This window comes from Cupressus sempervirens, chromosome 10 (assembly GCF_028749045.1).
Source record: "Cupressus sempervirens isolate cs-2001-9-10 chromosome 10, ASM2874904v1, whole genome shotgun sequence".
NCBI lineage: Eukaryota > Viridiplantae > Streptophyta > Pinopsida > Cupressales > Cupressaceae > Cupressus > Cupressus sempervirens.
In genome coordinates this window covers 773,073,904-773,362,261 of record NC_143127.1, presented here as the reverse complement: position 1 = coordinate 773,362,261, position 288,358 = coordinate 773,073,904, and the positions used below count along the sequence as shown (strand labels likewise).

Genomic DNA, 288,358 nt, shown 5'->3' with positions numbered 1-288,358 from the left:
TATGTTCATGCAATTTTTAGCTATATGACCGAGTTTAGTGCATGTAAAACACCTTACAGTAGTGTCCTTCTTCCTTAGGTGATGTCTTGCACAGTCTTTGCCAATGTGTACATATTCTCCACAATAATGACATCTGCACCAGGTATTGTAGTCCCATCCAAATATTGCTTTAACAAGTTGTTCAACTAGATTGAATGATTTGGATCTGCATTGGAATGACATGTGACTATGCTTCTTGCATTTGTGACAATTTCCTTCAAATTTTGGTTTCTCCTTGCATTCATTAGCTTTATGACCATGCTAACTGCAATTATAACATTTACCATTGAATTTAGCTTTTCCATTACTCCAACATTTGTTTGATGTATGACCTAACTTACCACAGTGATTGTAAGTAGGTCTTTGATTCTTTTGGGCACCTTCTTTGGAGGTTTCACCTTCTTCCTTATAACCAAGTCCACCTTTACCTTTTTGTCTATGAAGATTCTGCTCACTTTTTTGATTTAATTGAGTCATGTCTGCTTGAGATTTCATCATTCTCTCATTGATTTATTTTTCAGTGATTAATTCATTTTCCAAACTTTCATTGATTTGTCTTTCAGATCTCAAGTCACTTTGAAAGCTTTCATTGATTTGTCTTTCAGTGATCAGATCATTCCTCAGGCTTTTATTTTCAAATCTCAGATTCATAATTTCTTCATTTGCATTAGATAGTTGATCCAAAAGATTTTCATGCTGAAGGGATTAATTATTTCTTGCTTCTAAGTCTTTAGTTGCCTTGTTTCTCTGTTCCAAAACTTCACATAGCTTTATTGATTGAATTTCTTGTTCTCCTTTAAGCTTTCTTACCTCCTCTTGCAGAGAGCCATTCTTTGCTAGGAGTTCCTTAATAGCCTCATTTGCTTCATTTGAGCTACTTGATGATAAAAATATTAACTAGTAGTTCATTGCGTTGGAAATATTCAAGATATGATATGTTACTGAGAGGGGAGGGGTGAATTAGTAACATCAAATTTTTTAAAACAATTCAGTACTTTAACCATATATACTATTCTCAATTCATTCATTTAATCTACTACATATATGAGAGAAAAAACATTTATAACACATGTACACAGTGATTTGGTGACCTAGAAGCCTTCCAAATAGAAAGTAAAATTGGGGTGGGGATGATACCCACAAAACTTTGTTATTGTAGTATGAAGTTGGCCTGTTAAGGCTTACATTGACCACTTCTAGTGATCTGCCCTATTAGGAGCAAAAGGACTGCTAGGTCCACCTTGTTAGAGGATTTACAAACATACACTGAAGTATGCACTCTATTAGGAGATTTATACAAAGATTGTTAAGTCTACCCTGTTAAAGGATTTATGAAACTGATTCACCTGTTAGGGTGAAACAGTGGATCTACTTACAAACTTGTTTTGCTGATTAGATCCTTGAAGTATAGATCACCTCTTGTGATTGATGAATCTTTACTGCTCCTTGTAGACCTTGCTGAATATTCTCCTCTTCTGCTGATTTGTATTTACACTTCAAAACATTACATGCCTCTCTTAGTATTCTCATACATTCATTGTAAATGATATAATACATTACATATATATCATTCGAATAATTACAATTGTAAGGTCGACTAGAACACAAGTGAACAAAACATTATTGAGTCGGCCAAACAATAAAAAACTCAGGTTCACTGAACTAACTTGGTGACTTTCTGATACTCGGTGTCCACTGTGTTACTCAGCATCATCATGCACTCAGTAGAAGTGAAGGCTTGGTCCATACTAATCACTTGATGTAGTTCGAAACTTGGTAACCATTGGAGACTTGATAGATATAGTATCACTCAGTAAAAATTGAATCCTTTGTTTACCTTGCTTTCACTCGGTAAGTACTACACTTTCATTACTCGGTAAACACTACGCTTCCATCACTCGGTAAACACTGTGAAGCTCGGTGAACACTGGAATGCTCAGTGTGAACTGTGAAGCTTGGTATGAACTACTTAACTGATGAACCTATAAGGTAACCATTAAATGCTCGGTATACACTGTAGATGCTCGGTGTAAACTGTGAAGCTCGGTAAGTGTAGGAAACTGAGTGCTGAGCTTGGTAGCTATACTGATATGGTAAGTGTTGTCACTAATGGCAATAATAACTTAATGCAAACACATTGTCCTAATATAATAAAAAAATTTGAATGTAAAAATTTGAAATGTAAAACACCATAAAACATTCAACACAAGTTTGACACTAGAATTTATCATAGAAATCCAGTTTGGGAAAAACCACCAGGAACGTGTCACCACTTTTTCACTCTTTTGAAGTAAGCCCTATTAGGAGCCAACCCTATTAAAGGTTTACAATACACACTATTAAATGTGACTTAGTTAGAGGATTTAATAACCTCATTATGAGTGGCCTTGTCAAAGGGATTTAGAACATTCCATTAGAATTTCAGCTTTTTAAAGGAATTACACAGATTATTAAGTCCTAAATGATTGCCAGGCTAACCTTTGATTAAAAGGATTTCAATACAAACTATTTACAATGATTAGAAAGAAAACAATAGGGTTTGATCAATATGATTACAACTCATGTTGTAGTTTTAGATCTCTATTTAGTTCATGTAATGATTCCCTAATAAGCCTTCCTTGGCATCTCTATCCTTTATTTTCTTGGAAACCCCTTCAAGCAATCACCCTTCTCTTCACAACAAACTTAATCCTTCTTCTTAAATTTTTCTTATAAACCTCAACAAATTTGTTCCATCTCACTAGAAATATGAAAAAATTCTCTATTTTATTCTCTTCTTTGCATATCTCATTCATTCTCTCTCTAAAATTTATCTATGTACCTCCTTAAATAGGTAATCCTAGTCCTTTTCTATTTTCACAATCACTGTAGATCTTAGGTTTCTTGATTCAATTCATCAAGTTTATTATATTTATTCATCTTCCTTCTTTTCCAAAAACTTCTCCTTGATTTTTGTCTCTTGGGTTGTTTATCTAATCCTTTCCTTGAATTAAATTATCCACCACATCAATCTTATCTTCAACATGCTTTCCATATCCCAAGAAATCAATTGAGTTGGCTGAAAATCATGATTTCTCACAAACAAATAAAATGTTGTTCTTCAACCAACTCTAAGTTCTGACACTCATTCATCACTAATTTACTAGATCAGTAAAGAGCTTCTAACCCAACATCAATACTGTTACTCGATCGATATTGAGGCTCGGTCAACACTAAATTTGCTCAACACTTATTGTGGTTCGGTTGACACTAGCATCACTCAACATAGGCTTCAAAATTCCTTAATCTTTTACTTTGTTTCTGGGTTAAGCCTTTCATAAGTGATCTATCTTGGATTTCACTGTTGAGACTTGAACATCAACATGATTTAAACAATCATTTTGTCTTGTCAAAGTCTAACTAATCAAATGTCCATTGTAGCTTCCTTTTCATAACTCAACCTTTCCTCTAGGTGCTTTTGTTATGAGCAACTTCTCAAATCCTCTTCACTAATCAAATAGATATGACATCTAGATTAGATAACAATATCACTCATTAGTAGATTTGACATCAATGATAATAGAACAATTGTTTCAATTATAGTTTCCAACAATCTCCTTCTCTGATATGCTTTGCAACCCTTCAAGCAATCATACTTCATCAATCTTCTAAATTTTTCTCTACTACTTTTTTCTTCACAAGTTCTCCATAAAATCATCAATCAACAAAAAACCAAGCTTAGAAAACATCTCTTATTCCTCCCTAAATAGGTAGCTTTAATCTTTTGTCACTTAAACATCACCATAGCTCTTAGGGTTTGGTCAGATCCATTGAATCTATCCATAAATTTTTCCTTCTACTTCTTTCTTGATACTTCTAGAAACTTCAATTTCAATCCCTGCCCTTGATCACATAAAATACTATATTCATGCATGAAATATGCCAACTCGTCAATCTTTATCATCCACACATTTTAACTAATTTAAAAATTCAAATATGTCAGCCTCAAACTCAATTATTTTACAAACTACTATTTTTCTAACACTCGGTCATCACTATTTTCTTCTTCTTGGTCAACACCACGTAGTTTGGTTTCTACTATTCTATCTCACTCGAATTTTATTGGCTTTCTTGGTCTTCACTACACTTAGTGATTACTACATTTTCCTTCAACTTTCTCAGCCATTACTATCACTGGGCTAATACAATTTACTCAACTAACTCTTAAGTTCCTTAATCTTTTACTTCATTAGCCTCGTAAAATTGTCACTTGGTCAAGCTTAGGGATTTACTCAATTACTTGTCTTCTCTTCTAAATATCAACTCAACTTTCTTCTTCACTTCATATAATGATTAAATAATACATAATCTTGTCAAAGTCTAACTGATCAAGTTCCCAATGTAATTCCAACATTCTTGCTCCTCTTTCCTCAACAACTTCACTATCTCATCTAGTTATCTCTCTTTTCAAATCCTCTTCATAAATCAATAGATATGATACTCTACACTATTAGGAAATGTCTCTCCAGTAAGTTTTACATCAATAACAACATAACAATTATTCCAATTGTAGTTTCCAACAACTGGTGTACCAAGGAATGTGGGTACTAAAGATGGTTATGAGAAAGTTGTTGAATACTTTGAAGCTGTTGGATCTAGTGGTGAAGACAAATTTGGTTAGATGGAGAGATCTATGGAAGATAGATCTACTTGATTAAATAGATCTAGAGCTTAGTTGAAACTAAAGCATAAGATGGATATTTCTAATTTCTTAGGTACTCTAAACCTTGAAGACTTGATTAATTGGATTGATGAGCTAGAACACTACTTTGAGTTAGAGGATATTGGTGATCCGCTTAAAGTGAGATTGGCACAAAGTAAGCTGAAAGGACATGATGCTTTATATTGGAAAGAATTTCAAAGAGATAAGGAAGAGGAATGTGAAATAAAGATCACTAGGAAGAGACTGATCTGACAAAACTGAAGGCTAAGTTCATTCCTACTGATTATGAAATTGAGTTGTTTAAGAAGTTGTAGAATATGAAGCAGAAGGATATGTCTATGAAGGATTGCACTAAGGATTTCTACAAGTTAACTATTCAGTCTAGACATAGAGAAATTTGTAAGGAAAAGGTGGCTAGATATATTAATGGTTTAATATTCTATATTCAAGATGAGATTGGTATATTGAAAATAGCTTCAGTTGAGGATTCTTATCAATATTATTTGGTGACAAAGGATAAGTTAAATATAAGACATCAAGGTAATCCCCAAGGAAAGGAAAAGAAGGAACACTTAGTGAAAGATAAGCCAGTGGATGAGGATGAACCAAAACATGTTGAAAAAAGGAAGAAAACATATAGAGGTGCATTTAAGGGTAATAATTAAAGATGTGGTGAAGAAGGACATATATATTTTTAAGGTTATTAGAATGCTAGTTAGAGAAGAGCTGATGTGGTACATGAGAATATGGATTCATTAAATGATCCTGAGAAGGAGGATGAGCACTTCCTAGTTTGATGAGTGTTGTTTGTTAAGAAGATGCTAGAACCTTGTCATAGAAGGAATTTATTTAGGACTCATTTTAAATCAAAAGTTAAATGGTGGAATGTGATTGTGAATGGTGGTAGTACTAATAAATTAATTGCTAAGGAGTTGCTTCAAAAACTTGATTTGAAGAGAATGAGATATCCTTGTCCTTATAGGATTACTTGTTTGTAGGATGAACATGCTTTGGAAGTAAAAGAGTGGTGTCCTATTAATTTTTAGATTGGAAAATATGTGGATCAAGTATTGTGGACATGATTAGTTTTCACATATTACTTGGTAAACCTTGGCAGTATGATTGCAAGGCAATGCATGATTGTATCAAGAATGTGTTTACTATTGAGAAGGGTAATAGGAACCATTCCCTAATTCCTTTGTAGAATAAAGAGCTTGGTAGGAGGAACCTAAGTTTTGGTATCCGAGTTGAGTTGAAAGATTCCAAAAGGGTTAGAGATCAGCATGGAAAATAGACCTTTTGCACACCAAATAAAGATATGAAGATGATAGTTGTAGGAAAGGAGTTGCATAAATTGAACAAATGAAAAAATGTACAAGTTGATAACTTGGAGAACATGTGTATAAAGAACTAGTTTAGGGTTATTATTTTGAACCCTAAAATATGTTCTTCAAGTTGTTAAGAACATCATTTCTTTGTACCTGGGGTATCTGATGCAGGAACATCCTAAGGTAGTCAGTAATCCCATATGCAAGATCATTGAGCTCATTTTTTTTGGAATTATGGTTCACACAATTGGGATATGTTTGAGGCACATTGAGGAACCTTTTCCTAAGTGTGCATAAAGTTTGGAGTAATCTTGTTGGAGTTAGATCCTTTTTAGTGGCTGTTGGTAACATGTTCTTGCTTACTGGAAGACTTTAGAGATTATTTCCATGAGCTTCAATCCTAGGGAGTTGGCTTGTGTGCTTTTGGATTTTTATAGTTGATAGGCATGTAGACCTATTCCTAAGGGTGCGTACTTTTATGTTTTTGTATGAGTTAGTTATACATTGTAAACTTGGGGCCTATCTTAAGTATTTAGTTATTTCATGTATTTAATGTATGTTACCAAAATGACTTGTGGCTTGAGGGTTTATTTAATATACGAGTTTATTTAATGTAGCTTGATAGGCCAACTTGTGTCTTGGTTTAGTACAAGTAGAGGGTCTTTTGGTGTCTTGAGTCATTCAATTAAACATTGTAAGGTCCCTCCTCGTATGTACGTATTAAATATAAATTTCTCTGTTAAATCCGTTATAGGAGATTGGAACAAATATGGAGTAATGTTTTATGTTTTAGATGTCCTAATGAAAATTGAGATTAGTTGATACGTTCATGTTTTAAATACTCCATGACTTAGAACTACTACATTATCTTGACTATTTAAACATTAATTTTCACTAATGATGATATGAGGTGTTTCAACCGATGATGATGATGTTGATTATGGTACCTTGATGATTAGGTTATATGTGTTCAGATAGTTTTGTATTCCTTATTGGTGATGTTTATGATGTTTAGGTATATGCATGCTTAACGATGATTGTTCTAGTGTTTTAACTTGAATTAATGAATAAGTTATGTTATATTGATTATGCAATTATTGATGAATAAATGTGAGAAAAAATGAGATAAACAATTATTTATATGAAAGATTGAAGTTTTGATTTATGTGATTATCCATGTAATTTTTAAATATATGCATGTGATTTTTCTTGAGCTACTGATGTGTGTAGGATTATTAGCCAGGAAATCTAATAGAGAATCGAAACTAGACCCTATATATAGTTTGTGAAAACTAGGGTTGAGTATAATGAAAGATGCAGACCTCGTTGTTTCATATTTTAATTGTATCATAAATTGAATGTGTGTATCATTCTGCAATTATAAAGTGTTTAATGTTTTGTAACAGTGATTTTATAGTGTCACTTGACACTCACAATCCATATATGTATACCAACATGATAATTAGGTTTAGCCAAGTAACCTAATAATCTGTGGCATACTAGGTTAGTAACCTAATACTAATTAGTTGGTAATCAAGATTAATTACCCTAATTAGGGTTTAGTGGTTAGTTTGCATTCTTAGGGTTTTTTAAAATTCCAAATATTTTAAGCAATTTAATAGGTTCTTAAATAGTCCTAGAGGCCAAAAATTATGAAAACTAAGTGCCTAGGGGGTGTATGTATTGGTGGGAGATAATGGGATGAATGTGTTTTTGTGTTAAATTTGTTTGTCTTTCGGTCAGTTTCAATTTCTCCATAGTTACCTTGATGAAATTTGCAGATTTCATAGTGGCTACCTTGTTATGGAGCCAAGCAAGAATTCAGAGTTGTTGTTTCAATTCAAATGTGTTGGGGAGGTTTCTCCTTAGGATAATGATCCTGTTGTAAAAAGTTATTGTTAAACTTATTTTTGAAATGACCATGATGTTGGGTTTTCTTCCTTGGTTCTTTCCTGACGGAGTCTTTGAATTAGGCGATTCAATAAAATGAATAAGAAATGGTTAGCCCGCATATGTTGAATTATTTTTGAGTATTTTCCTTTCTTATGATATTCCTTTGATTCAGTTTATATGCATAGGTTTATCAGTAAATGGATGCAATGATGTTTTACCTTTCCTATGGCATTCTTATAGTTTAAATTTGTATTCATATGATTAATGGTAATTAGACTAAATGATGATATATATGAAGTTAATGCAATTTGATTTCAAACTATGTTAAGAAAATTTGATTATATGAATGGTAGTTCATCTAGTATTTTTGTAATTGTTGGAAAGAAAAATAGTCCTTTTCGATTGCATCAATCCAACATCGAACACTATGCTATAATTCAACTTAGAAAAAAAAAGTATCCCCTTGCCTTGAAAACTAAATAGATTAAAAAATCCAACACTTAGAAAAAAAGGGGACTTGAGAAAATTTATCTCTTTAGAGAATGTATGCTCTCTGCCCTTTGTATGGGAAAAAAATTAATCCCTTTTAGGATATAGCATATTCCCTCTAAATCCTTTTAAAAACCTTTGTTTCTATTTAATTAGTATTTTAAATTGAATAAACAAAAAATAAAAATAATAATAAATTATCCTATCCTAAAGCCTAACTAGTAAACTTTAAAATTACTCCTACCCTTCTCCTCACCATCCTAGGTGTAGGCCTTTTTGACCAAGTGTAACATATTAAATGGCTTGACTTCATCCACCCTTCTCCTATTGGCTCCTAGTCTGCACGTGCCCCCATGATGTTTTTGCTGAGCACTTCATTATAGGTTAATGCTTTAAAGGGTGGGGGGTGTGGCATCTTTATTTTGATGGGATGGGCCACCCTGACAAAATCCCTATCATTCCCAAGCGCTTGCCTCACGCCTTCCTTAGACAACATGGAGGGGGGGGGGGGGGGGTGTGGTATGGGACCTTGAGCCCACATGGAGAGTAGGGAGGTGGGGCAAGGGAGTAAGGGGTGGGTTAGGTAGGTAGGGTTAGTGAATAGGAAATGGGTTGGGGTTAGGGGTAGTTAGGTGTAGTGTTAGTAGAGTTTAGTTATTTATTTTAAAATTTTAAACTAGGATTTGTTAGTAGATGTTGAGGATAGTTGATTAGATGTTAATATTAGTATAGTTAGTTAATTTGTTTTAGTATTAATATTATTTAGTTTTATATTTTGTGTTAATATTTTTAAGTTATTTAAAAAAAAAGGTTTTTAGATGGAGATAATGTTAGTTAGGGATTGTAATTAGATTTGTAGTAGTGATTTAGTTCAGTTTTAGTTTTTAATACTTAGGATTATAAATTAGAGTATATTAATGTTAGTGGATAATAATAATTATTATTTTGAAAAAAAATAGTTAGTACTTATTTTGATGTAGGATATCGAAGTTGTTTTAAGGATTAGAGTTATTTTGATGGTGTTAGTAATTGTTAGACAACACTCTTAGTAGTTAAGTGAAGGGTAAGATGGAAAATGGATTAGTTGTAAATCTTATATTATTAATCTTTTGATGGGATTTAAATTTATGCGATAATTATAGGATTGGGATATTGAACATTTTAAATTTCAACCTAAAAAGTGGATTGTAGATAGGGAAGTGTTATAACTCAAATTGACTAGGTAATGTATTGTGTTGTGTTAGATCATGATAGAAGATGAGTTTGATGTCTTAATAGTGTTATGATAAATGTTTTAATATTCTAATGACCCCATAAATCTAATTCCTATAAATTATAGTTTTGATGAAGTTTCACATGTAACTAAGAATATTAGTCTAGTTAGTTAAGACTAAATCAGATGAACACTTTAACATTGAACTAACTTATGGAATAAATGTTTAATATTTTGATGGCCAATATTTAAAGATTTTAATTAGCTTAAGAAGTTCTTCTTAAACATTGGGAACATGTATCACAATAAATTAATGAATGTCCTGAAAGGATGTAACTTGTTCAACTAGGAGATAGATCGAGACACGAAATGAAATTTGGAACTCTAGAAAACCTAAGGTGACTTATGTGTGTCTTTTGTCAAACTGGTAATAACATAGTATATTTATTAACTTAAAAGAAAAATTCCTTGTGTTTTTGCCCCATTATTTTGGGTATGATAAACATGGAGTAGCTGAGAGGAGCAAAGTTCAATAGAGTTAGTAGCTAAGTATGGGCTCAAAAAAACAAGAAGGTTTCTTGGTGGCTTGCAAGGAAATGCTTAGATTATTCTTGGGGTTCTCTACCAGGTTGTTGGTATGGGATAGAAATTGGTTGGATCTTGCAAGGTCTTACAAAACTATTATTGTAATTGCTTATGTATTTGGCCATAACCTAAAAGGCCTTATAGTCGAGCATTTTGGTGTTGGAAATCTAATTGAAAAGATCACTATCAAAGAGGGAAATTGTTGAGAAGAAGGGAGATGGTTGATAAAGAATGTTTTCAACCATTGTTTTTCCATTGATGTCAAACCTGATATTTTCTAGAATGACAATTGCTTATAAGATCCAAGTACTATCACTTAGTTGATTGATGAAGAGGATTTAATCAACAGGATGTAACAAAAGTACCTAAGGGAAAGGTTGAGTTATGGTTTTGTAATGAAGTTTAAGGATCAGTTAAGACAATGATAAAATGATGTATTGATAGTATAGTGCTGAGTAAATGCAAAATCTAGTGTGTGTCGAGTGATGCAAAAGGAGCCAAGCATGTTCAGGTGCTGAGCAAAGTAACAGGTTTCGAGCATCAGAAAAACTTAGTGGATGCCGAGTGAATCCATAGTAGGTGTTGAGCATTAGTAAAATGTATTAGATGCCGAGTAACATAGTTTGTGTTGAGCACTAGAATTTCAATAGTGCCGAGCTACTGCATTATTGGAAAAGTCAAAGATTCACTAGATTTGAGCCGAAAAATTTGTTACCTTGAATTTTGTGAACTAGATGGAGGACAAGGATGATGAGCTGGTGGAATAAAATTTTAGATAAACCATTTTTGAGTGAATTTAAGAGAATTCTTCAAGATGTTTCTAGAAGGAACAAGATATGGGTTAGATTTAATGAATCCTACCTAATCCATTCAAACTAAAATTAAAGGAGGGAAGGATTGAGTGGGAAAAACAATTCCAAACTTCTATTCAAGGAGTCACAAACCAAGAAGAAAGAGTTGCTAGGATGCCAAATTGAAAAGTGGTTGAAGGGTGTTAAGGAGAAGGAAGAACAGAGCACAGAGACTCTACTTTGATAAGTGGTCATATGGGAGATTGCACTGGTATATCGAGCATGAAGACTCAAGGAGACAAAGCTTAAGAGGAGGACAAGCTGTCAGAGCTGAAGAGATTGGAAGCCAGACAAATTGTGAAGAGTTGAACAAAGATCTAAAATGTGCAAGATAAGTTGTGAACTGTAATCAGGTCAAAACTCCTTATTGTTACTCTCTAGCAATTATATTAGTTAGGGTAAAATCCTATGGAGTTAGGTTGGTTTGACAACCATTAGTAAATCTTTTAATAGGGTGAAATTCCAAGCAAATGTTCTAAAGTCCTCTAACCAGGCCCACTTCTAACAAGGTGGTTAAATCCTTTAACCAAGTCACATTTAACAGTGTGTTGTAGCCTTTAATAGGGCATCACTTTAGAAGAGTGAGAATTGAGTAGCATGTTATTGGTGGCTTTTCCCAAATTGGGTTTCCATGTAAATCACTGTGTTATGTGTTGATATTTCATGTGTTATGCTTGCATGTTGATTTACATTAACTTGCTAACTAGGAAAGTTTAAGCTTGGATGAATGAACAGTTTGATGGGATCACTTTAATTGGTGAAAAAGTTTTATTAGGACATTTGGACCTTGAATAACTGATTCAACCCCCCTCTCAATTATTCTAAAGTATTTCTAACAATTGGTATTAGAGCCAATCTACTGATTTAGTTTAAAGGTACTAGAAGTAGAAAGATCAAGATGTCCAAGAGAGAAGTTCCCAAGATTAATAGAGATAACTTCATTGCATGGAAAATTATAATGAAACTGCACCTTCGATCAATAGGTGACTATGCAAAAACCTCAATTGGAGTGGAACATGTAGACCCAGCTGGACCGCTTACTACAGATGATTTGAACAAAAGGAAGGAGCACAATCAGGCAATGCTAGAGATTGCCTCTTCCCTCAACTATGCTAAATTTGATGACATCAAAGGATGTGATTCTACATTCAAGATGTGGAAAGCCTTGTTAGCTATCTATGGAAAAGATCAGAATGTTCAAAGAGCAAAAAGAGAAAGCCTTAGAGGAAAGTTTGATGACATGAAAATGGAGGAAGGTGAGAATGATGCTCAATATGCCTCTAGAATGAAAGAAGTGGTAAGTGCAATAAGAAGTTTAGGTGGTCATTTGGAAGATGATACTATCAAAAATAAATACTTAAGAACCCTACTCCCTATCTATGCTATTAGAGTTTTAGCCATCCAAGAGTTAAGATGTGTATCGGGAAAGCAACTAACTTTTAAAGGTATAGTGGGAAGACTTACTCCATTTAAATTGTCCAAATTTGATAACTACAGACTTGAGAATCTTGAATCTACTTTCAAGGGAAAGTTGACATTGAAATACATTGAGGAGGTGAAATCAAAGAAGAAGACTGGAAAAGGAAAACACGAATCTAGTGATAGTAGCATAGATGAGGAAGATGTGGAACAATTGGAAGCATTATTGGCCAGAAGATTTCATAAAGGGAAAGGTAAATTCAAAGGTGAATTCAAAGGTAAGTTGCCTATCATTTGTTTCAACTATAATGAAGTAGGACATATTGCTACAAGGTGTACATAGAAGAAGAACTAGAAAGAAGGAAACACGTACAAGAACAAAAGAGAAGATGATAGCAGAGATTACAAGGACAAAGGAAAAAGATGCTACATTGTTGAAGAGGATTCTGATGAAGTAGTCTATGTAGCCATAAAGGATGAATCAGATGAAGATGAAGCAACAACAATAGTAACCTGTGTGAACAAAAATGACAAGTGGATCATAGATAGTGGATGCTCACATCACATGATAGGAAATAAGAGTAAGTTTATTACCTTTACTCAGTCTGATGAAAATAGTGTTAGATTTGGAAATGATGCTCCATGTCAAATCAAAGGAAAAGGTTATATTATACTTATAGAAAAAATTTCATGTGATAATGCATACTATGTTAAAGGATTGAACTACAATTTTCTGAGTGTATCACAGTTAGACAATGTAGGTTGCAAAGTAGAATTGGAAACAAAACTGCCAAAATCTATGACTCTGATGGAAATCTGATAGGAAAAGGAGAATAAACTAGGAGTAACTTATTTTACCTAGATATGGAAGATGCAATCTGTCTTATTGTCAAACTTGATGATGTGTGGCTATGGCATAAAAGGTTATGTCATGTTAACTTTGATAATCTGATTAGCATTAGCAAAAAGAAGAAAGTCAAAGGTTTACCTAAGTTGAAAAAGCTTGAAAATACAATGTGCAAACAATGTCAACTAGGAAAAATGACCAAGTCAAGTTTCAAAAGCAAAACCTACACTTCCAAAGAAGTACTAGAACTAGTCCATACAGACTTATGTGGCCCAATAGAAGTACAAAGCTACCAAAGAGATAGATACATAATGTTATTTGTGGATGACAACCATGTTCTTGAAGCAAAAATTTGATGCATTTAAAATGTTTAAGTGGTATTTGGCCAGAGTTGAGAAGGAAACAAGAAAAAGTCTGAAGTGCCCAAGATCAGACAGAGGAGGAGAGTTTACATCAAAAGAATTTGAGACATTTTGTAATGATAAAGGAATCAAGAAGCAAACATCAGCACCAAGAACTCCACCTCAAAATGGCATTGCATAAAGGATAAATAGATTAGTAATAGACCATTCTAGAAAATTAATGATGGGGAAAAATGTTGCTCTAAAGTACTAGAGAGAAGCTGTAAGTACTGCTATTTACACCCTAAATTGAGTACAAGTCAAGAAAGGTACAAATGTAATACCTTTTGAATTATGGTATGGTCACTCACCCAATGTAAAATATTTCAAAGTATTTGGTTGTAAATGCTATATTCTTAAAGATACTAGGAATGACAAGTTTGATGAAAAATGTGATGAAGGCATATTCCTTGGATACTCCACTAGAAGCAAAGCATAGAAGTGTTTGAATACTAACACTAACAAGATTGTGGAGAATGCAAATGTAAATTTTGATTAGGATGCAGAAGTCCAAGTTGATGAATCAAGGAAATCAGAAGATTATAGATCTTTTGTATACTTCTATGAAGGAATACCAACTAAAGATGATGCTACCAATCAAGTTGGGAATTAGCACCAAATTTTAGTATCAGTCGAGTCATAGCTAGTGAATGTCAAGCTACATTCAAAAGTTGAGTTGCAGAATGAAGAAAAAGCATATTCTGATTCTAAAAATAGTACACATGAAAGAGATGATGGAACACTTGAAAGTGATGTGCAAAGTGACTTTGAAGCTGAAGGACCAAACATGGAAAGAAGGATAGAACCAAGACTATCCAAATATGTGAGAAGACATCACCCTGTAGAACAAATCATTGGAGACAAAGAAGCAAGACCAATGAAAAGGAACAGACTAAGGAATGAATCATGTTTACTGAGTAATATTGAGCCCAAAATAGTGAAAGATGCACTGTAAGATGATAATTGGCATAAAGCTATGGAAGAGGAGATAGACTAGATTGAGAAGAACAAAACCTGGACCCTAGTTCCTAGACTAGCTGATAAGAATGTAATTGGTACCAAATGGGTGTTTAGGAAAAAAATTGTTGAGAATGGTGAGATAACACAAAATAAGGCCAGACTAGTCTACAAAGGTTATGGACAAGAAGAAGGACTGGACTATGGGGAAACATTTACCCTTGTTGCAAGGATGCAAGGAGTTAGAACACTACTTGCATATGCTGCTTATAAAAGTTTCAAAGTTTATCAGATGGATGTAAAGTTTTCTTTTCTAAATGGTATACTAGAAGAGGAAGTATACATAGAACAACCAGAGGGATTTGTTGATGACAACTAAAAGGATATGGTTTGCAAACTACATAAAGCACTCTATGGTTTGAAGCAAGCACCTAGAGCATGGTATGAGAGACTGCACAAATATCTTGTGAAGATAGGATTTGAGAGAATAGATGACAGTAACAACCTGTATATCAAGGTAGAAAAAGGTAAAGATATTTTGATATTTAAAATTTTTGTTGATGATATTATATTTGGAGGAAAAGATGTTCTATGCAAAGATTTTGCTGACCAAATGAAATATGAGTTTGAGATGTCAATGTTTAGAGAAATAAAATTCTTTGTTGGATTGCAAGTACATCAATTAAAGCATGAAATATTTGTGACCTAATAAAAATACATCAAGGAGATACTCAAGACATTTGGATTAGAAGACTCAAAACTAGTCAGTACACCAATGGTAACAGGACATAAGTTATCCAAGAATGATGAGTCAGCTAAAGTGAATCAGACATTGTACAGATCAATGATTGGAAAGTTGCAGTATGTTGTGCATAGTAGACCAGACATTGCATTAGTTGTTGGAATAGTGGCAAGATTTTCTACAAATCCAAGAGAAAATCATCTAATGACAATAAAAAGAATACTAAGGTACCTAAAAGGAACTGATGACTTTGGCTTATATTACAAGAGGAGCAAAAAGTTTAAATTGAGAGCCTACACTGGTGCAAATTGGGGAGGTAATATTGATGACAGAAAAAGTACTAGTGGAGGATCACTTTTCTTAGGTAGAATATTGATTACTTGGACCAACAAAAAGAAAAGTTGTACCTCACAGTCCACAACAGAAGCTGAATATGTTGCAGCTACTATTAACTACACCAATATTGTATGGATCAAAAATCTATTGCAAGGTATGAAAGAAGAGGTAACTAAACCTATGATACTTTATTGTTTTAACACAAGTGCCATCAATATATCAAAGAATCCTATGATGCATGCCAAAACAAAGCATATTGCAATCAAGTATCACTGTGTAAGAGAATTGGTGGAAGACAAGTAAGTGAGAATGGAATATGTCAACTCAAAGGAATAGATTGCTGACATCTTCACAAAAGCATTACCCAAAGATGCATTTCAATATATTAGAGGTAAGTTAGGGGTGATACCCCTAGCAAGGGCTACTTAAGTAACAACAAAGGTTACCCTGCATCAAATGAGTTGATTATTGAAATGATTGATGCAAAGGATACTTACTTTAGGATTTTTGCCTAAAGTAATCAAAGTTTTGAAGTTCCAAATTAGTCACAAACAAGGTGACATAGGGAGAAAGTGGAAGTTCTAGAAGATGCTATACTTGCATGTTAAGATGTTGAAATAGTATGTCTTTGGAATTGTTGTCAAAGAGGGAGAGATATGCAGAAATTGATCAACAATATTTAATTAGATAGAGGGAGAAGTAGCTGATAACAGAACAACAAAAAATAATCAATGCATGTAGAAGGAGTCAGGAGCAGCAAAAGATCAAAGTGAATAGTGGTAAGCCATAGAAAAGAGGGAGAAAAAGGATGTTCAAAAAGATATAGTAGAAAGGAAAGAAAAAGGAAACAATAGCTACGAGGGAGGAGCAGAAATAAAATAATTAGGATAGCGTATCAGAGAGGGAGATGTGAAAATTGATTCTAACACAATTTATTTTTGATGTTTGATTTACTGTTCTAACCTAGTTAGCATATTGATAACATGGTTGAATAGTTTGGTCTAATGGTTGATCAGTTTGGTTTGGCATCAATGCCAAAGAGGGAGATTGTTGGAAATATGATTGAAAAGATCACTATCAAAGAGGGAGATTGTTGAGAAGAAGGGAGATGGTTGATAAAGAATATTTTCGATCATTGTTTTTCCATTGATGTCAAACCTAATATTTGTTGAAATGACAACTGCTTCTAAGATCTAAGTACTATCACTTAGTTGATTGATGAAGAGGATTTAATCAAAAAGATGTAACAAGAGTACCTAAGGGAAAGGTTGAGTTATGGTTTTGTAATGAAGTGCAAGGATCAGTTAAGACAATGATAAAATGATGTATTGATAGTATACTTAAAGATATAAGGGTTGGCCACACGTAGAAATTTTAGAAGTCTAAGTTGCAACAAGGTTGACTACAAAGCTTAACTAAGTTAATTTGTGAGTGCTGAGCAAGCTAATTAGAGCCAAACAAATTTTTAGTTAGTGTTGAGTAAATGAAAAATCTAGTGTGTGCCAAGTGATGTAGAAGGAACCAAGTGTGTTCAGGTGTTGAGAAAAGTAACAAGTGTTGAGCATCATAAAAACTTAGTGAATGCTGAGTGAATCCATGGTAGGTGTTGAGCATAAGTAAAATGTAGTTGATGCCAAGTAACAGTATGTGCCAAGCACCAAAATTTTAATAGTGGCGAGCTACTGCATTATTGGAAAAGTCAAAGATTCACCAGACCTGAGCCGACAAATTTGTTACCTTGAATTTTGTGAACCAAATGGAGGATAAGGATGATGAGTTGGTGGCACAAAATTTTAGATAAATCATTTTTGAGTGAATTCAAGAGGATTCTTCAAGATGTTTCTAGAAGGAACAAGATATGGGTTAGATTTAATGAATCCTAACTAATCCATTCAAATTGAAATTAAAGGAGGGAAGAATCAAGCAGGAAAAGCAATTCCAGACTTCTATTTAAGGAGTCACAGACCAAGAAGCAAGAGTCTCTGGGGTGCCAAATTGATAAGTGGTTGAAGGGTGTTAAGGAAAAGGTATCAAGGAGAAGGAAGAACAGAGCACAGATACCCTACTTTGATAAGTGGTCATAGAGGAGATTGCATTGGTATATCAAGCATGAAGACTCAAGGAGACAAAGCTTAAGAGGAGGAAAAGATGTCAGAGCTGAAGAGATTGAAATCCAAGAAAATTTTGAAGAGCTAAATGGAGATTTAAAATCTGCAAGATAAGTTGTGAATTGTAATCAGGTCAAAACCCCTTATTGTTACTCTCTAGCAATTGTATCAATTAGGGTAAAATCCTATGGACTTAGGTTGGTTTAATAGCCATTTGTAAATCCTTTAACAAGGTGACATTGCAAGTGAATGTTCTAAAGTCCTCTAACCAGGCCCACTTTTAATAGGGTGGTTAAATCCTTCAACCAGGTCACATTTAACAATGTGTTGTAGCCTTTAACAGGCAAGGCCTTTCACAAGGCATCACTTTAGAAGAGTGAGAATTGAGTAGCATGTTATTGGTGGTTTTTCCCAAATTGGGTTTCCATGTAAATCACTATGTTATGTGTTGATCTTTTATGTGTTATGCTTGCATGTTGATTTATAGTAACTTGCTAAGTAGGAAAGTTTAAGCTTGGATGAATGAACAGTTTGATGGGATCACTTTAACTGATGAAGAAGTTTTATTAGGACATTTGGACCTTGAATAACCAATTCACCCCCCTCTCTTAGTTATTCTAAAACATTTCTAATAGTTGGATGTAAATCTTATGATTCTATTATGAGAATTGACATTATTTTGGATCTAAATCTATGTGTTATTGTTTATACTCCTCCACATGGTTAATTTTTGGGGGCTAGGACATCTCCTTTGGGGATTCTCCTTGCATTGCATCAAATACTTTGTTATATACATTACAAAAATAAAAACTTACTTTTTCTAATCATTAAAATTGTTGAGTATGTAATGATATAAGTAAAATGTTTCACATGAATGCATGTGTCCCTTTGATACTTGATTAGTTGGGATTATTAAGATTATTGATTTGATCTTCTTCATTAGTTATTGTTTATACATATTAGCGAGAGCCCATTTTGTATCCACTCAATGACAATAAATATCATTGATCGTTAATTAATAAATCAATTACATAAGTTATCTTAATGTTATTATTTCATATTTTACTACTAATACATGCTTTTCTATTCTATCCAACTACAACATGAATGAAATAATTTAAATGTGTGAGGTGAGGAAAACCATCATTGCTAAAATTCTTTGATCTAATATTTTTTCTCTATTCAATGCAACACTTTGGCCATGAAGACCTAAAGCTCAAGACACACAATGAAACCTAGACATGAGGACAACATACAAGGGAAAATAGGAAGAACAACTAGCCAGGCAATGACTGGTTGCTTTGATCCTTATATATTTCATTTCATTCTTTTCTATGTAGCTTCACTTGTATAGAATAAGAAATTTCTCTATAGCAAAGGATACTCTCATAGCCCTGTGTGAGAGGACCATTGTTAAATTAGTGTTTTTTCCCCTCATTTCATCAATTATTAAACAATTAAATATAATATGTATAAACCTATGATGATTAATACAAAATGCAGCCAAAATTTAATTTTTTATTTTCATACTTCAATTTTACACGTGCAAAATTTTAGTAACATTTTTGGTGACCTTTGTTGGTTTTCTTATTGGACACAAAATAATGATCTTATATCCATTGGGCAACGAGGTATCCTAAAATAATGCATTCCTCAGACCTAGAAAAAATATGCAAGACTCATGTATTTGTTGATTGGATCTTATGTGTGTGTATGAATGAGTTCAATGAGATCGACAAACTCTCATTTGACTGATTGATATGCATGGACTAGATTTAAGCAACAAGTGCATAAATCTAAGACCTTTCTAACTTATTATTTTTATTTTTTATGTATATATGTATGTTTGTATGTATGTATGGAAGAGTCTATTGAAAAGATGAAACCATTAGCCTTGTTTGTATGTATGTAGTTCATGCAAACAATATGGACTGAAATGGAAATTCTTGACCTTGACTATGACAGCAAAGGGGCCATGGGAAAACATGAGAACTAGACTTAAGAAAAACACAGAACTGACCTTTTCTTTGAGAGTATAATAAAAAAATTAGCTAATATTCAAGATGCATTTATTAAAACCTAACCTAAAAACTTTGAAACTCCAAACCTAAAAAGAAAATTGAGGTATATTCAATTAAAAGGGATAGGTAGTACTTCTCCATCAATTGTAGAAAGTTGGAATGTGTTGTACTCTTTGTATTATGTGACCATGAAAGGACATGTCCATATTTAATTAAAATTTGTATATTTCCTAGGTATTCTCTTCAGATGTTCCCACATTATAACCAAGTCTCCTTTGTTGAAACTTTTAGTAGTAGCTTTTCTAGCAAAAGTTTTCTTTATTTGGAGTTTTTGATACTCCATTTTTTGTAGTTCCTTTTTTCTTTCTTCTTCCAATTCCTATGACTTAATGTACCTTGGCTTTAAAGGATCATCCTCTTTAATTAGAATTAAATGATCAAAAAATTCAAGCGTAGGAAATCATATAGAAATAGGCATCCTAACCTCTTTACCATATACTAGAGCATAAGGTGTATTCCTAATGAGCATCTTAAGGGTAATCCGACCCAACCATATTGTAGACTTCACTTTTGAATGCCAATCTCTTTTATTGTTTTAAATTCTCTTTTAAATAATCCTTAAAATGATTGCTGGTACTTACAGCCAATCCATTACCTAGAGGGTAATAATTAGAGGATGTATTAAGATATATGTCATTCTTCAAAGCCCATTTAATTACTATAGCTCCCACAAATGCTAAGGAATTATTAGAAATGATTGACTCAGGAATACCAAATATGTTTATAAGACCATCATTAATGTTTAACACAATATATTAAGTTGCTTCCTTTAATGCTACAACCTTGGTCTAGTGGGAAAAAATAATCAATTTTTATTAGAATCCATTTGTGACCAAAACTAGAACTAAAATTAATTGGCCCTATAAAATAATTTCCTCATCTCATAAATGGTTTCTCAACAACAATGTAGTGCAAAGGAAAAGCTACAAATCTTTATTTTCCTACAAAAAAAGTACATTATTTTCATTTATTTACCCAAGAGTAGGCATCTTTAAATAGATTAGACTAATGAAAATTTGTTGTCATGATTTTATAAGCTATCATTTTTGGTGAGAAATGACCACCATTATCATGAAATTTAGTTAACAACTTGCTAGTTTGATCAAGACCAATACATCTAAGAAAAAATCCATTATGATCTTTTTCAAATAAGATGTCATTAATCATAACATAAGGCAAAGATTGAAGTCTAAAATACCTTGTTTTTGTTCTATCAATCCTAGGAGGACATTCTCCTATTTGTAAGAAACACTTCATGTCTATTAACCAGCTAGTTGCCTAATCACTTTTAGTTGTATTGACTTGAGAAAGAACTGTTTCTTCAACCTCTATTGTATACTATACCTTCTCATTTTCTAATTTCTTACGTAAACCCCTATCCTTTACAAGCTTGGTAACTTGAATGTCAACATCATACTCCATTACATGGTTAATCCAACGAGGTCTTTTTAAAATTAAAATCCCTTCTTAAAAGAAACTCTTTGACACTAGGACGGGATACCCTTAAGTATAAGCTATTATTAGAAACTATATGTTTGAAATTTTTAAGGCTCTTAACAATAGCAAGTACATGTTTTTTTAACAAAGTTGTGCCATTGTTCATGATTTTCTAATTCTTTGTTGAAAAAGGAAATAGGCTATTCATATCCATTATCATTTTGTTGAACCAACACAATAGAGACAACATCCATTGAACCATAAGTATAAAGTACAAAATCTTTAGAGTAGTAAGTATATAAAAGTGTAGGAGTAGAAGATAATGCCTACTCTATGTCTTCATAACTACACTTAACTTCTCTTGACTAGATGAAAGGATCATTATTCTTTAAAACGGGCACAAAATGGACCAAAGTATGATCAGAATAACAATATCAAAATGAATTGATGATATTTCATGTACATACACACTACGAGTGCCTGTATATAAAGGCCTCTAAGATGTATCTGGAATTTATCTAGAATGAGCTAGGAGATAAGCACAACAACTAAGCATACGTCCACTAGAAGTGGATTATCCTCCATTGTGCATGAATGTACATGCATCAATGAGAGGATAAGTATGACAAGGTGTATCTCATATAGAGATGTTGTGGACATCATGTGCTTAAATTAGATGCCAACTCCTGTGTTGTAGACACCATCTGCATAAATTAGAGTGCTAACTCTTGTGTTGTCAACAAGACAACTCATAAGAGTACACATACTAATAGGTGTCAAACTAATAAATAATAAAATAATTCATTGACCTAAGTAAACTTAAGTAAAGCGTAAATAGTGAATAATTATTTACACCAACACTCCCCCTTAAGTGCAACTTAGGGGAATGCACTTAAGCTGACAAAAGCTAGGATGAAAATGCATGATGGGTCTTGACGACTAGGCCATGTAAGGTACCCATGTACAAAATGAAATGAAATCTCTCATAAAGTAGAGAAAGATGAAAAAATTCATGGGAAAAATCCTCCCCCAAAAAGAGAGATGAAAAGATAAGATGCATGGATGAATGGAGTAATCAAGACCCCCCCATTACAACATACATCATGTATATACAATAGAGAAGTATGAGAAGAACACTATCCCAAAAGAGGAAAAGGTCCCCCCCATAAAAGAGAAGAAGGAGAAGAAAGGAGGCTAGGTAGTCCCCCCCCCGCCGCCCCCCTCCCCCTCCCCCGCCCCCAAAATGTAGAATACCCATCAGTGATAGCTGGTCTGATGTAGAAGCTGATCCATGACTGCTGAAAGACATTCCTCCTTTTGGGAAGAAATAATGGTAGAGGTACATATGAGATGCTTCCCCAATGTGTAGAAAGAATCCTAAAGATGAATAGTGTCTCTAAAACCTGCTCAACTGTCTCTATGTCGATATTGACTGGTGCCCCTTCCATGTCGATATTGACTGGTGCCCCTTCCAATACTACTGAAAAGAATAATGTTAGATCTAGCAAGGATGAATGTAGAACATATTCCAAAGAACCATGTGTCTCTTCAAATAATAAAGAGACCTCCTGCAACTGCTATACATAAGGATCTACAATCATATCAACCTGGCAAGACTAATCATGTAGAGAATGGACAAGAGGGTTAGAGTGAGCCCTCGTAACAACTGAAGAAGGATATTCATCATCATCAATGATGTCTCCTAAATGTGCTATGTATGACTCCATAAATAGACCTAAAATGTATGTTATGTAGTCATCGCTTGATGTTGGAACTGGAGGACAAGGTGTACCCAACTATTCTAAATTGCATGGACTTATCACTATAGCAATGTATGCATGTGGAATGTGTTGATGTTGTGACCACTTCATGTATCTGTCAATAGGATCCCACATATCTGAATTTTTTGAATCACTATCATTTTTGTCACTATTAGTTTCTATAATGTATGAAGTGCGAAGAGGATTAGAGGATAAGCTAGGTGAGCTTTCCTCAAAGTGAACATTCCTCTCTATGAAGATCTCATGAGTCTCAAGATCCATAAGTCTATATGCCTTAACACTGTCTTCATATCCAATAAAAGTACAAGGCCTTGGTGGTGGTGCCTTGCATTCCCTGGAAGATATGTTTGACCATGCTAGACAACCCAAAACTCTGAAGTGTTTCACAACTGGTATTTTGCCGCACCATGCCTCAAAAGGAGTCTTTCCATCTAAGGCATTATGAGGAGTCCTATTAAGTATGTGATTGGCACTGCTTATAGCTTTGACTTCAAGTGATGGATCAAGAGACTTGGCTTGAATCATGCAACTTGCCATAGACTCAAGAGTTCTAATCCTCATTGCTACAACATTTGTCTTTTGTGGACTAAATGCTATTGGATTCTGAAGATCAATAACCTCAAGCTCACAAAAGTCTCTAAGTCTTGAGTTCACATATCTACTTTCATTGTCCATAGAAGAACTTTGATGGCTTTCCTTGATTTCTTTTCAACACGACTCTTGAAGGCTAGAAACTTATCAAACACTTCATTCTTGTGATCAAGAAAGTAGACCCATGTGTAGCGTGAAAAGTCATCAATGGAAGTGAGGATATAGCAACCCTTGCTAACTGGTGTCACTGCAAAAGGACCTATTAGTACTGTGTGAACCAACTCGAGAACAACTGATGCTCTCAAAGACTTCCCTTTATCATACTTCTCTTCTAGATGCATATTCATTGAACAAGTTGAACATTCACCGTTAGAAAAGTTGATTGTAGGTAGATCTTTGACCATGTTTTTTGAGCTAAGTTGATTAAGATAGTGGAAGGCAAGATGTCCATACCACTCATGCCATAATTTGCTTTGTGATTGAGATTGTGTCAACAAGTCATGTGAAGGAGACTTAGGCACAAAGTGGGAGAAGGAATAGAGTCTTGTGTCATGATTGACTTTACCCACTGCAACCAATGAATCATCTTTAAGATTGCACACCATTACTGAATTAGGAAGGAACTCAACTTTATTGCCATTTCCATAGTGAGTGATTTGGTAGATTGAAAGGAGATTAGAGCTAAGCTTGGGAACATAGAGAACTTCTTTGAACTCCCCATTTTCCATCTCAACTTGTCCTTTCCCTTCAACTTCCACTTGTGTATCATTCCCTACAAAGATGTGAGGTACCTTAGACTGCTTCAATGAAGAAAAGTCTTTTTTTGAGGAACCCATATGATATGAGGCACCTGATTCAAGAATCCATTCCCCTAAATAACTTGAACGAGCTATAAGTGCTTGCCCTTTCCCCTTTGAAGTGGGTGAATTTGAATCCTTGGAAGCATTTGGCACATTGATTTTGTTCTTCCTAAGTAAGTGTTCCAACTCATCTATTCTCTTAGTCTTGCAATGATGCTCATCATGATTTAGTTTCTTGCAATATGCATAAAATAGTTTATCCTTCTTGTCATTGTTTCCCTTCTTGTTGGAAGAAGAATTGCCTTGTTGTGAGGAGGTAGATTGTTGTGTCTCTGATTGTGATTTTTGCTTTCACTAGTTTTTCTTGCTGATGGTAGAACTTTTTCCTTGTTGATTTGATTGGTTCTCATTGCTAGCCACCAATGATTTGGTCTTTGATGACTTGAGAATTCCCATATCTATCAACTTGGATTGTTCCAACATCAACATTTCTCCAAATGCATCAAACGTAGGGTTAGTGAAGGCACTTCCCATGGTCAACCTATGAGTGTTATAACTCAAAACAAAATATGCATACTTTGAAGGTAGCCTCTGCAAGATGTGATGAATCAATCTATCATCCTTCATTGGATTACCACAATATTTAAGTAGTGCTCTCAATTCATTGGCTTTGTTGACACAGTCTTGAATTGTGTCAAAATACTTAGGATCCAATAAAAGTAGGTCATCCTCAATTTGGAATCCCTTTTCCTCATCCACCTTAGCATACAACCCTTCAAGTTTGTCCCAAGCACCCTTGGCTTCCTTAAAGATGGAAATGTGGAAGAAGAGATCTCTGTGAACACAACTCCCGATGATTCCTAAAGCTTGATTATCTTTAATTTTCCAATCAACTAGTGCTTTAGCATTCGTGGGTTTGGTAATTATACCATCAACATATAGATTTAAACATTTTTTTATTAATCTACTCCATATAATATCTTTCCATGTAGCATAATTGTGTGAAGTAAGAATTGGAGTTTTAGGTGAGCCCATGATGTAGAAAATTAAAAAGAGCACAAGAGAGAAACAGAGACAAAAGAACACAAGACACCCCCCCACCATTCACTCAATCCAAGAATCCCCCCCAAAATGATGCTTTTGGCACTTTATATGTAGTGCATTTACAATAGGCCACTTGTCAAAATGGACAAGAGTAGGCTTCTGATTTTGCTATTTACAACTGCCTTTTAAGGTTCAAATCTAGTACTGAGCACTATAGCTTAGATGTACAACAATTTTAAAGAGTAATAAAAGCAATACAATGTAGAAAAGGACCTAATTTTGAAAGTGATATTTTTGTCCACACAATCCTATAATCTGATTATAGATTTGGAAAGTAGACAAAAAATTAAGCACTTTCAAAAAAAATAGAACCTGAAAATGTGTCCAAATGAGACCATACGAAGCATTTGAAGTTGCAAAATGGAGGATTGAACAAGTACAATCACCAAAAAATGGAATTTCTGACAAATCCATGCACCAAAACTAGAAAAGAACAACACCACTAAATATTTCAGGAATTTTTACCCAAAATAAAAAAAAAGTACTTGATTTGGAGTTTGGATGACTGATTTATGGCCTCCCAAAGTTGGACTATCAAATCAAAACTAAATCTGAAGAGGGGTTTGGGCAGCAAACTGTGAGGTTAAATTTGATGGTCAAATGACCATTACAATAGTGTATTTTGGGCTATAGATGATGATCAAATGATCATCAATTTTAAACTAGATTAGCAAAAAAATGCCCTTAGCTGATGTGGAAGATGATGTCATACATACGATATGATAGGAGCTGACATGGCAGGGTGAATCATCATATAGATGAACCCGTGTAGATGGTATGGCAATCCAATGTGGTAGGTCTAGTTGGAGTTGACATGGTGGGGTTTGTCCGACTAACGACTGATTATGTGGTGGTGCTACGTGTCACTATGGCTAAGTCAGACAATGTGTGGTAGCAATTTGGATCTGTGTTTTGCTGTCACTGGATGATGCGTGTTTGACACATGGGTTGACATGTATTCTACATGGAGGGCACATTTTCTACTGAGTGGGTCAGGTGACTTAATGCAGGTGCCACGTGGAGGGGTACCGATCTCTCTGGGTGTGTGCAAGGTGAACACATGGAGAGCATGGCTGGAGATTGACTGTTCATGGGTCGGTGGTTGAGCTTTGCTACCACCAGGAGTTTTACTACTATCAGCTATCGAAAGTTTGTGAATGACTAGTAGAATGGTCACTGGGAGTTGGAAGGACGACTGACGTGTAGGGTAATAAATAATCCTATGTGCAAGAGGGTTGTGCACTGTGCAGTATTTAAAAAGAAATACCTGCGGGGTGTCAAATAAAAGGAAGCTGCTGGGTTTGTGAGGAAATGCCATCGGGAATGAGTTGTATGCCACTTGCCAAAAAATGTGATCATGGGTCGGTGTTGTGTTGAGCCAAAAATATAAGGAATATTTTGCAAGTATAGTGAATATTCCTTATGGGGGCTGAGGTTTCACCACCTAGTTCCTGCATTTTTTTTTAATTCTACAGGCCTAGTAGGCCAAAAATATTCCAAAAATTGTAGAAAATTGTAGAGAAATATCAGATCTAAAAATCAAAAGAACAGATCTGAAATGATCATACCAAATTTTCAAATCAAGCCTTCGGGTGCCAGTTTACAAATTTTTTTTGCGTCAAATTCAACTATGGACTAGGGTAGGTGAATTTATAGTCAAATTTCACTGAATCAACACTCCAAACACAATGGTGAGGTTCGATTTGGCTCTAGATGCTCCCAATGACTATAATACTCTGAATTTGAATTGTGGTCCTTCGAGAGGTGAAGCAAAAAAATGGTCTCCAATGGCTATGTGAAGAGAAATTCCCTCAGCTATGATAGCATGTAAGAATTTTTCTTAGGGAAAAATTACCCAAGATCAAAGAACTCAAGCACAAGCACAGAATGGACCAAAGTATGATGAGAATAAAAATATCAAAATGAATTGATGATATGTCATGTACATACACACTAGGAGTGCCTATATATAAAGGCCTCTAAGATGCATCTAGAATGTCTCTAGAATGAGATAGGAGATAAGCAGAACAACTAAGCATACATCCACCAGAAGTGGATCATCCTCCATTATGCATGAATTTATGTGCATCAATGAGAGGATAAGTATGACAAGGTCTATCTCATGTAGAGAGGTTGTAGACACCATGTGCTTAAATTAGATGCTAACTCCTGTGTTGTAGACACCATATGCATAAATTAGAGTGCCAACTCCTATGTTATCAACAAGATAACTCATAAGAGTACACATACTCCTAGGTGTCAAATTAATAAATAATAAAATAATGCATTGACCCAAGTAAACTTAAGTAAAGTGTAAATAGTGAATACTTATTTACACCAACATTAAGAAAGTTGCCCCAGGAATATTGGATATAAAATGCCTTACAAAGTTTATTCTAGCAATGAAGCTTTTTAATAGTTTTTTGTGACTAGGCAAAGGCAGTTCCAGGATTGTTTGGACTCTTTCAAGATCTATGGTCATTCCATTCTTTGAAACTATTTGACCAAGTAGCTTACCTTTGTGTACAATGAAAATAGACTTCTTAGGATTGTGAGAGATAGCAAACTCTCTACATATTTCTGGTACCTACCTAAGATGCATAATGTGATAAAAAAATCTATTTACTATAAATTGTTATATCATCTAAGTATACAAGAAAAATCTTATACATTATATTTTGAAATTCCATATCCATAGATTTCTAAAAAGTGGTTCCCACATTTGACAACCCAAAGGGCATTCTTCTATAATCCACAATTCCTTATTTGGTGTTGAAAATCTTTTTAAACTAGTCATCATCATTAACTAGAATTTGATTATATCCAAGATATCCATCAAGTAGAGAGAAGCATTTAGAACCAGAGACATACTCCAAAATTTGTTCCATAAATTGTAAAGGGTGTCTATCCTTCAAAGAATTGAAGATTTATTCAAGTCTCTAAAATCTACACACAACCTTATTTCTCTATTCTTCATCCTTCCTAGAACTAAGTTGGAAACCCATGAAGTATGTTTAATAGGGTAAATAATAAAATTATCAACTATTTTTTTGAGTTCTTCAAGGGTTCTGACCTAGTATTAACAAGCCTTTATTTCTATCTAATTGGCTTAGCATTAGATGCAGACTCAATTGTATGATGGGTTAGTTGAGGGTCAAACCCTTTTAAATCAAAATAATCCCATGTAAAAACATCATTGAACTCTTTAAACAACTTAATAAAAGATTTATTTTATTATTGAGAATTAACTGCACCAAGTTTAATGAGTTTACCTCTAAAAATTTCCAACTCTTCATAGTGTTGCTCATTAATCAATATATTGGTTTTATTCTTTTTGACCTAGTCATTCTTATTAGAAATTGTCTGCAAGGTTAGCAAACCTTTAGGTAGTTAATTTAACTTTATCTACACAATATGTGTTGATTTATGGAGGAATAAATAGGATAAAAAAGATACTGAGAGGGGGGGGGGGGGGGTGTGAATCAGAATCTTTAACACTTTAAACTTTTCACCAATTCATTCACATCTATCAATAACTTGTGTATGTAAAAATTGTAATGTAAATTTTTTTTAATATATAAAACTAATCAATCATATGTATGAAAATAAAATACATAACACAATTTTTTTAACCTAGAAACCCTCTAAGGTGAAGGTAAAACTAGGGTGGGGATGACACCCACACATCTTCACTACTGTAGTAATAAAGTTAACTAGTTAAGGTTACAAGTTTGATCATAAGATATCATCTACCCTATGAGGAGTTTGCCTTGTTAAAGGCTTAAGAGACTATTAGGTCTCACCTTTTTAAAGGATTTAACACTTACAAAAAAGTAAGGACTCTGTTAGGAGATTTACAAAGATCTATTAAGACCACTTTGTTAAGATATTTATCCTGATTCAAGTTGATTAAAATTGATTCAGTACTTGACTCTTAATTTTATCTATTGATTTTGAGTCTTCTCCTTGCTAACTGATCCTCTCATCTGATCTGATATCACTTGTCTTTCTATTTCACTTAGCTTCCATGATCAGGTCACTTTCTCTATTAGATGAAAATAAAACCCTTCACTGACTTCTTATCTATTCTTTACTTCTTGTTGACATGCATGCACCTCTCTACCTTTGCTCTTGCTCTACATGCCTATGATCTAGGTTAAGATCATCACTATTTAAAGTGTTTTGTAGAGATTTTTCTAGATGGTTCCATGTTTTTCCTCTTTATCTTGATTGTTGAACATACAACATAGGGATCTGTGATCCATGTCATGTAAATGTTCTGTAACAACATCTGTAAGTATTAAATGTTCTGTAAACCTTTGTAAGTATTAAATGTTCTGTAACAACCTCTTAAAAATTAAATATTCTACCAAGTTAGCCTGATAATCATTTTTCCTAAAAATTTGTTCCATTCCTGACTTTTATGTAAACTCTACATTTCTTAGTCTTTACTATTTCTTGATGCTCGACATTGTTGTTGCTGAACCTATATTACCCTTCTGATGCTCGACATGTATTGTGCTCGGCACAGACTAGATAACTCAACACTTGTATACTTGGAAATTTCTCAATTGCTCATGAGCTCAGTCATATAGAAAATAATTTGTTACTAAAAACTTACTCTTCTCCTATAGAGCTCGATACATACTCGCTTATGTACATGACTTAGTCTATATAGAATATCTCAGTATCAGTGATGACCATCTAACTCTTCCTTGTAAATGACTAAGTGGTTGACACTAATAGACAGCAATGGTTAGAGATAGAAACCCTTTAGGTAGTTTATTTGACTTTATCTACACAATATGATCATCATATTATTGGTTTAACATGTCCTAGTTTTTTGCTTCAAAACATAGATTCACCTAACAAAAAAATTGAAAATTTCTCATCATTATCAAAAACCTTCTGATTGATATTATTATCTAGGATTGGAGGATTGACAACTACAACTTTTCTTTTGATAAATCTTTAACAATGTTAAGTTGTGAATGTATTGTAGCCACCCTATCAACATGTTGGTTTTTACTCCTACGTATGGATGTTATATTAAATATTTCAAATTATTTAATCACATCCCATACTCTATTGTTATACAAATTCAAGGTATCATTCTTAAGAATATTAAAACCTCTTACTTGATTTATAATTAGATCACCATCACCAAAGACTTGCATAAATTTGATTTGCCTCTTCCTATCCCATTCTAGCCCATTGGTGAACTCTTCATACTCAACAACAATATTTGAACAACAAAAACAAAAATAGACACCAACATAGTATTTCTCACCTTGTGGAGATATAAGCATTGCACCTTAACCTACTCCATTTCTACTCTTAGATCCATCAAAATACATACTGCAAACCACATTTTATTGTTTTGCAATCTCTTTTGGGTCCTTCAGTAGATTTGGTATAACAAAATTCGGTTTTAATCACCACATAAACACCAAAACTAGCTTCTTGAACTTTGTTGTTTTGATTGAAATTTGTAATTCTTGTTGCCCATTCATCCAATAGGATGTCTTGAATTCTCTCAATTTGATTCTTTGGGATCTCATAATTAGCAAGATCTTCTTGGTCTCATACTACATAGTTTGTATTGATAAGGCCTGGAATATAAGGCTCAATGTGATGTTTTGAAAGTACCTAAGACCTAATTGTAACTCCGGTCCCAGATCTAGTCCTCAACAACATATGTGAATAGTTTGATAAAAAAATACCCCCCTATCTTGGTTGTAAGATCTCTTGATAAACATAAGGAAAAATATGGATGTAGACCTATCACATAGATATCTTGAGGCATTGCAAAATTTGATCATGCGTAAAAGGTTAAACTTGTAGCTTTGGTAAGACCAACTAGATTAATGGATGACCCATCTAACTATACCAATCCCTTTTCTAGAGGTTCAAATTTCAAGCCAAGTTTATCTCCTATCTTTTTTGGCATAACAAATATTGTGGCCCCACTATCTACCATAGAATTATGGACCAGGTTGTCCCCTATAATTAGAGAAACATAAAAAGGAGGAGGTTGAATATTTTTACCATTATTTATGTCCTTGTGAGGTTTTCATGGGTAACACCACTCATAATCTACTGCCAGATTATTTTGTGTAGGTACATTATCCCTAACAATATTCAAAGATATTGGGCGATATAGTCTAAATGGTCTCTAGTTCCAATTCTTCCTATTACAAAAATTATTCTTGTTGAGATTATGGATGTTGCACACATTGCATAATATTGGTATATTGTATTATTTCATTTTATTTTATTATGTAATGTTGCACCTAGGAGCATCTAGATGGATGTGCAATATGTAAAGATTCCCATGGGATATACTTGACGAATTGTATTTAACATTATGATAATATTTTATATAATTATTTAATATTAGGGAAAATAATCAAATGTCCAATATTAACTATGGGGTCAATGGGTTAGGTAGCACATGGTTTATGTAATACCACTTGGTGGTTTTGTAGGACTTGCTACTATATAAGCAGCCACAAAGGTAGTTGTAGATACAAGACGAAAGACAAAAGAGAAGAAGGCAAAAGAAAAAGTTGAGCAAGACAAGGCTTGATAGGTTAGGAAAGGAAGCATTTGTGAAGGATGGATTCATGTTTGTTCACATGGATTCCTTGGTTTTGGCTATGGATTTGAAGGCTTCCATGTTTGTATTGCAATGGTATTTTTTCTGAATAATACATGTGATGGATGCTTTTGGGGGTTGGATTTTTTCTCTCAATGAGGATTTCCTGGGGTATATTTTGTGTCATAATTTTTTTGGGTATGTTGTCTATTCTCTTGCATGTGGATTCTAAGTGATTTTAATTACATATTTATTTTAGATCTATTATGGGTTATGTGGAAATGGTTATATATTTTTGTTTCAAGTTTCTTAAAATTCCCTTGGTAAGGTTATTTATTTCAATGGTATGTCATATGATTAGGTTGTCTGCAAACTTACCTTAGGGCTAAAATTTTGGTTTGCATTGAGCTTGCTACCTCTTAAGACTCACTGGCTCATTTCCAAATGTCTACAACAAATTTTCATTTTTTTGTTGATTTTCTTTAATCCCTTGTAACTCACTAGTTTGACTAGCATAGACTATTTCATGACTACTAATGAATGGAAAAGGGGTAAACTAAGGGATATTCAATATAATATTTGACTATATATTTGGAAACAAGGGAAAAAGGTGGTCTTGGAGCTATATTTCTAGCTTGGATAAGACTATTCTCTTCTCTAATTGCAATATGAAAAAGGTAATGACACACCACCAATAGGATGTATCAAAACTAATATATCATTGTTCAAAATTTTAAGATAGTACAAGAAAGAATAATCATTAGAGGGTCTTGTCATGGTTGGAGTAATTTATCCCATGATGTAATTTATCCAATACACAAGGTTCTGAACCACTCTAAGGCTTTACCCTTAAAAGATGCAACCAATAACTTAACAAAAACATCTTCCTTAGTAATGCGATGAAATTTACATAAAGTGGTCACATCTCTAATATGTCCAACTTCCAAAGTTTGACCTTCTCCATTAAAATTTGATAATACATTCAAGGATGCCGAGGGTAAGTCATGATGAGTTGCAAAATTTAAAGGACTTCCCTGGTTGAAAGATACAAAACCAAACTACTAGGTCATTCTTGCTGGTTGGACTGGTGAAATATATTGCTAACACTTTCTCTCACAATAGTAGGACTAGCAATAAGTACCCAACTTATTTGTAATGATACACTATTATTAGCTTGACTAGTACTAGTCATAAAATTAGGAACAATTGAATTGTCTATACCACTTAATGTTTAGTTTTGGTTAATGAAGGTGTAGATCTCCTGGTACCACTTCTCTTTCTAGGCATGCCTCTCCTTCTAGGTATATGAGGAGCTGAATACTCTTGTTCAACATGAGGAGTTCTTACCATTGATCTACACATTATTATTAGAAGGGATAACTATAGGTATTCAAAGGATCTTGAACTTCTGGTTTTGATCTTTCTCATAAATAGGCATAACACTTATCAACCAGGATAATGGAATAAAAAAGTTACCAAATATGTAAAATGTAAAAAAAATTCAAGAATCTAACTTGTTGATTGCATATTAGATCATAATAGAAGCTCTGACTATAAGATGGAGTCCCACTGGGTGTGCCAAAACTGTTAACTCCTCAAAATTCCACCCCTATCATTAATATTCTTAAATGATAATCAACGATTCTCGATAACATGGGAACAACTATGATTTATGGGTAAAATTATTGATATGGTTAAACCCCTAGATTCTAGATTTGTTCCTCTTGACACTTCACCTAAAACTCTAAAAAAAACTTTCAAAAACTAATGGGAAAAAGGGTAGAAGTAAAATTGGTAAAATTGGTAAATAAATATGGAAAAAAATAGGTGATGCACCTAAATAATTACTAGAATCTCTAATTCCCTTGACACAATTTTAAACAATTGTCGTTTTTCAAATGGGGGTACACTTTTGATGGAGATGTAGTTTATGTAATTTTTTTTATAAATAGGCACTTAAAAGGAAAAGAAGAAGAAGATGGGAATAGGTAATCCACAATTGATATCCTCGAATCTTGATGCATAATCTATAACCTATAAACTAAAACTCAATAAGATTCAAAGATGTAGAATGAGATATGAAATTATTTAAGCATTTCATAATGAAATACAGTAAACATAACACATCAATAATCAAGATGCATGCATAGAACTGAAAAAATAGATCCTGAAAAAGATGATTTATTGATCTAAAAGGCCAATTGGAAAAAAATGAACCAGTAATATGTACACAATCTCCAAAAACACAAAATATGTAGAATAGCATAAAGAGGCTCCAAAATCTTGACCCAATACAATCTACCTCAAAAGAATATATAGAAGAAAGCTCCTCCAATCCTCAAATTTAAATGGGCTCAAAAATCCTAGGAAAAAGGCATGTCTGATGCTCCCAAATTGAATGCATGATTAGTAAACTTGACCCCCACCCAAGTGTAAAATAAAACTCCACCTTATTACTCCAAAAATTTCTCAAAGAGTGACACATAAGTTTCCACATTATCACTTATGTTCATATCAACTTAAGCTCCATATTGTGAATTCAAAATTCAAAAATATTATTATGAATTACAATTGATTTATAAAGATATCAATTTAATCATAATAAACTACAACATTAGATTTTTCCCCATTAAATCACTCATTTAACTTTATTCATTGATATGACTAAATATTGTTAGAATTCTTTAGAATAACTGAGAGGGGGGGTGAATCAGTTATTCAAGGTCCAAATACCTTTTTAATACCTTTTAATGAATCCATACCCTTTTCATCTGTTCAAACTTAAATTAATCATATAAGCAAATTATTGTAAATCAACATGCAAAGATAAAACATTCAAGATCAACACATGACACAATGATTTACGTGGAAACCCAATTTGGAAAAAACCACCAGTAACATGCTACTTGATTCTCACTCTTCTGAAGTGATGCCCTGTTAAAAGCCTGCCCTGTTAAAGGCTTACAACACACTATTAAATGTGACCTTGTTAGAGGATTTTACCAAACTGTTAGGAATGAGCCTGATTAAAGGTCTTTAGAACATTCACTTGGAATGTCACCTTGTTAAAGGATTTATCTAATGGTTGTTAAACCAACCTAAGTCCATAGGATTTATCTTACTGTGACAATTGCTAGAAAGTAACGATAATGGTCTTTTGATCTGATATAACTTACAACATACTTTGCAGATTTTAGATCACTCTTTTCAGTTCAATCCTTATGCTTGGCTTCAATCTCTTCAACTCTGACTTCTTGTCTCCCTCTCAAGCTTCGTCTCCTTGAGTCTTCTTACTCATCTTGCCATTGTAACCATCCTTGTGGTCGTCTATCCAAACAGAGTTCTTGTGCTATTTTCTCCTTAGCACATTCTTCAACATTTCATGCTTTTATGCTTGACCATGGCTCTCTCTCTCACTATCCCCTCTATTATTTTCATTAACTTATGTCTTCTTATATAGAAGTCTGATTTGCCTTTGCTGCTCAATTCTCCCTCTCCAATTTTAGGGTTTCAAAATGGATTAGGTAGGATACAATGTATCTACCCTATATCTTGTTTTCTTCTAGAAACTTTGCCAGTTGTATCTTAAAAATGTTCTACATGGTGTTCTGTGCCACCAACTCATCGTTCTTATCTTCCTTTTAATTCACAAACTTCTAGATAACAACCTTGTCGGCTTAGATTTGGCGAATCTTCGATTTCCAAAATAATGTAGCACCTCGGCATTATTGAGTTACTGGTGCTCGACACCTCTGTGTTACTCGGCACCTATACCTGCTCGGCACTTGGTTCTGCTCGACACTTGGTTTTGCTCGGCACTTGGCACTTGGTTTTTGGTTTTGCTTGGCATCTGAACTTGCTTGGCACTTAACTAGGAATTTGCTCGGCTCTTACTAGCTTGCTCGACTCCTTCTCTCTAATGAACTTAGTTTGAGCTTTACAAAAGACTTAGATATGTTTCAGTGTGCCCATTCTTTGTATCTTATAGTATGTCATCAAATACACTTTTTCATCAATGGCTTAGCTGATCCTTGTACTTCATTACAACATCATAACTTCAACCTTTCTCTAGGTGTTCTAGTTACATCTTTATTGATTGCCTCCACCTTGACAATCAACTAATTGATAGTATTTGGATCACTAAAACAATTGTCATCCCTACAAGTACAAAGTTTGACATCAATGAAAAAATAATGATTGAGGACATTCTTTGCCAGTTCCATTATTATTCCAACAACTTTTCTTGCACTTAGTTTCAATCATTTCCAACAAATATAAGAAGCATTTAAGCGACATCAATCAATAAACTTAAATGAAAGCCATAGAATTAAAAACCACCAACCCACTCTTGGATTTCAAAAAATTATCAATTAGAATTAAGGGTTGAAGGCTCAACATAGAAAATATACTAAGTGTCATAGATAAAACACATATTTAGCTTCTTTGAGAAGCTTAGGGTTTTAGAACCCTGGCTTCATGTTGCTGTAATGGCACCATTGTGATTTTGATACTATGATATTTCTCTTCTTTGTTGGAGGTTCAAATTGTCATTTCACTTTGTTGTTGTTGTTTTGGATTAAGCTGGGGTTAATTGTGAGCTCCATTATCTTTGACTTGAACCCTCATCTTAAGCTACAGGTTGTGATGTTGAAGCATGAATTCATACTTCAAACTGGGTCATTTCTATTAAGTTGTGGCTTGAACTAGTTATTCATTATGAGTTCTTCCTCTACATTGAACAATCCACAATTTGGTTGTGATTAGAACTTAGCTTGGAGTTCTTTGTACTTGAGATTAAAGCTCGTTGCAACTCTGAACTTGGAGTTCAAACTAGAACCAATTGGAAGATAAGTTGTTCTGTATTTATTCATATGATTCTTTATTCTTCTTTACAAATGGCTATAAGCTAACTGTACTTTAAATCTTTGAATAACAAATTTGTGTTGTTAAACATGGGTATTATCATTTGTATCCTATTGATCATTTTCCTAGATTGGGCTTTTATTGCTTGAACAAGAACATGTCGAGGTTTGATTGAACACAAACACAATTGCAACTACAAGAACATTATTGACAACCCATTTATCTTATCATTGGTTTTTTCTTAGATAACTCAAACCATCGATGTGTGAACATTATGGGAGCAACCCATCTCTATTTTTATTATCAAGACCCAACAAGCGAGTTTAGCAACAAATCCATTTCTCTTTTTCAAATCAATGTACACGAACATTGTTTTTAACAAAAAATCTCTCATTTTTCTATAATGTTGTTGTTGATATTTAAACATAAAAATCTAAATGATTAAAAGTAAATAAACCCATATTTAATTTTGGCCATGTCTTGCACTATTATGCCTTTGTAAAATGCAAGGACCCTTTCCTTGTACATAAAATAATGAATTTTTAGAAAATCATAAACACAACCTCTCTTTCACATTCTTCATTTTTGGTTATCAATGTAGGCACAAAATCACTGGAATTTTGATAAAAGGATCTCCATTTGACAAAATATTATTTCTTTGACTTTACATAATAATAACTCCTTTTGAAGCTCTCAGTCATCAATAAATGGGAACACTTATGATTTTGTTATAAACAAAATCCACCTTTTTATCTTCAGTTTTTTGACCTCATAGGAATCTTTTCTATGTATTGCATCATATTTAGTGTACTTGTTGCTCCATCTCCTACTTTGGACAGTTACCCATCTGCATACCTTTTCACAATATGTAGCTCATCTTTCTTGATGTTGAAACATTGTAATATAGGCTTATCTTTTTTTATGATGCTACAGGACCATTATCATGTTCATTATATAATGAGGACATCAGGCTTCTTTCTTAATTCAAGTGCATCATTTTATCAATTAACCTATTGCATTATGCATCATTTCTTTTTTATTCTTTTTGCAATACATGATGCTATAATAGATAGTATTCATCACACATGTTGTACAAGTGGTGTGTACGCTTGATTTTTTTCCACTGACATTGGATACGCTATTTCTCATATTATTGCACTTTTATTATGATGTTTGAATGATATCCTTTACATACTTGAGATGCTCTATTACTTGCACTCACAGTGATTGATACATATATTTTCATTTGTAAGTTATTTTGGAAACAAAACTTGCATTCATCTATGGTACTTGCAACATATCTTGAATGTATATATCAGTACTTAACCTTTTAAGTAGTTAGTGAATTTTTAGAATTACTTCCTATAGAAAAATACTTAATAAAAAGGTTCCAAAAACAATAATATGTCCTTTGGTACTTTGTTAAATGCATTCTAAAAATAAGAACTTACTTTTGTCTAATCATGAAAATAACTCCTAATTATGTAATGACATAAGTAAAAAGTTTCACATACAGACATATGTTCCTTTGATATTTAATCAATTGAGATTATTAAGATTACTAATTTGATCTTTTTCATTAGTTATTGATTATGTATTATCATTTAGTTGAGCTCAAACCCTTGTGCGATCCTATTTTGTTTCCACTCAACAACAATAAATATCATTGATCATTAATGAAGAATTCAATCACATAAGTTATCTTAATGTTATTCTTTGATACTTTACTACTAATACATGTTTTTTTTCTATTCAAATACATCATGAATAAAATATTTGGAATGTGTGAGGCGAGGACAACCATCATTGCTTAGATCTTTTGATCCAACATTTTTGTTTGGTCAATGCAAGACTTTGACCATGAAGACCTAAAGCTCAAGAAACCCTAGGAGACCTAGACTTGAGGACAACCACCATGAGAAAACAAGAAGAACAACCAACCAAGCAATTATTGGTTCGTTTGATCCTTATACTTTTTATTTAATTATTTTATATATAGATTCACTTAGATAGAATAGGAAATGTCTCTTTAGTGAAGGATACTCTCACAACCTTGTGTGAGAGGTACATTATTAATTCAATGCTTATTTTTTCTCATTTTGTCAATTATTGAATAGTTGAATATCATATGTATAAACTTGTAATGATTAATACAAAAAAAATACTTTGTTTGGTGATAGAAATGGATTGATTTGATGTATAAATAAAAATTTGAATATAAGGATGTGTACCTAAAATGAAATCTTATGTTTTTGTACTTCAATTTTACACATGTGCCAAATTTTAGTAACAATTTTGTGAGTTTAGCAAAAGTTATCTAGATGTATAGATGGGAGTGACTTGTAACGATGGTCAAGGCTTAAAGTGGCTATCAGAATACCCTATTTTAGTAACTTAATAAGTCATAACTAAATGTATGTTGAAAAGTTAAAATGAATTAACAAGATGTAAGGTTCATCACCCATGACTTGAGTACTAGTACAAAGAAGGATGAAGTTGATATGATGCTCGATTGAAATCTTTCATAGTTGTTATCCTTTTCCATATGAAATTATCGATGCTACATAGAATCAGTAGGGGACAAGGTCTAGAGAAACTGGTAGGTAACCTTAGAGTTGGCTCATGTGATGAAACTTCCCTATACACATCCTAAGTTTCATACATTTGGTATTACCTCTAGATTTATGTTTACCATCTATATAATTGAGACTAGATAGCTTTTTGGGATTCCATCCTTTGATATGTGTGATTGGTTTGCAGTTGATTATATGTATGGAAATTGTTGTTATCTCCTCATCACAAATGGTGTGGCCCTTCTTTGTGTTCCACAAAGTTGGGTGGTAGTGTAACCTTTACTATTGAGATATATTTTGACTTCACATTTCAATGTTGGATGATCCTTGTAGTAGTTACATTATCATGATTCATCTTTGGGGATTTGTTCCATCTTCTTATATTATTCTTGTGTATTGATTTATGTATTGGTCAAGACAACATTTTGAGATTATATGTACTTTTATTTGTATGTAAAATCCTGCACCATGTATAGTCGATGTAGAGTCTTATATATTTGGACATTGTATAAGTTGTAAATGGGATTCTAATATGTGGTGATGTTCTTAGTCATTCATCTACATTATGGGTGTTGTGTTTATTATTTTTACTTAGTATATTTCAACATGTACATCATTCTATGTTATGATGTAAGATCCCTCCTCGAATGTACTTATTTAAATATGAATTGCTTGATTAAACCCCTTATAGGAGATTGGAATGGATATATGAGCATGTCAATGTGATGTTATGAGAAATTGACATGGTTATTGCTTGAAACCATGTAGAGGATATTATGATAATTATGGCTATCTTAAATATAATGATTTGTTGATTGTTGCAATAAGAAAACTTAATACTTACCCTCTTTTGAGTCAATAGAAATTCGAAGCCAAAATTCATCAACTCACTAGAAGTGCTCTTAAGTAGCTTCATTTAAATATTATAATTACATTACAACATGTTAAGATTGTTAGGGTATCGTGTACAAGAGGTTATACATTCATGTTTTGATACCCTATGATTTGAGACTTACTACATTGTTTGACTATTTAAACATTTATTTGTTCTAGCGATGCTATGAGATGTTTCACCTTATGATGTTGATGTGAATTATGGTACCTTGATGATTAGGTTATATGCATTCAGATAGTTCAGTATGCTCTATTGATCATGTTTATGATGTTTTGGGTATATGTATGCATTATGATGATTATTTCAATATTTTAATTTGAACTAATGTATGATGATTCAATTATGAGATTAGTGATGTTAATCTATGTGCATAAATGGGAAAAATTTATTTAAATTAAAGTTATAATGTTCTGACCAATTTGATTATGTAAATTTGGTTTATATGTGTGTGTGTGTGTGTGTGTGTGTGTGTGTGTGTGTGTGTGTGTGTGTGTGTGTGTGTGATTTTATCGAACTACTAATATTCACATTGAGTGTGCAAGAAATTTAACCATGGAATTAATTGGAGAAACAATAACTTACCCTATATGCAAACTATAAGACCAAGGTTGAATCCAATAAAGTGATTCAAACCTTGTTGTCAAGTATTTAATTTGTATTATAATCTGAATGTATGTGTATCATTCTATACTTTGTGACATGTCAAATGTTATGTAAAAGTAAATCTTATGGTGCCACTTGACACTCATCATATGTATATGTGTACTGACATGTCAATTAGGGTGTCAATGTAACCCATTAACCTACGACTAATATAGTTAGTAACCTAAACTAATTTCCTCTTATTAGCATTTAGTGGAAAGGTTACACCCTTAGGATTTTGGAGAACAAGTATTTTCAAGCCACTTGTATAGGTCATAAATTGATCCTAGAAGCCAAATTTAATGTAATTCAAGTGCCCAAGTGTTATGTGTATGGGTTAGGAACTGTTGGTGTAAATAAGTATTTACTTATTACACTTTACTTAAGTTTACTTAGGTCAATGCATTATTTTATTATTCTTTAGGTGAGACACTTAGGAGTTTGCGTATTCTTATGAGTTGACATGTTGACAACACTAGAGTAAGCAACTCTAATTCAACACATGGTGTCTACAACACTCGAGTTTGCATAATTAATTGAGTTGGCATGTAGACAACATAGTTATTTGCACTCCTATTTTAGCACATGGTGTCTACAACATAATTTTGCGTACTACACCTTTGTAGGCTTATCCTCTCATCATAACACTTACTCTTGTGCTTAATGGAGGATAACCCACACTTGGTGGACATGTGCCTGGTTGTATGACTTATCATGTTGCTGATTCTTAGGCATTCTAGAAGCATTCCAAAGGCCTTTATATATAGGCACTCCTAGTGTACTTCTATATTGAATTGAATATCATATCGTTATTTTGATAATACTCTTTTGGTCTACTATTGTGCTTGTGCTTGAGTTCCTTGGTCTTGGGTGAATTTTTCCCTAAGGAAAATTCTTACATGGTATCAAAGCTGAGGGAGATTCTCTTCACATAGCCATTCTAGACTATTCTTGATTCAGCACCTCGACCCAGATCCAAAGAATTTGTAAAAATTGGGAACGTTTAGAGCCAAAATGGACCTCGCCATTGCTTCCAAAATGTTGATTCAATGAAATTTGAATATAAATTTGCCTATGCTAGGCCAAAGTCAATTTTGAGGCAATTTTTTTTTGCAAACTGACACCCGAAGGCCCCAATTTGCAAATCCGGTATGATCTATTAAATCTACGCAATTAATTTTTTCAAATCTGCAATTAATTTTTCCTTTGCTATTATTTTCAAAATTCTATATTTTTTGGAAATTTTTAGTCCTACAGGGCTTGTAGGGAATTTTTTATTGCAAGAACTAGGAAGTGACACCTCGGCCCCTACAGAGAATATTCACAGAATATTCTTTTATTTGGTGATTCAATTTATAGTGGCCACACCATAATCTGGCTTAAACTTAATATTCAATGGGAAACACATTAATTTGATGAGTACAAGCAGGTCCCTTTCCACTTTCTAGCAAGCGTACTGCCATTTTACACATAGCAACCTAGCTTTACATAATATAGTGGCTCTTAAGCCACTTAACACATCTTTGGTTGTGGTTTTTAAATCCATGTGGCATCCACTTCATTCCGCATGTGGGATTGATTCTCACATCTGATATACGTCGAACTTCCCTCCTCGGTGCTGTGAAACCCTCCCCTGCTGGTGCTTCAGTGCTCTCATCGACCCCTTTTCAAATGGCAAATCTAACCCTTGGAAATTGTTTCTCGGCGACAATATTTTTAAACGAAGCTCACTGCAATTTTTTTGGCAGAGATTCATATTCAGAGGACCTATCAAATGTCAGCCTCACAAGATGCCATGCATCTCAGTGATAGCCAAGTCAAAGCCCTCATACATGTCAATAATACACGTGTACCATCATACTTTTGTATACAGTTTGTATGTGCTTATGTCAACATGATGTCACCCAAGGGGGCCAAATTTTACTTACATCATCATTTTACTAGCTTAAATTTGACATTTGTATGACCATCATTCCAAGCCAAAATTAAACTATTGTGATGGTCATTTGACTGTCAAATTAAACTCATTTTTTTCTTATCAGACCTATCTCTAGATTTAATTTTGATTTGACAGTTCGTCTTTGAGAGGCCATATCTCAGTCATCCAAGCTCCAAATTAGGTGCAATTTTTTTTTGATTTTGGCTAGAATTTCCTAAATTTCTAGTGGTGCAGTTATTTTCTAGCTTTGGTGCACAAATTTGTTAGAAATTGCATCTTTTGGCAACTGTACTTGTTTGATCCTATATTTTACAACTTCAATTGCTCCATTCAAGCTCATCTGTACTCGAAAATAGGTTCCATTTTTTTTGAAAGTGTGTTATTTTTTGTCTACTTCTCAGATCTACAATCAAATTATAGGGTTGTGTAGACAAAAGTATCACTTTCAAAATTAGGTCCTTTTTTGCATTGTAATGCTTTGAGATAACTTTAGAATTGTTGTATATCTGAGATACATTGTAATGTTCTAGTTTTGAACTCTAAAAAGAGGTTGTAAATAGAAAAATTAGAGGCCAAAATTGGCAAGTGGCTATTGTAAACACACTACATATAAAGTGCCAAAAGCATCCTTTTTTTTTGGGGGGGGGGGGGGGTGGGGGGGTGGGTGGTTTCTTGATTGAGTGAAAGGGGGGGTGTTTCTCTTTTCTTGCTCTTATTTTTCATTTCTTGCATCATGGGAAATTTTAAGTTTCCAAAATTAACACCACATAACTATTATACATAGTCCATTAAAATGTGGTGTCAATTAATGCATAATCAAGTTTCTCAATATTTTGATGGTACCCTTCCTAAGCCAATAGGTGATCAAGTATCTAAAAGTGAAATTAATGATTGGGAATCTATAGATAGGAAAGCCCTAGGTGATATTATGTTGGGGGTTAAAGATAAAATCCTCTATCAGATAGAGAAGTATAAGACATCTAAGGATCCTTGGTATGCCCTCAAAAACCTGGATGGTAGAGTGTTTGAGGAGGATGTTTACAAAATTGAAGATGAAATTGTCTCCTTTGATCCTAAGACATTTGATTCTATACAAGATATCATCATAAAAGTGAATGAATTAAGAACAAAGTTTGATGATAGTGGTAGTCCTATTAAAGATGATAGGTTAATCTATCTCATTCATAATAACCTGCCATCTAAGTACTCCACATTTTCTTCTTCTTACAATACCACAAAGACTACATTAGGGACTTCGTATCAGAAAGTCACTTTTGATCATTATGCTCAGTTGTTGAATGATGAAGAAAAGAAGTTGCAATCAATAGGGATTCTCAATTCGTTCAAGTCTAAGGCATTGATGGCCAATAATGAGGGTTCTCAAACTTCAAATAAAGTAAAGGGCAAGAAGAAGAAGTGGAAAAATAACACATAAGAGGATACAAAAAAGACAACACCATCATCAAATCAACAAGGCAAGTCTTCCTCGAATTCAAACAAGAAGGGGGACACTAATAAGGAGAAGAAAAAGTATGCTTATTGCAAGAAGTTGGGTCATGATGAACATGAGTGTTATCATAAAAATATTGATGAGTTAAAGGACATCATAAAGAAACACAATGTTCCATTGTCTAATGCTTATAAGGAGAAAGGATCCTCATCTTCAGATTCAAAGGGCAAAGGGCAAGCACTTATGGAAAACTCAAGTTCTTTAGCAAGGTGCTTGTTGGGAGGGGCTTCTGGGAGGCCCTTTATCAATTAGGTGGCCCCTTTACGCCATGGACTCTTGACTCAGGTGCCTCATATCATATGGGTTCTTCAAAAGGAGATTTTTGTTCATTGAAGTAGTCTATGGTACTACACATCTTTGTAGGAGATAATACAAAAATAGAAGTTGAAGGGAAAGGACAAGTGGAGATGGAAAATGGGGAATTCAAAGATGTTCTCTATGTTACTAACCTTAGCTCTAATCTCCTCTCAATTTACCAAATCACTCACTATGGAGATGGTAATAAAGTTGTGTTCCTTCTAGATTTAGTAATGGTGTACACTCTTGAAGATGATTCATTGGTTGCAACATGGAAAGTTAATCATGACACAAGGTTGTATTCTTTCTCCCACTTTGTGCATAAGTCTCTTTCACATGCCTTGTTGACTCAATCTCATCCACAAATCAAATTATGGCATGAGTGGTATGGCCATCTTGCCTTCCGCTATCCTCATTAAATTTTCTCACAAAACATGGTCAAAGGTCTGCCTACAATGAACTTTTTAAAGGGTGAATATTTAAAATGTTTAGTGGACATGCATCTAGAGGAGAAGTTTAATAAATTAAAGTCTTCAAGAGCACTAGTTCTTCATTTGGTTCACATGGTACTAGTAGGTCCTTTTGTAGTAACATCAGTCAACCAAGGTCACTACATACTCACTTTCATTGATGACTTTTCACCCTACACATGGGTCTACTTTCTTCATCATAAGAATGGAGTGTTGGATAAGTTTCTACCCTTCAAGAGTCATGTTGAACAACAATCACGGAAAGCCATCAAAGTTCTTAGGATGAAAAATTAAAGTAGATATGTGAACACAAGACTCAAAGACTTTTGCAAATTTGAGGGTATTGATCTTTAGAATCCACCAGCATTCAGTTCAAACGAGATAGATGTTGCAGCACTGAGATTATGAACTCTTAAGTCTATGGCAAGTTGCATGATACAAGCCAAGTCTCTTGATCCTACACTTGAAGTCAAAGCTATAAGCAGTGCCAATCACATACTTAATAGGTCTCCTCATAATGTCTTAGATGGAAAGAGTCCTTTTGAGGCATGGTGTGGCAGAAAATCAATTGTGAAACACTTCAAAGTCTTTGGTTGTCCAACATGGGCAAACATATCTTCTATGAGATGCAAGGCACCACCACCTAGGCCTTGCACTTTCATTGGATATGAAGATGGTGTTAAGGCATATAGACTTATGGATCCTAAGACTCATGAGATTTTCATAGAGAGGAATGTACACTTTGAGGAAAGTTCACCCAACTTATCCTCTATTCCTCTCCACACTTCATACATTGTGAAAATTGATAGTGACACTAGCAATAGTGATTTAATAGATCCAGATATGTGGGATCCTATTGATAGATGTAGAGAGAGGTCACATCATTAGCATATTCCACATGCATATATTTCCATAGTGATAGGTCCAACATGTCTTCCAGCTCTAGCATCAGAGGATGACTACACAACATATATTTTAGGTTTGTTTGTGGAGTTACACATAGCATATTTGGGAGACAACATTGATGATATACATATTCTTTTTGATGAAGGAAATCCTTCTTTAGTTGTTGCGAGGGCTCACTCTGACCCTCATGTCCATTCTCTACATGATCGATGTTCACAGTTTGATATGATTGTGGATCCTTATGTACAACAATTGTAGGAGGTCTCTTTATCATTTGAGGAGATAGTAGGTTCTTTGGTAATTTTTCTACATCTATCCTTGCTAGATCCGACATTGTTCTTTTTAGTAGCATTGGAAGGGGCGATAATCAATATCGACACAGGGATAGTTGAGCAGATTTCAGAGACATCATTGATTATTGGGATTCTTTTTACACTTAGGGGAAGCATCTCATATGTACCTATGATATTATTTCCTTCAAAGGGGAGGAACATTATTCAGTAGTCATGGATTAGCTTCTACATCAGAGCAACTATCACTAATTGACACTCTACATTGGGGGGGGGGGGACTACCTTGTCTCCGTTCTTCTTCTCTCTCTTGTGGCGGGAGCTTTTCCTCTATTGAGATTGTGTTCTTCTCATACTTCTCTTTTGTATATACTTGATGTATGTCATAATGGGGGGGTCTTGATTACTCCATCCATCTATGAATCTTGATTTTTCATCTCTCTTTTTGGGGGAGGGTTTTTCCCATGAGGTCTTCCCTCTTTCTCCACTTTATGAGAGATTGCATTGCATTATGTACATGGGTACCTAACATGGCCTAGTAGTCGGGACCCATTATGCATTTCATCCTAGCTTTTGTAAGCTTAAGTGCATTCCCCTAAGTTGCACTTAAGGGGGGATGTTGGTGTAAATAATTATTTACTTATTACACTTTACTTAAGTTTACTTAGGTCAATGCATTATTTTATTATTTCTTGGGTGAGACACTTAGGAGTTTGCTTACTCTTACAAGTTGTCATGTTGACAACACTACAATAAGCAACTCTAATTCAACACATGGTGTCTATAACACTACAGTTTACATAATTAACTAAGTTGTCATGTAGACAATATAGTTATTCACACTCTTATTTTAGCACATGGTGTCTAAAACATAATTTTGCATGCTACACCTTTGTAGGCTTATCCTCTCATCATCACACTTACTCCTATTCTTAATGGAGGATAACCCACACCTGGTGGACATTTGCCTAGTTCTATGACTTATCATGTTGCTGATTCCTAGGCATTCTAGAAGCATTTCAGAGGCTTTTATATATAGGCACTCCTAGAGTACTTTTATATTGAATTGAATATCATATCATTATTCTGATCATACTCTTTTGGTCTACAATTGTGCTTGTGCTTGAGTTCCTTGGTCTTGGGTGAATTTTTTTCTAAGGAAAATTCTTACAGGAACCTTTTCTACCCTTCTAGCACCTCCTAGCAACATTTATTACCCCTGAAATATCCTAATTTTCCTTTTTGTACAAAAATGGATCATCTCCATGAGGTTACCCAAGTTTACACTCTTGAAAAAGGGTTGTCTTAATGGAAGGGGCAAGTAGGAAGACCATAGGAGGCTTAAAGTCAAGATTAGAGTTATCACTTTTTGGGTAGATAAGTTTAGAAGCTATTTAGTTTCCATTTTGAAGAGTTGAGGGTTGTTCACCCATTCTCTACATTTAGAGAAGTCAAATTTGGAAATTTAGGAAGGAGAGGATTTAGCTCACCTCAAAACTCATTCTTACCATAAACATTGTGATGGTAGGTTCTCTGTTACCATGGTTATGTTCATTTGTTTATTGCTTGTATGTGTAAATATCTTTCCTATTACAACATGTTTTTATTTTGTATCATGTGAGAGATGGGTATTGTGGGTTTTTACTTGCTTTGTTTCATGTTTCTTCTCTTTATTTTGTTGGGAAAACTGTGAAGGGAATGCTGGAATTACTCACCCTCGAATAGGGCAGAAGTGGCCATTTATAGGAGAAGAGTTTACTTGTACTCTATGTTAGTGCAAAGTCTCTTCTCATGTTGAGAAGAGGGAGAGAAGAGGGATGAAGAAAGGTGTTATGGGACCTTGCTTGTCGATGCAAAATTGAGTTGTTTTGGGGAAATAAGGATAGGAAGAAATGAGAGTTTACTTGATTTGATAGCCTTGGAAGAGGCATATGATTTGTGTTCTTCATTGACTTCTCCTAACTAGAAAAAAATCCACCTTCTCCCTAGTCATAGGTTCAATATGAAACCTATTGTGCATACCTTGTTTGCGAATTGTATGTTGAGTTATGTCATTGTATTTGGATTCTGAATGTCATTAGTTAGCTATTGGTTCTCCTAGCATGGTGAGTGGCCTAGGATGGGAGGTGAGCTCTCGATGGTCATTCTTGTATAATTATAGATTACTTGGATAGTTTCTTATGATGGAGCATACCAAAAATTGGAGCCTTGGTAGTGTTCCTTCAGTCTTGTTGGAAACTTCTCCTTGTGATGATTTCTAGTGTATCTTGTTATCTTTGTATATAAAAAAAATTGTATATCTATTGAGACCTATTGGATTTCAATTTCATGATGTAGATGTTATTGTAATATGAAGAATTATGATCCTTATGTAGAAATTGGATAGTAGAAAAGAGAAGATGACAAATAGATTTCATTTCAGATCTCTTGCAACTACTTGGAATAGTATGACTATAGAACTATAGTTCTTTCACAGTTCAACTTTTGGTAACTCTGGAGTCAAATTTTGAATTCAAGATGATTAATTTTATTGTAGCTATGTTGATACATGAAGAAATCCAAATTATATTCTTGATAAATTTCCTTAAGTTCTTAAAATCAAATTTGATGTTCAAATGATATGGTTTCTATAGTTGCATTTAAATTTGTCAAATAGATATAATAGATTTATCAAAATATAGTTAAATAAAAAAATAGACTTAAGCTAGCACACCACTAACATACTTTAAACACATTAATAAATCCTCTAATATCACCTACCTAAGTTGAAACACCACCCATTAAACCATTTCCTAAAGTTTTTTAAAAAAATACATTGAAAAAAAAGGGTAAAAGAGCACCTACAAGATGTCAAATATATGGGAAACCTTTTAATTCCCAAAATGGTAACAAAGAATATTCTTTGTGAAATTCCCCATAAATACTTCATAAAAATCCTTTTTAAATAATGAAAACACTATATGAGAATCCATTAATAAAATGTTATTCTATTACTCCCCTTTAAACCTCTTCCATGTGGGAAGACTTTAACACTTCAAATAGCATTAAAAAAACAAAAAGCATGATGGAGGGGAGGATGGGACACCCTATGGGCCCCACCTCCACCTCACTTTCCTACTCCCTAAGTTTGGACATGCAAAACAAAAGGACAAGGAGCAAGTCAACTTTATAATATTAGGAGAAAATTTCACATATGTAAACCTTGCCTTTATCAAACATCACCTCTCCCTTTATTCAAAACTTGTCCCCGTGTGTACCAAATAAGGGGATATAACTTACAAAGTTTGGATAGAAAAATTCAGGCCTGGGTCAGTGTGCAAGGCCTTGGAGACCACCCCATTTCCTTGGGGAAGGTGAGTGCCATGTGGCCAAGTGGCCAAGTGGCCTTGGGTAGACTTAGGAGGTAATTAGGGGTTAGGAGGTGATTATTAGCTAAGTAGGAGTAATTAGTGGGTAATAAAGGTAGTATAGGTAGATAGTAATGTAGATTATGAAATCATAATGGGGCTTAATATTATATTAATAAGGATTAGTTAGAATAATAAATGGTTAGTTGTTAAAAGGGTTGGTAAATACGTAGGACTAATTAAGAGATGAAATAGTAATTGCTTTATCTTTCTCTTTGTTTAAATAGAATAAATTAATGATTTAGGAGTTATATTAGAAAGGGATTATATTTTGGAATTATATATATTTTTAAATCTAATAAAATTATTACAAGATTTTTTGGTATTAGTCTTTAGGTGTAATGTTAGAGTTAAATTAGGATAGTGACATAGTGATGTAAACTATATATATATATTTTAACGTATTAGTATAGGTATAAATAGATTTAACATAATGAATGAATTCAAAAATTATATTATTTATATTTAATATTTAATTATTTATAATTTTCATGATTATTAATGTTGGGTTATGAGGTGTCATCGGGCTTTTAATGTTCATGTAATGTTCAAAGGTGTTGTAAGTCAAGTTGAATAGAAATCTTGATTTAGTAAATTGGATTATGTTTTAAAATGTAATGAATGATGTATAAGGCTTAATGAGGAATATTTAATGGTTAAATTAACTTTATTAGAATAAAAATTTAGTCATGACTAAGTATTAATGTCATAGGTAAACTTTTGAAAGGTTACATACTAGTGCACCTAGGAATTTGAACCGAGATACTGAAACCAATAGAAGATGACATAATAACCTAATGTAACTTATGAAATTTAATGAAAATAATAATGTGAAACACAAAATTATCAAGTAAGGTTGACTAAACCGTCAATTAGGGTGAAAACTCAAATGTACCATTGTTGTGGTATTATCTCGTGTGCATATCAGAAAATGAATTATATGAATCTAACCTTACTGAACTAAACAAATTCAACCACTAAGAAAACCTAGATACTCCTTGAAAATGATGTCTCACTTTAGCTATGGTTTAATTAGCCAATATGTGTAAATTGAACTAGGTGTTCTTGTAGCACTAGAACCTAAGGTTTTGTAATTGTGCAGTATGTTTGAGGTGTAAACTCTACATCGTTATAAAATGCAACCGAAAATCACTTTAATCTTTTTTTCAAATTCTCGTAATGTATTCAATGTAGTATGTGTTAAACATAGTGGTTATTAACTTTAAAAAAAAAATTGTTGTTTTTTGTCCCAATTTTTGGGATGACATCATCATCATAGAGATATGTTCCACAAAGTTGGGTGGTAGTGTAACCTTTACTATTGAGATATCTTTTGACTTCACATTTAAATGTTGGATGATCCTTGTAGTAATTACATTATCATGATTCATCTTTAGAATTTTTTTCCATCTTTTTATCTTATTCTTGTGTATTGATTTATGTATTGATCAAGACACCATTATGAGATTATATGTATTTTTATTTGTATCTAAAATCCTGCAACATGTGTAGTCGATTTAGAGTCTTATGTATTTAGACATTGTATTAGTTGGATATGAAATTCTAATATGTGGTGATGTTCTTAGTCATTCATCTACATTATGGTTGTTGTGTTTATTATTTGTACTTAGTATATTTCAACATGTATGTGATTCTATGTTACCAAACCCTTCATATTTGTAATCTATGTTTTGATTTGTATTGTATGCATGTATGATCTTATTGCTACTTGCTTATACTTTGTTGTTACATTTTTATTACTTTATTGTTTTTAAACTCAAAAAACTAAATTATTCAATAAACTTAGCTTCATTAATTTGGTTAATCTCTCTTGAGTTCCCTAACAAGGAATTACAAGTTGACATCTATAACCTATTGTATTCTCTTCTCAATATGTGAAACTAAAGCTCTTTCTTCATAGGTAATTTTTCTTTAATAGAAATAAAAATAATCTATATCTCACTAGTAGTGCCTCTCCCATTTGATTTCTATAAGTCATCCTAATGGATGCAACCTTGATGATCTTACTTCATAAGTTATCATGATTGGGACCCATGAGTGGTCTACACCCTTGGGGGTGATTTGATTATTGTATTAGATAGATAAATTTATGCTTATACCTGATTTATGAGATTATGATGTATTTGGTGGTTTTACTGAGGTTTGTGCCAGTAGTTACCTAGATTGATGTGGCATCACGTTATTATTATGTGATTACCTTGAGATGTGAATAATAGTTCAAATGTGTATTATTTTTCCTACTGTACTTGACTATATTCTTACATTAGTTCTTACTCATGTGTTTGACCCTGTTGACTTATGTGTTTATTGTGCCTTAATTGTTGTTGAGTAACTAGTTATTATTTCCATTATTAAATGCTTAAATTAATTAGAAAATGATTTATCCAGGTCAGATTCATTGACTTATTATGTAATGAATAATTACCCTGTCTCTTCAATAAATTTATGTAAAAGGGCTATTTAAATGATTATTTAAATAAAATTAATTATATTCTTTAATTACATAATTTATGTACTTTCTTCTTTGGCTATGATATATTATGTAGCTACACTTGACTATGTCCATTTAGTATGCAATACTTATATCCCTACCAGTGGCACATGGAGTTATTGATCACACCTTTCATGTTGAGCCAATATCGTCCCTGTATGGGCGATGTATCTTTTATTATTATTTTAACCCTACAATAATTGATAAATCCATATTCAAAATTCATTATGTGATTAGACTTGTCATCTTGTCTGTGCATTTAGGACTACACACTTGTCACGAAAAATATTAAATTACATGCTATTTTAATGGATTAGAGGGATATTAATTATTTTATTTTATCTTTATTTTATTTATGGCTAATTTTTTGTAGTTGAATTTCAAGCAATTAGAATTGCCTAACTTATTTTGGTTAAGGGGCCAATTGGTTAATAAGCTATTTTAACAACCTAATTTATAAATCACTTTGGAAAAGTGCGTATATTGGCAAAAAGGAAGTTTACTGTGGACTTTTCACTTTGTTATTTCATACTTGGAGAGAAAATTTCCAAACCCTCTTCATGGTAATTTCTTCTCTCTTGTTGGGTGAGATTGGCTTGGCAGATCATCGCAAGGTCAATCTTGTTGGATATGTAGCAAGGAAATCTTGCTATGCCAAGCATTTTAGTGTGTCTGGCAAATATATTTTTTTATGGCGTCATTTCCCATTTTAGCCCTTTTGGCTATGAGGTAGGGCCTTTTCATTTTTATGATTTTTTTCTATTTTAGCTTTCACTTCTTCTTGCTAAATGTTAAGGAGTGGAGAACTAGTGTTCCCCTCCATTTTTGTGCAATTCCATCACTTAGTTGTGTAGAACAAGAATTAGTATGAAAAGAACATTAACAAATGAAGTAAACATTCACAAACCAAAAACTAAATTCACATATATTCTTAGACAAAGAAAGCAAACAAGAAGTGCAAACCTCACAAGAGAAAACACTCCATGCTTTCTTGATTCTGTAGATGTGTCCCTTTGCTGTGGATGTATGCTCAAGATGCTCAAAAGCTACTTCAATGGAGATGGGTAATGGCAAATTGGTAGCTTTGTGAGCTCTCAATTTGGCATTATAAGGGTAATATTGATGGCTTTGGTTCTCAAAATAGCATGGTAACTTTAGCTCAAAGATTGTTGATGAAATGGCTTGGGATGGGATTCAATTTATAGGCTAAGGGGTAGAGAGATGGAGGGCTTAGATGCAAGGATGGATGAAGGCTTAAGGAGGGCTAAGATGCACTCAAAGGGAAGCACATGGATTGTGCTTGTTTAGCACCAATGGGAAGGTGACACTTGTCACAAGGAGGATGAGTGTGAGAGGGTAGGGTAAAGGGTTGGTTAAAGGCATGATGAGTGGGGTTGAGTATGTAAGAGGGATGTAAGAGGAATGAGTGTGGAAGAGGGAAGAGTGTGGAAGATGGGTGTAAGAGTCATGAGTGGGCTTGTAAGAGTCTTTATGTTTTGTAAGAGCACTCATGACTTAGTGGTTGGTTTTTTTGAGGGGAGACTATGGTTTGGATTAGGAAAGTCTTAAACTTGTTTAAGGAATGTGACAACATTAGGGGGTGGATTAGGCTTGGGTTTAGGATTAGCTTAGGGATGTTAGAGATGTGCAAGTGGATGGCATTAATGAGGGTGGGTGAGTTAGTGGCTAAGCTTGGTTAGTATGGGTGGATGGGGTGGATTAGGCTAAATGGAGGATTAGAGATAGGTTAGGGGTTTTTGAATTTGAGGATTTCATTTATCAAATAGATTTATTTCATAAATGGGGATTTTTGGAATTAGATAGAAGAATAGGATTTAACTGATAAATAATAGATTATTTGATTTGTCAATTAGGACTTTAGATGATTAATTAAATTAATCAACTAGGGGATGACAAAGGATTAATTAAATAGAAATTTAATTAGTAATGCCTTTTTAGATAACTAAATAGGATTACTAAAATAGTGTAATCAAATTTAGGTGTCTACATTTTGCCCCTCTTTGACATAGTGTTGAGACAACACTATTTCAAAGAAGTTTGAATGAAGACGACATGAGGAAGATGTTTTAGCAACAAGGTTGCCCCAGTCTCGGATAAGAAGAGGAGAGACTAGACTTAGATGATGCCCCCTCAAGAAGGCGACGGGGAGATAAATGAGGCTTGACGACTTCTTGAAAAGTACAAGAAATTGAGATGAGCTAAGACACAGGTTGGCAAAGAGAACGGGCTGAATTTACTCAAACTCTCACTACGGGAGAATGATAAAGGGAAATCAAAGGCACAAAAGTAAAGCAAGCTTAAGACTTTCCAAGATTGGGGGGGGGGGAGATGGAGGAGCGGAGCGCTATAAAAGGAACCCATGGTAGGGAGATGGATGATAGAATGATAAAAGCTGATGCAATAGGATTTCAATGAGTCAGACTGGTGGAAGATGGGCTTTGGAGATCCCTAGGACTAGGATTGTGGATCTCGAAAGATGAGGCTTGGTGGATTGATTTGATTGGTGGATCCCTAAGACTAGGATTGTGGATCCCTAAAGCTAAGCGTGAGGAGTGATTCAAAGAGATACTGATGCATAAGTTAGGGTAGGAGCGACAGATGTAGGATATGGATGGGGGATAATGGAGATGAAGGGAATCCATTGAAGCTTTTTGAGGGGGGGGATACTTCAAAGAGAAGTACCACCATGTAGTTGAGCACTAGATTTGCTATAGGACTGTTGGTTAATTGCCAAGGTTACCAAGAACATCAAGGCCTTTTTACCAACTGTCCAGAGGACTGACGAACTGACTCAAAAAAAACACACAAGGATTGCCCCAGTATCACACATGAATCCCAGAGGAAGCAGCGTGGAAACGACACTAGGTAACCCACAAGCAGAAAAAGAAAACAAGAAAAAGACCTGATCAAGACCTTACGCTCTAATTGCCCCATTCACAGCATACCATGATATGGAAGATCGTGGCAACCTTGAGGAGGGAACAAGGAGATTGCTTGGAAAAGATATTTCAAGACCCAAAAGGGAAGATCCCAAATCAAAAGAAAGTGAAAATCCAAAAGAGAACTGTTTGCCAACGAGATGGGTAGGACGAGGTACTAACGGACCAAGATCAGACATGAGGAAAGCTATATCCTGCAAGAATCTATCAGAGAGCACCTAAGCTGATGGATCTAGATGAGTGATGTGTCTAGCAAGCTGAACTAAGAAGGATAACACTTTGGTGACAGGAGATCTAGCTAAAGGATGCATTGGAATATCTAACCAAGGTGTGCGATGTGTGCAAGATGTTGACCAAGGATGAACTAACACGAAAGTCGGATAGATACAATGATACTAAGCTAAAGAGGATGTACAAGCTGATAGACCAAGATATGTTACAAATGTACAAGTTTGTTCATGTTTTGGTTTTTTGTGAGATGGAAATGTTTGTGAAGGATGGGATGTCTATAATAGTTGATAGGTGGATAGGTAGATGGTTTGTGAAAAGCTTAAGGAAAATGGGATTCTGTGTGTGCATGTGATAGGATACAAGCTAGGATACAAGATTATTTACAAGCTGGAATATGGTACAAGCTTTGGAAAAGATTCAGATATATACAAGGTATGGTACAAGATTTACAAGGTATAATACAAGCTCTGGTACAAGATTTACAAGCTGTACAGGAGGTATTGACAAGCTCCATCAGATTTTGGATATTTGATTGGAACACCAAAGGAACAAGCAGGTATTTTATGGGATGGTGGGTGGATGGATGAGGGATAGGATAGTGATAGATAATGGATTAGTCTTTAGCACACAAGGCGCTTGAATTACCAGGTTTTCACCAAGGTACCTATCCAAGGCGCTTGAATTGCCAAGTTTTCACCATTGGACGCTTATTTCTCTTTACTATTTTATTTTTTATTTTTATTTTTCAAAAGCTGGGTATACCAAGGATCTTCAAGCATAGAACTTCTTGAGATGAATGATGTTAGTGGGATCATTCAAGAGTTTGTCTTCTAGTGTAGATAATTGATAGGCTCCGGAGCCAAAGGAGGCAGTAACCACATAGGGACCAAGCCATGTAGGTTCAAACTTGCCTTTCTTTTCTCGATCTGCTTGGACTTTCATATTTTCTTTGAGGACCATGTCACCTGGCTGAAAGTGTCGTGGGAGCACCTTCTTGTTAAAATTTCTTTTGAGACGAGTTTGATAGACTGTGAAATGGTCATAGGCTTGTTGTCTCTTCTCGTCTAAGAGATCTAGCTGGGTGAGTCGAGCTACTCTGTATTCTTCATCTGAGATTTTCCCTCGCAAAGATATGCGTAGTGAGGGAAGTTCAACTTCTATAGGTAATACCGCTTTGGCACCATAGACTCGGGAGTATGGAGTTGTGCCTGTGGATGTACGGAAGGAAGTTCGATAGGCCCATAGAGCCGGATTTATTTGAAGGTGCCAATCACAGCCGGAATCATTGACAACTTTCTTTAGGATTTTGAGGAGGGTTTTATTAGTTGCCTCTGCCTGGCCGTTACCTTGTGGGAAATATGGGCTAGAAAAGCGGTGATGGATGCAGAGGGAAGTGCATAATTCTTCCATGTTGAGATTTTCAAAGTTACCTCCGTGGTCAGTGAAGATGGTGGATGGGATGCCGAAGCGGCAAACAATGTGGTACAAGATGAACTTGGAGACTTGAACTCCTGTAGCTGAGACTAGGGGGACTGCTTCCACCCACTTAGTGAAATAGTCTGTAGCTGTTATTATCCACTTATGTCCATCAGATGAGAGAGGTGTGATAGTTCCAACTAGATCAAGGCCCCAACAAGCAAAAGGCCAAGGTGGTACAATAGGTTGTAGATCCTATGCTGGAGCGTGCACAAGATTTGCATGCTGCTGACATGGGAGACACTTTCTGACAAAGTCACAAGAGTCTTCTTCAATGGTAGGCCAATAGTAGCCTGCTCTAAGGATTTGTCGTGCTAGGACAATACCACTTGTGTGGGCACCGCAAAGTCCAGAATGTACTTCTTTTAATGCCATTGCGGCCTCATTTTCATCTAAACATCGAGAGAGAGTATCGTGATAACCCCAACGATATAGGGTATTGGCTATGATAACATAGCGGGATGATTTTTGGATGAGGTTCTGGTGTTGGGTACGTGTGAGGTGAGGGGATATGATACCATCGTTAAGGTAAGCATGAATTTCATGGTACCAAGGGGATTGGGGACCAACCAAGATACAAACACGGTTTGAATCCTCATTCGCATAGGCAGGTGTGAGGAGCTACTCAACTAAAAACTCATACTGCGTAGCTTCTTGGGGAATTTCCAAGAGTGAGCCGATAGTGGCCATGGCATCTGCTGCCTTGTTCTGCATTCGAGGCACTTGTGTAAACTGAAGCTTTGTAAAATGCTAGGTCAGCTGATCAACTAGCTCTTTGTAGGGTAATAGCTTTTCATCTTTGGTTTGATATTCATTTAAGACTTGTTTGATGATGAGTTGGGAATCACCAAAGACTTGTAACTCAGTGATATTCCATTCTGCAGCTATCTTTAATCCTGCTACAAGAGCTTCATATTCTGCTATATTGTTGGTGCTAGGGAATTGTAGCTTGAAGGCTTTTGGAATGTAATCTCCTTGAGGTGTAACTAATAATATTCCTGCCCCTGATCCATGAGAGGTGTATGAGCCATCAAAATAAAGCTTCCATGGGGGCTGTTCTTCAATTAGGCAGATATGCTCATCTGGAAATTCTGTGAGCAAAGGATATGCATCTACTAGAGGTACATCAACGAGGTGATCTGCTATAGCTTGCCCTTTGATTGCCTTTCTATCCACATACTGGATGTCAAACTCACTTAGTAGCATAACCCATTTGGCCAAACGGCCTGTAAGTGCTGTTTTGGAGAGCATATACTTGAGAGGGTCAATCTTGGAGACTAGTTGGATGGTATGACTTAGCATGTAGTGGCGAAGCTTTTGAGTTGAGAAAACAACTGCCAAACAAGCTTTTTCCATAGGAGTGTAATTGAGTTCATAACCAACTAGGGTTCTACTGATATAGTAGATGGCTCTCTCTCTGCTATAATCATCATGTTGTGCTAGAAGTACCCCTAGAGAAGTAGGTGTTGCTAATATATACAAGATCAAGGGATGACCAGGAACTGGTGGAACCAAGATAGGGGGATTGGTGAGGTACTGCTTGAGCTAATCGAAGCTGCGCTGACATAAAAGATCCCACTTGAAGTTCTCATTCTTCTTTAGCAAGTGTGAAAATGGTGTACACTTATCTGCAAGTTGGGAGATGAAGCGCCAGACAGATTGAAGTTTTCCCTAAAGAGAGCAAAGCTGTCGCAGTGTCTGGGGAGGAGGCATGTTTAAGATAGCCTTGACCTTTTTGGGGTCGATCTCTATACCTCGTTTAGAAACTATGAAGCCTAGAAGCTTGCCAGATGTGAACCCAAAGACACACTTCTTGGGATTTAGCATGAGATGATATTGGGCCAACCTATCAAAGACTTTCTCCAGGTCAGCAAGATGATCCATGAAGGTGTGAGATTTGACTAGGATATCGTCTACATAATCCTCCAAAATGCTATGGATAAGATCATGGAAAAGGGCTGTCATAGCTCTTTGATAGGTAGCCCCAGCATTGTTTAGGCCAAAAGGCATCATGGTGTAGCAAAAGGTTCCCCAAGGGGTAGTGAATGCTATCTTATGCTGGTCCTCTTCTGCAATCTTGATCTGATTATACCCAAAAAATCCATCCATAAGGGACAGAATTTCATGTCCAGCTGTAAGATCTACAATCATATCTATGTTGGGCAAGGGAAAATCATCCTTTGGACAAGCTTTATTAAGATCTCTAAAATCAGTGCAGATTCTGATGTCACTGAAAGGCTTAGTGACAGGGACCATGTTGGAGATCCATTCTGAGTAGTCGATAGGTCGGATAACCTTAGCAGCTAACATTCTTTCTAGTTTAGCTTTGACTAGTAATGTCACCTTGGGGTGCATTTTTCTAAGCTTTTGTCTGACGGGCTTGATCTTTGGATCGACTGCAAGATGATGAACTACAAGCTTTGGATCAAGTCCTGGCATGTCCTGATATGACCATGCAAATCGGCCAATGTTCTCTCGTAAAACCTCAAAGAGGAGGTTAGCTTGGTCTTGTGATAGGGATGCAGCAATGTGAACAATTCTAGGGATCTCTGAAGAACCAATGTTGACTTCTCTAGTATCCTCTATTAGAATAGAAGACACCTCTGGTCGATTATCTTGAGGAGGCAATACTAAATCCTCATGTTCTGCTTGTGGCTCTAGATTTTCTTGCTGAGGGGTTCTCTTTGCTACCTTAGCTAGTCCCAGATTTACCTTAGTTCCAGTTTTGGGTGTATCGAAACTAGGTTGGGGATTTTCTCCAAAATACCCCTTGGGATCTAGCTTGTAGATGTAGGTAGAATCTAGCTTTGTCTTATTATGAGGAGTTTCAGCTCCCATGAATCTTAGAAGCGCTTCCTCTGATGCGAACTCATCAATATGTATGACACTTGGTTGGTCCCAATCTATGAGTTGTGGATGAGCAAGTGGTAGGTCAATGAGATAGATGGATAGTTCTCAGAGAACAGAGTCTCCTAGGAAGATTTGGTCTGGGATATCGTCGTAGGCTCTCTTTTCAACTTCCTCAGGAATGTCTTTGATTTTGACAAGGTCGTGGTGGATGTTCGAAAAAGCATGACCGTTCTCGTTGGTGCCCCCAGTTGTGGGTGTGCCAAAGCCAAGACCTGACTTTATTTCCCAATTATGTGCTTCGATGGGACATTGCATGCCCCTTTCTTTTGGTCCTAGTCCACCTCCTTGATAGTTCCATTTTTCAGTGATGAGCTTATGTTGTTGGGGATACTTCTGGCTGAAGTGATCAAGGCGTGCTTGATTTCTTGGAGGTGCATCCTTATGTAGCCAATTGTTGATATCTGGAGTGAGCTCCTCATGAAGAGGGGTTTTTGAGGACACAAAGGTGGTTGGGCCAAACTGTTTGTATCGAGGAGGTGGAATCTCCTTAGCTTTGTGATATGTTGGCTGTCCATGGGTATGTGGATCAAGTGGGATTGCTCTAACAAAAAATGCATCTGATAGACTATATTCTCCACAACCTTTGTTGTTGATCTTTACGATAGATAGGGTGGAGGCAAGGATGGTTTCTGCGTCATTACAAGTGTGGGATGAGCTGGCGATGGCTGTGCCGATGTCTATTCCAGGGCAATGGTTTGTATATGAAGCTTCAACCGCATTGCAGTAAGCAAAGGGTTCTAGATCGGCATGGATGGTTACCTCAGTGCCATGATGCGGAAATTTGATGCACTGATGGTAGGTGGATGGAACGGCCTTCATAGCATGAATCCATGGGCGACCGAGGAGGATGTTAAATGGTAGGTTTAGATCAACAACATGGCAAACTGTCTCTTGAATGACTGGCCCAACCTTGATTGGTAGCAAAATAGTCCCTTCTGTGGTCCTTTCCAAGTTGTCATAAGCTTTGATGGTGATAACCTCACTGATCATATCTGCCTCAGTATACCCAGCTTGTTTTATGAATTTTAGGGTGCAAATGTTCAAGGCTGATCCATTATCTATCATTACTCTTTTCACGGCAAAATTGGATACCATGATGGCTATGCGAAGCGGAAGGGTGTGATCTGGCTCAACCGCGGGTATGTAGGTGGGTTTGAAAGATAGGGCACATGAGGATGAAAGGTGTCCAACAAGATTACAAAAATTAGTAGCATTGATATTAGAAGGGACACGAGATTCTATGAGAGCACTGTCAAGGATGTCTTTGTACACAGGACTAGTGCGGAGAAGGTCTAAAATGGATATTTGGGCTGGCATGTTCCCAAGGTGTTCCAAGATATTGTACCGGCTTTTTGATGGAGCTAATGGTGTTGATGAAACTGGTGGGCCTATGATGTTAAATCGGACTCTTCGAGTGGTGACCGCACACTCATTGTTTGGTCCTCAGATATTGATAACATTGACAGAAGGCTCTTTCTTAGATATACAACCTATAAGGCTACCATAGTCTATATAGGATGAAGTGTGGTCATTGTTCTTCCCATGCTGTTGGTTTGGCTGGCGGTTGTTGGTGTTGTTTTGGATAGGTGCTTTTCCAGGATTTTGGTTGTTGTGTGGAGGAAAAGCATTTTGATAAATCTGTAAGCCTGCATTGGGAGAGGTTTGGGCACCAACAGTGATTTCCTTCCGATCAATGAGGTCTTGCACATAGTCTTTCAGTTTCATGCATCTGAGGGTGGTGTGACCGTTTACCCTATGGAACTTGCAATACTCATTGTCCTTGTACCATGCAGCTTTGGATTGGCTTGGATCAATTTGCTGGGTAGGTGGAAATTTGATGAGGTTTTCCTTAGCCAATTTCTCAAAAATAACATCCAATGGCTCACCAAGGGGTGTATAGTTTCTAGGTGCAGGTTGGAATATGGGCTTTTGCCCTGCAACTACATTGATGGCATTAGCTTGATTGTTAGACCCTTGAAAGTTGGGTCTTGTATTGTGGTTTTGATAGCTTTGGTTATTTCGTTGTTGGTAATTGGTAGCTTGTTGGTTATTTGTTTGATATGGTGGGTTAGACTAGTTTTGAGAAGGACCAACGATATTCACATGTCTGGTGTTAGTAACCCCATCTGTTGCAACATGCTTGTTTTTGTTCCAATACCTAGACTTGTCATTGGAATGTGATTGATTTTGGTTGGCCTCTTTGTAAATCTTTACCACACCATCTTTGATGAGTCCTTGCTCAAGGATCATTCCTTTCTCTTTGATATCCTTATAGGCCTGCAAACAGTTCATGGTCATGTGGTGGGCCAAGCTGGGATGTGCATTATCAATAAACATTTTCACCACATGGCATTCTAGAAAAGTGCAGGATATGCAGGTGGTAAGGGTTTTCCATCTTTGCAGGTATTCGGCAAGGCTTTCTCCACCTTTTTGCTTGGTGTGGACAAGATCAACTATTGATAGCTCTATTTCAACAAGATGGGCATATTGGGCTACAAATGCCTCAGATAATTCAGCAAAGTTTTTAATTGTGCCATAGGGGATTCTATAAAACCATTCAAGAGCTGGTCCAGCCAAGCTTTTGGGAAAAAGGCACAAGAGGAAGACATCATTGTATGCCACGTCCTGGCAATGCATGTAAAATTCTTTGATATGTGTGACAAGGTCTCCTTTTCCTCTGAATTTGTCAAATTTAGGTACCTCAAAGTGTTTGGGAAATGGTGTCGTGGTAATGGCTCTGTCAAATGGGTAAGGACACACATTCTCAAACTTGAATGTCTTTGGATCATTCCCTTCTTGGATGGCTTTCAGAGCTATCTTCATTTGCTCCCACTCTGAATTGATAGGTGATGGTTGGGGTGCCCCCAATGTAGGAGTGCCTTGAGGTAGGTATGTGCTGGATGGGGCCACTGAATATGGATGGCTGTGAGGGATTTGCTGATAGGGATTGTACATTTTTTGGGCAGCTGCATGGTGGATGACGGGTTGTTGAGGGGGAGGCGACGCATATTGCTGCATGTGTTGCGAGGCTTGCTATTGATATGGGATTTGAGGTTGGGATTGAGGAACATAAGCTGGCTGTGGGATAAATGGATTGCTTTGTGGAGGTAAGGTATAAGATGGTTGTGAGGCTTGGGGAAAGGATCAGAGGGCTTGTGGGGTTTGACCAATATATGTGGGTTGTGCCCCCATTTGGGATGGTATTTGCAAATAATTGGTGGTTGGATGGGGTGGTGGATTACCTCCTAGAAGTGGCATTGAAAAGTAGTTGGTAATTGGAGGTAATGGATTAGTTGGTGGTGGAGGTGGTGGGAATTGAAAGCTTGGGAATGGAACTGATGGGGTTTAATAGCTTTGTGGCTGGATTTGGAAGCTTGGTAGAGTGGTGGTGGGAGCTGGGGTCACTTGGGAGCTTGGTAGAAGATTGGCAGTAGCTTGTGGGTTTTGATAGCTTTGTGGAGTGAAGGTAGTAGCTTGTGGATTTGTGGCTGGTGGTATTGAGCTCCCAAGACTTAATGGAAATGATGGGATTGTACTTTGGGCTGTGGTGAACAAGCTAGGGGTGATGAAAGGTTGATTACTTGGCCCCATGGGTGGCTGCCCTGTCGTATATTGCTGAGGTTGGCCAAAGATGCTAGCACTGATTTGGGAGATGGGTGGATTTGGAAGGCTGGGTTGGGGAGCAACAAAAATAGTGAAGGGGGTGAACAGTGAGGTGTTTTGAGTAAAGGGGGTTTGGAGCAGAGAGGTATGAACCAAGGATGGAGTGGTGGTGGCTGGGTTGGCTTGCGGCATGGAGATTTCAACTTGGGTGGATGATGGTATGTTTGGGTCTGTTGGGTCATATGGATTGGCTGGAGGCTCTTCTTTTGGAATATATTGAGGATAATTTGGATCATAAGAGCCTATGGGTGGTGGCAGCTGCCCAAACAATGGGTGAGATGGATCTGATAATGGAGGGGGTCTTCCAAAGTCAAAGGTTCCTACATTGTCCCTTCGAAAATTAGCCATGATTGTCTCTTTGTTTTTGTCAATAATGGCGTTTAACAATACTGCATTTCCTGGTTGGTTCATGAAAGCTTCAATGTCAGTAGGTGATGGCATAGCTTGCTTTGGGCTGAAGGATGGTTGAGTGCTCAAGGGGGGTGAGGCTGTTCGATCCAAATGATAGGGATCCATTGTTTCTTTCTTCTTGGCTAAGTGAGTGACGGGTGGCATGAAAAATGCTCCTAGGGATGAGATGCAATAATGCTGATGGATGCAAAAGGGGGAAGGCTTTTCTATGCAAATGATTTCCTAGGTTGAGGCAAAGCTATATGACAAAACCTAAGGAGGATCAGGTTGGGGATTCTAACTTCAAAGATATGTTGTCAAAGCACAAAAGGTCTGCTTTCCTATGTGCAAGCTTGGTGGTGATTGTGTCAACTTAAGGATAGACTGATGATCCTTTAGGAAGAACACGAGATTGACCACTTGCGAATCCCAACCTTTAGCTCAAGGTGATGAGGGATAACAAGTGACAAAGCTAGATTACCCTAGACAAAGCTCTGTCAAAGGGATAACCTTGGTGAGATTGGTGGATTTGGAAGATTTTAGGAATGGCAAACTTTTAGCAAGGTGACAACAATTTTGAAAGCTTAGATGTGCAGATTTTTGATTACTAGCTAGATGGTATGATTCTAAATGAGATGGATGAGCTAATAATGCTTAAGGGGATAACCTAAGATGGCTAGCTTTTCTACAAAGATGACTCTAAAGTGAAGCTTATCCAAGAAGATGTGGAGAAAAAAGGGTGTCTAATCATAGAAATCATGCCTAGTTGGTAAGGCATAAGCAGGATTAACTCCTGGATGTTGGCTAAATTTGATGGTGCGCTCTAACTAGGCTTCTTGAAGTTCTTCGTCGGTAGCTTTGTCCTCTGCTTTGTGGAGTTTGGCAATTCATGGGCTTGGTGTTATTTCTTTTCTCTTGGCTGAAAGTTCTTGGTATGCTAGAGATGGCTTGAGTTTGACCTTGTGAAACTTCTGTTTGGGTTTGGGTTGTTCCGACATAAATTCCTGAATTTGCTTGGCTTTGGGAAAAATCTCAGTTGTTTTGCTTCAACTTGTTCAACTTCTAAAATAGGCAGTGACTACGCTAAGTGTGCCCTAAGCTAGGATTGACCAAGTTTGGCAAACATTCATTCAACAAGTAAAATAAAAATAAGCAATAGATAGGAACACCCAGATAGAAGTTTGTGGTTCTCATAATGTGATACTTGCGCCGAGGAGTGTGTATGTTCTACAAATGTTTCGATCAGTCACTCCAAACACATTAACATCCTAGATGGTTTTCTGCAAGGATGACAGTTGGTTTAGCTAGGGAGTCCTCGATATACGCAAGGTACGTGAGGCCCAAATCTGTAGATGAGACCAAAAGGATGTCACACAGCCAAGAGGAGCGGTAACCCACTTCTCCTCTTTCACTTCTCAAGGGTATAAAGTTCCTTGAGGCTTAGCCCGAATGACAAAATCTTGATCCCAAGAGAGGTGTCTTTCGATTCACCTCCTGATTCTTATACTCCACTGGAATGCTGGAGTTGAGGTCGTCCAAGGGGTGATGAAATCCCCAAGCAGGCCTCCTAAAAAAAAACAAGGTTTTGGATCCTAATCTTATGCACCCAAGATGGCCTCAAAAGACGACAAGGGGAGAGAAGACTTGGATGACCTTGGGCTAAAAAACATGCTTGTTCTTTTACCAACTGACTCTTATGTGTGCTAATCTAGACTTTGCAAGCACTCATGTTTAAGAGACAATGTTCAATTCCAACTTGAAGCGCCAACAAAAGTAAATCAATCAAAGAATGCAAACAATAAGAAGAGTTAGGGTCAACAAAAGAAAACTCGCGCGCCCGGAGGCCCTCCACGTCAAGTATCGATTAATTTTCTTTAAGGCATTCAAGATTGAGTGTGAGTTTTTTTTAAGCCCAAAACAAAGTTGTGTGAGATTCGATTTCAAGCGCGCACCCGGAGGCTCTCTACGTCAGTTGTTGTTCAATTTTAGTGCCCAAACTTGAAGTGTGATCGATTTAATCTAGAGTTTTGGCCATTTAAGAATTTTGATAAAGTTAAAGCAAACGTTCAAAGACCAAGTGAGTGAGTTAGATTGTGAAACATTTAACACCTTTTTCAAGTAGACCCATCCCCATAAATGGTGCTGAGATTGCAACCAATGGTTAATATTTGATGGGTGATTAGAAAAGAGGTGAGTCCAAGGAACTACTCAAATTGATTTTTGTAAATTTGTATTTTAACTTAACAAAGTTTCTTAAATGTCCAAAAATCAAACTTTACCTAGATTGCATGTGGAAAAGAGATTTGTTTTGTTCAATTTTAGAAGCTCCAAATGAAGTGTTTGATATTGCAATGGTTTATTGATCCTTGGCATTCAAGATTGGATTTGTTGTTTTAAGCATGCATTCCAAGGAAAGTTGATTTTAATCCATGGCACTCAAGAGTGTGTTTTGAGCAACATTCATTCAATGGAAAATGTGTTTAACCATTCAAGTTCATTTTTTTAGCAACATACATTCAAAGACAAATGGTTAAGCATTCAAGTTCATTTTTTAGCAACATGAAAACCTGCAAGAAACATGGTTAGTGGTTCCATATGTGCTCCAACCTGCAATGAGACAAAAAAAAGCAATTTAGTTAGTTAGCCAAAATCTTCAAAAATGAGAGCTTAACTATGGGAAGAAAAATTTTAACTTTTTTTGTTTTTTTTTCTACGCGTAAAAATGCTTAAAATGGTCTAAATCCTACGGAACCACTAAAAGTCAAAGTGCAGAAAGCAGGCAGAGACGACAGTCTATCAAGCAGAGACGCTGAAAGACAGAGACGACAGTATTCGAAATCGACAGAATAGATTTGCAGCACAGAACACAAGTGACAAGCAGAGACGCCGATTTGCGCAGATGCGGATTTTCACAGACGACGATTTTCGTAGACACGGATTTTTGCAGATGTCAATTTTCGCAGATGCGGATTTTTGCAGACGTCGATTTGCGCAGACGTCGATTTTCGCAGACGCGGATTTTTGCAGATGTCGATTTTTGCAGACGCAGATTTTCGCAGACGTCAATTTGCGCAGACGTCAATTTTCGCAGACGCGGATTTTCGCAGGCAGAACAGGTTGCAGACGCCAAAACTGCGCCAAAAAAAGTTGAAAAACGCAATTTTTATTTTATTTTTTAGATGGTATTTCCTCTTCCTAAGTGCGTTCTTTAACCTGCAAAAACAAGCAAAACACCCTCACAACACACTCAAACAACAACAAACATTAGATGGTTAGAAAAATGACATATAGATGAAAATAGATGATTAAATGACCCATAGTGGGGTCCCACCGGGCGTGCCAAAATGTAGAACAAGAATTAGTATGCAAAGAACATTAACAAATGAAGTAAACATTCACAAACCAAAAACTAAATTCACATATATGCTTAGACAAAGAAAGCAAACAAGAAGTGCAAACCTCACAAGAGAAAACACTCCATGCTTTCTTGATTCTGTAGATGTGTCCCTTTGCTGTGGATGTATGCTCAAGATGCTCAAAAGCTGCTTCAATGGAGATGGGTAATGGCAAATTGGTAGCTTTGTGAGCTCTCAATTTGGCATTATAAGGGTAATATTGATGGTTTTGGTTCTCAAAATAGCATGGTAACTTTAGCTCAAAGATTGTTGATGAAATGGCTTGGGATGGGATTCAATTTATAGGCTAAGGGGTAGAGAGATGGAGGGCTTAGATGCAAGGATGGATGAAGGCTTAAGGAGGGCTAAGATGCACTCAAAGGGGAGCACATGGATTGTGCTTGTTTAGCACCAATGGGAAGGTGACACTTGTCACAAGGAGGATGAGTGTGAGAGGGTAGGGTAAAGGGTTGGTTAAAGGCATGATGAGTGGGGTTGAGTATGTAAGAGGGATGTAAGAGGAATGAGTGTGGAAGAGGGAAGAGTGTGGAAGATGGGTGTAAGAGTCATGAGTGGGCTTGTAAGAGTCTTTATGTTTTGTAAGAGCACTCATGACTTAGTGGTTGGTTTTTTTGAGGGGAGACTTTGGTTTGGATTAGGAAAGTCTTAAACTTGTTTAAGAAATGTGACAACATTAGGGGGTGGATTAGGCTTGGGTTTAGGATTAGCTTAGGGATGTTAGAGATGTGCAAGTGGATGGCATTAATGAGGGTGGGTGAGTTAGTGGCTAAGCTTGGTTAGTATTGGTGGATGGGGTGGATTAGGCTAAATGGAGGATTAGAGATAGGTTAGGGGTTTTTGAATTTGAGGATTTCATTTATCAAATAGATTTATTTAATAAATGGGGATTTTTGGAATTAGATAGAAGAATAGGATTTAATTGATAAATAATAGATTATTTGATTTATCAATTAGGACTATAGATGATTAATTAAATTAATCAACTAGGGGATGACAAAGGATTAATTAAATAGAAATTTAATTAGTAATGCCTTTTTAGATAACTAAATAGGATTACTAAAATAGTGTAATCAAATTTAGGTGTCTACAAGTTGGACACGTGTGACTATTTTATGTTTTCAACATGTGGGTTTGGGGGTTTTCCTATTGGTATGTTGTTGGATTTCTGTGAAGTGTCTGGATCCATGATTTTATTTGAAAAATGAGATGTTGGATGGATTTAGACCAATGGGTTTTAATTTTGTTGATTTTCGAGAAATGTTAATTTTTTAGCAATTTTCATATTAGCCTCATTTTGTGTGCCATCAAGTTTTCTTAGATATTTCTTGGCATTTATTATGGTCATAGATTTGGAATGTATGTTAGGATTCCAATCCAACCATATTTTTACTTTCTATTTTTAGGATTCATGTAGAATCCATGCTCTCGGATTTAGGTCGGTTGAGTGAGTTTATGATGTTTGGTGTTTTGTTGCTTTATTCAGATTCCTATAGAATCCACACTCCTGAATATGGGTCAGTTGAGTGAGATTATTCTACTTGTATAATTATTTCATTTCTCATATCCAACCCTTGCATTGGTATTATGTGATTATATTTTTCAAGTTGGTTGTGCCCATACACAATCTCGTGCATGTACGTATGATAGGATCTTGTGAGTCTCAAACTCCCAGATATAGGTCGGTTGAGGGATTATTCATTCAAGGGTTGGGTTGAGAACTTGCATTTCATATGGGAATTCATTATGTGATAACCATGGGTATGTAGGGTAGGCGGTGGAGTGGTTTCTCTCGTGTACCTAGACCTAGAAGTGGTCAAAAAGGTAATGTGAAGAGGTTTTAAATAAGTGATAACCAAAATTAACAAATGAGAAATAAAACTTAATTATAATATAAGAAAACAATCATATGATATGTGGCCTTCAGAGAGAATTGAGCCATACAGTACGAGCGCACAATATCTGGCCTCTTTTTGGAGTTGAGCCATGCTAGGCATGTGGCCTCTAAAGGTATTTGAGCCATGTTGAGTATGTGGCCTGCCAAGAAGAGTTGAGACATACCACATTTAGTCTAGGCTTCTTGATCTTAGGCAGCTTACACTCCACTTGAGTCCCTACATGGTTATCTTTAGTGGATTTGACTAGTTACCTAATGTATTGAATTGTCTTCATGATCATATAGTTGTTGGTATCATATTCTTGATTGGCATGTGTGTTAGCCATGTGCAATTGTCTTATGTGATTGTATATGGGTCCTTAACTTCATAAACATGGAAGGTGTGGGCCTACAAGTACCACATGGTTGGGAGGCATAGATACCTATACCACTACTGGGGACCAGTGTACAGAGATGGTCTACATCTTGTTTGAGGTCGGTGTTGGATATTCACTTGGTACTTTGGTATATATAGAGTATGTTCTCTTGTGATTTATGCCTTACTTTAGATATATTGGATATCATGTTTAGATGATGTTTAATATGTACTTGATGCATTCCTTTATCATGATGATGTATCTTATATATTAGCTAATGTTATTGGTAGATTAGCATGTTAGATATTTCTTATTTTTATGATTTAAATTGATGGTTATTGGTAAGAAAGATCTTATGAGACAACTCCAATGATCTTGTATAAAAATTGAAATTCATGCTCAAGGGTGTGGTTAAGATCTCTAAGATCTCATGATGCCATTATGGTAGGGAGGAAATGAACATGGTTGATTGGATTTGGTTTCATCTTATGCTTGTAATTTCCTTCTTGAGATGTTGCTTATGTATATTTATCTTGTGAGGATGTTGATTTACTTCATGAAAATGTTATTTATCATGGTTTAGAGTAGCATGTTGTCTATGTGAGTTATCTAGATCTTCTCCATGCCTTTGATGCTCTTGAGTGCTTGTTCCTCAAGTTTTGTGGTTTCAGTACTCTTTAGTGTGGAGGTTCTAACCCTATTTGCTTCCTAGTTTAGCCTTTTAACCTTGTTTTTGTTCCTGGATGACACTAGGACAACATCTCGTATGATACTAGTGAAGTATTGTACTTTAGTTATATGAAATGTCATGTGATACTAGTGAAGTATTGCACAATAGTAATGAGAAGTAACATATTGCAATGGTGTGAAGTATCGTACTACTTCTTTAGGTGAGTGGGTTAGATATAAAATATATCATTTACACTTTTTCCTCTTCTTCCTTATACTTACAATATATCTTATATATATATGACGATTTATTTGAGATAGGTTCCAGGTCTATAGGAGTTAAGACAAAAGTTTCAGGATTTTAAAGTTGGCAAGATTTTAAGCCAAGTCTTATTTTAGGAATTTAGGACTTAGACTTAACCTAATTTTAGGATGGCTATTCATGAAATTGTTCATACTCTATGCATTTGGTAAATGAACTTGTATGGTTTAACCATTTATAAATTTGTGTTTGGGATTTAAAATGAACATCATAACCTTGCTAGTATGTTAATAAAATGAACCTTTAAGCTTAACTCATGTAGATGGAGATGAATGCATTATTAGTGATGAACGCTTGGGGATCTTTGTTGGTTGGTTTTATTCTTCCATTGTGACCTTTATGATCTTATTGTAGTGGCTTGTATCTATGCTTTATCTTTAAAAAAACTATTCATCTTATTTATCCTTGTTATTAAGGATCTCTAGGCAGGGCATTACATTTGTTATCATAGCTCATGTTCAAACATAGGGATCTCTATGTATATGTTTCCCATATGGTTGATGTTGTTGTTGTGTGTGTGCAAGTGTCTCTTTGTGAGCTCATGATTTCTCATTTCTTGGGTACCTAATTGGGATGAATTTTCTTATCCAATATAGATGACTTGGGTAATGTGAGGAGAAGGAAGTGAATCCTTTAGTTTTGTGTACTTGCCAAGGATAGATAATACCCCTTGGTGAGAACCTCATATGAGTACTAAACTGTGTTGTGGTTTTTTGCTCATAGATTTAGGTGGTTGGTGACCCTTGTATGGTCTATGTTTTGGCCTTGAGTGCCTCTTATGCTACTTCTTGTGGAGTATGGTGCACTGTATCCCTTGCATTCTCTTATTGAAAGTAAAAGAAACAGAGTGTAATTGTAATTCATTATAGTAATGACTTGGTTCCTTTTTATTGAAATAAATGAGTGTATATTATTAAATCATTGAAAAATTAGATGTTGCATTGAATCATTTGGGTTAATGACTTACATCCCCGAATTTCGTATTTCTTAAGCTTGTGAAAAGTTTTAGAAATATTGTTGCATATCATAATGGTGCATTGTACGAAGAAGAATTAGGGAAAATGTAGTTATGCATATGCATGAGGTCATTAATGGTATATTATTTGTTGTGTGTGTGATTTTTTTCTTTAACGACACTAGGAATATGTATTCCTTAGCACCATGTGACAATTAATCCATCTTGGGTGACTATTCTCAGTCATCCCATGTAATGTGATTCAATTGATGACTTATTTTATTTGGTTGGTGGAACTTTCCACATGTTTTTTGGAATAGCATTTGTTTTTGTATTTTCGTTGCTTGGACTAGTCATCAAAATGCCTCTATCTCTCTCTTCCTAAAAGTTTTCACATTGATTTAGGGTTGAAATATGCATATTTTTGAGATTTACTATTGGATTTGACAATTCCCCCTATTTGGAATTTTCTTTTGTTTCATGGTGACTATTATAAATTTATTTTACTATTTCCCAATTGTGTGTTGTGACTTTATCATGTTCATTTCAAACCATTGATATATGTACAAGGGATAACATTGCAGAGGACATGTTGGTGTATTTGTTAATAAATGTAGATTTATAATGAAAAAAAAGTTTTTTGGTTCAATGTTGATAAAAGTAATGTTTTTTTATGAAAGAAAAAGAAATTTGATAAAAGTACATACTTGTTAAATGGTTATTTATTCTTTTTTCTTGCATTGAGACTATCTTTGGCTAGATTGTTCTTAACTACTTGTAAGATGGGTGAGTTAATGTTGATTGTGTTAAATTCAATTATATGGCTTGATAATGTTCTTCTATTGCTTATTTGGATGTGTGGCAAGTGTCAGTGTTCATCCTCTCTCGCAATTCTAAACATCTTGTTGCAATCTTTGGAAACTAGGATTCTAAGTGTGTTTATCTTGCCTTGTACTATTGAGTTATGGCTAGATGAGGTTTTTGGTGATCTGTTGGATTTTGTTTGGGCACTTTTGGGTGTTTGGTTTCTATTATGGGATCATAGGATTCCATGAGTAAGCCCATTCTTTTGGGGGGATGATGGAGTGCCTCTCCTATTTTATTTTTGTAAGTCATCCTGATGGGTACAACCTTGATGATCTTACTTTATAAGTGATCATGATTGGGACTTGTGAGTGGTCTACACCCTTGGGGTGATATGATTATTGTATCAACTAGATTAATTAATGCTTATACTTGATTCATGAGATTATGATGTATATTGTGGTTTTACTAAGGTTTGTGTCAGTAGTTACCTGGATTGATATGTCATCATGATGTTGTTCCATAATTACCCTTAGATGTGAATAATGGTTGCACTGTGTATTATTTTTCCTACTACACTTGACTAGATTCTTGTAGCAACACTTACTCATGTGTTTGACCATGTTGACTTGTGTGTTTATTGTGCCTTAATTACATTTTTGTCTTTAAGTCTAGGTACTAGTAACCATGTTTTATTCTTCTCAATCTATTCAATTTCTTCTTTCATTGCTTGCATCTAGTCTTCATTCATTAGTGCATCTTTAACCATTCTTGGTTCCATAGACATGTGGTGTCTTTTATTTTTAATTGACTTCTTTTCAACACTCTTATCTCCAATTATATCTAACAAACTATGGTTAATTTGTATGTTTCTAGGTGTCACTAGTTATATATTATAAATTCACTCTTCTTGCACTTTTTTCTCCTTGTGTTTTTATCGGTTGTAGATTTGTTGTTGGTTGTTGTATTGTTATCGGTTATGCATTATTGATGCATATTTTTGTCTATCATGTTTCTATCAATTTAGGTTCAAAGTAAATAAATTCACTATAGGTTCTTGGTCTTTTTACATATTTATCTCCATTCCATTCATCAATCTTCACATTTTCACTTTCTATTATCTTATTGGTCCTTTTGTTCAAATATTTGTAGACCTTATTCTTGGTAGAAAAACCAAAAAATATTCCTTCATCACACTTACTATCAAAATTTCCATTTCTATCATCATTTCTGATATAGAATTTGCTTCCAAATATTCTAAAATAACTAACATTAGGTGTTAGACCATACCAAATTTCATTATGTGTCTTGTTCATTCCCTTTTTGAGTTGTATTTGATTAAGTGCTTATATTGCAGTGCTAATAACTTCTCTCCAAAATTTTTGTGTAACTACATTTATACTTAACAATTCCTTGATGCATTTACTATAGATCTATTTTTTCTTTCTACAATACCATTTTGTTGGGTCATTCTACATCTTGATTTTTTGTTCCTCATAATATTCGCTAAACTCATTGGAAGTAAATTCACCACCTCTATCTAATTTCAAGCATATAAGAGTTCTTCCAGTTTCATTCTAAACTATTTCTTTGTACATCATGAATATTTGAAAACTATTTGGTTTGACTTATAGTAACATTACTGACATCATCCTCAAGTAGTCCTTGACAAACAATATTAACTATATGTCTCCATTATTGCTCTCTAGTCTAATGGATCCACATAGGTCTATATGTACAAGGTTTAGAATATGTATTGTAGAGTATCCCTTGATTTTGAAACTTGAACTAGTCATCTTTCCAATTTGACATTCTTTACATGTTTTATTATCCAGAAAAATTAGTAATGGTATTCCTCTAACATTTAACTTTCTACTAACCTTTACTAAGTCGTCAAATTTCATAGAAAATAGTCTCTTATGCAATATCTAGCTCTTTTCTAAATTAACAATTATGCAAAGACTAGTACTAGTATTTAGCTTGAAAATGTTACCTTTGTCCTATTCATCGATAGCAATCAGTTTACAACTCTTCCTAGATATCTAACACTTACCATTACTAAATTCAAATCTTAAGGGTACACTCAACAAGTTATATTCAATCTATCTACCCAATAAACATCTTCATAAGTATTATCATTACTTAAAGAAATCATACCTTTGACTCTAATTAGGTAGGGAGAACCATTTCAAAAATTGAGTGAACCTCCATTACAATTCTCCATGGTTACAAATTTGTCATGTGGCTTGTAAAAATATTGTCAATCATCCAATCATTATTACAATTCACACTTAATATCAATGCTCTTTTTTCATTGATATTAGTATTATTGGTAGAGGGATATTCATTCACAACAACACACAATATTTCCTCAACATTATCATCTCCTCTAGTGCTATACTAAGTCTCTTCATCTTTGGCAATAAAGAAAATCTTCTTGTTCTACTGAGAAAAATCCTTATACTTCTTATATTTATCTTTATATTCCCTGTCATTTTCCTTTTTTGGTTTGTTCAGACATCTTTTTGCAAAATGGACAATCTATCTATAGTTCAAGCATGCAATAGAGATTTTTCCTTTGTATATTCTTTTACCTCTAGGAAATCTTTTGGAAATCAAAGCTTCAAGTTCTTCTAGTTCCTTTTCCCTAGTTGCTAAACCTTCATATTCATTGGGGTCACAAGAAATAGTCTTTCCTTTTCTAGATGAACCAACATTACACTACTACATTTGGTCCCAAACTGGAATGGTAGGCCATCGCAATTGTGATGACCACCCGTCACCCAAGTGACAAAGCCACGAATTGGCTCCCTTCAGACCAGTGTCAGACTTTTGCTTTCACAATTGTGATGGATAAAAATTTCGTAACTTGGAAGAAGCAAGGGGGAAGAGGTCATGTTCATGTCGTTGCAATTGTGATGTCTATGCAATAGTTGTGCTATGGAAGTGACGTTGAACCATCAAAATGAGTTGTCATAATTGAGATAATTGTTTCATGTAAGTAATGACTAAGCATCAAATATGTCATCACAATTGCAACATATAGCTGAATTATAAAAAATAATTGTAAATTCATATTTTACGTCTCAATTTGATTACTATAGATGTGACCAAGAAGTTAAACAAAAAGAAGATAAATTCATGTTAAACAAAAAGAAGTTATAGAAGTGACCAATTATATCAAGGTAGTAATGAATATAATGGATAGTTGTGATGAGATAGCTTCATGTTCAAGCCTTTTGTTTTCTTCTTGCTACCAGAGAGCCACATTTGCCTCTTTTGTTATGCAATCATAGGTTAATGTTGAGCTTCACTTGGTTTCAAGAATAGTTTAATATTCTCTACTAATCAAGGCCAACCATATAAAGGTGGAAGCTCATTCCCCCCCAACATCTAAATTCCTAATTAACATCTAAAGTCTTTAAGAAAGGATCAATCTTTAAAGTAGAAAAAAAGGTTCCAAACCTGCAAAAGTGACATCATTTTCCCATCTTCTTGTGCATGTTATTTTTTTGTCACATCCAAAATAAGATTTTGCCACTCTGAATCAAGAAATGCATGTGCAACTGCATTCTATATGCATGGACAATAGGCGTAGCTGAAAAAATGTAGCACAATTACATTTATTTAGTAGGTCTATTAAGTTTTTAAAATTATAGACCATCATGAACATTAGAACTCTAGTTGCAAGAGTTAAAGTTCCAATGTTTGTGATGGTCTATAACTTAAAAAACCTAATTAAAGACCTCTAACAAAAATGAAAACATGTTGCATTTTTTAGCTTCACTTGATGTCGTATGTGTTGAGTTGTCATTATGCATGATGTTTAATGGAAGGAATCCTTTTGAACTCCTCTCTTGAAAAGCTAATCGAGGATCAACTCCAAAATTTTGGGCGATCTTGCAACCTAATAAAATATACTCAATTGAAGATAAATGTGTATGTTCACAAGGAGGCCTTTTCTAGTTATGAGCAATTTCAAATAATCTATTTAATCTATTGGTATTTGAAAAAGTAACCACAAAAGAGATATATTTTTAGTATTTTCTAATTTATGATGAATGTAATTTATTGATGCAACTATATGAATTCCCATTTTAACCAAGTGTTAGAAAAGAAAATAAAAAATATAAGGTAACGAGAGATTTAAAGCACACAACTTGAAAGGGAAATTCCTAATGGACATAAACCACGATAACAACATTTCTACAAATTAAATCATAAAAAAAATCAAGTAAGAAATGAATGAAATTAGGAGCAATGCTTCCTCAACTCCACTAATGCAATCGTCAATGGGAACTCAATAATAACCAAAAGATGTTTCACATTTCATCAAATTGCAAGGCCACAAAAAGTGTGCTCATGCGAGACAAGACGCTATGCAAGAACAATAGGTGATATTTTCTCCAATTTGTTACATCAATGGAATTCATTAACTCGAGGAAAAAACTAGAACTAAAAGGTTGCACAATCATAACAACACAATAAAACCATTGGCTTCATTATTATTCATGAACATTCATTCACAAAAATAACACACTTCAACAAGAATAACTACACTCAGAATGAGAGCACCAATAACATATTTTATTGCATCAAAATAATGACATGGAGTACGTATTACATCCATGTATTTATAAGAAATCATCTCCTCCCTTTGTGTTAGGAGTGAGACTTCTTTAAATGCAAACACATGCTGTAAACTAATAAAATAAATCTAATCATATACAAACTTAATGGTGCTAAGTAGGTCTCCACCCCTGTTTATATTCATTAATGGGCACATAAGCCTTTACATGACACAAAAGAACAAAAGAATGAGAAGATAAGAAGAATGCAGCTATAAGATGATTTAGAACTCTCTCAAAGCTTTAAAAATGGAAGCTTGAACTTCGTTAGGCATTTTTGGGAGTTGAAATACCGTCAAAATGTGTTTTTGGTGCATGGAATGCTCTAAATTAAGAACTGGTAGCTAACTATTCACACACTACTTCTTATTCAAAACTGTTGGCGCACCTCTGTGAAAAGCACACCTGTGCACCTTGGTGATAGGTTCCAAAAATTAAAAATTCTTCTAAGTGCCAAAATTAAATTTGTATTTTCTTCCCCTCTAGACCAAAAGATGTCTAGATATTTGTTCTTAAACTTCTCTATTATTTTCGCCACTTGGGTAGCCTCTGGAAAATTGAGACCCTTATACTTATTCTTCACTACTTGCTGGTAATTACTCACTTCAATCCTTGTTTCTACAAAACCCTCAAGCTTGATGTCCAGTTCAAACAATGCTTCTTCAGTCTCGAAGGCTTATTTGATGTCATCTTCTGATGAAGCTTCTTCAAATGTACCTCTGAATTGTTGAAAAATTGATTGCACCCCAAAAAGGCTTGTTCATTGACTTATCCTAAAAAATCTCAAGGTTAGCAGCATTGTAGTACCTCTCTGCTTCCAAAAACTTCTCTTGAGCCTTGTCTTTAATCTGCTGGATTTATACATGCAATCCTTCCATAACCTTATTCCTTGTTAATATTTTCTCTATCTAATCATCTAACTTATCAAGCTCCTCAGTTGCACATACCTTTATTAATATTCGATACCTTTTCCCTTTGATGGATTTCAAAGCCTGTAGGTCATTTTCCTAGGTATGAACTTCATCCATTAACCCAAAATCTTGGTTCACTATGGATGCCAACTTATCGACACTCAATTGGATGTGGTGTAATAGACATAAATTTCCCTGTATGATCTGCACACCTTTTTCTTCAAAATTGTCATGCCATTGCTAACATGCTTCAAAAAAATGGATCTAATTATGTTGCCCTTGTTCCTCCTCTCTCTACTATTGTTGCAAGAGTGATCTCTAGATTTTCTAGGTTGATTGGGCCCACAAATTTATGCAGATAGCCTCTTAATATCTCATTTTTCTTCTGTAATTCTATCAACTCTGACTCATCTTGATCCATATGCCTGAACACCTCTTTCATACTTGTAGTGATCATCAATTTGGTTATGTCTATTGTGGGTTTTCCCAACATGACCTCCTTGATTTGGTAGTCTTTAGGAGTCAATTTTTTGGTGTTAATGTGTAGAGGAGGAGTGGCTATATGTGCAAGCAAGTCCTAATCTTGGTTTTTCATTATGAAGTCTAGTGTGCATGCATCAGTCATAGGCGGCTTAGGCTTCCTGATTGCTTTCACTAATTCCTTCATTCCATCTTCAATTGTCAAGTCCAACTACCTTTTTTGGAAAAACAAAACCTCCCTTTTTAGCCATGTTGGTGTGGTGCCCATGGGAGACATGCATTTTTATGAAGAAGTTGTTTCTACTACAGACTCCTTCCCCTTACTAGTCATCTCTAGAATCTTTTCTCATTGAGAAAGATCTACAATTTGAGTCTTTGTATATGGTTGGGCTAATGTTCTAGCCTCTATATTCTAAGGAGTTTGCTAAGGCTCTTTGAGTATTCTCCCTTCCTTAGATACTTCATTGGCATGAAACTATTGGGGCTCCCCTTATTTTGTCACTTGTTCTTCTTGTTCTATAGCGTAAGGAAGTGGGGTCACTGATCCCTTATCCATAAATGCCAAATCTTGAGATGGTGGTGGTAAAATTTTGAGAGGTCCTTGAGGTAGAGGTGACATTTGATTATAGTCCTCTCCTAAGGGTTCACTCATGGGAGTGTCTCTTATTTTATCTCCCACCATCTCAGTTCCCACTATCATGAAGTCAAAGTTAGTGAGGTCGAAGACATCAATTTCTTGCCCTTCCATATCATCTATCCATTGTTGTTGCTCATCTTCTGACATCAATACCTGGATAGGCTCCCTTGGAGTAGATGCAAGTGTCACTATGGATCTTCTTCTTCTCCTCTCTTCTTTTGTGGCCTTGGCCAAGTGGGTTCTTTGGCTTAAGGGGACAAATTCAATTTGCTACCCTTCTTCTTCTTCCACCTCTAATTCCAAGATTGTCTAGGGCACTTTTGGGGATAAATTATTTTTCTTCTTTAATCTCCTTCTCTTTGTTCTTGCCATAGTTGATTCAACCCTTTCCTTTTTGGGAGCTAAGGGGGAGGCTTCTTCCTCTTGTGTTTCCACTAGTGCTACCCTTTACTCCTCTGCCTACTCTTCCACTACATGTTCTAGTTGTGGAGGCACTTGTGACTCTTGTGCATGCTCTTGAGCTTTAGGCTCTACTTGTTTAGGCTATAACTATTCTTGTTGAAGCACTTGGGCTTGAGCCACTTGCTTGACCTTGGAAGGTACTCTTTTCCTTTTGTTGGTGCCCTAATTAGCCTTAAATTACTCAACCTTCCTCTCATGTTGGTGTATCATTTCTAGCCTTATTGGGGATTGAGTAGGGAAGGTTGGAACTATGACTAATGCATCTTTTCTTTTGATTGGCCTTATTGTGGCTTGTAGGGGAATAGCTTGAGGAACTGGATCCATTCTGAAAGGTTTCTTGATCCATTCCTTTGTCAATTGGACTATATGCCTAACCCAATGATTTATATATGCATTCTCATCTCTACCTATTTCTGCATTCATTATTGGTTAGTCATAGATCTTGTCCCTATTATATAGAGGATCCATGATATCTTCGATATTATTTTCCATGGATTTAAGAGGAATCTTCATCTTCAACACCTTTTATACTACATACAGAGTCATCCTATAATAGTCCCTTATACAAACATCATAGTCATCTACTACATTCATCCAGTGGTATTTTAATGCATCCTCATGTATGAACTCTTTCCCTATAAGGTGCCATACCATCCCAATATTGTCAAAGTAGGGGTGATGGGAGTTGTACTCTTCCAAGGGATATTGACCCCACTTAGAATCAAAGGTGACAATATATTGCTTTTGTTTCGCCTCAAAAGCACCAATTGTGATGGGCCAAACCTATGTCTTCTTGTGTTGTCTCCTCACTCTATTGTATGCATAAGTGAGTTGGTGCACACTCTTTAGAAGAATGAGCCTATTTGATGGATATCTTAGGAGCTTCTTTGAGTTTTCTAAAGTACTAACTACCCTAAGATAGGTGAATTTATTAAATTTAATGTAGTAAATGCTAATCTCTGTGATCCTAGCCACTACTTCTACTGACATTCTTTTAGCATAATCACCCTCTATGAACTTGATGATTATGAAGATGAACCCATAATTCACTACCCTATATTCCACACTTTGTAGTGGGAGCTTCTTCTTCACCAACTATAGATATACCACATAGAGCCAAGCATTAGCATCTTGCATGCTTCCCTTTTTGTAAAGTCATGGGTAATCTATGGTTCAAGCCACTAGTAAGTGCACCATGTATGATGTCATATAGAAATGTGAGTCAGCTTTGACAGCTAGAAGTTTCTTGTCCAAGTTATCACTTAGGATGGTGGCCTAGTCAATTGGAATCTTTGTCATTCTGATGGTTTCTATAAAGTGGACCATCCAAGTTTGAAGGTGTCCTATTGTAGGAAGTCCCATAGCTCTGCTCAAAAGCACAATTACATATCTGATGTCATCCTTCATATACCCCCTTGTCATATCAACTTTTCCTACTTGGTGACCAACTAGTGTTCTGCTAATAAGGAAGGAAGATGGCACTATATCTTGTGCTTCTTTGATATTTTTATTGTACCATTGTTCTTCTCTATCATATGTTATCTTTAATTATTGATCCACTCTTGGGAGATGGAATACTTTCTCTATGTTCTGGGGTTGAAGGTCTAGGACTATGTCTCCTATGACACTCTTGATGACCTTTTCTTTAGATACACAGTGTTTTGCAAGGGTTATTATGAGTTTTGAGGATTGAACTAATGTAGATTGAGATGCTACATTCATAAGGCCTAAGCACGTAAGTGATGATACCATAGCATACCTCTCTTTAGGCTTGTTGCAAATTGTGAGGAACGGATTCCAATTTATATGCCTGATTTTTGTATCTTTGATCTCGACATGTCCATCTTGAAATCTTGGCTTTCTGGGTGCCCCTTGGTACTTGAATGCTACTAGTTTTGGAGTTATCTTTTCCATCATTGAAGAGATGATGATTCCATCTTATCTACACGAGAAAACAAAACATACCCTAATTGACCCCAAAACATGACAAAACTAGTTAGAATGCAAATCAAAATAGTCAAATCCCCCCAAAATTCCCTATTGTGCACTTTAGTGCACCTAGAACACCCTTACAAGTGTGCATATGCACTTTTTTAGCCCCTATTTGGCCTTTTATGTGCAGTTGTGTACGTGCACACCTAGGTAAGGTGTGCATGTGCACAACTATGTAGTGTATATGCAAAGTGGGGGGGGGGGTGCTTAAGCTACTTTGATTATTTTAACTTAGATTTTAAAAGGATGGAGGTGCACACATCATATGAGGCTAGGGTCTAAATCATAAATCTCTTCCCCACCTATAGAACTGTAGGGTGCTCTTCCCTCCCTGTAACACCCAAGGGCAGACAACTATACCCAAGGAAACCCTAGGGCAGTTAGTGGACATTGCCCTTCAAAATGGTAGGGTCTTGATAGGGGGCCCCATTCTTTAGGTACATGTGCACCCTGTGGAGATGCGCATGTGTGAACCTCTAATGCCTTACGTTTTGTGCATTAGTGCATTAGATTGTTTTGATGTTTAAGGGAAGGTGCACACGTACCTTGGGGAGGTGCCTATGTGTACAGCTTCCTATAGTATTGGTGTCTTAGGTTTTTGAATCAAAGGTACACACATGCGCACCTCATAGAGGTATGCATGTGTGCACCTTCATGGTTCTTCTAACCTTGTTTGTGTGTGTAGCAATGGAGGAGATCAAGTGGATTTTCACACATTGAAAGGTGCAAGGGTGCATTCAATAGAGGGAGAAAGAAAAAAATGAAGAAGGAGAAGTGGGTCTGAGGTCTTATATATACCTTGGGCCCTACTGCACATCTTCGAAAGGAGATGGAGTGCGCACTGTGCACTAGTGCACATTAAGCATATGGAAGTTCAAAGACTCACTTTTCTCTAGACTTTGATTCTCTAGACTTCCCAATCCGTTATTGGGGCTTGACCTAGATTCCTGGGGGAGTCCAAAAAATGACCCAGACTCTAGATTAGGAGTCTGATAGACAACAAATTTACTAGGGGGTCCCAAATGGGGCCTGCATTGTGAGACCACAATAATATGCATATGAATTGAGATTTCATATTGAACTATGGCATCCTTCTGCATTACTTGAAACTAAGATATTCACATAGTTAGTTTTCATGCAATCATAGGTTAATGTGGAGGTTCTCTTGGTTTCAAGAATAGTTTAATAGTCTCTACTAATTAAGGCAAACCACATGAAGGTGGAAGCTCATTTGGCCCCACCCCCCCAACATCTAAATTCCTCATTAACATGTAAAATATTTAAGAAAGGATCAATATTTAAAGTAAAAAAAAGGTTCTAGACTTGCAAAAGTGACATCCTTTTCCCATCTTTTGGTGCATGCCATTTTTTCATTACATCCAAAATAAGATTCTACCACTCTAAATCAAGAATGTACATGGAACTGCATTCTATATACATAGCTAAATAATGTATCATGATTATATTTATTTAATAGGTCTATTAAGTTTTTAAAATTATAGGCCATCATGAACATTAGAACTCTAGCTGTAAGAATCAAAGTTACAATGTCCGTGACAGTCTATAGCTTAAAATACCTAATTAAAGACCTCTAACAAAAATATAAACCTGTTGCATTTTTTAACTCCACCTGATGTCGTATGCATATGAATTGAGATTGCATATTGAAATATGACCTCCTTTTGCATTTCCTCAAACCAAGAGATTCACATAGTTATCATGTAATCATAGGTTAATATTGAGCTTCAATTGGTTTTTAGAATAGTTTAATATTCTCTACTAATTAGGGCCAAGCACGTGAATGTGGAAAATCATTTGGTCCCACCCCCAACATCTAAATTCCCCATTAACATTTTTTTTTTAAAAGAAAGGATTAATCTTTAAAGTACCTAGAAGTTGGGCTACTCTCAAGGGAAGTCCATCTTCATTGCTCACGAGTAATCCATCACAATTCTTTAGTGATTCCTATACATCTAACATAGGTACATCGAAGAATGTCCTCATCACCTTTTGCATAAAATGAATCCAATATTACAAAATCCCCTCCAAGAAATAATAGTTCAAGTGAAATAAATACATAGAAAATGAGAAAGCAAAAGAGGAATCTACTTACCAATAGGCATTGCCATGGAATTTGTGGCCATGCTATGTGCTGAATGAGTTTTATTTTATTTTTTTTGTGCTAAGATCTCTATGTTTACACACAACACACACACACACACACACACACACACACACACACACACACACACACATGTGTGTGTGTGTGTGTGTGTGTATGTATATATACACATATATACATATACATACATATACATATACATATATATGTATATACATACATACATACATACATATACATATACATATATATGTATATACATACATACATACATATACAAAGATCACAAGGGAATGACAATGAGATTGTTAGGTCTCATCTCAATCCATCATAACACATCTTATACATTTTATTTGGACACATTATGAGTTAATATGTTGGGACATTATTTGATGGACTGAACACTATCTATATTATTTATGTCATGTGATGCTTTACTTAAAAATGCTTAATCATGTTATTTGATGTTTTATGTGTAGGCATGCATTATGATGGCATATTTAAGTAAATGATTAAGAATTATGAATATGTCAATACTTTAATTATGCAATTACTGATGATTAGATACGTGTGCAAAAATGAGAAAGCTTATTTAAATACAAGTTTTAATATTTTGAGCAATGTATTTATGCAAATTTGGTTTAAATATATGAATGTGATGTTATCAAACTACTGATATTCGAATTGAGTGTATAGGATAATTAACCAACATTAATTAGAGAATCGGTAATTGACCCTATGTGCAAACTATGAGACCAAGGTTGAATCCAATAAAGTGATTCAAAACCTTGTTGTCAAGTGTTTAATTTGTATCGTAATATGAATATATGCATATCATTCTATCAAATGTTATGTTAAAGTGAATCTTATGGTGTCACTTGAAACTCGTTGTATGCATATGTGTATCGACATATCAATTAGGGTTAGCAATGTAACCCATTAACCTAAGATTGATTTAGTTAGTAACCTAAATTAATTTCCCTTAATTAGGGTTTAGTGGAAAGTTTACATCCTTAGGATTTTTGGAGATCAAATATTTCAAGCCACTTGTATGAATCGTAAAATGATCCTAGAAGCTAAATTTAATGCAACTCAAGTGCCCAAGTGGTATGTTTATGGGTTAGGAACCTTTTCCACCCTTCTAGAACTCCCTAGCAACATTTATGACTCCTAAAATATCCCAATTTCCCTTTGTTGTGAAAATGGATCATCTCCGCGAGGTCACCCAAGTTTACACTCTTACTAAGAGGTTTCCTTTAAGATAGGGGCAAGTGGGAAGACCATAGGAGGCTTAGAGTCAAGGTAGGAGTTATTCTTATTTTGGGTGTGTGAATTTAGAGGCTATTTAGAGTCACTTTGAAGAGTTGATGGTTGCTCATCCATTCTCTACATTTAGAGAAGTCAATCTTGGAATTGCAAGGAGGAGAGGATTTAGCTCATCTCAAAACTCACTCTCACCATAACCTTTGTGAAGGTAGGTTCTCCATTGCCATGGTCATGTACATTTATTCATTGCTTAGTATGTATAAATCTCTTTCTTGTTGTAGTATTTTTGTATTTTGTATCATGTGAGAGATGGATATTGTGGGTTTTTACTTTCTTTGTATCATGTTTCTTCTCTTAATTTTTAGGAGGAAAATTCTGAAGGGAGTGTTGGCATTACTCACCCTTGGATAGGGCAGAAGTGGCCATGTAGAGGAGAAGGGTTTAGTTGGACTCTAGGTCAGTACAGAGTCTCTTCTCATGTTGATAAGAGGGACAAAGAAAGGTGTTATGGGCCATTGCTTGTCAATGCAAAACTGAGTTTGTTTTGGGGAAACAAGGAGAGAAAGAAATGGAAGTTTATGTGATCTTGGTAGCCTTGGAAGAGGCATATGATTTGTTTTCTTCATTGGCTTCTCTGACCTAGAAAAATTAACCTTCTCCCTAGTCATAGGTTCAATATGAAACTTGTTGTGCATACATTGGATGGGAATTCTATGTTGAGTTATATCATTGTGTTTGGATTTTGAATGTCACCCAATCAGTTACTGGTTCTCCTATCTCGATGGGTGGCCTTTCAGGGCCTAGGATGGGAGGTGAGCACTCCATGGTTGTTCTATGTATTTTCAGATTGCTTGAATAGATTCTTATGATGGAGCAGCTTGGTTTTAGGATTCTTGATGTAGTTCTTGAGTTTCCCTGTTGTTGGAGACTTCTCCTTTGTATCACCTTTCTGATTAATTAAATCTTGTGTTCTTTTTTTGAAACAAAGAATTGTAACTTATTGGCATCTATGGAAGAGTTTTCAATATTGTATACCTTACTTCAATAATAGGGAAAGATATTATTAAATAAACATGGTGTATTAGATTATAGTAAAATGCATATCTATTTTCCCTTCAAGTCATGTTTTGATATGTACCTAAATAGACAAGTTTCAAATGATAAATCAAGATATAGTTCTTTCATGAAATCTTGGATTTAATTCAATGTATTTATAAGTTATTTTATAAGACCTCGATGTATGAATCATTTAAGTTATAGATGCAATAATTTATCCTTAAGGTCATGAGATATAACCAATGTTCAATTAAGATACATTCATCCTACTTGCACCTTATAACCTTAGCTAGTAGGAATTTTGATAAATCAATGGATCATATCCTATATTGCATTATATGTAAATTACCTAAAATCACTCTTAAATTGGATATAATATTAACATTAATATTATATCTACAATTTACTCAATAGAATGAACAAAACATTAATACCCTATGCCAGTATAAAATTCGTATGAGGAAACCTAGTACTTTGAAGGAGAAAGAAAACTTATAACTTTCATCTATTTGTGAGAGCCAAAATGCTCTCTGGAAAATGTATGGGGGAGATTTTAATTCCTATTTGTGACAAATAATATTCTTTCAATATCCCCCTGATTAGAATATTTAACCTATCATATTTTCTTTTTTAGTACAAACCCAAATGCTAAGTAAGAAAGGGGAGACATAAATTTGTAAACACCAATTTTAATTAAAACAATAAAATAATTAAATTTTAAAAGTAAGTGAAGGGAAAAAGGGACACCCCATGGGCCCCACCTCAACCTCACCACTTTATCCTTAAAATATTCTAAGTAAATGCATATGGAAACATGCCTTTCTCTTTACCAAAAGGGAAAAGAACCCATCTTGCAAATATTTCAACCTTCCAACACAATCCACCTTAAATACATTTTGGAGCAGCTCACCCATTGGGTTGCCCATCCTCCCACTTGCCTCCACCCCATCCTGCAAGGAGAGTACAGATGCATGGGGATTTGGGAGGCACAAGTCAACAAGTTAATTAAATGTACAATTGTTGGTTGGCAACATAACTCCCCACATTCCCTCTCCACCCACCACTTCAGCATCAACTATACCTTGGGAGAGCATAAGAGCAATGGGAAAGGTACCCATTATGGACTATTATGTCTATACTTGCATTGGGCATCCCATTTCAAGTGAGATGATGGGATTTCTTGGGGGGGTGGGGGGAAGGTCAGTGGCCAAGTGGCCTTAGATGTTAGGAGTAGGTTACGAGATGATTAAGGGGTAGGGAAAGTAAGTGGTTAGGGGTTAATTAGGTTAGTGTTAAAATTTATTAATTTTGCTTAAAGAATTTAATAATATATTTTAGAGTTAGTGAACTTGATTTAATATTATATGGAAGTTTGCATAAGTAAGATTTTCTTTGATTAGTTAAATAAAGTTGTTTTAAACAACTAGTGTTAGGGAAAGACTAATAGCATGTGAATATAAGGGGACTAGGTTAGTTTAGAATTAAGTAAACCTTGTTTAGTTTATTAATTTAGTGATTTGGTAGTAATGTCATAATGGTGTCTCATGTTGCATTTGAAATTTAATTTATTAAAGTAAGCGGTTATTCAATGGGTTAGAAATGAATAGTACTAGGAGAATGAAATGAATGTCAAAAGTAATTAAATGATGAATAATAATGATTTAGTTAGTTATTGAAATTTAATTTATTAAAGTTAGTGTTATTCAATGGGTTAGAAATGAATAGCACCAGGAGAATGAAATGAATGTTGAATGTAATTAAGTTATGAATAATAATGATTTAATTAGTTAAATTAAAGTGTTATTTTAAGCGAGATCAAGTATTAAGGTTTTAGATAAACTATTGAAGATGCAAAACTTATTCACCTACGGGATTGAACCAACACACTAAACAAATAGAAGATGAAATAATAACCTAATGAAACTTATGAAATTTCACAAACATAATAACGTGAAATGAAAATTGGTCAAGTAAGGTTGACCTAATCAACAATTAGGGTTTAAACCCGAATGTATCATGATAGGGGTGTTATTTCAAGAATATGCTAGAAGAAGAACTATATGGACCTAACCTCACTCAAACCTAAAAAAATTTAATCCAAATTCAACCAGAGAACAAAGGAACCCTAGATACCTCTCGAACACATGATGTCATACTTTAACTAGTGTTTATTCAACCCACCTAGTTAACCCAATCTAGGTGTTCTTTTAGCACCTTTACTTTTGATTTTTCAATCTCATACAATATGCTTGGATGTCAAATTTGCATCTTAATGAAATGAAATTTGAAACTCACTTTTATCCTTTGTAAACTTCCTTAACATATTCAATGTAGTAAGTGTTAAACATTGTGTTTATTAACATTGAAAAAAATGTTGTATTTTTGCCCCAATTTTTGGGCATGATAGAGATACATAGATCACAAGGGCACAACAATGAAATGTGGTGATCAAAAGGGCATGATAATGAAATCCTAGATCTCCACTAATCTCCACTGACATTCAGAGCTCTCCACCCTCTTTCACGCACAACTCTCCACAATCGATCAAAACAAATGAGGAATGATTAATGTCATATTTTTTTATAATTCATAATCCACAATCCACAAGATCTCTTTGCATATATACATGCATACATACATAGACACACACATATGTTTATATGTATGTATATGTACACATATATACATATACATATACATATGTATATATACATACATACATATACATACATACATACATACATACATACATACATACATATACACATACATATATACATACATACATACATCTATATATGCAATTTTATCACCTTGGAAAACTCTATTTGATCTTACAAGCTAGGAGCAACTGATTGTTTGTTTTATTGTACCTAATCTAATGACAGTTCTACAGGAATTTTTAATCAACCCAGTTGATCAACAACTAGACCAATTTAATTGGGTTATCGCTTGTTTCTTTCTAAAAATATCTGCTATGATATGTTTTTGTAAAATTTCTATTAAACTCTACCCATTTTTCCTGGTCTGCATTATTTTTGTGCAAGATCTTGAGGTAAGTCACTTAGCACAGGTCGAGTGAGTTTTATTGTCTTATTATTTGGATTTTGGAATATGTATGCAGCTAGATCAATTTTTCTATTGTGCCAAGATCTCTCTATATATATACATACATAGGCACATGCATATGTGTGTGTATGTATATATACACATATATTTACATATACATATATGTATATACATACATACATACACACACATACATAAATGATAGTAATATATGTATTGCATCTATATTTGCTTTGTCATTGCTTATAAGAGTGTTTCAAGGTTGGGAACCACTTCAACATCCTTTGCATGGTTTAGAGGTAATGTCATTGTGGCAAAGGCTTTTGCAAGGGAATGAGCCTCATGATTATGGTATTTACATTGAAGTAGAACTTGCTTCTTCAACTCCTTACACTCAACTCTTCATTGAAGTTATTCTTCCAACAGTGAGAATAACTGCTACAAATTCTTGGGAGCCAAGGGACCCTAAACCTATACTACATTTTTTGGAGATATGAGAGAAGTTACTACCAGCTTTAGTACTTCATAATATTCTAGAATATATAGTGATGACCAAATTAACAGCAATAGTAGATACTTGGGATCCTCCCAAGGAGATTGTGCAAAGACATGCACGGTTACATCCTTGGCTTCCATTGTTGTACTAGTCTATGAAGCCTTTATATCCAACCATTTGTTATAAATTGGGGAATCCACTTCATGCCTGGCATGCAAGTGATGCATTTGCATATGCAATTTTATCACCTTGGAAAACTATATTTGATCCTACTAGCTGGGAATAATTGAGTGTTTATTTTATTGTACCTAATCTAATGACAGTTCTACAAGAACTTGTAATCAACCTAGCTAATAAAAAACTAGACCAATTTAACTAGGTTATGGCTTGTTTCTTTCTAAAAATATTTGCTATGATATATTTTTGTAAATTTTTTGTCAAACTCTACTCATTTTTCCTAGTTTGAATTATTTTTGCACAAGACTACCCATATCACATGTAGGCACATTAAACTTCGATTGAGTAAGGGAAGAAAGTTGTTGTTGCTAGGAATAAATAATTTGAGTGATAGTAATGATAGTTGAATCAATAGAGGAAATGGGTGGCAATGACACATTCAACACACTAGGAAGAGTGTAAAATTTAGCTAGAATAGAAGGTGCTATAGGTGGGACATTAGGAAAAATAGTAGGAGGATTAGGATAAGTGTAAGGATCATTATTGTATGAAGGTTGTGAGATAGGAAATGAAGCACATGGAAAACTCACAAGTAGAGAAGGAAAAGTAAGACTACTAACAATAGGATTAAATGGTTGAATATACGTAGTCACAATAGGAGAAACATAAGAAGGAATGCTAGAGATAGGTTTGGAAAGAGACAAGGTAGGTTCAACACTAGTGATATGTGAAGCCATTCCTATTTCAAATGCGACTTGAGATGAATTCTTAACGTAAGTGTGGACAAGGTGAGTAAGACCACACAAAAGATCCATGTCCATCATTACATATTACTTTCTTAAGAGCATCAAAAGTAGCCATAGTATCAGTATTGTGATTCTCTTGAAGAAGTCAAGCATGCATTTTTTCATCTTAGTATTAATCTTATGAGCTTGTTTAGGAGGAACCCTTAAATCCTCATCCTCATCATGAGATGAATGAGAAGAGTCATGCTCCATAGAAGGATTAGGGTCATGAGAAACAATAGGATCACTAAGGTTCCTAAAGAGAGGAGAATATGCATCTTGATCAAAGTGAGCCATGAGTCTATGACTTCTCCTAATGGGATACTTTAACTAGGGCCTAAGGTAATATAGCCCAAGAATACAAGATTGTCAATAACTCAAGGATGCACCTACATTAGAGACCCAAGGTTTTAAAAATGACATGTTCCATAAAGACATATTAACATATGAAGAAATTAAAAACATTAATCCCATGCACATTTTTAATCCACAAATCCTCTTCATCAATCATCCTATAAGTTTGTCCAAACTTACTACTACAACCAATTGTATCATAAAAAATATCATCACTTCTCTTGCTACTACAACTACTAGGATCAAATGAATCATACTTGTTGTAAGCCTTGATCTGATTAGAAAATTTGTTTCTTCTTCCTCTACTCTTAATCACAAGATTAGATATATCTCTTTCAATAGTAGGAACCTCAACCATAGGTTTTTCTATCTTCAAACCAAAAGTCTTAAAAGAACTTAAGTTCTTACTACAACATTTGGGGTCAAATTGTGATCATAATTTGTGACGACAGGGTAATTTTTGGATTTTTTTTTTTTTTTTCGCAATTTTCCTTGATGCCATCATAATATCAATGTTTGCATTGCAATTGTGATGCCCACATGATTATAAACAAAAAAAAATAACATAAATCATTCCCCATTTGTCTTGATTGATTATGGCGAGTTACATGTGAAAGAGGGTGGAGAGCTCCGAACAAGGGTGGAGAGCTTTGAATGTTGGTGGAGATTTCATTGCCATGCCCTTATGATCTCTGCATTTCATTTATGTGCCTTTGGTGGAGATCAATGGAGGTCTAGGATTTCACTGCCATGCCCTTGTAGATGTATGTGTATATGTACATACATACATACATACAATGGAGATCTAGGGTTTCTCTTTATGTATATGTATGTGAATATATATATAGAAACTTCTCTTTATGTATATGTATGTGTATATGTACATACATAAATATACATATGTCTATGTCTATGTATGCATGTATATATATATACATACACATACATACATACATAAATATACAGAGATCACAAGGGCACGACAACAAAATTCTAGATCTCCACTAATCTCCACCAACATTTAGAGCTCTCCACCCTCTTTTGCGTTCAACTCTCCATAATCAATAAAACAAATGGGTATTGTTCATTTTATTATACCTAATATACATACATAGATACACACACACACACAAATATATATATATATATATGTATATATGTATATATATACATATATACATATACATATATATATATACATATACATATATACATATACATATATATATATACATATATACACATATATATATATACATGTATATGTATATATGTATATGTATATATGTATATGTATATATATATATATATGTATATGTATATATGTATATATATACATATATACATATATATATATATATATATATATATATATATATATATATATATGCATACACACATACATATGCACATACATATACACACATAAATACATACATACATACAGGTACATACATACATACATTTGCATATGCAATTTTATCACCTTGGGAAACTATATTTGATCTTGCTATCTAGGAACAACTGATTGTTCATTTTATTGTACCTAATCTAATGATAGTTCTACAGGAATTTATAATCAACCCAACTAATTAGCAACTAGAACAATTTAACTAGGTTATGACTTGTTTCTTTCTAAAAATATCTGCTATGATATGTTTTTGTAAAAAATTTGTCAAAATCTACCCATTTTTCCTAGTCTGCATTATTTTTATGTGGGATCTTGAGGTAAGTCACTTAACACGGGTTGAGTGAGTTTTATTGTTTTATTATTTAGATTTTGGAATATGTATGCAACTGGATCAATTTTTATGTTGTGTCAAGATCTCTTTGTATATATACATACATAGGTAGACACATGTGTGTGTATGTATGTATATATATACACATATATACATATGCATATGTATAGATATGTATATACATACATACATAAATAATAGTAATATATGTATCACATCTACATTTTCTTTGTCATTGCTTATAAGATTGTTTTAAGTTTGGGGACCACTTCAACATCCTTCGCATGGTTTAGTGGTAAAGTCATTGTGACAGAGGTTTCTACAAGGGAATGAGCCCCACGATTATGGAATTTACATAGAAGAAAAACTTTCTTCTTCAACTCCTTACACTAAACTCTTCACTGAAGTTATTCTTCCCGCAATGAGAACAACTGCTACAAATTCCTGGGAGCCAAGGGACCCTGAACCTACGCTACATTTTTTGGAGACATGACATAAGTTACTATCAACTTCATTACTTCATAATATTCTAGATCATATAGTGATTCCCAAATTTTAAAAAATAGTAGATACTTGGGATCCTCACAAGGAGACGGTGCCAAAACATGCATGATTACATCCTTGGCTTCCATTAATTGTCCAACGCATGTGATGCAGTAGAATAAGGACATGCAAGGTTCCCAAAAGAAGACAAAAGATGGATCAAAGGAAAGGAGGAGTTTAAACCAATCAATTGGCATGTGTTGAAGCCAATCATGGCCTTGGAAGGCTTTAAAGATGATAAAAATGTAATGAATCATAAAGGGCTTGTTAAGGACCTTCGGATCTTTGATAGTAAAATATGGGCATAATGGCATATTGGAGTTAATTGGGTCCTTAGGAGACTTATAAAGGTTTAGGATTGGATAATTGGCCTTGAAGACCTAATAGGAAAGTTTAGTGGGTTAATTAGTTGTTTTATTCAATAAAGTGTAAGTTGGGAATTCAAATATTTGAATCCCAATGGTTAGTTCCATTCTAGGGGGAAATTTGATTTAATGAATTTTAGGAATAACTAGGAATTGAAACCAATCCAAATTGGTTGGGATAGTTGTAAGGGATTCGATTAAGTCAAGTTTGAGGCATTGTATGGAGAGAGTAGTATTGGGATTGACCAATTGTACAAACTGTGTAAAGAGAGCCAATAAAAACTCCATTTTTCAAGCATTTGGTGCATGGTGGCTTGACTATCATTGATTTTTTGTAGTCTTATGATCTCATAAGCCTTATTTTATCAATTCTTAATGCACTAAGATTTGTGAAGTTCATCCCTTTCAAGTTTGTTATTGCTACTTTAAGGGTTTCATTGTTTTCATTAACAAGTTTGAGTTTCTTCTTGAAATTTTGATCATTCCATGAATGTATGAGTCTTATTCTCATTGAATAATCTTGTAATAGTATATACAAATCATATCTAACAATTTTTTGAGAGGAATTTCTAAGAATTGGTGATCACCATTGGAGTTTGTGAAGTAAAGGGCACTAAATTCATGTCTACGAAGTACTAGTAGGAGTTCTAGCCATTAGAGGTTAGTGTTTAATTATTGGAAGTGATTTGGTATGTTGGAGACAAGGTTAAACAATTTTAAATTAAGTCTAAAGGTGCTTGGAGAGAAGAGATTTAGAAAACCCTACATTCGAGGGTTTGTAGGAGATATATTTCTGGATTTTGGGGTTACAAAAGTTTAGGAGTAATTATTTTTAGATTTGAAACATTCACAACATAAGGAGAGCCTTTCTAGAGTTTGGGATCTTGGGAATATAAGAAACTTGTAGTTACTTTGTTAAATTGCCCTCTTTTCATGCATTTTTTAGCCACAGTATGGTAATAGTAGGCTATGGTTCAAAGGAACAAATGAAACCCTTATGATATCTTGTTGTATGGCTTAACTGGTATCTAAATCCACCATTTTTTTGGGGAGTGTTTTGGAAAGTTTGAGAGGAAAGTTCATTTTTGTGTCGCTGTAGGGCTACTAGGAAATCAACTAGGCGTATACATAAATATACAGAGATCACAAGAGCACGTCAATGAAATGCAGTGATCACAAGGGCATGACAAAAAAATCCTACATCTCCATTAATCTCCACCAATGTTCAAAGCTCTCCACCCTCTTTCACATTCAACTCTCCACAATCGATCAAAACAAATGGGTATTGTTCATTTTATTATACCTAATATACATACATACATACATACATACATACATACATACATACATATATACATATACATATACATACATACATACATATATATATATATATATATATATATATATATATATATATATATATATATATATATATATATATATATATATATATGTGCATACACATATACATATACACATACATACATACATACATCTACATATGCAATTTTATCACCTTGGAAAACTATATTTGATCCTACTATCTAGGAACAATTGATTGTTCATTTTATTGTACCTAATCTAATGATAGTTCTATAGGAATTTGTAATCAAACCAACTAATTAGCAACTAGACCAATTTAACTAGGTTATGACTTGTTTCTTTCTAAAAATATCTACTATGATATGTTTTTGTAAAAAAATTGTTGAACTCTACCCATTTTTCTTGGTCTGCATTATTTTTGTGCAAGATCCTTAGGTAGCTCACTTAACATGGGTTGAGTGAGTTTTATTGTTTTATTATTTGGATTCTAGAATATTTATGCAACTGGATCAATTTTTATATTGTGCCAAGATCTCTCTGTTTATATATATACATAGGTATACACATATATACATATACATATGTATAGATATGTATATACATACATACATACATACATACATATGCATATACATAAATAATAGTAATATATGTATTGCATTTGCATTTTCTTTGTCATTTCTTATAAGACTGTTTCAAGGTTGGGGACCACGTCAACATCCTTTGCATGGTTTAGAGGTAACATCATTATGACAGAGGCTTCTACAAGAGAATGAGCCTCATGATTATGGAATTTACATAGAAGTAGAACTTTATTCTTCAACTCCTTACACTAAATTCTTCACTGAAGTTATTTTTCTAGTAGTGAGAATAACTACTACAAATTCCTGGGAGCCAAGAGACCCTAAACCTATCCTAGATTTTCTAGAAACATGGGAAAAGTTTGCTACCAACTTCATTACTTCATAAAATTTGGGATCATTTAGTGATTTCCAAATTAACAACAATAGTAGATACTTGGGATCCTTGCAGGGAGACGGTGCCAATACATGCATGATTACATCCTTGGCTTCCATTGGTTGGCCAATGTATGTGATGTAGGAGCATAAGGACATGCAAGGATCCCTAAAGAAAACAAAAGATGGATAAAAGGAAAGGATGAGTTTAAACCAATCAATTAGCATGGGTTGAAGCCAATCATGGCCTTGGTAAGGCTTTAAAGATGATAAAAATGTAATGAATCATAAAGGGCTTGTTAAAAACCTTCGAATCTTTGATAGTAAAATATGGGCATAATGGCATATTGGAGTTAATTGGGTCCTTAGAAGACTTAGAAAGGTTTAGGATTGGATAAATTGGCCTTGAGGACCTAATAGGAAAGTTTAGTGGGTTAATTAGTTGTTTTATTCAATAAAGTGTAAGTTGGGAATTCAAATATTTGAATCCCAATGGTTAGTTCCATTATGGGGGGAAACTCAATTTAATGAGTTTTAGGCATAACTAGGCATTGAAACCAATCCAAATTGGTTGGAATAGTTGTAAGGGATTCTATTAAGTCAAGTTTGAGGCATTGTACAGAGAAAATAATATTGGGATTGATCAATTGAACAGACTGTGTAAAGAGAGCCAAGAAAAACTCCATTTTTCAAGCATTTGGTGCATGGTGGCTTAACTATCATTGATTTATTGTAGTCTTATGATCTCATAAGCCTTATTTTATCAATTCTTAATGCACTAAGATTTGTGAAGTTCATTCCTTTCAAGTTTGTTGTTGCTACTTTAAGGGTTTCATTGTTTTCATTAACAAGTTTAAGTTTCTTCTTGAAACTTTGATCATTCCATGAATGTATGAATCTGATTCTCATTGAATAATCTTGTAATAGTATATACAAATCATATCTAACAATTTTTTGATAGGAAGTTCTAAGGATTGGTGATCACCATTGGAGTTTGTGAAGTAAAGGGCACTAATTTCATGTCTATGGAGTACTAGCAGGAATTCTAGCTATTAGAGGTTAATGTTTAGGGATTGGAAGTGATTTGGTATGTGGAGAAAAGGTTAAACAATTTTAAATTGAGTCTGAAGGTGCTTGGAAAGAAAAGATTTAGAAAACCCTACATTTGAGGGTTTGTAGGAGACAGATTTGTGGATTTTGGGGTTACAAAAGTTTTAGGACTGTTTTCTTTTAGATTTGAAACATTTGCAACACAAGGAGAGACTTTCTAGAGTTTGGGATCTTGGGAATATAAGAAACTTATAGTTGCTTTGTTAAATTGCCCTCTTTTCATGCATTTTTTAGCCATAGTATGGTAATAGTAGGATATGGTTCAAAGGAACACATGGAACCCTTTCGATATGTTGTTATATGGCTTAATTGGTATCAAAATCCACCATTTGTTTGGGGTATTTTTTGAAAAGTGAGGAAAGTTCACTTTTGTGTCGTTGTAGGGCTACTAGAAAATCAATTAGGCCTAGATGTTACTTGAGGACCAAAAATCACTTGAAATCTTTTGAATCCACCTTGATTTTGCCTAAGATACCCATCCTAATCATTGGGGAGGTGTTGGAGTTGTTTGTGTACTTTTTGCTTTGTAGAGGGTTTTGGGAACCTTGTACTTCCCTTATAGGTTTAAGTGAGATTAACTTGGTTTTGAATCCCACCACCCTTACCTCTACATCAGCATGTAGCCTTTATATCCAACCATTCTTTATAAGTTGCGGAATGTGCTTGATGCCTGACATGCAAGTAATGCATTTGTATATGCAATTTTATCACCTTGGAAAACTGTATTTGATCCTACTAGCTGGGAACAATTGATTGTTCATTTTATTGTACCTAATATGATAAGAATTCTAAATAAATTTGTAATCCACCCAAATAATCAACAACTAGACCCATTTAACTGGATTATGGCTTGTTTATTTCTAAAAATATCTACTATGATATGTTTTTGTAAAATATCTTGCGAACTCAGCCCATTTTTCCTAGTCGACATTATTTGTGTGTAGGATTTTGAGGTAAGTCACTTAGCACAGGTTGAGTGAATTTTATTGTTATATTATTTGGATTTTGGAATATATATGTAGCTAGATCAATTTTTTGTTGTGCTAATATGTAATAAGCACCTTAAAAAAGATCTCTCTGTATATATACATACATACATACATTGACACACACATATATGTGTGTATGCATATATATACATATATACATACATACATACACATACACATACATACAAAGAAGCTTCTTTATTCACCTGCTAAGGGAAATATAAATAGATACATGTTTAGAAAGGGAAATTTTTTTTTTTTTACATAGGTACCTCTTCTCCCCTTGAATAAAATTAAAGAGCACGGGAACATAGATCACAAGGGCATGATATGGAAACAAAATTCAATGATCACAATAGAATGACAACAAAATCCTAGATCTCTACTGATCTCCACAAACGTTCAAAGCTCTCCACCCTCTTTCACATGCAACTCTCCACAATCGGTAAAACAATTGGGGAATGATTAATGTCATTTTTTTAATAATCCATAATCCATTATCCACAAGATCTCTCTGTATATATACATACTTACATGCACAGACAAATAGATATGTGTGTATGTATGTACACACACACACACACACACACACATATATATATATGTATGTATGTATATACATACATACATGAAAACAACAATGCACTTTCTAAGAGTTTACAATTGTTCAACAAAATTAATGTTTTACAAGAAAATGCACCTAAAGAACTATCAGCTTAGAAGCAAGAACATGGTGTTGAAATAGTATAGAAAGTGCTTGACATGAGAGGTTTGCAAGTGAGGGTGTTTACTAATCTTGAAAACTTGAATGTTGAAATGAAATCTATTGATGATCAAACACCTATGCCATAGTTACAACACAATGTGAAGTTGATTTTAGATATGGTAGAGGACTATTAAAGTATTTACCAGGCCTGTTAAAGTATTTACCCTTCTAGGAGTAACCTAAATAGAGGATTTTGACACTCTACTCTAAAATGTCATCTTGTTAAAGGATTTACAATAGACCTATTAAGGCCACCCAATTAGGGATTTTAGAATCATAATGATTAGATATTAATAATTAATGATGATTTGTAGTTTGCACTAACTTACTAAATTAGACTCATTATAGTTCTTTGTCACAATAAAATATCATCACAATCTTATGATAAAATCTATACCCTTTTTCTATGATCGCAATAATTCCTCAATACTGTCAATATTCTCCTCTATTTGCCACTATCCTCCTCTTCTTTTTAACAAAACTAAACTTCTTATTTATTTTTCTTGTATGTAGTAACATTGCAATCATAAACCATAAACCTAGATCTAATTATCAAAACTTCATTATCAAATTGTTCTTACAAATTTCATCATCTCCATAAGCCATTTTTAACCTTGTAGAAACTTATTAAGTTGTCCTTCTTGTCCTTCTTGCCCTGATTTTAATGTTATCACCATGGTCCTTGAAATACACTTGAGTCATCCCAATGTCTTATTTTCCTGTAGGTCCTTAGTTTTTTTCGATAAGTCACTCTTTGCTTTGATAAGACTCTTCTTCTAGTTCACCAATAAGACATAGGCTTTCAAATAGTATTTTTGATAAGTGTTGTCTGTTACAATTTATCTTCACAAAATGATATTCTTTACTTATTTACTAAATCCTGACTATTATCCACTAATATCCTTCTTGTCATATTTCTAATAAATAATCAATCCATTTAACTATCTATCACTATCTATTCTAATTGTAACTTGATAAGATCCTTATCGACATAACTGTGTGCCCTTCTCAACATCTCGACAAATTATTTTCTAGAGATATAGTAACAAGTCAAAACAATATATCAAATATTTTGGCATAAATGATAAATAGTATAAATAATATCATGTTTATTAATCACATGCTACTTATTAGGAACTTGACTTCTTCATCAACTTCATCGGCTAAATCAATTATCCAAACATAAAGATAAAAAGTGGGGGTCATGTATTGATTCTAGGTCCATCAATATGATAACCATTAGATATGGTTTTCCTATCCCTAGAATAAAATATTTGATTGGTTGTTTTGGGGGATCCTCCTACTTCTCAAAAATTTATCTAAAAAGTGTATACCGTTAGATAATAATCAGGAAGGATGAACGAGAAATTGCTTTCAAGATAAATGAGGGACTATATGAGTGACTTGTTATGCCATTTGGGCTATCTAATATTCCTATCGCCTTTACAAGGTTGATAAGTAATTTTATGGTGATATACATAGATGACATCTTTCTATTCAGTACGAGTAAGGCAGATCATCTCAAATATTTAGAAAATATCATGAGTATATTGTATGAGCATAAAATGATGATTAACTTTGAGAAAAGTGAATTCATGAGTCAAGAACTACTATACCTTGTCTCAAAAGGCTATTTAAAGATGGATTCCTCTAATATTGATGTTATCTTGAACTGGGCCACATTGAGGACTATAGGAGATGTTAGAAGTTTCCATGGGATGGCCAAATTTTATAGAAAATTTATCAAAATATTTAGTCATATTTGTGATCCAATATTAGAAACCATTAATGAGGGAATAAAAGTGAAATTTACATGGACAAAAGAATTACACTACAACTTTGAGTACCTAAAAAAAAAAGTGGACCAATACCTTATCCTAGTGTTACCTCATTTAAGAAGGTTTTTGCAATAAAGTGTGATCAACACAACATAGATGTATGTGCAATTTGGAGCCAAGAAGGAAGTAATATTACTATGATATTGAACTATATGTAATGGTTGAAGCCTTGAAAAGTGGAGATACTACTTACTACCTAAATAATCCATTACTATACTAACAACTATGAATTAAGTTTCTTGAAGACATATAAAAAATTGAGTAACTAACATATGAAGTGGTTAGAGACTATACAAGCCTACATATTTACCACTGAGCACAAGAAATGACAAGAAAACAATATTGAAGTTTCATTGAGATTAAGGGTATTGATTGTCTAAGAAGTGAAATTTTGGATTATGGGCATAGAATCACTCAAGGGGATGTGTGAGGACAACCAAGGCTTCAAGGAGGTATATGAAACTTTTCATATACTTGAAAATTCATTTCATTCTGATTTGTTTAAATACACCTAGTAGAATTGTTGGTAAATAGATTTGTCACAATGAAGTTACTTTTGAAAATGACCATGTTCACCCTGTGAACAATGAAAAGTGTGCCAATAGTTGGAGAGATTGCAACTAGTCACTATTAGATTACAATATTCTTGTGTTTGATAGGGGCATCTCCTTGTAAGATATGGGTATTTGTGATTTTTAATAAAATATAATCAAAATTGAAGATTAAAGAGAAAGCTATTGACGACAAATGCACTAAATGACTTCACAACTTTCTTGAATTAACATAAGTTGATAATAAAGATAACCAAGAACTATGCTTGAAGAAAATAATTATTACCATGTTAATTCATGATTCATAAACATTCACACAATACAGTGAAAGCATTCAATACAAAAAGAATCAACAATGTTATGCTATGACAATCCTCACTTTAGAAAAAGAACCCAAACAAATTTCCCATTTTATTTTCTTGCACCAAGAACATAAGAGAGATTTTTTTATTTCAATGAAAAAATTTGTACATACTTCCCAAAAATTGTCTTCTCATCAAAATTTTAGCATAAGTGTTCCCTTATTCCAAACTCCCAAAAAGTCTCTTTTACAAAGCTAAGATGATTCCTTATGTAGACATGGAGGTTAAGAACTACTCCTCTATGGTTAATAACTACCTCTGATTCTCATGTTTTGAGAGAGGCTAATTAACCTCTACAATATTAACCCAAAATGACAAAAGTTATTGTTCATAGAGATAGGAAAGTACAACTTTCACATTACATGAAGGACGGGGAATCGACCATATATAAATGATAGATCACAAACTTTTCAGCTTAATGGAAACTATGACTTCAAATGTTCAAAATAGAAAAAATTGTTAATGAAACTAATTGACATTTTTTCATCTTCAACATTCTTGGAAATGTATCCATATGTGCATTTCCCTCTTGAAATCATCCTTCATCAAATTTATAGCCATCAAATCATACTCAAATCATTTATGACTTGTGCTTTGCCAGATGCTTGAACTCTATTTAGAACCCCCTCCCATATTGTCATAGGAAAAGGGATTACACCTATATCTATATTATACTTGTCTCTTACATTTTGTTCAAAATTTATAAATCTCCCTCGATAAATTTATTGTGAACATACACAAGAATCAACTCAATAAGATAAAAGGTCATTGAGGAATGGTTCACAACTATGTATTTGACTTCATATTGCATCAATGATGAAAAAAACATTTCTAAACTATGTAGGCATGCTCTCAAGCATATTAGATTCATTAAAAAAAATTTCTCATGAACAAGATTTGATGGATGTCTCATACTTTGTCTTTGGCACTCTGTCAAAATGAATGTGGCACTGACTATAAAACTAATCACCTATAGATTGGTTGCACATCAGACCACATAGGTAGTTCCTATTCAGTGCAATGCAAAATATTAAACATATATGAATTAAAATAAGTATGAGGAAGCATGGGATTGGGAAGTAGTCGTGTTGAATTCCATGTTTATCCTATTATACTTGTCAATGCACTGCAAGCAATCCTTGAGATGGTGCATCTTCTTTTTACTTGCAAGGTTATTTCAACATTCACTAGGGCCATGGATATGAAGAATAATAAAAAGGTGGCAAAGTGACATGATTTACTTTTCTCAGATGTTTTGGTAGACATTTAATATGCATGACCATGTAAGGAAATTTGATAAATAGTTTACTCTTAACTGGTGATAGTGATGCCTTCAATGTATTCAATCAGAAAAGTTAGACATTTTTGAAGCTACAACAACTTCATCTTGATTTCATAGCACCATGTTATTCCTAACACACACATCATCTTATATGTTCTTCATGGAATGTCCACCACCTGTATTCCATGCTCCCATCAAATGTCATGGGTTGGAAGGATGAGGACCTTGGTTAAAACAGTCGCATGCCTTGAGATTTTTTTATTTCAAGACTAAATCTGTACATACTTCCCAAAAATTGTCTTCTCATCAAAATTTTAGCATAAGTGTTCCCTTATTCCAAACTCCCAAAAAGTCTCTTTTACAAAGCTAATATGATTCCTTATATACACTTGGAGGTCAAGAACTACTCCTCTATGGTTAGTAACTACCTCCCATTCTCGTGTTTTGGGAGAGGTTAACTAACCTCTACAATATTAACCCAAATTGACAAAATTTATTGATCATAGAGATAGGAAATTACAAATTTCAAATTACATGAAGGATGGGGTATCGACCAAATATAAATGATAGATCACAAACTTTCTATCTATATGGAAACTATGACTTCAAATGTTCAAAATAGAAAAAATTATTAATAAAAATGATTGACATTTTGTCATCTTTGAAATTCTTGGAAATGTATCCATATGTGCATTTCCCTCTTGAAATCATCCTTCATCAAATTTATAGCCATCAAATCATACTCAAATCATTTATGACTTGTGCTTTGCCAGATGCTCGGACTCTATTTAGAACCTCCTCCCATATTGTCACAAGCAAAGGGACTACACCTAAATCTATATTATACTTGTCTTTTAGATTTTATTCAAAATTTATAAATCTCCCTCAATAAATTTATTGTGAACATACACAAGCATCAACTGAATAAGATAAAAAGGTCATTGAGGAATGGTTCACAACTGTGTATTTGACTTCATTTTGCATCAATGATGAAAAAAACATTTCTAAACTATGTAGGCATGCTCTCGAGCATATTAGATCCATAAAAAAAATCTTCTCATCAACAAGATTTGATGGATGTCTCATACTTTGTCTTTGGCACTCTATCAAAATGAATGTGGTATTGGCTATAAAACTGATCACCTATAGAATGATTGCACATCAAACCACATAGTTAGTTCCTATTCAATGTAATGCACAATATTAAACATATATAAATTAAAATAAGTATGAGGAAGCATGGGATGAGGAAGGAGTTGTGTTGAAGTCCATGTTTATCCTATTATACTTTTCAATGCACCGCAAGTAGTCCTTGAGATGGTGCATCTTCTTTTTACTTGCAAGGTTATTCCAACATTCACTAGGTCCATGGATATGAAGAATAATAAAAAGGTGGCGAAGTGACACGATTTACTTTGCTTAGATATTTTATTAGACATTAAACATGCATGACCATGTAAGGCAATTCAACATACTCTCAACTGGTGATAGTGATGCCTTCAATGTATTCAATCAGAAAAGTTAGACATTTTTGAAGCTACAACTTCATCTTGATTTCATAGCACCATGTTATTCCTACCACACACATCATCTTCTATTATCTTCATGGCATGTACACTACCTATATTCCATGCTCCCATAAAATTTCATGGGTTGGAAGGATGAGGACCTTGGTTAAAATAGTCATGTGCCTTGCCTTGGTCAAAATAAACACTTGACCAAATAGTTAACATGTCTTTTATATGGTTGTATCTACCACCAGTCTCCATGCATGTGGTCTGGAAGGTTTTAAAAAATGGAAATCTTGCCTATATTTTTTGGACACTCTGTCAAATGGCTCATGTGTTTGTCCATTCTTCCTCGTTGCATGCTCTAGGTAGGAAATTCCCATTATCAAACAATTATCATGTCTTGCCAAATCTTCCCATTTGATAATCCACCATGGAGGAGAATCTACTTATGAGGCACAAATATTTTGTCAAACAAGTCAAGTGTGTACCTCTAATGCATGTGTGGTATGATGAATATTAATAGATGCCCCAAGTTTGATGTATCATTTGTTGTCATAGCCACAACATCACATATTTATAAATGCCCATACTCTGTTCCAAAAGCTGACGATATATTGAGAAAGGTTTATGTACATTTGGCATTACATATCTTCTCTAAGATGACTCTAAACTCCCCAAGATTTCCATCAAATAGTTTGTGTGTCTCAGCTTCCAATACAATTTGAATGTTACAGATTGGATGGTAGATAGAAGCTTATAAAGCACATCGATGTCCTTTGGAAGCCATGGATGAAATGATGTCTTGTCTTTGGTTCCGCTTGTACATGGTTCATCCACCATTGTTGTATGCTCTGATCCAAGTTATAATGCTTGATCTTGTTTGTCTATTTCATAATCATTGCTAAGCATTGATATCTAATCATCATACTCTTTCACAAGTTCAATAATATGAGTAAATGGAACATTTTGGAGTTTTTGTACAGATAATTCCAATACATATATTTGAACCACCATATGTCATGCAATGAGATGGTTAGAGGAATTTTGTCAACTGCTTGGTATGCATCCTCAATGTAGTGTGCTAAATAGTTTATGATCATTGTTAATCTACCTTGCCTCAACCTTCACAAACAATAGTCAAATGCTTGGAATACCAAACTTCATTCCTGACATAGTTTATCAATCTCCTAACCTAAGTGATATGTGTGGGTTATCAATTTTCTTACAATCATATAATCTACCTTCCCATGATTATTGAGCAAAACTCTGGATTGAACGTGATACTTGGGTTATCAAATGTTTTTCTCAAAACTTTGAAGTCTTGATCATATTGCCACCTTCCAATTTTTACCCTTTATCAACTTAGGCAGAGAGGTTAATAACCAAATGTAGAACATGTGTTTTGGATTATAATCTTAACCTCCTTATATTTTATTTTAGAGGTTAAGATTAATGGTATGAAACACATTTTTGGAGAGGTTATCTTAACTCATTTTCAAATGAGAGGTTAAGATTTGGGCTCAATATATGTATTCCAAACCCCAAACCTTTACCTTTTTAAAGGTTAATGGTTGGTGATGCAAATTAAAACATGTATTTTAGCACCTTCCATTAACCAAAGATATCTTGAGACCCGGGCACTAGAATATGAAAGTTTAAAGTGATAAGCAGAGCTAGAGGTAAGCCAATGACATTAAGACCATAAAATCATTAAATATGAAATGAAATATCACCTCTTTTCAGGCTTGAAATGGGCATGTTTGTAACTTTTAGAAATTTTGCAAATTTTTGGAGTTAAAAGAACCCAGGTAATAGTTGGCTCTAACTGGGGACAAGGACTAACAAGGACGAAGCTTGAATTTAGAGAAACTAGAACAATGCCTTATCCATTGGGCTATAGAGTCATATGAGGAACCACTTTGCAAAGGGGGGAATAGACAAAAATAAAAATACAAAAATGGGACAACTAAAAGAAAAACCAAACATGACAAAAACTGATGGGAGCACACCAAAACACCTAAGTAGACTATGTATAAGGCAGGTGTCCCTAGCTCTAGTGAGTCAAAATATAATCATGAAAATCCATTTAATGGATGAGGAAAATAAATATCATGGTGTGTTAACATGTGGCAACTCTCAGGTTCCTATGGACTCAAATAAAAGTTCACTCCTTGAATTCCAATTCTGAGATTCCTAGCATATTCCACATCTCTGGATAAAGGAATATATCCAAATAACTAGGCTTTAAAAAAATTTCTAACTTCAAAATCAACTCTACTTCTTGTGGTGTGTCATTAATGACTGCATTTTCAAAGAGTTGAAGCATAAGTTTATCAAGATTCTGAATGCATTTCTTATCTTCTCTTATATTTGGAAAGCCCTCTACTTGAGTTTCTAATGATTGGTTGGTCATCATGAAGTCTTGAGCTCATTTTTGACACCAGAAACTCTTTCTTTTCCATTGGCATGATCATGGTTGAATTTTTTGTAAAATTATTCTAACCTAGATGTAGATTCATGTTAGATTGAATCTTTTGATGATCCATTTATTCTTTCTCATCTTCTAAAAGATCATATTGAATCTTTAGGAACTTCTGAGTTACATTGATACCATCTTCAACATTGTAGGCCATAACTTCAAGTTTCATCCCATTAATATCAAAATTCTCTATCTGAAGGGCCTTCTGATGGTTAAGACCAGAAGATACCAAACTTTGTATTAGATTGCCTTCATACAATCTCTGACATGAAGCAACCTATGGAACTATAACCATTGAAACTTTTCTTTGAATACCTACTTGAGAAGCATCAATAGAAATACCTTCATCTAGAAACAAAAGATTAAAGTAAACACTTTCTCCATAGAGGAGATTACCATCCAATGCTTTTGAGCACAAACTTGGGAGAAAAACATCATAAGAGTTTCCTTCATTAGATTCCTCCATGAGATCCCTTGCTAAGTCATTACGTCTTTTATCATGTTTATTCTTCTCATAGAAGCTATTTGACATAGGATTTCCTATTTCATGAGAAGGCACAAAAATAGGATTTCTTTGACCTTTGAATGATCCATAGTATTTTAATTCCACTTCCATTGGATTAGAGGAACTTGTCATCATATTCATATAGCTTTCATTTTAAATATGTTCAATGATATCTATGTCATTTTGAATCATTAATTCTTCTCCAAGACATCTTCCATGAAATGTGAAAGGTCGATATTCTTTTAGCATGCATGAGAAAGAATGAAGGCTAGATAATTCTTCTTCTTCTCCTTGAAGCTGATGTTTAGCTTTTTCATCGACTGATCTTTTAATCACAAGTTCATCAATGTCATCAAATGCAAAGGTCTCCATTTCCATATGGAAATAAGATATTTGTAGAGGTTCATTGGTTCTTTTATCTCCTTCAATGGTAATGGTTTTAGATTGAGCCATAATATTTGAAGTATTGATGTTGTCAATAGATTCATCACCTTGAATAATCATATAAGGATGAACAAGAAGATCTTCTCCACACAAGAAGTCATCATTTGAAGCATTGAGGCACCGAGTAGGAATAAATGCAGTATGAAAATCACGTTGATCCACATTTCCATCATCTTCAATCATATATTGTGTAGTTTCTTTAGATTTTGATATTTCTTTTTCTTTCTCATTAGGATTGAGATGATTGAATACTTTCTCTTGGGTTTTGAAATTTTCATAGTGATGCCTTGATATATTAATAGACCCTTCTTCTCCTATAGACTCCATTTCTTGACCATCTCCTTGATTAGACATATAATCCCTATCTTCTTTCATGCATGAAGATTTAGATGAGTCCTTTCTAACATTTGGTTCAGGAGACATTTTGTTACCAAGAAAATAATTTTTGCATGGGTTTTCTTTCTCAACTTCTTATAATTTTTGAAGTAAAGAAGGATCTACTTTGTCAGGATCTAGGAGTGCATTTCCATAGAAGCTTTTAAAAAACTCAACTTGATTGGGATCAATGGAAGTATGATTTTGATGAGAAATACGTGCAAGTGTTGGGACACTTTTTAAACCACCATTACCCATCCTTGATTCACATGAATCATTTTTCTGATCAAATTCTTCCTTATAATGGCATGTGGATCTTATTTTTGAAAATGATTTTGGCTTTCAAGAGGAAAAATTATTATCTTTACCATCTCCTTCATCTATCTTTTGTAAAGTTTGGAGCAAAGATGGATGGATATTTTCTGGATCTAGTTTCTGTCCACCATAGAAACTCTTCAAGAAGCTAGCTTGCTCAAGATCAATGAAAATCTGATTTTGTTGAGACACAGGTGCATGAGAGACATTTTTATTATTCTTTATCATTGATTTAGATGAAAGCCATTTCTCAAAAAGACCTTCTTTATCTTTATATGTTGAACCTTTTTCAAATAAAGACTCATGATCATGAGAAACAAATTCATAATCTTTTCCATCATCTTTTTTGATCTGTTGAAAATTTTGTAGCAAGCATGGATGAACCATTTTAGGATCTAGCCTCCTGTTGCCATAGAAATTCTTCAAGAATTCAACTTGTAGAGGCTGATTAGGAATCTGTTTCTTTGGATATGAAAAGTATTCCTCATCATTGTAACTATCACTATCACTTTCCACTTTCCCTTTGTACCAAACCATGTTTTGAATTCAAACCTCAAATAGAGTGACCAATATTCAATTTTCTAAATAGAGTTTCCAAACTTTATTCTTGGGATGGTACCTTTTATCAACTAGCTTACTAGTTATCATTTACCTGACCTTGGATGTGACCAAGGTTTTGCCTATTCCTTCTTGGAATAACAACTATTCTTTCAATGACTACAACATTTTGACTGATAGGAGCTCTTTGCAAGATTTTCTTGAATTCTTCTTCTTCTTCTAGAACTTGATTCACCTGATGATATTACTAAGTGACTTGTCTACACCTCTAGGCTAGAGTTTTCAAATCTAAAATAATGTCTTCTTGCATGTTTTGGAAACCAAGATTTGATTGGAGAACTGGAAGAAAATTCTCATGTGGCATTCTCCTGTGGAAATACCATCTTGCTTCATCATAGGTGACTGATTAATCTTTCTTATTTCAGTCCACAGGAGAGTTGCCAAAAATCTATTGATAAATAGATTTGTCACTGTGAAGTTACTTCTGAAAATGACATGGTTCGCCCTGTGAATAGTGACAAGTGTGCCAACAATTGGAGAGATCACAACAAATCACTATTAGGTTACAATCTTCCTCTGTGTTTGAGAGAGGAACCTACCATATAATATATGGGTATTTTTTATTTTTAATAAAATTTATTCTAACTTGAAGATTAAAGAGAAAGCTACTAACAACGAATGCACCAAACAACTTCACAGATATCTTGAATTAACATAAATTGATAATAAAGATAACCATGAACTATGCTTGAAGATAATCATTATTACCATATTGATTAATGATTCATAAAAATTCACACAATACCCTAAAAACATGCAACAAAAAAAGAATCAAAAAATTTATGTCACTACAATCTAGATTTTAGAAAAAGAACCCAAACACATTTCCCATTTTATTTTCTTGCACCAAAAACATAAGAGAGATTTTTTTTATTTCAAAGACAAAATCTATATATACTTTCCAAAAATTGTCTTCTCATCAAAAGTTTAGCATAAGTGTTCCATTATTCCAAAGTCCCAAAAAGTCCCTTTTACAAAGCTAAGATGATTCCTTATATAGACATGGAGGTTAAGAAATACTCCTCTGTGGTTAATAACTACCTCCCATTCTCATGTTTTGGGAGAGGTTAATTAACCTCTACAATATTAACCCAAAATGACAAAAGTTATTGTTCATAGAGATAGGAAATTACAACTTTCACATTACATGAAGGATAGGGTATCAACCATATATAAATTACAGATCACAAAATTTCTAACTTAATGGTAACTATGACTTCAAATCTTCAAAACAGAAAACATTGTTAATGAAAATGATTGACATTTTTCCATCTTTGACATTCTTGGCAATGTACCCATATGTGCATTCACCTCTTGAAATAATCCTTCATAAAATTTATAGCCATCAAATCATACTCAAATCATTTATGACTTATGCTTTAGTAGATGCTCAAACTCTATTTAGAACCTCCTCCTATATTGTCACAAGAAAAGGGACTACAACTGAATCTATATTATACTTGTCTCTTACATTTTCTTTAAAATTTATAAATCTACCCCAATAAATTTATTGTGAACATACATGAGCATCAAGTCAATAAGATAAAAAGGTAGTTGAGGAATGGTTCACAACTATGTATTTGACTTCATATTGCATCAATAATGAAAATAACATTTCTAAAATATGTAGGCATGCTCTCAACATATTAGATCCATAAAAATAAAAAAAATCATCAACAATATTTGATGGATGTCTCATACTTTGTCTTTGGCATTTTGTCAAAATGAATGTGGCATTGGCTATAAAACTGATCACTTGTAGATTGATTGCACATCAAACCACATAGATAGTTCCTATTCAATGCAATTCACAATATTAAGCATATATAAATTAAAATAAGTATGGGGAATCATGGCACGGGGAAGGAGCCATGTTGAAGTCCATGTTCATCTTATTATACTTGTCAATGCACCATGAGCAGTCCTTGAGATGGTGCGTCTTCTTTTTACTTGCAAGGTTATTCCAGCATTTCCTAAGGCCATGGATACAAAGAATAATAAAAAAAGGTGGCTAAGTTAGATGCTTTACTTTTCTTAGATTTTTTTTTCAAACATTTGACATGCACAACCATGTGAGGAAATTTGACAAATAATTTACTCTCAACTAGTGATAGTGATGCATTCAATCAGAAAAGTTAGACATTTTTGAAGCTACAACAACTTCATCTTGATTTCATAGCACCATGTTATTCCTGCCATATGTATCATCTTCTATGTTCTTCATGGTATGTCCACCACCTATATTCTACACTCCCATCAAATGATGTGGGTTCAAAGGATGAGGACCTTGGTTAAAATTGTCATGTGCCTTGCCTTGGTCAAAATAAACACTTGACCAAACACTTAACATGTCTTTTATATGGTTTTGTCTACCACCAATCTCCATGCATGTGGGTTGGAAAGTTTTAATGAATGAAAAGCTTGCCTATGTTTTCTAGACATTCTATCAAATGCTTGATGTGCTTGTCAATGCTTCCACATTGCATGCTCTAGGTAGGAAATTCATTGGGATTCAGCCATAATCCTATCAAACAATTATCATGTCTTGCCAAATCTTCTCATTTTGTAATCTACCATGGAGGAGACTCTACTTATGAGGCACAAATATTTTGTCAAACAAGTCAAGTGTGTTCCTCTAGTGCATGTGTGGTCTGATGAATATTAATATATGCCCCAAATTTGATGTATCATTTGTAGTCATAGCCACAGTATCACATATTGATAAACACCCATACTTTGTTCCACAAGCTAACAATATATTGAGAAAGGTTTATGTAAATTTGGCATTAAACATCTTCTTTAAGATGACTTTAAACTCCCTAAGATTTTTGTCAAACATTTTGTGTGCCTCAACTTCCAATACAATTTGAATGTTGTATATTGGAAGGTAGATAGAAGCTTATAAAGCAGGCCCCATGCTTGGACTATGCCAAATACCACTAATGTCCTTTGGAAGTTGTGGGATGAAATGATGTCTTGTCTTTGGTTCCACTCGTACATGGTTCATCCACCATTGTCGTATGCTCCGATCCAAGATATAGTGCTTGATCTTGTTTGTCTATTCCATAATCATTGCTAAGCATTAATATCTAATCATCATACTCTTTCACAAGTTCAATAATATGAGTAAATGAAACATTTTGGAGTTTTTGTACATATAATTACAATACATATCTTTGAATCACCATATGTCATGCAATGGGATGGTTGGAGGAATTTTGTCAACTGCTTGGTATGCATCGTCAATGCAGTGCGCTAAGCATTTTATGACCATTGTTAATCTACCTTGCCTCAACCTTCACAAACAATCATCAAATGCTTGGAATACCAAAATTCATTCCTAACATAATTTATCAATGTTCTAACCTTAGTAATATGTCTGGGTTATCAATTTTCTCTCAATCATATAATCTACCTTCCCATGATTATTGAGAAAAATTGTAGACTGAACATGATACTTGGGTTATCACAGGTCTTTTCTGAGAACTTTGATGTCTTGATCATATTGCCACCTTTCAATTTTTACCCTTTATCAACTTAGGTAGAGAGGTTAATAACTGAGTCTAGAACACGTGTTTTGGATTCTAATCTTAATCTCTTTTTATTTTATTGTAGAGGTTAAGGTTAATGGTATGAAACATATTTTTGGAGAGGTTCTCTTAACTCATTTTCAAATGAGAGGTTAAGATTTGGGCTCAAAATTTATAGTATAAACCCCAAACCTTAATCTTTTAAAAGGCTAATGGTTAATAATGCAGATGAAAATACATATTTTAGCACCTTCCATTAATCGAAGATATCTTGAGATTAAGGTACTAGAATACAAAAGTTTGAAGTGTTGAGTTGAGCTAGAGGTAAGTTGATAATATTAAGACCATAAAATCATTATAAATCAAATCAAATCTTGACTCTTTTAAGGCTCAAAATGGGCATGTTTGTAACTTGTTTTGACTCAAAAAGGTGGAAATTTTGTAAATTTTTGGAGTTAAAAGAATGGAGGTAACGAGAATGGATTTTTATTTAAGGATTATTAACTTTGTATCCCTAATTATTCAATGAGGAAAAACATAATTAGACAAAAATATTGTGGTGGTTTAGGAGGTCACTTTGGGTTGAAAAAGACCTTATATTTGGTTAGGATACTCTATTTCCAGCCCAAAATCTAAAATGACGTCAAACATTTTATGAAATCTTGTACTATTTTCAAAAGGGCTAAAGGTACTTCAACTAATGCAGGGTTATGTCAATCCTTAACTATTATAAATAGGCCATGGGATAGTCTAAGTATATATTTTCTCTTGGGATTTCCAATGAAAAAATAAGGATTTGATAGTGTTTTTGTCATTGTGGACATGTTTACTAAGATGACCCATTTCATACCATAGAAAACTATAAATGATGTCAGTTACATAGAAGGGTTTTTTTTCAAGGAAGTGATCATAATACATGTGGTTCCCTGAAAAATTGTGTGAGATAGGGACTCTAAATTTATTGGTCAATTTTGGAAGACCTTATGGATGAGACTAGGTAGAAACATGGTATTTAGCTTGACATACCACCCTTAGATAGATGACCAGATTGAGGTAGTCAACAAATATTTTGGAAATATTTTCAAATGCTTAACCAAGAATCATGGACATGCTTGGGACATGGTAATTTCTCAAGCAAGGTGTGCATACAATGACTCTACAAATATAAGTACTAGTAACTTGGCCCATTTGAAATTGTATATGGAAGTAATTTAAGAGGTGTTTTTGAATTGAGATCCATGTATAGGTTAGAGAAGAGAAGTGGTCATGCTCAATTTGTAGATGCTATAAAGAAGATCTATCAATAGGTTAGAGAAAACTTTCTACAAAATTCTAAAAGGATTGAGGACAAAGTAGACTAGAGGAGAAGATAAGTACAATTTCAAGTTGGTGATTTGGTCATGGCTCATCTTAGTAAGGATGGGTTACCTAAGGAAAGTTAGATAAAATTGAACATGAAAAGAATTAGTCCTTGTAAGGTGTTAAGAAAGTATGGGGAAAATGAATACAAACTAGAGATGCATCCTAATATTTCCATTTCTCCTATCTTCAATGTATGTAATATTACCCCATAAAAGAGTCCTTTTGATACAGGTAATAGTGATGAGGTAGAAACCAAGGAGGAAGAAGATTGGGTCAATCAAATGCTAACTAATGAAGCCCTGGGAATGGAATGCATCATAAATAGAAGAGAATCCAAAAATACAAGGAGAAAAAACCTATCATGAACATCTAGTTAAGTGAAAATGGCTAATAGAAGAAGAAGCAACATGGATGTCAGAGGAAGACATAAAGAAGCAAGGGGAATATTTTCGAGAACTAGTCTCTAAGGCAGTTAGAGACTTTTCCTATTTGAGGGAGTATGGTATAGGAGCACCCCATGAAGATCAAGGTGAAACATTAAATATCATAGACTTCCATGAGAATAAAAGAGGTAATAGGAAACTGTGAGAGGGAATAAGGTCTTATAGACCAAGTAGTTAACTTTTCAAAGTAACAAGGTCCTTCTGTAAGAGTACTATCATGATAAGCATATATAATCCCTCATGCTCAAATTTGGTCAACACATCCTAAGTGGTATAGGAATTGGCTAGATAAGATTCTAAATAATTTTATTTCTTTTTGGGATAAGTTTGGGTGAAATAGAAGTCATAAAGTTCAAGTTTGTAAAAGTTATCAAAAATTTGCTTGGCAACTTTTTAACAAGTTTGACAGGTTTAAGAATACCATCAGAAAACTTCTCCCAATAGTCATGGAAGTTTTAAAAATATATTGGGTAAGCTGTTTTGGACCTATTTTTGGGACCTTGGTTGATTTGGCACCATACTTGAGAGATTGGTGGATGAATGAGAAGAAATTTTCTACTTTTTTTCTACGATTCTTGATGTTCTAGTTATTGCTTTCTAGTTGTCTAGACTCTTAACATCCTAGACCTATCTGGAGTGTATAGATGAATGAGTTACAAACACTATAAAGTTTATTTTGTGTCATTATGAAGATTTTAAGGGATAAAATATTATTTTTGCAATATTGGATTTGAAACCCTTTTATAGGTTTGACAGGGTTTACACAATAAACTACCCCTTTCTTGCATTTTAACCATTGAATTTCAATGGCCCTCAGGAAAAAAAAATTAGAGGGTATGTAACTCACATTAAAAAAAATTTAATGCAGAAAACCAAGGGTAGATAGGGGAAAAAATGAGCCCTAGCCAAACATCTCTATGTAACTAGCTATGGAATTGAGACACATTTGCTCATAGAGGTAAAGCGAGCATGGGTGCACATAATTAAAGGTTGGAAAGGGTGATAATAAGTTTTTATAGCACTTTTCCAAGAAATTTTTCATAATTATGGAATAAATTAAGTGGGTTAATTTTTTTAAATGTGCCCAATGAGGCCTATTAGGCCTATTTTGAATTAATCTAGGTTGACTGATGTTAGGATTAAACCATGGACACAAATAACAATTACATGCAAATATATCCAATAATAGAAAATAATAGATCACATAGAAAATAACACAAGGCACAAAGATTTAATGTGGTTCACCCAATCCCTGGGCTACATCCACCAAACAGCAAGTCTGATATTATTAGGATCTAGTGATTACTAATCCCTTACAGTTCAATACCGTTACAAGAACCAATTTTGCATCACAACTATGAAAACAATCCCTAACCCTAAGCTCTTTTATACAAGTATTTCTACCATTTTAGGGTTATAATTAATAATTACATGTCAGCCCAAAATCCTAATAAAATAGGGCCAAATTTTATTTTTTCGAGGTGATGCCCCAAGCCCCAAAGAATTTATGAAGTATGTACAGTACTTTCTTGATTAGTCACCACAATCTAACAATTGAGTCAAAAGTGGAACTTATACCCAATTCTCTTTAATCTTGAATTCATCCCAAAAGGGTACTTGAGTATATAATTAGGTTTTAGGTTTGTTTGGAAGTAATTTGAATAACAAGAGAAAAAGTTTATTAGGATGACTTGTAGGAATTAGGTCTCTTATAGGCCTAAAGTGTTTAATCTAAATGTTGGAGGAAGAACGAGGCTTATAATATTGGTAGTTTGTATCTAAATGAATAAGAATGGAGGCTTGAGTGTTTATCCACGTCTGAATTACTAATTTGTTATTTTTCCTCTTAGTGAAGATAAGTATGCATTCAAGGGGTAAAGGCATTTGGTTATTGTCCGAAAAATTGTTAAGAGGTTGAATATATAGAAGCCTTGGAGTCTACAAGAGAGCTATATGAATTGGCTGGTATCTTAATTGTCTTGAATAATAGTAGGATTTTGAGTTTTTGTACTAACGGATATGAATCTAGTTTTCTAGAGCATATTTGGGAGCATATTGTTAATGATGGGGAGCTTCTTCACCTTAGAGATTTCTTTCTCTACCAAGGCTACTCCTAGCATAACTAGGGTTACTATCCCAACCCAACCTAGAGGACTCCTTCCCAATCCCCTTTCACCAAGAAACTCACCCAACAATTCAAGTTTTTATCCTCTACCTTCAATTCACCAACTATGCACTATTTGACCTAGTGTGCCAAGATTCCACCAATTGTAGCTTAAAGGCAAAAATCAAGTTTGAACCATAATTATGAGGTTCTTGACACATTTCCTACCATTCTACATCATTCTTTTGAGTTTTACACACCCATAACTTCAAATCGCCTTATTTTCCCTTGTAGCCCTAAGAGCCCCTATTAACTATGATGTCCCCATTTTGATATATAGTTTAAATAATAAATAAGTAATATATATTAATATTAATAATAAATGTGTATTATATATTAATATTAATATTAAAATAATAATGTTCATAAGTAATATTATATTAAAATAATAATATTTTATAACTAATATTATATATAATAATATCATCACATTATAGCAATATGGAATTATGAAATGAATTAAATGATAATCTAATATAATTATAAATAAATAATGATATTATAATGATTAAGATATGATTTAATATAGAAACATTATATTAATAAAGTATAATAAATAATAATATATATAGTTGGTGTATTATTAAAATAATATATGTTATAGCATAATATAATATAATATGCATTATTATATTAATTAATTTAACTAATCTTATTTGATATAAATATATAATTAATTATATTTTATATTAATGAAAGGATGTGACTCTATGAAATGCATGCATATATATAGAATATCAAATATTGAGAAGGATATTAGGGAAAATATTATAAAATTTATACAGATAAAAGGATAAGTAACTAATGTTCTAAAAGGGGACATTACAAGTGGTATCAGAGCATCGAATCTGCTAGCCTGTGGGACATATGTACAAAAGGATTATCATTTTCAGAGCTTAAAAATATTTATCATATTTTTTTTTCATAGGCAAAGTCCACTAGTTAAATACAACAATGTTTTGTTGCTGTAGAAGGCTTGACTCATAATTCTTTGCATAATTTATGGGAGAATGTAGGAGCATTGTTTCAAGACTAATTTTAGCCTCATTAAAGATTTGTCTAGCTATTATCATATTATTGTCATGCAATGCAAGAAGTTATAACCACTATGTGATCATGCGCTAGTAGGTACACTATCTAAGACAGGAAGACGAACCATCCTTGAAGCAAGGAAGATGGTATTTGTTTCACCATATCTGATGGACCTATCAATCCATTATAGTCAAAAGAAAAGCTCATGGAAGTATTTTAGACACACCTAGAGCTGTATTATGGTTTTGTTTGAAACCCACATAGGGTTTTCTTCCCTTCAATGTAGGAACAATAATGACAGGGAGCTTAAATAAATCAATGGCAATTTTAGCACTGATTTTGGTGGTTGTGTGCGGAGCTCATGATAGCACCTCAGATCACATATATAGTGAGGGAGAGTTTATAATTATGAGCAAGTCATGTCAATAAGCAGATGTGTGGGTGTTGGTTTAATTAAACTATGAGTTGGGCATGGTGATGTTATAATGATTTTACTGCCCAATCGCCCCAAATTTGTATTCACATTTCATGGAGGATCTTTCATTGGTGTCATTACTACGCTCGCAAATCCTCACTATACTCCTGGAGAGATTGCAAAGCAAGTGCATATTTCAGGAGCTCAGATAGTTGTTACAAGAGAAACATATTTGGAGAAGCTGAAAAATGTAAAGTGGCATATTACGATTGTTATGCTTGAAGATCCAGCACCAAAAGAATGCATGCCATTCAGTATTGTTACTCAACAAAATGGGAAATCATTACATGGGTTTTGAAAGGAAGAAAGAATGCAAATAATATAGACAAGTATTTCTTCATTAGAAAATTAAGACACGGAACTATTAATCGATATAATATGTACATGAATATATTTTCAATCAAAGGTAGGGTTACCTTATGAACTCAAAGTAACAAGACAAAATCCATATATATATAAGTATGGATGGAAAAAATATATTCAAAGGAATGATCAACTAAAGCAAAGAAGAAAAATACAATAGGATAAAGCATGTGCATTTGACTATTATTGAAGGAAACATATGAATGGTTATGTGGACACCAAAGGTGGCAAAACAAATTATAATATCATTGGGAGATTATTGTCAACCAACAAAGCATAAGAAAATTCATTGGGTGCACACTTTATTGAAAACACACAACCATTTGTTAATACAAGTGTGAGAAAATATTGGAATTCAGACTAAGCCTTACTTGTGATAGGAATAATAAATATTTAGTGTGATTGGTGGGGGTGGAAACTTCCAAGATCGAATATCGCATTTATGACTAATGATGGTTTAAATTATTGCATGCAATGAAGGAGAACAAAATATGATAATGAATAGAATGAATGATCTAAATTCACAAACCCCTCGGCTCCAAAAGTCATCTTTGCAAATGCATTGAGGTTGAAATTATGTTCTTACGGTGATCATTGGCATAGGACACTAGCAATCATACATTTAAGGTATGAATAGTGTATGTATATTTTCCATTAAAACATATATTCATCCACTTCAATATTTAATATTTAAGGGGATAAATGAAAAGTGATTTATATTAGTTATAAATGAAATTAAACAAAAAGTGATTAATATTAGTTTATACTTAAAAGAATATACATTAAAGTTGATAATTGGATTAATATTAAATTCTCTATTAAAGGAATATATTATGAGATTAATTGAATAGATTAATTTCTCTATCAAGGGAGGTATTAGAATAGTAATTGAGTAAATCTTAAACCTAACAAGATCATGATTCTCCAAGTTGAGATAAGGCCTGCAGTGGAATGGGCTAGGTGACACCACTCGGGGTAGTGAATAAAGCCTACGATGGAGCAAATATTCCAGGGTACATCATACAAAGGAACCTTCTTGGGAATAATGTTCGGAGAGAGGTAACGATAATGAGGGAGAATGGTGAGGCCCACTAATTGGGTAACAGGGCACCCCATTATGGTTTCTCCTCCTATAATTGAATGATAAGATTAAGTATTTGATATTTCAAAGATTATGCTTTAAAAAAATTCTTATTGAAAAATAGTTGATAGAATCAGCTTAAGATCACAATTCTCCAATGATGAGATAAGGTCTGAAATGGAATGGGCTAGGTGGTACCACTCGAGGTACTAGATAAAGCCTATGGGTACTAGGTAAGGCCTATGGTGGAGTGAATACCCTAGGGTACATCATGAAAAGTTACCATCTTGGGAATGATGATCAAAGAGAGATAAAAATAATAAGGGAGAATGGTGAGGCCCACTGGTCGGGTAATGGTCGGGTAATAGGGCACTCTATTATAGTTTCTCCTTCCATATTCAAAAAATGATGAGTTAATAAATGGACTATACTTTGATTGACAAGTCAGTAAATTGAAAGTATAAACACCTTGTCAGGAGATTGATTTATATATAATTTGTGCTAATGATTTTTTGGTTGCAGGTTCACAATTAAGGAAATGCATAATGTGTGTATTATGTTTGCATCGTGTTTGCTCCGTGTCTTTGTCTATCTGCATCATGTTTGCTTTATGTCTTGATCTATCTGCACTATGTTTGCTTCGTGTTTTCATTTATTAAGATGTATATTTCATAAATATTTTAGGACTTTGATATGCAAATATGTCTTGTGTCTATGACAAAGCTCATGTATGAAAGATTTTGCTTGAGGGCAAGCAAATTCGAGAGGAGAGGACTGTGATGTCCCCACTTTGATATATACTTTAAATAATAAATAAGTATTATATATTAATATTAATAATAAATGAGTATTATATATTAATATTAATATTAAAATAATAATGTTCATAGGTAATATTATATTAAAATAATAATATTTTATAACTAATATTATATATATTCATATAATAATATCATTGCATTATAGTAATATGGAAGTATGAAATGAATTAAATGATAATCTAATATAATAAAAAATAAATAATGATATTATAATGATTAAGATATGATTTAATATAGGAACATTATATTAATAAATATTATAATATTATAATATATAGTTGATATATTATTAAAATAATATATGTTATAGCATAATATAATATAATATGCATTATTATATTAAATAATTTAACTAATCTTATTGATATAAATATATAATTAATTATATTTATATGAATGAAAGGATGTGACTCTATGAAATGCACAAATATATATAGAATATCAAATATTGAGAAGGATATCAGGGAAAATATTATAAAATCTATACAGATAAAAGGATAAATAACTAATGTCCTGAAAGGGGACATTACATTAGCCCTCCTAAAAGCAAGGAAAAAGATATAACTCCCAAAAAATATTAACAAGGTCACTTAGTGTCTTCAAAAATTTGATTCCTAATGACCTAAACTTTAATTTTTTAAGGTCTTAGGCTCCTATGATGACTGTACAATACAACTTTAGAAAACCCCTATTTCAAGGGTTTCATAGGCAATGGCAATGAATCTTGCACCAATGGTTTCAAAATACACATACAACCTCCTCCTATGAGTTATGAACCCTTAACATCCTACTCCAACATTTCCTAAACAAGATTGGCACGTTCCAATCTACTACTATCACTAAAACTTCAATTCAAGCTTTCATTGCACCTTGCCAAGCCTTTACTGCTTGCCTAGGGCTCGCTTGAAAAATTAAATTATTGACTTGCACAAACCCCAAAATCATTATATAAACTATTTACAGGGGCTATTTCTTTATTTCCAAGATCCATGGTGTTTTGACCAAGCAAGTTCAAGCCATAGCCATTTTAGTATTGGTAACTCAAAATTGGACAACAAGAACACAAAACCTAATTAATTTTATAAACCTTGTAAAATGAATGCTCTTAATCAAAAAAGTTATGCAAAAATCCTATATATGGTCCAAATACACTAATCTATCAAAAATAATAAGCTAATCAATCCAAAAATCTCATTCAATCCTTCAAACCACATTTTCTGTCACACAAAACTCTCCTTCAGAATGTGTTGTCTATACAACCTAGTACCCAACCCTTGGAAATAATTTGGAAGGTTTTCAATTAAGATCCCTCCTCCATATTGGCCCTTGGTTCAAGCCTTCACTACCCATGTATTTCTTTCTTCAAAACTGTGCAAAAAGTTGCTATGAAATTTTGCAAAAAATGTAAAGTTGTCAATGCAACTTTTTGACAACTTTTGCAATTTTGCAAGTTGAGCCTTCAAACTTGACCATTTTGTCTTAAAAACTTAAAAAATGAACCTAAAACACCTAAGGACCATTTTTTAACAAATCTTTCCCCCTTTTTGGTATTTTTCCACAATTTTCCTTATTTAGCAATTCTAAGCAATTTTTGTCTATTGGGACCTAATTGATAAAACTTGACTCGCGTTCCAAATCCTACCTATCAAATCATCCTAAACATACCTTGAGACTTCATTCCCAGTCCTTATTTCATCAATGGTTGGTTAGACCATTTACAAACCAAAAATACATTAGGGTTTCACCTTTACCTCTAATTTCTCCTGCACCATTCTAACCCTGCAAGAAGAAGACTAAGGTACTGTTGGAGAGAGCAATTCCTTGTTGATGCCATGATTTTTTAAATCACTCTCATCAATCCAAGTCACCTCAGCTTTAGGTATATCCAACCACTTCACTAGACGTTACCTATATACCTTGTTTCTTTTACTCTTCTTCATCCTAGAATCTAAAATCCTCTCCACTTGTGGTTGGTTCTTTTCAGGTACTTCCAAGTCTGAGATATTCTTTATTAACTCTTCCTAATACTCTACTCCATCCACCTTAGGACCCTTATAAGGTATTAGGTCTTTGACATTAAATATGGGAGAGATACTCATGTCCTTGGGTAAGTCTATCTTGTAGGCATTGGGTCAATATTCTTAGGTACCTTGCATGGCCCAATTCTTTTCATCTGCAACTTACTTGGGATGCTCTTTTTCAACCTAGATTTTTTTAGATAAACCATCACTAAGTCTCCTACTTGAAACTGCAACTCTCTTCTCCCCTCATCCTTCTTCTCCTTCAATTTTTGATTTGCCTCTGTCAAGGTCTTCTTAACCTGATCATGCACTTCTTTTATGGATTAAACAAATTCATCAGCATGCCCACTTATGTTGGCTTGGCCTGGTAAGTCCCTTAGCTCCATGATGCCCCTCAAATGAGTCCCATACACTATTTGAAAAGAGCTTAACCCTATTGTTTTTTTCTCACTATGATTGTAGGAAAATTCATCTTGAGGGATAACTTGATCCCAACTTTACCCATACTCCTTGGTAAGGCACCTTAATAGGTTTCCTAGGACCTTGTTGATGACCTCTATCTACCCATCTATTTGGGGATGGTAGGAAGAACTATGAACTAGATTTGTCCCAAGCCTCTTCCATTGGGTCTTCCAAAAATTCCCCATAAACTTGACATCTCTATCAGCAACTATGCTCCTTGGTAAGCCATGTATCCTAACCACCTCCTTGAAGAATAGATTGGAAATATTGCTTGCATCATGGGTTGTCTTGCATGAGATGAAATGGCTTATATTATTAAACCTATCTATCACCATAAACACACTATCTAACCCTGTCCTAGTCTTTACCAATCCCATTATGAAGTCCATGTTGATGCATTCTCAAGGCCTATTTGGGTAGAGGTTGGAAGAGTCCTACATTTTTTGAAGTGCCCTTTTCCTTTTGACATATGCCACACTACTCCACATACCTCCTTACATTCCTTTGCATGTTGGACTAGTAATAGAATCTCCCCACAAGGTCTAAAGTCTTATTAAGACCAAAATTCCATGCATGCTCCCATTATGCTTCTCTTGTATGAGATTTTCCCTCATAGATCACCTTGGGTTTCAAAACTATCGACCCTTGAATAAGAACCCATTTTGCAAGGTGTACTCAACAAAGTTACTATAAAAATGACTAGAAAAGTCAGTACATACCTTGTAGGCCTCTAAAAAGTTAGTTTCCTCCTCATATAGGTCTTTGAAACCATCTAATCCTATGCTTTGAAACTTGACCTCTTCTACTGTAAACAACCTCCTACTCAAAGCATCTACCACCTTATTGTTTGTGCCCTTTTTTTGTTTTATTGTGAAAGTGTCAGATTACAAGAACTCCATCCATTTGATGTGCCTTAAACTTAGCTTCTCTTGTGAGTTGGTAAAGCTTAGGGCTTCATTATCTATGAACATAAAAAACTCCTTAGGCAATAGGTAATGCCTCCACTCCTTGAGGGATTGGACAAGTGCATAGAGCTCTAGATCATATGTTGAATACCTTGGCTTGGCTTTATTAAGCCTCTCACTAAAAAATGCCACTGATCTTCCCTCTTGGCTTAGAACTGCCCCAACTACTAGTTTACTAGCATCACACTCCACCACAAAGGGTTTCTCAAAACTAGGCAAAGCCAATATTGGCTATGTTGCCACTTCTTTCTTCAACCTCTCAAAAATTGCATCTACTACCTTGGTCCATATGAACTTGGTCTTCATGTCTCCTTTGATGGTGTCATTCATTGGTGCAAAAACCTCACTAAACATCCTCACAAACTTCCTATAGAACTATGCTAGGCCATGAAAACTTCTCACCTCAATAATAGATCTAGGGGTAGGCCAACTCAAGATTGCCTCCACCTTGTTCTTGTCCATCTTTAGATTCCCTTGGGATACTACAAACCCCAAATACACTAGCTCCTCCTTCATGAACTCACTATTTTCTAGGTTTACTATCAACTATTCCTCTTGAAGCTTCCTCAACACCAACTCTAGGTGTTTTATATGCTCCTCCTTGGTCTTGTTGAAGATGAGGATGTCATCTAGCTATACAACAACAAACACTCCTATGTAGTCTTTCAAAACCTCATTCATAACTCTGATGAAGGTACTTGGTACATTGGTAAGACCAAATGGCATTACCAACCACTCACATAGACCCTCAATAGTCTGAAATCTATACTTCTACTCATCACCCTCTTTCATCTTAATCTGATAATACCCACTTTTGAGATCAATTTTGGAAAAGTACCTAGCCCCACCTAAATATTTCATTAGGTCATCTACCCTAGGAATAGGAAATCTATACCTAACTTTGATTCTATTAATTGCTCTAGAATTAGTGCACATTCTCCACTTACCTCCCTTTTTAGGTGCTAGGACAATTGGTGAAATACATGGACTAATGCTCTTCCTAATCAACCCCTAATCAAGAGAATCTTGGAATTGCCTTGCAATCTCCTTGTTTTGCTTTGGAGTTATCTTGTATGCAACTTTTTTTGGTAGTAATGCTCCTAGTATGAAGTCAATCTGATGACTTATGGCTCTCTTAGGGGGTAAATTTGGTGGTGCTTGATCACAAATTATATCCTTTAACTGATCCAATAGGTTTTGTACCTTTGCAGGTATAGGTGTTTGTGAAGATGACTTCTCCTCCTTGGGTTTCACCATGATGGCATATCCTACTCCTTCACCTTCCTTCAAGTCCTTGAGTAACTCTTTCCCACTCATCAACAATGTTTTGCTAGTAGCCTTCTCTACCTTTTCTTCCTCCACTATGGACTATATCCTATAGGTGACCCCATCCTTCTTGAAAGAATACTTTTTTTCCTTCCCATGTTGCACTGCCTCCCTATCATACTTCCAAGGCCTTCCTAAAAGCAAGTTGCAAGCATCCATGGGGAGCACATCACATAGGATCTTGTCCTTATACTTACCAATGGTGATGTCTACCCAAAATTTCTCATTTATTAGTATGTTCTACCCCTTGTTCAACCAAGTCACCTTATAAGGACACACATGTGGAATCTTTGTTAGTCCAAGCTTTTGTACTGCTTCCTCTAATAGTACATTTTCAGTAGACCTTGAGTCTATGATCAGTTTGCATACCTTACCTAGTATTTTGTAAGTAGTTTTAAATAGTGCTCTTCTCTACTTGGGTTCCTCCTTTACTGGTTCCTTAACCAAGACTCTCCTCAACATGAGGTTTTCACCCTTCTCTACATCAAGGTCCACTTCACCTACCTTCTAATTATCTTCCTCTTGGATGTATGTGATTTTCTTCTCTCCATAGGATGATGATGCTTTCTTTGCACAGTTGTAGGAAGGGTGCCCCAACTTGCCACAATTGTAACACTTCATATTGATGAAGTGTGAACCTCTATTGTTGTTTCCATATCTACCTTTTCCACCATTGTTGGATCCTCTTCCTCTACTAGAGCCTCCCCTTTGACTGGTCTCACTGGCCTGCTCATTCCACATGGAATCCCCATAGCTCCTTTGTTAATTAGTCCTCCTAATAGAGCCTCCACTTGAGCCACCTCTAAAGGCTTTACCTCTGCCTCTATTTTTGGAACTTGAGGCCCCTTTCTTCCTTAGTTTATCTTCCACTTTCCTAGCTATTTGAAAATAGCTCTGTAGTGTGGTAAGACTAAATAGACTCAACTAATCCTGAATAGACCACTTAAGGCTATGTAGATACCTAATCACCTTGATTCTTTCTGCCTCCTGCACCCTTGACCTTAGAGCCAACTTTTGAAACTCCTCAATATAGGTAGCCACATCAAGATCCTTCTACTTGAGATTCTTCCTCTTCTTGTGAATTTGAATCTCATAGTCTTCTGGAAAATAGGTTTCTTTCATCTTTGCCACCATAGCCTTCCAATTAGCTATAGGTTTCTTCCCTTCACTCTCTCTTTCCTCTTGCACAAACTTTTGCCATGTCAATGCTTGACCTTTCAATCTGGATTTTTCAAATCTCACCTTTTGGGCCTTTGTTGTCCCCTCACATTCAAAGTAGTTTTCAATACTCTCTATCCATTCTAGTACCACCTCTACATCCATCTTGCCATGGAATAGTGAGACATTTTCTAGGCTCTTTCCTCCAAATTCCTTGAGGGCTTTGAGGAATGGTTTTTTTTCACAAAGTGGAGGATCTAATTTGGGTATCTTATCCTCAAAATTCACCTTCTCTTTACCCTTGCTGAAGTCTTCATCTTCCTTAGGTTGGGTTGCATCTTCCATCTCCTTTAACTTATCTTTCATCTCCTTTATGGCCTCATTAAAAAGTCTGGTCTTCTCTTCCATGAGCTTATTTTGCTCATTTCCCTCCTTTTCCAACTCTACATTGGTAACCATCCTTGAAGATCCACTTGACTTAGTAGAATACAACATAGCACCGAAAGCCACAATCTTATGTCTCTGATACCACTTTGATGGGGAGCTTCTCCACCTTAGAGCTTTCTTTCTCTACCAAGGCTACTCCTAGCCTACTTAGGGTTACTATTCCAACCCAACCTAGAGAATTCGTTCCCAATCCTCTGTCACCAATAAACTCACCCAACAATTCAAGTTTCTATCATCTAGCTTTAGTTCACCAACTATGCACTATTTGACCTAGTGTGACAATATTCCACCAAGTGCACCTTAAAGGCCAAAATCAAGTTTTAACCTTCATTATGAGGTTCTTGACACATTTGATACCATCCTACATCATTCTTTTGAGTTTCACACCCCACAACTTCAAACTACCCTATTTTTGGTTGTAGCCCTAAGAGCCCCTATTAGCCCTCCTAAAAATAAGGAACAAGCTATATCTCACTAAAAATCTCAACAAGGCCACTTTTTGTCTTTAGTACTTTGATTCCTAATGACCTAAACTTGAATATATTTCAGGTCTTAGGCTCTTATGATGACTATATAATATGGCTTCAAAAAACCCCCATTTCAAGGGTTCCAAAGGCAATGGCAATGAATCTTGCACCAATAGTTTAAAACTCCACTTCCAACCTCCTCCTCTAATTTATGAACCATTAAAATCCTACTCATTCATTTCCTAAAATAGATTGACACATGCCAATACACTGTTATCACCAAAACTTAAATTCAAACTTTTATTGCACCTTGTCCAGCCTTCACTGCTTGCCTAAGGCTCACTTGAAAAATTAACTTCTTGACTTGCACAAATCCCAAAATCATTATATGAAATATTTATAGGGTCTATTTCTTAATTCCAAGAGCCATGGTGTTTTGACCAAGGAAGTTCAGGCCATAGCCATTTTAGTGTTGGTAACTCAAAACTAGACAACAGGAACACAAAACCTAATTAATTTTCTAAACCTTGTAAAATGAATGCTCTAAATCAAAAAAACTATGCACACATCCTACGCATTATCCAAATAAATTACTACATAAAAAATGGTAAGTTAATCAATCCAAAAATCTCATTCAATCCTTCAAACCACATTTTCTATCAACAAAACTCTCCTTCAGAATGTGTTGTTTGTACAACTTAGTACCCAACCCTTGGAAATGATTTGGAAGGTGTTTAAGTAGGGTCCCTCCTCCATATTTTCCCTTTTTTTGAGTCATAACTATCCGTGTATTTTTTTCTTCAAAACTATGCAAAAAGTTGCTATGCAATTTTCCAAAAATTGCAAAGTTGTCAATGCAACTTTTTGACAACTTTTGCAATTTTACAAGTTGAGCCTTCAAATTTGATCATTTTGTTATCAAACCATAAAAAATGAACCTAAAAAACCTAAGTACCATTTTATAACACATGTTTCCCTCTTTTTGGCGTTATGTCCACAAGTTTCCTTATTGAGCAATTCTAAGCATTTTTTGCCTATCAAGACTTGATTGACAAAATTTGACTCACATTCCAAATCCTACCTATCAAATCCTCATAAACCTACCTTGGGAATTTATTCCTAGTTCTTATTTCCTCAATGGTTGGTTAGAACATTTACAAACCAAAAATGCTTTAGGGTTTCACCTTTACCCCTAGGTGCTCCCACACTAGTTAAAGTGCACATAATCTAGTTTATTGTCTCCTCATCGCATCTCAAACACTAAGATTTTTTAGATGGTCCTTAAACTATACGAAAGGTTGAGTTAAGACCTCAAAAAAATAGTTAGATTTAATGGTGGGAAGAAATAGAAAGATGCACATCTTTTCTTTGCATACTTTAGTAAAAGAGTGGCAACTAAACATCAGGAACTTGATAAGTCACACAAAGGACAACTTTAACACAGACATTCATACCTAGAATTAAACCCTCATGATAGATAGTTGTAGAGATCTTCTATTCATGTTGAGAACATGTTGCGCAAATATTTTTTATTATAGAGGCAAAGTATCTCAGATTCATGGTCAGGTTCCATGGATCAAAGACAAAAATTGAGGGTATAAATTTTTCATTCAGTATCTTCATCATAAGCATAAAATTGAACATAATTTTGCAATAAAGTTTTTTGGTGGAACCTTGTGAACTAGTGATCATACACTTTTAATAAACAATTCAAAATCTTTTATAGATGAAACTAAAATGACATGCTTCTCTTAATCTTTGATGATAGGGTTATTGAATGTACCCCAAAGAAAATAGAGCTAGAATATAGTAGATATCTTGAACATATTCTTTATATAGAGAAAATTTATGAATCCCTCAAATATATGGCTTTCAAAAGTCCCAAGAATAAATTCCCTTCTAGTTTATTTAATAGAGACATTTGACCACACATTCACAAGGACTTTTATAATGTCTACCAAGAGACTTAATTTTTGTGTAAGACTATTAATCAAGGGATGACTAAGTCAATTCCCAAAGGCAAGAATGAGGACATTTTTAGTGAATAGAGACCTACTAGAATCCTCTACACATCTAAAAATATTATTGCTATAGTTTTATCAAGAAAAAATAAATATATACAACCCAAGAAATTATATGACCTAACAAAATTGGATTCCTTGGAGGAATATTCATTTTAGATAATATTGCACTTGCTTGGGAGACTATAAACTCGTATCAAAAAACATCCCAATAGGATTAAAATATCAAATTGGAATTTGAAAAGGAATATGATCACATATGATCACATTTGGTAGCCCTTATTCTTAAGATGCTAAATTAGCTTTAGTTTGGCCACAAAATTTGTGAATACAAATTAATTATGTTCTCTCTCCATTTTATTAGCAAGTGATCAGTTATGAAGACTTGGATGTTTTCATTGATGAAAACTGAGCCAGTTGGTGTGACCGTTTGATCTAAGTTTTAATTTTGGATATGTTTTGCAGATAGAATGTGAGTAAGTATTATATAGGAAATAATGAATAGTCTGAATGTTTTTCAGAGAGATTAGTAGAGTAATCATTAATAGCCACAATTTTGGAGAATAGTAATATGAGATTTGTATATGTTTTAGATATGTTTTCCTATGATCAAGTAGTGTTTGAAATAGTTTTTAGATGGAAAATGTGTTTTGATTATGTAAAAATAGGTTTTAAAGGACCCGGAACCTTACATCAGTAGAGTATTAAGAAAGTATCATGAAATGAGACAAACAAACAACATGAAACATACCTCAGAAAACAAAAAGAGGTCATAGACAACATTGCTGGAAAAGGCAGCAAAAGACCAGCAAAGGAATAGCAACCAACCAAATAAGGAGTATTAATTAGTTGCACAACCTGGTCCACTAGAGAATGCATAGTCTTTGTAGCAACATTCACCTCGTCCTTCTTAGTGGTTTCCTCCATCTTCTTCGAATTGGACCAAGTATGCTTGCTAGGACCTTGAGAGTTTGCTCCCGAGGGAGAAACTTGACTTTTATTTGCCTCATTCCTTTTCAGGAGGCTGGTCATGTTATCCCCCAAATGTCTGAGTTGTTTCTCCAGGTTACCCAACCTAGTTTCAAATTTAGACACCTTCCCCTGGATACTACTAATTTCCTTGTCCATCACCTTCTACTTGGCATCCAAAATAGGGATCTTATGCATCAAATTTTTCACTTCTTTCACATAACCTATGACCTTTGAGAGCTTGTCAATACGCTGACCTAATATTCTTTCCCCTCTGGCCATCTTGCTAAGATGCTCCATTTCTTTGTTCAACAACACCATTTTATGTTTAAGAATGTCGATGTCCTTCATTATAGAACCAATGTTACCAAATAAGCCTTTAGAGGGCCCGGTTCCACCACCAACACAATCACCTCTGTCATATTTGGACCCCTGTTCACTATCATCAGAAGAGTTAGAAGCCTCAATCCTTGTTTTCACCTCTTTGTTTTCCTGTCGCCGTAAAGATTTTCTTTTTCTTTCCAAATAATTAGCAAGGGGCTCATCACCTGACAGAGGAGAAACCCTCTCATCAATACGACCTTTGCCCTTCCCTTTTCTACATCCCCTATTTTTTGCATGTTCTCTAACAATTTCATCAACAAAATCACTTTCCCTTTCCCGATCAAAATCATCCTTCTCAACACTCTATTTTTTGTTTTTAGTGCTACCACTCGAACCTCTTTTAGGACTAACCAAACCCCCTTCTGCCTCATCTTGTGTCTCAGAGTCATAGCCCTTTTTTAGAATACTTCCTTCGGTATCTTGATCTTCCCCTTTAAAATTTCTAGGTTTTGGGATTTTTTTAGATTTCAACACATTCATAATCAAAACCATTAATCCTTCATGACAAACATGTTCACCAGTCGGGTCATGCTGAATAGCTAGGGTAGAATTGGAGAGAGATTGTAATAGGTATGATGGAAAATTAACCCTAATAGCATGAAAAAAATGATTTGCCAACACAAAATGGTAACCATATAGTTTTGTATATCTTCCATCCAAAGTCAGATATTCCATAATAACATAGAACACAAACCGCCACGGATGAGACACAGAAGTCGGGTTAAAATAAGATGGAAAATGTGTTGATTAGCAAAGACCATAGTATTTGGAATCAATTTTGGTAGTTACACAAATTGTCCTAAGGAGTTGAGTTATTTTACCTATTCAATGACTTGGAATTATAGGGATGACATCCTAGATGTTAACTCTTGGATAATTTTTTTTAATAATTAGCTTTGGATATTTTCCACTTGTTTTGTGAGAACAATCTTTTATAATATGACTAGGAAATTAATTGAGAAAGGTATAAAATGATATTTTTAGATTAAGGAAAAAATAGGTTTTAAGGGGATTTAAAACCCCTTATAGAAATCAAAAAGATATATGTTAAAGAACCCCAGGTTTTACAAGGACCTGGAACCCAAGTTAACAAAAAAAAAATCAAACCAAGTTTTACAGGGATCTGAAACCAACATAATAAACAAAAATATGAACAACACTAGGTTTTACAAGGACCCAGAACCTAAAGTAAACATCAATACAAAGTTGGAAACGAGACAAAAAATAGGAAAACCAAGACCAACTACCCTACTAGAGATCAGAACCAGAAACTAGATAAGTTCTTTAATAACCTTTGCTAATTCCTTACTAGCTTCCACTATACCCTGTAGGATGTCTTCCACAATAGAGCCAAGAGACTCACTAGAAGATTTGTTCATACTTTGTCTCATTCTTTTACTAGGGCCACTCAGATTCTTAATAGCAACAATAATAGGGGACATAATCTTCTCATTGCTCCTTTCACCTGAACTAGCAACAACCACACATAAACTAGAAGTCACCATCTCCATTATTTTCCCACTATCTTTTACCAGTTGGAAAAGTTCCATTTCATATGAATTCAACTTTTATGGGATGTTCTTGACCTAATTCTCCAGTTTGACTCTTTTTTTTACATCATCTAATTCTTTTTGGATTTCTCCCATCTTTTTCTAGAGAATAATAATTTCATTATAGAGCCATGAGTTAACCTAGAGAGAGGCATCAACTATTAATTTAGCCTTGTGGACAAAAGACAACTTCACCATTTTTTTTCATCTCCAGTCTCATCATCTAACCTTTTCTCAGAAATAATAGTTACTTCCTAGGCCACCTTAAGATGTAATTGATTCTCTTTTTTCAAACCCTCTTGACCCATCATTTCCTTCTAGTTCTCCTTATTTAGATTCCAATATTTTATGACAAGGGCTTTTACCTCTTCATTCTTCTCCTTGACATCAAAACTTTCCTTTTTAGATTGAGAAGTGCCAATGCTTTGGTTCAAAGTATTCTCATTCTATCCCAAAGGTTCTGAAGTTGAATTTTAAACCAAATTCCCTTCTTCACTACTTTCCCCATCATTTTTTATCACACATATACCCCGACTACTAGAATACCCATCTAGGTTAGAACTAAGATCCCAAATTTTTGTTGGCTCCTCTTCTTCAACACTTTTCTCAGACTCTAGGTCTTCCTCTTTCAATTTCTTATTTTTCTTTGTCTTGACCTCTTCTTTTTACCCTTACCATCACTATAACCCTCCTCGGTTTTGATAGTCTTATTTTTAATTTTCCTAGCATTCATCTTATCATGAGGCTCATTACTAACCAATTTTCCTGTTTTGTCCACTATCGGTGAGAGCTTCACAATATTTTTACTACAGTAATTTTTGATAATAAAAAAAACCCTTCATGGAGAACAAGCCTAGTTTCCTTCTTCCTATGGTCCTGGAGGCTATTAAGTAGAGACAATTTCAAATAGAAAGGGAAGGCTAATCTATCCTTATACTGTAATTGGTTCAAAAACACAAAATGGAATTTATGAACCCTTTTTGATCTACCATCCAAAATAAAATACTCATGAACACATGATTAAATATCTTGCCAAATTGCCCTAATTTGTTCTAGATTGTAGAATTCCTCATTTTTCACAAGCCTTTCTTCCTCCTTTTCATTTTTGGGAAATTTTTTGAAGGCAACATTTGAAATATTGATTTCCTTTCTTAATTTTAAGCCCACCTTTGGAATCCTAGTTGTCTCTACTATGAACTCCTCCATCAACTCCATCTCTACTATGAAGAGTGACCCTTTCCTCAGACCAATTCTTAAAGAAGTAATCAGCAATGTGCGGTTTGTAACCATGCAACTTCTTAATATACGTTGTCACTTTGCCCTTCTGGAGAATCTCGCACACTGCACTTTTCACGTTCCAATCTTTACAACTCAACGACTCTTGCTTCCTTGGGTCCCCACCCATACTTCTAACTACTCTGTAAATTTGATGAAAAATGACAACTTTCATAGAAGATAAAGTATGATTAACCTCAAAAATGCTTTTCACTCAAAAGATGTGCTAAGTCCTTTTGATGATGATGCAAAAGTACCTCCTCGAAATACGATTAAAGTCTTTAATTTAAACACCACTTGCCATAATAAATCAAAAAATCTCATGTAATCTTTCCTTCAATTTCATTAGTCATGTTATAATTAATTATTTCCCTCAACTCACTTTCCTTACTAAGGTAATCACTCCAAGTCATCTTTTCATCCCTGTAGACAACTTTATTGGCTATCCAGTCAACCACTTTATTGCCTTCACAAAAATTATGAGTTATGATGACTTTATCAAACTTTTTAATCAAATTTTAAATTTCCATAATATTACCATCAATATTCCAAGTAATCATATTTTATAATTAACCATGTTAACTATGTTTAAAGAATTCCCTTCTAGCCATAAGTTCCTATAACCAAATTCCACTGCTATTTTAATAGTATGAAGGGCAGCAATGGCCTCAGCTTTATGACTAGTCAAGTGACCTATAGGGATAGCCACTGCATCGAATACTATGCTATTATGATCTCTCAAACTTCCACCACACCCAACTCTTCTAGGGTTTCCTTCAGCTAAACCATCAAAATTAGCTTTCACCTAGCCCATAGGAAGGGATCCCAAATCACACCCTGTCTCTGTTCATTCTGTTTTGTTCTAGTTCCTACTATTTTCATTGGGTTTCTTAGCTGCACTTCATTATTTTTGATCTAAGAGATAAAATTCTCTTTAATGGCCCTGATGATATTTTGACCCACCACCCATTTAGGTGTTTCTTTATTTCTAAAATTTTTATTGTTTCTTTCTTTCCAAAGACCCCAGCAGAGATGGGGGAGATATATATTCTAAAGAAATTCAATTTCCTCATAGGACATTTCCAATTTTGAAAGCATTTGACAATATTTCTAGGCTGAATCCATTAGATGTTCTAATATTAAAGGAGGGAACCCCAAATTTTTTGACTATATTTAAAATTAATGAAAAGGTGGTTCATGTCCTCAATTTACATCTTACATAGGGGATACCTATTTAGTATACAAATTCCTCTTTTTTGCAAATTATCCAAAGTTAAAATTTTGTTTTGCAGCATAGTCCAAAAGAAGATATTAATCTTAGGTATTAGACCCTTTATCCATGCTTTATCCCAAAGAGGGGTTTGACCTTCTCCTCGGATCTAAAGATAGAGGCAACCTTGAAATAGCCACAAGGTTCAATCTCCCACACCATAGTATCCTCCTTATTAGGATAAAGCCTACAAGAATTTAGGGAAATTTGAAAACTAGAAAAGATTTGGAAAATCTCAACTATACTAACCCACCCATTGATAGTCTCATAATTCTCCACAAATTCTCCAAAAACCTATTTTCATCTTACTATAGGAGTGATATCATCAAAATAATCCAATAGCAAATGATCCAATAACTACTCATCTTCCCAAAATTTTACCTTTCTTCCATCCCCAACTTTCCACTTGCAACCTTATGTGTTTAGACCCTTGAACAACTCCCCATACTGCAGAAGAGTTAGAGCTAGTAGGGTAGGACAAAAATTTAGACATAGAGGGAGCATTATAAAGGTATTTGTGTCTCCAAATAGAACTCCATTCTTTATCAACATGGTATACTCTCCAACCTTGTTTAGCCAAGAAGAGTTTCATTCATCCTTTTGATAGATCAAATACCTAAACCTCCTTCCTTCTTAGGTTTACAAACCTTTTCCAAAGCAATCAAAGGAATTCTATTTTTTTCTTTAGTTCTAGACCATGAAAAATTCCTTTGGATTTTATCAATTGCATCTATAAATTTTGCTAGAATTTTGAATAGGCTAAGTGCATAAGTAGGGAGACTTTGAACACTTGCCTTAAGTAAAGTGACTTTGCCAGCTTGACTCAACATATTACCTTTCCAACCATCTAATTTCTTGTTGAACTTCTTTACTAACTCCTCCCAAAAGGATTTAGAAGGACTAAGCCCCAAAAGGAGACCAAGATAAGTACTCAAGAAAGAGCCTATAGATCACCCCAAAATATTAGCAATTTTCTTTTGTCTAAGAGCAAGAGTATTGATAAAAAGAGAGAGAACTCTTATCCCAATTAATCAATTGCCCAATGGTCGTAGAGTAAAAATTCAAAGCTTTTTTTAGACTTCTTGCCTCCCTAACATTGGCTTTTCCCAAAAAAAATAGTATCATCCACAAACTTTCCATGAGAACAAATAAGTGGATTAGAAGTAGGTCTCACACCTTGAATTTCCCCTCTCAAGACCAATCTACCAATATACCTACCAAGGCTATCAACCATATCTGTAAAAAGAATAAATACAATTGGGTCACCTTGTCTTAGACCCCTAGAGGAAGTAGAAACAAGCTGCATAATAAACTTAAGAGTTAGATTACTAAAACCAAAAGAAAATAAAACCTTTTGAAGAAATATCTAGTTAACTTTGTCATATGCTTTATCTAGATCCACCTTCATAACAAAACCCTGAGAATTAGAAAGAGATAAACAGTGAATATTTTCATGCATAGAGATAATAGAGATTAGAATTTTCCTTTCGAGAATGAAACCATTTTGTTGTTCAAAAATAAGGTTAGGAAGGATGACTAGCAACCGTAGAGTAATAAATTTAGAGATAATTTTGTAAATAGAATTACAAAGGCTAATGGGTCTAAAATGTTCAGGGGAGTGAGCTCCACACTTCTTTGGAATAAGACAAAGGAATGTAGAATTAATCTCCTTAAGCATTTTTTTTTGCTCCAAAAAATTCTTTCACTGCATCACACACATCTTTACCAACTACCTTCCAGAGTTTGTGGAAAAAGAACATTAGAAATCCATCCAATCCAGGAGATTATCTCGTTTAAGGGAACAAACAACTTTATAAATTTCTTCTCTAATAGGAATACTGTCAACATTTTTTTTTGCTCATTAGTGACCACATGAGGAATAGCTTCAAGAAGCTCTATTTGACTAGAGCCATCAACATTAGGGTCTGAAGATAGGAGAGAAGAGAAATAGGAAAACAATTATCTAGATATTTCATTTTCATTTTTTATTTTAACCCTTCCCTTAGAAAGACTGGAAATATGATTCTTAGCTCTATGTTTCATTGTAGTAAGGTGGAAAAAATTAGTATTTATGTCTCCTTCTTCAAGCTAGATAGACCTTTATCTATGTCTCCAAAAGGTCTCTTCTTTTGAGATAATATCATTGTATTTAACTAGCTTTTCATTTTCTTCTTTAACCACTTCCTTTGAATAGCCTTCCACATAAATTTTATCTTGGATAAGTTGCAGCTCATCATTCAAATTCAATTTTCTCTCAAAGATATTACCAAAAGACTTCTTATTCCATTCTTTCACTCTTTTTTTAACATACTAAAGTTTGGAAGTTACTCGAAATAGTGCAGTATCTAAAATTTTGATGTTTCACCACTATTCCATATAGGAATTAAAGTTTGGATGATACATCCACATTTTCTCAAACCTTAATGAAAAGTTCTACCTTGTTTGTAAAGGCTCGACCTTAAATTGGAGAGGGAAGTGCTTAGGGGCAATCTTCTAAATGGCAGTAAGAGAGCAGACAAAATCATTAATCCAATCTAGAGAGATAAGGGCTCTATCCATTCTAGCCTAAATGCAGTCATTTCCAACTCTTTTATTACTCCATTGCTTCCAATTGCCCCCCCCTCCCCCCCCCTCCCCCCCCACCCCCTTGATAAGTTTTGGCAAACCTAAAACGTTCCCTCCTTTGTTTGAATTTGGAGTTAGATTGCTTCTTTGTGCATCTAGATCTACTTTGTATTCTCTTGTTTGCATTAGTATTAGATCTCCTTAGTTCTAGATTTCTCTAACATGGCATTTAAATCATTATGCATGTACTTTTCATGAATTCTTTTTGAATGGTTCTTTGGATCGTTCGTGCATTCAAATCACAAAATGGTTAGGTTGATCTACTCTATATGCATTTCTCTTTTTCTCATGTTGCACAAGTTATTTAAACTATTCTCTAAACATCATTTCATTATCTTTGACATAAAAAACCACCCTCATATCAACTTCTCTTTACCATGTGATCTTCCTCTTTATGAAGATGAGTGGCGGATTGATATTTTCCATTCTCCTAATTTAGGACTTGAATACAGGGATACATTTATTGAGGGTAGTGTTATATCCTCTTTCAATCCTCCCACCTTTAGGAATACCACTTTAACTCATGATTATTCCTCTTCTATGGTGTGCATTATTGACAAAGATGTATCTTCCATTGATAACATTACTATTTGGGATAATCTCTAGATGATAATGTTGACTAATCTCTTCCTTGTGGAAAAGATAACATAATGATTTATAACTTTTCTTTTCAACATGAGAAGATTGATGTTTATTCCTCTCCTAATAAATACCCTCCTTTTAGGAATATTATATATTATTTTATCAATGTGACTTTGACTTCAATGAATGCTCCTAGTAGAGATTAAGCATTAATGGAAATTGACCATTCCTACTCTAAGGATTCCTTAGGAAAAGAGGATAATGTCAATCTCCTAAATTATCTTCCTTCTTTTCACGAGTCTATGGAGAAGAAAGATCTTAATCAAGTTAATCTTTCAAAGCCTATTCACACTCTCAAAGGTTACACTCCATCAAATAAACCTTTGATCACCCTTAAAGTTTTTCCTTCCATAACTCTCAAAGGGTACCTAGTAATTCTTTAGATTATCATGTGGTTTCTCACACCTATCATACACAAAATAATCCTTAGCCTACTACTTCTCTTCCACCTTCTTGACATGTTCTTCCTCCTACACCCCATCTCTCTCAAAACCTTGGAAAAAAATATGACTTGGTGGTGCAATTACATAATACCCCACCAATATTTCTCTTTGGGAGCTTCTTCAAACATATCCTACATATCATGAATAATCAAAAAAGGTTTTAATCATTCTCCCCACTACACCTCCTAATCAAGATAATATCAATGCCCTTTTATAATGCGTGAATTCTACCTCAGTCCCACCCCAAAATGTGTTTTCTCCTGAGATGATTTGCCTCCTAAGGAAATTTAAGATCACCATGATGCTCTTAGGGTAGTTTTCCTTACCAATGGTAATCTCATTCATTGAACCTTAATTTATAATGGGCCAGAGATTACTATCTATAGTATGGACATGCTCAAAGTGATTAAAGTTGATCCTTCAAATATCTCGAATGACAATGTGCCTATACATGGCTTTGATAATATTTCTAAAAAACATTTAGGAAACATTATTTTATTTATTTAAGTAGGTCTATTAATCTTAAATACTTACATTTATGTTATGCCTAGAATTCTTACTTACATATTTCTTTTGGGTATATCCTGTATACATAGTATGCATGCTACTCCTTCAACCCTTCATAAAAAAATTAAGTTTATCTATAATAATGCGATGTACACTCTTTGCATGGATGCTAAATAAAATAGTTTTATGAGTGTTGAGAAGAAACAAGATCAAGAATCTAATGATGATCCTCCTTCTACAAGTGTTATTTTAGAAAATGATTGGGGATCCTTGGATTTGATACCAACCTTTATTGGGGAGTATAGAGTTTTGATCTTTAATTTATGAAATCTAAAAAAAATCCTTTTTATAATAAATTTTTTGCTCCTTCCACACATGATGATTCTGTCAAACCTAGTTATGATAACACAATGACTAAAAAAGCTTCACGATCTCCTTCTAATATGCCTTCTTGTTATGGTCATAGTTATCATTTATTATCAAATCATGGACTCACAAAGAATGGATGTGATAGAATATAACAAGGAATTCAAGTACCCTTAGGCAATATGGGGCATGCACATTCATATAAGCCACAAGTCATCAACACCATTTTTGTAACATCCTGCTCAGGAACCCAAAAGAAATAAATCTAGTATGTTACAAAGTTTATGAAACTATTTTTTGAAAGTTTAAAAAACATCAAAGTAATAGTGTGGAAGCGATATCCACATACACATCAAATACACATAAGCCATTACAAATACAATTTCTATTCCTCAAGGGTTCCTTCATGTTGAGTCACAATTAAGAAGTTTATAATAATTAGTTTAAGTCTTCAGTAGATGTTCATGATCATAAAGAAATAACATATACATCATCTCATAAGAAAATGCATGAATACAAATAATTTAATGAGAACACATCAAATGAATAGCATCCACTACACATGTCGCATTGTATGCAAGAATAGATGCAAGTACATTAATGCACAATACAATATCCCATATGGTCTCAAAATCTATGATACATAGATACATCAAATGAATAGAAGTTTTAAGATAAGAATAAGAATGATAAAGATATAATTGCATCAATGAACATCCAACATATACAAATCTAAGGGGGACCCAAATGGTAAGAAGACACTACCTCCTGACTACATGGTCACCTAGTCAGGATGCTACTCCACCATGCATGAGAGATAATGTACGATCCACATATGGATAATCAACCTTTAAAACAATCCTAGGGAAGGAATCCTAGTAGCCAATTCTACCTCAAGGGTAACACAAACTACTCAAGAAGAAGATATAATCAAAATCAAAAGGACACTCATTTCAATACCAACATCACACACCAAGTCAACATCTAGATACCATATACAATACAATATCAAATCAGGATAAAGTCACTAAAAGATATCCACCTTAAGTCAAAGGCCACATGTCCAAGAACAATAATCAACTAATAACAACCGCTATCAATAAAAGTAAATCACCAATAATAAGAACATCCAACAATAAGCACACAACTAATAAATAGTTGACACTCATAAATAAAAGTCAACAGTCAACAATAAATGACATCCAATCAAAAGTAACAACTCAGAATAAATACACCATCAAAAGTAATATCCAACAAGTACACCACTAGAAGAAAATATTAAAAAAACCATGAAGGAGACTCATGCTACATAGTATGGAGTGTTAGCACATGGTCAAACTACTTGAGTTACCCTGGATTGGTCTGTTACTAGACCCCAGATCCTCAAGCATTGAGTTACCCTAGAATGGTCACTCTAGACCCCGGACCCCTAATGTCACACATGCAAAATCCAAATACCCTCTCATGAAGATGAGGAAAACTAGTCATACCTCTCACTAGGTATCATCACATTCCCCTCCTTAACCTATACAAGCACTCAAGATAGGGACGAGGAAAAATCTCTAACTTATTTTTTTAATGTTTTCTAAATATTTTAATTACTATATTATCACTTATTACACAACTTACAATGAGTTACCCTAACAACCACTCTGGGCTCTAATCTTCATTGCAAGCCACTCCCATAGACATGCACATAGACTAACTTCCCAAAACTCACAAGCCACAATTATGTATCATACCACAAAAGTAATATTGATTGAATTTGGTTCCTTAATAAGCAACCCAAAAATAACATTGGTTCTCAAAACCCAAGTTCTCATAAATGCTCAATAGCATAAACCTCATAAAATATAAATCTTAATTCAAATAATAAAGTACATCATGACATCAAGTCAAATGCCTCTGGTGCATAGTCCAACTTGGTCAAATAAACAACCCACAAAGAAAACTATCACAAAAATAAACATCACAAGACTATAAATAGAATATAAGAAAACACATAGTGTTCAATCATATGATTCAATTTCATCAATAAGTTTTGCTTTTCAAAATCTGTGACATAATTCTTTATTCAAAAATTAATATAATAAATTAATAAGCATTATGCAAGCACCCAGAAAGACACAAAGTAGATAGATCTTTCAATAAAATTCTACAATGGGTTTTTAAACCCTACCTCAAACCACAGATAAAATCTTAGACAATCTGTGAACGAATGCAAATCCAAACCCTCTAAAACTTTCAACAATTCTTTTGATCCAATTCCAAATTTACTCCCCAAAACCCGTGTGTCTCTCAAATGAACTAACAACCCCCTTATAAAGAACCATAACTCTAATTAGGGCTTATGTTCTCTAAAAAGCCACTACTTTTATTAAATAATAATTAATTTTATTATTTAATCCTTTCATGCACACTTAAAGAACTTTTTAATTAAAATATTCTTTTATTTTCTTTTCCTCCACTTATTAATTAGTCCAAGCACTATTTAAAGTGCACTTTATTATTTAATTTAATAATAATTAAAGCTCAATATTTAAATCCAACTCTAGTTTAATTATTGTTAATTAAATAATTATAATAAAGTAATATTTAATATTTAATCTTTTAATGTTTTAATTCTCTTTTAATGCAACTTCTTAAATTAGGCTTTTAAATTAAATCTTTGAAACTGAAAGACATATTTAATTAAATTTTGGAATAATTAAATATCATCATATTTTTATTTCTCTTTAACCAATTTTCTAAATTAGACTTCTAAATTAAGTCTTTTAAATTAAAGCACATATTTAATTAGTTTTCAATTAATTAAATATTCTTATATTTTTATATATAATTTTAATCAAATAATATTTAATAAATCTCAATATTGTATGATTAACCCAAATATTATAATTAAATCATTTACCAAATAAATCACATAGCCAAATCCACATAAAAGCAACATTACAAAAACTGACCAAAACCCAAAACTAAAAAATATAGGCAAAGATAAACTCATGAGTTTAAAAAGGGTGGAAAGTTAGTTATGAGTCCTCCTTATAGGATAAGTATTTAGGCTATGGTTGGGATTGGACCTAAACATTATCTCCCCATTCTTAATATTGAGTTATTGCAATAAGGAACACTCATCTTGGCAATTTAGGGAAGTCGATGTCTAGTCCCTACGAATCTATTTAAAAGATGAGCATGTACATGTGCATATACATCTAAGCTAAATAAAAAATGGCAAGGAGTGGCACATCGTGTACATCCTGACTAGTAGGTGACTATGACTCCCTCCCTCAACCATATTAGGAACATCAAACATAAATATAAAATACACACGCACCATACACATGCAAGTATGGGGTAAGTATAATAGTAAGTCCTAAATATAAATAATATCATATTCTACCATGAATATCTCATTATCATGAGGACATACTAAACATTTTTCTAAGACACAACATATGACATCATGATAAAAGTAATTTCATTAACTAACTAAGAGAAACTAAAGCATCATCACTACCAGTAGAAAATTGTTACAACCCAATGTAATCAATTACTTCAACATATAAAAGTATTGTATTTCAAATATCAAATAAGGGCTAACACATCTATAAAAGAGTAGTATAGAACTTTAACAATTAATTTTACAGTGATAGAAAAGGAGGGGTATTACATCCCCCTCCCCTTAAAATAGGCTTACTCTTAGAAGTTGACTATCACTACTAAGATAACAAAGATGAAATATATCGTCACAAAATAGCTCTTGAAACACCAAGTGTTATGAATCTAAGTTTTAGTTTCATAGTTCTATTGTTTCCAATTTTGTTATTTGTATTTTTTGTTGATAAGTCTTGTTGTTTAATCTTGTTGCAAGTTTAACTACGTGTTAATTAATGGTGCACAATATGCTTAGAGTTCCCAGTGTTGAAACTTGGGCTCTAATACAAGATGTAATGTTGCACTTGGGAACTCAAAAGAAATAAATCTAATATGTTAGAAAGTTTTTGAAACTATTTTTTTTAAGTTTAAACAACATCGAAGTAACAATGTGGAAGCAATGTACAGATACACATCAAGTACACATAAGCCATTACAAATACAATTTCCATTCCTTAAGGATTCCTTCACCTTGAGTTACGCTTATGAAGTTTATAATAATTAGTTTAAGTCTCTAGTACATGTTCATGATCATAAAAAAATAACTGATACATCATCTCATAAAAAAATGCATCAATATAAATAATACAATGACAACACATCAAATGAACAACATCCACTACACATGTCGTAGGGTATGCAAGAATATATAAAAGTGATTTAATATATAATGTAACATCCCATAGAATCTCAAACTACATGATACATAGATACATCAAATGAATAGAAGTCTTTGAGATAAGAAAAAGAATGATATAGATATAACTGCATCAACGAACATCCAACATCTGCAAATATGAGGGGGACTCAAATGGTAAGAAGACACTACCTCTCGATCACATGGTCACCTAGTCAGGCTCCCACTCCCACCATGCATGAGAGATAATGTATGATCCACATACAAATAATTAAACTATAAAATAATCCTAGGCAAGGAATCCTGATAGCCAATTCTACCTCAAGGGCAACACAAACTACTCAAGAAGAAAAGATAATCAAAATCAAAAGGACACTCATTTCAATACCAACATCACACACCAAGTCAACATCCATATATAAAATACAATATAATAACAAATCAAGATAAAGTCATTGAAAGATATCCACCTTAAGTCAAAGGCCACATGTCCAAGAACAATAATCAACTGATAAAAACCATCATTAATAAAAGTAAATCACCAAAATAAGAGAATCCAACAATAAGTACACAACCAATAAATAGCTGACACTCATCAATAAAATTCAACTATCAATAATAAATGACATCCAATCAAAAAGTAACAACTCACAATAAATATACCATCAAAATTAATATCCACGAGTACACCATTAGAGGTGAATATTAAAAAAAACCATTAAGGAGACTCATGCTACATACTAGGGAGTGTCATCATATGGTCAAACTACTTGAGTTACCCTAGACTGGTCTCTCACTAGACCTTAGACCCTTAAGCGTTGAGTTAACCTAGATTGGTCACTTTGGACCCCGAACCCCTAACGTGACACATGTGGAACCATAAAACCCTCTCATGAAGATGAGGAAAAATAGTCATACCTCTCACTAGGTATCATCACATTCTCATCCTTAGCCTATACAAGCACTCAAGACATGGACGAGGAAAAATCTTTAACTTATATTTTTAATGTTTTCTAATTATTTTAATTACTATGTTATCACTTATTACAGAACTTACAACGAGTTACCCTAGTAGCCACTTTGGGCCCCAACTCCCATTACAAGCCACTTCCATAGATATGCACATAGACTACCTTCCCAAAACTCACAAGTCACAATTATGTATCATACCACAAAAGTAACACTAATTGAATTTGGTTTCTTAATAGGCAACCCAAAAAAAATATTGGTCCTCCAAACCCAAGTTCTCATTAATGCTTAATAGCATAAACCTCATAAAACATAAATCTTAATTCAAATAATAAAGTACATCATGACATCAAGTCAAATAATCATAAAAGAAAATTCAAAAATGCCTCTTGTGCACATCCTAACTTGATCAACTAAACAACCAACAAAGAAAACCATCACAGAAATAAATATCACAAGACTATAAATAGAATATAAGAAAATACATAGTTTTTAGTCATATTATTTAATTCCATCAGTAGATTTTTCTTTTCAAAATCTACGACATAATTCTTTATCCAAAAATTAATATAATAAATTAATAAGCATTATGCAAGCACCCAGGAAGACACAAAGTAGATAGATCTTTCAATAAAATTCTACAATGGGTTTTTAAACCCTACTTCAAAACCATATCTAAAATCTGAGACAATCTGTGAATGCATGCAAATCCAAACCCTTTGAAACTTTCAACAATTCGTTTTATCTAATTCCAAATTTTACTCCCCAAAACCCGTATCTCTCAAATGAACTACCAACCCCCTTATAAAGAACCATAACCCTAATTAGGGTTTTTGTTCTCTAAAAAGTCACTAACTTTATTAAATAATAATTACTTTTTTTATTTAATCCTTTCATGCACACTTAAATAAATTTTTAATTAAAATATTTTTTTCTTATCTTTTCCTCCACTTATTAATTAGTACAAGCACTATTTAAAGCATAGTTTATTATTTAAATTAATCATAATAATTAAAGCCCATTATTGTCTTGTTCATGGGCTTGTTAGGGCTAATCCAACTGCTAATAGGGCAATGGTGTTTTGGAAACCTCCAGAGGATGGATGGGTCAAGATTAATTTTGATAGGGCAGCTAGGGGAAACTCAGGTGTATTGGGGTGTGGTTGTGTAGCAAGAGACCATAAGGACAATATTCTCGCTTTTGTGGCCAAATTCTTCTAGGACAACACAAATAACATTGTAGAATGTTATGCAACTAGAGAGCCTCTACTCTTAGGAGTAAAAATAGGCCTTAAAAGAGTCCATTTAGAAGGGGATTCAGAGATCATCATAAATGACATTAAGAGAGGTAAGATGGAGGCATGAAACCTTGATAAATATGCCTAGCAGATCAAAGACTTACTTCTAGAATTTGATGATTTTAAGGTTTCTCATTCATTCCGGGAAGCGAACAGGGTGGACAACATGTTAGCCAGCTTGGGGCTGATGCAACAATGGGTTCCCAAAACAAATTTTTTGTGGACCTACGACACCTTGTCCTAGATTAAAGAGAGTATTATTGTTTGGCCATTAGACACATTAAATCACAATTGAAACCTTTCATCCTGAGTGATTTTTAGGGGAAGGCATCATGATTTCAACTTTTGACGGCTTTAAATCATATAACGACATGGAAAGATACTTGATCCTAAGTGTGTGCCAGCTTGATCCTTGGTAGAGAGCTATCCCGGGCATAGGTATTGAGATGGATCTCGAGCCTTGGAGGCTAACTGGTGGAGGGGTTTCTTCAGTCTAGGCACTGGTTGTGTGGTCTTCCTCAAATCCACAAGTTGCCCATATCCCCAAAGTAAAGCAGGGTTGGAAAAAGGTAGTGGAGTTTTTGACTAATCAAATCTGGGTGTTAGTGGAGAACCAAGAAGGCTTCGTGAAGGCTATGCCAAGGAAGAGTACGCTTGCTCTAGGGCAATAATTACACCACCAAATAGTGAAAAAGAACTAGTTGGAGGGGGCTGCACCCACTTCAAAGGGAGTATGGGTAGATGCCTCGTTACTTGAAGAAGAAGGGGAGGGAAGCAGTAAGCACCATCAAGGGAGGTAGGGGTTCCCAGTAACGAAAGATCGATCAATACCAACCTTTACTCATGAGGAAGCTACACGTTGGTTTAAGGATTAACAAAACTGGATGGTGGTGATTGCGGCAAATGCAAGAAAATTCCCATTTTTTTTGTTTTTCTTGTTTTTATATGGGTTGGGTGGTCTAGTCTTTTGCAGAGTGTTCATACTCTAAAATTTTGTGTAATGACATAACTATGGCCAAGAAATGGGTAGTTATGGTAGTATGGTATTTGGTCATACCACTTATAATTTAACTCTCTTTTATTATCAATACAATACCAATAATATTACCAATAAAAAAAATTAAAGTTCATTATTTAAATGCAACTCTAATTTAAGTATTATTAAATAAATAATTATAATAAAGTAATATTGAATATTTAATGTTTTAATTCTCTTTTAATGTAACTTCTTAAATTAGACTTTCAAATTAAATCTTTTAAACTAAAGCACATGTTTAATTAATTTTTAATTAATTAAATATCATCATATTTTAATTTCTCTTTAACCAATTTTCCAAATTAGACTTCTAAGTTAAGTCTTTTAAATTAAAGAAAATATTTAATTAGTTTTCAATTAATTAAATATTCTCATATTTTAATATTTTTAAAATCAAATAATATTTAATAATTCTCAATATTATATGATTAACCCAAATATTATAATTAAATCATTTACCAAATAAATCACATAGCCAAATCCACATAAAAGCAACATTACCAAAATTGTCCAAAACCCAAAATTAAACAACATAGACAAAGATAAACTCATGGGTTTAAAAAGGGTGGAAAGTTAGTTACGAGTCCTCCTTGCAGGACAAATATTTAGGCTATGGCAATAATTGGACCTAAACATTATCTCCCCATTCTTACTATTGAGTTGTTGCAATAAGGCATGGTCATCTTGGCAATTCAGGGAAGTTGATGCCCGATACTTACGAATCTGTATAAAAGATGAGCATGTACATGTGCACATATATATCTAAGCTAGATAGACAATGGTAGGGATTGGTACATCGTGTAGATCATGACTGGCAAGTGACTACGACTCCCTCCCTCAACCATATGAGACACATCAAACATAAATGTAAAACAAACACACACACACCATACACATGCAAGTATGGGGTAAGTATAATAGTAAATCCTTAATATAAATAACATCATATTCTACCATGAATATCTCATCATCATGAGGACATACTAAACATCTTTCTAAGACACACCATATGACATCATCATAAAAGTAATTTCATTAACTAACTAAGAAAAACTAAAGCATCATCACTACTAGTAAAAAATTGTTACAACCCGGTGTAATCAATTACTTCGACATATCAAAGTACTACATTTCAATATAAAATAAGGGCTAACACATCTATAGAAGAGTCATATAGAACTTTAACAATCAAGTCTACAATGATAGAAAAGAAAGGGTATTACAATTTTTTTATTATAATTCAGGATGTGTGCAACAAATATTGAATCTCATTCTTTGTCCACATCCTCTCCTTCATCATCTAACATGCCTTATCCCATTAATTTAATAATAGTTTTGCCTAAACTTCTTCATGCTAAGATGATTACTAGAAAACAATACAAAAAGAAACATAATAAAAAATATATTGAACTTCCACTTACATGTATCATTGCTATTGTGATCACTCTACTAAAGATTGTAAAAATTTATATTACAAGATTCAACACCTCCTTAATAATTGTGTTATACACATATCTCCTTATAATGAGCTATATTTTAATCTTAATTTCTTCAAATAACATCTAAGTCCCTTTTATGTTGCTCTGTACCATGTAACATTGTTAGCCTATCCCTTGGGAGGCTCATTGTCATGCATGGTCCACTTTGTGAGTAGCATGATCAGTCATATTTTCCTTTGTTCCCGCACTAGGGGAGAAAGAGAACCATATCTATCTTTCTCATTCTCCAAAGGATCCACTTTTTCCTTAGTTGCGAGTTATTTGTTTATCATGGCACATCCAATCTTACATCATTTGCAATTAGGTTTCTACGGTAAATAAATCACTTAACTTGTAGCCTCATAATATTGTGCTATCTATTACATTATAATAGTGTGCTATCCATTATAAGGATTTATTTTTTCACTTCTTGCAAGGTGTCTCATTTCATTCTTCCCCTCCATGGCCTCATAGGAGTTGTGACCTCTTTGGTTTAGACTGGGTGTTTCTCATGGATACTATCTTGTTGTTGAAATTGCTTTATCCTTCTTTATCACTTCCTTAAGATGCCAAAATAAGCACCTATTTTTCCATACTAGGGGCGGGGGGGATTTTGGATGAGTACACTTCCATAACAGAATTTGATAAGGATAAACTACTCTTCCTCTTTTTACATGTCTTGGATTGATTGACTAACACACACACTTGTTACACCATTTGACCTATCCTACCACATACAAAAACCATCCTCATGGTATAGGAGTACTATATAATGGGGGTGTAAAGCCACCACAAGGTGTAAGGTTTGAAGGATTGATTATCGGGCACACAAACCTACTAGACCATTCAATCCTACCCTATTTTGTGGGATTGACTATGGGACACACAAACCCATTGGACCATTTGATATTGTCCATTTTTAAATGGAATTAACTATCAGGAACACAAACCCACTAGAATATTCAATTTTATTCAATCCCCCCCCCCCCCCTCTCTCTCTCTCTCTCTCTCTCTCTCTCTCTCTCTCTCTCTCTCTCTCTCTCTCTCTCTCTCTCTCTCTCTCTCTCTCTCTCTCGTGTCAGTGTTGTACCAGATTGAAATTATGATTCTTCCTCACCTATAGATGCATATAACACCAATAAGTGCCCAAAATTTTACAAATACCACTTCGATCTATTCTCTAAGGACTCATATGTAGGTTAAAGCCAATGAGATGTTACAAGGAAATATGATTCACAATGCAACAACCATAGATCAGATTGACACAACCTATAAACTTAAAGAACATAAAAGAAACATTTAGAAACCTATTGGACCATTTGATACTACCCCTTTTTAAATAGAATTAACTATCAGGAACACAAACCCACTAGAATATTCAATCCTATTCAATCTCTCTCTCTCTCTCTCTCTCTCTCTCTCTCTCTCTCTCTCTCTCTCTCTCTCTCTCTCTCTCTCTCTCTTCAGTATTGCACCAAATTGAAACTATGATTCTTCCTCACCTATAGATGCATATAACACCAATAAGCACTTAAACTTATACAAATATCACTTCAATCCATTCTCTAAGGACTCATATACAGGTCAGAGCCAATGGGATGTTACAAGGAAATATTATTCACAATGCAACATCCATGGATCAGATTGACACAACCGATAAACTTAAAGAACATAAAAGAAACATTTAGTTATATGCAAGAAATATGCACAAATGATTAAACATGAGAAAATATAATGATTCTATTAATGCATGGAAAGACAAAGTTAAAATTTGCAAAATAATAAAAAAGAAGAACCCCAAAAATATTGACAAGACTTGCCTTTATAGATCAGGCATAACTGAGATCAAGCTATGAAGTTCAAACTCCTACTAGACTAGATTAAGTTACAAAATTGCAAGTTAAGAAATATTAGATAAAATTTAATTTTATGCATACACTTGATCATAAAAAGTGAAAGAGAACAATTAGAAATGAAGCCACATGCACAAAGAAAGGTCAACCTAAGTAGAAAAAAGCAAAACAAATCCAAATTTTGATGTACATATGATCCATGAAATGATAGTAAATAAGCTAATAAATGCACATGTAGTTAAAAAAAGCTATACCCATACCCTTTGCTAGTGGTAACACAGGAAGAAAAGTGTTTGTGTTATGTGTAGAACCCAAAAAATGTAAGTTCATAAATAAGTCTTATGTCCTCAAGCTTTGTCTTGGTCACTAACAAAAATTAACATAGGTGCAAAAGCACACAATAATTTTGCTAAAATGGTTGAAAATACACAACCTTTTCGACCTCATGCACATGCACACTTACATTTCTTGCTCCTTAGATTTAATATTGAAAGTGTGATAAAATTTGAGTGATAAATCTAAGAAAAGATGATTGACATTTAAGTCCTTTGAAAATAAAGTAACTGGGACCCACAACATAGAAAACACACAATGTATCAACCAAGAACATAACTATATCAGAGAAACAACATGATGTTACCCTGATAGGAGCTACCAGGATAACATTTTACATCAATATGGACCTAAAAACTTCTTGCAATAAGCCAAGTTACACTGATGGTGAAAACACACAATGTTTTTGCCTACCTATGAGAATGAAGAAAACACCATGCACTTACTCCATAAAAAACATACAAAACTTAGCCCATGATATGTAGCTTTGATATTTATCTATAATGGGCTATATGGTGGTGAAAATAGCCAACAATAGGTATGCCTAGATAAATTATAAATTGACTTGCGTTATTTATTTGCCATATCAACATTTTGAATTATTATATGAATATGATTTGTCATCCATGTTGCTTTTGATGATTAGTGCATAGTCAGTGAGACATAAAATACTAAGGCTATTTGTTGAGCTTCTGGGACCTTATGGGTTATGAGAAGAGGTTTTAGCACTTAGTTATGACCTTGCATATATTAGTGTTTTTGTGTCTTTTGGGAAGCCCATTTATGTTGATTGGCATGGGAAAATTTGTTGTGAGTACGTTGAATGTAATGACCTAGATGTTGATATGAGGGTTGTGGATGCTGAAACAAGGGAGGTAGTTGAAGGCAAGAATATGGGTTAGCAGTCCCAATAGATTGATTCAAACATTTTGAGCAATTATGGACATCAATGTTCATTTTTATCTCTTCTTTTAGAGACATGAAGCTATACTAGAATAGGGGATTCATGACAAATGGTAGTAAGGAAATTATTCGTGACAGGGTGCACAAATGACATGATATTTGTGAATGGTAGGAATGTATGCTCTTTAGATGTGGAAAACTATGGAGACCTACTTAAAATGCATCTGACCTAGGTAATCTGTAATAATTAATTTTTTTGAAGAGACCTTTCCTTCCAAAGAAATTTTTCTATTAGAATCCTTAGGCCAAATTGGTCTTGTAGTAATTGAAGAAATCAGAGACAAAAAAATCATTAAGATATTACAGACCATATTCGATTGACAGTCCATAGTAGCAATAGTCACATATTGCTAGAGAAGCAAGGAGGACAAGAATTGGAAATAATGTTCATGTGTAGGTCAGGGGAGGCAACTATGTTGAGTATAACAACAACCCCTCTCATATTTACAAATTTTTGCTAATAATTCATAATTTTTCCCTTACTCTTTTTTCCAAAAGCCAATAGCAATATAGATAAGTGACATTTTTTAGAATTTTAAAATATATAAAAATTTTATTTTTTAATAGAATAGGACTATTCATCAAAAAAATTATAAAAAAATATAAATGTTTGAAAAACACCAAAATGTTATTAGTTGAATTAATTAGCTTGATGCATCAAAATGTAAAGGAAAATAGCATTAATATATATTATTAATTTATTATATTATCTCATTCTTAAATTTCATATATCATATATTGATATAGTTTAAAAATTTTGATTTAAAAATCTCATGGATTAGTTTTGAAATCATTTAAAACAAAATTGAACCAAATTATAAAACATGATAAACAGTTTATGGAGCGGACTAAATAAAAGCAAACAGCCATGTCAAGTTGGAAACAGCAGTCGATCGTTTATAAACATCAATGTGCTAAATTTGGAGGCGATCAGACTTTTCATAGGCAGCAGGAGGGTTGGAGCGTAAATGGTAGCTGGACTAGCCGTTGGGAGACAAAGTGTTTTCTTTGAAACTTTGGTGCTTTTTAAAAATTCCGTTGGAGTGGAGTGGAGCGTAATGTTTTTTCTTTCTAAAATGCCGTTGGGAGATTGATAGCAATAACATAATTGGGAGATTCATGCCGTTGGGGGATTTATACATTTAAGGGGCAAACGAAATCCGGAAGAGAGGGCAGAGAACTGAGCTTTGTATTGTATTGGAGAGTTCATACAAATCAGGGAGATTCATATGGCCTTGAAGAGAAGGAAACATGAAGAGCGAATTGATATTACAGGGAGAGGCTCAAAGGTACCTTGATTCGTACCGTTGATTTTAGTTTTGATTTGAGAGCATTCAGAGGGATCTTGAATCGTACCTGGCTTTTTAAAAGCTTTTCGGACTCCTCATCCTTCTTTTTAATAGGCCTAGATGAAATTCGTTCTCTATCTCTCGTATTTACGAAGCCCTGCACGGTGAACTCGTTTCAGGGAATGGATAATCTCCGCAATTTAAAACTTCTCATCCTGGTATGAATCCCGTACTCTGTTTCTCACATTTACGACGCCGCCAACATGAAGCTGATGTCCTGCAGGAGGGCTCCTTCTGTCTTCTTGTTGGCATACTTGGACAGGAAGGGATAATTTTGATAATCGATCAGTACATTGCTTCTCTAAGCATCAGTGCTTTACTCTTCTCATGATTCAGGTACAGTAGCACTCCCGATTTAGTGACTTTGGGTTTCGATTATTGGGTCATTATGAATTGCATAATTTAGAATTAGGGTCACAGGGTATACGAAGATCATAGAAAGCACGCACGTGCAATCTTCTTTATCTTTTTTCTTTTGCTTGTCTTTCTAACCATCACTCTGTTTTTATGCTGAGCAAGCTCCACTGTGATTGGTAGTGTTCGGAGTCCCTCTGTTTTGTTGAATTATGCTGGGTGTCTGGTATGGAATCGGGCATGTCTTTTTTCATAGGGTTTCTTGCTGTTTGTATTCGAAACTGTCTCGAGTTATTTTCCCCGTGTTATAGAGATTTAGTAAGTATTTTCCGGGTGTAGGGTTGGTGCTTGTTTGTTAGCTAGTTGTCTACATTGAAGGTGGGTATGATCATATGTTTTCTGCCAGGATTTAATTTGTAGGTGGGTATGGTCATATGTTTTCTGCCAGGATTTAATTTGTAGATTTTTGCATCTGGGTTTATCTATTTTGAAGTGTGGTGTTCATATTTTTGATCTTTCATAATAATAAATAGTTCTGACAGAAATACTCTGAATCATTTCTTGATCACAGAATGATTTGTCATTTTCACGACTGAATTAATGTTTGTCTATCATAGATTCACAAGCCATGGCATGATGTTTGAAGGTGGAACCTGATTGGTGACAGTGTTGGTAAGGTATGGGCATCCTACAAAAAATTGGATTGGATTATGTAGATTGTATTTATATTTTTATAATCATTGTATCGTCAAAGTTAGAGGAAGTAGTTAACGTGATCTAAGTGGTAAAATGTGTGACGATTTCCAATTTTCAGCCGTAATGAAAAACATAATGTCAAATGTGAATTAATCCAATGGAAACCCTTAGGCGTTTATTTCATTATAATTAAAAAAGTAATGAAAGTATTTAGATATTTAGGAAAGTTTAACCTTGTTTCTGAAAACATTTTGTAATCATTATACATTGTTTTGCATTCTTTGATAACTGTTGAAGCTTCATGGTGATTTAGTGCGAGCAAGGCAAGGTTATGCTCTCTTTGAAGTAGGGAAAGATGCAACTTGTAGTATATATTTTTGGATTATATGATAATTTTAATTTTTGTCCTTGTAGGTTGGTGGTGATATTATAGGTACATCTCTCAATGTAGCCATGTCTTGAAAGTATAGCTAGAGGCAAGCGATTACAACCCTTTTGTACTTGCTTTTTGAAGTGGATGCTTTATAGGTAGTATAACCTCTACAATTATTATTTTTTACTGTTACTTATGAAAAAATGATTTTCAGTGTCAAAATAAAAATCATATCTTTGTGTTTGGTGTCTGAATGGTGATCCATTTCATTTGTATAGGTTTATTGTGAGTACATTTTCAATGCATTCATTTACCCTTGCACCATCTAGAATTCTCCTCAATTGGCCTGTTGTAACCTGTTTCAATGGTGCTTGTTGCTTTTCCTAGTTGGCCATTCTCTTTTCTTGCAGCAGGTCCTTCAGTTATCCATGCTTTAGCCACTAGAAGCTAAAAATGAGTCTTTTTTGGTGAGGCAACAACTTCCACTTATGGGATGGTAAGCAGTGCTAACTTCTGAAGAGTATATGTCTAATTCAGTTTTGAATTCTTTTTCATAGAGTTTTGCTTACAAAATCTCTTTACTGTTGAGTGAAGATTCTTTATATCTTGTAAAGCTGATATGCTTATTTTGTTTTCAACCATTTTACTACAAGAATTGCACATAAGCAATTGAAAACTCTAAATTTTTTCTTTCTAATTTTTACATTTTTTTGGTGAGTGCTAAAGAAAGAATAGGTATTGGATATTGTATTCTTTTAAAATTTCAGTGAGGCATTAAAAAAAGTGCAAAATGTGAACAATTGTGGGGCTCAAGTTTGGTTATTAATTGTTTAATCAAGTCCTTAATGAATTTGTATGGATTGCATTGTGACAATTTGTAGTTGACATAGAGAAATTTGTGAACTATTATAGAGCTTATTTGCAGCTCTCATATTTTTGAATGAGTAGGATTTTGTAATCTAAGTATAACAAAATGTAATAAACTATAGAGCTTATTTTTCAGCCATGGGTTTTCTTAGATCTCTAGGAATGCATAAAATTTTGATTTTGATTGTATGATGTTCAAATTGGTCATATCCAATTTTTTTTCTTACATGTTTTCAGATATTTTTGTTGCATAAGGTAGGTCTTAAATAATGTTGTATAGTTCAGATTGTGGTGACTTGCATAGAAAATGTGAAAATGTGAAGAACTTTTAAAGTTGATTTTGAACTTCCAATTAGATTCATGAAGAACATGAAATATTGTGTTTTAATAATTTACAATTTAGGGAAAGTACATTTTGAACAAATTTAGTGTGTGGATCTTGAAAAACCCTATTCCAGATATTAGGTTTTCATAATTTACGATTTGGGGAGGGTACATCTTGAACAAATTTAGAGTGTGGATCTTGAGAAACCCTATTCCAGATTGCTAGTTGTGATTGTTTGAATCGTTATTGTATTTTCTTCAGGGCACGATTTCAGTTTCCTTGATTTGCTAAATGCCAAGAATGCATGATCAAGGAAGTTTCTATCTTGGATAGTTGTCCAATTTATATATAAAATATGTGCAATTGTCTTTGCTCTATAAGCACTTCCATTGGCTGTGCTAATATGAAGCACTATCTAATAACATTTTATATAGTCATTGTGATGTCCTTGGTTGGGATTGTGACATATAGCTGTTGAGTTGCAATGTTCCATACTAGTTGTAGTGTCCCCTAATGCAATCTCTTAGAGTTTGGACCGAACTCTCATAAATGAAATTGCATGAGACTCCTTTCCTATTGTAATTTATTTACAGTCAGTGATATTATTCAGCAAGGGTAATTTTACTTCTGATATGAACCTTCAATCTGACTTCAGTAATCTCAATTTTTTATATATATATTTGTAGCTTCATGCAAGCTAGGAGGATTGGCTATTGTTCTGCTTGTATATACTGTCTATAAATATTAATCTGGGAATATAAAGAGAAAGTAAATCTTATGTTGATCTGAATATGTTATGAGATGAAAGTTCCAATGCTCTATAGTGTCCCTGTCTATATCTATCAGTGTTACGGGACTCGGACTCGCCTCTGACTCGAAAAGTCAAAATCCGACTCGAACTCGGACTCGGCGACCAGACTTGGCCAGGAGTCGGCAAGGACTCGGAAAATCATACAAGTATAATAACAAACTTTTGAAGGAAAAAATTGAATAACATAATATAAAGTTGAAGATTTAAGATTTAAGATTCAATCCTTAATAGATTCTTGACATGCCACATCATTTTCAGAATTCATATACATTGTAAAAAACATCTTCCGGAAATCTCTGTCTTTTAAAAACAAAAAAAATTTAAAAAAAATTTAAATTTTTTAAAAAAAATTTAAAAAATCAGAGTCCTGGGCTCTGGACTCGCCCAGGACTCGACAGAGTCCTTGGACTCGGCGAGTCCACGTGGACTCTGCCAAGACTCGGCCGAGTCCGAGTCTAGAGGCAGATTGCCTCGGAAACATGGACTCTGCCTCGAACTCGCAGAGTCTTGGCATGACTCGGCGAGTCCCGTAACACTGATATCTATGTAGTATTTTTATGATATCTTCTCCAAGCAAATAACACAAACAGTTGTAGTGAATTTACATCAATGTTTGTGCTCAATGCAAAAACAGAGCATAGATAAATCTATAACTTCTCGGTTAGAAATAAATGACAATGTCTCAACTCAAATGATGAAGTACGTCTAGAAGGATCGGGACCTAGTGCTAAGACTCTGAGGTGATCTCCTGCGTAGTTCAAACTCCCTTTCTCATTATTTGTAGTGGCTAGTCATGTTAATTTGATTTATAACATGTTCTGATTCTGATGTATTCATTTTCTTCCTATTCGATGATGATGTTTTTCTTCCTGTTGGATGTGTATTGTTGTTGTGGCTAAATCCCTTGTAAAGGTATTAGTAGATTCTACTCTCAATAGCCAACTGATTGCACTCATAATTCTCTTGATGCCATTCTTTAGTTGGCAATGTTTGCCTTATGGTCGAGCCCTTTGGATTTTATGTGGTCAACCAATGAGCTGCGGATTAAGCATTGTTTTTACTAGAACATCAGTGGGTTGTTAGATGGAGTTACATATATTATATATTATATGTCGTTCTGGGCTTATATAATATCACATGCTATATATTATATATTGATATATGTTACAATATATTGTATATTATGTTACAATAGATGATAGTATCTGATATATTATTATTTAATATTGTATTGATGTATTTTTTAGTCATTATTTCTTATTTATTTTGTAATTATATTCTTGTATTAAAATATTTATATTTAATTATCTATCTTTGTATTTTAATATTATTATTTATTTCTATTATAATTATAGTAAGTATTTATTTGTCTATTTTAATATTTTTAATATTACAGATCATATATTAAAATCTTGTAATTTAATGAATATTTATTATTAAAGTTTTCAAAATGGGTACATCATAGTCATGTATAGTAAACATGATCTCTATCAATGATTCATTACCACCTTCTTGGTTTGGAGCATAAAAACATGTACTTGCTAAGCTTTTTTAAGCTAAAGATGACAAACCATTAGGTCCATGAGCTCCTTGTATCTTGGAAGTTATATTGATGCCAAGGCACTAAAAATTGCATCATTTTGTGTAATTAAATTCATGGGTGCTGTTTCAGACTTGCTTTAGTTTTTCCACATGTGACTTATGTTCAATCAATTAAACTTATTGCTACTCCATATGTATCTATATCTCAAATGCATCATGAATTATAAAATGTTGAATACTTATACCTTAATGACCTTTTAGCCTCTTTCCAGAAGGGTTGAGATAACCAAGCTCTGCCCATATGTCTTGTATTGTTAATAAATTGCTAGGACAGTTAATATGCTTCTGTACATTCTGAAAAATATGTCTAGATACTAGTTCTCTATGATACCCATTAAAGTTTGATAGAATGAGTCTTTCTTGACTGTGAAACTTGAATCTCTTTAGAGGTTTTTGCTTCATGAACATGTTTTAAAGCATCCGGATAGTAAGGAGTGTTATAATGAATTGATAAAAGGTAACATCTCCATTCAACTCATCATACAAGGAATACACAAATAAACCAAGATAGACTGCATAAATAAATGAAGCTATACAATATCCCTGCTCCGCTCTTGATATGCATCATATGGAAATGAACCAAGGCAGAGTAGAGTCGCAACTTGTGGGACAAAATATATTTTAAAACTATAATATGAAAACATTGGGCAACTGGTTGTATTAGTGCAAGAAAATTTTCCTCCAATGATACTAGCTGTTACTTTTGTCTAGTCTATCCTAATTCACAATAATGGGGATATAATTTTAAGTCCAATTGATCTAATTTGTTATGCTGGATACAAATATAATGTCTGGTTTATGTACTTTTGCACATTCTAAAATATGTCTAGATAATGATTTTTTTATGATGCTCGATAAAAGTTGATAGAATGAGTCATTCTTGATTGTTATATTTGATAAAATGAATCATTTTTCATTGCAATGCCTCCCTTTTTGGGTTACCTTATATTTTTCCTAGAATCACAAGTCCAATAAAAAAACAAGAAACACAATATAGTTAGAGATATAACTTTACCCAAATAATGTAAAAGCAAGATAGATCCTTGTTGAAGTCCCACATTCATGTTAAGAAGATAGAATTCATACTTAGTTACCCAGTTCTCCCCCTAGCCCTTCGAACTAGGCGAATTTTAAACTGGTCCTTAGTTCTGGTCCCGGTTCTCTTTTGGGTTCAAATCTCTAGGACAAACCTAGGTCGAGCCATGGTCTAACTAGGGTAGACCTAGGCAATCCGAGTGCAAACTAGGTACAGTTCCACTGAGAAACACTCTATAATTTAGTGTAGAAAATGATTATTACAGAATTTGAATAAAGATCTTTAAGATTACAAAACAAAATTTGCTGAAGTCCAGATGTTCGTTGCATCAAATTAACCTAGCACTCAAGATATCTTCTAGTGAAATTTTTAAATCCAATTGCTGATAGTGATCCCTGTTTGTAAAATTGGAAGCTTTGTATTGTGATAAATCATATTTTAAACATTAAACAACATCTTCAATAGGTGAAGGGAGTTGCAAGCAACTTATATAACATTTTTCATGTTGGATGTTAATTACAAACTAACAAGCTTTGTACAATGAAAAAGTAATAAGCATTTGACAACTTAGAAAGTGGGAAATGTCATTAGTGCAACTGATCTCATTGACATTGGCATTTTTTGTAAATTGACTAATGCCTTTGATGATGAGAAGAAGAAGATGAAGATTTAGATAGTCCATTAGATGATTATTACTTAGTATAAAGTTCTAATTGTTGATAGTCAAAATAATGATGTTTGGACTCGATACTATTTAATATTTTGATGTTGCTAATAGATATGATGTTAAGATTACAAGTTTATAGTGTTTTTATGATACTATGTGACATTCTAATTTTAATTCATTCTACTTGGCTGCATACATATGTATATGTATATATATACATGTTTTCGCACTAACGAATCCAAACCCCATTTCAAAATTTTGCCGTACTAGCAAACAAATTCTTTGAACCTGAACTTGAACTCGAACTCGAACTGGTAACATAGAATTCATAAAATTAATTATTAATAGTAGGGTTGGAGAAGATATATTCACAATCCACACAAGGAAATTTAAAAATAAAAAAAAAATAAAAAAAAATAAAAAATATATATATATATATATATAGAGAGAGAGAGGGAGAGAGAGAGAGAGAGAGAGAGATCTATAATGATTTTTTTGTATATATAATTCATTATTTGGAGCATGGGAGATTCAATTAAAAGCTTTCTCTAACAATTGGTCCATACAATGCAATCCCTTGGAGAATCATAAAATGTTTTGAGAGCTTGTCCTTTTCAATTAAGCGCATGAGAAAACAAACAATCATTCATTCTGCCTGTCGACCCCACCTAGGGATTGGTGTACTTGAAGGGGGACATAGTGTTGTTGCCTAGTTATCATGTATTTCTCCTTTCCAATCAAGCCCAAGAGCATGGAATGAATATGATAGAGACTATTTTGAATCCATTCCAACAATCAACCATTGTAGATGTTGGAGGAAAAACTACAATAAGGTGCTTGGAGCATCTTTCCCATCTTAGCCCAAGGGTAGGATACCCCTTTCCCCCCTTGACCTCATGTTGTAGATTGCCAGCCATCCACTATGAGGTAGTGTAATTAGAAGAGGACATTGTATCAATTTCTCCCTCCTTGTATTTACTTTCTCACCTTTCAATGACTAATTGCTGTAATGTCCCCTACCTAGTTTATCCTCAAATTTGCCGTAAAATCATAATGACAACAAATTAGGGTTGGGGTTAAATCTTAACAAAAAAAAAAATTTTCAAATAGTACAATCTTGGATTGAGTTCTACAATCATAAGCAACACACACATACATCATTATTAGGGTTAGTCCACAACACACGATAGTCATATAGTGTATATAGCATCATTGCAAACACATTAGAGAAGAAGAACGATAGGTCTACCTAGAGTCATCCTACACTGTGCCCAAAATTGTAACTTTGGCCTTCTTGGCCGTGGTGCTAGCCAACATAGTCATCCACCTAGGGTCCCTACCTGGTGGGGTGCTTGTACCTACTTTCCCTACCCATGCTTCACCTTTGAAGACTTACTAACCATCATTATAGAGTTGGAGAGGAGGTTGTAATGGTAGTTCCTTGATTGACCTATCTAGGGCCAAGAGTGGAACTTTGGCCATCTTAGCCTTGGTGGTAGGCAACATGGACATCCACCCAAGGTCCCTAACTAGATGATGATCATCATGGTTCCTATTCCACTCACACCCTTCTCCTTCTATAATGATGGAAGTTCATAAACCAATTATTGATCTATGCATTAATATCCACTCATAAATATAAAGACAATTTATCAACAATAATGCATAGGCCATCATAATACAACAATGCTATCATTCAGATTACTATATGCTGATTATTACAAGTCTGAAAAAGATTAGTTAGCGTTTGCTTCTAAATATGTGTCTTTTGTTTACACACTTCTGATTTTGATTATTCTTTCTTGTTCGTTGATTCCAATTCTTCTATTCGATGTTGCTGGTTACCCTCAAATCTATATTCCCCCCCCGCTCACATATCCCAAATTATACCCTTACCAAGGGATCCTAGTTTCAAAGGACATCACTCTTCATTATTCAAGGGAGGCATCTAGTAATAAGTCAGAACTTCAGAAAAATGGCAGCTCTTGATTTATATATAATTATTCATTTATTAGTAGTCTGTTATCCTAATCAAACAGTTGTGTTATTGACATGTTCTCAACCTCTCAAGAAACCACACTTTGTTAATAATTACTATTCTGTATTCATGGATTGCGCAACCATATTGTATCAAGTTGCTGTTGTTTCCTAATACATGAATTGCTTGCTGTTCTTGGTTTTATGCTATCATCATTGAATTTTATTCTAATCTTTAGTCTTTTCTACTTTCATCATGCACATCATTCTCCAATTGCAGAAGTGCTTTCCTTTCTATATTGAAATCTTTGTTATAGTTTTAGGCATCAATGATTTTGGTTGGCCTCAGCATACCGCAAATATGCAAAACTCTGTCTTATCCACAATGATGATCATTGATATTTTTGACCGATGCCAGTCGTTGCTTGTTCGGTTAGAAACACAACGCATGATATACTATTGCATGACATATTTGCTGATCAATTCTCAATGACTTTTAGTTGTAGGCTAGAAAATTGTGATATCTTATAAGACAGGTTTCTATTTGATTGATTTTAGTTTTAATTTATGTATTCTGTATTCTACCTTTAAAGAATGATTTTAGGATTTATTAGACGGGGACATGACAATTGCTGCAATTTGATGCTATTGCTTATATCCAATATATAAGATGTTATATATCAAAAATGTAATTTGTTTTGTATATGTTATTTACTATATTAGTGTGTGAGAAATTATGCATTAAAACATTATCATGCTGCATAAATCAGGCATACATAATAAACATATATTCATGCATACCACAATAAACAAGAATTCTATTATGTGTAATGTATAACAATTTCTGATATAATGTCGATAGCTTATATTTAATGTGTTGATATGCTTTTCTGAGCACCGATAAAGTGTTAGGGAGACTTCATTTCAAGCTTTGAAGGAATTATCAATCATCACTCATGAGCCCATACCAACAAATCCTTTACCCATTAATTATTGACCCCACAAGAAATCAAGCAAACGAAAACATGCAATTCAGCAATCAAGCATCATTCTACCAATTCAAAATTAATTAATTAATCACCACCCAAAATATCAATTTAGCATTCATTGTATCATCACTTTTAAATAGTCCAATCAACAATTAATCATAGCTCACCAATACTTTAATTTATCAGATCAAAGAAATTTATTCGTTCAATCAATCATTCACACAAACATCAATCATTCAACAATGGTCAATTGAGGAAAGTAATCTAATAAGCATTGGTGCTCATTCAAGCAGATCAACACATTAAATATAAGCGTTAAAAATCAGATCAGGAATTCAGATTTATTACATCCAGTAGCATTGTTGTTCATCGTGGTATGCACAAATATATTTTTATTATGTATGTTTGATGTATACAGCATGATGATATTTCAATGCTTAAAACCTCTTATACTAATGTAGGCAATAATTTGTGTACAACGAATTATATATTTGATATATAACATCTTATATATTAGAAAGAAGCAATAATGCAGCATATGTAGATATCTAGTCTATTCATGAAATTGCAACGATCAATCATGACAAGGTGATGGAGGAATACAAGGAGGGAGAAATTGTTGTAAGGCCAAATAATATAAAAGCAGCCTGTTCCTACAATTGTTGATTGTTGAAATGGATTCAAAGGTGTCTCAATCATAAGAGGCCAAATAACTCTATGTTGATTCCATGCTCTTGGGCTTGGATCGAAAGGAGAGAAATACATGATAAGGAGACAACAACATTGAGTCCATCATCAAGTATGCTAACACCTAGGTGGGTCCAAGAGGCCAAGTGACTAGGTGTTTATTTCGTGCTCATGGGCATGATTAGAGAGGATATGCTTTTGATGCCTTATATGTTTTTTTGAGGGATTCCATAGAGTGGATTAGTTTTTAGGGAAAACCAATATTTTAATCTTATATGCTTTCTTGTTATAAGAGGAGATAAATAAAGAAACTTGAATAGGGGGTGCAAATAAAAACATATTACTGGGTAGACCACCCCATGCTGTATATTACGTGCCTACCACATGGGGTTAAGTGGGCAAGATCCAAGCACTTCCCAAAAAGAGGACAGGACAAAGGTAGACCTAAGTTCTAAATTAGCATCATGTCATATCGATTATAGATGGCTTGATGAACATGTAAATTATTTGGGCTTTCGAAGGACATTTGGACATTTGCTAATAAGGGACATCCAAACTCAACTCATTGAATGAAGAGTAGAAGAACAAACCAAGATAGAACACAAAATGCATAAGTCAATAAACTAGATAACATTGGCCACACAGTCTTTAATATGCATCATATGACAATGGAATTTGTGGGACATGGGCAGCCTTAGCAACCAACTCCATTCATAGGCGTGGAGATCCCTCTCTCTATCTATGGTCAAAGTCATGTCTTTCTCATAGTAGGAGTTGAATTGTGGCCTCACCATGATACCATGGAGGGAGTTAGAATCTACTAGAATAAAAAATGCTTCCTCATTTGTTTTTAAGACACCTTTAGTTTTGATTAGGGATTCCAACTAAGAATTGTATAGGCTTCCTTGTTTTTTTTAAAGGCACCTTTTCTTTTGATTTGGTATTCAAATCATTCTAAAAGACAATCTATCAAAATAGTATTAACAAAATAGCTGTCCTTATAAGGCCAATTCTTCCCCAATTTAAGAGGTTGAGCATTTTTTTGCAGGGCCTATTTAGCTTAAAATATTAAGGTTCCAATGCTAATAGAAGCTCTAAAGGTGATTTAAAACTTACACCAGGAAATGAAAGCCCCTATTGGTTTGGGGAAAACTAACTTTGGGATGTGGGGACATGAATTTGCCTTCTTAGCTGAGTAAAAGTATCCTATCTTTGTTTCTCTCCTCTCTTATCCAAGGATTGAAGCAAGGTAAAATCATGTATTCTTCAATAGATGCAACAAATCAGAACAAGACCTAACACAGAGAGGAATGGCATAATAGTTAGCCATAATGTTAAGGATGTAATAGGCACTACATATAGGGAAGCTTATTGGATGCTATACATGATAGGGAATAGATGAACATGGTCATTTAAATATCACTCCACATTTTAATTTTCTAGTTGCACCTATCCAATTTGAGTGAGAGCCCATGCCATGATTAGGAGTACAATGAATGCTATGTACGACATTGATTTGAGTGTTATGAAGGTGACTAGGATGAATGGACTAGTGAGCTATCTAACCAATCGAGTTTGCATCCCTATATTGTAGGGCAAGGTAAGGTTGGTTTCTTTGACTTAAAAGCCCAACTTGCTTGAAATGAAAAAGTTGACTATGGGGATTGAATAGATACCATCCAATTCATGGATCTTTTATCACGAAAGTTGTCATGAGTATATAATAGAGCACATGTTTGTGATGAAGGTAAGGCAACTTTTCTATAATATGAAAGGGGTCATATTGGTCCTCTTCACAATGTGCTTGTATAGAATTTCTTACCTTCTCAACCATGGTGTCCATGCCATTATACACATCCCCCAAGCAAGGTGTATTTGTATGCCACATGAGCCCATCAACTTGCATTCAAGACCAAATTCCTCTTCCATATGCTCCATTGATTAGAGACGACCATTTGGCTCAATGCCTCTTTTACCTTGAGGAGCTGTCTCATAACAATTGTATGAGATGTAAAATGGGTCTCGGCAACCTAAGCAAGTTAACAATATGTCAATTAACAATAAAATTATAAATTTTAACTAAATTACAAATCCATGAAACATTGAAACTTAGTAATTTCAAAAAATTAATTTACCTTCAGCTACTACAATTTGGAGTGTTGTGTTCTAAACATGGATTATGACATGTGGTGGTTTGTCTCAAACATTTGTATCTCCTCCCCATCATGGTATATTTTCTTCACCCAATCTATTTGAGTGCCAATATTCAACATGACCAAGTTAAAGGAGTGTACAATGTTTGGGGTACAAAAAATATGGTCATACCTACTCTCAACCAAAAAACTTGCACCCCCTGCAATTTTTGGCATTGTTTGTGACCGCCTGAACCACATCCTCATGACCCACCATCTCCATGGCCTCGATGAGAATTCTAGAAATGAATTCGGAATCCTTCACTTCCCCCTCACAATCAACTACCTTAAAAAACATTACCCCTTTGGGGGACACTGCAATCACATTAATCAGTGGCCGATTTCTTGTCCTTCCAATCATCTAACACTATAGTTAGACTCGAAGTTTTTCAAGATTTTTTGATTGGTTGAAGGTCTTTCTCTAAATGTGTCTTCTCTTGTTGCAATCGAGTTGTACGCACCTTTTCATACCCTGGGCTTGTGTAATCAGCTGGTGATTCTTTGATTGCTGCCACCATTTCCTTCCAATATGTTGAAAGGAAGTCCATTCGCATAGAGGCAATGTGGTAATAGCTTCATCAATACGGTCTCTTGCCTCGATTTTAAATGCAGTGTGCGATGGGCCTCTTTTGTGGGTTGAAATTCCCACTTCTTCCCTATCCTCATGGGTACATGTACCTACAAGAATGGGTGTTGGGAGGATGCAATTGGTTTAGTGGGTGCATGCATCTTGCTCTTTGGGGATGAAGCTTGATAGTAGCTTTTTTTTGATCTTTTGACCAATGCATCAACAACTTCTTGTTCTCTTATAAATGAAACTATTTCTGCACTAGTCATCCCAATACAATTTTTGCTTTTGCACATTCCAAATCCTTTGCAAGCAAGGCCCACAAAATGAAACTTCACTCGAGAATATGAGCTATTGAAAGGTTTTCCTTTGTTACTTTGACAATAATTGCACTACCAATAGTAGGAGCCACACCTCCTGAAACCTGTGATATCCTTGTATGTCTCCACAAAGGAGATCCTATATCAGTTTTGAAATTATCAGTCCCCTGCCCTCCTTGGCCCCCCACTGATCTTTGACTAGCACTACCACTGGCATCCATTCTTGCCTAGTTTTTTGCAACCTATTATACAAGAAAATAAATAAATTTTTATTAGGTCCTAACAACTATGAACATCATGCGTACTAGTGCAAAAAAAACTCAAAAATTTTCTTCAAGAATTTGAAAAAATTCATCAAAATACTCAAGAATGGGATTGATCACTTACCTTGATTGCTTGAAACTCCTTCGAGGAAGCTATCTCTCGCCCTCCAATCAATCCTCTTCGAAAATGGTGAACTTGTCTTCACAATGCAAATTGGAGCCCAAATGAGAAGTAAGCTGTATCTGCAAACAATGTTCCAAAATGAGTTGTGAATGCTTCAACATTCACCTTTAGGGTCGTTTTAGGGTTTCCTTGAAAAAAGAAAGACCTAAAAATATGAACTAGAGCACATGCAAATAAAATCAAATTAAGTTTAGACATTTTTAATTAGTTTTTTGGGCGCTTAGGTGCATGGATTCCTCTAGATGCATCCGAATTCCCTGTGGATTTTGGCCAGAAGCCATCGACAGGCCTTTGGATGCATCTAGAAGTGGCTAGAAGCCATCCACAGGCCTCTGGATGCCCTAGAAGCCAAATATTGGCTTCAAGATGCATCCAGAGGCTTGTGGATGATTTCCAACCAGAATCCATAGGGAATCTGGACACATTTGGAATCTGTACATATCCGCTTTCGAATCCACCATGGGGACGAATCGGTATCCTAGTTAATGCATACTTGATACTCTAGACATGCCTTCATGTTTGATATCTCCTTATTGATTATGTGATTTTCTCTGTAAATATTGACTAATTGATCTATGCAATAATGATGTCTGTAGGGTAGCAACTTTATAGGTTTTCCATGGATATGTTCTCTATACTCTGTATGGTCAACATTTTTTCTCACCATCCTTCATGAGAGCTAATCATCAACTTGGCTCATCCCTTAATCTTTTTAACACAACATAGAAAGTTTTCTTAATCATATGACTTCATGGTTTTCCAAATATCATATTCTTCTACAGATGCATATGCACATCTGCTAACTATACAATTTCTATATTTGAAATGTCTCTCATGTACTAAAATAGACAAAATTAAAAATTGTCAACAAATGAGAGCCAAATTTAGAGATTGTTTTTGTTAGCAGAATACAAATTGCTAAATGATTGGTCTTCCGATAATTAGTATTTGCATTGGATGGTGTAGATACATTGTAATGTGTAAGTGGAGTGCTGATTCAGTTTTAATGTCGTTGAGATGATTGAGCTGCTAATCTAGTCAACCTATGTAATTGACTGTGTGATGCCAAGTTGCAGTATCCTTTCTTGTATGATGAGATCCTGTGAGGATATTACCAATTGCAAGATATGGATTGTCAAAATACAATAAGGTGCATAGATATTGTTGCCATTAGATTTAATGTTATCACAGTAGTATGATTTGTGCGTGATTTTGAAGGAGTTTGTGGATTGTTTTTGCAATAATATAGTGTAACATGGGGACACGTCCCCCCACCAAAACTGGGCCTCACCTGAGACCGGGATGCACTGAGATAGAGGGATGATGTCTCGATGTCTCGGGCGATGCCACTCAGAGCGCCACCTTTGCTGAAGATGGCACTCGACGTCTCCAAAACGTCTTCGTGTCCCTTGTGGGTGCGGGGGGACACTGGGATGTCTCCCATGACAACAAAATGGGGGACATTAAATTTTTCTAAAAATAAGGCATTATTTAATATTTTTTTGGTTCTATTTTTGGTATAATGGGATGTGGGGCCCATTCCTTCCTCCTTTGTTCAAAAGCGTTCTATTCTTAATTTTTATTCACATTTGCATTTCTATTTTTGAAGACTGATATATATTATAAATTAAAAAATATATAATTTGACACACTTTCATTTGCTGATGTTCAATGTTCATTGTTTGTCATTTGATCATGAATCATGATGTTCCAGTTCAAAACTTCAATACAATGTTCAATGTAAGTTTTTTACATCTTTATATCTTATATTGTATAATTGTAGTACATCTTTTCATAACTAGCATTTTAAGTACCATATATATAGTATATACACCCCTACTCCCCCCGTCCCCCGCTATCGCCCCCCCACCGTCCCCAAATAAAGGCCCCTCTATCCCTTTGTCTCGGAAACTTGCTCTACTGTTCCGCCATCCTGTAGGGTGGCGTAACTATGCAATAATATGAATCTTGTGTATCGAACAATGGGATGAGATAGGAAGATTACAGTAGATGATATGTATCTAAGGTTATGTCTATTGATTATAGTATAAATTCAATATCACCTTCCCACAAAAAATTAATATATGAAGCTTGTAACTATTTTTGAGGATGGATGGGCTTTAACAATCATATGTGTATTGGTTTTTTTTTTTTCTAGAATGATCCACAAAATTGCAAAGTAGATTCAAACGGATGTTGTCTTTGAACAATATGATGTCTTTGTGAATGCGTTAATCCAAATATGATATGAATTTATTGATTGCCTCTCTAAAACATAGCTCGAATGGGGTATAGTGCTCTAGGATGTAGTTCCAATAGTTATTGTCGTAGGGTTTTTGATGTGTGTTATTCTGTCATGGAGTCAGTGTTTTTGATATGTAAATTAGTGCATGAATAGATTTGAAATCAAGTGTAGTAGGATGTAATTGCAATTATTTGATGCCAATGATATTGATCTCCAACGTTGATTTGCAAAAGATGATAAATTTTGATTAGTCCAATAACGTTAGGACATGACTTCACCATATTGAAGAAATGAGTAAATGAAGGAGGATCTCTCACCTTTAAAATTGCTTTCCAATGATTAATTACTCAATCATAATAGTAGACACAAGAAACAATATGTTATGAATGACTATAATGAACAACCAAATATTTTACTTAAATATGCGATGGTAAGTGCTAAGTTTCAAAGGTAGGAGTCCCAAAAGTGGTCGCCCAAATTCAAAATATAAGGAAAAGTTGATGCAAGGCTGGTAGGGAAAAGGACATGATACAATCATCTAACAGCTTGCCAAGAGTACACACGGAAGCAAACACATATTGAGTAGCAAGAACTAAGAGATTTATTGATTGATTAGACAATTGGTATGATGAAATATACTTTTAGAACATTCAACATGCTTGACTGTGAGGCCTTTCGGGTTGCGGCCAATACAAAGAAATTACAATCAGAGAGCTAGAAGCTCATCTTCTTCCCATCTCCAGGCATTACTTCCTTCTTTTTTTGATATTTCTCTAAAGCTAATCCAAGTTCTTATATACCTAGCAAGACCACAAGTTGGCCTGTCAAGCATTAGTTACAATATAGGTCTTGCCTTGGAGGAGTAAACCACAACCCAAGCAATGGGCATTAATTATTCACGCACTATTAAGGATAGGTCTTCACACGAGCAAGGAGTCGATTCCTAGTTGTGCAAGACGCCATATCATCATAGGAAACCGTGCCGAAAGAAATAACCAACCATGCTTTACAAAATCACAGGAAACAAAGGTCAGAGAAATTGACACAAAACTCGAAGCATTAGGGCACATTAACTTATGCGATTGTAGGGTAAGAATCCAAAATAAGTCCTCAACGAGATTCCAACTGCACACAACCTGAAACCACAAGCAACAATGGCTACTTCACGAACATCAAATGGTACTAAAATTAGAGCAATATTTTTGGTTATGTAAGATTGCTCATTGACCCAAGATGTTCCTGCATCAGACACCTGGGGTAAGTAAAGAAGTGATGTCCACATTTGGAGACCCTAATGCTCTGACCTGAATCATAAAGATCCAACTTAGCTTGTGTTATGCATGAACTCTCTTCAACTGGTTTTATCTTTCAACTAAACAAGGTACTCCATGTAGTCTTTTCCTCTGGTGCTCTTACTTTGCTATCCAAAACTTTTTCAACATTGTCAATCTTCCTCTTGGGGTAATCTAGTTTATCTTTTAATTCTTCATCTGATTCAAAATACTTAAAGTTTTTGCTATATTGAATGTTGGTGAAATATCCTTCTGATAATACAACTTTAAAAGCATTTACACTGCCAAACTTCCTCAAAATCTTACAAGGACCAAACCTCTTCATTCTAAACTTACTATAGGGATCAACTGGGAATCTATTCTTCTTCAAGTGAACCATAACCTCATTACCAATCTCAAAAGATTTATGTTTTCTTCCTTTATCTGCCCTCTGTTTATGCTGCTGGTAACTAGTTTCCAAATTCTTCTTTACTTCCTCATGTAGAGTCTTCATGAAATCTGCAAATTCCTCTGCTTCAACACTCCTCTTCATCTTAGTACTCAAGTCCCTCAACTCAGTAGTTCCTTTTATGATGTATTTCATGTACTATTTCAAAAGGTATTTTCTTAGTACCTCTATTCACATAATTGTTGTATGCAAACTCTGCTTGTGCCAAAATCAAATCCCAATTAGTTGGCTTATCTCCAACAAAACATCTCAACAAATTACCCAAACTCCTATTCACAACTTCAGTTTGTCCATTTGTCCGTGGATGAAATGTAGGACTAAACTTAAGCTTAGTATCCAATTTCTTCCAAAGTGTCCTCCACAAATAACCAGTAAACTTATCCCTATCTGAAACAATAGTCTCAAGTAACCCATGCAATCTCACCACTTTTTTAAAGAATAAATTAGCTACATGTACTGCATTAGATGCCTTCTTACAAGGTACGAAATGAGCCATTTTAGAAAATCTGTCAACCACCACTAGAATAGAATCATTACCTCTCTGAGTTCTAGGTAAGCCAAGCACAAAGTTCATAATTGATATCTTCCCAAAGTTTATTTGGTATAGACAATGGTGAATATAAACCCAAATTCAGACTAATTCCTTTTGCTGTTTGACAAATTTTGCAACTCAACCATTTTTTGCACATCCTTATATATATAAGGCTAGTAATATCTGTCAAAGATCATCTTTATTGTTTTGTCAATTCCAAAATGTCCAACAAGTCCACCACTACGTTTCTCCTTCATGATGTTATCTCTTATAGATTCTCTCAGTACGCACTACTGAATTCCCTTAAACATGTCTTCTTGAATGAAAAAATCAGCCCAATTATCGTGTTTACTCTTCATCTGGTTCTTACAAGCTTTCTGAGGTTTTGCAAAATCAAGATCAATTTCATACAAATGTTTCGAATCTTCAAAATCAAGTACCTCAACTCTCATTTCTAGTAGGGAAAAGGACAGGATCCAATCATCTAACACCTTGACAAGAGTACACATAGAAGCAACCGCATATTGAGCAACAAGAACCAAGAAATTTATTGATTGATTAGACAACTAGTATGATAAAATGTACTTTTAGAACATTCGACATGCTCGATTGTAAGACCTTTCGAGTTGCGGCCAATACAAAGAAATTACAATCAGAGAGCTAGAAGCTTGTCTTTTTCACCTTCCATCTATTCTACTATCTTCCTAATTCCATGCATTACTTCTTCTCATATTTCTCTAAAGCTAATCCAACTTCTTATATAGCCAACAAGACCACAAGTTGGCTTGTTAGGCATTAATTACAATATAGGTCATGCCTTGGAGGAGTAAACCTTAACCCAAGCAATGGGCATCAATTGTTCACGTGTTATTAAGGATAGGTATTCACACAAGCAAGGAGTCGGCTCCTAGCTGCGCAAGATGCTATGTCATCATAGGAAATTGTGACAAAAGAAATAACCCGCTATGTTGGATGAAATTACAGGAAACATAGGCCAGAGAAATCAACACAGACCTCGAAGCATAAGGCACATTAACTTATGCGCTTATAGGGTAAGGATCCAAAAAAGGTTCTCAACAAGATTCCAAATGCACAAAACCTAAAACCACAAGCAACAATGGCTACTTCATGAACACCAACTATTACTAAAAATATTGCATTGCTCATTGACCCAATATACTCCTGCGTCAGACGCCTGGGGAAAGTAAATAATCGATGTCCACATCAAGAAACTCTAATGGTCTGACCTAAATCATAAAGATCCAACTCAACTTGTGTTATCCATGAACTCTCTTCAACTTGTTTATCTTTCAACTAAACTAGGTACTCCATGTAGTCTTTTCCTTTGGTGCTCTTACTTACTTTGCTAACCAAAACCTTCGCAATGCCGTCAGTCTTCCTCTTGGGATAATCTAGGTTATATTTTAATTCCTCATCTGATTCAAAATGCTGAAATATTTTTGCAATATTGAATATTGGTGAAATATCCATATCTTTTGATAATGCAACTAAAAACTCATTTCCACTATCAAATGCTATTAAGGACAGGTCTTCACCTGAGTAAGGAGAGTCGACTCCTAGCTATGCAAGACACCATGTCATCACAAAAAATTACATTGAAAGAAATAACCCACCATGCTTGATGAAATCACTGGAAACAAATTCTAGAGAAATCAATGCAAAACTCAAAGCACAAGACACATTAACTATTGTGCTCTTAGGGTAAGGATCTGAAATAAGTCCTCAACAAGATTCCAACTGCACACAACTTGAAACCACAAGCAGCAACGATTACTTTATGAATAGCAAATGGTACTGAAAATAGAGCAATATTTCTGGTTGATGCAAGATTGCTCATTGATCCAAGATGCTCCTGTGTCACATGTTCAAACTAACAGAAGATGGCACACTAGTGTGCCCCCTCGTGGTGAGTAACTAGCTCTTGGGGGAACGTAAGAGCTAATAGCAAAATAGAATAGGTGTGGCCTAAGGAGGAGACATGACAATATGTATACTCTTGCCCACTTCTACTAGCTATAGTTCTAGGATTGTCACTCCTTGATCTCAAAGTACTTAATTGTTTGAAAAATGAAGGTTTAAGAATGAGGAGAATACAGTGACCCCTCTTGAAAGTGCTTACCCACAAGCAAGCTCAATTCACTCCCTCCTTGATCGGTTTGGTAGTTGAAGCATTAATGGGTAATCCCATCATTTTTTTTCTTATGACTTACACATCAAAACAAGTACATGTAGAGCTTCTATAGAGTGTGGTAAGTATGCTATTGATCATGCTAAGTATGCCACTATAACAACTAGGCCCAAAAGTTAATATAGCATCCCTCTCGGCCTCAGGTGATAGTATAATTGAACATCCAAAATGGGATGATTTGTTGATTATTTATAGGATCGTTTTTCTGCAAATGTAATAACACTACCATTTATTTCTGTGTTCCAAATGCAGATTTGAATGTCATATAAATATGAGAAGAGACATGTCTCTGTATGGTAAATTATATAAATATGAGAAGAGACATGTCTCTGTATGGTAAATTATAAGTTAATTATCATTAGACAATATATTAACAATAATATATATATAAACATAATTATATGTAACAATACGTTATATATATAGGGGAGTTTGTCTAATTGATGATTAACCAATAACCATATAAGGATTATCTCTAGGTCCATTCAATTCGATTGAAGCTACAACATTAACACTCCCTCTTAGTTAGGGAGGATTGTTATAGAACACATTATGCTCTCAAGCAAATAGAGAGATATCATCTCAATATGATATTCTTGAATGACATATTTAAGGATATCAACATATATCCATCAACTTAGATGTTATCTTTCAATCATCCAAAGTATGATTCAAGAAGAAATATCAATCACACTTATATTCTTTTGTTATGTGCATTAGCATCATGTTCATAATGCCTACCAAAAGAATATGTTATATCCTAGAAGGATATGAGTTATCTGACTTCCGACACACTTTGGGACACCGAATGTAGTCTATCTGATAACAAACAATCAAAATGTCATGTTCTCCATCATGACATGTATCATGCTCTTTGACACTCTGAGATAGCAACTTGATGTAGATTATAATGATATGTTCATTATCATAATATCTGGCACTCCAAGACAACTTAATGTAGTCAATCATGATAATAGGTCAAACCATTGTTAAGATCGTCACCTTACAATAGCGACCTCACAAATACATCAATGAAAGATTGTCACCTTTCATGACATAATCCACATATGCAATATTATAACTCTCGTGATATCCACCATGAACCAAGTCAGAGGGAACTTCAAACTTTTCTCACAATGAAGAATGTATTACAAGGAATTTCACCTCAAACTTCTCCTTCTCAATTTATGGACTTGGTCCAAGGTTGCTTTTGAGGTAATGCCAGACTCCCTTTGAAACTGATATCAACCTTCCGACCTGCTCGCACAAGGTTGCCTCTGATGAAGTGACAGATTCCCTCTTTATATAGTCGGATACTTAATGTTAACCATCAAAGATATTTTTTTCAAGGCCCTCACTTTATCTAGCTTGATCATCAGATGACTAATAAATTCCAGATCATAGCTTTTTTGGAGTTACTATCATAAGATTGAGTCTACACAATATTTGGTAGCATGTATAAAGTACCTACCTTCTTTTCTTGCAAGAACATCCCCATACATAAAGGAAAAGATTGAGGCAGATAACTCTTATAGTACATATGGAAATACAATTAAGAGAGAGAATACTGTGAGTAGATAAATGTAATATTTAAAGCTAATGGTGCATCCTTGATACAAGTTGCTTTCTTGATACAAGTTGCTTTAGTGAAGGCCTATATGCGTTAAATCAAAGGATGATTTATATTTGAAACTCTAAAGATGTCCTTTCCCTGATATCTCCCCTTTTTAAAGATGGTTCAAGTGGGAATGGAACATTGGTTATTGTCCCCCCCCCTCCCTTGCCACAATGTAAAATTCCCACTCATATCGTTTGAGCAATTCTACATTACATCAAATAGGGAAAACTTCTTTTTGGAACCTCCAAATTCGTTAAAGTCAATTATTTATAAAGTTGTTTTTCTATGGATAAGGATCACAACTCCAAAAAGACATAATTCTTGCCAAATGAGCCCAATTGATTTAGCCCAATTAATTCAATCCTCACAACTCTACAATTGCTACTTTCAAGATTAATGTGTCCTTCTCATTGGTGGTCTTGAAGATTGTGTTGAACTCGCAAGGAAATACCTTGTGAAAAAATATTAAACACATAGATAACAACCCAATCTCTTCCTCCCCAAGTTCTTCGCACTGTTGTCCTTAGAAGCAACACAAGGTTTTTTCTTTTAAAAGAAAAGAAAAGAAATCACAACAACAGTAACATCGCAAGGAATGTTCATGCCCATGGACATGGATGTGGATGCTCTTGTGAGTTGAGAAGACAATGTGGGTGTTTCTAATAACAATGGACATCGAAACAAAGGCTAGTCCTTCACTATCTCAAAAAATATAATGCGCACAACCTAAAACCACAACCAACAATGGCTACTTCATGAACACCAACTAGTACTAAAAATATTGCATTTCTCATTGACCCAATATACTCCTGCATCAAACACCTGGGTTAAGTAAAGAATTGATGTCCACATCAGGAAATCCTAATGCTCTGACCTAAATCATAATGATCCAACTCAACTTGTGTTATCCATGAACTCTCTTCAACTTGTTTATCTTTCAACTAAACTAGGTACTCCATGTAGTCTTTTCCTTTGGTGCTCTTACTTACTTTGCTATCCAAAACCTTCGCAATGCCGTCAGTCTTCCTCTTGGGATAATCTAGGTTATATTTTGATTCCTCATCTGATTCAAAATGCTGAAATATTTTTGCAATATTAAAATTGGTGAAATATCCATATCTTCTAATAATACAACTAAAAACTCATTTCCACTATCAAATGCTATTAAGGATAGGTCTTCACCCGAACAAGGGGAGTCGACTCCTAGTTGTGCAAGACACCATGTCATCACAGAAAATTGCACCGAAAGAAATAACCCACCATGCTTGATGAAATAACAGGAAACAAATTCTAGAGAAATCAACACAAAACTCAAAGCACAAGACACATTAACTAGTGTGCTCTTAGGGTAAGGATCTAAAATAGGTCCTCAACAAGATTCCAACTGCACACAACTTGAAACCACAAGCGACAATGATTACTTTATGAATAACAAATGGTACTGAAAATAGAGTAATATTTCTGGTTGATGCAAGATTGCTCATTGACCCAAGATGCTCCTGCGTCACATGGCCAAACTAACAGAAGATGGCACACTAGTGCGCCCCCTCATGGTGAGTAACTAGCTCTTGGGGGAACATTAGAGTAATGGCAAAATAGAATAGGTGTGGCCTAAGGAGACATGACAATATGTATACTCTTGCTCACTTCTACTGGCTATAGTTCTAGGATTGTCACTCCTTGATCTCAAAGAACTTAATTGTTTGAAAATTGAAGGTTTAAGAATGAGGAGAATACAGTCACCCCTCTTGAAAGTGCTTACTCACAAGCAAGCTGAATTCACCTCCTCCTTGATCAGTTTGGTAGTTGAAACATTAATGGGTAATCTCATCATTTTTTTTCTTATGACTTACACATCCAAAGAAGTGCATGTAGAACTTCTATAGAGTGTGGTAAGTATGCTATTGATCATGCTAAGTATGCCACTATAACAACTAGGCCCAAAAGTTAATATAGCATCCCTCTTGGCCTCATGTGATAATATAATTGAACATCCAAAATGGGATGTTTTGTTGATTTTTTATAGGATCGTTTTTCTACAAATGTAATAACCCTACCATTTATTTCTGTGTTCCAAATGCAGATTTGAATGTCATATAAATATGAGAAGAGACATGTCTCTGTATGGTAAATTATAAGTTAATTATCATTAGGCAATATATTAACAATAATATATATAAACATAATTATATATAACAATACATTATATATATATGGGAGTTTGTCTGATTGATGATTAACCAATGACAATATAGGGATTATCTCTAGGTCCATTCAATTCGATTGAAGCTACAACATTAACACTCGCTCTTAGTTATGGAGGATTGTTATAGAACACATTATGCTCTCAAGCATATAGAGAGATATCATCTCAATATGATATTCTTGAATGACATATTTAAGGATATCAACATATATCCATCAACTCAGATGTTATCTTTCGATCATCCAAATTATGATTCAAGAAGAAATATCAATCACACTTATATTTTTTTGTTATGTGCATTGGCATCATGTTCATGATGCCTACCAAAAGAATATGTTATATCCTAGAAGGATATGAGTTATTTGACTCCCGAGTTTTGACACACTTTGGGACACCGAAAGTAGTCTAACTGATAACAAACAATCAAAATGTCTTGTTCTCCATCATGAAAAGTGTCATGATCTCTGACACTTTGGGATAGCAACTTGATGTAGATTATCATGATACGTTCATTATCATGATATTTGGCACTCCAAGACAACTTAATGTAGTCAATCATGATAATAGGTTAAATCATTGTTAAGATTGTCACCTTACAATAGTGACCTCACAAATACATCAATAAAAGATCGTCACCTTTCATGACATAATCCACATATGCAAAATTATAACTCTTGTGATATCCACCATGAACCATGTCAGAGGGAACTTCAAACTTTTCTCGCAAAGAAGAATGTATTGCAAGGAATTTCACCTCAAACTTCTCTTTCTCAATTTGTAGACTTGGTCCAAGGTTTCTTTTGAGGTAATGCTAGACTCCCTCCGAAACTAATATCAACCTTCCGACCTCCTCGTACAAGGTTGCCTCTGATGAAGTGATAGTTTCCCTCTTTATATAGTTGGATACTTAATCTCAACCATCAAAGATATTTTCTTCAAGGTCCTCGGTTCATCTAGCTTGATCATCAAATGACTAATAAACTCCAGATCATAGCTTTTTTGGAGCTACTATTATAAGATTTAGTCTACACAATATTTGGTAGCATGTATAAGGTACCTACCTTCTTTTCTTGCAAGAACATCCCCATACATAAAGGAAAAGATTGAGGCAAATAACTCTTATAGTACATTTTGAAATACAATTAAGAGAGAGAATACAATGAGTAGATAAATGTAATATTTAAAGCTAACGGTGCATCCTTGATACAAGTTGCTTTAGTGAAGGCATATATGCGTCAAATCAAATGATGATTCAGATTTGAAACTCTAATGATGTCCTTTGCTTGATATCTCCCCTTTTTAAAGATGGTTCAAGTGGGAATGGAACATTGGTTGTTGTCCACCCTGCTACAATGTAAAATTCCCACTCATAACATTTGATAAATTCTACATCACATCAATTATGGAAAACTTCTTTTTGGAACCTCCAAATTCGTTAAAGTCAATTATTTATAAAGTTGTTTTTCTATGGACAAGGATCACAACTCCAAAAGGACATAATTCTTGCAAAATGAGTCCAATTGATTTACAATTAATTCAACCCTCACAACTCTACAATTGCTACTTTCAAGAATAATGTGGCTTTCTCATTGGTGGTCTCTAAGATTGTGTTGAACTCACAAGGAAATGCCTTGCGAAAAAATATTAAACACATAGATAACAACCCAATCTCTTCCTCCCCAAGTTCTTTGCATTGTTGTCCTTAGAAGCAACAAGAGGTTTTTTTTTAAAAGGAAAGAAAAGAAAAGAAAAGAAATCGCAACACCAGTAACATTGCAAGGAATGTTCATGCCCATGGACATGGATGTGGATGCTCTTGTGAGCTGAGAAGACAATGTGGGTGTTTCTAATAACAATGGACATCAAAACAAAGTCTAGTCCTTCACTATCTCAAAAAATATAATGAGGTCATGGGATTGCTCAATATATTACTTACTCCACACGATAATATCACAAGGACTCATCATAATTGGCCCCACTTTGGTATCATAATACTGAATTATTATAGAGAGTATCATATAACCATGTGTTTGGATGATTCTAGCAAGAATTTTTTAAATATTGTGGTCTCTCCTATTAGACTTCCTTGATATTGAGGGGCAATTAATCAAAGTGTTATAAATCTCAATTCCTAATGTCGCTTTTAATTTGTGTAATAAATTAATAATGATGATAGAATTGCAATACAAATATAATTCTCTCTTCACAATTCTCCCTTACACATATACACTATCTTTTTCTTTGTCATTTTAAAAACGGATGGTCATTAAGTTCAAGATCTTGCACAATCTGTCGAGTTGATTTTTGTTCCCTTCATTTTGCACAATATATGTAACAATACATTATATATATAGGGGAGTTTGTCTAATTGATTACTAACCAATGACCATATAAGAATTATCTCTAAGTCGATTCAATCTGATTGAAGCTACAACATTAACAATCCCTCTTAGCTAGGGAGGATTGTTATAGAACACATTATGCTCTCAAGCATATAGATAGATATCATCTCAATATGATATTCTTGGAATGGCATATTTAAGGATATCAACATATATCCATCAACTTAGATGTTATCTTTCGATCATCTGAAGTATTATTCAACAAGAAATATCAATCACACTTATATTCTAATAATAAGCAATCAAAATGTCATGTTCTCCATCATGACAAGTATCATGATTGGCACTGCAAGTTAACAGCTTGATGTAGATTATCATGATGCATTCATTATCATGATATCTGGCACTCCAGGACAACAACTTAATGTAGTCAATCATGACAATAGGTCAAATCATTGTTAAGATCGTCACCTTACAATAACGACCTCACAAATACATCAATGAAAGACCATCACCTTTCATGACATAGGCCACATATGCAAGATAGTAACTCTTGTGATATCCACCATGAACCAAGTCAGAGGGTGGATCTACCATAGCTGCTGCTAGAGGGTGGAACAAGGGTTTTCACTTCAAACTTATCTCACAAAGAAGAATGTACTACAAGGAATTTCACCTCAAACTTCTCGTTCTCAATTTGTAGACTTGGTCCAAGTTTGCTTCCGAGGTAATGCCAGACTCCCTTTGAAACTGATATCAACCTTCTAACCTCCTTGCACAAGGTTGCCTTTGATGAAGTGACAGATTCCCTCTTCACATGGTAGGATACTCATAATCTCAACCATCAAAGATATTTTCTTGAAGGCCCTCACTTTATCCAGCCTGATCATCAGATGACTAATAAATTCTAGATCATCTCTTCTTTGGAGCTACTATCATAAGATTAAGTCTACACAATATTTGGTAGCATGTAAAAGTACCAACCTTCTTTTCTTGCAAGAACATCCCCACAATGTAAAATTCCCACTCATATCCCTTGAGCAATTCTACATCACATCTAATATGGAAAATTCTTTTTGGAACGTCCAAATTCATTAAAGTCAATTATTTATAAAGTTGATAAGTAGGAGATAATTTTAACAAGAAGTCAAATTGTGATATTGCTATCAGGATTTAATTGTGTGATTTTGAGTCAAACTCATCGACCCATGTTTCATGAGTAGTGAGTCAAATTAGCAAGCTTTGGGTTTAACCATGGAGGAAACTCCGTAGTTAAGCGCGGTCAGGTTGGAGTAGTATTGGGATGGGTGACCTCCCGGGAAGTCCCAGTGCTTCATGCCTGTGAGCATCACCTAGATGCAATGAGTGTTAAGTGTTCCATTTATTCTCATGAGAGATGTATTCATGTTGAATCACTACTCATGAAACATGGGTCAATGAGTTTGACTTAAAATCACACAGTTAAAATCCTGATAGCAATATCACAATTTATAAAGTTGTTTTTCTATGGACAAGGATCACAACTCCAGAAGGACATAGTTCTTGCCAAATGAGCTACTATTTTGCGAATTAAGAAGAAAATATAAGCTACAGACAAAGCTTCTAGCTATACACTTTCACAATTGCTCTTGGTCAAAGCTCTGACTTCAATTGTTTCTTAACACTTTTCTATTTAATTCACTAGACCAATTACCAATAACACAAGACAATATGAATCAAAGACAAGTTGGATGAATCATAGACAAAGCTTGCAATTCACACAAATAACAATCTCACTTAATCAAAGTTAAATCTCAAATGCTCCTTTGTATTCACTTTCTCTCAAAATAGTGCTTACACAAACAAAGTTATGCTGGCACAATTTCTCTAGAGTTTTCCTGCACACAATATAATGATCTTTATAATGAGGGGGGCACTCCTTTATATAGGCATAGGAGTTGAGAAAAAGATGGAGGAAAAAGTGGGAGCAACTCAACCAACTTTGACCTAGTCTAACTACAGGAGAAAATATAGGGTTACATGCAACTGCACGTGCAACTTGCATTACATCATACACATGTAACGTGCGTTACATGTAATTACACATCTTCATGTAATGCATCCTTTCCAACTACAAACATAAAAGAAGAAGAAAGAAGACGGAAGAGAGTTGAAACAATTCTGAAGGGCCTTGTACTTGACAATGCAATCTTGGATGATCACAAGATCAAAAGTTCCTGTACTTTGTATTGCTACATTCACTTTGATAACCATGGTGTTGTGTCTTTTGATAACCTCTGGCTCTCTTTGATAGGTTATCCATTGTCATGTGGAAACTTGATGTGATCCATCTTTTCTTGCTTAACTTGTCGTGAATTCTCCTTTGTAGATTGATACATTCTGGATTTTCTGACACTTTGAAAACCTTCTTGATGTTGTCCGGATGTAAAATCGGGATAACTTTCCATCAACATCTTTAACTCTTTAAAAAAAAACAAAAGTAAAGTGCTTGGCACATGGGAATGTTTGCAAATGGAGATTGCTTTCAAGATGTCATCACACGAAAAATGATTGCATGTAATGAAGAATGAAAAGTGAGATGACATGCAAATGCGGATGGAAGACGAGCTTTTACATGTAAGTGCAAATGAAAGATGAGGTGCAAAGCATGGAAAGATGTGGAAAATGGAAAAGTATGCATTTGCTCATGGAGACGTGAATGCATATGGAGAGGCAAAAATGGGATTACATGCATATGTGTATGGTGAATGAGATGAAAAATATGTAATCACATTTTGTCGGATGAGATGTGAAGTGTTGTGGCATGGAAAATAGAAGGTGGAATGTGATGATGCTTTTGCATGAAATGGAAAGTGGAGTGAAGTGAAATGTGCTCAAGTTCTTGGGAAAGAACTTGCAATTACTTCCAAAATGGAGAAAAAAATGAAATGCAAACAAGCAAGACAGAAAAACAAGCACATGCCTTTGGCAAAAGACTCAAACATGTCAAGATGCAATGCACTTCAACATGTAATTTCAAATTTGGAGTTTGGGAAAATTTCAGAAGTGTGAAAATGAGAGTTTTCATCATTTTTAAAGGCAAAATGCACTTTTCATGGCATATATATGGACAAATGGCAATCATCAAGCAATAATATGCATGGAAATAGAAAGATAAGCATGAATTGATGAGCAAGATAGAAAGATTCCACTTACATGAAGATTAAGTGCCAAAAATGAAGGAGAAAGAGCTAAAATAGCAAGTTTTATAGACTTAAGACCAATTCACCCTTAAATCCGATTTTCAAACAACCTGTTGACTTTTTCCGTACATGCATGTAATGGACATTCAATGGTCGAATTTGACTTGAGAAGACCAAAAATGTGGTCTCTAAAGACAATATCATGCATTTAAAACTCAAAAACAATCCCTCTTAATCAAAGGTATGGGACAAAAATGCAATTTTTTGAGTTTTTTGAACAAAAGCATGACATCTTTGTGCAAAAATATGGGCCGTTTTTGCAAAAACGTGGCCGAAAAATGCATGTTTTTGAGTCATTTTTGACTTGTGAATGCAAAAACGACTTCCCCAAATGGATATATATGGATCCAAATGCAAAAAAGTTGCTTTAAAACATATAAAAGTTGATTTAAACCTCAATTTTCCAGGCATTTTAAGCAAAAACGTGATTCATTATGAAAGTTTGAAAAACGTTTTTGAGGCAAATAAATCCATTTTAGAAGCAAGGAAACTCATTGCCATCCAAAACGTTTCAAATCGAACAAATCCCATGCAAATCCATTGAGTAAAACTCAAGTTATGAGCAAAAATGAAGGAATTTTGGAGTTTTTCACAAAAACATGCCCTAGATATGAACTCCCAAAAATGGTTTTCAGCATATTAAACTCATCTTTGATGGAAGCAAAATGATCACCAAGCAAAAATGCCTTGAATGCAAAAGATTTCGTTCAAATCCATCAAGAAAATCTTGAGTTATGGCCAAAATCGGATTCTTGACGAGCAAGAACACATTTCCTTCTCAAAATCGGACATTTTCATGGTCATTACATATTTTAAAACATGTCTTCATGTAAAATCGGACCTTTTGAGGTCAATTACATGTTCTAAAATGTGTCTTTATGCAAAATCATACTTTTTGGAGTGCATTGTAAGTTTTAAAACATGCTCATGGGCAAAATCGAACCTTTTGAGGCCATATGCATGTTTTAAAATGTGTCTCACCTTTTTGATGCTTAAGCACAAAAATTCTACTTTTCATGTCATTGCATCAAAAAGGTCCACATTCATAAGCATTTGATGTAATGGCATGAAAAGTATCCTCAAAAGTGAGTTTTATATGTAATAACATGAAAAGTTTCCACTTTTCATAGTTTTTACATGCAAATGCACATAAAAAGTCCACTTTTGAGGCTTTTAAGTCATATATTTCACTTAAAATTATAAAAATGTCATCAATATGGGTCAAAAATAATATTTATGTATCATATTATTCAATATAACACATAAATATTATTTTAAAGTGACATTTAAATAAGTATTTGATTTTAAAACTAAAAATTTAAAATGTAACTATATAGTTCTATAGTTACTTTAAGTGAAAAATTAAAAAGTAACTCAACTTAAAATTATAACATAAAGTGCACCTATGTCATAGGTTTCGGCAAACTTCATGCATGAAGTTCAAAATTTGTCGAATTTCTTGATAATCTAAAAAAATCATTTAAATTTGCCCTAAAATTCGTCTAGTAGCATTGACGTTTTCATTCTAATCGTTGCATAGTTCAAACAAGGAAACAAAAGCTAGGGCAGTCCACTAATCGACAATGTAATCGTGCTTTAATTGTGCTTCCACCACAACTGGCAAATGGTCGTATCTACTTCACTCTTCATCGTGATGGTAGGATCTTTGTTTTGACTAGTCGTTTATTTTCTGTGCTGCTCCATCTGAATTATAAGGTTAGCCTTTCTGCAACTATTACAACATCCAAAAGGAGTATCGACATTAAAAAAATTGCCATTGTCGTTAGAGATATGTCAATTTTTTTAATGTTTAAAAAAAACACTAGCAAATCGAAATGGTAATGTGTGGAAGAGGGTGATGTAGAAGTCAGAGAACTGAATGGAAACGTTTCTATTTCTAAATCTAGCGAGAAGTGTTCGAATTTAACATATTCGTTATATATTTAAATTTTTAATTTATGAAAAATAAAATTTTAATATAGTTAAATTACAATGTTCTAAATTTTTTTTATTATGTGTTCAAAATTAATATCATATTGTTTACAATTTTTAATTTAATATCATATTATATTATCTTAATAATAGTAAATTAAATTTAACTATTGAATTTCAAATTTATTTTATTTTTATAATAATTTATATTGATAATAATTATTAGTTTATATTTTATATAAGTATATTGATATTTTTTCATATGTATTACTTATGTCTATAAAATAATTCAAATCTATATAAGTCAAATTTTTTACTTTGTCGAACTTCATCCGAATTTAATTGCTGCCGAACTCGAACTTGAATTTGAACCTTGTGACTTAGAAGTGCACTATAGTCACTTTAAGTTATAAATTTAAAGTAAAAGTAACTTAACAACATAACAAAAAGTGAGTAAAATGTTATATTTTTGAAAAAGTGAATGTTAAATTTAAAATATAACATGATTTTTTAAATTTGTGCTGTTGCATCAAAAGGGTCCACTTTTTGGGCACTAAAATGACCATATCTCTTAACTGAAAACTCCAATTGACCTCTAAGTTTGACCAAATCAAAGGGAAAATTGAAAGGCATGACATGAGCAAAAACCAAAGGACTAAAAAGAAGCAAACATAAACTCAAAAGCAAAGAATGGACTGTGAAGGCTTCAAAAATCAAGCAAAGGCTCGACAGAAAGCAAAACAGAAAAGACTTGACGAAGGCCTTTAGTAAAATGATTCATTATATCAATTGATACTAATTGGTTGATCAATACTAACCAATTAAATAATGAACTAAACTCAGAGAAATGAGAAACTAAGTTTGAAAAAGTTTCGTACTGTTACTTACATTTTGTGGTGACAAAATGCAGGAGAACAGGTCCAATCTGTGATTGTCTATTTGTGTCAGCATTGCTCCGATTGCGTAGTTCGATGCATCAATAGGTACATGGAACTCCTTGTCCTAGTTTGGAGAAGTGAGAATAAGTGCTCTGGCTAGTCTTGTTTTCAACCCCTGAAAGGCTTCATCGTGTTCTGTTTCCTATTTTCAAGGTTCTCCTTTGCAAGTTAGCTTGTCCAGAGGGTAAGATTTTTTGGCAAAGTTTTTAATAAACCTTCGATAGTACCCTTTGTGTCTTATGAATGATTTTACTTCAGTCACATTTATCGAAGGTGGCATTTCCAGAATCACTTGGACCTTATCTAGATTTGTCTTCAATCTTGCCTTCCACATGATGTGTCCCAACAATTTTTTGTGAGGTACCATAGATCTACACTTCTTAGGGTTTAGTGCTATTCGTGCCCATCTACATCTTTCCATGCATTCCTGGAGTGCAGTTAGATGCTTGTCCTCTGCATTGAAAACTGACCAATCGTCGAAGAATGCTTTGAAGCTTCCTACTGACATCTTGTCAAAGATGTGTAGGATGATTCTTTGAAATGTTGTCGGGGTGTTACATAGCCTGAACGACATCTTGCTGTAGGTGTACACTCCATCTTCTATCACCAAGGTTATTTTGAGCTTATCTTCCTTTGCGATGGATATTTGGTTGTAACTAGAAAATCCATCCATGAATGAATATATTTCATGCTCCACAAATTCCTCCAAAATATTGATAGTAAATGGTATTGGGAATGGATCCTCAATTGTTGCTGCATTTAGATAGCGAAAGTGTACACATATCCTTATTTGAGTGGTATCAACTTTCAGTGATATCACAATTGGAGATACCCACTCACTTGTCTGTACTCGAAAAATAACACCGTCATCAAGCATTCGGTTAATCTCGTCCATGACCCGTGCAACATAGCTCTTGTTCATGCGGTATGGTTGCTTCCGTACGGGTACTGCTCTTTGTATTAGTTGGATGTGGTGGACACACAATTCTGGCAGTACCCCCTTCAGGTCTTTGTATATCCACACGAAAAAATCCTTATACTCCATGAATATCTTAAATGCCGCTCCTTTCAAGACTGGATTCCAGTCATCTCCCACAAATGTCTCCTAAGTTCACTGTCTTCACTGTGGATTCTTTGTATTTAATAGGCTTCTCGCTGAATGTATGTGCAGGTGTTTCGTCTATCTGCACCTCTCCTTTTATTTCTTTGTATTCAGTTGGGAATTTTTTCTTTTCCTCTCCCTTCCTTTTTCAACCCCTAACATGTAACATCTTGGAAAGAGTTCATAGTCCTCCATTCGCCAATGGAGTAGGCCATTCACTGAGTCCAAGTCATCATCGTCGGATCCTCCTTCTAGCTTCACGATTCCTTATTCATTGGGTACCATTCTTTCCGTTCCTTCATTGTCTCCTTCACCTTTAGAACTTGATGATGCTGCATTTTTTCCCACTAGCTGGGTGTGTAGATTAATTATGAACCTACGACCTCTTTCCATGGGAAATTTTTTTAGTTGTGTTTCACCTATAACTACACCAACCAGCCCATTTCGAGGATGGTGTTGTACCCTTTCCTTTTCAATGAAAGTACCACAAAGTCGAGTTAGGGTTGTGTCCCGATTGTTATGGGTTGTGCAATTAGAGTTTCAAGGGGTTTGATTTTGTGTTGATAGGTAGTGAGCAGTTGGAATGTAGGTGACCATAGGGTAGGTTGTCCCAACTTCTTCCATGTTTCTTTAGACAATACATTTGCACTTGACCCTCCATCTACGATGGTGTCCATGAGGATAGTCTCGGGAATACCCATCTCAACTACTGCAAGGTGTCTTTGTGTGTTCAGTGTGAGTAACATTCTAGCATTAGGTCTATCGTGGTCGTTTCGCTTCCACCTTGTGTGTTCTTCCCTGCCTCTTCCACCACCTTCGGGTACGGTATCATGTTTAGGATTGCGGTTTGTAACTGAGGCATTGCAAGAAGGTCATTCATTTTTTTGGGAACCTTGAGTTGCATTACCTATCGTATGATAGTCTCAAGAATACCCATCTCAACTACTGCAAGGTATCTTTGTGTGTTCAGTGCAAGTAGCATTGGGTCTACCGTGGTTGTTCCGCTTCCACCTTGTGTGCTTTTACCTGCCTCTTCCACCGCGTTCAGGTATGGTGTCATGTTTAGGATTGCAGTCCATAACTGAGGCATTGCAAGAAGAAGGGTCATTTAGTTTCATGGGAACCTCGGCTTGAACTACCTATTGTATGATGTTGCTTCAGGCAATACATTTACGCTCGACCCTCCATCTACAATGGTGTTCGTGAGGATACCCATCTCAACTATTGCAGGGTGTCTTTGTGTGTCCAGTGCGAGTAGCATTGGGTCTATTGTGGTCGTTCCTCTTCCACCTTGTGTGTTCTTCCCTGCCTCTTCTACCGCCTTCTAGTATGGTGTCATGTTTAGAATTGCGGTCCATAACCGAGGCATTGCAAGGTTGCTCTATTTCATGGGTACCTCGACTTGGGTTACCTGTCGTATATTGTTTCTTCAGGCAATACATTACCCTCCATCTACGATGGTGTCTGTGAGGATAGTCCCGAGAATAGCCATCTCAACTACTGTAGGATATCTTTGTGTGTTCAGTGCGAGTAGCATTGGGTCTACCGTGGTCATTCCGTTTCAACCTTGTGTATTCTTCCCTGCAGCTTCCACCACCTTCGGGTATGGTTCCTCCTTGAGGTGCTGACAATGTCCTTCATTTGCGATTTTGCAGCCTCCATCTCTTTTTCTATTTCTGTTTTTACTTGTAGCATCCTTTTCTTTTCCTCTTTCGGATCTAGGTACGTGGCCTTCTTCGCTTGTGTGTGAGTGATTGCTTATGTTTCTTCCACACATCTTTCTATGATCAACAGGTTCATCCTAGGTTTAGGTCATTTTGAGTCATCGTGGTCTTCAGGACCACACCATTTGCACAACAGTTGCAGTGTTCCCTTTGTAGTACAGTCTCTGGTGAAGTGCCCTAGAGGTTGCACACAACATTGTATCATTGGCCGTCTGGTTGAACTGTATCTAGCTAGGACCCTTGTTATTGTTGTTGCCACCTCATTCACATCGGTTTTTGTTTTGATACCCTCTTGAGGTTGCTGTGTCATTGTTTGTATTTGTTCCTACTCTTGAGGTGGACAGTTCTTGCGTTAGTATTACTTGTTGGTGTCCATTTGTTTTCATATTGAACTGGCATTTCTTGGTGGAATGTCCTGCAATTCGGCAGATATCACAAAATTGGTTCTTAGGGCAAGAGCCCTTTGTATGGCTCTCTTCCTTGCAATCCTTACACCATAGTTCCCCTTCCCTGTTTTGGCCAGGGTTCTTTTTCATGTTTTTAAATTCTTTCATCATATGTAGCATATCTTTCTGTAATGCCCGAACCTTTTTACTCGATTCCTCATCGCTACTTTTAGAGGATGAGTCTTCAGAATCCAAAGATCTGCCTTTTTTCTTTTTGTCAGTTTTATGTTTGCTCTCTAAGTCCATCACATGGTTATATGCGTCAATGTATGATGCTGGAGGTACTATTTCATCTTTTCCCGTACTGTTGGTCATATCCCTTCGACGAACCATATTTTCTTCAACCTACCTAGTGGTGGGCTTTCCATTTATCCTACTGGCTCCTTTAGTCTCCTCGTGTATACACAAACTGTTTCATTATGTCCCTGTTTTGTACTAGAAATTTTTGCTACGATCTCATTTTCATCCTTGAGCAGTCAAAACTCTACTACAAATTCCTTCTTGTTGTCCGCCCATGTAGTTAGCTTCTTTGGGTCAGTGTTTGAAAACTAATCGATTGCTACACCTCATAGGTAAGTTGGAAACTATCAAATTCAGTCATCTTGGTCCGTTACGCCATTCAAAGGCCATATCGTTTCACATGTTGTACAATGTCGAACTGGATCAGTTGTCCCATCGCTATTTAATTTTTGTAGTTTTTCTTTTGGCTCTGCCATTGTTAGTTTTTTCTATATTTGTTGTACTTGTTGCATACTCGCACCATTCTACGCACTCGCACTGTTCTGCACACCCATGCTATTTAGAGTACCTGCGTTGTTTTGCAGAACCATGCTACTTAGGACAACCATGTTACTCTGTAGTGTGAAGAGTTTTTCTAGAAGTGAAGCTATTCGATTCTCAACTTGTATCCGTTTGTCTAGTGTATCAGGAGCGAAGAGTTCACCCACGCTTGTGCTCCTTTGGCAATGCGGATTCCTTCTCTTCTGTTCTGATTCTCTACCCTTGTCATATACAAGTTTAGGAACTCCTCCCTTGTCTCTTTCACCAAGTTCAATCTTTGCCTTGTCTCCTCAAGAAAGTCCTCGACGTCCCTGAGTCTGCTAGGTGAATGCACTCTATTGGTACGTACTTCACCACTTCAGTGCCCATCGGTGAGCTTTTGAAACTTTTTCCTTCACTCCACCTGTTGTGTGAGAATTAATGCTTCCCATGTTGTGCATACATCATCCTTTTCTTTTATTTCGACCTTTATTGACAAAATTCGACATTAATGTTCATAACACATCTTTTGTATAGGTTCGATAGGCAACACCGCCAAATATTTACCGTATAGGGTAAACTGATAGTTATTGCATTAAGAGACTAGAATGTAATATAGAACAAGATAGTACTTTATTCATATAAGAAGATATACAATCACAAGTACGATGATGCTTCATAATTCAATTCAAATGATGTACATATATCTCCGAAGGGGTGACTCAACTGTCACGTAACCTTTCGGACACTAATGATCTTGTTGGCTATAGTATAGTTTTACAAACAAGACCCATCTAATAGAGAAGGATTGGAGAAGGACACAAACATTTATTATCTAAGAGATGCAACAAATGAGAACGAGACCTAATATAGAGAGGAATGACACAATAGTTTTTCGAAACGTGAAGGATGTAATACACACTACATATAAGGATTCTTAGGGATGCTTATTGCATATTATGCTTGATGCAAAACTAATGGAAATGGTCATTTAAATATCATTCCACATTTGATTTTCTACTTGTGCCTATCTAATGTAAGCGCGAGCCCATGCCATGATTAAGAGTACGGGGAATGCTATGTACGGCATTGATTTGAGAATTTTGAAGGTGATAGGACGAATTTACTAGTGAGCCATCTTGCACTTCAATTTCCTATCCATATATTAAATGGTGAGGTGAGGTTGGTTTGTATGACTTAAACGTCTATTATGGTTGAAATGAAAAAGCTGACTATGGGGAGTGAATAGATACCATTCAATTCATGGATCTTAAATGAGGAAAGTTGTCTTGAATAGATAAGAAAGCATGTGTCAGTGATGATGAAGCTATGACAACTTTCGCTCTAATTCTAAAGGGTCATATTGGTCCTCTTCACACCATATGTTGTATTATAAAGCTTAATCATGGCTTGTAAGACTAGGGATGTTTATGATTAAACACACTAGGATAGATATGCATTGGCTGTTAGAAAGTGGTCATGGTTAAGATTTTGTTAAACTTCTTCATTTAAGTCTAGCTAGGCCTTTGAGTGCAATCCTTTATGGTAATTAGTAAAAGATAAATAACATGAGAACATTGGGCTTGAATACGGAGAATGCCTAACACAATAGAAGACCAAAGTTGATCACTAACCTTCAAAATGCTTTTTTTTGGATGTTAAATACAACTCATTCATATCTATAAGAAAATAAGCAACGTCCAATTAAATAATAACCCTAATCTTATCCCCAATAATTTTGCATTTTGAGAGTTTACTTCATACATAATCATAGGTTATGAAGAAACACATCGTCTTCTACAAGTTTATCAAGAAACTTGGTCTCTATGATATTTTGCTAACTAAAGTGTGTGGATTATGTGAGCTAGAAATACAAGAAATGAAAAACAAGAATTGAGACAGATACACTGATTTAGGCTTAAGTGTGGTAGAAAGCAATATCCATCTATAAGAGAATTGGTGCCTTCCTCCATAATTGTGAAAATGCCAAATTAATATTCGATATTTTGTGAACACGTAAACAATAGGCCTATCAATCAATTCTAAATCAACAAATAAGCATGGAATGTAATGCCCCCCATTTTGAGTCTTTACTTGGCCTTCTCTAAAATTGCCAAATTAGAATTTGAATTGCATTTAGGGATGACAACTTATATTGTACTCTTATATCTTCCATCAAATTATTACCATATTTCCAAAGTCCCAATGACTCTCCCATCATGCCTATTTTATAAACTAATGTTTATGCTTATCATATATGTTTATACTGAATACATGTTGACATTTATCATTAGTCACATCCATTAATAATTCAAGAATGAGTTATAGCTCACTAATGATGCTATTAGAAATTAGATTTTTTAATTCCTTGCTAAGGAGTACCACTTCTAATTCTTATCCTTGAGCTTCCAATAAACGTTAATATGCTTGGCTCCAAAATACGTGGCCAACCCAAAAATAAGAAACTCCTAGCCTTCCTCAGTATAAGTCACTAGCACACCACCTTATCATTTAATACTGATTAGGATTTCAAAAATTTGCTCCTTTCTTTGGTCGACGATGTATTCCTTCCTTTGTCCATTTTCTCCAGATCACTTGTTATCTACCTTTGTCTTTATACCGTGGATCTATGTCTTGTTCTTAAACTTCCTATGTCATTCGTCGGTTATGATTTCTAGTATTTATATTTTCTTTCCTTACTTCAGCTCAATCTCCTTTGCTAGTGGTCCCTAATAGGTCTGACCAATATCAATATTGTCCAGAGTATTCCTTTCTTTTATCGATGCTGATTGGGACATCATTTTCTGTGCTGACTTATAATTGTCTAGTTACTAATATCTTTGTGTTGAGCTGTCTCCGTCAGATGTCTTCATCCCATGTATGTCTTTTCCCCTTGAAATTCTCTACTATATATCTTTAGATGAATTAGCACGTCTGTTAACCCGTGAGGAGTGATATATATATATATATATATATATATATATATATATATATATATATATATATATATATATATATATATATATATATATATATATATATATATATATATATATATATATATATATATATGACACATCTTTTGGCCTCTTAATGGAATAATTGTTCAAAAAACTCTTGAAACAGTTATAACTTATATAGATAATGGATCTTATGTAATCAAGGATTATGTTTCAATCACAAGTTGTCATGTTATAAGTAATAATGGTCATTGACAAAAATGTTTCAAAATAGCTATACTGTAATTATTGGTTTAGATTCTTATTATCGTCTATGTATTTGAAGGGGGTATGTTTGACGTCTAGTTCCATACGAAGAATCTTAGGCTTGGTAAGATCCTCTATTTAGCAGTATTAGGTAACTTTATTCCAACTCACAACAAAGAGGAGTTGACCTTATAATGGTATTGTCGATTATTTCTTTTATCATCATCATCTATTTAAGATCTTATTATTATTATTTAATTATTATATATAAACAAATGTAGAATCATGAACATTGTTATTGATGATCTTCCAAATACAGATTTGAGGACTCATAAATATGAGAGGAGACATGTCTCTACGGTTAAACATCACTAGTTTACATATTAATATAATAGTAATATAAATAACCATATATGTAACTAATCTTAAGCATATATGTAATATTAATATGTTAACCATATATGTAATATATTATTATATAGTAATATATAATATATATTATATTACATATATAATATATATTATATATATTATATTTATCTTAAAGATGATTTACCATCAACAAGGTATCTCATGATAAAATCAATTCGATAGAAGCTACAATCTTAACAGTCTCTCTTAGCTAGGGAGGATTTATAGAACACATTATGCTCTCAAGAATATGAAGAGATATCATCTTAGTATGATATTCAATTCACTACGAGGCTAAATTTCTCACCTTTCATAACACACAATTGAAGCAATTTCCATAACTCTAAAACACCACCTTAAGTGTGGTCTATAGTAGTAACTACGGTGGTCGGCAAAATCCGGCCCAAAGAACCATGATAATAGGTCTACCATTTATAAGATCGCGACCTTACAATGGTTACCTTCTGTCTATTTGTTATCATGATTTCTAGCACTTTGGGACAACTACTTAATGAAGTTTGTCATGATAACAGGTTACCATTTATAAGATCGTCATCTTATAATGGTTACCTTCTATTTATATATGTCAATGAAGGATCGTCACCTTTCATTACATATCATATGTGAAATAATAATCACCATGGGCTAGGTCAGAGGGTGGTACAAAGGCTTTCACCTCAATTCAATGTCATAGAGAAGAATACATTACAATACATTTTACTCAGAACTTCTTTTTATAAATAAGATATCATTTACAAAGGATTGCACCTTAAAATTCTCCCTCTGGATATCGATCCTGGGAAGTCAGGTCCTCTAGTTACTTTCTTAGAAGCTCTCTTCACCCAAGGATGCCTGTCGAACTCACTTTGAATATGATATCAATCTTTTGATTTTCTAGTGATAAGGAAAAACTTTTTTATGATGCACTCAAGAGTAGGCCTGTCAAAATCATGCAGTCATACACATGTATTTCTAGATTGCCTCTAAGTATTAATCTTCTAAGCTCCTGTGTTGCCTTAGAAGAAGTGTCATACTCCCTCTTAATGTAGAAGAATCTCATAATCTCAATCATCAAAGATGTTTGCTTCGAGAGCCTCATTTTATCCAGTCAGATCATCAGATGACTAATGAATTGTAGATCACAACTTCTTAGAAGCTGCTGTCATAAGATTGAGTTTTGCACAATATGCCCAATTTACCATTCTTTTCCTGCAAAAATTATCTTCAGATACGAAGGAAAATATCAAGGAAAATAACTCATATAGTATGTATAAAATTACAAATAAGAGAGAGACTATAGTGAATAGATAAATGTAATACTCAAAGGTAATGAATACTTATCAGCGTATCCTTGATACAAGCTGCTCCAAGGAAGGTCTATGTGCATTACATCAGAAAATGTCTCCATATAAGCATTTTTTCAGCCAATGGGAATGGACCATTGGCTATTATTTCCCCCACAATGTGAAATTTTCACTTATTATTTAATAGAGTTTGCAGTCATGTTCAAGTAGCCAAAACTTTTCAAGTTTTCAGCAACCAAAGGCTATCGAATCAAAATTATATTGCACAACACATATCGCAATGAACTTATCTAAAAATCATAGTTGTAATACTCTTCTGATGTTGTTATCAAGGATTTGATAAGTCCTCTACATGAGTGTATGCCACTCAGAACAAATTAATCTACATCTTACCATGACAGTCTACAATAGTAGAAATCTTATTCTCATTCAATAGAAGTGGCTACTTCAATTTCTCTTACCCTTTACTGCCTATCTATCTCACAAGTGCCATTCTGTGTAACACATCTGAAATATTAAAAGTTTTTTACGAATGCTATATATTTAAGAAGGTCTATAATCTGCCATCATATAAATCAAATTTCACAATGTCAATGGGTAATCGTAATTTGTGAAGTTTCATGATCTCATATAGAAATTTGTCCATATAATTCAATGCACTTTCTCTTCGATCGTGATTTTAATAATGACTTCTAGTTTCTATTGAGCATAACCTCCAATCTTAGCATCAATGGGAATTTCACTTTGTTATGGTGCTTTCAATTTACTTTCCTTTGTGCTATGCATGCATCTCGTGATCCTCAAAGATAGTCCTCTTATTTTCTATGTTCCATGCATCGCCATATTATTATCAAGCTATCCCCTTGACAATTCTCTACATTGCTCCCCTCTATTGAGTCATGTCCATATTCCTATATCTGCAGACTCTCTTGTATTTGCATACATATTTGCATTGTGTTCTTCTATTGTCATGTCTAATTCCACACTTTGATTTGATATCTCAATTTATTGTGGATGAAATATCACTATTTCAGAAGGTCTATAATCTGCCATCATATAAATCAAATTTCCCAATGTCAATGAGTAATCATAGTCTGTGAAGTTTCATGATCTCATTTAGAAACTCATCCATTTAATTCAATGCACTTTCTTTTCAATAGTGATTTTGACAATGACTTCTAGTTTCTATTGAGCATAACCTCCAATCTTAGCATCAATGGGAATTTCACTTTGTTACGGTGCTTTCAATTTACTTTCCTTTGTGCTATGCATGCATCTCGCGATCCTCAAAGATAGTCCTCTTATTTTCTATGTTCCATGCGTCGACATATTATTATCAAGCTATCCCCTTGACAATTCTCTGCATTGCTCCCTTCTATTGAGTCATGTCCATATTCCTATATCTACAGACTCTATTGTATCTGCATACATATTTGCATTGCATTCTTCTATTGTCATGTCTAATCCCACACTTCGATTCAATATCTCCTCAATTTATTGTGGATGAAATATCACTATTTCAATTTTTGCATTTCATACATGTTGTCGATTGGGACTTTGTATCTCTGTATTATGCATACTATATATTATAAATTTGTATTTCATCCATGGATTGCTACTTGTAATGCTTCATTTGGTATAATCTTCTGGAGTAATATAAAATATCCTGTGCTAGTATTTTGTCACTCCCTTCCCATATGTGTTCATTCCTTCCATATATGCTAATTGTCCATTTTTCTAAAATAAACTTTCTACCATGTCTTACAGTCTTACATTTGCAGCTTGCTTTGATACCATGTTGAATTCTGGGATCGTTCTACAAATGTAGAATAATGAACATCATTATTGATGATCTTTCAAATACAGATTTGAGGACTCATAAATATGAGAGCAGACATGTCTCATGAAGTGACATGTCTATATGGTTAAACATCACTAGTTAACATATTAATATAATAGTAATATAAATAACCATATATGTAACTCATCTTAAGCATATATGTAATATTAATATGTTAACCATATATGTAATATATTATTATATAATAATATATAATATATTTAATAATATATAATGTATAATATATATATTATATATAAGATATTTATCTTAAAGATGATTTACCATCAACAAGGTATCTCATGATAAAATCAATCCGATAGAACCTACAACTTTAACAAAAATAATTTAATTATCATATATAAATATCATTTCTTTATTTCTCTATCTAATATTAATTTAATATCTTTATAATACAATATATTAGTACTAATTACATTTGTCAATAAATAAAATTAAATATTTAAACTTATCTGGTTGTAGACATTAATCATTTTATTATCAATAATTATATAATTTCATGTTATAATATTATATTAATTAATATATAGATTATTATACTTAATTGAATATTAAATTATATCATAATTTATATATTCATTTTACTATTAAATTAATTTTTATTTACTATTAAATTCAATTGGATGAAACTAGGGGGTATGACATGGAACTAGGAATGCTGGTATTCTCATAAGCTGGGTTATATGCTTGCTGAAATTTCGTCAAAAATTATATGACAATATCTTAGACTCAAAATATTCTTGAAAAGTCCTTGGATTATTATATATATCTCACACATTATAGAAAAAAGGTGCCTTATGATTCCTTAATTGCAACTATAGATTGTGTTGGAAATGCCATTCATATTTTCCACCATACATGTTATTACTGATGATTATCAAGCCTTTTCATTAGAATGATGCTTTCTTACTCTTAAAGTAAACATCTGATCACCTCATTCTAATAAGATCAATGCATCAGTCCAGATCAGATGTGATAACAATAATCAGACACTCCTTTGATGCTCATAATCACTGATGATGAATTGTCTTCACGTCAATTCTTAATGTCATTGATTTGTATTTTCTATTAACAATCAAGCGTGAATCCTTTATCGATCAAGCATATTGATAATCTCTCAAACATTGATCATCTTGCTTCATTAATAGATATTATGGAAAATTAGTATAATTTTATGGCTGACCCTATTGGTTTGGATGTTAAACTATTAATAATATGATAAGTGGGATAACTTATCCAATTGGTCTTTGGAGTATTGTTAATATTGATGTGGAATCAATATTCTTTCTCTAATTTGGTCAATCATAGTAGTTGCTGCAGTAACAATAATGTTGATGTCATTCTTTGTAAGGAAATCTATATATTGCATTTGCACATTGTTACATCCCAATTTTGGGCTCAATTTTAAAATATTCCTTCATAGCTGTTGAGGCTTCATGCGAAGTTGAACGATTAGTTAAGTTAGTTATTGGTCAATCGTTATGACGATATATGAATTGGAAATGGATGGATAATGTGATCATATGCTATGATAATTTCGATTTTGTAAAATGATGAGCAATATGTTGTTACCATGATAAATTTTCACTTGGAGGAACATGACGAAGGGGGGAAGCATTGCCAGAGAAGGATATTGGCATGGGGGCATTGCGTATCATTGGGCAAATAGGTACGAGTCCTAAACCACCATGGCTTAGGGTAAACGACTAGGCAAGCAAGAGTATACTTGGACGATCAGGCGCTAACGAATTAACATATATCATTAAATAATAAAAGGAAAATCTCTAAGCATTAACAAAATTTATTACCTTTATAATTTAAGAGCCTTCTGTTGTGTAAAGCATGTCTTAATACGACAACATGATACCAATATATAGTAATACATGTATATGTGCGTAGATCAACTAAGATGTATACACCTAGTTAAGTTAGTTATTGGTCAATCGTTAAGACGATATATGAATTGGAAATGGATGGATAATGTGATCATATGCTATGATAATTTCGATTTTGTAAATGATGAGCAATATGTTGTTACCATGATAAATTTTCACTTGGAGGAACATGACGAAGGGGGGAAGCATTGCCAGAGAAGGATATTGGCATGGGGGCATTGCGTATCATTGGGCAAATAGGTATGAGTCCTAAACCACCATGGCTTAGGGTAGACGGCTAGGCAAGCAAGAGTATACTTGGACAATCAGGTGCTAACGAATTAACATATATCATTAAATAATAAAAGGAAAATCTCTAAGCATTAACAAAATTTATTACCTTTATAATTTAAGAGCCTTCTGTTGTGTAAAGCATGTCTTAATACGACGACAACATGATACCAATATATAGTAATACATGTATATGTGCGTAGATCAACTAAGATGTATACACCTATTTTGAACGTATACATAAAATACATATGTTTAGATTTATGCATGTATGCATGTATGTGTACATACTACATACACATATAAGTGATGTCCTTGTATTAAAATATTAAGAGGGTGAAGCTATTATTATTTTCCATCTTGGCTACGGATTAATATTATTTGATGAGTGATCATATTTCCTTAATTCTTCATCGGGCCTTAATGTCTTTTTGATGGCCATTTTAATTTATTAAGCCGAGAGGCTTTCTACAGTGAGAGCTTTCATCAATGTAAACATTCGACACTTTTTAAAAAAATTTACAGTTGTTTCAATGTCAGCTTATTGGCCCTTCTTTCCATATTGAATCAAAATCTGATCATTAAAAAAAAATTAATGGGAACAATCCGATACTAACATTTTTATTAAACTAAAATATTGAAGTAATAATAGAAACGAATCTTTGACAAATTGTCATATGCAATTGTAACATTTTTATTAAACTTAAAAAATTGGTATAACAATAGAAACAAATCTCTTTCAATAGGAACAAATATACTTTTCTATTCAACACAGCTGGACTAAAAAATAATAATAATTAAATAGCAGTTTAAAATAATTGGTTATTATAGGAAACACGTTTTATTGTGCAGGTGAAATTGTATACAGAGACCCAGCTCTTTACTAATAAATTAACAGTACAATGACTAAAACCATTGGTTGCCAATAAATCTATTAATTACATTATTTTAAGGTCTTATATTGATAATTAGAGAGTTTCAGTCTATTTAATTAAATTATTTTAAGCTCTCACAAAGTAATAGTTAGCAGTATAAACCTATTAATTATTATTAAATTATTTTAAGCTCCCTCAATGAGTTTTAAGTGAATAAACTTCCTCTCTTTGCTTTTCCCAAAACTAATAATTTGAAATTCACAATAATGTCAGCAAATAGAAATTTTTTTGTATGAATGTTTTACAATAATATAGTATGAAATGGAACCAGAAAGCGTTACCTTTGCTAACCTTTGAAAATTATTAATAAAGCTGTTAAAAACTGCATCTTTGATCTGTGAAGCCGTTAAAAATTCCAATTTTAGCTTCAGATTCTATTGAAGACTGGATTTTAATTGAAGCCCACTTTTAACAATGAAGCTAATTTAATTTGTAGAAATGAAGAAAAACTGCCCGTTCAATATTAATGAAAAGACTGCATTTGCATTCCGACTGAACGGAGGGGGATGCATACGCCAGGCTGGGCCAGTTGTACTTGTAGACAAATGGATCCACGAAACAATGGAAGAGGGCACTGGACCATTCGTTATGCTTTACCAAGATTTAAATTTGATGTTGCGTTACAAAGCCGGCTGCCAATTCAACTAAGATGAATTACTACATCTTCTATATAAAAGATTTTTCTCATCAATTTCGAAACAAGGATATCTCTTCTTTATATTAGAGTTTTTCACCTTTTTCTACAGGTATCCATTTTATCATTTGCTATTGCATTGTACTTTAGAACTTGCAGATTTCTCTTATCGATGACATTTTTATTTAAATATTTGTGCAAGTTTGGAGTCAATCAACTTGTTATCTGCAAGAAAGTCACATATTTTGTTTCAGTGTATTAAAAGCCATCAACTGCGTTTTGATCAGGTGCGATGTTTGGTAGCTTTGCAGAAGCTTCATTAAAGAAATAGAAATTTCCATGTTATGTTGTATGTGATAAGCTAAAACCCAAAAGCTTCCAATTAAAAAATAGTAATGATTTTTTTGGTTGTTTTTCTTTCAATAGGCATTTTTTACTTAATTATTAAAATTAAATTTTGCTCGAAAATGACAAGACCTTAATTTTTCCAATGAACACATCGTTTCCCATGTCTTATTAAGTTTTCGATTGTTGGATTGGTTGCATGGGTAAAGTTAATATTGACATTGACATTTTACACTTGTAGTCAAATTTGAACGGCTACAGGTGTAAAATAGAAGATTCTCGATTATCTACCAGTGGCGTTTCACTTTTATCTGATGCCGATTACCTTGTACAAAGAAAACGTATTCACCCACGTTTTGTGAAGTGCTACGTTTGTGAACAACAAATCTTTTTTAAATTAAATTTAGAAAATGAGAGGCGAATGGTTTTTTTTTGGTCGGTTACAGGACTGGGAAGAAAGACTGGGTTATATATATTATGCTGTACCTCTATATTTGTATTGTTGAAGTGGAGCAATTGCTTGGGAAGAGGCGAAGAGTGCAAAAGTCGACAACAAACAGGTACCCGCTGCTTCTTTTTTACTTCTGTTTCTTTTTCAAGCATAGATTTAGTATTCAAATCTTTGTCTATGTTCCCACACTTTGAAAGCATAGATTTAGTGTACGGAGTGCCTGCGAATTAATTGAGTCTTGTCCTGCTGAGATAGCTAAGTCGAGCATTTTCGCAGGAAGTTAAAAGCATCCGCCGAAATGTGGTTGCCGACTAATAGAGCAGCATATGAGAACAATAAAAGGACATTTTATGAGGAAGTTAAAGTGTCAACCGAATATCAAACGTTGCCGGCTAATAGAGCGTTGAATGAATGAATAATAGTGGAGGAGAATGGATGTTGTAGATTAATTTATGTAGTAGAATGGAGCGTTCAATTTATTTTTCTGGTTCTTGGTTAAACAGAATGGGTATTTCTTGGTCAAGCTTGATGGTGACCCTATTTTTTAGAAAAAATCAAGTCTCCATTTATGAAATAAGGATCGAAAATTAATAGAAATGAGTCTCTTTCCTTCTTCATATGAGGATTGTGCTGACAAGGAAGAGATTTGGGGTGAGAGATCAGTGGGAGTGAATTCTGTTAATAGTTTGTGTGAGAAGTATTTGATGCTTTAAGATCGATTATGTAAATGAAGAGTAAAAATGAGACTTGAATTCTTAATGTATTTTAGAAAAGATCAATCTTTTATATTCTTTTCTTTAGTTTATGTCATGCTATCATTACAAAATCCTTGTTTCTAAATATAATATTAGATTTACAATTTTTTTAGAAATATTAGAAATATTAGATTTAGTTATTGTTTAGAAACATTAGATTTAAAAATATTAGATTTTGTTATTTTTTACAAAAATTAGATTTAGTTCACATTTTAATAGTTTGTCTTATAAGTTAGATTTAATTTATTCCATTTTTAAAATCCTATTTATAATTGCATAATTTACTATATTTTTCAATTACGAGACTCCAACTTCGCAAAAAAATTAATATAAACTTAATAATTTTTCTATTACTTTTTGTTACATTCTATGTTTTGAAAATATATTTTCATAATATGAATATTATAAACTCTCTTTACTATTAGCACTGATATTTATGTTATGATTTTAACAAGTAAAGTTTTCTACTGTTTTAATTGTGCAAAAAGGTATAAGACATGGATGTGCATATAGGGATGAAGGTTGAAGTGTCATCTAATGAGAATGGTTTTGAGGGTGCTTGGTTTGAAGCAACTGTCATAGGACGTGTTCGTAATACTACACAAACCAAGTATTATGTTAGATATAAACATTTCATAACTGATGAAGTGGTTCCAGAGCCCCTTGTGGAAGAGGTCTGAATATATGCGTCCAATTCCACCTCGAGTACCATTGCCTTCAATTATAGAAGTTGACCTTCATGTTGAAGTACTACAAAATGACTGTTGGCGAAGGGGAGTGATTGTTGATACATTTGAGTCACCTCTTAGCATGAAAGAGTTATATGAAGTATATTTCCTTGATACTCATACTCTACTTCCATTTGTATACTCCCAATTACGACTAGCACAAGAATGGGTTGGAGGATGATGGATTCCACCACAATCATATTGAACAACTCATAGTATTTTTTGTATTGAGATTAACTACTTGATAGATGATTTTGAGTTTTCTTTTGTCTTTGAACTGAAAACTACTATTTGAAGTATTCCTGAATCACTCACTATTTCCTTTTCTATTGAAATCAAGTACGTTTGAAATCCATTCAACTACTTCTTAAATAATGTACTTAACTTCAACTTTGTTTTCTATATTTACTTAGTAAATAATTTTTTTTTGTTGGATATTTAATTTGATTATTCTATAGTTTAGTAAAATTGCATTTGTATGTTATTTTATTTCTATTTATATTCATTCCCATATGTATAAATTAAATAAATAAAAAGTAATTAAATTTCTATGTAAGTTGATTATTATTTTTTAAAGCTAAAATTTCTAATGTGTTTCATAATTTTATATAGATTAGAAATAATAAAATGGATGTTGACCAAAGTGAATCTGAAATAACTATTGGTAGCCCACTACTTCAAGATGCTTCTATTGAATCAGATGGAAATGATGAAACCTTTTTGGATAGATTGGGAAGAGTCATTGTAGAGTGTTGCAAAATAATGGTCAATGAAATGCGTGGCGCGAGCCTAAATGTTCAAGATGTGCAAGATCTTCAAATCCTACAAATGGAAGACTATACGAAGCTGATTCTTGAGGCATGGAGGAAAGGAGTCCAATTTTGTGAATATATGAAAGACATGCGTTATGATGAGGAATATAAGGAAGGAGAAAATTCTAATTTCCTCACTGAAGAATTCCAAGTGTCTCTACACCACTATAATGAAATCTTGCTCTGATGAAATAATAAACCACTCTACTATTTTTGCATTAATAATTTTAAGGAATTTTTTTTCTATACAATCAATGTTTAATGGGTATGGATTCTTATGAAAATTGAAGATATGTATCTAGATAAAAGGGTTTTAGAGTATTTCATATATCTATGCATGTAGTTCTTTTATGGAGAAAATTTTCATTTCATCATTTAAGAACTCCATGTGTTTCTACACCACTGCAATAAATTCTTGCTCTTTTGAAATAGTGAACCAGTCTAATATTTTGGAGTTACAATGTTTAAGGAAATTTTGTTTCTATATACTTCGTCTTTAAAGGGTATCGATTCTTAGATAAATTAAATATATGTTTCTATATAAATGGGAGTTTAGTATTTTATATATTTATATATGCATTTCTCCTATGGAGAAAATATCTTTCTTATATTACTTTTACAATTCTTCGATGTTTGGTAATAAATTAAATATCACCATATTTCTTATCTGTGATGTTTGTTGTCAACATAAATTTCAAGATAGTTCTCATTAATTGAAGATTTTATTCACTTTATAGCTATGAGTCTATCAGCACCAAATTTTCAATCTGATGAGGAAAGGAGACAATATCAAATAGAGCAACGGAGGGCATATCAGAGAGAATATCAAAGGGAATATCGAAGACGTTGGAGAGAACAAATGACAGAAGATCAAAGACAAGATGAAAGGAGTAATGAACTCCAAAGAAAAAATTATGCTAGACGAAGGGCACAACTATCAGTACAAGAATTAGAATCTTAAAATAGAGATCAACAAAATAGTAACAGAAGTTGTCGTCAAAGAACATCTGATGGAGTATCACATTGTGAGATAGAAGGAAGACATCAAGTGGATTTACAGTTCAGTGAGAGGCATAATCAACCCTTGACTACAAATATGGAATTGGATCTTCAAAATGAAGTTTCAAGGACTATTGAATGTGTTCCCGAAACACCCCATCATACAACTCAAGCTGGCATAAATTTAGCTAGACAACGCATTGTACAAAATACACAAAACCCAAATGTTAATCTTTATGATAATTTCTATAGATTCCAAATGCAGTTTTGCCAAAAATTGGATATTTTAAGAATGCCAAACATGTGTTATATTTGTCAAGAATGTTATCTAGGAATGAAAGTGTCACGCACCTCAAAAGGTCCAGTGTGTAATAGATGCCGACAAGAGAGAGGAAATAACAGATTCTCAGCTTCAAATAATATGGATCCAGGACCTCAACCAGAGGAGCTTGCAAACTTGACACAAGTTGAGGAAATGTTAATTGCACGAGTCAGTCCCATATTGCAAGTGAAACATGCAACTGGTGGCCAATTTAAGTACAGAGGACACACAATAAGTTTCCCACAAAATATAGATCATGTTTCAAACATATTGCCACATACAATAGATAAGTTGCCAATTATTATTGTTCGAAGGAGAGATCAACGTGGGACACAATATAACTTTACTGTGAATAGAGATTGTGTTTACAAAACACTCAAATACAAAATAGAGCATGATAAATTTTACTCTGATGTTCGAATTAATGAAGATGCTCTCAATCATCTGCCTAGAAATAGAGATGAAAATGTTTTTCACAGATTGAAGACGGTAAATATGGAGTTTGATATAGATGCAAATGATATTGTTTTCCTTGGTCTAGTTATGGAGACAGATGAAGGGAACGTAATTGAACACACAACATCAATGGCTTCAAGACCTCCTAATGCACAAAAGGAAATGGAACTATCCATGCATGGGTTAATAATCCTGATGCAAACCTAGCATCATTAATAGATTGGCTGAGTATTGGTGTGTCACCTATTAATGAGTATGTCACATCAGGATTATTGGATATGGCATTCCCAACACTATTTCCTAATGATACCTGTGATTGGTTAGAACCACGGTTGCGACATGTATATCTTCATGAATTTGTAAAGCATCTTGTGCGATATAGGGATCATCGTTTTGGAAAACATTCTAGATTTAGATATTTCACGAATAACATGATCATGAGACATCGTGCACAAAGTTCAACCTTTGTGTTTGTAAAGAGAAACTTTAAAGACATACCAATCACCATCAATGAGTTGCGACAACATATGGAAACTACACCTCACTCCAGATTGGCTGATAAATTGATGCGGTTTGGTACAATGCTAAGGGGAACAAGGTCATATTGGGCAAAATCTCATGCAAAATTGACAGATTTTCTTCATCAAATTGGTTGTCCTATAATATTTTTCACATTGAGTGCAACAGATATGTATTGGCCTGATTTACATGCGCTAATGCCAGGAATAATGCCAACTAATCCATGCGAAGCTCAAAATTGGTGTAGGCAAAATATAATTGATTATCCTCACATTATGGCACACTATATGCACTTGAGACACTCTATGTTTAGAAAAGAGATTCTAGAAAATGGAATGAATGTCAAAGATTTTTGGTGTAGATATGAATGGCAACATAGGGGGTCCCCACATGTGCATGGATTCATATGGATCGAAGGGGCACCTAATATGGACAACATTGATTGGTCAAATGAGGATGAACGCAAAAGAGCTGAAAGATATTTTCATTCTATTGTTCATGCATGGAACCCTAGAGAAGATCCTCACCAGCAAAATATACAGGTATGTTTATAAATATGTATTCTATGGTATAACTTGATATGACCTGATTTACTCATTCAACTTATTTTGCATTGTAGCCTTTCATGAATTTTCAACAACACCCATGTCTCAAAAACATGAGACAACTTGCAGAGATCAATCTAGATCATGACTATGAGGAGATCCTAAATTGTGTAGAAAGACACAATTTGTAAGGAGGGTGCATGTTTGCAAAAAAAAGGGGGCATATGGTTTGCAGGTAATCATTTCATTATAGTGTGATATTTAAACCAAAATTACAAATTGGTCACTACCTTCAAATGATTAACTACATAACTCTCCTATATTTATTATAGGTATAATGCACCTTGGCCATTAAACCTAGAGGGATCAAAATTATATGAAGACAGAGAAATAGGTGAAAAGAAATTTGAACCAGCCAGAAATGATGAACGAGTCAATTCACATAATCGCTACATACTACAACTATGGAGAGAAAATATAGATTGGCAACCTATTCTTTCCAAACATGCTGTAGTGAAATACATTGCCAAATATGCAGCAAAAGCAGAGAAAAGCTCAGAAACATACCACCAAATGTTGATGCACCTCTCCAACATGGAAAACCCATATGATTTAGCTACACGTGCATATAGGAAACTTCTAACTAAGACATTGGTGCTCAAGAAACATGTCATATGCTATTAGAGCTTCCATTGGTAGAGTGTAGTAGAAGATTTGTTAATCTAAATGTCTCTCGTGAGGTCTTCAAACTTGTAACTGTAAATACTGAAAATGGAAATGATGAAGAGAATTCTGAAGAAAAAACAAAATCTTTCATTGATAGGTACAAGAAAAGGCCCCTATGTATGGAAGCTATCACATTAATTGATGTAGCAAGACCATGGATATATAATCCTAAAAGAAGACGAGAGAATAAATGGGAGCCAAGGGACAAAGCAGCAATAGTCAGAGTGTTTCCTAGATTTGTATCTGTGCCTTCACACGAATCATCTAAATGGGTTGACTTTTGTTTATCAGAATTATTGCTCTACAAGCCATTCCGTGATATAGAACGAGATATTGGTCATAATGATGACACCATCATACAGAACTGGGAGACATTTAATTATATTCCTTGGCATGTTCAACGTATTGTGGTGACAAACAATGATGAAAATCCAAGTGATTCTAACACTGAAGACAATGACAATGTTCAAAGAAATACAACAGAGCATGAATGGGAAATTATATCTAGGTTGTATCATGGTCAAAACATAGAGTGCTCAGAAATAGACATGTTGGGGAGAAGAGACATTGACAAACATACAAATTGGTCTATTGATTATAAGGGAGAAGAGTACACTACTGCAACAATCAATTTTATAAGTAATATGAAGAATCATGGCTATCTAATATATGATGACATTCCCCAATGCATCAACTACATGACCCTTGGTGAAAAATAGAAAAAGTCAGTTGACATTATTATGACACACTATCACACAAATCAGAATGTGGAGCCATTGCTCATGATAATTCAAGGAACAGCAGGCACTGGAAAGTCCTATCTAATTGGCGCCATTAGTCAATCTCTTCAAAATGCAACAATGCCCTCTATATCTCCACTTCTATAACTTGCACCAACAGGAGTTGCAGCATTCAACATAGGAGTTTCTACAGTTCATTCAAAATTAAAAATACCAATACAAAATTTCTCTCAATTAGAAGGAACAAGACTCGCCAATTTTCAAGAAGAAATGGCAGATATCAAGTATATTTTGATTGATGAAATGAGCTTCATTGGTCATAACATGTTGGAGAACATAGACTCTTGACTTCGACAAGCATTCCCACAAAATGCAAATATAAGCTTTGGAGGTAAAAGGCTTCACTTTTGCTCATTAACAAGTGCACCATGTAAAAAATATAGACTAATACATTAGTAAAATATAATTTCAAATTATATTTTTTGACATAAATATTTTCATTCCTATATTTCAGGTGTATCTATTATTTTGGTAGGAGATTTGGGCCAGCTTCCTCCGGTTAGTGACAGACCAGCATATGATAGTAATAGAAGGGAAAAGTTGCTATGGCAGGAATTCAAGATTGTTGTTACTTTGGATAAGATATTCAGACAAGATGGGGAAAATGATGATCAACAAAGATTTCAACAACTTTTGATGAATATAAGAGATGCAAAACCACAAATTGATGATTAGAGATTGCTAATGACAAGAACCCCTATTAACATAGATCTTCCAACAAATTTACAGTTTGAAAATTCTGTCCATCATTCTCAACAAATGAAAATGTTCATAGTCATAATAGAAAAATGTTGCATTCATTGAAGTATCCTGTTGCACGTAGTGTTGCGACAAAAGCAGGAAATGGTAATGCATTGGAAGATTATTCAAATGACGAGCTTGATCTCGAATTGCTACTTTGTAATGATGCAAGGGTCATGCTAACATCAAATCTATGGGTATAAGCAAGTCTTGTAAATAGATCTTTGGGGTATGTTCAAAATATAGTCTACAAACAAGGTAGTGCTCCACCTGAACCTCCACCATATGTGATGGTTGAGTTTGATAACTATTCTGGACTACCATTTGAAGACAATCATCCAAAAACAATTCCAATTACACCAATACAGAAAGGTACAACACTTCAATTGCCTTTAAGATTGGCATGGGCATTGACTATACATAAATCTCAAGGTTTGACTCTTCCAAAAGTGACCATTGATATAGGACCAAGAGAAAGACCAAGATTGACATTTGTAGCCATTTCTCGTGTTAAATCTTTACAATGTCTAAGAATAATGCCTCCATTCACATATGATCATTATGAGAAAATGAAAAAGGGTAGACAAGTCGCCAAGCGCAAAGATGAAGAAAATAGACTTCAGTTGTTAGAACAAAATTGATGTAATATTTTTTTTTCAATACTTTGTCCCATGCAAGTACAATTTTGATTTGGCACTTTAATATTTTCTAATTTTTATTACACTTACTGTACTGTTGTATGATTATAGAATTTAAATAAAGTTTTCATTCACTTGTATACTACTATGAATCACATTTCAAATGTTTCAAATACATGTTTTCACATCCATAATATATAAATAAACTTCTAATATACCGTTGTAATTTCTTTTTTGTATTCTTACATTAAAGAAAATGATCACTTATTTTGTTATGCCCTTATAAGTTTGTATCACACTATGTCAAATAATTTTTTTCAAGACAAAAAATACTAACGTTTCAAAAATGTGTCTCAAGATATCAATTTGATCAAATATATTTTATGTTTATTACATGTAAAATACTTCAATTTAATTATTATGGTTACTATCCTTGATGCAACATTTCTTTCCTTTTTGAAAAAGTCATATTCTTTATCATGTTTTAATGATATAATTTTATTTCATAAATCCCATGCAGCTTACAAAGATGTCAGACAAATTATGTTTGGAATGGGTTTACTGGTGGTTACGCGACTTTCATCGTAGACTTCCACAAAATGTCATCCTTTGTATAGAGGAGTTAAGTGTTCGGTATTGGATAAGGGATAGAATGACCAGTTGAATTATAAAAAATGGACCAAGGAACAGTCAATTAAAATTTTATAACTATGCTCTATACTTCAACTTCCATTATGCCACAAAAGTGAAGATGAACTTAGATGTCAAATTTCATCACCTTCAGATCGAGGTTGTAGACTTTTGCGGATGGCCAGATGCTTTGTACCATGAGATTCGTGATCTTTATCTTGCAGGATGCATTTATAAAATTATCATTGCCCCAACAGTAAATTTCAGGAAGCACACTCTCTCTGATGAGCTTAGTATAAAGTTTATGAAATTTCTGAAAGGAGAATCTAAAATTAGCTATCACAAAGGTCCACTCGAAAAATGGTTGATAGCTACTCTTAATTTTGGTTACACAGTTACATTCACAATACACCAAGTCATTCCATCTTTCAGGTTGTTGCATGCAAATTATGGCATACCTACATTATTTCACGTAAAGTCTACTCTATCAATTAAAGTACGAAAAGTTCTTCATGAAAATTTAGAGTTATTACCAGTCCATCCATTGTTGAAAAAGTAAAAATATTTTACATATTATTTGTCAATCTATTGTCAACATTTTGAACAATACTATTTTTAATTAAACCTAATTTTGGAATAACTATTAAATATTACACTATTACATTTTGTGATGGACTATCTCATCATTTCTTTCAATGATAATTAAGAATTTCTTTATTAGACATGTTTGTATAAAATTTTCTATATTGCTTCAATGTGCTTGAATTGTTTAGCAATAGAATGTATAACATTTCTTCAATTTTTATAACATTAAATAGTTATCTATATGATTTTAAAATATCTTTTAAAAATTACTATTATTATTTTTTCTCTATGAAAAATTTAAAAATTAATATATAAAACTTATACTAAATCATAATATTACTAAATATTTATTAATTAAAATTTTCATAATATATTAACTATAGCAAATTATAATTTAAAAAAATAATGTCTTTCATTTTGCAACGTGAGTGCTACTAGCTTATATATATATATATAAATATAATAACCCGAGAGATATCCTTCTCGAGGCGCCTATTTTCATAATCTCACTTAGTGCAATAGGCGCCTTGAGAAGGATAAACTCTCATTCACTGTTCAGAAGCTGGTAGGATAGAAGCGCTCTGATGCCATTGTAATATTCCCAAGTGAAGAGGCCTAGTGACGACTGACTTGATGGCCATATAGAAGCCTAGGGTGAGGGTCGTACAGTGTGAAGGTCGCAGTAGTGGTTGTGCAGAAGCTGAGTAGTGGTCGTACGGTATGAGGAATATGGCTGTACGGTATTGGGGAGTAGTGTATGGAAGGTGTCCATACGGTGGAACAATGATGTCATACAGTGGGAAGTTGTATGGGGGTTTAAGATGCCTTCCAGAAGGTCGTATAGTGTAGGGGTGAAGGGGCACAAATGCCAAGGCCATACAGTGAATGCAAAACAAAGTCGTACAGGGGATACCAGAGGGTCAAACAATGTTGTACGGTGGATACCAGAGGGTCAAGACAAGGCTATATGGTACGATTCCAGAGAGTTATACATTGTGTGGTAGGCATATGGTATGGGGCTACTTTCAACAATGTGCAGATGAAATTGGTTGTTAGAAAATGATCGAATACAATCAAGATAAAACTTGAACAAGAAATGGAAAGTAAACACAAACATTCAATTAATATTTGCAGTATGATGGTGCTCCGATTTGCCAAATACGAGCGAAGTATTACAAGCGACAGAATAGGGTGAGGGTTGAATCCCACCTAAACTGGAATAACCAAGTAGGGAAGATCTTTCACTTCCAAATTGGCGAAAAATAGAGGATCCCAACTTGAATTTGCAGCATAAAGAAGTAATCCAAAAATCCATACTTAAAGACTACCTACAAGCCGTGCTTAAATACTCGTCGAGAAATTTTTTCGAGGGTGTACAAAGATAGCCAACGACGTCAAACTACGGAAACAAAACAAAAATGGGTCCGAGATATACTAAATCAATCGGCTCATTAACAATAGTTTTAATAAATGATTTATTTTATAACAGGAACATTACAGTCCTCTCATCCCAAATTTTTCTTGTCCTCAAGAATGCTGGGTGCTAGAGAATGTGTTTTCCTTCCCACGTTGCGTCATCCAATGGCAAGTGTTTCTAATGCACCAAATATTCCTTCACCGAGCGGTTCCGCACGGTCTTCTCACATACTTCAATGATCTCAGTTGGTTCCAATATGAGCTTTCCTTCTTCATTGAGTGGTGGAAGGTTTGTGGCTATTGTGATGTTCTGCCCCATGGCCTTCTTCAGGCATGAAACATGAAAGATGTTATGAATACGACTTCCCTTCAAAAGTTCCAACTCGTAGCGACTTCCCCAATGCGACAAACTACACGATAGGGGCCATAAAATCGTGGCTTCAATTGTCGATATGGCTGGAGTGTAATGTCCCCATTTTAGCAGTTGACCAAGTGTGTTTGCGTTAGCCTTGTTCTACATGGTCCCGAGGGCTAACGAAGGGTTTAATGGGATCTTGGAGTGTTTTGGCCTAGTCATTTCTAGTTCGGGCCAAGACGAAGTTGATTTACTCAGTTTCAGGCATACTTACTATTTTTAGTAAGTCGGCAGGACACAGTGCAGGTCAATTTTGGTGATTGGATTCGATACTCCTCGGTGAGAGCTTTCCGATGAGCTATCACTCGCATTATTCGGAGTCCGATTGCTAATACATTTTAATGCCTGAAGTTTTATTAAAGTAACGTCTAATTTAATTGTAAAATATTAAAGTGTTACTTTAATATTTATTTTATGGTGATGTGTACCCAAGGGAGACATAAGGGGTATTTTAATATATGTTTTATATTACACATCTTTATCCCACATTGCCCATATGAGTTGAACGGACCCGTGGGAATAGAATAAAAGGAAGCATTTGTAGCTTCATTAGACAGGTTGAATATGAGAAGAAATTGGTGTGTGAGTTGCAGCTTTGTTCTTGGCATTTGAGGACGATATCCTCTCTTGTAACATTCTAGACGTCATTCCCTTGGGGTTTGGCCTTTGGAATTCTTTCTTATTGGCTTCATTATCAGGCAGTTTAGTTGCATTTCCGACTATAGGCAGATTTGATATTTTGCTCATATCTTCTTCACTACTTGTCCGACGCTTATGCCGCTTGGAGGGAATGGTATTATGAAGGTAGTGGACTGATTGGAGGACAAAGTATTGTAGTAGCAAGTTCGTAAGCATGGGTTGGAGTATTATGACAATATTGCTGAAGTAATTAGTGAGTTGATAAATCTGCCATATATTTGGTTTTATGAATTCTGAAAATAACATTTTATTAGCAGCAGTTCATTTCCACTTTGCATATTGTTGTAGTTTCTTTCTTGTTTATGTTGTATGATACCAATTCCATGCACGAAACACAACAAACAAATAAACGTTTGATTTCCAGAGTTATAAGGGGTTTTAAGAAGTTGAATGCAAACTGTTTGACATAATTCCTTTCAGCAATTTGGTTTAGTTTTTGGGACATTCAGGGGTGCCCATTACAGTGGTATCAGAGCTATAAGTCCTGCCATCCTGTGGAGGTCTTATAGGGAATTTGGAACAGCCGGATAGAGGGAAAAAGTAAGTAAAAAACACAAGCTAAGCATTTATGTTTGAGCATGCGACAGAGGTCTTATAATTTCCGCGATACCAAAGCAAGACAAAATAGGATTTCAGACTTGCAAAGCAAACAGTCTAGTACATCCATGCAGGGGGACATTGAATTCAACCATACAGACACAGATGAGATATTCTGTGATCAGGACAATAATATGGGTGATCGAGATGACAGGAATACAGGATTAGGCGGAGGCAGAAATGCTGGTCCAGATGAGGGGGAGGTATTGTTCCGACAGTTACTGGATACATTAGAGCAGGGGCAGCGTATGCAGCAGGAGCAGAATGGGCGAATGGACATGATGTTGCAGCTCATGGCTAGACAGATGGGTGTCAATATTAATCCAGGTGATGCCAACAACAGAAACAATAACAACGAGAGAAACAATAACAACGGGGGAAACAATAACAACGGGGGAAACAATAACCATGAAGGCCAAGGCAACAACAATGGTCCTGAGAATAACATTAATGGTAATAATGGACACGACAACAATGGGAATGAGGCTGATAACTTTAGACACGTTGCACGCCTAGCACGGACTACGAGCTCGAGACCTCTTCTACCCACTTTTCCACCCAGAGATCCGGTTCAACCAGTAAACGAGCCGCAGATTACCGAGTTACAGGATCAGTTTAGGAGGGACTGGGAGGCTAGTGGACTAGAGTTTCAGGCGGATATTTCTCTTAGAGATTATATGGACTTGAGGATGAGACACATGCCTAAAGCAGGAGGGAGGAATCAAAACTTTGAGCTGAGGAAGAAAGTTGGAAAACTTTCTTTACCTTATTATGATGCTTCAGGGAAGATGACTGCACGAGCTTGGGTGCAGAAGGTAGATACATACTTGCAGCTAAATCCTATGCCTGAGGAGGAGGCTATCAAGTATGCGGCTATGCACTTGGATTGCGTTGCACATGAATGGTGGCATCATGGCATGGTGACTTTGGGGCATAATCAGATTACATCCTATGAGGAATTCACCGAAACATTGATTGGGAGATTTGACACTAAGGATCCCGAGTTACATTTCAAGGAGCTAGCACAGTTAAAACAGTCAGGTTCTGTGGATGCTTACATTGCCGAGTTTCAGCGCTTGTCTGTACTTGTTATTGATATCTCTCCTAGGAGATTGGTGGTGTTATTTTGTGATGGTCTTGCTGATCCATTACGAGGTTGGGTGAAGGGACATGATCCACTCACGTTAGCTGAAGCAACTAAAAAGGCATGAGATTTAGCCCCTTCGGTATACAAAGGAAAAAACCATTCAACAGATTCTTCCTACCTCAAGGACAAAGACAAAAAATCATTTCAGAAAGAGTATAGCAAACCCAAAGAAGGATCAAAAGGACTAGACAATGAAACCTTGAATGAACTTCGAAAGAAGAAGCTGTGCTTCCATTGTAGAGAGCCTTGGGACTTATCTCATAAATGTTCTCTCAAGGCTAAGGCAAATCAAATGGAGTATTTTTCAGCAGAAGAGTCAGAGTCAGAAGGTGAGGATCAGCACTCCGATTCAGATGAGGGTAACACTATAGAGGAGAGCAACATTCCTAAGGATGATAGATCGTTGGCACGCTTGACAGGGGCCCAAAAGGCAATCACATTTAAGGTCAGGGGTACTATCCAGGGGCAGAAAGTGATATCTCTTATTGACACTGGGGCTACACATAACTTCATCGATGCACAGTTGGTAGCCAGGAGAGGGTTACAAACAGAGGAGCATGATGGGTTTAGAGTCATGGTGGCTAACGGTGATAAGTTATTATGCACTCGGAAGATATCTAATCTTCGCATCAGGTTTGGAGATGGCTACGAGTTGGAGGATGAGTTCTATGTTGTGGACATGGGAGATTATGATGTCATCCTCGGCATGACATGGATGGCTTCACTAGTTGAGTTCACACTCAATCTAGCGAAATTGGAGATGAGATTCCAGCATGAGGGCAGAACTGTGGTACTTAGAGGGCTTTCAGATGGAGGTTGCAGAGTAGTGTCCTTGAGGAGAATGCAGAGACTTTTTCGTCATGATGACATAGAGTGGGCGGCAGAGTGCCACATTATGCCAACTTCACCAGAGCCACAAGAAAAGAGTCATCCACTAGATGTCCAGAAGATACTTGATAGACACGCTAAAGTATTTAGCGATATTCCTCATGGGGTTCCTCCTGACAGAGGGATGGAACATGTTATTGAGCTCGAGGAGGGAGCCAAACCAGTTATGATTACTCCCTATCGTCATCCTAAGAAACACAAGGATGAGATAGAGAAGGCGATTAAGGATTTGTTGGAGATGGGGCATATCAGGCCCAGTAAGAGCCCTTTTGCTTCAGCAGTAGTATTGGTAAAGAAGAAGGATGGGACGATGCGCATGTGCATCGATTATAGGGCACTGAATAAGAAAACAATTAAAAACAGGTATCCCATTCCTAGGATTGATGAGCTGATTGATGAGTTGCATGGGGCATGCTTCTTCACCAAAATTGATTTGCGATCCGGATACCATCAGATCAGGATGAGAGCAAAGGACATTGAGAAAATAGCCTTCCGATGTCACTATGGCCACTTTGAGTTCATGGTTATGCCATTTGGTCTAACCAATGCACCTGCTACATTTCAAAGTTGTATGAACCAGGTATTCAGGAAGCAGCTGAGGAGATTTGTCTTTATCTTCTTTGATGACATCTTGGTCTTCAGTAAGACCTGGGAGGAGCACTTACATCATCTAGAGGAGGTGTTATCTATTCTGGAGAGAGAGTCATTGTATGCCAATGAATCTAAATGTGAGTTTGGCATGACTGAGCTCCTTTACCTGGGGCATATCATTAGTGCAGATGGCGTTCGGGTTGATCCCGAAAAGATTAGAGCTATTGTAGAATGGCCTACTCCCACAAACCTTACACAGCTTAAGGGATTCTTTGGTTTATGTGGTTTTTATAGGAGGTTTGTTAAGGGATTCTCACAGATTGCTACACCCTTGACAGATCTTACTAGGAAAGGAGCCTTCGTGTGGACAGGGGCACCACAGAGGTGTTTTGAGCATTTCAAGCAGGTAATGTCTTCATGTCTAGTTCTAGCTCTACCGGATTTCACGAAGCCTTTTGAGCTTCATTGTGATGCATCAGGTGATGGGATTGGAGCAGTATTGATGCAGGAGAAGCATCCCATTGCATTCGAGAGTAGGAAGCTTCGAGGAGTTGAGAAAAGTTATTCTGTCTATGACCGGGAGATGTTGGCCATAATGCATGCATTGGCCAAATTTCGATCATATTTGGTAGGTGGACGTTTTGTGATCAAGACTGATCACAACAGTATTAAATACTTCATGAGCAGAGATTTTAGGAGATTGGAGAGATCGGATTATAGAAGAGTATGTCGGAGATGCTTGGGCTTCTGGATTGATTTCAGGTACCATACAGGATGATCGCTATGAGGTGATAGATGGATTGATCAGAGTTCAGGACAGGGTTTATTTGATTCCGTCATCACATTTGAGAGAGGCGATACTGAAGGCATTTCATGATGCACCCACAGCTGGACATCCGGGGGTCTTCAAGACCTACAAGCAGATCCGAGAGCGGTTTTCATGGAAAGGGCTTAAGGATGATGTTCAGAGGTATGTCAGGGAGTGTGTGGTTTGTCAACAGAATAAGGGAGAACACACATTTCCTGCAGGTTTATTACAGCCCTTGCCCATTCCTGATAGGAAATGGGAAAGTATTTCGATGGACTTCATCACTGGTTTACCACGAGTGCAGGGAAGGGATTGCATCTATGTGGTGGTGGACCGCTTGACGAAGTTTGCTCACTTCATTGCTATTCCGTCCACTTACACAGCAGCACAGGTGGTAGATCTTTTCTTTAAAGAGATATTCAGGTTACATGGGTTGCCTAGATTCATTGTCAGCGACCGGGATAGTAAGTTTATGAGTGTTTTTTGGCAAGAGTTGTTTAGGTTGTGTGGTACAGATCTTACACCTAGCACTAGTTATCATCCGCAAACAGATGGGCAAACAGAGATTGTTAATAAATGGGTGGAAGGATATTTGAGGAACTATGTAACTACACAACAAAAGGCTTGGATCAGATGGTTGCATATGGGAGAGTATTGTTATAACACCACTTATCATATGTCCATCAAGATGACTCCTTTCATGGCACTCTATGGTTATGAAGCACCTAGCTTCATGGATTTAGTTTTGGGGGACAGTAGAGTGCCCAAAGCCAAAAACTTATTGCAGGATAGTCAGGACATCCTGAAAGTGCTCAAAGAGAATATACAACAGGCCCAAAATCAACAGAAATTGTATGCTGATCAGCACCGAATAGAGCGCAGTTTCGAGGTAGGGGATATGGTTTACTTGAGGCTACAACCATATAGACAGTCATCGCTCAAGAAGAGCGGAGCTGAAAAGTTGAAACCTAGATTTTATGGTCCCTATAGGGTGATTCGCAAAGTGGGCAAAGTCGCCTATGAGCTTGAGCTTCCAGAGGGCAATCGAGTGCACAATGTGTTTCATGTGTCTAGGCTTAAGAAAGCCATTGGTCAGAGTGTAGTGCCTTCTGCAGTTTTACCCCCTTTGGATGAGGAGGGGAAGCTTGTGTTAGTACCTGAGGCTATTCTGGATACCAGAGAGAGGAAGCTTAGAAATAGGATAGTGAAGGAGTATTTGGTCAGATGGAAAGATCTGCCGGAGGAAGATTCTACATGGGAGAGTGAGCAGGTTATTCAGCACGCTGAACTGAGATTGCTTGAGGACAAGCAATTTCAAGGGGGGCGGACTGTAATGTCCCCATTTTAGCAGTTGACCAAGTGTGTGTGCGTTAGCCTTGTTCTACATGGTCCCGAGGGCTAACGAAGGGTTTAATGGGATCTTGGAGTGTTTTGGCCTAGTCATTTCCAGTTCGGGCCAAGACGAAGTTGATTTACTCAGTTTCAGGCATACTTACTATTTTTAGTAAGTCGGCAGGACACAGTGCAGGTCAATTTTGGTGATTGGATTCGATACTCCTCGGTGAGAGCTTTCCGATGAGCTATCACTCGCATTATTCGGAGTCCGATTGCTAATACATTTTAATGCCTGAAGTTTTATTAAAGTAACGTCTAATTTAATTGTAAAATATTAAAGTGTTACTTTAATATTTATTTTATGGTGATGTGTACCCAAGGGAGACATAAGGGGTATTTTAATATATGTTTTATATTACACATCTTTATCCCACATTGCCCATATGAGTTGAACGGACCCGTGGGCATAGAATAAAAGGAAGCATTTGTAGCTTCATTAGACAGGTTGAATATGAGAAGAAATTGGTGTGTGAGTTGCAGCTTTGTTCTTGGCATTTGAGGACGTCTATCCTCTCTTGTAACATTCTAGACGTCATTCCCTTGGGGTTTGGCCTTTGGAATTCTTTCTTATTGGCTTCATTATCAAGCAGTTTAGTTGCATTTCCGGCTATAGGCAGATTTGATATTTTGCTCATATCTTCTTCACTACTTGTCCGACGCTTATGCCGCTTGGAGGGAATGGTATTATGAAGGTAGTGGACTGATTGGAGGACAAAGTATTGTAGCAGCAAGTTCGTAAGCATGGGCTGGAGTATTATGACAATATTGCTGAAGTAATTAGTGAGTTGATAAATCTGCCATGTATTTGGTTTTATGAATTCTGAAAATAACATTTTATTAGCAGCAGTTCATTTCCACTTTGCATATTGTTGTAGTTTCTTTCTTGTTTATGTTGTATGATACCAATTCCATGCACGAAACACAACAAACAAATAAACGTTTGATTTCCAGAGTTATAAGGGGTTTTAAGAAGTTGAATGCAAACTGTTTGACATAATTCCTTTCAGCAATTTGGTTTAGTTTTTGGGACATTCAGGGGTGCCCATTACATGGAGCCTGAGATAAACCAAGTCCCCCACTTCAAAGCTCCTTTCCATTTGGTGTCTATTGGCATACATATATTGTTGATTTTGTGCCCGTTGTAAGTTTTCCTTTAGGTATAGTAGGATGTCCTGTCCTTCCTGAAGCCAATTCCTCGCCCTTGGTGCACGACTGTCTCCCAATATTGTGTCGATGAAGGAGAGGGTTTGTACTCATATAGAGCTTTGAATGGTGCCATTTCGATGGACATGTGATACGTGGTATTGTAATAGTATTCTCCTAGGTGTATCGACTTGACCTATGCCCGTTGTTGTGCCAAAACATAGTTTCGAAGGTAACCTTCAAGCCACTGTTCAAAATCTTTGTTTGTCCATCTGTCTGAGGGTGGTAACTAGTACTTGGTGACAATTTTGTCCCTGCTAATCAAAACAGTTATGTCCAGAAGATACTGATGAATCACCCATCCCGATCACTGACAATGTTTTAGGGTAACTTGTGCAAACGAAAGACTTCTCTAAAAAACAAATTGGCAACTTCTGCAACATGAAAATCTAAGGGGATGGCGAAGAAATGTGCATACTTGGTTAATCTGTCAACTACCACGAAAATACAATCCTTTCCATTTACCTTGGGATGCCCTGTTATGAAATCTATTGAGATACTTTCCCACTTATGTTCTGGAATCGACGGAGGCTGCAGTAACCCGGCAGGTAGAGTATGTTCGGAATTGTTCTACTAGCAGACCGCATGCTCTCTTACATATTGCAAGGCATCTCTTTTAAGTCCATTCCATGAAAACGTCTCCTGGAGACTTCTGTAAGTTTTTGAGGAAACCTGGGTGTCCAGCCAAGAGTGAGTCGTGTACCTCCTTTAGGATTTTCTTCTTCAATTTGGATTCCAGCACTAAAAATAGCCGACTCTTACAGTAAATGATGTCATCCACCACTTTGTACCAATCATCTTTGTTGTTTCCATCCATTAGCTTACAGGAAAAAGTGTTTTTGGAATATTCTACCAACAAATGTACTTTCTAGTCAGCTGAAATCTGGGTTAGTAAGTAGATGGTAGGTTTCCTAGATAAAGCTTCTGCAACCACATTGTTCTTTACTTTTACATATTCAATGTCAAAATCAAAGGCCTGAACCTTGCTTACCCATTTCTGTTGCCTCTCATTCAAATCTCGTTGCTCTAGAAAATATCTCAAATTGTTGTGATCCGTGCGGACGACAAACTTGACACCTACCAAATACTGCTAGAACTTGTTTAGTGCATATACGATGTCCAACATCTCTTGGTCGTAGATGCAATATAGGCATCTTATTTACGTAAGCTTCCTGCTCTCATAAGCTATGGGATGTCTATCTTGCATCAGTACCACGCCAATGCCTTCTCCGGACACGTCGCACTCCAAAATGAACGGTCAAGTGAAATCAGGTAATGCAAGTACTAGACAGGTGCTCATTGCCTTTTTCAATTTATCAAGAGTGAGTTGTGCCTTTTCGTTCCACTGGAAAGACCCCTTCCTTATCAGATCCATTAAGGGTGCGCTGAGCTGAGAGAATCCTTTAATGAACCTCCGATAATAGTTGCACAATTGAAAAACCCTCGCAAATCCATGAGTGATTTTGGGGGAGGTTAATCAAAGATAGCCTGAATCTTCTCTTGATGAACTTGAACTCCATATTTATTGACAACATGCCCTAGGTACAATATTTTTGTCATACCGAATTCACACTTGGATTGCTTGACAAACAAAGACTGTCCCTTTATGATCCTTAGGACTTCATCCAGATGCTTCAGGTGCTCCTCCCATGTCCTGTTATAAATAAGATCATCAAAAAATACCAATAAGTAATTACGCAATTGTTTGTTGAAGATGTGAAATATGCACGATTGGAATATAGCAGGTGCATTTGTCAATCCAAACGGCATGACCAGAAATTCATAATGCCCGTAGTGACAATGGAAGGCTGTCTTTTTTACGTCTTCCTCCCTCATGCGGATCTGATAGTATCCAGAATAGATATTTATTTTTGAAAAATAGACTGCGCCATGTAATTCATCTAGCAACTCATCTATCCTTGGAATGGGATATCTATTCTTTATTCTTTTGGTTCAACACATGGTAGTTCACAAGAATCGCGCTGAAATCGCGTGAATCGCCGATTCAACGATCAGATTCATGCACGCCGATTTTTTTGGTGTCAGAAATCGTGATCGGTGATTTCATCGGGTGAATTGCATGTATTGACGATTCACTCAAAAAATCGCCTGAATCGCCATCAAAAATCGCCAAAAATTGGTTGGTAGCAATGAGCATGTTTAGTTGGAAATAATAAAAAAAATCACTTATGTTTTTTGCTTTCTTTTTTACCTTTCCTCTTTGTTATAACCCTAAAGGGCCTTCTAATTGTTAAGCATGACTAGAAGAGAGGAGAAGAGAAAAGAAGAACCATAGGTTATAAAGAAAAATAAAAAATGACGACAAATAAAAAATGTTTAGAATGCATAATGGACGATGCCCAAGGGAAGGGAAAGACATAATCAGGTAGTAAAAGATCAGTGGTTCCCAGAAAGAGTGTGGGATCAGAAGAAAATCACAAAAACATTGTGTTCCATGTAGTTTTGTGTGGGTTTCAGAGTGCTAATTTGGTCTTGGCGGCAAGGGCGTTGCCCCTCGACCCCGCCCTATATCGCGACAGGGGGCGCGCCTGGGGTGCTGCCCCTCGACCTTGCTGGGGGCGTTGCCCCCTAGATCCCCAGTCGCTGCAGTTATCAGTCTTGGGAAGTTTGACCAGTTGATGAGACCTGAAGCTGTTGCAGGCATGAAGTGTCTGTGGTGGAGAGAACAATAGAGCAAGCCTTTCGAGAGGGGTGATATTCTTTGAAGCATTTGGAGTAGGTGCTAGATGTGAAGCTGTCTTATAAAAACTCTTTACCCCATGTGGTAAACACAAACTTCCATGTTTATATATGTTAAGTTTCAACTTCTATTTGATGATGTTATAGTGTGTTTAAGTTATATTCAACAAAGGGTGCATGAAATAAGTCTTAAACTGTTAAAATCTCTACATTTAAAGGGTTTTTTCAAATTTGCCGGTTCATGGACAATTCACCCCCGATTCACCTCCGATTCACAATTCAATTCGGCCGTGCCGATTTCAATATGATTTCGATTCTCGTTACTATGGTTTACACACATGCGCATCTTCCTGTCCTTCTTCTTGACTAAAACTACTGATGACACAAAGGGGCCAGAACTGGGACAGATCCATCCTTTCTCCAGTAGTTCTTGAATAGTCTTTTCGATCTCATCTTTGAATTTCTTGGGATGTCGGTAGGGTGTGGTTATGACCGGCTTGGCTCTTGCTTTCAAATCGATCGTATGTTCAAACCCTCGATGAGGTGGTATGCCAAGAGAAATGTCAATGAAAAATTTATCATGTTTACTCAAAATATTCTGGAGATCATCATCCTGGGGAGGTGTTTGTTGCCCTTTTATAGGTTCCACTGAGACAAAACAATGTGCAACCCACGCAACATCATCACTCCGAAAAATTGCCTCCATCCGATGTGCAGAAACTTCCTTTGGACCTTCATTTGCCATTCGGTGGAGAAAAACCTTCTTTCCATCAACAACAAAAGTGAAGTCCATTCGTTTGAAACTCTGAGTGTATTCATCAAGAGTCTTCATCCACTGTATGCCTAGAATAACCTCCATATCATCAAGGTCCACTATGAAGAAATCCTCAGTCATCGTGTGATTAGCCATTGTAATTCTTAGCTAAGGAATAAGGTGTGTGCAGGGCAGGAGAGTGCCTCTGACAACTTTGACCTGAAATCTTGCGTGTGTCTCCATAGGTAGACCTCTTCGTCTCACCAAAGAGGAGTTAATGAAGTTTAGCATAGCTCCACTATCGAGCATCACCATAACCCTTTGTCCTTGAAGGGTTCCCCATATACGAAACACTGTGCACCTTGGGCTACTGGCTAGGGAAATAGTTCCTTCGCGTCGTACCGATGCTACAATCCTTTCTGTATGGTTCATGCTAACCATGTGGGTGTCATCGTGATGTTGGTTGTCTTCGGCGAGTGTTTCTTCTTGTTCATCCTCATCATCGGACATGACCTCAATGTAGTGTATTTTTCCTTTTCCGAGGCATTTGTGGCTAGGTTCCCAAGGTCCCTTGCAGTTGAAACATAATTTCTTCCTTCGGAGTTCCTGTTTGGTAGCTTCGTCCAATGACGACTTCCTGGGTGGAGGTTTATTATGTTTGTCCCTCAGAAACGCCAGTGGTTTGGGGTGTAACTTTGAGAGGATGACGTCGATGATGATGCCATGCTCTGTGCCTTCTTAATAACTTTTGACAGGGTGGCAGAATTGAACTCTTTTACCCAACCTTTCAGTGGTTATGTTAGTCCATCCATGAAGAGCATTGTCTATCTTCTTTCAGAAATGTCCATGACCAATCAGAGAATTTCTGAAATTCTGCAATGTATTGGTCAACCGATCTAGTTTGCTTCAGCTGTGCCAAATCTTTGAAATCGAGTTTCGGATTTTTACCATCAAATCAATCTATTAATCTCTTAGTGAATTCCGCATAAGTATTTATTTGATCATGCCTCAATGTGATGGTGTCGTGATGCCACCATTTATGCGCAACTCCCTCCAAGTACAACACCGTAAATATGATTGCTTCTTCTTCTAGCATATGATTCAGCTGGAAGTAAGTATCAGCCTTCATTACCCACACTTGCACAGATATGGATTCGGATCCGTCAAATGGAGACAAATTTACTTTACTCAACTTCCTCTTGAGATCATCATTAAAATATCCTCTATTTTCGCCTCTCGAAAATCTCATTCTTAGATCTGCATAATCTTTGTAGGATATATCTTCCTCAAAATTCACATTCTTCCAGTCTTCTCTCAGTTGATCTTGGATTTCTTGAAAGGTTGGCTACTTCCCTCCAATTAGTGTCTGAAAAGATGGCGTGGAAGGTCGAGAGTGTGCTGGATGAGGGTTTGTTTTACCCAACACCGAGTCCATGCTATGACCATTTTGTTCTCCCAATATTTTATTGTCTGCCAACTTCTTGAGAGTCTCTTCTATGAGTCGCTAAGTATCAGTGATCTGTGCCTAATTCTTTGCAAGTTCTCTCAGTAGTGCCACAAGTTTGACAACTGTTGGTTCCAGTTCGGCAGCCATTCTATCAACGAAATGGGTTATTTGTCTCTTTTAGCTATAAACTCTCATTCACTGTTCATATGCTAGCAGGATCGAAGCGCTTTGATACCACTATAGTCTTCCCAAGTGCAGAGGCCTAGTGACAACTGACTTGATGGTCATATAGTAGCCTAGGGTTGGGGTCGTACAGTGTGAAGGTCGTAGTAGTGGCCATACGGAAGCTGAGTAGTGGCTGTACGGTATGAGGAATATGTCTGTACGTTATTGGGGAGTGGTGTATGGAAGGTGTTTGTACGGTGGAACAGTGATTTCGTACAGTGGGAAGCCGTATAGGGTGTCTAAGATGCCTTTCAAATGGTCGTACGGTGTAGGGGTGGAGGGACACAAAGGTTGAGGTTGTATGGTGAATGCAGAACAGAGTTGTAGGGAGGACACTAGAGGGTCAAACAAGGCCGTACGGTGGATAACAGAGGGTCAAGACAAGGCCATACGGTACGATTTCAGAGAGTTTTACAATGTGTGGTGGGCGTATGGTATGGGGCTGCTTTCAACGATGTTGTACGGATGAAATTAGTTAGAAAATGATTGAATACAACCAAGATAAAACTTGAACAAGAAATGGAAAGTGAACACAAACATTCAATTAATATTCGTAATATGATGGTGCTCCGATTTGCTAGATCCGAGCGAAGTATTACAAGTGATAGAATAGAGTGACGGTTGAATCCCACTGGAATCGGAATAACCAAGTAGGGAAGATCTTTCACTTCCAAAATGGCGAACAGAAGAGAATCCCAACTAGAATTCACAATACAGAGAAATAATTAAAAAATCCATACCTAAAGACTACCTACAAGCTATGCTTAGATACCAGTCAGGAAAACTTTCCGAGGGTGTACAAAGATAGCCGACGACAACACAAACTACAGAAACAAAACAAAAATGAGTCCGAGATATATCAAATCAATCGGCCCATTAACAATAGTTTTAATAAATGATTTATTTTATAACGGGAACATTACACGGCAGTTTGGAATCAATCACAAGGCATTCTCAGACTCAAATATTACTCCAACAACAAAGACTGCGATCATTATTCAGTCACAGCGATTATATCCGCAAGCAAGACATTGATTACAGCAAGCCCGTCCTCCTTTAGTGAATACACAGTCCCAAAGATCTGCACAATCAGAGCAAGCATAGTCATAGAATCAGATTGGTAAGTAAATCCGAGTCTAGCATATTCCATCAATTATTATATCACTTATTCCTATCAAAGATCCTAATTTAACAATTTTTTTATGAAGTTTACTAAGTAATTTTGGCTAATAAGAAACAATTTTTAACTCTTGTTTGTTATTGTTGTTTAAAAGAACAGTTAGGTCTGGTTTCATTCTTATATGATATTATATTTGCACACTTGGTGATTTTGAAGCTTCTGCTTTTTTTCAAAACAATTTTCATGCTTATTTATTTAGAAGCAAAGTATTGTTTTTAATACATACCTCAAAATCCTATTATAGAAGAGGTATTTTTGTTTCTTTTTTGGAGTTGTAACACAAGCTTCTAATCTTTTTAAAAATCTTTTTTGATAGTTTACAAAAGCTTCTAATCTTATTGATCTATGCAAATGTATAAAACTCTGTAATAACTACAATAGTAAACAACTTGGTGCTTTGGATTGTTCAATAAGGTATCACAACCAAATTATAATATATTGTAATATTAGATTTGCAACTTGTAAAATTCATCCACATTCATAAGTTATAAAAATTGTAAAACAGCTACATACCTCATATGAAATTAGGGCAAGGGAATTCTTTGATATTTAATCCATTCCATTATTAACTAGATTGGAATGGAATTAAAGAACAGGAAAACCCTTGATTTCAAATTTTCCTATGCCCATATAAAACCTGAAAAATTAAATTACATTCCCTAGATAAATTAGCGCTAGTGATCTATTTGACATTGAATTCATTTTATTAATAATTGTAATGCCCCCCCCCCCCCCGAAGATCCTTGGTAGAAGGATAAATAAAAGCCAATACATTTTTTTTAAAGGAATTAAGCATAGATTCTAACAACATCAACATGCAACTAATCACAAGATCCTTGGTAGAAGGATAAATAAAAGCCAATACATTTTTTTAAAAAGGAATTAAGCATGGATTCTAACAACATCAACATGCAACTAATCACAAGAGCACAACGAAAGACTTAACCAAACAATCCAAACAACCAACAATCTTCAAGCGTCATTACTTACCAATGCTTTCATTAACTAAGAAAGTTGAACATACAATGATATACTTTATATCCAAACTATCAAGATCTAGGAAGGTGCACAACCCAACAGGGTATCCAAGACTCCAAATCTCATTTCCCGAAGTTGCACAAAAATGCTCCTTGTTACCGCATGAAGAAGTACAGCATGCCAGACTCGCACGAGTGAACACATACTCGCATGAGCTAGTATCACGCCTTGCATGAGAGAACACCTTAAGCGCAAGCCAGCATTAGCTCACGTGAGTAAATGTTAGTCCAAGTGCGAGAGTATGCACACTCGCACAAGCATCTACCATGCCCCATGCAAGAGAATGCTTTCCTCACACAAGAAAACACATCTTTGACGTGAAATTGGTTGACAATATAGATTAATTGCATAAAAGGAAGTTTGACATCTATAGGGTCGTGAACTCTAGTATTTTTTTGGAACCAGGGGATGCAAAAGGTTTTTATCTTATTGATGAAATAGGCATCTGTCGTACCTCTGTATAGTAAGAATAAATCCTCCACACCAGGGAGTACCGGAAACACAAATGTCAAGGCTCAAACACTCGAGAACATGGAATATATATGACGTGCTAATAAAGGAGAATCAAACATCTAGCCTTCTAATCCATAGCATCTAATGTAATCATGCAGAAAAGCAACATTGTAGTGAACATAAATGTGCATAAATCAACTATCTCAAGAAGGAAAGCACAAGCAATGAAGCCACCAAACTAAAAACAACCGTGCCCGTTTCCTCCCAACCATAATGGCATCATGAGGCCTTAAAGGCCCTAACCATACCCTCGAGCATGAATCTCAATTTGCCAATAAGATAGTTGGAGTTGGCTCATGAGATCATTCTTACCAACAACCATCAAATAACATCATAAGAACAAGTATGTACAACTTGCTAATCTACCAATAGCATCACTAATCCAAGGTAGTGGTAAGAAACATCATCTAGCAATATGATACAACATCATGATAAAGGAATGCATAAAGTAAACATACTAAACATTGTATAGAACATGATAAGATAAGATAAGATTATTAATGTCCGACAAAAGACTACAAAAGGTCCATGGGACTGAGAGTTTACAACCAGAAAGTTGACAACAACAGGAGCACCAAACGATGTCCAAGAAAAGCGAACAAAAACAAGAAATAACAAGAGAAAGTACAAGGAGAAGACTGTGAGTCTTTCTTTGGCAAAAAGAAATCAGTCACAAAAGGATAAGACTATAGGTGAACATGAGCCCTAAACTATCTTTGTGAACCTGTGGAAGAGTGTCATTGATGTAAGTAACCACTGGGAGATCTGATGGATCTGGAATGACCAATAGAACTTGAAGAAGCAGCCGGCCTTTTCACACCCCGTAAAGGAGTTAAGGGTGTGAAAAAGGCAATAATGGGCTGGTCAAAGCAAAGTCGGTGAGGAAGCAGAGAATCGAAACTACTATCATGGAGCAAAATGGCTTCTTGAAGATAGAGTGCAAGACACCACTAGTTACAATAACTGAAGAATGCAGAAAGAGAAAAGCAGTCCCGGAACAAACAATAAAATCTCCCTCTGATCTCATAAAAGATAGGGCATTGGAAAATAAAGTGAATCTCTGTCTCAACCTCAGCTAAAGTACACAACTTACAAATTCGTTCTCTTCTATCAGTATTATGGTCTGTCAGTATTATGGTCTATCAATGCCAATTGAACAATGTTGCTAGGCTTCTTATTTTTATTAGAATTACTTTTTAGAATACATTAAAAGTGCAAGAGGAATGCTAACAACACAACTTCAGCATTTTACATAATTTTATGTAGAAAGGGAATACAGAGAACATATATCGAATTTCACCAATTAATTGAGTAAGGAACTTGATTTCCTTATAACTTAATTCAATGTGCTTTCCGACTGAAAGGGAAGACCAGAATATGAGTCCCATGGCAGCTCCTCAACACGTCTCCAAGGATATCCACCATGTAGGCCAAAGACACTGTCAAACCCTCTGTAGTTATTGTGGAATGCCCCTATAGCACATTGTGGCTGGAAGAGGAAAGACGTCCAGCTACTCACAAATCGCAAGCTATTAATTCTGAGTGCCGCCTGGTACAATTTTGCCTGACACAAATAAACTTCAGCAATTCATAGCGTTGGCGTCAAGCTGATGGGAATCTCAAACGCCAACCTCAGCAGTCACCAAGTTCCTCAAAACTTCATCAAATTGATTGCTAGTATGCAGCATAATACAATCGATTTCCTTCAAAAGATCACTCTGCATAGCCACAATGATTACAATAAGGAGACTTGGCAAATTGTTTATAACAGCACAATTTGCAATGAAATTACCAAAACAATCTCCCAAACAAAGGAAACACGGATAGAAGGAGATTTAGATAGTGAAATCACTATACATCAACAGTGACTTCAAACATCAGAAACTTCAGAGAACCTTATATATCAGCAAGGGCATACAGTTAAGAACCCAAGAAAAAGCCACAAAGGCACATAATCAAATATATAATCAATTGGATTCTTTACTCATCAAATGGGCTCATATTTATAATCTCCAAATGGCACAAAGTTTCCCAAATGAACTTCACTTAGGAAGCTTCCCACATATAAAATTAAAATATAATAAAGTGTCATTTTAAGCTAATTTATTAATTGCTTTTGACTTTAAAAATGACATTTTCCACCATAACTTAAAATTCTGACACGTAAGGCCACTGTTTCTTGTTCCTATGATTTAAAACTTTTTGTCTCGGTTCCAACAAGCTATGATATTGAGGTGACCAACGAACAACACTATCAAAAATAGCAACCTCGGCATATTTATATGAATAATAATAATAATCCACCCATTTTGAAAAAACAACTGAAGAGGCATCAGAATCAAAATCTGACAACAACAAAGTGATCCTAATGATAAAAGATGATGAATGAACCTGACGGGGTGACTTACTATAAATAGACACTCCCTCCAAGATTCTTGGAGCTCAAACTGGAAGCTCGAAATAAAAGCTGAGAGCATCCTCCAAGTCCTCTAACTCAACTGAGCTCATCGGAACCAACAGATTGACTTACTATAAATAGTAAGTCCCTCAAACAGAGCCAAAAGGCCCAAAACACACCGTAGGCTATTGGAAAGCCTATAACCACACAGCTAAGACCCTCAAATCCCACTGTTAGCTCACGAGGGTCGCGATGGTGAACTCACCTAGCCAACTGCAGGAACTTGCTAAAAATGGGGACATTACAAATTCTGAAAGAACCCAAAGAGATACGAAGGGCATGACTCCACCATTAAGAAAGGTAACTAGGGCAGACAATAATCCCATCGCTGATCTCAAGAAAGTGCTTGTAATGTCCCTCCACTTTTTTTCATTATAACTTGCTTCCTCGATGTATACTCGTGTCAAACTAAGTTTAATTCCCAATCTATATAAACCTTTTCCTTGAATAAAAAATGATTTTTTTAAAAATTCTTTCTTCATCTTCTACTTTAAGTACTTGATTAGTCCTTCTAGTCTCAATTAGCCAGCTATGTTGGATTAATCAAGTAGTCTTGTATTGTCTCACTCTGATCTTCTCGCTAAGCTTAATGACTTGATCTATTCTCCAACAATCTTTATTGTATCATTAAGAATGTATTTATCAATCCTATATATACAATTCACAACAAAGGTGAATTAAATCTATGCATTTGAGGCTTCAAGGATTCTATTGATTCTTCAACAAAATTGTTCTTATGCATGACATAATGGAAACTCCGAACATTACATCAAGTCTCATGATTTGTCTCAGATCTCTAGTGGAATGTAAATTATGTGTCACGTGATGAACTTAGAAAACTACGCTCTGTAAATGATTGCAGAGGAACCTTTTTGAGATAGTTTCTGTCTTTCCCTTACTGACTAGAATTTCTTCGTTGGACTTATTATTAGTAGTTATCCTCTCTTAGTATTTTGATAGATGTAGATCATCACTTGTACTATATAGTTTGTTTTAATATTTCTCATATGATGATTGTATGTTATTGATAGCTCCTCAAGTAATTCTAAAGTTTATAACGTCTTGGATAATGCTTGAGATGGGTTGAGAATATTTGTTTGGGGTTCTCTTTGTTTCACCAACTAGACTCCTTTCTCGTCTGTCATTTGACTGATTGGTAGAAGTATCAATTAATGATCCCATATAGTAGTAATGTGTTGATCCCCTTCTTAATATACTACTATCTGTGTAAACTTGGTACAGACCGTATCCATTTTATATTGTCTTATAGTAGCTTGAATAAACCGGTATCACTAATTCTTGTGTCCATCCGCTGACACCTTTGGTAGTATGGTGATTATGGTATTAATCTGTATTTCTTTTTTCTTATTTCTCCTTATCGAGGCTTGGCTCCCTTTCTGTTGTATATTTCTTCTCACCGTTCAAACTCCCTATCATCCCTTATTTGTTTCGTTTCAAGTTGTGACTACACTGACTCCTTACACCTATCTGATCCACAACTCTAGTTTTGTATACGTTCAGAGATATATATTGCTGGAGGTTGACATGCTATCCTGAGACCCATCGCCTTATGGATGTTTTCCTATCTATGAATATTTATGCTGCATATTAGATGCTGAAGGTGATATATAATATCAAATGCTGGATTATGCCACGTTGAAGGTGCTTTTCCTGTTCGATATCCCGTAAGAAGACATACTTGGAAAGGCTCAATGAGCTCATTGACTGCCCCACTATTGTTGACATTGGAACATTGGTATTGATTGTCAAATGATCCAATGAGAAACTTATCTCAGGAATTGGGTCTGATTAAAGAATCCTCCTAATCCAATCTGCCTTTCCATCATCCTTATTCATATCTTGGTGACATCAAATGTTGGATTATCTTCCACTCCTGATGGTTCCCCCATGATTACTTATTCTCTTCCCTTACGTACTCGCTGAATCATTCTCCTGATTCTCCATCTTTGCTGCCTCTCGTGTTCCTCTTCCCCCCTTTCCTTATCCATCTAAGATGGCCATTTATATGTCCGTAATAGTCACGACTAACCATTGAGCCGTTTTAGTTTGACTTTTTTTAGTTTAATTTATTTATTAATTTGTTTCATTTACTTTAATAACATATTTTTAGCTATCTTCATATTAATAACTATATTAATATAATATATTCTAAGATGATCTTATGAATATGATATTATAATAATACGATAAATTATTACTATTTATTAAATACTTGTTTCATATCCTTATTTATAATCATCATAAAATATTATCATATTGATTATATTGATCAACATAAGTATTATATGTTATTAGTTTCTTATTATATTAATAATAAATCATATTATTATCATTAATTATTATTTATTTTATTATTAATTTATTTATTGTAAAATCTTATAAATATGGGGACATGACAATGCTCCGCATAGAAGGCCATTCTCGGATATAAGCCACCCTAAGGATTAGTCCAAGTAGTAGTAATATACTGTCTGAAATGTCAAGTTTGACATGCTCATTTAATACCTGTCTAGATGGGAGGAGATGAGTAGGGGCATTCAAAGAGAACTGATGAGGGAGATGATCAATATCAATCCCAATCAAGCTCAACAGAGAAGATTCCTGTGCATACCAACAATGAGCTCGAGAGCTAGTAGTGGAACGTGCAACAACAACAGAGGAGCAATATGCCAGGTAGGAATATCTATCACATTCACCAACCGAATTTGCAAAACCATGCAGACGATGAAGGAAACAAACCAAATCAAATATAGCTGCAAGACTGAAGGGATGAACACCAAACTTTGCAAGAATGATACTGTGAGAAGTGAATCTGTGACATTTGATGATGCATCATAGAAACAATGTCTAAACCCACTCGATTGAGACCCAATCACAACTAAAGAGAGAAAGCCCCCAAACCACTCAGCCATAAAGAATAGTTGGTCGAACAAGGGAGTCTAAGAGGGATAACTTGGACGAGGTACCCTGAAAATGGTTTCTGAATTACTGTTCTCAAGCATAGCAAGAGAATCCATACTCTTGGTAACTCTGGACTGTATAGATGGTCTCATACTAAAACGAGGCCCAAAAAACTTGACTCCCAGATACATATAAGAAGTGATCTCAATCTCGTGTCCTTGAAAAAAGAAGTGAAGATGAGAAGTCTTAAGGCAACTAAAGATCATAACCCGAGTCTTACCTAGATTAACTAATAGCTGTCTCTGAACACAAAGGGAAGCCAAACCATCTAGAAGCCTCTGCAACTCTCTGGAGAAGAAACGAGAAAAATCACATCATCCGCAAAAAGAAGAATGGAGATCAACACTTGGTGTAAGTAGCAACCATCACCAGGGACCAAAGAGAGCTCATCAATATACAACCCGAACAAAGTGGAAGAGAGAGGACAGCCTTGTTTAATGCCAATGGTGCTATGGATTGGGACTGAGAAACCATCAAGAGTCCTGAATCTACCCACAAATATCTCGTAGAGTTTCATGATAATCATAAGTAACATCTCTGAAATCCCAATCTCCTAAAACCTCTGAAATAAAGCCATCCTAGGAACAAAATCAAAAGCCTTGCGAAAATCAACAAAGCAATAGTAGACTTTCTCCGATTTGTGTCTAGCCTCCTCAATAATAGCTCATAAAGTGAAAATATGATCCATAGTCTGATAGTCAGCTCGAAAACCAACCTGACCTCTAGCTCTACAACCCTTCCTGTCAAGCTCTCTAGATAACATAGCATTGAGTGTTGTAGCATATAATCTAGCAAATGTATGCCTTATCATAATAGTCCTATAATTCACAGGATCAGAAGCAAGACCGGTCTTATGGATTGGATAAACCAGATGCCTAGACCAAGAAACTGAAAACCTAGTGCAAATCACCTTATTAAATAGTATGGAGAGATAAGGGCCCAGAATGGAAGCACCAAACTTGAAGAGTTTAGCCTAGAACCCCTCATCATCCGCCGCTCTATTGTATCTCATAGATTTGATGGCCTCGTAAATGTGAGAGAGGTGATCAAGTGACAGAAGGGAGGCAAAATGGGATGAATGGAAGGCTGCCCCAAAATGTCATAAAGAGCCATGGTGTGAGTGGTTAAGAAGCAAAAGTCAAGAATGGAAGGAGGGGTGGAGTGGGGGAAAAGAGTATGCCAAAAGAGCTTGGGATTATGAATCAGCGTGGAGCAGAGGGATTTACAGTAGGAAGTGGTGAAGGATCATTTCTTGCGGCAAAGAAAACGAAGGTAAGACAACCGAAGGTGAGCATAACTAGGAGAGTGAGCCTTGAAAGCAAACCGAACAGAGCGATGAGAAGCTTTGTAGTCAACATCAAACCATTGGTTCATAGGGCATGTATTGCGGCATTTTCTACGAAGGGAGAGTGAAGGGCGGTGAGGTATGGAAATGATCGTGATCTTCCAAATGGCCATCGCAAGTAGATCAAACATAGAGGAGGCCTTGCAGGAGTGAGCAAAACATGCAGGATTGAGGAGTCTTGAAAGATGAAAGGAGAAAAGCTCACTATCACTATTAGGGAAACGAAAGCAAGCAGGGGAGCAGGCAGTGGAAGGGACGGGATGAGGTGGCTGAAAAAGTGACACAGAATGCAGAGGAAGACAAAAATGGATACGAAAGACAACATGATCCACAAGAGGAAGGCACAAGATGATGAAGTTGTGGATGAAGGAGATGAAAGAGGGAGAGGTAAGGGCATAATCAACCACACTAGCACCTCCACAATGAAGCCAGCAAGTAAAGAGCTTAGAACCAAGAAAGCAAGAAAGACCGTTCAAGATCACCATACTAGAAGACTCACACAGATGCAAAAAATGACAATCATAATAGGAAATCGGCCCAAGCACATCCTCAGAAGTATGTTGAAGCCCCAAAGTAGACGGATCAATCTCAATAAAGTAAATGGAATCAGAGCATCGGTCATAAAGCGGAGTCTGGAGCTCTTTGGTCCTTCCATTGAAATTGTCGAGAATGATGATGTCACCTAGAGAAACAATTTGAGAAACTCTCGCTAAGGTCAACATAAGGGTCTCTGTCCTCGATACCATGAATAGCATAATGGGAGGAGGTAGGTGGGAAATAGCATATAGCAATAAAGAAGTCTCTGTTGGTGACACTTTCTGTCAATACGGACCCACATGAACCTGGCAAATGTATCGGAGTGGACAATAGAAGTACGGCTGAAAATAGAATCTCTAATCAAACAGGCAACACCACTGGAACCACGGACCCCACCAAAAGCATGAGCCTCATCTCTATAAACGAATAACCATTGATTACCTGTAAACCCCGAAAGAGGATGCACAGGACTCTCATGGGTCTCTGTGATGACAAGTATATCAAGGGACCCAACTGCATCATGCAAAAGACCAGGTAATGGCCATAAAGAACCATTACCATTCGAGCAGTTAACAAGGAGAGAGCAAGCGGGGGTCTCCCTCTTGTTAGATTGCTAGCGAGACCATCATTTGGTCTTAGAGACCTATCTTGCTTCCCAACCACTGGGGGGCAATCCCGAATAACTACTTTAAGATTCCTAATAATTGCCCATTTACTAGCCCATCTAGCCTTTGCCACAACACTAGGAGCATGTTTCAGCTCTCAACCTGAGTCCTCGTAAGATCTAGTCTAGGAAAATCTTAGAAGGAAGAGAGAACAACTTCCTCTTAGCTCTGAGAACACGAAGCCTATTTGAAAGAGTGAGAAACCGAATGAACAAGATATCACCATGAACAAACCAACATTTATCTAGTATAATGTCGGAAATACCAAGCTGATCACAAAGGAAAGAGCATACTGTAGAGAGAGGGTCGAAAGTGGGAGGGAGACCACGAACCCATAGATTGAGTTCACGAGCTTGCCTCAACCACTCATCATCAATCTTCCCTTGAACTAACTTGTCGAAACTAGCTAAAGGCGTAGTAGCAGTTGTATTATTGCAGAGAGAGGCCCACAATTTCACCTTTAGTTTAGCTATCAGATATCAAAGAAGATTGCTTCGCTGCAATTTTCGATTGTTGCTCTTTGATGACATCTAACCCATCAAGTTGTTCAATAATGGATTGAATATTGGATTGTAAGCCCACAGTTTCAGAGGTGAAGGTATCCAAGAAACATTGGATCTGAGACAAATTGATATTTGTGATTGGCTGAGTTCTAAAATAGTACCAATTAAAGAGACAATTTGCTCTTTCAGTTGTTGGTTATCCATCTCCAGCTTTGAAATCCTATCGTAGAGCCGCTAATAGGTCAAAGTTTGCTGCCCTTGAGATGAGTAAGAATCACCCACGTCCGACATTTTCAAGAATCCACAGACCTCAAGAAAGATGCCCAGACAGAGACAACATGCAAAGAAACAATCGATAAGAGAACATACTCCAGATACACCATAAATCGTAGATCAATGCATCTAATATAAACCATAAATCACAAGAGAACATACTCCGGATACACCGAAGTACTAAGTGAATATCCAGCACCATTCTCAAATTGAAGTAGAGCATCTTTGTACACCGGTTCCTAGCAATGGTATAGGTAGCTACGCCTTCCAACCACGTGGTACCCGTAGGCCCACTCCCATCATGCTGATGGAGATAATGATCCAACCACAAACACACAACACAATCATCCATGGCTAACACTTACGCCAAATAGTACAAAGGATTGAAACCAAAGATCGTGAGACAATGCAATACAATAGGTCCTGGTCAGACACTCTATGGGTCTACTATGTATGGACTCTAGTAGAGAGTAGATCACTTAGCTTCGCAGAGCCCAAGCTAAACATTGTGTGGAAACTCTCCCTCCAGAGGCCATCACATTGTGTCATCGGTAAACCCGTATAGAGACTTGCCCTCAAAAAACCCATACAAGTATTCTCTTATCTTATCTTGGTTTTATTACCCATTAATTTATTTAGTTAAAATTTGTTAGAAACTCCTTCATGTTTACCTTGTCAGGAACACAACCCAGGATTATGTGAGAAGCCCCTCCACTTGTCTACCCTACATACCCATGCTCATCACACGATGATTGCCCGTAGACAATGCGGTTTCCCAACCCCACCCCAATGAACATAGCTCAACCGAAAGCAACCGGTAGTTTGAGTCTCGTAAGAACTCAACAAGTGCACACTCACATGCTCATGTATGGGCACACCAACTACACGAAGATCAAAACAAGGGTTGGATGAGAGACAATAAAAATACCAAGTATAACAAGATCACTCAATCGGTCTATATCTAGAAGTACGGATTCCATACGAATCCTAATGATGCAACAAAACCATACATCGTGAACTCACTCAACCGGCCTAAATCCGGGAATATGGATTCTACACAAATCCTAGTGTCCATGAAATAACAACATAACATGCAAGAAAACATGGAGTACAATCCATTTTCACCATCCAAGGAGACAATGCCAAAATCTCAACTAAATATGGGTGGCACGCTAAACGAGGCAAGAGAAAAAAGCCCAAAACTCATAGTTTTCGAATAACAACGAAATTGAAACCCCAACTCAAGGTTCAATAAAATTCACCAAATAGGCTCAACTTCACAAACCATCAAATCGGTTAAAATGCGTAAGTCCACAAAATCCAATATGGAGACATGAGTTCGGATTGGAAAATAAAATACTTTAGAATGTCCTATAACCATTCTAATTCAACAATCCTAATCATTGAGGCAAGGGATATAAGATCCAATCTTTAGATAAGCCAAACAAAGAAATGGGCAAAAAACTAGATGGCACACAAAACAAGACAATTTCAAAACACCCAAAACTAAAACATCTTGGAATTCGACAAAATTGAAAACCCACTGATCAAATAGTCCCAAAATAAGGAATATCAAATAAAATTTGACTTCCAAGCAACCACGTAAAAATTGGCACCATAACAATGCCTAAACTTGCATTTCTTATTTCCTACGAAATAGAAATGCTCATCCCCATCCAACCGGGTGATATGAATGCATAAAATCGGAGAACACTATTTCTCCACTCCCTAACATTTAGCAACAAAAATTGGAAGCTAAAACAAAGAGAAACCAATAAAAGTCAAAAGCCCTACCTCACAACCAAAAGGACAAAACAAGAATTACTATCATAAAATAACTTTGAGATGCCGAATTGGATGAAACCATCGGCATTGTGAAGCAATTCCAATACGAATCCAACGAGATCGATCTCGCAATGATCTGTCAAGCCAAACTCCCACAACGACTAAAACACTGATTTCTCACAAGAGGGTTTGGAGGAATTTTCCCCAAAACCATAAAGTAGCAAGGCGAGAAGTGAGAATAAACTCACTTTTAGCCAACAAAGTGGCATATAAATTAGATTATTTAAATGAAATAATCTAATTGGCTTCCTTAACCCAAATTAAATCAGGCAATTCCAATGAATTGGAATTCAGCTACAACAAATTAGCCAACAATAAAATAAAGATTAAATCAAATAATTAAACCCTTCTAACCCATTAAACAACATTTAATTAAATCTTTTTTTGCGACCATTGTAGAATCCTGAATTCATAGAGACATTCACAGGTCTAATCACAATAATGCATTATGAATCCAGATTTACCAATTACCAAAGGATTAAAATAACAATTAAAGATAATCACCTATACAAGGACGATATTGCCTCAACATGAAAGGTCCAATCACTAACTCCATGTGCCACTACTGGGGATAGAAGTCCTACACAATAAATGAACACAATCAAGTGTAGATGTACAACAATAATAGCCAAAGTGACAATTACACAAAATCATGTAATTAAAGCATCTAATTAATCTCATTTATATAATCATTTAAGTAGCCCAATTTGCATAAATTACTGAAATGAACAAGGTACTTATCCCTAGCACTATAACCAATGAATCCAACATGGACAATTCATTTCTAATTATTTAAGCATTTAATAATGGAATTAATAATAGTTGTTCAATAGCTTAAATGACACTATGCACATTTAAGTCAACATGGTCAAACACATGAGTAAACACTACTGCAAGAACCTAGTTAAATACAGTAGGACAAACAAAACACAGTGCAACCACTGTTCGCATCTCAAAGTAATCATAACAACATCGTGATACCAAATCAATCCAGGTAACCACTGGCACAAACTTTAGTGAACCCATCTAGTACATCATAATCTCATAAATCAGCCATAAGCATAATCAATCCAACTAGTACAATAACATGAATCCAATCACCCCAAGGATGTAGACTACTTATGGTCCCAATCATGATCACTCACAAAGAAAGATCATCAAGGTTGCATCCATTATGATGACTTATAGAAATCAAATGGGAGAGGCACTACAATAACTATGTTGGAGATTAGTTAAAGAACGAGAAAACCCTTGATTTAGAATTCACTAATGCCCATGTCTGTAATCAAAACAAGTTGTTCCATATAATGCATCAGCACCAAGGATTTCAGTCATTGCAAATTATTTAACGATATAGGCCCTTTTAACTTTTGATGATTGTCAAAAATAACATATGGGAGAAAGAATATCAAATAGCATTTTTTCTAAACTTCGTGAGTGTTGCTTGCTGTAATCATTTTTGTTCATGGAATTAGATTTCTTTTGCAGACATGTCCACAAAACAATTGCAAAACCCAACTATGTTACGAATGACCTACAAGCAATTTATAGAAGCACAAACAAGTCAAACACACTACTTTATGAATGCCACCTAGTAATTGATTTAGTAGTTGATTTAGTAATATATTTGATCACGTGGCTAGTCACATATTTAGTATTTTATTTATTCACATATTTAGTAGTATATTTAGCAACATACTTAATCATACATTTGGTCACATATTTAGTGTATTTAGTCACATATTTAGTGGTATATTTAGTAGCATTTGTAGTGGTATATTTGATCAAATATTTAGTAGCATATTTAATAGTGTATTTGGTCATAATAGGGCACAATGGAATCGAATCACCATCCATCTACTTGTAAAGCAGGTGATCTTCCATTGAGCTAGCACCCTTTAAAGAATGGTCATACAATTTGTAACTTTCTACATTGTCTTGGTTCTTATCTTTTGAGTTAATCCCAATCATTTATTTAGTGATTTATACCTAGTTTGAAGTTTATCTAGTTGCTTAGATGCGTAAGGAAGGGAAACACCCACCTGTAGAAATGCTTGAAATAAGTAATCATCACTTTATTCAAAAGATGTTTTATGTCCTAAGTGGCCATGTTTGTATACAAAAATGAATGAGGTGTTGGTGCCTCTAGTAAGTTAAGCATACCAACTTTGTAAATTTTATATAAAAGCCTTAATCTACCGTGGTTTTCTATCATTGGTGTTTCCACTTATATCTCATGCCCTGTGAGTGTCACGTGATACTTAGATTTCATGTGAGTTAATATGCAACAATGAACATGCTTTGAGATTAAGTTTTATGGTTATGATATTAGGTTGAAAAAGTAAAGTTTGTTATATTGATTCACTGCCCCACCTCCACAAAATAGTCTCAATATAGTTGTGTGCCCATCACAATTAATGCAAATAAGTTGATAAAGAATAAGCCTTTAGACGATGTTTTCCCAAAGGAGGCTGGAGTTGGCCATATGTCGTGGGTAGAATAGTTTCATTGGAAGATACATCCAAAAGCTTCAACAAATCACTTGCAATATTGGAAAAAATTAAAAATTTGTCAATAAAGAACTTTTAAGAGGTAGGAGGAGCAAGTCGTCATTTATTATTCACAAGGGAATTCCGATATTTACTCATAAATAAGACTATCCACATTTACAAATTGTTCCTAATCTCAAGGGTCATTTTCCACATAATCTGCATGTGGTAATGCTTACCATATAGCATCAAACTCAAGTCTTCAAATAATCATTTGTTTAGAAAAAATTTAATTAATTTATCCTTGCTTTTGGGTTGGAAGGATCACAAATTGCCCTACAATTGAAGATATGTATCTCAGTGACACTTACCAAGCCTCTACAGCATGTCATCCACAGCCCCAGGATTTGCAGCAAATATTGACTATGGAATATGGTGTCCACGACTAGCACCTCCCCCAATTGTTTTTTATCGCTTTGGATCCAACACAGAGATGCAAACAGAAAAAGAATACAACAGGGAAGATGTTGATTGTGAATCTTCTAAAGCATGGTGAAAAAGCCTTCCCACAAAGCTGCACATCAATATAAATATGTCAAAGACAATACCAATAAATATAAAAGGTGATTTAAATAGTACAAAAATCCATGCTGCGATTCACACCTTGGGCTGGGAGGCTTTGTACTGGGAGGCTTTGTAGCAAGAGCAAAAGTTGCTGAGTGAATTATAGCACAGGTTGTCTCTGCTGCATTTTTGTATACCTCAGGAGGACTCTTCTTAACAAAAAAGAAACAGCCTAAATTAGCAAGCTTGATCAGGATCCCTAAAACCCAAATGCACTTTCTACCTAGAGACAAAACAAGAGAACTCTAGAAGGATGAGAGATGTTCAACATATTTACAGGTGAACTCAATTTGTCCACAATCAAGTCAAGCAAGTTTGTATTAGCTAGCCATTGCATGGCATGAATGTAGCTTGTCATCTACTCCAACTAATCGAATTAACATCTTCATTAAAAAATGCATAGTTAGACAAATAGTTTAAGAGTTCAAGAAAACCCTAATTTTGACTTAGAACGCTAAATGTAATCCTTTAGTTGACCTTTAAGGGCAGGGTGTGATAGCAATGGATCCTTTAGTACCTTCATACAGAAGTTATTTTGGTAACTAGATTGCCTTAGTACTCACTTTTGATGTGACTGATGCATATCTCCAAATGACAAATCTTGACCCAGGCAACAATGGAAATGTGTCAGTAGGATAGCTCAATAATGTCTTGATCAAAAGATCAATCTTCTAAAGAAACTAAGCATGTCTTGCATGACTTAGTGGTCATAAATAAGTTTATGTATGCATACTCGCTAAAATGCTTTTGACAATGATTTAGAGGAAGCTATAGTGTATTGCAATGACCGGAATGCTAGAAGTTAGAACATAATTCCTCAGTCTGGCAGGGTTGACCCATTAACCTTCACAACCCATGGATGCCTTGCAGCAGCATCCAAGTTCATCCTTTGACTCGGATCTATTTTCAAATATAATGAATTTCACAAATATATTGAATTTCAAAATGATTAGACAATTTGCTCTTAGTTAGAACTCCCTGAAAACTCCAAACTTTAGAAAGTGCTTACCCTTACAAAGAAGCCCTTGAAGCAAGTCTGTAAGATCTGGATTCATGTTCTTTGGCAAGAGCAATGGATTCCTAAACAATCTACAACCATTTATAGACAAAAATATTAGTAATCCTTCCTTGTCATTTGTTTTATTTTTTTAAATGTGATTTATTGTTTATTTACCTTGTCATATATATCTTGCAAAGTATGACCCAAAGTAACAAGAATCGGAATCGGATCGGAATCGGCAAGGCCGAATCAAATCGTGAATCGGCCATGAATCGGAAAATTAAAAAAACCCTTGAAATTTAGTGAGTAACTTATTTCATAAACCCTTTATCGCTGATTCGATTCACCGATTCACAAAAAATCGTTTGGCTTGAATCGAATCGCCGAATCGCGTGAATCGCATGAATCGCCGTGATTCTTGGAACTATGGTATGACCAATAAATGGATAGTGACCTAAAATCATGCAATAAACTGTCATGCCCAAAACCCACACATCAACACTTTTACCATGAAATGTCACACCTGTAAAGAAATGACAACAGGCTCCGGTTTTAGTAGGTGTAAAAAAAAGCAAACTACTTATGATCCTTTCTCTTCTATCACCTCTTCTTGAGTCCACTTTTTTCTCACTTTTATTTACATCATGAGAAGATTGGGTTGAGGCAAAAAAATCATAAAATATCTTGACTATAAATCTGCAAAAAAACTAGGATAATGACATGTGAAATAAACAGATTTTGTATAATCCAAGGTCTAATCACAATGTATTGAGATAACTTTTTCCTAGAAAATATCAATCTCCTCCGTGTGTAAAAGAATCCAAGCTCACCTTCAAGTAAAAAGTGCATGTTCTTTTCCCTAAACCCTCAAACACAAACTATTGTAAGAAGCAAGTTTGTAGAATTCTACCTACACAACATTCCAGTGTAGTATAAATAGGAGTTCCAAGTTACCTCCAAAGCTCATCATTGCTTCCTTGACGACACCATCCAAAATTATTGTTATCTCCAAAATCTGCACCCTAATGCTCTAAGTTCTGAAACCCTCAGCAATTTTGGAGAAACATTGGATCAATTAGAGGTTGTGAGTAACCTATGACCTGATTGAACCTCCAAATTCTAGGCCGGTTCGTATTTGACATGTCTGATATCTCACCTATACTAATAAAAGACGTGAAATCTGTATGGAAAAGGGTAAAGAGGTAAACTTGAAAATGGAAAACCTAAATGATGAAAACTAAGGTGATACACCAGAAATAATAACGCAAATTACTGTCGTACTCATAACATAATGAACGATTTCAACTAGTAATCACAGAAAACAAACCTTGAAGGAACTGTCAATCCACATAAATAATTTAAGAGAAGGCTAAAAGATGAATATATGAAAGGAAATAAATCACAATCTAATATATCACAAAGGAAACAAAACTCAAAACCTATGAATAACAGATATCAAACATGGAAGATGCAAAATGAGACATGACCTAAAAGGTTTATAAATAAAACAAAACTCGATAACATCAATCACCACAAAGCATACAACCAAATCTTTTGCCCCAAAAGCTGAATCCAATGAAAATTGTATTACGATCAAAGGCCCAAATGACAATATCTCTGCATAATAGCTCAAAAAAACCGATAAAAAGATGCTAAGGACAAAAATTGCATGTGCACTTCTCTCTTCTCAAAATTTGAATCCCTTCTCTTTCAAAAAGAGGAGTATATAACAACAATGAATCAACACCACCTGCCCACAAAATTAGGAAGTGAGGGTCAAAAAATCAAAGAAAACTGCTCACAAATATAGCCTAAAAGCTCTAAAAAACATGTCACCTACACTCCAAACTATGCCTTTATCAACTACATATGTAGACAAGTCCAAGAAAACTCCATAAATGCCAAAAACCGCACCATAATTGACTCCAAAGTCATGACTCAAATGTGAGAAACTAAAAATTATTAAACGATATAGGCCCTTTTAACTTTTGATGATTGTCAAAAATAACATATGGGAGAAAGAATATCAAATAGCATTTTTTCTAAACTTCGTGAGTGTTGCTTGCTGTAATCATTTTTGTTCATGGAATTAGATTTCTTTTGCAGACATGTCCACAAAACAATTGCAAAACCCAACTATGTTACGAATGACCTACAAGCAATTTATAGAAGCACAAACAAGTCAAACACACTACTTTATGAATGCCACCTAGTAATTGATTTAGTAGTTGATTTAGTAATATATTTGATCACGTGGCTAGTCACATATTTAGTATTTTATTTATTCACATATTTAGTAGTATATTTAGCAACATACTTAATCATACATTTGGTCACATATTTAGTGTATTTAGTCACATATTTAGTGGTATATTTAGTAGCATTTGTAGTGGTATATTTGATCAAATATTTAGTAGCATATTTAATAGTGTATTTGGTCATAATAGGGCACAATGGAATCGAATCACCATCCATCTACTTGTAAAGCAGGTGATCTTCCATTGAGCTAGCACCCTTTAAAGAATGGTCATACAATTTGTAACTTTCTACATTGTCTTGGTTCTTATCTTTTGAGTTAATCCCAATCATTTATTTAGTGATTTATACCTAGTTTGAAGTTTATCTAGTTGCTTAGATGCGTAAGGAAGGGAAACACCCACCTGTAGAAATGCTTGAAATAAGTAATCATCACTTTATTCAAAAGATGTTTTATGTCCTAAGTGGCCATGTTTGTATACAAAAATGAATGAGGTGTTGGTGCCTCTAGTAAGTTAAGCATACCAACTTTGTAAATTTTATATAAAAGCCTTAATCTACCGTGGTTTTCTATCATTGGTGTTTCCACTTATATCTCATGCCCTGTGAGTGTCACGTGATACTTAGATTTCATGTGAGTTAATATGCAACAATGAACATGCTTTGAGATTAAGTTTTATGGTTATGATATTAGGTTGAAAAAGTAAAGTTTGTTATATTGATTCACTGCCCCACCTCCACAAAATAGTCTCAATATAGTTGTGTGCCCATCACAATTAATGCAAATAAGTTGATAAAGAATAAGCCTTTAGACGATGTTTTCCCAAAGGAGGCTGGAGTTGGCCATATGTCGTGGGTAGAATAGTTTCATTGGAAGATACATCCAAAAGCTTCAACAAATCACTTGCAATATTGGAAAAAATTAAAAATTTGTCAATAAAGAACTTTTAAGAGGTAGGAGGAGCAAGTCGTCATTTATTATTCACAAGGGAATTCCGATATTTACTCATAAATAAGACTATCCACATTTACAAATTGTTCCTAATCTCAAGGGTCATTTTCCACATAATCTGCATGTGGTAATGCTTACCATATAGCATCAAACTCAAGTCTTCAAATAATCATTTGTTTAGAAAAAATTTAATTAATTTATCCTTGCTTTTGGGTTGGAAGGATCACAAATTGCCCTACAATTGAAGATATGTATCTCAGTGACACTTACCAAGCCTCTACAGCATGTCATCCACAGCCCCAGGATTTGCAGCAAATATTGACTATGGAATATGGTGTCCACGACTAGCACCTCCCCCAATTGTTTTTTATCGCTTTGGATCCAACACAGAGATGCAAACAGAAAAAGAATACAACAGGGAAGATGTTGATTGTGAATCTTCTAAAGCATGGTGAAAAAGCCTTCCCACAAAGCTGCACATCAATATAAATATGTCAAAGACAATACCAATAAATATAAAAGGTGATTTAAATAGTACAAAAATCCATGCTGCGATTCACACCTTGGGCTGGGAGGCTTTGTACTGGGAGGCTTTGTAGCAAGAGCAAAAGTTGCTGAGTGAATTATAGCACAGGTTGTCTCTGCTGCATTTTTGTATACCTCAGGAGGACTCTTCTTAACAAAAAAGAAACAGCCTAAATTAGCAAGCTTGATCAGGATCCCTAAAACCCAAATGCACTTTCTACCTAGAGACAAAACAAGAGAACTCTAGAAGGATGAGAGATGTTCAACATATTTACAGGTGAACTCAATTTGTCCACAATCAAGTCAAGCAAGTTTGTATTAGCTAGCCATTGCATGGCATGAATGTAGCTTGTCATCTACTCCAACTAATCGAATTAACATCTTCATTAAAAAATGCATAGTTAGACAAATAGTTTAAGAGTTCAAGAAAACCCTAATTTTGACTTAGAACGCTAAATGTAATCCTTTAGTTGACCTTTAAGGGCAGGGTGTGATAGCAATGGATCCTTTAGTACCTTCATACAGAAGTTATTTTGGTAACTAGATTGCCTTAGTACTCACTTTTGATGTGACTGATGCATATCTCCAAATGACAAATCTTGACCCAGGCAACAATGGAAATGTGTCAGTAGGATAGCTCAATAATGTCTTGATCAAAAGATCAATCTTCTAAAGAAACTAAGCATGTCTTGCATGACTTAGTGGTCATAAATAAGTTTATGTATGCATACTCGCTAAAATGCTTTTGACAATGATTTAGAGGAAGCTATAGTGTATTGCAATGACCGGAATGCTAGAAGTTAGAACATAATTCCTCAGTCTGGCAGGGTTGACCCATTAACCTTCACAACCCATGGATGCCTTGCAGCAGCATCCAAGTTCATCCTTTGACTCGGATCTATTTTCAAATATAATGAATTTCACAAATATATTGAATTTCAAAATGATTAGACAATTTGCTCTTAGTTAGAACTCCCTGAAAACTCCAAACTTTAGAAAGTGCTTACCCTTACAAAGAAGCCCTTGAAGCAAGTCTGTAAGATCTGGATTCATGTTCTTTGGCAAGAGCAATGGATTCCTAAACAATCTACAACCATTTATAGACAAAAATATTAGTAATCCTTCCTTGTCATTTGTTTTATTTTTTTAAATGTGATTTATTGTTTATTTACCTTGTCATATATATCTTGCAAAGTATGACCCAAAGTAACAAGAATCGGAATCGGATCGGAATCGGCAAGGCCGAATCAAATCGTGAATCGGCCATGAATCGGAAAATTAAAAAAACCCTTGAAATTTAGTGAGTAACTTATTTCATAAACCCTTTATCGCTGATTCGATTCACCGATTCACAAAAAATCGTTTGGCTTGAATCGAATCGCCGAATCGCGTGAATCGCATGAATCGCCGTGATTCTTGGAACTATGGTATGACCAATAAATGGATAGTGACCTAAAATCATGCAATAAACTGTCATGCCCAAAACCCACACATCAACACTTTTACCATGAAATGTCACACCTGTAAAGAAATGACAACAGGCTCCGGTTTTAGTAGGTGTAAAAAAAAGCAAACTACTTATGATCCTTTCTCTTCTATCACCTCTTCTTGAGTCCACTTTTTTCTCACTTTTATTTACATCATGAGAAGATTGGGTTGAGGCAAAAAAATCATAAAATATCTTGACTATAAATCTGCAAAAAAACTAGGATAATGACATGTGAAATAAACAGATTTTGTATAATCCAAGGTCTAATCACAATGTATTGAGATAACTTTTTCCTAGAAAATATCAATCTCCTCCGTGTGTAAAAGAATCCAAGCTCACCTTCAAGTAAAAAGTGCATGTTCTTTTCCCTAAACCCTCAAACACAAACTATTGTAAGAAGCAAGTTTGTAGAATTCTACCTACACAACATTCCAGTGTAGTATAAATAGGAGTTCCAAGTTACCTCCAAAGCTCATCATTGCTTCCTTGACGACACCATCCAAAATTATTGTTATCTCCAAAATCTGCACCCTAATGCTCTAAGTTCTGAAACCCTCAGCAATTTTGGAGAAACATTGGATCAATTAGAGGTTGTGAGTAACCTATGACCTGATTGAACCTCCAAATTCTAGGCCGGTTCGTATTTGACATGTCTGATATCTCACCTATACTAATAAAAGACGTGAAATCTGTATGGAAAAGGGTAAAGAGGTAAACTTGAAAATGGAAAACCTAAATGATGAAAACTAAGGTGATACACCAGAAATAATAACGCAAATTACTGTCGTACTCATAACATAATGAACGATTTCAACTAGTAATCACAGAAAACAAACCTTGAAGGAACTGTCAATCCACATAAATAATTTAAGAGAAGGCTAAAAGATGAATATATGAAAGGAAATAAATCACAATCTAATATATCACAAAGGAAACAAAACTCAAAACCTATGAATAACAGATATCAAACATGGAAGATGCAAAATGAGACATGACCTAAAAGGTTTATAAATAAAACAAAACTCGATAACATCAATCACCACAAAGCATACAACCAAATCTTTTGCCCCAAAAGCTGAATCCAATGAAAATTGTATTACGATCAAAGGCCCAAATGACAATATCTCTGCATAATAGCTCAAAAAAACCGATAAAAAGATGCTAAGGACAAAAATTGCATGTGCACTTCTCTCTTCTCAAAATTTGAATCCCTTCTCTTTCAAAAAGAGGAGTATATAACAACAATGAATCAACACCACCTGCCCACAAAATTAGGAAGTGAGGGTCAAAAAATCAAAGAAAACTGCTCACAAATATAGCCTAAAAGCTCTAAAAAACATGTCACCTACACTCCAAACTATGCCTTTATCAACTACATATGTAGACAAGTCCAAGAAAACTCCATAAATGCCAAAAACCGCACCATAATTGACTCCAAAGTCATGACTCAAATGTGAGAAACTAAAAATTATTAAACGATATAGGCCCTTTTAACTTTTGATGATTGTCAAAAATAACATATGGGAGAAAGAATATCAAATAGCATTTTTTCTAAACTTCGTGAGTGTTGCTTGCTGTAATCATTTTTGTTCATGGAATTAGATTTCTTTTGCAGACATGTCCACAAAACAATTGCAAAACCCAACTATGTTACGAATGACCTACAAGCAATTTATAGAAGCACAAACAAGTCAAACACACTACTTTATGAATGCCACCTAGTAATTGATTTAGTAGTTGATTTAGTAATATATTTGATCACGTGGCTAGTCACATATTTAGTATTTTATTTATTCACATATTTAGTAGTATATTTAGCAACATACTTAATCATACATTTGGTCACATATTTAGTGTATTTAGTCACATATTTAGTGGTATATTTAGTAGCATTTGTAGTGGTATATTTGATCAAATATTTAGTAGCATATTTAATAGTGTATTTGGTCATAATAGGGCACAATGGAATCGAATCACCATCCATCTACTTGTAAAGCAGGTGATCTTCCATTGAGCTAGCACCCTTTAAAGAATGGTCATACAATTTGTAACTTTCTACATTGTCTTGGTTCTTATCTTTTGAGTTAATCCCAATCATTTATTTAGTGATTTATACCTAGTTTGAAGTTTATCTAGTTGCTTAGATGCGTAAGGAAGGGAAACACCCACCTGTAGAAATGCTTGAAATAAGTAATCATCACTTTATTCAAAAGATGTTTTATGTCCTAAGTGGCCATGTTTGTATACAAAAATGAATGAGGTGTTGGTGCCTCTAGTAAGTTAAGCATACCAACTTTGTAAATTTTATATAAAAGCCTTAATCTACCGTGGTTTTCTATCATTGGTGTTTCCACTTATATCTCATGCCCTGTGAGTGTCACGTGATACTTAGATTTCATGTGAGTTAATATGCAACAATGAACATGCTTTGAGATTAAGTTTTATGGTTATGATATTAGGTTGAAAAAGTAAAGTTTGTTATATTGATTCACTGCCCCACCTCCACAAAATAGTCTCAATATAGTTGTGTGCCCATCACAATTAATGCAAATAAGTTGATAAAGAATAAGCCTTTAGACGATGTTTTCCCAAAGGAGGCTGGAGTTGGCCATATGTCGTGGGTAGAATAGTTTCATTGGAAGATACATCCAAAAGCTTCAACAAATCACTTGCAATATTGGAAAAAATTAAAAATTTGTCAATAAAGAACTTTTAAGAGGTAGGAGGAGCAAGTCGTCATTTATTATTCACAAGGGAATTCCGATATTTACTCATAAATAAGACTATCCACATTTACAAATTGTTCCTAATCTCAAGGGTCATTTTCCACATAATCTGCATGTGGTAATGCTTACCATATAGCATCAAACTCAAGTCTTCAAATAATCATTTGTTTAGAAAAAATTTAATTAATTTATCCTTGCTTTTGGGTTGGAAGGATCACAAATTGCCCTACAATTGAAGATATGTATCTCAGTGACACTTACCAAGCCTCTACAGCATGTCATCCACAGCCCCAGGATTTGCAGCAAATATTGACTATGGAATATGGTGTCCACGACTAGCACCTCCCCCAATTGTTTTTTATCGCTTTGGATCCAACACAGAGATGCAAACAGAAAAAGAATACAACAGGGAAGATGTTGATTGTGAATCTTCTAAAGCATGGTGAAAAAGCCTTCCCACAAAGCTGCACATCAATATAAATATGTCAAAGACAATACCAATAAATATAAAAGGTGATTTAAATAGTACAAAAATCCATGCTGCGATTCACACCTTGGGCTGGGAGGCTTTGTACTGGGAGGCTTTGTAGCAAGAGCAAAAGTTGCTGAGTGAATTATAGCACAGGTTGTCTCTGCTGCATTTTTGTATACCTCAGGAGGACTCTTCTTAACAAAAAAGAAACAGCCTAAATTAGCAAGCTTGATCAGGATCCCTAAAACCCAAATGCACTTTCTACCTAGAGACAAAACAAGAGAACTCTAGAAGGATGAGAGATGTTCAACATATTTACAGGTGAACTCAATTTGTCCACAATCAAGTCAAGCAAGTTTGTATTAGCTAGCCATTGCATGGCATGAATGTAGCTTGTCATCTACTCCAACTAATCGAATTAACATCTTCATTAAAAAATGCATAGTTAGACAAATAGTTTAAGAGTTCAAGAAAACCCTAATTTTGACTTAGAACGCTAAATGTAATCCTTTAGTTGACCTTTAAGGGCAGGGTGTGATAGCAATGGATCCTTTAGTACCTTCATACAGAAGTTATTTTGGTAACTAGATTGCCTTAGTACTCACTTTTGATGTGACTGATGCATATCTCCAAATGACAAATCTTGACCCAGGCAACAATGGAAATGTGTCAGTAGGATAGCTCAATAATGTCTTGATCAAAAGATCAATCTTCTAAAGAAACTAAGCATGTCTTGCATGACTTAGTGGTCATAAATAAGTTTATGTATGCATACTCGCTAAAATGCTTTTGACAATGATTTAGAGGAAGCTATAGTGTATTGCAATGACCGGAATGCTAGAAGTTAGAACATAATTCCTCAGTCTGGCAGGGTTGACCCATTAACCTTCACAACCCATGGATGCCTTGCAGCAGCATCCAAGTTCATCCTTTGACTCGGATCTATTTTCAAATATAATGAATTTCACAAATATATTGAATTTCAAAATGATTAGACAATTTGCTCTTAGTTAGAACTCCCTGAAAACTCCAAACTTTAGAAAGTGCTTACCCTTACAAAGAAGCCCTTGAAGCAAGTCTGTAAGATCTGGATTCATGTTCTTTGGCAAGAGCAATGGATTCCTAAACAATCTACAACCATTTATAGACAAAAATATTAGTAATCCTTCCTTGTCATTTGTTTTATTTTTTTAAATGTGATTTATTGTTTATTTACCTTGTCATATATATCTTGCAAAGTATGACCCAAAGTAACAAGAATCGGAATCGGATCGGAATCGGCAAGGCCGAATCAAATCGTGAATCGGCCATGAATCGGAAAATTAAAAAAACCCTTGAAATTTAGTGAGTAACTTATTTCATAAACCCTTTATCGCTGATTCGATTCACCGATTCACAAAAAATCGTTTGGCTTGAATCGAATCGCCGAATCGCGTGAATCGCATGAATCGCCGTGATTCTTGGAACTATGGTATGACCAATAAATGGATAGTGACCTAAAATCATGCAATAAACTGTCATGCCCAAAACCCACACATCAACACTTTTACCATGAAATGTCACACCTGTAAAGAAATGACAACAGGCTCCGGTTTTAGTAGGTGTAAAAAAAAGCAAACTACTTATGATCCTTTCTCTTCTATCACCTCTTCTTGAGTCCACTTTTTTCTCACTTTTATTTACATCATGAGAAGATTGGGTTGAGGCAAAAAAATCATAAAATATCTTGACTATAAATCTGCAAAAAAACTAGGATAATGACATGTGAAATAAACAGATTTTGTATAATCCAAGGTCTAATCACAATGTATTGAGATAACTTTTTCCTAGAAAATATCAATCTCCTCCGTGTGTAAAAGAATCCAAGCTCACCTTCAAGTAAAAAGTGCATGTTCTTTTCCCTAAACCCTCAAACACAAACTATTGTAAGAAGCAAGTTTGTAGAATTCTACCTACACAACATTCCAGTGTAGTATAAATAGGAGTTCCAAGTTACCTCCAAAGCTCATCATTGCTTCCTTGACGACACCATCCAAAATTATTGTTATCTCCAAAATCTGCACCCTAATGCTCTAAGTTCTGAAACCCTCAGCAATTTTGGAGAAACATTGGATCAATTAGAGGTTGTGAGTAACCTATGACCTGATTGAACCTCCAAATTCTAGGCCGGTTCGTATTTGACATGTCTGATATCTCACCTATACTAATAAAAGACGTGAAATCTGTATGGAAAAGGGTAAAGAGGTAAACTTGAAAATGGAAAACCTAAATGATGAAAACTAAGGTGATACACCAGAAATAATAACGCAAATTACTGTCGTACTCATAACATAATGAACGATTTCAACTAGTAATCACAGAAAACAAACCTTGAAGGAACTGTCAATCCACATAAATAATTTAAGAGAAGGCTAAAAGATGAATATATGAAAGGAAATAAATCACAATCTAATATATCACAAAGGAAACAAAACTCAAAACCTATGAATAACAGATATCAAACATGGAAGATGCAAAATGAGACATGACCTAAAAGGTTTATAAATAAAACAAAACTCGATAACATCAATCACCACAAAGCATACAACCAAATCTTTTGCCCCAAAAGCTGAATCCAATGAAAATTGTATTACGATCAAAGGCCCAAATGACAATATCTCTGCATAATAGCTCAAAAAAACCGATAAAAAGATGCTAAGGACAAAAATTGCATGTGCACTTCTCTCTTCTCAAAATTTGAATCCCTTCTCTTTCAAAAAGAGGAGTATATAACAACAATGAATCAACACCACCTGCCCACAAAATTAGGAAGTGAGGGTCAAAAATCAAAGAAAACTGCTCACAAATATAGCCTAAAAGCTCTAAAAAACATGTCACCTACACTCCAAACTATGCCTTTATCAACTACATATGTAGACAAGTCCAAGAAAACTCCATAAATGCCAAAAACCGCACCATAATTGACTCCAAAGTCATGACTCAAATGTGAGAAACTAAAAAAAGTAACTGAGACACCACCCTCGAATTTAGGCATTTAAGAATGCAAACTCTCTCTTTTCAACACTTAGCTAACGATAACTCAACCTTTTATTCCCCTTTCCTCTATAATTTTAATTTTCCACTTTATAACCTTTGCATTTTAATATTTATTATTAATTAGTTGATTTATAACATATCAGCTAAATTAATAATAATTACAATTTATTATAATAATGCAATAAGGTTTATTTAAAAATAACAGACTTCACATCAAGTCATACATTATCACTAATATAAAGTAGAATTACACCTCCCTTATCAAAAGAAAACTTGTGGACCCAAAATCTTCATGCAATTTGATTGAGGAGTCATCAAAAAAGTAAAACATAGTTATTTTCATTTGAATACTTATGATTTTTTTTTTTTGGAGGAAAAACATGGGAGAAAGGTTTTAAAAAACCTAGCCACATTGTGGGGTTTGCTCTATGATTTTTTCATCAGTCATTCATGACACCGTGACTTGCTATTGGACTTATAGCTCGGTCGTTTTCCTTGTCTTGACTGGGTTATAGTCATGCCTACTCTTCTGATTCTTGGTTTTGTTAGAGATTTAATGTTTATCCTCTATCTCATGAGTGCTGGAGTTGATTTTCTCTACACGGGAGCTTGCATTTGGAGTTCTGGTAACCCCTTTACTTGCAACCGTGGGTTTGTTCAGATCTAATGCCCTTTTTGGAGTTGGTAGCCGTGACAACTATACTCGTGAGTGTTGGAGTTCTTGTCACTTGTTAAATTCCATGTCGCAGCTTCACATCAGCTGGAAAATTCGTGGTTTCTCGAAATTTTAATGTAATTTTTAAATTAAATTAATTAATTAACTAGTCCTAAAATTTAAATAATATAAGGACCTTTAATTAGTTACTTTAATTAATTAATATGTGGCCCAAGTTAATATTTGTATTTGTAGTTCCGATTGATTTAATATATCTTGGACCTATTTTTATTTTAGCTTCCGTAGTTAAGTGTTGTCGTCGGCTATCTTTTTACACCCTAAAAAGGTTTTCCCCAACGGTTATTTAAGCACAGTTTGCAGGTAGTCATAGATATGCATTCTAATTATTTATTTTGTACTGCAAATTCCTGTTGGGATTCTCTATTGTTCGCTATTTCGGAAGTGAAAGAACTTCCCTACTTGGCTTATTCGGTTTTGGTGGGATTCAACACTCACCCTATTCCGTTGCATGTAATACTTCACTCGGATCTAGCAAATCGAAGCACCATCTTTTGGCAATTATTAATTGAAGGTTGTTTGTGTTTGAATCTCTATTCTTGTTTGGCATTGTCTAAAGAATTCGGAATTTATAGTTTAAAGTGAAAATTTGAAATCATTCTTTCTGTACATCCTCTGTTTCACACAACACTGCGCAATTACCATACGGCCTCCAAGCTAAGTCGTACCTCCTCTCAACCAACCGTACGACCCCCATATACCCTACCGTACAGCCTCCACCTGTTCATCATACGGACCCCATAGTCCCTATCGTAGGGCTACACTGCTAAGCACTAACCTGAAGCATTGACCTAAAACACTGACCCAAAGCACTGACCTGAAGCACTGGCCTGAAGCACTGACCGAAGCACTGACCTGAAGCACTAACCCGAAGCATTGACCTGAAGGACTGGCCACTCGAAGCACTAAGGGAGAACTACTTGAAGCATTGACCTGAAGCACTGGCCACCCGAAGCACTGAGGGATACTAGTTGGAGCACACAACCAGACAACCTGAAGCACATGACAAAACTACCTAGAGCATACTACAGGACTTCATAAGGAAACTCTAGAACAGAACATTACAATGGTATCAGAGCAGAAACTTTTTAGGAACATTACTGAAACCTTTCGGGAGCATCTCCGAAACTTTTGGGAACATTGTTGAAACCATTTGAAACATTACAATGGTATCAGAGCTGGTGATCTTGCTAGCTTGCTAGGATGATTGAGAGATTTTAGTACTTGGATCACACTATGTACCCGAACGACGATGGAGAGTGGTGGTTGAAGGCATTACAAAGGATTGGCAAAGAGCTTAGTGAGGGTGTTGATCTTCCATTAGATATATAGGAAGTTTGTGTCATCCATTAGATATATAGGAAGTTTGTGTCAGGTGAACCAATTACCTTCAAGATTTATAAAGAGAATCCTCTCGCTGAGTAAGGAGGCCTTAAGTCAACCCAAGCTTTTGAGACACCATGACAAGGATAAAAGATTGGCAGTTGAAGCATATCTCAGTGAGGTCTTGAGAATTTCAGCTCCTAAAGCACCGTATGATGATAACACCATGATAGAGATATTGCAATTGATAGTTGACTGCTTTCAGAGTCTTAATGACTTCAATAGTGACCCTTTTGGTAGGAGATCTACAATATTGGAGAATTGTGCAAATATAAAAGTAAGTAACCTTCTCTTAGATCTCGAATTGCAAAATCTGGTCCATGATATGTTTCATCACTTCTTAGTCACCATTAAGGAAGATCATGATACTAAGATTTAAGTTGCTATGGAGAGTCTTATGATTTCGTGCATTGAAGAGATGGATGAAATATCCCAACCCATCACATCTATGTTATGGGTTGTTCGTAATCTAGAATGTATTCCCTCTATAGCAGCATATAGATTGGTTAGTAATGTTTTCAAGCATTGTGAAGAAAAACTAATATCTCATTTGCACAAGTGGGAGAAAATGACAAACAACGATAAGGGTGATCCTTTACGTAAGGAGAATGAAGGCATGATTACAAGGCCGCTTCAGGAGGATTTGCTAAATCTTTCTACTACACCACCGTGGGGAGTACACCAAAAAAATAAAGAAGTTGCTTGCATGGATCTTGTGAAGACATGGACGGATCAAGTTGTGCCCATTGTCGAAGTTGACCTTGAGGCTGTGTTTGTCACAGAGATTGTGTTTTTGTCGAGGCTGTGTGTCTGTCATCAAAGCTATGTCCATCATCGTGGTCTTGTCTGTTGCTGACGTTGTATGTCTGTCACCATCATTATGTCTGTCACTGTCATGTCCATCATCATTATGTCTGTCACCGACGCCGAGTCTGTGTCCGTCGTCGAATTAATGTCTGTCATCATCATCGTATCTGTCACTATCGTGTCCATCACCAACACCGAGTCTGTGTCTGTCGTCGAGTTTGTGTTTGTCATTGTCGTTGTGTCTGTCACCATCATGTCCATCACCATCATGTTCGTCACTGACACCGAGTCCGTGTCCATCATCGAGTTTGTGTCCATCACCATCGTCGTATATTTCACCATTGTGTTCATCAGCAACGCCAAGTCCATGTTCATTGTTGAGTTCGTGTTCGTCACTGTCATGTCCATCGCTGATGCCAAGTCTATGTCCGTTGTCGAGTTCATGTTCATCACTATCATTATGTCTATCACCATTGTGTCCATCACCATCATGTCCATTACCAACGTCAAGTTCGCGTCAGTTGTCGAGTTTGTGTCTGTCACCGATGCCAAGTCCATTGTCGAGTTTGTGTCAGTCACTGTTGTCGTGTCTATCACCATCATGTCTGTCACCGACTTTGAGTTCATGTTCGTCATCGAGTTTGTGCCCGTTTCCGTTATGTCAATCACCGACACCGAGTTTGTATCCATCACCATCGTGTCTGTCACCGACACCAAGTCTATGTCTATCGTCAAGTTCATGTCCATCACTGTCGTTGTGTCCATTGTTGTCACCGTGGCCATATCCGTCATCGTCATTATGTCCGTTGTCATAACCGCCGCCTTGTATGCTGCCATGTTCGACATCGTCATCGTCGTCATGTATGTCATCTTCATTGTGTCCATTGTCACTGCAGTTGTGTCTATTGACAAGTCCATCATGTTCGTCACCATTGTTGCATCTGTCAACGTCATTGTGTCTGTCATCAACCTCAAGTTTGTATCCATCGTCAACGGTGTATCTATCACTGTAGTTGTATCCATCGATGGCGTCATGGCTGTCTTTGTCATCATTGTGTATCTGTCATTGTGGCTGCATCGGTCACAATAGTTATGTTTGTCGCCATTGAGATGTTGCTCACTGTCGAGGCTTCAACCAAGATTTTGCGTGTCATTGAGGTTTTCTATGTAGCTAAAATTTTGTTTTCCACCGAGGTACTCTTTGTTGAGGCTTTTTCTGCCAAGGTTCCCTTTACTGAGGTACTCTTTGTTGAGGCTCCCATCATCGTGACACCCTTCATCGAAGCTCATGTTGCCAAGGTTCTCACAATCGAGCCACCGTTCATCGACATTCTCACTACTGAAGCTCTCTTCGTCAAGGTTTCATCTGTCAAGAATATAATAGTGATCATTTTGGTTGTGTGAGTGGTTAAGTTTGTGCCGGCATCAGCTTTTGTATGCATGATCATACCCAAAGAGATTTTTGAACATTGACATGAAAGATTTCATCAATTTGTGTCATTGGGATCTTGGTGAATGCTACGACAATGTTTACATCAGAGTGGCACAACAGATGTTTAATGATAGTGGGGTGCAAGGGAGGTTTGATGATAATTCACTCATTTTGCCTATGTTTGGTTTGGGATCCTGGTGACTCGGCGTACGATAATATTTATATCAGAGTGGTGCAGCAAAAGTTTGATAGCAATGTGGTGCTACGGAGGATTGATTTCATTTCACTTGTCTTGCCTACTGTTTGATTTGTGACCCTGGAGGAGTTGGTGTTTCGTCAGATGACGGATTGCTTGAGGGCAAGCAATCTTTAGGTAGCGAGGATTCGTCATGTCTCAAAATTTTAATGTAATTTTAAAATTTAATTAATTAATTAACTGGTCTTAGAATTCAAATAATATAAGGACCTTTAATTAATTAATATGTGGCCCAAGTTAATATTTGTATTTGTGGTTTCGATTGATTTAATATATCTTGGACCTATTTTTATTTTAGTTTCCATTGGTAAGTGTTGTCGTCGGCTATCTTTGTACACCCTCGAAAAGGTTTTTCCCAACAGGTATTGAAGCATGGCTTGTAGGTAGTCATAGATATGCATTCTGATTATTTATTTTTTACTGCGAATTCCCATTGGGATTCTCTGTTGTTCGCCATTTTGGAAGTGAAAGATCTTCCCTACTTGGCTTATTCGGTTTTGGTGGGATTCAACCCTCACCCTATTCTGTTGCATGTAATACTTCGCTCAGATCTGGCAAGTCGGAGCACCATCTTTTGGCAATTATTAATTGAAGGTTGTTTGTGTTTGAATCTCTATTCTTGTTTGGCATTGTCTGAAGAATTCAGAATTAATAGTTTAAAGTGCAGATTTAAAATCATTCTTTTCTGTACCTCCTTTGTTTCTCACAGCACTCTGTGCAATTATTGTATGGCCTCCAAGCTAAGTCGTACCTCCTCCCAACCAACCATACGGCCCCCATATACCCAACCGTACGACCTCCACCTACTCATCATACAAACCCCATAGTCCCTATCGTACTACTATACTACTAAGCACTGACCCGAAGCACTGACCTGAAGCACTAGCCACCCGAAGCACTGACCTGAAGGACTGACCCAAAGCACTGACCCGAAGCACTGACCTAAAGCACTAACCTAAAGCACTGATTGAAGTACTAACCTGAAGCACTACCCCGAAGCACTGACCTGAAGGACTGGCCACCCGAAGCACCAAGGGAGAACTACCTGAAGCACTGGCCACCTAAAGCACTGAGGGATACTACTTGGAGCACACAACTAGACTACTTAAAGCACACGACAAGACTACCTAGAGCATACTATGAGACTTTATAAGGAAACTTTAGAACAAAACATTACAGTGGTATCAGAGTAGAAACCTTAAGGGAAATCTCCAAAACTTTCGGGAACATTACCGAAACCTTTCGGGAGCATATCCAAAACTTTTGGGAACATTACTGAAACCGTTCGGAGCATTACAGCATACCTCTTATTATCAGCATTTCATATTTCCTTCTGACTTCTGGAGTTGGTCCCTAACTGCAGCCAAGTATGGAGCCTTCTACGTTTTTATTTTATTTATTTTTGGAAGCCAAACTGGTTGTTGTTTGTTCGTTTCCTTGCCATGGCTAGGTATTTCATGATCTTCGAATTGGGAGGTTTTCATTTTTACAACTGCAAGTTTGTGAGATACTGGACTGTTTTCTTTTTGTGGTTACAACTGGATTAGATCCACCATTTTCTGCCTCTTTTTCACGGTTTTCTCTTGCCATGAGTTGCTATCATATGAAGTCGTGACTAGATTTGGTTGCTTTTTTTTGGAGTTGTTTTGTGTCATCAACTTGAACAAATCTGGTACTTCTGAGGAAAGTTGTAAGTTATGTTTAATGTGAAAAACTTGTAACAGATTTATTTGGCAAAATGTGGATAAATACTTGCTTGAATTCAGAAAATATCAGCATGTTTTATTCCTTTCTATGACTAGGGTCTTCTCAGCCTCCTGTTCGTATTTCACTTTTTTCCACTTGGCATGTGGGCTGCATTTCTAGATCTGGGTTTCACTGTTATATGGTTATAGTCTTGATGAACATATAAAATTTTAAAGAAAATGAAGTAACTATTGGCAAAACCCTTGATCTGTTTATCTCTGCTCTTCAATATATCAATAATGCATCGCTTAGTTCTAAATAATGATTGGTGTTTACAGCTCCATTCTTTGGACTTTATACTGAAAAGATAAAGGTTCCACAACATGTCTTGTTTGTTTCATTGCCTCCATTTATTCATAGCATGTACTGTCTATTTCATTGCCTCCATTGCTCCATAACATGTACTGTCTATGACAAGAAATGTTATCTGGCTGATTTGTTAATCATGCCGTAGGTCTTGAAAATAATGTTTCATTTGTTTGGCTGGCTGTAGCTTTTCCCTTTCAGCTCACTTGTATTACTCTTTTCTGTAACGTGATGCTTTCAGCTCTGTTACTACTTTTGAAACAAAAGATTTCAAGCCTGTTTGACTTGTCCTTTAATGTTCGCTTTTCTAGTATTGAAAGCAAAAGGTTTCAAATAAAAATGACTTGTCCTTTTAATGCTTTGCTTTTTTACTATAAATCAGCCACACACAAATAATTCATTCTGTCATGATTGTGCTGCATAGGAAACAAACATGTTAATAATAAAGCATTTATCGTGATTGTTTTCCTTCTCTACTGATATACGTCTTTTATTTTGCTAAGATGAGCAGCATGTTAGGAATGTGAATGTGAGGCGATGTGAGGTACTGGCATTGCTTAGATCCATTGGATCTAACAACCTTTTTCTATGAATGCAAGGGTCAGATGCATGGAAGGGATGTAGTTCGAGGCAGTGAATGGATGGAAGCCAATGGATGCAACTCGACCAGTCATTACAGGCAATGACTAGTGCCCATGACCTTTCCTCTCTTTGTACTTCTTTCATGTTATTTATTTTGGTAGAGGAGTATATATCAGTAGATAGGGACTACTCTCATGGTCAAATGTGTAAGAGAAATTCACTTTCAGCATCTTTATTTCACGCTTGTAAATATCAATTGTACCATCATGGTGAATAATACAAAGACATTGTCTATTATTTCAATAATGAAAAAATGCTTCTTTTTTACAATTCTGAGTATTACTTGAAAGTGATAAACATGTATGTTACTCCATTTGGTTTTCCAGAACTGAATTTTAACATGTGTGAAAATTGAGTAACAATTATATCTAAGAACATACTACCCAGTTGTAGGAACTAACATTTCACAAATATCCCTCGTTTATAAGCATTCTATCAGATCATGGCATGAAACATAGAGTGTTAGTGATTAAATTGAGACACTCACTATTAAAAATGGTATGGTACATTCTAGCAATGGAAGTCTTACCATGAACATCCTATTGATACTAAAATCACAAGTTTTCACTCTTCCATTGCTAGTAACCAAAAGGGTTTCTCACTTGCAATCTCCATGAACAATATTCTGCAGAATCATTACCAGCTTAGAAGCATGTAGCACTTAGAGAAATCCAAGAGTTGTGTGTCAAAAACAAGTTGAACGTGTCTAGGTGAAGATATTTCTCTTTCCTCAAAATAGACCAAAAATGATACAGAATTTATATGTAATTTGTCTTTTACTCTAAAGTAAAGGAAAGAATGAAGAAATTAATTGTTTGAATTTTCTTCGTTCTTAAAATTTTGGGTATTCTTCGTTCTTAAATTTTTGGGGTTTTAAAAATTAATATATATTTTCAACTACTCACTCCAAAAACAAACATTTTCATATCTTTCAGAACAATGATAAACACATGAATAAGAGATTAATATTTAGGGCACACCTCTAACATTTTTGGCTTTACACTTCCCAACATTCATTTTTCACAATTTTGTGGAACTTAATTGACAATTTGATACTTGTCAAGAAATTAAGTGTAATCGTGTTAAGAAATTACAAGTAACTGGCAAGATTGAACAAGTCCTTTCTTCTTTTATTGTGTTCATTTAAAGTTTCTACAGGTACTGTATTTGATATGAAATATCAATAGTAATTTTTTGTTCTTAGTAAGAGAATGTAAAGCTTAATTCCAAAAATAGTTGAAGATATTTTAAGCTTTTTGGTGGTAAGTGTATTGACATTTCTTTCCCAGAGCCTTCATATGAAAAATTAAAGCCATTTTCCATAACTAAGATTTCATCGACATTTGGTGTTGCATCAGGAGTGCTCACACCATATTAGCCTAATTCAAATGATGCCAACATTCTTGAAAGATACAAAACAATTAAAATATGTGTTTGATATTTTACTATTTATGTGAAATCCTGGCCTCCTTGAGATCTTTCAATAATTTGGTCAAAAGCAACATATTACCTTCTCTTTTGTAAAAACCTGACTTTTCATATATAGACCAATACATCTCAAAACTGCATATGCTAATTATATCCTCTTAAAAGAACACTTTATTTCAATCTATAGGAATGCATTCTAGGAAAAGATCTAGATGGAAAATATGGCACCAATCCCAAACAAGTACACAATGGATGTTGCTGATAGTGTATTTTTTTCTAGAAAAAGACTTACACAATTGTGGAGATATATAAGACCGTGAAGAACATCTCTAAAGTATATTCTCACAATATCTTCTCCTAATCCCCCAGCAGGTCCAGAGCCTTCAAAAATCCACCTCCCGTCAACACACTCGAGGACTGCTTAACATAAACAGGTCACAGAATAATAATCATTACCTATTGTATAGAAATTGCTATCAAATTATTCTATAGAGATTAATAGCAAGTAATCTACATAACTAGAGACTAATATATTTACAGCAATTTTATAAGTATTTTGAATGTAGTTCCTTTGGGGAAAGTAACCTTTGCTTCCAATGCTTTGGATTGCTCTATAAACCTCTCCATGTTCTCCCCTCTCTCCTTAATCAACAATTTACAGCATCTTTCCATACCATATTGCTACCTCAGCAATTAGCCAAGTGCTGGTTAAGGAAAGAGATAGTAATCTGTGGGATTAATAGCTTCCTTACAAAGTCAGTTATCACAAAATTTAGGCCACAGTTGCACATTAGTAGCATCAGAAAAAGAACGACAAGTCTGCGAGGAATAATCAGTCATATCAAGAAAAAAAATCATCAAAATCCATTTCCAGGCCTCCAAAGTCTACTTCCCCATGGCAGAAACAGAATAGGGGTGATTGATGCCAAAACAAAGAGCACTTATTAATCTTCATGGGAGATTTCCTCATACCCAAAACTCTTAGGATTTCGTTTTTGAAAATTGGAAGGCTTCTAGACATTCTAAGCTATTGATTGTTAATGTTATTGTAGGCTGTAGCTATGGTCAGATTCATTCAGACCAACATAGATAACATAAATGTTGTGCTAACATAATTGTTGTGATATAATAATTGTATTGATCTAATTATTGATAATACAATTATATTATATTTATTCTCAGATCCTGGAGTTTGCAGATCAGGCATCTTTGAGATTGGGCTACTTGTCTTATAGTCGTTTGCACATTACCTTTAGAGGGCAACATATTAATCTGTTGGCATGAACTTTATTACTAGTGGTCGATTTGAAGCTATCAGTTGTTGGGATTGAGCTTTAGTTTTGGTGGCCCAAATAAAAATCCTTCACAGTGGTGTCATGTCTATCGTTGGCATATATTGATAGGTGGATGAGGTCTGAGTCAGCTTGAACATGGTGAGCAAAATCACCATTCTTGCCCAATGTTCTCTTTGTTGATGGCTTTATTCACTTGTGCTGATAGTGCATCAATTTCATATTAATTGAGCTTCTTCGTGCAGAGATTCTCTTCCATTGGCAACAACTTCTTCTTTGGCTTGGTCGTGTAATCTTTTGGAGGCCCGTGTGAAGTTCGTATACTTGTTTTGGCAAAGTTCCAACATAATAGAATCATCTGCCAATTTTCTATGGCAATATCAATATCACAATATTGTCCTTAAGAATTATGATTTGAGAGTGGTTTATATTTCATCGATACACCAAACCTTTGAAAGGCACTACAGATTCTTCAATCAAATCAACATTGACTCCTAGTCAATTTTATCTCCAGTTGAGACTTTACCAAATTGATTCAGCAGACTAGGGTCTTACACCTCCGAAACAATAATAAATAGAAAACCGATTCCAAGTTGGAATTGCAAGTATAAAAAACAATGAGTTGTTAATTGATGATTGAGGATCCAAGAAAGCAATAAATGTATGAGGTTCACACCTCCTTGAACAAGAAAGTCTTCCCTGGATTTAAATCAAGAAGGTGGCCATTGGCACTACAAGTTGCAACAAATAGGTCAAGTCTAAGGAACGGGGCCAAATTAATATTTCCCTTAAATAAAAGGGGCATTATAGCCCTCCAGCCCAAAGATTGCTTGACCTAAAGCAAGGTGTGATCAAACTAATCGCCCTCTGAAAAGTTCCAAGATCCCAAACCAAACTTGGATACCAAAATGAATATTCGTTGTAGACTCTATGTTGCACCTACTTGTAGACTCTTTAACTCTCCTAGAAGTAGGTCGAATGAGTCATTAAATGTTGTGCAAATCTCCATCAAGTTTTCATTGTTCTACTTAGATAGAAACATCGTCATGCCTTGAGTTGTAAAGCAACTCATCAAGTTCCAACAGAAGTAAAGCCCCGAACATGCCAATGTGGAAGGGAACTTGTGCACATAAGACCAAGATGAGAACTTTGATGGAAAAGAGTTCAGCTCAAATTTGGATTCCTTATTTTTTCCCCAAAAGTCATTCTCCCATATTTTCCCATTGATGAGTGGTTGTTTGCAAAGCTCTTGTTCTAAATCAATCTCTCCATTTCCAACACCTGAGAAATTACTCAACATCCTCTGTATATTGACAGCATTTAAAATAATATATTACCTCAGCAAAAACTTTCCAGTGATGTTCTTCTCCAAACAAACTATCTGAGACGTATTACATGACTACATGGGGTCAGAGGTGCGGATCGTTTGTGCCCATCAACAATCATATAATACACAAATAGTGGTACTTTTGTAATGGCATCTCTTCTCTAATTCAATGACAGCCAAATTATTATCCTAATGTCCATACTCTGTCTGCCCTATTTTCCAGCGGTTTTTCCCAATATCCCTACAATAGTTGATCTATCAATGCTGATAACAAGGTCCATACCGTTACCATAGCTATTGATTGAAGATCTTACACCTAAGAAGCAAGGTTAATTTCGATGCTCATTCTTTGATTGAAGATCTTACACTAGTATCTAGTTGAGTTTTCTATGTTTCTTTGATGGAATTGTGTTATTCTTGGTCCCTTGCAAATAAATTATCTTGTGAGTAGGTACAGTGCAAACCAATAACTCCAAGCACATGACTTAGCTCAAATATTATAATAATCATACTATCATGTTCATCCAATCAAATTTCTGCTATCCATAGAGTTGTAAGTTTTTGTTTCTAGATTTGATTGCATGTGATGTTTTTCGTGGGAAAACTCACACACAATCAAATTTAGAAACAACTTACAAACTATAATGATTTGCATATGTCACTCTAAGGAGTAACAGGGTAACTGAAGAATAAGAAATAATACTTTGGAAAAGTTCATTTTTGATTTTGCATTTGTACAAATATTCATGTCATATTTTAAAAACTCATTTATGAAAAAGCACAAAGCAGATTTTCATTTTTAAGCTTGCAAGCTCTGGTCCAGTATATATACTGCACCTTTTTGTTCTCTGATTTTGTTGCTGATGCTTCTCGATAGAAAGTGGACATGGGTATAGCTTTGAAAGAGAGCATTTTCTATAGTTGTTTTATTTCAGCTTCTATTTCCTCCTGCAATAAATGTATAACAAAGACAAGTTTTACTGAGCCTTATGCACACAATATCAAGATACAAAATTTATAGGGAACAATACTATTTAGATCATTAGGTAAGAAGATAAAACAACAATATACATATTCCCACAATTCTATAAAAATAGGGATGCTATACTGATTTGAATGAATCAGATTATAATTTTCATAGAATCACAATATTGGTATACCTCTGTTTTTGCTTGAATTTGGTTCATCTCAGCTTCCTTACATCTTTTCTCCCACTATCATATAAAACTGCAGTAAACCAAAATGTTGTAATCCAAACATTAAGAAACTGTGGAGACTGAATAGAAATGTAAAAAAAGATGAAAGGGGATAGAAACTGAACATTTTTAATTTCAGCTGAACCTAGTTTGTGCAATATACTTTCAACTGTTAACTTCATAAAACATAATGCCAGCAAATCCAAAATATTTGCTTGGTGCCAAGTCAGCACACGCAAGGAACAAGCATACTATATACAATATTGTCTGTGGTAGAACAAACAGAACAAGGTAGCACAGAACAAGCAGACCAGTGCAGCACCCAAAAACACCGGCACACCCAAAAGCACCTGCATCCGCTTCTGTCAATTTTCCAGAGGCACTGGTATCTTAGATGGAAACAGTCGAGAATTAAAGACATAAATGGAAGTTACTTAAAAATAACTAAAGAACTTATAGAATAGAAAGTTGCTAAAAGCGAACTAAACAACTTAAATGACCATGATAAGCTAAATATTACAATGTTACTTTAATAGCATTTTGGAGTTCTCCAACTTTCAAGCTTCTTTCATAGTTACAACTTACTACAATGGCAAAATACCAGCATCTTGTGCTCTTGGAGTCCTTTTGTAGCTCAATGCTATATCTAGTTTACTAAATCTCTCTTTTACCCTACTCAGAAGGCAACATACCCAAGTGAGTCTTTACTGAGAAATAACACTCTTGCTGTCTTGAGAAGGAACTATAGCAATCTGTTTGCTATTGAATGCACTCCCATTAGTTCTTGTTCCTATATTGTGCACATTCCACCGTGGAACCAATCTCTAAGAGGAGTTTGATATGGATATGAAGTCAACATTATCAGCTTCACTGTTCAAGTGGTTATTGTTAATAATTATTTTATTCATTTTAAATTCATCTGTGGGAATTAAAGCTGGAATTGGGATCCTAACAATCCATCCAAAGATCTCCACAACCTGATTTTTTGTGGTTCTTTTGAAGCTTTATTAGTGTTACTTAGTATTCCATATGTGAGGAGATATCCATGAAACAGTTCATTTCTTTGTTCCCTCTCCATTTAATGATAATCTGCATTTCGTTACCATGTTTTCACTTCTCTCATTTTAAATGCATTTGTTGTTTTCATGACAGAAAATTAAAAAAGTAACACAACAATCTTGGACCCTTACATGTAAAGTTCTGGTTTCCTGATATTTGTACATAAGTGGCCCTATTTTTAGCTGTTCTGCTGATATTTAGTTGTCTTTTCTGTACTTAATGTTGCATACAGGCAGAGAAGGGAGAAGAAGATGATGAAGTCAACAACCTCTTCACATCTGGGAAGAAGAAAAAGAAGGGTGTTGACCGTACGCCTGAGGAAACTGCAATGCTTGTTGAGCAGTTCATGGCTAAGCTTGAAGTTGCTGCTGAGGAAGATGCCGAAATCAATCGTAAATCTAAACCTGCTATTAATAAACTGAAAATATTACCTGTGCTTACAGAGGTGCTTTCCAAGAAAGATAATCTATGTAATTGATTTTCCCTACACTAACATGTCATCTAAAGTAAAAGTTATGTTGTTTTTTACTTTTTAATCCATTAATGCTACTACTATTTATAAGGAAATTTTACATCTTATTATTGGTATGGGTGTTCAGGAGACAATTGCAACAAGAGTTCTTAGATCAAGGGGTTCTTTCAGTTTTATAAAATTGGCTTGAGCCACTGCCCGATGGATGTTTGCCCAATATAAATGTTCATACTGCAATTTTGAAGATTTTAACAGATGTAAGGTTTATATATTTTATATCTGGTTGTTTTAGCTTGGATTGATAACAATGTTGAGCTCACAAGTGAGTAAAATTTTCTGATTATGCCTTTTGTTAATAGATTAAAATTTACCCTTATATTTCATCTTGTCATTACATCTCAATATGAATGATAAATTAGTTCATCTTTTCTTATGCCATGGCATTTTTATTGTCTAATAATATAGGACTTTATATTTGGTATTGCTTTTGTATTACAATTGACTTCATTGACATGTTCTTACTTTTTGACGCAGTTACCTATAGATGTTGAACAGTATGATAGAAAGGAACAACTTAAAAAAAGTGGACTTATCTTTTCAAAGTCCTGTATCAATGCTAATTTGTGGAATATGGATTGTGTTTGACTTTCCATGTTACAGGTTATCATGTTCTTGTCAAATAGTCCTTTGTCCCTCAAATACCATGATGTCAAGATCCATTTCAAACCTGTACAAGTGGTATGTCCCATAGATTTATCTAGATGAACAACCATATTCAAATGGCCATGACAGTCTATTTAAACTGTGTTTAAATACATTTTGATGCCCATGTTCCATACAATCAGCACTTTCAATGCTGCAGTCAGTTTATGGTGTCATGACAACTATATTTGAACACTTCATGCAGGTACCAAACCTTTAAAACATCAATAATTGAAAGATAAATGAAACCAGCCGTCAAAACCAAGAAAAATGGAAAGTTTGGCCCACTCGGGCATCAATTTGCTCGCAAAGAACTAAATCGCTTGACCTCAGATCAACTCCATATTTAAGAGCATCCAATGCCTTACCAAATCCCAAAAGATCATAAATTTTGAATGGTTACAAAGTATGATATCATTAAACCCTTCTACATACCCCTTTTTACTGAGGGTTTACAAATAGTCTTAGAAAAATCCATTCAATCTCTCCCTACAGTCCATGGTTGTTTCCCAAACCCGGTTTGAAATAAATTTAAATCATTGTGCTACAAATTCAAATACATTTTAGAACCCATTCAATCCATTTACCAATTGAAAACATATCATAAAAATAATTAAATTGTGCTGCTACAAGAAAAAATCCTGAACTTCAATAAAAAAACATCACTATTACTCATTGATTCTTTAATAAAAGCATATGTTTAATGGATTGCACAAAATTACTCTATTTTCATTAATCATGCAATCATTCCATGAAAAAAAAATTATATTCAATTTTTTCACACAACTCTGAACTGACAACCAAGATTCTGCAGAAAAATAGGTGACAATTAGAGGTTCTATGGATCCAGCCTCACAAGCATTCCGTCTAACTTAACCACCATGCCTAAATCAATCAAATGAGAACTTAAATACACCATTTCTAACTTCTTGACAGTTACAACTACCTCTAGGACTGAACTCCTTCATTTGAACAATATTGAATGTATTTTTGTTATGACAACATTATCTAACAACTTGACAACTTTGGATTTTGAACTCCTACTTGCTAGTACATTGCATGAGCACTTACAAAAAACTCAAAATGGATTTAACTACATCAATCTTATCCTTCCATGGTTTTTTTGATGTATCTTGACCATACTAACCCTCGTGACTCTATTAGGACCATGATACACTAATTGAACAATTTGACATAAATGACTTGCATAGTTTTTCGCAAGGGCTTATTATGCCTTGAACGACATCACAATAACTCTAAAGATAAAAATAGATCAAATATCAGTGAGATTGAACACTTATTCCTCCTACTATGCCTTGATGCTAAGTCCTCCTTCAACATGCAAACCACAAATATGAACTGGTCCAAATTGATAACATTGTCCCTATGACAAAGATTGCATAAATAGTATGACACTCACAACTACGAACATGTATTTAATGCAAGCACAGGTAAGTTTTTATTTATTTGATATTTTTAGGACACGAAAATTTCTATGGATTCAATGAAAATGCATGCAACATGGATCATAAAGCTGAGAACATCTTCTAGCTTCGAAGTCATCACCAATAAGATATGACTGTGTCCCATGTTAAAAAATGTTAAAAACCTACCTCTTGGGCATATAACACCTGTGAGAACAAGTGCATCCCTTGGGCATATGCAACCTGAGAACAAGAAATGTTATTTTTCAGTTTTCCCTTGTGCACAGTGTACACATTTTGTACCCAATAGTTTTTGGCCCGAAGACCCTATTTGAATAAACCCAAGGCTCATGAATTCACCAAGTCCATATTAACACAACTTCTTAACATAGATCTATATGCCCAATTAAGATTGAACAATGTCATTGTTATGATGAGTATTGATCCCCTTGGCACTATGACTACTTTGATTATGATAATTGCTTTGTGTTTTATTATTGCATTTGGAGAGTGATAGTTACTTCCTGGTGTTTGCCAGAGTTTATCAGCAAGGTAAACTAAAGACGTAGAAGCCACACCAGAAGAATTAATCTTGGATGCAGTGTTTGATCAGCAGGAGATGAAGGAAGAATCAGAAAATCTAATATTTCCTGCTCTGCAATGTTGTGGAGCAGAAATTACAATTCATCCCACTTTTGTAAAAGAGGATATCATTGTTTCAGATGCTAAAACAGAGGATGTGGTTAATCCTGACTTGGAAACAAAAGATGCAGTTGGTCCTGATTCTGAAACCTACGATGCAGTTGATCCTAGTCATGATATAGAGGATGCAACTAATCTTAGTTCTGAAACAGAATGTTGTTAATCCTGATTCTAAAACTAATGATGAATCAGAGCATAATGAAGTTAAAAATGCAAAAGAGTTCCCTTCATTTTATTGCCTATTGATTTCTAACACAGGGTTAGCCAAACATGAGAGTTCATTTCAAGAGGAGGTACCCCAGTTTCCATCATGAAGAACTGAAAGTTTTAGAACAGACAAGATCACAAAACACTATCAAACTCCACAAAATTGCAACCTGTTTCACAAATAGCGCAAGAAGTGAAGAGGAGAATATGTTTCAAAGGGAATTGACTTCAATGCGATTATTTCCAACCAGGAATTCTAGTAGAGATGGCTTGAGAAAAGCCTGAGAAAACATTCAATCTTAGCAACCTGCTGAAAGATGGCTCTATCTAGGAACTCGTAAGCCACATTTCAATTGTCATTCTCAGATGAGACGATGCAGTCCCGCTGTTTTACAGTTTCCCCACATTGGGTTTGTCCAATGTAGTCTATTTTGTTCAGTCATACTTTTGTTTGATTACTTCCTTTTTTTTTTGCTTTCAATTCATTTGAGCAACTGCCAATAACAAATTCAGCATGTAATATTACAATTCTAAGGCACCATACATTTTTAAAATATTTTTAAAACAAAATTTACCCTGCTTGGTCAGGAAAATTGTTTTTTTTGCAATCTAGAAATCAGTGACATATCTAGAAATAAATGACAAATTTAGTGAGATAATGCATGACAAGAAGGCAGACATGAATCAAAGAAATAATCTAGGTAAATCATATAGGGATGCAACAAATTTTACTAAAAGAACATATGAAGCAATGGGACTTGTAGTGGCAATTGCATTGAATAAGGTACCAAAAGGTTAAAGCCCAGAAATTCAAGGCACATTACATCAGCTTACAAGAAGGGTAAAAGATGCATTTAGGGAAGCAAAACACTCATACACTGATCTCTTGATCTTATTGCCAAAAAGCCTCCACTAGCTTTCCTTCAGGAATCTGACAAAAGATATCACCATATTTATAGAAGAGATTATTTTGAACATATAGTCTTAGATTATTTTCCCTTCATAGCCTAACATGGACACAATTTTTATTGGAAGTCTCTAGTGCATAAGCTGGAGGATCCAGTTGGTTGATTAACAAATATCTTTTTTGGGACCAGTCAATAAAACTTGAGAGGTATAAGGCAGAGGAGTCAATAAATGAGTGATGTGCAATGATTGCAATAATATTTTTAAACTAAAGAATTGTTTTATGCATAAATTAAAGATAATGTGATTCTAAAAACGAGTATAAATAAAAAGAAGTCTCTACAAGTAATAAAAATAGCTAGGCAAGAGCCTACAACACAACGATAAATTGTGAGCCTCTTGGGAGGTCTTGGGTTCGCATCTAGTCCAAATTAACAAATATTAATAATTAATATCAATAAAAAACAATAATGATTATTTTCGGCTTTGTCCCATTACCTATAAAAAAAGGTAATCATGTGATGAAACATTGGTGGAAGTATAGGTTAATCTGATTTCTTTTTACTTGAAACCTCCCCCTGTTGAATACTTAAAAGCTGCTTGAAACAAAGAAGCTTTCTTCGGGAAAAAAATTAGTCTGATGGTATGCCTATAAATGGGCATAACAAGCTTGGAAACATAAAGTTCCCACGTACTGGGTTTTCTTTTTGAGGAAATGCAGTTGGACAGGACAACAAATTTAATGGTCAATATTCATTGTCGAAGGGCAGACTTAAAGAAGCAGCTCCAAAAGGCCTAATGTTCTTATCTTGTGGGGGTGCTTGTCTTTTGTCTTGTGGGTCCCATAGGCTGCTTTGGCCTCACGAACGTTATTAAAATAATTCATTCTTTCATTCATTAAATAGGCATCAGAAATCAGGCACTCGAATTTTCATATTTTAAATTTCATTATCGCTTTCCCTTGGGACCTAGAATCAATAAAAGAACGCAACTGATACAATGGCCAAGTACTGTCATTTAGATGACTGCAAAAAAATGTTGATATTTGAGAAGGGACAATGTATAGTCTAGAGTTCTAGTGCTATAATTTCTCTGTCTGGCAAACACTGACCTACAATCCCTTTTATTGCAAGGATGACATGGATAAGGAAAAACAGATCTGGTATTCCTTTAGTTCAAGTACAATATCTTGTTGAACAAAGAACTAACCCTCAACATGCATGAGCAGCTGTCAGGCAAACTGTATGCATGAGCAACCCATAAATGTAAAAAATTTGATAGTACAATCACATTTTTAGAAACTGTGGTCGGGTTTTAACCTAGCGCTGGGTAAGGAATGTCGATTTCTCTGTAAGGGGACTTCTTTGAAAAACTTGTGGTTGAGTACTCATTTGTCTTTTGAATTTGTATGTACTCGCAGAGTTTTATATATGCTTCTAATTAGTTTTTCCAAATTTATGTTTAGGATATAGCTTCTATCTTACTACTTTTTAAGAGAATACTCTTGTTGACCTATGCAAGAGAAGCAATGCTACAAAAACATTAAATACAGTTTGTGATTGTGCATAGGCATATCAGTGTAAGAAACTGCTGAATGGCATTATAAGCCAATGGGTATAACTATAAACCATTGGCTATAAAATCACCTATAGGGGCCCAATTTTTTTATGTATGACCCCTCGTATTTTGTTGATAGGGTGCAGCCCAAGGTCTCATTTGGGAAGTAAAACATGCAAAGTATGCAATGCATACTCAACAAAGTTTACTCTTATTTTATTTGCAATTACTAACTTGATTCAGAGGCAATAGTAAGGATGGAAATTGCTTTTTGTCCCATCCTCCCATATCTTATGCTACCTTTTCTTACCGACTGATTGTAATTAGAAAGCTAAGTCCATGTTTCCTCTATTTTTAGCTTTTACTATTAGCTAAGACGCGTATCATACTGAATGCATTTATTAGATTTAATCTTCTATGGAATCTTTCTTTCAGCTTGTCTCTTCAATGACCACTGTTCTATTTGCAAGTTGAGAGTTGGATCTTAATTTTTAGATTTAATCTTCAATTTAAGTTCCATTATTAGTATGTAATATTTTCCTTTGTGAAAATCTTATATTATTGTAGGTTGCATCTTATGTGAATTGATGTATGCTTGGGGTTTTTTTTTAATTAATGTGATTTTTTCATTTGTGCGTGATTTAGGTTGCTAGCAGAGTTTCAAGAGGGTCTGATAATCTCCAGTTAGACAGCTCAGTCCGATATTTTATTATGAATTTTTATATAATGTGTTTAATTTTCATTTGTGTTTCAATTGCTTCTTTTAATATTCATGAGTAGAATGTTGTGTCTTTTAACAGGAATGGCGGTTTTAATTCAAAATCTCCAGATCAAGGGTCATTGAGTACTGGTGGGACTTTATCTCTTGTGAAATCAGGCTCTCAGAAGATGATGACAACCCCCACTGGAGAGTACTTGACTGCTGCTCTCATGGATTTCAATCCTGATCAGTATGAAAGTTTGGCAACTGTTGCTGATGGGGCAAACAAACTTTTGATGCGGGTGGCTAATTGAAGGAGACCCTATTATAGTTTTTCAAATTGGTTGACTAATAATGTAATATTTTACTGAATTGTGTGAAACCCTAGTTTCTATTTTGAAACTAGACATGTTAAGACAAAGGAAAAGTGCAACAACTGTGTAAGAGTCACGGTTTTTGAACAGGTAAGAAGATCTGATTGTTCAGAAAGTTGAGGTTGTTGATGTTTTGAACTCTGCAATGATTTAGCTGAGACAAAAAGCCTGCAGCAAATCTCAATCCGAAATGCAACCAGAAAAGGAGAAGTGTATAGGGTGGGGAGGTGGACAGTGGCATTGACATTTATGCAAATTATGCACAAACTATAAACAGGTAGACAAACAAACTACCCAAAGTTGTGGCCATAAAATATGGCTTTATTGACTAATCCTAAAGTTATATAAAATCTTTCCTGACGCTCAAACTTGTACTTGGTAGAGACACGAGCTTTTAGTGATCTTGAGAAGACCTTTGACATCTATTCTTTCTGTTGGTCTTATACCAGAGAGTGTCCTGTAGGAAAAAAGGAGAATATTTCAGCAACACTAAATGAAAGAGTTGCAAAGCATGAAGGATCTTATTAGGGATCAAACAATGTTAATTAACTATAAATTACCAGATTTGACTTTTTTTTTAGTATGTCAGTATGCAATTTTTTTGGGATTCAGATTCATTTGGGTAGGTCAGTATAAAATAATATAAAAAATCAACTATGTACATGTTTTAGCCTAGAAGTTAGAATTCAACTATAGACATATACTAGAGTAGAAACAAGAATTAATATAAATATTTTTAGTCATACAAGATTTGTCATATGTATCAAGTTGTAGGTCACTTGTTTTTTGGCACAAGGGAACACTGATAGTACAAGGCACTTTCAATCACAAACTACGGGTAACAAGTTGCAATAGAAGATGTGGAAAATTTCATATGACGAACATATAGGTACAAAAGAAAATATGAATACTAGGGCGAGTAAACCATTGCAATGTCTTCTAAGCCCAAAATTTGCTAATAAGGATAGAGAAAACAATTTAAGAAACCATTAGAATTTTTACTCTATGTTAAAAGTTTACATTTTAATATACAAGAAATGAATAGAAGTACTCTAAAAAGAGTAATCCAATCTTTTGAAGGTAGAAATTAAATGAAAAATGTAGATAAACATACCTCAATACCGCGAATCTCTAGAAGTGTTTATGTTTCATGCCCATAAAATGATATCTAGTAACCTTATCTGATAACATCATAGTGATAAATGCGTATTGAATTAAAGTTTAAACGGTTGGAATGGAGGTTGAATAATATCTTTGTGAGAAATCCTTCTCTTTTGTTCGTGAATGTTTTTTCCGTGAAAAATATTATTTGTATACAAGACCCAAAACTCTTCAACCTAAAATATCCATTGCCAAATGCTCAATCCTTGCATAGTAGAAGCCAAAAGATTATTTTGGCCATTACAAAACGCTGTCAAACCCCTTGGCCATTACAAAATGCTACCAAACCCCTTCAACCCTTTGCCGAAGGAAGCTAAGATATATTTTTTACATTGAACACTCAATATTCATTTCTTGCCAGAAGCCAAAAGATTATTTTAGCCATTACTAAATGCTAAAAATTATATTTTCATGTCTCCCAATTTTATGATTATTAGTAATTAGCTCTATTCTAAATTTTAATTATTTGAAATTAATTAATGTTAAGTTTTAATTAATTAACCATGATAATAAATAATATATTGATTGATACTATATTTAGTTTGTTTTAAATATTTATAGCTTATAAATATAATTAAAATAGTTTTGGTGGGGAGTTTATATAAGTTCAATATGCAACTATTTTAAGTCTAGATATTTCAATCAGGACAAGTTTTCTAATGATTTATGTTCAAATAGGCAATGAGTCATTATCATGATTGATTATAACAACATGATCAATTCAACAATTGCAAAGGTATATTTAAATGTTTTGTATGCATGTCATGGTTAACTTTCCTTAAACCATGTCTTGATTGTGATTTATTGATATTCATATCATACTTGTGATTCATTTAAATAGTCATACACATTTCAGGCATGAGTTCAAGTGTAGATGGATTTCTCACACAATAACCCAATTAGCGATCAAGCATTTGTAGTGATATGAAACATCTAATTTATATATTAGTATGTGACTTTTTATCAAATGTTATTATAAATGGCTAATAATATTTTATTCATTCATTTTTGTTTGGGTGATTGATTATTAGTGACTAACTATTTAGTCATTTATTTAGTAGTTTTTGCTTAGGTGACTAGTTATTAGTGACTAATTTTTTAGTCCTCTATTTAGTCATTTATTTGATAGTCTATTTAGTCTCTTTTATTTGGTTGATCTTGTGATTTTACTCGGTCACTAAATTAGTCACTTATTTAGTCACCTATAGTTAATAGAATGTGATTAGTTTTAGTCATATGGTCACATATTTGCCAAAATGTACTAGTGGTAACATGCCTTGAGCACAATCTTTCATATTCTATTTTGTTGGTCATTAAGAGTTTTGTATAAAGGGAGGCTACACGGGAAGAAGTTGTCGAGGATACTGTGTGGGACTTGTTGAATGTAAGTCCCACTACAAATAAGTTGTTGCAGCACCTACCCTGTATATTAGCACAAGCATCCCTCACTCAGAGGAATCGAAGGGAGGAAATCGAGCGGGAACAACACCAATAATAGATCCTGCGAAATTTTGCTAAAAATAGCCACTGGGAAGAAGAATGTGATCGAACCAGGCAAAGGACCAATCCATGAACTTTATACCATTGATAAGGGAGAATAAAATGGACATTGTGAACTTTTAATGACAAGTTCACACAGTTGACCCTCGTTGTGTGGAAACATGGATTAATAAAGAGTGTTATGTATAAATGTGAAGTTTTGTTAGAAAATTGATACCCAAATTATTGAATAAAGATAGTCCGAACAAGAAGGAAAAATCGGATGCCTTGGAAGCCACACACAAAATTTTAATCCTCGTACAATAAGTAGAATGTTGATGGAGCTTAAGGCAACTTACCAAGAGACAACCAACTGAAGGGTTGCCTAAAGGGAAGCACAAAGGTGTCACAGTAGGTAACCACGAGGGTGTTACAGGAGGTGCACCAACTGAAGGGGAATGCTACTCTTCATAGAACACCAGTGGGTAAGTAGTGAAGAATTATATGAGGAAAGACAACAAAGGCTAAATTTGATTAGGGAAACACAATAGTAGTTTATAAACCTATGTCATACATGACTGGAAGAGGAAACCAAAAGCATTAGCGAAGAGGGAACCAACACGACTAAACATGTCAAAGCAACATGAGCATGGGGTAATTGACACACTGTTTGATCCTTGCTTGCTGAACAAGGGAATACAATCCAGTAGCCGAAACTTTATATCTAACCCCACCATACCTCAATGCAATACAGGCAACATGGGTGCACAAACACAGACCTTGCCACCAACATAGGGAGCACAACTAGTAGTTATGGCCTCAAACAAGCAGAATTTTCCCAAGTTCATGGTCCATGCAAAGGAGGATCATATCTGCCATTGCCAAACTTGCAAGAGTATTTGGAGGACTAATGGAGTTACTGATCAGGATGAGTGTGTCAACCAATTTCCCATTACACTAAGGGAGGGAGCCATTGCTTGGTGCACTGATGTGGATAAAGCCAAATTGATGACATGGGCAGAGCTGAAGAAGGAATTCCAAATGGAATTCAAGTTGTTGCAAGACGATAATGAAATCCTCACCAAAATCTATGATATGAAAGAAGGAAAGAATGAATCTATGAGAGCTTATGGGTGACGACTAAAGGAATTACGTGGAAAGATGGAATGTGTACCAACAAACAAACTGAAGAAGTGATGTTTTTTAAGGGACTAAAAACTTCCCTCGAAAAGAAAATGAAGATTTATAATTGTACAAAAATGCATACAATTGTATAATGGATTTGGGGAGTAAATGTATGATGTCCAAGAAAAAAAAGTCATCAGATGTTTAGTCCTTTAAGGAAAGCAATGATGAGGATTCTTGTCAAAAAGTATGTGCATTATAAAAAGACCTCCAGAGGATGGTGAAAGAGCTCAAGGGAACAAAAGGAGGATCCAACAAAATTGAGGAGGGTGAAGTGTAGTGTACCAACTACAAAGAAGTTGGACACATGAAAGGTTCTTATAGGAAGAAATCCTTTTGCAACATCTACCAGATCATGGGACATTCCACTAAAGAATGTTCCTACAACATGAGGGCCAGGAATGAACAAATGTTTATTACATGGGAGCGAACTCCACATTTGGAACCAACTCAAAATAATAACAATATGGCATCATCATCTGGTGGCTATAGAAATAATAGGTGGGAGGGTGAGGGAGTAACAATAACAAAAATACCTACACATCATCTCTTTACCTTTGTAAAGTAGAATTGCCTTGCAACTTTTGCAAAATGTTTTGAGCAGGGGTTGTGTAGTAATGAGGAGACCCCAAAGATATTGTAGACATGGGATGTCCCCACATCAATGATAGAGAGTGAGGTATAGGCTCCTATCTCCTAGATAAAGAAGGCTTTCCATGAGGGGTACTATGCTTTGAGGCTATATCTCGACTAGACATTAAGCTACATTATGGATATGCAAAGAGCTTGGGAGAAAATAACCACTAGGTTAGATGCAATGGAGTGGCACTCAACTCGGGGTACCCATGAGATGGAGGTTGAGAAGGAAGCACACATGGCTATTGAAGACAACTGGCTAGAGAGACAACTCAGTTTGAGTAGCAGTCTGCAATGATGGTACTCAGAGGCAAACTGTAGAGACTAGCCTAGTCTGAGTTAGAAAGGGGGGTTGATGAGAAAGAAAAAGAGCTTTAGGAGACTATGGTGATGGTGAAGTATACCCTAGAACTTTAAATGATTGTTGAGTGTGAGTTGGAGGTGAGGACCGCACAATTTATGAGCTATGTGCTCAATTGGAACCTTCCATTATGCAACTTGCCTCTTCTATGGATCAACTAGCTTCTTGTGCCCCCTTCTTCTTCTTAGTCATCAATTATCTAGTTGTCATCATTTCCATTTTGTTGTTTTTGTCTCAAACATTTTGGATGTTGTCATTTGGAGATGACTTTCTTTTTTGGGGGGAATGATGTTGTCAAGAGACTTGAGTAGTTAAACAATTGGTATAATCAAGGGAGTTGCATGGGTGAGATAGTTTACCTTGCATCCTTTTGAGCATTATATGTATGAACTCTCTTAATAGAACAAGATATGGAAATGTGGCAATACTAATGTATATGGTGATCAATGAATGAATGAAATATTGTTCAATTCTCCCTATATTCTGTGTTGAATACATTCTTTTGTGTCTACATGGAATAAGCTCCTCTTATCCCACGAGGGTAAACAAGCCCCTGCCCGAGAGAGGGAAAGAAGAAGGGAATACCAAATAATTACATCTATGAATATAGATTTGCTCAATGGTAGAATGTTGATCTAAGAGTTTTGTTTTTCAATTTGTGCAACTAGAATTGCATTAAGTTGTGATCCACTATCCTAAATGTTGAATAGGTGGTAGTTTTGACATCTTGTAGTGGTTTGGATTTATTTGTGCTAATTGGTATTAATCTATCTGGGATGATATTTCCATTTCAAATCCGGATCCCCTACAAGCTATATTTATGAGATATAAATATAGATCATAGTATCTATTCCATTATTGTAAATATCATTTGATTATACATCTTCTTATATCCATATAAATATTAGGTGTTTAGGAACCATAGTAATGGATTTGAAGTGCCATGGTTGAAATTTTGTTTGTATAACATTATACATCATGAGAAAATTTAACTTTTTTAGGTAAAAATATAAGCAATTCTTAAGTCCTTGCAATTGTACTTTTCAAAATTAGGAAATGTAAATGCACAAGATACCATTGTATATAATTTTATTACCCATGTGTGTTTTTAAATGTTTCAATACTAATGACTTGCATCAACCCTATGACTTTGTTCCCTGTTTATTTTGTAGTTATGAACTGTAACTATCATGTAGTCTTCATGATAATTCTAAGTTGTTTTTTCAGATGGCATGCTTCATTTACTCTTGTATGTGTAAAAGACAATTGTGTGTGAACAATAAATAGGGGGAAGGGTATGAATTTACAATGCTATATTATACATGCTAATAGATTTTTAATGATAGTTTTGTAATTTTGGTGAAATCTTTTGTAAAATTAGCAAATAATTTCCTTTATTGGAATATTGTTGCTCTATTATGTATAGAAGCATAAATTTGCAAAAAAATCCTATTATACCTTATTAATCCTAAATATTGGAGCTTGCCAAATTTTTCCCTAAAAATAGCTTTATGAAAAATTGTTGACATGATTTTCAATGACTTTTTTGCATTTAAAGCACATTAAAATCATATTAAACTCCCTAAAAAATACACAAAAAAATCATTACAAAATTTTACAAACTCTACCAAAAAACTTACAAAATTGTATTTTGTTCCCTTTAGTTTTCTTTCTAACCTCTGGAAAATCTTAATCAGAGCAGAGGGGAGAAATGACTATCATCAATGAAATTTGAAAGGGCCTCATCCTAAATTGAGATGGTATTAAAGCAACTAATGAATTTGTTTTAAATTACGGTTCCAATGACCTAAGCTCTTTGCATGCCTTGCCCCATGGATTTTGATGAGATCAAATATATAGTTAATATTATACACTAATTTTAAAATTACCATTATTAAGCACTATTATAGATTACCTTTTCATAGGAAGCAGTGGACCCATATAATTTATAATTAATATTATAAAGTAGTTTCTAAATTTTAATAATTATTGACTATTAATATCTATTACCAATATAAAAGTATAAAATGACAAAAAAAACATATTTATACATGATTGCTTAAGAGTTGGAATGTTCATTAATTTATTGCCCAAAAAATCAAGATTTTTTGGTCAACAACTTTCAACATTTTTTTGCAATTCATCGAGTGATTAATTGGCACTTAGTGATAGTTAAACAACAACATTTTGGGAGGAAAATAGGAAAAACTCTAAAAGCAACATTGACCAGAAAACCTATAACACAACATTGTCTACGAGATTGACAAGTGACACTAAAGATACACCTAGGAAAGTTGGATCAAAAGTTTTACAAACTCAAGAAGTAACATGGGAGATAGACAATTACAAACAAATTTGTCCTCTTTATACATTGAATATACTGTATAGCTTGATTGATACTATTTCTTTTATAATATTGATTGATTTACATAAATTTCAAATATTTAAATTGTTGCAATATGAAAAAATAGAAGACCATAACAAAGTTTTCTTATTTATTTGTTGTGATGATCTTTTCAGAGTAAGAAAGTTTTACCTTATTTATTTTGGAGAAAACAAAGAACTCTACAATAATCATTATAATCATTTTAGGCTTGTCAATTATGACATAAATTTTTACAATTAATAAAATTACTCAAAATTAAATTAAAAAGTTTGTGCAACAAAGTCTCTAAGTTCGACATATACAAAATTGTTTGGGCATATGTAGGTGTATATGTATCAGTTGATATATTTGTATATCAAGCCAACTTTGTATATATTTTTTTATTGATTATATATAATAAAAGGAACTTGAGAGAATTCTAGAAAATGAATTCTTCTACATATCAGTTGATGAGAGTAAGCATTAAGGAGTTTTCTAATTAATGGCTTGTAATGCACAACACTTACTAAAGGTTTGAAAATGGGGTTGCAAGAAAAGTGAGCTTTACCTTGGACAAAACTTCATGGTTAAGTGTGCTTACTCATGAAATTTGGGTAGAAAACTAGACAAATGAATCATGATAGTAACATTAAAATTTGACTTATGCTGGAAAATATCTCCTACTTATAAATTTATGTGCTTAAGAGGCTTTCTATATGGTTTGACTAGTACTCAGATGTATGAGTTTTACTAGTACTAGGATGCATGACCTTTCAAGAAGTCTTGGTGTTTCACCTCTATGAGCATCACTTATATGCAATCAAATGCAATGACTACTAACTTCTCCATTCATTCTTATGAGAGAAGGGTTCTTGTGAACCACTACTCATGAAACTTGGGTAAAAAACTAGACAAATGAATCATGATAGTAACATTAAAATTTGACTTAACACTGGAAAATATCTCCTACTTATAAATTTATGTGCTTAAGAGGCTTTCTAATTATGGTTCATTAGACACAACACTTGTTGAAGGTTTTGTAAATCAGGTTGCAAGCAAAGGGATCTTAGCCCTGGAGGGAACTCTGTGGTTAAGTGTGCTCCAGCTAGAGTAGCATTGGGATGAGTAACCACTTGGGAATTATTGGTGCTTCACCTCTGTGAACATCACCTAGATGTAATGAGTGTTTTAATTGTTTCATTCAGTCTCATAAGAGATGGGTTCTTGTGAACCCTTTACTCATAAGACTTGGGTCAATGAGTTTGACTCAAAATGACATAGATTAATTATGATAACGATATCACAATTGGACTTTTGTAAAATATCTTTTATTTATCAATTGATGAGCTTAAGCATCTTCCTAATGAATGGTTCGTAAGGAAGAACACTACACTTGTTGAAAGTTTTGCACATTGGGTTGCAAGCAAGTGGGCTTATGTAATGTCCCCCTTTTGGGGTTGGTCGTGATTGATACTTATGTAGTCAATCATAATGTATATGATTTAAGAATATGTCCATAATAATAATTCTAGTTATTCAGTCATATTATTATTTGGTTTATATATGGATGGTATAGATGTTATCCAAGTTGCCTAGGAACCAACTATCAACTCGCTCGGTCTAAGTTTGCATCCCAAATTCTTACGGATCATTGACCCCCACCCTTTATTGGGATATGATCTATTAGCTTGGATTTACACATGCTCCTCCTTGGTAACACCAGACTCCTAAAATTATATTCAACTCTTATGTCCAACCTTATTACTATTCCAACTCATGATTGAAGCAATGGGTGTTAACCAAGTTGCTTATATACCATTATTAATTGATTCCCTCAAAGTTTGCTTCAAATATTCAACATATAGAACATCTTCAATAGTAATTTGTACCATTAGGAGAAATAGATCATTTTCCTTATATTCATTAAAGAGAATCATTATCAAACCTTACAACATCAACATCATAGTCTTTAAATTTCACAAACTTATCTTTATCACCAGTCTTATGATTTGAACTTACGTGTAGTGCCTACCTTATAGTTTCCTTTTCAATTCGTATTGCCAAATGCTTTTAGGAAACTTTAATGTGTGTGTTGGTTATTTCAGATATTGTAGATTATTGATGTGTGTCATTATATTATTATTTGATTTACATCATGACCTATTGGATAGTGTGAGATATTATGTGTTGACGCTATGTTTTCATGGTTACTTTTATATTTTTATTTATACATGATGATATTTTTTATGTTTATGATTTCAAATTTCTTACCCCATACTTGCATGTGTATGGTGTGCGTGTTTGTTTTATATTTTTGTTAGATGTGTTTGATGTGATTAAGGAAGGGAATTGTAGTCATCTTTGAGATGGGATCTACATGGTGTACCACTTCTGGTCATTGTCTATTATATAGATAAAGGTTTGTACATACTCATCTTTTGTTGGTTTGCAAGTACCAGGCATTGAATTCCCTAAATTGTCAAGATGAGTGTGTCCTATCAAAATATCTCAATGGTAAGAGGGGAGATAATAAATAGACTCAAATCATTTTCTACGCCATCATTGCCCTAGTATATGGACAAGTATCTGACTGAGTACCTATCTAAATGTGTCAAGGTGACTAAATCTGTGAACCTAACCTTGAGCATGATATTCTTGTGAGTTGTTGTTATGTAGTTCGGTCATCTAAGTTTTTATTGTATGCTTTCTTGGTGAAATGAATTTATTAAGATTGATTATGGCTTGGGAACAATTCAATCCTATGATTATTTAAATATTAAATGATAAAACATTTAAGTGTAAATGATTAATTAAATACCTTTATTTAATTAAAAAACTTGATTAAAAGTCCAACTATGGAATTGAATATTTAATTAATTATTAAATCAAAAAACCAAATTTAGTTGCTCAAATAATATGAATTGATTTCTAAAATCAGGTTGCATATTATATTTGGCTAAATTATTTAATTATGATTATTCCATAAAATTGTGCTTTAAATATTAATTATGTATTAAGTTTTAATTATGTTTTTTAAGTGTACATCAATTAAATAAAAATTAATAGTTAATTTTAAATTAAGAGTCGAGTTAAGTGACTTAACTTATAGATTAATTTATTATATTATTATATTTGATTTTTTAAATTGAGTTCTAATTTTAGAAAACCTAATAGGTTTTTATATATAAAAGGTTTTGGATTATTATTTTCACTATGCTATCAGGTTGAAGAATTGGTTTGTGGTGCATAGTTAAAGACTTGTTTTCAAAAGCTTGAATTTTGGCCTTACATTAGGGCTTTGGTTGTCATTTAAATTTGATTGTGATTTTAGGCAAGGTTTAGAAAACCATGTAGATTTCCTATTCGATAATATTGTCCACATTGTGCTTGAAATTGTTTGGTTTCCATTTGTTCATGTTTTCTTCGAGTAGCTTTGGTTTTCCATGTTTATGTAGAAACATTAGAAAACAAAACCCTAACATGAAACTCTCAAGGGAAAAGATTTTACTTTGGGAAAAAAATGCATACTAGTTTTCTTATAGAAAAGAATTAATATTTCCTTGTTCTTATGTGAATAGGGAAAAGCTATTTAAATTTTGGTTGTATGGAATATCCCATCATATCATTTTTTATTTATTTTTTATTGGTAAATGGCTAAAGCCTAGATTAATTATTATTATTTTTTGGAATTAATTATTATTGTCTGTTAAGCGAAGGTAGATTCGAACCCAAGACCTCCCACATGAGAGGCTCGCAATTTACCATTGTGTTGTAGGATTTTGCCTCCCATCATATCATATTATTACAGGATAAGTTATGCAATTAAAACAACTCTCAATAACTTTATTAATTCTAAAACATGTAAACTTTAGACACAACAACCATAGAAAAATTACCATGCACAATAATACCATATATGTTATCTAGGGAAACCATTGATTGAGGGAAAGCCTCGGAGGGAATGATCCCACAAAATGATGTACTAATATAAAAGTTCATTGTGAAAGGATAGACCTTGTTAGGAGTTAATGAAATACAATAAGTACATATGAGTCCCTATTAGGAGAGTTTGAATCCATGTTATGAGATTCCAACCCTATTAGAATTTGTGTAAACCTTGTTCGGAGTTGAAAGGAGGACAACTCAACCCACTATCCAAATAGCGTCAAAAATAGTCTTCACTAGATAATCTTGTGGATAAGCATATCCAAGATTTCTAAACTGATTAAACAACAACTCATTTTGCAATACAATTCCTTTGAAGCTCACAACATATCAATCCTCATCAATATATGCTTTGATTAAAAGATTTTGCATTGAAGATCTCACAACAATCTCACTAATCAAAACCACACCTTTGCTACAAGGAAATAACCTTTCCTTTATACCAAGTCCTAAAGAATAAGTGTTGAGTCATCCAAGAGGCTTTTCTAATTTACAATAATAATATAGGGCAATCTTAAGATATTACAATACATGTTACATTAGGATTTTACACTTTGCAAGCTTACCAATGAACCGTCAACTCACAATCTTTATAATTTTTTACATGATATTTTAATTATTCCCTCTTTACCAAAGCATCTTTGTCATGTCTTCAACTCCTATCTCATTCCTCTTAAGCCAATTTCATCCCTATGAGGGGATAGAACCAAAACAATAGTACCCACTTTCCAAAAATGTTGTCTGAAAGCTACCTTCACCAAAATCCTCATAAATCAAACTAGTATTCATATTTATGTATGCACTCATTATTGTAGCACCTCAACATACTGATGAACATATCCTTAAGTGTGCATAAGCTGATCTTTAATCCTCAAACCACGTGAAATACTTCTTCCTCTACAACTTTGCCAATCTTCACAGAATAAAAAGTATGTTGACATAGATGGAAAGTATTGTCATGAATGCAACACATAAGCTTTGAATTACATGCTCTGCTTTGATCAAAAGGTATTCGCATTAAAGTTCACAAAACAATCTCACTAATCAAAACCACACTTTACCACAAGGAAATTATAACCTTTCCTTTATACCAAGTCCTAAAGAATAAGTATGGCTTTTCCAATTTACAATAGTAATAAAAGACAATATTAAGATATTGCAATTCACACATTACATTATGATTTTACACTTTTCAAGATTACCAACAAACTTTTAGCTTACTATCTTTATAACATTTCACGCGATGATCTTTTGATTATGCCCTCTTGACCAAGGCATCTTTGTCATGTCTTTGACCTTTGTCTTAATTTGCTTAAACCAATTCCATCCTTGTGAGGAGATAAAAGCAAAACAACAACACCCACTTTCCAGAAACATTGTCTGAAAGCTACCTTCACTAAAATCCTCATAACTCAAACTAGTCTTCATATTTCTATGTGTTCTCATAGTTGTAGCATCTGAACGTACTGATGAACACATCCTCAAGTGTGCATATGCTGATCTTCAATCTTGATCTACAATTATTTGTTGCTGCTGCATACTTTGGTTCTATTGTGTTCTATGAAATACAATCATGTTTCTTGCTCAGCCAAGAATCCAAATTTCCTTCCAAGAAGAGTGCTCCACCACTAGCTTTTTTTTGTCATCTACACTTTCTACCCAATCAACATCAATATGTGCAGATAATGTTAAATTATATGATATTTCATACTGTAAACCATTATTAGGTGTGCCTTTTAAATATATGAAAATTATTTATACTGCTACATATAGTTAGTCTCTTTATGATCTTTTTGAAATCTTGCCACAATTCCAACTACATTAGTTATATCAAGTCTAGTATGTATCAAATACTGCAATCTATGAATCATAGATCTGTACATTTTTTATTCGGTGGTAGGGGATTCATCTTTGCTAGACTATTTACAATCAATTACCATAGGTGTTCAAGCAAGTTTACAACTTTCCAATCCATATCTTTTCAAAAGATATCTACTATATATAGTTTGTGCATCATGTCCCCTAATTATGGTAATATAGGTGAATTATTTCAAATAAATAAATGTATTAAATTATTATAGTGAATGACTATATATAATTTCACGATGAATAAATATAATTATAAAAATATAAAGTTAATAATAATATATATTATATTATATTATATTATATTATAATCATATATAATAGTATCGTACATACACTGAATTATAATAGCAATATTGAAGTATGAAATGATAATCTAGTATAATGATATTATGATGATTAAGATATATTTTAATATAGAAAGATTATATTAATCAAAAGTTGTATATTAATTCTTTAAATAATTAATTAAAGTTTCTCTACGATAAATTGTTAATATGTTATTAAGAATAATATATTATTTCTCAATGTAATAATATATTAAAAGAAATATAGTTGATATATTATTAATATGTTATAACCTAATTATTAATATAATTATATTACAAATAAAATATTATTATTATATAATAAATGAAAAGATACAACTCCTAGAATTAAAAAACTATATAGAGAGTTTTAACATTGAGAAATTACGATTCAGAATAGAGAGTTATGGAGAAAAATAAAAGGAAAATATCAAAACAAGTCAGCAATCAAGAAATTGAAATAAATTAATGAAGGTTCCAATAGGGACATTATAGTGGTATCAAAGCAAGTTCCTGCCATCTTGATGGAAATATCAACAGAATAAATCAAGAAGAAAAATATTTCAAATAATTGTATTGAATTTATAGAAAAGGCTGAATGGTATAACAGGTACAATCTTGCAAGGCTATTATGTTAAAATTACTGATAACAAAAAATTGATTTGGTTGATCTCAAAGATAGAAACATGATCCATATAATTTGTTGAAGAATAGAACTAGATATATTATTAGATTTTTGATAATTACTCCAAGAACATTTTGTACCAAAATAAAATGAGGGTATACAAAAAGG

At 34.7% G+C, this 288,358-nt stretch overlaps 1 protein-coding gene and 1 long non-coding RNA gene across 2 annotated transcripts; both read left to right on the top strand.

Moving 5' to 3' along the window:
* Window positions 1-152,427: 152,427 nt before the first annotated feature.
* On the top strand, window positions 152,428-210,268 carry LOC149536158 (uncharacterized). Its single transcript, XR_016357515.1, has 7 exons — window positions 152,428-152,841; window positions 153,021-153,237; window positions 153,873-153,932; window positions 154,366-154,479; window positions 154,712-154,820; window positions 201,155-201,268; window positions 209,721-210,268. It is a non-coding gene; the product is annotated as an uncharacterized LOC149536158 (long non-coding RNA).
* On the top strand, window positions 200,577-274,842 carry LOC149536157 (uncharacterized). The gene is made up of 5 exons (XM_089806000.1): window positions 200,577-200,650; window positions 260,871-260,950; window positions 267,448-267,607; window positions 273,831-273,868; window positions 273,986-274,842. The coding sequence occupies exons 2-5, from the start codon at window positions 260,877-260,879 to the stop codon at window positions 274,197-274,199; spliced, it is 486 nt and encodes a 161-aa protein (XP_089662126.1). The 5' UTR covers window positions 200,577-200,650; window positions 260,871-260,876; the 3' UTR covers window positions 274,200-274,842.
* Window positions 274,843-288,358: the final 13,516 nt, after the last annotated feature.

Coding starts and splice junctions, on each gene's coding strand:
- LOC149536157 (XM_089806000.1), top strand. CDS start 260,877: ATGCATGGAAGGGATGTAGTTCGAGGCAGTGAATGGATGGAAGCCAAT. Junction 267,608..273,830: donor GGAAGATGCCGAAATCAATC/GTAAATCTAAAC, acceptor TGCGTGATTTAG/GTTGCTAGCAGAGTTTCAAG. Junction 273,869..273,985: donor AGAGGGTCTGATAATCTCCA/GTTAGACAGCTC, acceptor GTCTTTTAACAG/GAATGGCGGTTTTAATTCAA.